At 43.4% G+C, this 288358-nt stretch overlaps 3 protein-coding genes and 2 long non-coding RNA genes across 12 annotated transcripts; 3 read left to right on the forward strand and 2 right to left on the reverse strand.

Moving 5' to 3' along the window:
* Positions 1-21793: 21793 nt before the first annotated feature.
* On the reverse strand, positions 21794-37456 carry RIOK1 (RIO kinase 1). The gene is made up of 17 exons (XM_051799074.1): positions 37319-37456; positions 35875-36076; positions 34628-34718; positions 33477-33546; positions 32726-32768; positions 31975-32067; positions 30918-31030; positions 30712-30792; positions 30080-30166; positions 29378-29515; positions 28881-28984; positions 27466-27572; positions 26270-26335; positions 24656-24775; positions 24308-24361; positions 23096-23242; positions 21794-22009 (listed from the first exon to the last, which is right to left on the reverse strand). Exons 1-17 carry the CDS (start codon positions 37387-37389, stop codon positions 21899-21901), a joined length of 1698 nt encoding a protein of 565 aa, XP_051655034.1. The 5' UTR covers positions 37390-37456; the 3' UTR covers positions 21794-21898.
* Positions 37457-48604: 11148 nt separating this feature from the next.
* Positions 48605-73243, forward strand: SSR1 (signal sequence receptor subunit 1). Of its 3 annotated transcripts, XM_051799095.1 has the most exons (10): positions 48605-48844; positions 50892-51010; positions 53209-53296; positions 53469-53731; positions 54531-54607; positions 56255-56333; positions 57352-57445; positions 60111-60174; positions 72030-72089; positions 72405-73243. In XM_051799095.1, exons 1-10 carry the CDS (start codon positions 48760-48762, stop codon positions 72427-72429), a joined length of 954 nt encoding a protein of 317 aa, XP_051655055.1. In that variant the 5' UTR covers positions 48605-48759; the 3' UTR covers positions 72430-73243. The 3 variants fall into 3 exon arrangements, with proteins under 3 accessions (XP_051655055.1, XP_051655056.1, XP_051655057.1); XM_051799096.1 differs by lacking the exon at positions 72405-73243 and having other exon boundaries at positions 60111-60188; XM_051799097.1 differs by lacking the exons at positions 60111-60174; positions 72030-72089; positions 72405-73243 and adding an exon at positions 58016-58065.
* A 69-nt stretch (positions 73244-73312) lies between these two features.
* On the reverse strand, positions 73313-198240 carry RREB1 (ras responsive element binding protein 1). 6 transcript variants are annotated; one of them, XM_051799061.1, is made up of 13 exons: positions 197570-197714; positions 197276-197475; positions 151975-152345; positions 140622-140741; positions 139100-139302; positions 134473-134562; positions 132957-133120; positions 114229-114373; positions 112976-113115; positions 99170-99359; positions 94835-97577; positions 79890-80636; positions 73313-76871 (listed from the first exon to the last, which is right to left on the reverse strand). In XM_051799061.1, exons 3-13 carry the CDS (start codon positions 152003-152005, stop codon positions 76366-76368), a joined length of 5079 nt encoding a protein of 1692 aa, XP_051655021.1. In that variant the 5' UTR covers positions 152006-152345; positions 197276-197475; positions 197570-197714; the 3' UTR covers positions 73313-76365. The 6 variants fall into 6 exon arrangements, with proteins under 6 accessions (XP_051655021.1, XP_051655020.1, XP_051655019.1 ...); XM_051799060.1 differs by lacking the exons at positions 151975-152345; positions 197570-197714 and adding an exon at positions 198135-198240; XM_051799059.1 differs by lacking the exon at positions 151975-152345.
* Positions 161972-166075, forward strand: LOC127476323 (uncharacterized). Its single transcript, XR_007906556.1, has 2 exons — positions 161972-165455; positions 165751-166075. It is a non-coding gene; the product is annotated as an uncharacterized LOC127476323 (long non-coding RNA).
* A 25664-nt stretch (positions 198241-223904) lies between the features above and the next one.
* Positions 223905-227533, forward strand: LOC127476324 (uncharacterized). Its single transcript, XR_007906557.1, has 3 exons — positions 223905-224695; positions 226411-226531; positions 226843-227533. It is a non-coding gene; the product is annotated as an uncharacterized LOC127476324 (long non-coding RNA).
* Positions 227534-288358: the final 60825 nt, after the last annotated feature.

The following is a 288358-nucleotide window of genomic DNA, read 5'->3' on the forward strand; positions in this document are numbered from 1 at the left end:
TGAATCAAACCTATATTTTGTGGCTGAGTTAAAGCATAATTTTTGGAAAGATAGGCAATCCCAATTTTACTTCGAATGACTGTATGACAAGGGTGGTTAAGGGCTTCAAGGGGGAAAGACCATTTTCAAAGTATCATGGGTCTATGAAGCTGACAGTTTAACTTCCTCCTATCCCTGGATTAGCAAGCAGTCCTGCCCTGCTACGGGAAAAGTTGCACCTTGTATGGGACCAGCTGGGAAAGCTTAGGTGGGAAAAAAAGTGACACGTTAAAGGAATACTGAGGGGGAAACCTTGTCTGTCTTTCCAGCCTCATTACTTGACCTGAAAAAAGGCTTTTAGTCTTTTAACAAACCTTGTTTCTCTTTTTTCCTTAAATCATCCCAGCTACCACAGTTCTACTCCTGCATCTTGCATCTCATCTCGGAAAACAGCACACTCCAAAAAATGTCTTGCAACAAAAGAGAAAACCACAGCAAAATAATCAAGCATATCACACCCCCACTACATGGCTCATGGCCAGGTAGGATGGTCTCAAGGTCTCTTATTAAGCATTGTGTAAATAACAAACATTTGATCCTGTAGACGTAAAGATGGACTCAGATCACGTGCTCTTATGCATGCTGTCCATCTCCTGACTCCTATGTGAAACACTGGAATGTATTACTTTCACAAAATATGCCTTTTATCTTGCTGCAGCTAATAAAAGATCTGTAGTCAAGAATTTTTCAGGCATGCTTCATTCAAGTGGTGCTGCCTCAACAGAGAGCTGCTGTGCCTTTCCCCTCCTCTCACAACCCTGCCAGCCAGCATATCCTAAGGGAGGCCTGGCACACCAGAAAACTGGCTCGTGCCAAACTTACCTTCTGAAAAGAGGAGCGGTAAGATGGGCCATGGCCAAAACTAAGAAATCCTCATGGAGGTCCTCCTGCAGCATGGTCCCTTTGCCTCTAGGATCTCTGGCTGAAACAAGCAGGATTTTCCATTGCATTCATCATCCCATCAGTGGGAAGCAAACTCCTGTCTCTCCTTAGCTCCAAAATGAGCTGGAATTGCTCCTTGTTGATGCACAGTCAGTCTCTTGTGGGCCAAGAGTGGTGTGGAGAATTAACTGCTTGACCTGGTCTCCTCTGATTAATACAAGAAAAGGAAATTAATTTCATCTTTCATAGCCTGTGAATCAGCACTCCATGCTTATGGTACCTTGGAGGACTTAGCAGAGGATTAGGTACTGTCTGGCACCAGCTAGGTATTCTTACATCTAAATCTCAGCTTAAACTAACAAATATAAGTGTACATCCACATTGCAAGCATAATTTTTAGTGCTTCCACTTATGCGGAGTAGAAACAAGGTCTCCTGAGATGCAAAAGAACTGGAGATTAATTTTATTGACTGGTATATAAGCTCAGTTTGCACAAATATGCAGCCTGAACAAATATTTGATTTATGAATGAAACAGGTTTATTGCTTACATAGAAGAATTTGGCACAAAAGACTCTTTTTGGATTATGAGGTTGCTATGTTTCTAAGGTGCAGTCTTAAGGTAAGACAACTTACCTTTTTTTTACAGCATGATCCATCTGGGGTCCCTTATGTTGTATCTGTTGTCTTCACACCTCCTAAAGGACTGGGAAATACAGGTAGGCCTCCACCCTCCAACATAGGACATGAAAATGACCCCAGTCCTCAGTAAGCTTGTTTGAGTTCTAGCTAATTAAAAGGCATGAGAAGGAGGTAAGGATGAGGCCCTCTGCCCCCTCTCATGTCACCTGGGAGAGCTGAGGCCCCTGTCCTGCTCCCCAGGCTCCTATAGCTTGCTTGGGAGATCCAAGGAGGACAGCAGTCTCTCTCTGCAACCTGTGATGCTGGATTCTAATTTGAAAAAGACCAGATTAGACAAATGTTCGATTCCATCCACTGAGCCAAACACATCTTGCATTTAACTCTGTTGATATCAGTGGCTGTATACAAGGAATGGATTTGCTGCATTGCAGCTACCCACTGGATATCAGAAATTGCTGTTTGCTAATATCGTGTGGCTTTATCTCCTTTATGTCTATACATGTCCTGGCTATGCTGACTTCAGCCCACCTCCCTTCTTCATAGGATTCCTGGAGCAACACTATTTAACATCAACTCCAGGTGAAATAGCGAGGCTAGGAATGTACGTCAGTGTGGAAAGTAGAGAGCTGAGGTGAGCAAATTCAATGTGGAAAGGAGAACAGAGGCTCCAAATTTTGCTGGACTTGCTGTTCATCTAGCTCCAGCACTCTCACCCTGGCAGTGGTCTTCATAAAGAAACGTTTCTTGTGAAAATAGGAAAAGTTTGGATAATGCCCTGATGAATATGATTGTAACGGTGCTTTTCAAGAGAAGAGAATGAATCATTTTCTTTTTCTCCTCTATACCAGCGAGAAGTGATCTGAAACACTCAACAGCCTAGAAATCCATCTTTTGGAGGGAATCTTCAAGAACCCCTAGTAGGCAATGTTTCAGGACCCACAGAGTAAACTTGCAAAGAATAGAAAAGCAGGTTGCACGTACAACTTTCCATGTATTCCAAACCTATTCCACAGCTGTCCACAGGTATTTCCATCACACATTTAGTTATGAAAGACTTTCACTCTAACCAGTCAGCAGTTTTTGGTCTCAAAACAAAAAAGCCACATCAACATACAAGCCAAACACCCCCAAGGCAACCTATTTCCCATTGACTCTTTCCAAAGCTACACTGTGTCTGAGCTTTTCAAAGGCCATGCCCTTGTGCCAGGCTAGGAGGGGAGAATTTGCCTCTCACATCCCTGACGCAGCTCCCAGTTCCCATGAAGCTGTTCTGGCACAGAGCAATGGGTGTGGGAGGCAGGCAGCTTCCACCACCCCCATCCCCTCGCTATCAATAAACCATCATTCACACCGAGTTACAGATAGGAACATGCCACTGGATGGCTGCCTGTGTTGGTTCTGCCACCGATGGCCACAAGTAATTAGCAGTTAGCCCTGCAGAGAGCATGAGGTACTATTTTTACAGGTCTAGCAAGCTGCAATTATAGAGGGACCACAATAAAGGTTGCAAATAAACCCACATGGCCAACCAGTAGAGAGGGAGTGCTTTAGAGCAAGGATCCACTCAGCTTTTCACTTTCCAAACTTGAGGAAATGACCCCTTCCCTTGGCAGCTACAGGTCTGCCCTGCCACGGTGTTGCACCAGAGAGCCAGAAATGCATGCTGCTCTCTGTTTGCACACCCTCCAGCTCCTCCCCAGTATTCATTTGCCTTCCAAACTGAAAATGACTGCCTGGGTTGGTGATCACAACAACAAAAAAGTACAGAGAAAGGGGTGGGGAAATAAAAAAAAAAAAAGCCTATGGTGGTATAAAACAGACCCTGCAGCAATGGAGCTGGATAGGAGCAATGCCTGCACTGCCAGTGTGGTGCTGAGAGTGGGTGGGATTGCATGTATTCATCTGTGAGACTTAGGGAGATCGAGAAGATGTAACTTTTATAGGGGATGTAAAAACTCACGTGCCCTAGGCAATCAGATAAATAGAAACTGAAGCCTGTGTGTTGTGCATATTGTAGACATTACGTAGCTCCAGCAAACGCAGTGCTGGCAGAAAGGAAAGCCTTTAGGCTTTTTTAAGTGGGAACTGTCAGCACTGCCAGGGAGCAGAGGGTAAGCTCTGGACAAAGAGGGTGAAGGAGGGTCAGAGTGGGGAGCCGCTGACACTGCTGCTGCAACCTGCCACCTGTGCAAGCACTGACAGCAGACGCTGGGGGAAAGTAAAGTAACTGATTCTAGAGGCACTGAACGTGTCCCTGCCCACGGCAGAGGCCGAGCCCACCAAAACAAAAAGAAACTGGGACAATTCCGCACTTGGGGGTCTATTGATGGCGGTATTGACAAGACGAGTAGGACTGAAATAAGTAATTCAGGGTTTTGTGACCTTCTACCCCACTTTCCCCCATTCTTGTACTATTTTAATTCAGATACATTAATAATCTGTCACTTTAGTTCTTCCATCTTGTTACCTATTTAAGAAGAAACTTTTCAAAGATGCCTTATTTCAGTTCCATTTGTTTTCATTGGGATTTATAGTTACTCAGGCAGCTACTTTAGAAAAGCTTTGCTCAGCACCAAGGGATATGGATCTAGCTGAATGTTAGGAGCCCAAAAGTCTTCAGTGACAGGCACCTGCCAAAGCCCAGTGAGTAAAGTGTTGAACTTCCTTCCTCTGGGTTAAACTGTTCCTCAAGGAAATCTTACCTTTCCCTTCTTTAAAGGAAAACAGGGAGAAATTTACATTACCCTGACACATTTGTGCTTAACTATACACAAAGGCTTCTGTAAATTCAACCCATTATTTCATCCAGGGCATACTAAACTGACTGCTTCTCACTAAACTCCATGTTAGTATATGAAATGTGATAAGGCATTAGCATTATCATACAATGACAGAAACATTTAGCTTGTAAAAGACCTCTTAGATCATCAAGTCCAACAATGAACACTAACACTGCCAAGTCCAGACCTTATTTCCTTTAAAGAAACAGCCACTCTTAGCCAGTTGCCCAGGGATGCTCTGATTACATTACCACTATACTGAATAATTTCATTTAATCTAAAAATACATAAAGAGATTGTTCCTGCTGAGGTTATGCTGTTTAATGCAAGATAATTAAAAATCTTTCCACATCCTGCATGCCTATTAAAGCATTCTAATTGTACTTGCTAGGAGAGCGCTTTTGCAGAGAACTCATTTGGTATCAGCAAAGTTGTAAGAAACCGAGGCCCTTTTCTGGCCATCAGTGGGAGTAGCTGCAGTCCTAGTGATTAATGCAGCTATTAAGTTACAAAGAAAACTCTTCATCTGACTGTCCTCTGACTCAGCCGAAAACAAACTTCCTTTATCTCTTATTCTCCAGTCCAGGCCCCCTCCCTCGCTCCTTTTCCACATCAACAAAGGAAAACCTGGGACAAGATGAAAGAGCTGGGCCAGGGCTTTCATTAGCATACCAGGCCAAGAAAAAAAGGTAAGAAGCTCAGGGAAGGACTTACAGCCCAATTCATGCCCTGTAACCAATGCCAAGGCGTGCTACGTGAAGCAACTCGGTTGGTGTGTAGTATTTAATGACATGAAGTGTTGCTTCCTCCTGCCAATAGCAAATATCATCCTTTATTAACATGGTTCTCAGACAAGCTCTGGTTTTAATCCTGCCTTACTTCTGACTGTGCTCTAACCCCCAAAAATTTGGAGACCTGCTCTGCAGACAGCCCCAGGGACCCATGGGGAGGAAGGCTGCAAGACTTGCTGTTTTGCAGTACAGAGCTCATAAACCCATCCTGCTGAATACCTCTGTTGAAAGCTTTTTATTTTAAGCCACTTTATCGAATGGCCTGTCACATGGTCTTAGTTTTATAAATGTCTCTTCCTAAACCTATTTAAACATATATTTTACTATGCCATGTAACAAGGCTGTACTTTATCAGGAGCTTTCAGTGCATACAGCATAATTTACAGCAGCTGAGGAGTGGGCCAAAATATATTTGTAGTTCCACTATTTGTTACTTTTTATTACTGTGTGCTTTTTATTACTGTGTATTCAACCTGAAAAGACAATATAATCCAAGTAAACAATACTGATAATGAGCACTGAATAACATCTTTTATGTCGCAGACAGATCACAACGTTGTCCCTTGCCTGCAGAGATTACGAGTGACACAGCAGGTAAAAGGGGGAAGGAGGGAAAACCCACACCATCACTGCAATGCCCAGTAAGATTTTTGTTACTAAGCTGCCCAGATAAATTTCTGTTACAAAATTATTTTCACTAGTATGTTACATTTCTATATGGATGAACACATCCTTTTACAACCAGTCCTGGCCTGCTACACTCTTGGCTGGCCCAAATAAAAGCAGTACTATCTTCCATCTCAGGAATGAATGAGGAAGAATGGTGTCTCCTGGTGATGTCAGAAGAGTCCAGTCTTTTCTGCTGCAAGGCCCATGACTGTGACCCACACCCACAGTTTTGTGTAAAAATGATCCTTCAGGATGCTGCCTCTATGAGCCCAGTCCTACTCTTACCTCTTACCTCCTTTTTCCCATGGAGCAAAGAGGCAAGAAGCAGTTTCCAGCAGATGCTTGAGCCTCCTGGATTTAATCATTTATTTCATCCACTTTCTTACTTGAAAGCCCTCTTCTCTGGCTGGGGAAGACGCTGAGCAATTCCTCCCTGAGGCACTCTGCGTGCCCAGCTCCCATCCAGCCCCAGATGAACCACAGTGGGATCTCGCATAGTAGCATGGGGTAGTGATAACACTTCTTCCCCCCACCAATTTTTGCTTATCACACACTTATTAAGCATCTGTCCTCTTCTGCAAACAGGCTCCTACAGCCCAAGGGGCCCCCAAAGTTTCTTAAACCTCTCTAAAATGCAAGGAATAGTACTATGAAATTTATAAATGAAGGAACAAGTCCTGCAGTTCTTGCAGGACTATCTGCTATGCTCTTACCAGTGATACAGAGCAAAACCAACTGCTGGCTGTGGTTACACAGAGCCTCATGAAAGAACACAGGCAGCAGTGAGCTACAGGAACATGTCCCCCTTTCTCCTTACTATCATGGGCATTGGTGGCAGCCTCCAGCAGCTAGCTAACTAGCTGTCTGTCTGTCTGTCTATCTATTAGAATCGTCCCCAGGTTTTCTCACCTCACTGTTTGCCCTCTCCCTGGCCATTTACAGATACATTGAACAGCACAGGCTGAGGTGAGACACTGCTGATAACTTCCCTCCATGGCCATGCTTCTGCATTCACTTTGCTTTACCCCAGGGATGACATCTCTCATAGCAATTGGTGAAAGCTTCTTGTTTTACTATAACTTTCTATAACTTCCCCTTCAACTGACTTTGCTCTTCCAGTAATTACACCATGCAGGTATTTATGGGTGTAATGGGCACATGGGACAACAAATCCACCAGAGTATCTATAAAAATTAGGATTTATACTCCACCCGAATGCTGACTTCAGCATCGCATATGCACATCATCTCCCAGTTCAGTGAGGCTTTCCACAGAAGTCATCATGTTGCTCCTGGAGGCTTAATTCTCCCAGCAGACCAGTTGTTTGAGTGTCTGACACATTTGCTGGTTCTGCATTTGCCACTGGTGAGCATCGTTTCCCTGTGACTGAAATGAAGTTCGGTCCAATCATTCATTATCAGTATTAACTGATTTCACAGTCCCACCCCTTCTCCAGAGAGCTAACAACTAACCAACCAAGCAGAGAGGTACCAGGCATTCTGCAGCATAGCCTCTTCCAGCAGAAACCTGACCTTTCTTGATCTTGGAGACATTCAGCCTTCAGGCCAACCTGTTGTTCAACCCCTAACAGCAGCCACAAAGGGGTACCAGACACAGAACCACGGATGAAATGCACTTCCATGCTTGCTTGAGGAATGTCCTTCTTCTTAGTGGCTGCACAATGTCCATGTGTGGAATACAGGCTCTTCTGGCACGGAAAGCTCTTCAGATTTAGGAAAGGTCAGATACACACTGATGCCCAAGAAATATTCAAGAGATAGGCCCACTCCATGCACGCTCCTCCCCCCTACTCAGAGTTTGCAAACACGCATCTCAACCTTAAGTGCATGCCCACAGAGTCATTATCAGGTCAAAAATATTATTGTGGGACAGCTCTTCATGCACTAATTTGGAATGGAAATAACTAGGAAATACATCTATTACTTTCTTTCAAAAATGTTAAGACTGTCATGCTAAGTGCTACACATTTGTGTGTGTTTTTCTCTCATAGGATGCTTCCATATTTGTGCCAGCACTGTTCAATTTTGTAAATACGTTAACATTATTTATATTATCTTCACTTCTCAGCCAGAATAAATATCAAAAGGGATTTTTTTTTTAATTGTCTAAATAGTCAAAGCTGGATATGCCCTACACAGTAGACACATGAGATTTACATTAACAAATTGTGGTTGGAAGAAGGACATTTATGGCACATTTTTACACAAAACAATTTTCACTGAAAGAGATGAAAAATAGTTGTTGCAGTTTTTTCTTACAGTGACTCAAAAGTTGGGAAAATACCATCTGTTTTCATGAAAAGTAAGAAACATGATATTTTCTGACCTCGTTTTGTATTGACTTTTTTCTGATGAACCTCTTTGATGACAGTAATTTCATACCTAATCGCAAATCAGCACAAGGTCTGTGTAAGGAAAATTTGTATTTATCCCTGTATTAATTCCCACACACCTACTTGACAGGCCATACTTTTTACTGCGACACAAGTTGTAGACTGTATCAAGTACTGCTATCCAAGCATTAGCTAAGTAACACTTCAGGGAATATTGGTAATATTCATGCCAAATGTTTTCACTTGTACCTGCTGCCAACAAACATGATGACAGTAAACCTTTCTGATAGGTAGTCAGTATATCTCAGATAACTATGAGAAAATAAGAGAAAAATGAGATGGGATCCCTGCTGTAATATCACCATTTCTCAGCTTGTCCCTGTGGGGTTTCACCCATTCACAAGACCTTGAAGGGCTGCTGTCTTCAAATCATCAATGAACTTCCCCTGCTAATTCTTCAGGCCTGAACACTTACAAAAACATTTTGTTTTGTTTTAACTCCTATTTTGAAATCCCTTGCACAGGCTCTGTGAGTCTTCCTGCCCTCTCCCAATAACTTACTATCAAGAAGAAACCACCAGTAAAAACTGGAGCTCAGATCAGTTGGGGAATTAGAGTTTACCATCTTTTATGAAAAGAATGAATGGAAAAAAAATATCTTGAGGGACCATAAGAATAACTCCTTTTTTCTTCAGCTGGCTTTAATCTCTCTCTCACTTTCAGCAAGGACGGCTCCCAGTGGTGGTCCCAGATCAGATGCTGTACATGAAGCAGCTGCATTTCAGAGCACAGTAAATCACTTGCAGACATCCAAATTGGCCACAGATGCAGAGCCAGCTCATCCAACAATGTACAGGACAGTAACGCTCAGAAAGCAACTTTAGTTTCATCAACTAAGGTAGCTTGGGTGACGCCTTTGCCTGAAGCACTGCGCTGGCTTTCTCTTGCAGCCAAAAAAAAAGCTGCTGAGTGTGGACAAATCAAGGAACAGATTAAAAAGCAGCTGAGCTGATGCATGTGCTTTGTATATCATGTTCTTTCAATGTACGATTCAATCCAAACTCCTCAGGCATCAAATGGTGGACTGGGGACGTGATCTGTTTTTTTCCTCCACTATTAAAGAAAAATCCACAATATAGCCTTTGAAAGGATCAGCTTGAAGTGATGCATGCACACCCAAAAATACAAAAAGCACCTCACTCCAAGTTGCATAAACATCGAAGACAATATATTATTTTTTTTTAAAATGTACTTTTTGATATTGCTTCACAAATTACATATAAAGACAAATGGCTTCATATTCTCTTACAACAGACAACTAAAGTTTTGTCAATACACCTGCACAGAGCTAATGTGAAAGGTGCCTGGGTCTCCCTGATATCCTGTGTGCCACTATTCTTGCATTTCCCTGGACCTGATAAGAGTACATGTGTAGCACTTCAGAAGTCAAAAGGTTTCTTTAACACCAAATACAGGGAATGGAGGCATTTCACATCTTTCAGAAGCATCTGCTCATACTGATCACAGTGATGCTACAACCTCCAAACAAGCAATAAGACACAGTAATGATTTGCAACGAGCCTGATGTCCATAACTTTATTTTAAACTATTTAAATTAAAGGTGGAAAAGAAAAAGTCCAACAGTTGTTTTTACTTATGGTGTTTTGTAAACGTGCCCAACAACTGCAAATACCACAGTAGTTCAGGGGCATGGGAGCTGCTGGGAAGATAAGCAGTATCTTTTTGAACATTGCAGCATTAACCAGGGCATGGCATGGAGATATACGTTAACAGGGGCTTTCACTGTGCCATGGGTATAGGATTTGATCTGACAACTCCCCAGAGCCTGCTGTAAGCTTTGGGAGAAGCCCCTCGACTTCCATGGCCAGCGGGTCAGTACCACAGAAAACCAAGTCAAAACAACACACAGAGAACAAAGGAAAGGTAAAAGCATATCGCTAAGAGCTAGAGTGCTCTTAGGGGTTGGTGCATCCTACTCCTGGAGGAACAGCCATTGCTGGTACCAAATGACAGGAGCCAATACAAGGTAAGGCATTTGCAATTCAAAGAGATGATGGTGTCAGAGGCAGAAATGGAAGCCAAGTAAAGCCTCCGCTCTCCTGCCCTGAGTACAAAGCAGAGGAAGGAGTTAACACCAAGTAGGTTTCGCTTTACTAAAAGGATTTTTGTTTTGTTTTGGTTTTAAATCAACATGCCTGCACCTGTCAGGGAGAAACCATCAACTCAGTACAATCACAGAGATCTAGAGGGCAGATCCTCCAGGATCATCCATCACGCCCTGGTCCGGAGGAGTTGAAAAAGTTGTAATAAACACAATGCAAGCAAGCAAAGGCTAGAAGGTGAGATCAAAAGGTTTACCCAGCATGCCTAGCTGTGGGAATGGGGAGTGCAGCTGCGTACATGAAAGGGTTACACCCAAAAAATGAAGATGATTGCCAAGCAGGATGGAAAGAAAATCTGTTTACAATTGCAAAGCCTCATGCTTCCATCATCAGGTGTTACAGAGCACGAATCGTTCCCTGCAAAATTTCCAATTAGTTTCCATGATTTTTTCTGCACATAGTTTCCTTTCTTATTATTTTTTTGGAAAATTCTTTTCTAGCGTACTGTTCCCATGCAAACCAAGAATTAAAGAAACCAACCCCCCAAAAATCTGATGTCATTAGGATGAGCTGTATGCCAGTTCAGACAGGACCATAATGGAAAAAACACTCAAAACTCTCAACTATTTGTTCTGATTCAGGTTCAACTTTTCAGCTTTACCTGTAACAAAAACAGTGATAACTTCTTATGTCCTTATAGAGGGTCCAATTCATGGAGTAATTTGACGTTTTATTACCCCCTCCCTCCAAAAAAAATTCATTTAAAAAGTAAAGCAAGCTACTGTTGCCTTCCTCTCTCCCAGAGTAAGTGCAAGTCCTGAATATGCCTTTATGTTTTCAAAGAAGTGGTCAATTTGAAAATAAAATTTAAAAAAAAACAGAAAGGAAGAGGAACTTAAAAATACTTTGAAAAACAAGAACCAAGACAACTAGTGACTTAGGTCAATATTTTGAGGTCTTAGAAGCTTAAGATTGGGTCTTCCAGAAGAAGGTGTTCAGTACCATGAAGATGACTTAAAAAGAAGAAAAAGAAAGGAACTGATATGGAGCCCTTTCAGGCCAGTACGTCGCTGAAGATGAGACAGGGACTTTGCTGACCCTTGAGGCTGTTTGCTGTGAGGGAACTCGAACTTTTCCTGTTAAGAGATAAGGTCAGGAAAATCATCACAAAACAGCTACACTGAAATACTGTTAATAATACAGCATTCTGCTTTCCTGAGATGGTTTGAAAGCTTGCCGTATTTTTATTGGACTTTCCAATGATGTCAGTTTGAGGCAGGGCTTAGGCAAGTAATTGCTAAAGGGTGAGTCTAAAAAGGGTATAATTACTGAAGGGAGTGCCTGATGTGGGAAAGTGGCATTCCAGTCGGAAGGAGAGATGGGTCGGTCTCTCCTGCGTCCCAATGAACTCCCAGATACTACACGAGTGTTCCTGGCTCTGTGCAGTTAGTTACAACCATGCAACACTACTGACCTCAGTTATTCTTCAGCAATTACTCAGGCAACAGCAATTTCATGTCCAGCATTATTCGCTGTCACAATGCTGGGAATGCAAGCACATCTTGAATCCGTAAGATATGTAACCCTCAAGTTATTGCATCAGGCAGTGGTTGCAAAACAGACAATTGCTGACTTCAGTAAGGTTGCATGGGTGTAACTGAGAATAAAATTTGGCCCGTAGCATTTGGAATGGTTTCACTGTAACTTGCAAGAGGGATGTGGAGGAATCCTTTTGAAATGGACACACTACATCCCCTGCTGTCCATCTCCTGCCCACAAAGGTTGCTCATCCTCCTCTTACAAATGAGAGGAATTCCAGGTGTCACTCTAGACATCCATCCTCCTTTAAACCACTCCTTTACACTCATCTCTCCCACAAATGCTGACAACTGCTAAACTGGCCTGTAAATAGTCTGTAAAAAAACTCCCTGGTAGGCCTGAACTGTGTAGCTGCTCACCCATGCTCATTGAGCCATTTGCTTCATTCAGGTTTTTGGTCTTCCCATTGAGAAAGGCTGAAAGAGCTCTGCAGCCGTTTCTCTTAGACTTATCTACACGGTACTACAGTCCCCAACCAAACTGCCCATCTGGAATACAAAATGGCTGGACATCACAGCCTCATCTCTAAAGCACAAGAAGTTCAATCACCTTGTCTTGTGCACTTTGGTGAATGCTACCAAATCCAACAGCCTGGGAGTCACTCAGAGATGCGAGGCTACAACCATCCTGGAAGTAAAACCACTCCTAACAAGCTACAGTTTTGTCATGCTTTCCTTCCCACATGAATATCTGTGTCTTTTCCTGGGGTAAAAAGCAAACTCTTAGAAGAGATCACCCACTGGAGGCTTTTCCAAGAGCCGCTGTGTTGATCTGGGAGCTTACATCTCTTCATGGTCCTGGCTAATGTAACTATGAGGTAGCAAAAAGCACCAGCAAAGAGCTGGCTCAAGTCTGAAGGTGCTCTTACACCTTACGGTGCTCTACCCATAACAGCTACCTTCAAGACTTGATAAAAACACACTTCATTTTCGTTTAAGCCTTGCCACCAAACTGATTTCATTACTCTCAGCTCCCATTTCCAACACTTCACCATCCCAGCCAGAACACTGCATCACCCAGCCTCACTGATTGTCAATAAGTTGTACTCATTAAACGTCTTCCAGAACAATACACTGAGCAATGGAAACAGCACCAACATTGTTAATTCCATACAAACTGTAATCCTTTAATTCTGCACAGAACCCATAGGCAGCCACAGGGTACTTAGTGTAATTGATGGGCTTCCCATAAAAGGGCCTGGCTGGTCACAGAAAGCCTACATCTCATTTCTGTTTGCTGAAGTGGAAATCTCTTCGCAGTAGCATCTCTGGGCATTGTTATTGGTTTCTCCAAATGAAAAAATTTACAAGAAAGTGTTCCTAGTTCACCTGTGGGAGAGGAAATAGTCCATAAAACATGTTTGACAGGGACTTACCAGGATCTTGGGAAAGTTTTATATTTAAGTACTTGGAAAGTCAATGCTGAAGGCAAGTTCAAATTGGTTTTTGACTCCTTTACGCAATAACAAATTTTGTCTTTCTTTTTTCACTCTCAAATAAATAAACAACTTCCATAGCAGGCTGGAGCTTGTTCAACTTTGGGAAAAGAGCAGGACTGGCTTTTCTCTCCACCACCTATCGTGTGTATAATGTTGAATTACATCTTAATGCAATCACTTTGGATGGCTGAAAAGAGATCATTACTAATAGGGTATTTTGTTATTTTTCAATTTTTTCAGGGACATAAGTAGTAATTCTTAGAAGCTCAGGAAAAAGAAAAAAGCACACAACTGACTGCTTGGAACTGTCCTTTTAAATGCTTTAAAAACAACTTTGAAGGAACCACTCATTTTCTTCTGCTGCACCAACACTAATGTGCCAGAACACCAAAAACATGACATGACCAAGAAACCCTGTGTCTTCTTCAGCTGAAAACTCCTCAGCCCCATCTGAAGCCAGCCTTAAAGTTCAACTCCCATCAGTTGCACCAGAAGTTGAGCCTTTAGCAGGATTGAGCCCTTGGTCTGGTCCCTACGTATCCCTAATAATGAATCATACCCTGTGCTGCACCAATGTGCCTGATGTCATGGAGGCAAGTCACTGCAAATCCGCCACCTCAACCACATATTCCCACAGGGAGTGGCTTTTCAAACAAGTCAAAACTGTCCCAAAAAGAGTCCCCAGCTCTCCCTGTTGTTTCTTTGCTTTTCCCCAAATGTAGCTGGTGTATAGTCCATGGTAAAGGTGAGGAGCTGAAGTCAGCTTGGACCAATAAGGCAGGTGAACTGGAAAGCACTCAGATCGTGGTGGATGTATCAGTGACAACATCCAGAACAAGCAATGGTGCAAAAGGGGCTGGAGAACAACAAAGTGGCAACCCCTTCTCCTCTTCCTTAACTGCTCTTTCCCCTCTAGCTTTGGCTACCCACTCTGCTGCTCCATCACTTGCGCTACCACCAAAAGACCAACTATTTCCTGTATCCATCACTATTAGAGCAAAGTAAGTTGTATAAAGCAAGTTGTTTCACACAGTATAGTACTACCTCCTTACATTTCCTTAAGGGCCCAAGTATCTGTCAGACCTGAGGTCTACTTCAGTGGTAGTTCTTAGGTCCACAAAAGGGCCTGTTCATAGCCCAAAGAGACGCAATGCTCTGCAACATATGCACACTTAACTCTCCACAGGTTCATGCCGTTCCGAGGACCACAGAATGAGAAACCTGACAAGGACAGAGGACAAACAATTCCTCAAGTTTCTTCTCTAACCAAAACTATAAGAGCATAAAAAGCAACACTTTATATCAAGAACACATTCTTTTAAACAGCAACAACCAGCAAGCGCTCTGCTCCTCAGCACTAGCCTTCATCTCATCCTGCCAACTCACAGTTCTCCGGGCTCTGTGCATCCCAAATCAAACTCCGGTATGTGGACAAAAACTGGTCCTCTTACCACCTCAGAGTAAACCTTATGCCAAACAACTCAACACATCTGACCTCAACTCGACACTCAATCCTTACTAGATCTAGTAAGGAGAAGCCTTACTGAGAAGCCTGCTTACCCAGCCCTACCTCTCCAAACCTTGACTCCAGCCTGCTTTGACCATTTGTAGGTTAACAGCAATCTTACCAACATGATGACCTTAACTTACATACTGTACAAACATCAATCTGCCCAGTGAAAAATGCAGAAAGATATCACACCTTTTCAGACCTGCTGTCCACATCCCTAACCAAAGTGCTGGTGGTAGACCTGCAATGTCTCCCTGCTCAGAATTCAGCATCATTTTTGATAGTACAAAAATCCACTCAGACTTTACAGAGCTGCCCATCCTGAGTCCCATCCAGGATGTGGGTTTCAGGCAACCCACAGCCAGGGCTAAAGACAGAGAGGAATGCACAGATAATTTCAATTCTGGATCCTGGAAGTACCACCAAGCTAGGCTGATTCTGGACAGTACCAGCTTGGCAAGCTGCTGGCTCCATCTGACTATGAGTTTAGATTATAGAGTGAAGGGGTTGCAGAACCAGCTTTGTTTCTTGCTTGTTTAGGTGCCAGCAGATTGGGATGACAGCTGGTGCTGATCATACATCCCAGAATGATGTCTGGGGAATACAGGACTTTCCTGTTTCAGGGTAAGGCTAGAGTTGGAGCTGGGGCTAGCACTCAGGGCTGGAGGCACTAGATCTGCCCCCAGGCCCTGATGTGTGGGGGGCTGCAGTCAGCTACACAGAAGCAGCCCTGGCTGAGTCTGGGAGTGGGATGAAATCCCAGAGCACAGGGCTCACGTCAGGCTTCAGATTAGGCAAACGGATTAAAAGAATGCTTAAGAGCAGGAATGCCAGTTAAATGCTCCGGATCTCCAGAAGATAGCTATCAATCAAACTTTCATGTCCCCATCACTGGCCTTCATGCCAGCCCTTAACCCAGTATCGCTCTGCAGCAACCTGCTGGAACCACAGCCTGCCGTTTGTTTTCTTTTTAAGAAAAAAAAAAAAGGAAACTATAAACACACAAAATCCCAAGCAATACCTGCCAACTGCAAGTCCCAGCCTCGTGGGCTTTGCAAGCTCCAAAGCAGACATGGATCTCTAGGCTAGATTAGAGAGATAGCCTTGAACCTACTACTGTAGGCTAGATCTAGCATTCACATCATGTCTTAGGGGAGCTTGCAGTTCCACACAGGCTGCAGAGGTTGGAGGCAGGTTGTTGCATGTCAGGAAGAAGGGCCAAGTTTGTTCTTATGTCAATTCTTTGAAAATAAACAACTATGGGGAGTGGGGGGAGGAAGAGCAACTAAAACTGTTTTTAGGGCAAATGATTGTGGCAAAACAATTGCTAAATATTGCATTATATAAAGGATAGGTGTTTATGCTCATGAATTTGGACAGCTGAAGAATGACACCCTTAGCATTTTTTAGATTCTCACCATGACCCTTCATATGTACAGGGGGAAAGAAGTCTCCTCCATGTTTGTCAAGTGCCATCTAGAACTTCTTCCAAAACCCAGCATTAATACCACTGCTGCAGGCCTGGCCTGGCCCAGAACAAATTATGCCCCTATGACCTCAAACTATAAAACTTTGTCCAAGAACTACAGATTCAAGAGAAAAAAAAAAGTTTTAAGTGCATGTACAGATCTATCAAAATTTATAGAAAGTTATGTAGAGAATTGAAACATCAATAGCACTTTTCACATATTAAGGGAGCCTTAACACTTTCCAACATAGTCTGAGGAAGAACTTAACTTCTCCCTCTAGAGGATATGAAGATTAGCACAAGGAACATAAGGTTATGTCAAGCCCAGAAAACTAACGAGATGCTAAGGCAGAGGGTCAGCATTTTTGCTTTGAAAGTCTACTAGCAGTTGAGAAGGACCAAAATTACAACTGTAAAAACAATGAGTCATTAACTTATGTATTTATTTTTACAGAAATGCCCTAGAAAGTTCAAAATAAATTCTGAGTTAGCTTTTTGCATTTAAGAGATTTGTGAAGCTGTATACCACAGAATGTTTTAGAAGTTCATTGAGAGTGACAAAATAATTTCTTTAAGTCCTCTCTCACTCACCATGTCCAAAAAATCCTTTCATTTCCTTAGTCGGAAGAGGTGAAGACAGACATAACCGGATAAGACTGTCCCCATAACCAGACAAGAGACCCCTAACACACTTTCCTACCCCAGTGGTCCTCCATCATCCTGCAAGTGCACCTCTGGGACAAGCCCAGGGTGAAGGACACACAAAGCACCTGCCTTGTTCTGCTCCTGTGCATCATGTTTACAGTATCAAATTGGCTGTACAATTTTGCAGGTGAAAACAGTGGGTAAAGATTCAGTTGCAGAACCAGGTAAGCAATCTGGTATTCTGGAATTCAACTCTCACAGCTCCTCATCAGCAGCCTCTCCACTACCTATGACCAAAACTTGTGGGACACATTGGTCCTCAGAAAACATTGGCCTCACCTCTTTTGTCTCTCAAAGGACCACAGGTGTGACTCTTGCCTAAGCACACATGCCAAAAGCAAGCATGTAGCCTGCCACAGCTAGTTTTGCATTGTTTAATCAAAATATTTCAGCATGGTAATCAAATCCCTCTAAGGAGACAAATCCTTAAACACAAAGCTGGTTTTACTGGCTTCATCACTGGGAAACCACATTCACAAAACTCCACCTTTCAATGCTTCTATTGCTACATATAATAAAATATATAGTATGGAAGAAGCAACAAATTAATACCAGTTTGGCACAGACCTTGGACCTGGGAGGAAGCCTAGTGCCAACTGCTCAGAGTGCAAACCAGCCATATGGTACTGAGGGACTTCAGGGAGATGGGGTTGAACTCCCAAAAAACTCCAACACCTCAGTAATGAACTTTTTTGGAACTTAACATATCTTATCCAGGAGTATCTGCCTCCCCAGTCATTCACTGGGACTCGGTGGGAGATGTATTGGGGGAGGACTGCAAGACAGGACTACTTGGGAGGGCCCTGGAAGATAGAATTAATTGCTTTTGTACATTTCTATCTTTGATAGTAGAGTTGTAAATATTCCCACTCTACATACTTAAGCTTTCTACTGCCACTAAATCTTTTGGCTGCAGAATCCCAGAAATGCATTTTTCCAAGCATCTGACCTGTGCCGGAGAATTTGATGTCTTTCATATGCTCAGCCTGTTCTTAAATAATTAAAGACATAAATAATAAGTTAACAGCATCTCAGATTAGGCAGCTAATTTTCAGACCATGCTTACCTGCACTAGTGCAAACACACAAGCAGCATTATGCTGCAACTCACCCACAGACTGCCCTCTCCATAAAGCACCTTCTCCTGCCTGTTTTAAACCAATCCTCTCCCCTAGTTTAAGCCAGAAAGGGTGTCAAAGCAGTTCTGTTTCGGCAGCTGTAAAAATTCATCCTGATTGCCGGACAGAATTAGACTCCATTTTCAGAGAAGGCAGATAACAAAACAGTTGTGCTTTGAAAAACACACCAGACAATTATCAAAAGCCTTGCTTGCAAAAACATTCTAAAAGCTCAGTGACAAAGCAATTGAGTTTATGCCATGAGTTCAGTAAAGATGTTCTTATTCAAAAGCAGGAAAAAAATAGCAATCTGGATGCTCCACTTGGACACTGGAACACCCATCAAGCAGTGGAGCAGAGGATGACCATGTCTGCAGTCAACAGAAGGGAATTCTCAAGTCTTAGGGGTAGGTATCACACCTGCACAATTCAGTCTTACTGCAGTAGGGTCATCTCCTGGTGCCACAGCCCACCAATTACCCCACAGCCCACCTCTCCAGGTTCTGTTTGTCTGTGCTGGGTGACATCAGGTGAGCTCCACAAAGGAGGCTCTTGCAATAGCCCAAAAGAGACCCAAGAGCCTTACCATTAAGTACAATCTTGGGAAGTGGAGGAAGGGAACTGAGGGGTGGGGGAAAGTATGGAAGATAAATTGGGACCATCACCTTGAGCTGGTTTTGTCCCAGTTCTTTTTATACATGGAACTGGTATTCGTGCCCCGGCAATACTTCTCTGTCTGCACGTGTGCCAGCAGCAGGGCACAGCATAAACATGCTGCTATGGCCAACAAAATGAGTGGGCCTTGTCAGATCCTCATCTCTGGGGGGAAAAACAGCATAAGTGAGTATCTGTGTTACTTTGAAGCTTTTTCTTTAGCACAGGATACAAACTCATGCCATCCCATTCCCATCCTCCCCAACCCCAAGCAGACTGGTGCCTTTTGGTAGTTATGTCTAGCATTCTTCAACAGCCATTCTCCTGCTTCAGGAATCACCAGGAAGATGGTTCATCTCATGATTCTCGCCCCAAAAGCTCCCACCCACCCCATTCCTGTAGACTGCCTCACTTCTATACGTGTCAAGCCTGCAATGGCCAGGACACATGAACTGCACTCACAGCCCACCTTGAAAAGCACATACCCCACTGCAACAGCCATCCCCAGGACACCTGCACTTGCACAACATGGGCTTTTCTGGCATGCTCCACCTCAGGTCCCCTGCAAACACCTCAGCTACATAAACACACCCTACAGCAAACACCTGAGGCAGGTAGCTCATGCTTCACACAGCCCGCACAGACAGTCCTGCCACACATCACTGCAAGCAAGGGTCCAATCTGAAATGACTGATTCAGGATCACTTTCCTGCTACAGGATGGTAGAGCCAGGAAAACTTGATCAGGCTGTGGTGCATGACCTGGAGGGAAGACAAGATTATGTGGGCTGGGACGTTTCCTCTTCCCTCAAGCACAGGTGATAGCAGCCTCCTTTCTCTGAAGTGTCTTCTCAGGTAAAGGAGGTAAACACCCCCCAGTTGGACACACACTCTGGCTCCAGGGCTTCCAGGCTCTATGCCAGGAACTAGCACCTATCCTTGCCTTCAGAGCAGCCAGCCCCAATGAAAATTTGGTTGTCTCTTGTGTCTGACAACCCAAGACTCACACTGATCAGCCATGGACCAGTTTCCTGGTGGAATCATCCACAGGTGAGCTACATAAGATTAAAACACACACAGTTTCATAAAGATTCACTTACACTTAACCCATTTCACCAAAAACACAGAGGTCTGCTCAGTGCATGGCTTGTTACCAGGGAAAGGCAACAAATCGGACACAATTCCCCACTGCACCCACAGCCTCTAGTCCCTACACACACTTCCTGGTGCACACACCTTCATGAACCACAGCTGCTATTGCAGATGCACACACGACAGCCCCGTCAGTCAGCAGGAAGAATCCCCAGTACAAGGGGATTTCAAGGGCAACGTGCACAAAGCTGTTATTGTTTCAGTCACCTTCAGCACTGCACCGATGAACACAACCAGCCAGGCTCAGGTCAGCCACCACTGAGGTCACCTCTGCCTGATAATGTCTCTGGGCAAGCTCCCACGATGGTAGGGGAAAGCAGGAAACAAAGCGTCCATACTTCTAGCTCAACCCTTGGTGTTAAGACAAACGGCCACCCCCAGTATGCCCTCACCTCTGGATACAGGTCTTGCACGTCCTTTCACTACCAACTTAGAGGCTGCCCTCTTTCTTGCGCATTGGCACTGATGTAATGCCAATTTCCAAAATGCAGATATTTTATCTTGGTCTCCCAACATCCCCATATGCTGAGAAAATACCAGTCTTGCTTCCCAACACGCTCCAGCCATACTGTCTACACTTATATGTGAGAGTGTATCAATCCCTGCGGGGATAGGGAGAAACAGAGGGGAGAGGAAGAGAGAGAGATCTGGAAGCAATGGCTGGTTCCCCTCTTATTGGCTTTCTAATCAAAGGCACAAAAGAGGTCGTGAAGGTCAATCTGGGGAGTGCAGCCACGTGTGCAATTGGCCAATATGCTCTCTCTTTTGGACGTGGAAGGTGAGGGGCAGACAGAGGGAAGCCTGACCCTGCCCCTAGCCAACTCATCATTGTTTAATATCCACTGATGGATAAAAGCCATCGTCTGTCATCAGAGGATGTATGTCCTGTAAGCACAAATTTTCAGGGCATCAACTCCACCCCTAATGTGGGACAATCAAGACATTTACTGGAATCAGAACCTTTCTCTGTGCTGCCACAAGGAGTTCTGAAACAGCAGGCAGAGGGAAAAGTTCTAGGTGTTCTACTGTGTGAGGAGAACACCTTTCCCAACACTTGTCAGCCTCAGTGGTCAAAGCAGCTGCCAAGAGAGCTGCCAAGGTGGTCTGTCTTTAGACACCTTTGCCCAAGCACAGGCAGGTCACTTATGAGTAAAGCTTTGCCAGCTCCTCCCTGAGAGCTGGGGTATCTCAGCACAACACAGACTGGCAATGCTGAGCCATACCATGAAGGTGTTTTGCCACAGCCTTGTATTCAATCACACACGATTAAACAGCAAATACTCACTTGACCAGCTTACAAAATAGAGGGTTAGTAACACTCTTAAGAGAAAAAGTGCCTTATGTTGGGATCCAAGACAGAAAAAAAGACAAAAATAATCAGGCACTGTCTGTTTGGGTACACCTGCCTGATTAGTTCAGAAGGGCACTGGGCAATTAGGACAGCCCCCCAAACCACAAAACTCAGCTTTCAGTAAGAAAGCATCAAAGGTGATGCAAGCACAGGGAGGCAGTGAAGGCACAGTGCCTGCAGGGTTATCCACAGGTGACTGACAGCCTGCAGAAGACAGCTTGCTCAATCTGCTTCCATACTGTGAGAAGGCCTTTGAATCGCCATTCTCCCCTCTCCAAGAATCTCTTTGAATGAAATCACTGCTCTGAAACAAACCAAAGTTGCTTGTATGCAATGTGAGGCAGGGGAGTAAGAATGCAGGACCAAATCAGTGTGAGTTTAACAACAAGTTAAACCTGCACAGGTAAAGAATTTTAACAGGCACAAGTGTTAAACTCATTCTTCCCACTGAGAAACCTATGGTATACCCTCTGTTCAAGCAATTACACCATGTTACTAACAAAACCACCCTTATAGTTCACATTGTACATATATAAATAAAGGATTTTTAATTTTTTAAAAAAGAAAAAAAGATGGTAACTGACTAATTCAAAACACATCATCCCTTTCTCCAAGCCAAAGCTGATTTTATTTGCCTTTCTTCATTTTTGCAGTCTTTTCTTTCCTCTTCTTCACGTGCTTTGGGATTTTGGTTTTTCTCTTTTCTCTTTGGGCTTCTTTAACCATCTTTTTCCTTTCCTATAAATAATCACACACCATTCAGTTAAAGATAGAAAGGAGTGAGTGATTTTGAGCAAGTTAATCAATTGTCACATTAACAAGTTAATTTAACACATGACATAAAAATAAGATTATCAAGAGAAAGAAATAAAAAAAATAAAAATCAATAGGAATAGTGAGGGGAAAAGAAAAAACAAGTATAGGTTGGGGTGGAGCCAAGACCTACACACTGGTAATGACAAGGCAAAATTCAAACTAGTTAAAACATCCATTTCATGCGACCTTTGAAGAAAGGGAACCTATCAATAATGATGAGAAGTGACTAAGACTTCTCTGCTTCATATCTGAAAGACAGCAGCTCCACATTGGTATAAAGTGTCTAGTAGAGCACCGTATTTTTATTTGACAGATTTTCTCGGAAGAAAAACCCAACAGCAAACTCCCAAATGTTGAATCCCTTAAGCCCAACAAGTTTCATGCTTCTATGTTTTTTTTGCACAGTACCTAAAAGTCTGCCAAAAGGCTCTCACCTATGAGTGATAATCTGCAGAAGAGCCTGACCAAAACTGAGCATAATTATTCTGCAGTTTAGAAAACAAAGCCTTAAAAAAACCCACTCAAACCCTAACCATAATTGCTTTGCATGACTGCATTACAACTCTTTCCCCCCAGCAAAGGTAGCCAGTCTGTACTAATTGTTCTGCAAAAGCCACTGAGGTATAGACACTGTCACCAAGACTCCAGTTCTGTAAGTCAAGTGGTCTCAGTTCCCTGGGCACAAGGAAGTTGATCAGTGATCACAACCACAAACCAAACACCAAAGCCTGGAAGAGTAGCCAGAAGCACTGAAAAGCTGCCCAGGCTTCACTAAATTCTGCTTTGTGTACCCCTATAATTCCCTGAGAGACCTCTCTCCTATCTTTGCCTAGGCTACAGAGAGTCGTGTGACATGTTGCTCTACATAAAAACACCACTAATAAAGCATGAAAATCACTGTCTCTGCTCTGTTGTTTCAGACAAGAATTAGCAAAAACCACTAAGTTTGGATTTTTTCATGCCACATAAGCAGAGGTGGGAAAAATAAACAATTCCTAGCCAGTTGACCTTTTTGTCCATGCCAACTTCAGCAGGTTTATCTTTGGGATGTACAGATTCTTTACAGCCTGAGTCAGAGTCCTCTGAGCTGCCATCATCATCATCGTCATCAGAGTCTGTTTCTGACTGGCTTGCCTTTTCAAGAAGAGCAGGAATCTGCAAGATAAATCAAGAATTATATCAAATCAAACCCAAGCAAACTACACACACACACACACACACACACATATATACACACTATGTATACATATATATATATATTTCTTAAAAACCAGAACAGAATCTGCTGCAAAGAAACCCTTGAGAGAGCTGATGCCATCTCCTTTACTACAGCCATCACTGAGACTCAAGAAAAAGAATGAAAAGTAGGTTAAACAAATTAAGAACAAGGAATCTAGAATGTACAACACAGTTTCTTTTAGGTCAGGTCTCACAGCATAGCTGTTATTTGTACTCCCAAACTAATTTCCCTAAGTTAAACAGCGATTTGCTAACATATGTGGAATCCAATTTTTAATTATCTTGGATCATACTCAAATCCACCTTGGGGGCACTGTATGTATACCATATTGCAAACACAAATATCTACACTGGAAAACTCACTTATTCCTAAACAAGCCTGGAGACTCTGCTACAGCCTGATCCCATCCATGTTTATATTTCCATTTTAAATCAGAGTCTACACCACTGCTAGATAACATTTACAAAGTAAGGAGGGGGAATCCACACACAGCTTCTACCTTGAATTACAGGCTACAGCTGATCTGAATCCAACTTCTTATCCAATGTACTTTACAGAAGTGTCACTGTCAAGTACTTCAAATATAGTAAGACATAATATCTTATGCCTTATACTGCAGGGCTATTCTTTATGCAATATTACAGCAAAGATACTCTGAATATATCAAAACTTGCAGCTGTGCTATGACTTAAATCAATTACATTTTTCCCTCATCTCCACCTTAACTTTAGAGATCACAGCCATATCAAGGATTTTCATTTCATTTCAAGCAACCCAAGCACTGACCACAGTTAAGGGAAGCAATTCCTGTACTGTGCAGACACGCTGCCATGCCAGCCACATCCTGGACATAAATGGTCACTCTGCAGACAAGAGGCTTCTTTCATGGTGCTAGCTGCAAGATGAGGCATTCTCTGTGCTACCTGTAAGCACCTTTCTGAAGATGGTTAAAATGAAGGATTTCAAAAAGACCCTCTCACCTTCTGAACACCAGACAAATCCTTCTTTAGTCCTGTAACAGTCTGGTAGAGAATCTACATCAAGGGAGAGAGAAAGAAATTAATTTATCAAAATACGTCTTAATTCTTTGTGCCCAGACAAAATTATTATTTAAACATAAATTAAAAACAAAAGAAAAAAAAAGACCAAGATAAACCCCACAACATTAGCATCAGCACTAACTAGACAATTTTGAAGTATGATACTGGATTCAGTACTCAACACATTGGTAATAAAGCTTCTGTTTTTGTTTGCTGCTATCGGTCTCCAGTAAGAAGAATTCATATCCCCTCCCTCTTTTTCTGCAGTGTCTCAGCATGTCTACTCACATTATCTTGCTGAACATTCAATGCCATATCCTCTTCTTTCAATTTCATCATAATATCCACATCTCTCTCGTAGTTTTTGACTTCAGTCAAAGTTCGAGGTATGTAAGCCTTCTTAAATACCTGGTAGAGTGAAAAGAAACACAGACTTACTTATTTACATACAGTGCCACAATGTTTTTCTTTCCTAATTATGCATCCTTAAAAGAATAATCACAAAGACTCAGAGAAACAAAAAATTGACATAGCAGTCATTCACTACCATGCAACCTACGTATTATTGACAGATCATGACTAATAAGGCTCCTCTTGCTCCTCCAGGCAACTAACAAACTTCTCCAATCCTTCCAACTATCTCTTAAACCTATTTGAGCCCTAAGGTTTATATTCTAAGGATTTTTCTAACGTTTTTATTGTGATATTTACAATGCCTTCCAAAAGCATCTCTTTATATATTTATATAAAACCTGTTTCAACCTACAGACCAACTCAAAAAAGATTCCTGCAGCAGTATAGTACAGTAAAAACTACTGCAGTATCAACAACATACTTTAAATTTTGTGTTTGAAAGAGTCTTTCAGCAAACTTATGACCCTACCAGATTAGAGAGAGGTATTTTGGTTCTCTTTTTCATGGTATCAGTTCAATCCTAATACAAATTCAGTTCACGTCGTGATCATCACTGCTTGTCTAAGTGCTGTGCACAAAGCAGAAGCCCCCACCTCCACAGAGCTTGCCCTTAATCAGCTGTGCTCTTTTGTTAAGAAAGTGACACAAACTAGCCATGGTCACATGAGAAGTTTATGAGAAATAAACTGAACTTAGATGCTATGAAACCATTTCTGTTACAGGTCAGTACCTTACGTAAACAAAGGAATAATTGGTTTGCAAAAGATGGACTCGTTACAAAACACTAGCATCTGACTATAGATCAGAAGTTGTACTCTGATATCCTGGGAAACAAAAAAATCTTTCCTTGGTCAATCTTGAAGCAGTTAGTAAAACATGCAGAGCTCCAAGAGAAAAAGAAAAGTCTTCGATAAATCAAGTAGTACTGACTCCAAAGATAGAGGTTTGTTTTTTTTCTGGTTTGTTTTTTGGGTTTTTTTAACTCTTCTGGAACAGATAGAAATGGTTGTATCTTTACATCAAGCCTTTTCAAAACATTAGCAGCTTTCTGTAATGGACTTGAAATGGCTTCACTTAATATAAAAGCAATGGAAAAACTGAATGAGACTGGGACTAGCAAACTGATCAATGCATGTATCCCAATAGCCTGTTTCTGTATCACTGGTCCAAAACCACCAACATAATCAGATCTCTCCACTCTGTTTTTTGTTAACTAAACCTGAACTAGCTACAAGCAAGGATCTAGCTACAAGCAAACAAACTGGTTTAGGAAATGGTGTATTTGTCTTGTAACAGTTTATTGCTGTCAGCTTTTACACATGGCATCCCTTAATACTTCACATCTCAACTAGTTCAAGACATCTCAGTATCACAAACAATGTTTTGCTTATCATCAGCTGTGCATTTTGACAAATAAAACAGAACACTTTTCATTGTTTAGAAGAGGCAAGGTTAATATTATTTTAAAGCAGAAACAGAAATCCTCACTTCCTCGTCCACTTTATCTTGACTGGATCTTTCCTCCTCTGTTCTTTTCGATGCTATTTCCATTGCCTAAAGAAATACAAAACAATACAAAGTTATCACTCTTTAGAATCTCATGGCTAACTCTTTAGAATCGCATCCAACTAACTACTCTCATCTATGTTTCTCCCTGTATTTCACGGTCACTCACACACACTCCAGGTTTCCCTATGGGAATGACTTCAGCGACACCTAATGGTAACCAACACTGCTGCAAAGCACACTTACAACTGCAGATCGGGGCTGTTAATAGAGGGAAAACACACTTGCTGCTCCTCCCAGACCAAATTACGGCAGGCCCCGCATGGCTACGGGACATAACAGCACAAGGAGAATACAATGAGCAGTGCTCAGTCCTGGAACTTGGCTCTTCTCATGCACACCAAGCAAGCCAGAGGAGCACAAGTAAGGGGAACCACGTGGCACAGCTCACTCTCATTCAACCTCCAGTATGAGAGAAAGTACACAATAGCTGGAATTCTGCATGCTGTACTGTTATTTGGACATTCATGTGGTCTTGAACAGGAAAGACATGTCAAATCTCCACTCTTAGCATGACATACGTGGCCCCCATTTTTCTTGTGTTAACTTAAAAAGTACTTACACTCCTTTCTAAAGAAATATCTAACTGGGAGCAGAGGACTGGCAGCTAGAGATGAAATACATGGGTGCTGCTAGCAGCACTGAATAACTTCAATTCCTCCTAGACACAATGTCTTCTGCCAGCAGCTGTATTTGGCAAGCCAGATCAGGTACCTTGAAGTAACACTGTCCTAGTCATTCCCTTCTCCCCTCAGCCCATCCTACTCAAACCTGCATTCTTAATCCCATTCTCTATATAAGCATGGTTATATTTCTGCAGAGCTTCTCCTTACCAAAAAGAACTAATTTAAACCATCCTGGTTTTAGTAGCACCTCAAACAGACATTTGAGTTTTCACAATCAGAGTTTTTGAGAAAACATAGAATGAAAATGTTGTCACTCCATAATGGTATAAATGGAAAAGACCTGTGTGTGTTTTTGAAGCTCTAGCATAACAGTGTCGTGTACCATCTTCCTTCAATAGCAGGATGTAGAGTAATGAGATGAAAGAGCTTGAACTATATCTGATTTTATTGTTCAAGTCTTCCTACATAAGCAACAAGGCCATGAGGTCTTACCTTAGACAGGTAGTCATCAATGTTCTCACTTGTGATAGAAGGATCAGTAATAAACTCAAACAGCTCCCTCACAGTCATCACTGCGACATTGTGCTTCTGGAAAAAGTCTACCAGGAGACAAGGGCAGAGACAAAAATTATAAGTAATTACACCTAAAAAATGCAACTATGAGGATAAAGTGAAAAAATGTATTTCCAATAAGGAATAGAGACCTCAAACTTTTGCCAGAGAAACAAAAGGATCCACTGAAACACAGTACAGCCTAATTATGATCCACCACATACTAGAATTTTCCTCAATAGTACACTCAGAATTTGTTTCTTGAGTCAATTATGACCAAAATCTGAGGCTGCACTTCTGTACTGAAAACAGCAGAGAACTGCTTAACAGGCAGTTTAATTAAGCAGAGGACTGCTTAATAAGCATTTCCTACTAAAGTTCTCAGAAGTTCTCTCACTATGAGAAATTAATCACAGAAAGAACAAACAAAATTTACTTTGGAGGCACCTCTCTGTGCCTATCGAACCACAAGTCTCTGCAATGATCACAGCTAGGGCAAGATGTTTCTTAGAGACTCTGTAGGAAAACTAGACAGTGACAGTTGCAGTGACAGAAAACAAACAAAAACCAGAAAGGAGTTACTGGAAATCCATGATCAGAAAAGTAATAAGGAAAAATTAGCATACTGGGTATCAACAGACATATTGCATCAAAACGCACACAGTTTTTTGCACAGACTTTTGAGAGCCCCTGTAAAATAAGAAAAAAGTCAATCTGAAAAGAAAGGGGGGACAAAAGCAGGCTGCAGTGAGATTTTTTGTCCTCAGAGACACACCCTAACAGGAGGTGTGTGTGTTACACAACATGTAGACTCACATATGAGGGCCAAATTCTCAAGAGAAAAACACTGTCAAGGTAATTTGTTTATCAAAATACTATGACAAGTGATAACATCTCTAATTAATTACTCTACGCCTCGATCCTCTCAGCTGCCCTGGACAAGTAAGCACAGGCAACTTTATAACATAAGGTAACTTCTTGCCAGCTGAGGAATTCCAGATGTGGATTCAACTCACAGAAGGAAACACATCAGTATGTCTGCACAGTATTTTAAGTAAGGGAAGACTGGAGTGGGCAGTGCTGCAGTCTGGGACTCATATCTATCATAAATCTGAGATTCAGCCAGGTGACTCATTTTGGCCAGATAATTTCTGGCAAAATAGGCTACTCTCTTCTGAACTCAGCACAGTACACTGCTCCTTCAGGAAGTCATGAGAACATAGGAGAGGAAGTATTTTAATGGAATTTTGACAGCTTCTACAGTCAGTTACACCTGAAAGAACACAGGTGAACACAGTTAAACTTGCTAAATAAACCAGCTTGTCAGAACAAGGGTTGAAGTGCAGCCCACTCACCGTTAACGTTGGCACAATCTTTTCGCAGGAACTCCAGTGCGTGAGGGTGGTCATGCTCCACAGCCTGAGACACATCAATTATGTACACATCCCCACTGTGGTATCTGCAAAAAAAAACCATACAGAGCTGCACTAACTTCACCATAAAAAAAAAAAATTATAAAAATGATATCTCACTAATTTTTCCCCCAGTTGAGGGGGGTTTTTTTCTGGTTGTGAGGGGGCTTTGTTTGGTAGTTTCGGTGAGGGGTTTTTTATCTTTATTTGGGTTTTTTGTTTCTTATTTGTGGGGTTGGTTTGCTTGTTTGTTTGCTTGGTTTTTTTTTAACAGAGAAAGCTCAAATCTGGCTAAAAGCTACATAATTAATTACAGAAGTTACAAAACCCAGTAACAAAAAGGACCCCACCCTCCCTTAAAGGTACTTTAGTACTCTTACAGACATTGCCAATGCATACATTTTAGATGTCACAATTCAGAGCGAAGGTTAAAAACATACAGCATATTAAATTCACTGAGATCTGCATGAACAAGTCTGGCGTCTTGGTACATTCTTCTCATGTACTGGATGATTTGTAGGTACAGTTCCCGGACTTTGGAGTCAGATAACTGAGCATTCTTCAGCAGAGGAGCAGGCCTTGAAATTACAATATAAATAACAGAAAGTGAATACTTTTTCCTTCTTTGTACCAGCTGCAAATGCTTTAATTGCTGTATCTGATCCTTCCACTGAGTAAGTATGTCAAGCAATTCAGCATGAGCAACAAAGTGCAAGGAGCTAGCATGAAGGGCAGCAAACCTTGCTACATGCTTGCCAAAGATACTGGAACTCTGTTTCCAACATGAAGTAATTTGGACCATGCTACATTAATGTTTGTACTACAAAACTTATGAGCTATCTTCACGTAGGATTAGCAAACCTTTCCAGCCTTAATCTCCGCTTAAACCAATTTACGACTTAATTTTGCACACAACTGAAGCTTCAGAATCATACAGATTGCCTGTAGTAGTAGCTGGCAAATGTCTGGGTACTCCAGTCACATGCACATATAAGAATAACATGTTAATTTTACAGGCCTCAAGCAATAGTAGGTAAATTCAGAGGGTTGGTTTGTTTGGTTTTAATAAGCCTTCATGGAAAGCTACTGTTAAAACAAAAAAAAAGCAAACAAAACAAACTTGATTTTCCAAAGATACTTACCTATCACCTTTACCAATAAAGCCCATGACAAGCACATGACTCCTTAGCATAATTGGCTCTGGGCAAGGTATCTGGGCTGTATTCAACCTGAAACAAAGCCACAGAAAAACATAAAATCAAACTCTGCTATTTGCATTGCACTAGTGCATAAAGGAGCTCTGTTGCTTTATACATAATACACAGTAAGAGCTCAGGAAACTCTCACTTGTGAAGAACAACTAGGAAATGCATACAAAAAGCCACAACCATTCTGGCTCTGACCCTTTTCTAAGCATTCCTGTGTCAGACAAAGAGTCTTTACACAATTCAGGTTAATCCTAGATTAACCTATATCACACAGCATGCTGCTACTCAGCAGCAGCTATTTCCAGCTTTTTCTTGCTGTTCAGTCATGTCAGACAGAGTTCAGACATTGAAGAGCTTAGAGCATGAGCAGTAAAACAAAAGAATATCTTTATTCCTCCCTCCCCTTTTAATTTCTCTCCCATAGTGAAGTTTAAGACACTTTCCTGAACGCTCCAGAGACCCTAAAAGATAGTGATAATCACAGTCTAGCAATAGGAGAGTACCTCCTATAAACTTAAAAGTTTCAGTTACCTTTGCATGATGAAATAAAAACTGTGAAAAATCACCTTATTAAATTTCTCATTTCTTTTTCAGCCCAGGTTTTCACCATTTTTCTTGGGTTGCCTTTGCAGTATCCATGACGAAATCTTTAAATAAAAAAGAAAATACATCGGGGACTCTTAGCCAATCAATGCAGTATTAGCACCAGTGATTTTACCACCTTTCAAACAATCCCACTTCCCAAGTAAAACCAGGCAGAAGTCAAACTCACCTGAATTCGCCACTCACATACTTATCCCGATCTTTAAACATCAGAATAGAGGTTTTGTAAATCTTTATTGCTCTGTTCTCTCCATTTGCAGTACCAGCATGATATACATTAGCCTGTCAGATTACAAAGGAAAGAAACAACATTACAGAAAAGCTCTTTAAAGCAACATAATCTCTCTTCTTCTCTTTCTGACACCCGGAAAAGATCCGATCTCACCCCAGCCCCTACATGGCACCCAGCTGAGTGAGACTGAACACAAGGGCAACCCTTTTTCTATGAGGCAGCTTACAGGAAGTATGTAACACGGGGCAGGGCTACTACAGGACAAAACCAACACTGAACAAGAAAACTGTCTCACTTTGGAGACTGAAACAAGTCCTTGTGTGAACAGTTAACTTGAGCCTGTGCACTATTTAGTCCCCAAAGCATGGCCCAAATATCTCATGTTTTCACTTCTACACAGGGTGGAAGTATACCTTTAATCAGCATCCAAGGACTTGGAAGAAAACTAGTCAGCCTAGGTGACTAGGCATTCTAAAACTGATTCACTAATTTACTTGGAAATCTGTGGTCTAGTTTTAATTATCTGCAACATTACTTGATAATAACAGCACACAAACATGATAGTTTTGTAAAAGCAATGAAGGTTTAATAGTATTTTAAACAGAATTCTGTTACACCATTTAGATACTTCCATGTCTGCTGATCTGCATGCAAGAGTCTCACATGAAGAAAGAATTACCTGGGTTGGTGTGTTTTTTCAGGCACTATATAAAATTACGTGTGTACATAACTTTTCAAAAAATTTTGGTGGAAAGATACAATTAATGAAATCCACAAATTTAAGATAACATTTAAGTATTTTTAGAAATCTTTCATACTTGGGAAAATTGGTTTCCTTTAAATTGCCTTTTATCTTTATGATAACTTCATACCAACCAAGCAAAAAAGCTAGTACTAAACCCAAGCCTTTCAGTATATCTTCTGAGCACCATAAACTTCTGCCTAGGTTGTTGAAAAAAAAAGAGACTACTATGTCACTTCCGATAAAACTTACTTCTTTCCCTGTGCTGATGCAGCCATTGATTTCTGATATGACACCTCTAGACAACATCTTGAAGAGAATCATTCGGGTCCTTGGATCCAACACCTCAAATTTAATACAGAAAAGTCAGCACAGGATAAAACTTAATAATACTGTCCAGTCTTAGTACCATAATAAAGGATCCATGGCATCAGACTACTCTCAAGGATTAAATGATAATCCAAACAGCAACCACTCAGAATTCTGGCATGATTCTAGAATGATACTTCACTTTTTCTGCCAACATTATTAATTTTTCTCTTTTTTAAGCTAAGTATATGTCTTTGAGCTAGCTCTAGAAGAGAAAAAGAGAATTATTTCCCACACATAGTTGCATCAAATATTTTAAAATAAGGTTTCTCTTGGGATACAGTATCATAACTGAAATAAAGCAGCTATGTGGCTTAGGGCCAGTACTAGTTCAGTCTTGCTAAAGAAGAAAAAAAGAAAAAGGCAAACCTAGCATTTTTTCTTGTTCTTTGGAATTTTGGAATTCTGCATTGCATATACGAACACAATGCTAAGCACAAAAATGAGCTCCAAAATGTTTATGGAAGCAAGTACAACCTTCATATACACAAAAGAAACAACAGGTCTCTTCAGGATAACAAGGGAACAGAATTCCAAAGTAAACTCAGTTGCTATTGTATCTGTTTTATCAGTGATTCCAAAATTCAACATTATTTGCTCTGGTCAAGAGAAATTTGATGAATTAAGGACTTACCTGTTCTACTGTTGCTCTGTCTGACTTGTCTTTGACTCGGTACCTAGCAGAAGCGAAAATAAAATGATAAAATCCCACATATGGACTCAGTTTTGACAGAGCAAATCACGACATTCTGTATCAAAGATAAGGTGACAGCCTCAAGGAGTAAGGCTTTCAGCTCATACAGAAGCAAAGGTTTCTCCTGCCAGCAGAGGGATGTTAAAAAAAAAAACCACAACAAATCGCCACCACCACCATGACCATCAGTGTCCTTCACTTTTATAGATATCTTCTTGCCTGTGCTGAATTATGCTCATTCAGGAGAAAACGGTATCTGTCTTTACAACTTACAGCTATAAGCTACAGGTCTAAAAAAAATCTTAAAAAGAATTACTTTTCCCTCACCAAATCATCAGGAGGAAACTTCAAAAGGTTTCTAATACCTTTTTAGCCCAAGTGCTTAAGGATCTCTGTCTAGAAAAAAGAGTAACAGAGATAAAATAGCCTTTTCTAAGGGAATGACACCTGTCACTTACGTCTTACAACACCAACACAATTTGATGTGCTACTAGTGACAGAAAGATCAAAATCTTGGAATGATTTAGACAACTGTTTTGGAAACGAAACAGTTTAAGACTAAAAGGTAAACTGCACACAAACCACTTCTAAATTTCATTTTTCTTAACAAACTTTTCAAAATAAGGAAATAAGCACTACACTTCTGGGTTCAAATCATTTAAGTGAAAACAGAACTACAAGTAATACTCACATATCTGCTTCTTTCTGTCTAGACTTTTCTGTGACTCTGTTTATAACGGAGTCATCAAAATTCAGCTTATCTGAAAAACATTAGAAAAAAATGAGAAAAAAAACCCAAACCCAAAGAAGTTTCCTATGTTCGAAATTGCCCCTGGAATTCTGCTGCCAGCCAATTTGCCATAACACAATGTTAAAACATAGGCAGAGCTCTCTGTAACAAGCAGAGAAGCTTAGCTGCACACTAAGGTTAAGCTAGCTCTTCACTCTGTCTACATTTCAAAGTAGGACTCTAAGGGAACACCACAGTGAGACAGTTCCACAGACTTGGAGATGTGATGCCATCCAGAAGTAATGCCTTTTGGACAACATCTCACCGTTAAATTTGTCTGCTCTTCTCTTATCACAATCAAATGCCATTTTTCTGAACAGAATTAAGCAATAGGCTCCCGGATTCTCTCTGACAATATATTTAAATGGTGTTTGATTAAATGCTAAGTGTCTAAATGTATAAAAGCTGCTGTATTTGGCTACACGTACCAGCAACCTTTATTTTAGCACCACTTTGTTATAAAGGAAAACACAGCCTCTGATCACCACCCTGTCAAAAGGTGCCAATCACACCCTGTCCTACCAGGCTGTGCCGAGCAGCCATTTCCACCTCACGGTAACCATCAAACTACACTGTCTAGGACAGCAGCCTCCTCACTTATCACAGAAACTCTACCCCTGTGAGAGAACTGTTGCATAATGTCCCACCCTAATACTATAGGGGACTGCAACTGTCTAGAAAATGTAGCTGTGGTAGCAGCTGTGAGAAAAACCAATATCACAACAGAGAGTTGACATCCTCCCTCCACACCAAACAGTTTGCTCCTAAAGTGAAACTAGGGAAGAAAGAACTTTATGTGGTCTGGAGAAGTCAAGGTGAAGTTAAAAAAACAACAAACAGCCACGAGGCTCTGAAGGTGGAGACAAAGGGGTAGGACAGCCAGTTAATGGAGACTAAAGGCAACTTCAAGTATGCAAAAGCCATTTTTAATCTGTCTGGCAATGGTTAAGTGATTCATTCCAGTGAGTTCTGGCTTAATGTAAGCACAGTTAGTCCGAGAATGTCACAGTGTTAACTGTTTTCATAAGAGAAGACGATGCAATTGTACTCACCTAAATTAATTTTGTGTTCAAATTTTCTTAAAACCTTGTCTGTAGGGGTGGACATTTTTGCTGAACAGCAACTAGGGGTCTGTCTATTTGCCTGAAACAAAGGATTTGTTATTGTAAGTTGCCTTCTGCGCACAGACCTTTGAAATACAGACAATATCATTGGAAAATTCAGCTCAAATGCCTATGCCTAAAGCTATAACAAGAAAACCACAAAGGGTGAGGAAATAGATATAGATTAACATCAGATTTTACTTGATTCAAGAAAAGAAAATACAGCTAATTTTAACCCAGTTAAAATTAAAAATGTGCCCTAAACCAGGGTCATTTTTAGTCTAGGAGGCTGCCAGTCTCTCATATAGCATCTTTTCTATCCCTAAAAGGAAGGGAAATAGCAAACAAAAACATAGAGACAAGAGAGAGAAAAAAATGCGAAGGTAATGAACAGAGAAAACTTTACAAGATGTTGTCTTTTCTTACAGGTAGTCCTCTCCAAATACAACTAACACCTGAACTCAGTTTGACTAATATTGGATAGCATAAACCTCTAACTAAAGGCAAGAATAAATCACCCAGGACAAGTGCTGTCAGACATGACATGCTGTGATCAGCACCACTCTAATTTATCTCAACAGTAGGAAAAATGAGGTTTTGAACCTCTGCTGTCCAAGCTGGTGTGAGAACTAGCACCCTTCTTACCCTTCATATATGCTTTTCATTCTGCACAACACCAGAGTTTCTGTGCCAACAGCATACACTTTAATTCACTTCTAGCACCTCCCTCCATTTCCTATGCTTTTTTTTTTTTTGCCTCCTTCACTATAAGTCTAAAACATAACCTGTTTCACCCTGGGTGTTACTAGAAGGTAGGGTCTTAAAATTAAATAGAAAGGATGGGAAAAATGGTGAGAAACACAGAGGACAAGTACCAAAAAGTAAGGGATATCAGCAGAGATCAGAGTGGGCAAAGAAAAAGAAGCTGAGAAAGGTAAGGAACAGAAGGAAAATTGCAATGAAAAAGAGAATCCAGCAGCAGGGTTTGAGATAAGAAAATCAAGATGAACTCTGGCCACAATGTACATATACAGATAGCATGGCAGAAGAACAGACTCAAAAGAAAGGCATTCTCTCAAGGAAAAATTCCTATTTACATTGATCCTCAACACAGTATTAACAGAGAAGGAAGCCTTCAGATTAGCCCCATTTGCTCTTGGGCGCCCTTGACACTCACAGAATAGCCTCCAACATACCTGTGGATTGCACCCACCAGCAGCATTGTGGCGCTTCAAGAGTCTTCCCACCTCATCATCCCAGTCCCAGTCTTCATCTTCCTCTTCATCATCATTGTAGTCATCACCATCTCCTTCCTCAGCATTAAGTTCTTCACGTGGGAATGACTGGTAGCTCTCAGTGACCTCACCTTTAGGTGTTTCTGTGTCTTCTGTAGATTCACTTGAAAGAAATACAGATGTCTGTATAACTAAAAACCATTGGTACAGTCACTAAAAATTCAATACATTTATCCCAACAAATGCTTTTCAAAGGTTAGCTCTCCATGAGATGCCTCTCACTTCATCTGTCTTTAAGCAATATACACTTAAATATATGCTTACAGAGGATGTCACTGCTTTTAGAGCACAGACTGCATTCACATTATCACCCTCACCACATCAATGCTGCCTTCTAATTTGTTCTACATTTACACACATTCAGATCCCTCTGACTCCAATCAGATGGACATGCCAGATGAAGCCAGCTGGCTCCTTCACCAGAGACAAACCACGCTGCTTGCTGCTGCTGCAGCAGATTTCCACTGGCAAGGTCTCACACAAAACCTCAACAGCAGCAGACAGCCAACCCGCTGGTATCTCAGGGCACCAGCACAACCTGCATGAAAAATGTTAGGTAGGCCTGAAACAGAATTTATGGGAGAAATGAGCTCTTATGATTTACTCATGTCATAATTCACTGTGTCCAGTTCTGGGTTCCTCAATTCAGGAAGGACATTCAGGTGCTGGAGTGGGTCCAGAGAAGGACAATGATGCCGATGAAGGGTCTGGAGCACAAGTCCTGTGAGGAGTAGCTGAAGGAGCTGGGGTTGTTTAGTCTGGAGAAAAGGAGGCTCAGAGGGGACCTTATCGCTCTCTACAACCACCTGAAAGGAGGTTGTAGCCAGGTGGGGGGCAGTCTCTTCTCCCAGGCAACCAGTGACAGGAAGAAAGGACACGGCTACAAGCTGCACCAGGGGAGGTTTAGTTTGGACATAAGGAGGAATTTCTTCACAGAAAGGGTGATTGCACAGTGGAACGGTCTTCCCAGGGAGGTAGGTGATGGAGCCACCATCCCTGCAGGTATTCAAGGAAAGACCGGACGTGGCATTCAGCGACATGTGTTCGGTCACAGGTTGGACTCGATGATCTTGGAGGTCTTTCCCAACCTAAATGATTCCGTGATGCTGCAATGTCAGAAGTATGTCACGGTTTTCTGCCAAAGCAAGTCTGTCCCAAAGCAGCACACACAGCAGAAGAGCGCAGCTGGGAGAGCGCACGCAGCCTTTCCTCTCGCCCCCTCCTGTAACTCGGGCAGCACCGCCAGCGCCGGGCGAGTCCCGGGGCTGCTCCCCGCCCCGCTCCGCCTGTCTTCCCGGCCCCCCTCCCAGCGCCCCCCCACACCCGGCCCCTCGCCGCCTCCTACCCTTCCGAGCTCTCCGCATCGTCAAACTGCCCGGGCACGACCTGGCTCATCACCATGGCCCGGTAGTCCATGGCGGTGGGAGGCGGGATGGAGACGCTCGCGGGACGCAGGCGCCGGCCCGGCCGCTACGGCGCCGGCAGAGGGACCAAAAGCAGCGCGAGCGAAGGAGGATGCGACGGAGATGCCTTCGCTTCCCGGGCTCCGAAGCGGGGAGCGGCTGGCCTCGAGCACACAGGAATGCCGGAGAGGGACTTTCTGCAAGGATATGTAGTGATAGGACAAGGGCGAATAGCTTTAAACTGAAAAAGGTTCCGTTTGGATTAGGTGTTTGGATGGGATTCTTCACTGTGAGGGCGGTGAGGTCCTGGAACAGGCTGCCGAGATGAGCTGAGTATGCCTGGAACTGTTCAAGGCCGGGTTGGATGGGGCTCAGAGCAACCTGATATAGTGAAGGGTGTCCCTGCCCATGGCAGAGGGGTTGGAACTGGATTATCTTTAAGGTCCCTTCCCACGCAAACCATTCTGTGACTCTATGAATTCACGGCAACTGCCAATACGTACTCAACTGTGCCACACCTGTATAATATTAAATAATACAGCCTTAAAAATACTGCATCTTCAAGTGCTCTTCTCTTGATTGGAAATGACCATTTCTGCCACAGATTCATGGTTGTTTTCCCTAAGACACTGGTGATGACCCGTGTTCTCCATAATAGATTCTGAGTAGAGTTTTATTTAGTATGGTCTGAAATATTGAATTCCAATCTTTGTTAAAATAAATACCTAGTGGAAGTCAAAAGAATTCCATATTTTCAAGCCTTGCCAGAAGCATCTTAGGTCCTAACACCCCTTACACTGAACGACATTATAATCTATTTATATACCAATATAATGTAGGATTAAGAAAATAAAAGTGAGTGCTGGGCTTTTTCTACCTGGTACAAATGGTACAATTTTAAAATGCAGTCCTTTTTTTGTAGATGTTTTCCCATTTTCCAAATAGTATGTGTAAAAGTATGTGTAAAAGGTATCAAAAACCTGTGATTGTGCAGAAAACACGGATGCTTATACTGAGACACCTTTAAAAAGGAATTAATGCTATAGGTGTCATTTGCATCTGCAATGCTTCCATAAAGTCAGCTCATTGAGAGTCTCTGAACGTGGAAAGCAACAAACCAGTTACTGATATTTCTAAAGCTAAAGCTTTACTTCAGACTTTCTTCAAGTTCTGCCACCTAAACTTTTGACACTTGAGCATCTTGAACCTAAGTATCCCTTTTTCCTTCATTTGTATAAAAGAGGGAATCTTGTGTTACATGCTCCCTCTGTGTAACAAAGTGCCAGCTGCTAGGGCAGAAGAGAATACAGTGTCAGTCAGAAGGAACGGTACAACAACTGCTTTCCAAAGCATTCTTTACTACAGACAAACATATAAGGTCAAACTGTGTGAGAAGGTACTGTGGCTCTGCTTGGACCCAGGTGACTCCAGCCAGAGGAGAGAGGGATCATTGCTGGAGGGCCCTGCCTCATACTGCTCAATGGCTCCAACCTCCAAGTCAATTCCCTAACACGTCACAAGGGAGGTCTGGAAGGGGAAAAGTTGATTCCATACAAAAGCAAACTGTCCCAATACTTCTTATTATCTTGTATAACCTGGAAATTCCCATCATGCTTCATTGTGCTAGACATCATACAAATGCTGAACATACACGGGAGCCTGTACCCTAAGGAACTCACTGCCACGGTTCCTCTCTGACAGTGGACACCATGCTGTTTAAGGCACTCTTTAGCTGCAAAATAATTACAGCAGCAGTCAAGGGTTCAGCTCTGGTTTGGGAATAGGCAGTACCTCTGCCAGCAGCCCTGCCACCCAGCTTAGGTCCAGTTGCTGCCCCGCCAGCACACTATGCCTTCAGCCCATCTGAGTAGCCACCAATTTAAAGAGGTGAGATGTGCCTTTCTGCGGGTACGTTCTGTGCTCTTTCGCCCCAAGTGTACAGCTTCTTTCAACAGAAATTGGATTAAGCTCACCTGTTTGCTGATCTTTTTCCTAGAACCAGGTGCTGGAGAACTCTTAATCCGCATGGGTTAATCCATGTGCAGAAAGAATGTGCTATTCTACAGGTTTATGTCACTGCCCAGTAAATTATTCAGTGCTCTTAAGTAAATATACTCATTTATTTTGATGACAGGAGACAGTTTGAAACATAACACTGTCAGAGGATTTTCACATTCATTTTTATTCCTTCTTTGCTCCAGGCTTCCACGTAACTTCCTCTACAGTTTTAGAGGGCAACTTGCTTTGTTCTGTCCCAGGCTTCAAGCACTCATTTGGAAACAGACACAAACTGTTCTACAAACAATTCATCTGCAACAGGGTTGAGGGAAGTAGTGCACTAGGCAGTGGTATTTTCAGAAGGAGAATCTCCTATGTTACAAAGAGCTAGGGTTGCTGTGAACTGTCACAGGCTGAACTGCAGTGTGGCCTCGGGTAACTCCCTTTGTACAAATCTCCGGGTGGCAGTTTCTCATTTCCGAAATGGAGATAGTAATATTTCCTGTGTTCACTCAACCGGACATGAAAATAAATGCATTTAGAAGATGTTTTTAGGGAGATGTATTGGGTTTATGTGGCAAAGTTTTGAAAGCAGGGGGGGCTACAGGTGTAGCTTTCTGTGAGAAGCTGGCAGAAGCTTCTCCTATGTCTGACAGAGTCAGTGCCAGACAGACACAGTGCTGGCCAAGCCCCTCCACTGTAGCAGTAGCACCTCTGGAATAACATGTTTAAGAAAGCAGGTTAAAAATGCACAACAGCAACTGCAACCAGAAAGAGGAATGAGAACATGTGAGAGAAACACTATTAAAAAAGAATTGCTGGGGAATGGCAACAACCGGGAGATGTTTCGTTGCCAGAATAATTATCAGTTAAGGCCCTTGTACTTCCTCATGAAGAGCCATTTGTAGAAATGGGGAGTCGCTGCTGGATTGCATTATTAAAGAATCTTCCATAACAGATGTGTCTTATTTTCTCACTTAACCCCCTGTCTCTCCATTCAGGACATACTCAGGTTTCGCTACTGAGAAACAGTTTTCTGGAGAAGATAATTTGAACTCGGCTATCAAAACTCCCAGTCCAGAAAAAGCCATGGTAGGATTTCATGCTGTTTGAATGATCAAAATACCCTTCTCCAATAAAATTATTAGTAGTGCTTTAATAAAACTTACATTGCAATATTTTATATGGAAGTGCTGGGCCTCCCAGATGTATAATATAGAAGAGAAGTGTTAAGAATATCAAATGCAGGTGCTGGAGTTGTGCCTTGAATTAACTGAGTAATGAATGTGGGGGCCAATGCATTTGCATTGCAGTTCCCATTCAGATTACAAAGTATTAAAAATTTTAATTAAGATTTAAATTATGTTTAATGACAGTTATTACAAATTAAAAATTATACGGATTACAAATTACACACTTTTGGTAGGCAGCCACCAAACAACAGAAAAAGCCTCCAAAAAATTGGAGAGAGAATAACATGAGTATATCATCTGATTCTTTGCATGAGAACATGGTGGATACACTAGGTCTTATACAGTCAAACAGAGAAGTGAAAATAGGTATAAAGAGCAGTGTAATACAGTACAACAAAAGAGGAAGTACTCTGACAGCGTTTCCACCAGAATCTGAGATACTTTTCCCTATTTATAGGGTTTTTTTCAGTTACAAGTGATGTAAGAAAAAATTAAACCAATAATTTAAAAATGGTAGATCAAACTTTACTCCTGTTTATTACTAAATTTATTATAGTATCTAAGAAATTCAGCTTAAAAATGTATAGCCTTCTTCCAACAGACTAACTCAGTAGCATTTCAAACATGGATTTTGCCTTCTACTTTTGTCTTCAGTAAAATCTCCCTTTTATCAATCTTCTCAAAATTCAGTAAATAGAGCAATTCATGGAGCATAGAAGATATTTTATTTCTTACCACTTTAATGTAAACATTTCTTTTTCTTCATTTTCTACAATAAAATGGGTTAGCCAATAATTGAATTTTGATTTCTTCATGTTTTGAGTTTTTTTTATTTTTTGCTTTAAGTCATGGATTACTGTAATTTAGCCCAAAATCTGACAACTACTCATTAGACTTATCACTCCACTGGACTTTGATGCAGGTGCAAGGACTGTAGGCATTGTAGAAAGGGGAACTTCTTAATTTTCATCATTTTGTAATGCTGGCTTTCATTGATTCATCTTTGCAGATGGAAAATTTCCACTGAAGTTAGTGGAAAAATAGTTTGCATAAACTGAACGGAGGGTGTCACCTCTTTTTTTGCAATAGCAGAATGACACAACTCCACTAGAGTGGTAACAGTATGGATGAAGTTTACTCAAATTTATCCTTAATTGCCTTTCCATCTTCTCTGAATTAAAATGCTGTCAAGCCACGCGACCTCTCCTTATTCTATTTAGTTGATGATAGAAAGTGGTTGCCCCCCTAGGATGTGCTGAAAGCTGGTAACTCTTTACTCCCGCATTCTGAGATATCACTTGCTCCCAAGGAAGAATAAAAGCAGGGAGATAGAAACAATAGAGGGATTCTCTCCACTCATAGATCGGGGAGCCCCTTATAGGTCCTTATATACAGCCCAATCTTATCCTCCTCCTCCCTCTCTTATGTGTAGCATGATCTAGGTGAAAATTTGAGTAATAGTCATATACATAATAGCATGTACTTTATTAAGCTTATTAGCATATGCAGAGCTGTGTATTTTAATATGTAAACCACCCTTAGCCAGGCAAAAGTTACTTTTTCACCATTCTGTCCTTTGAAATTTTGGTGATATGACTTTGTTTCATTCTTCTGAGCCCAAACAGGACCATCCTATCTCCACAGGCCTCCTCTTTTGGCCAGGTCAGCCTTTCTCAACATCAGCTATGCAGATCTCCATCTGCAAAGATAACACAGAATGCACACAGTGTATACCAGAAAGAGCAATCCTTAGCCCTTACCTGACTCTTTGGTCATCATCCCACAGCACTGAGGGAGGAAAGTGAGAATACACGCAGAAATGGCTCCTGTCCTTGGAAACGAAATTCCAAGGAGAAAGAGATGGCAGCTTAGCAGAAAGTCAACAGCCACTATCTAAATATAACAAGCTGGCTCCTCAGCTTAAAATCCTGCAAGCAGAATTTGAAAATGAGCAAGCCAAGATGAAGAAAATGCAACAACAGATTTGTGAGTTTAGAAGAGAGAACAAAAATCTGCAGCAACAGAGGGTGAAAGACCAAGGACAAAACCACATCCTGCAGCTTGAAACTACCAGATGGAAAGAGATATGATAGAGTCAGAGAATCACAGACAGCTAAGTATAGTTTCACATTGATACTGTAAGCATTGTAAGTATCTATAACAATCCTAGATGTTATGTGCAGCAGTTCCCCTTACCTTCTTGGGACAAACTTCCACTGACTCAAACTGAAGGTTCTGACCAAGAAGTTACTTTAAGAACTTTAAAGGAAAAATAGCATTCCTAAAGTCCTTTGCTGGACATGAGTCCAAGTGTGGAATTTTGACTTACAGAGATCACCTAATGCAATCACCTGATTTCAAGCTGTGACCAAACACTTTGCAATTTATTATTTGAAGTAAACGAGGGAACAAAAAGTTATGGCAATGGCCTTTTCCACTTCTTCAAGGGGAAAGGAAATGAAAGGGTTGGAATGCAAATGTTGCAAAGTTTGACAGGTGTGCTGGTTTTGGCTGGGATAGAGTTAATTTTCTTCACATTGGCTAGTATTGGGGCTGTGGTTTTGATTTGTGCTGAAAAAAGGGTTGAAAATGTATGGATGTTTCTGTTATTGCTGAGCTGCACTCGTGCACTGTCAAGGCCTGTTCTGCTCCTTGTACTCCCCACCATCAAGGAGGCTGGGGGTGCACAAGGATTTGGGAGGGGACACAGTCAGGACAGCTGACTCCAGCTGAGCAAAGAGTTATTCCAGACCGTATGGTGTCATGCTCAGCACATAGAGCTGGGGGAAGAAGGGGAAGGAGGGGATGTTTGGAGTAATGACATTTGTCTTCCCAAGTAACTCTTATGTGTTATGGAGCCCTGCTTTCCTGGAGATGGCCCTATACTTGCCCGCCCATGGAATGCAGAGAATTAATTCCTTGGTTTAATTTTTCTTGTGTACATGGCTTTTGCTTTACCTATCAAACTGTCTTTATCTCAATCTGTGATTTTTTTCACTTTTACTCTTCCAATTCTCTACCTGATCCTGCTGCTGCGAGAGTGAATGAGTTCCAATTTGAATGCACCAATAACAGTACATAAAGTCATTCAACAAAGATAAAATACCTGCTTTGTTAATTTCCATTATCATAAAGTGTAATATCTAGGAATTAATCAAGTCTTCATCTTTCCTTTTTTTTTTCTTTAGCGCTGACAATCTACCATAGCATTTCACTTCAGAGCTTGCCACTAGTGAACAACATCCATGTCTGTGAAAGCCCCAAGCTTCTCCAGAACAAGCAGTTCTGAAGTGTGCCAGTTAGCTATGCAGAACTGCACCACCAGATTCGTTGCCACTCCTGAACTATTCCATGCTGAGTCTGAATTATGTAAAAGGGAATGCTGGTACCCCAAGCCACTACGCCACATAGGCTCTGAAAAGCAAACTCTCACACCTACCAATGTGATTTGCATTCACAGAAATGTGAATTTAAGGTGTAGTCTTGAAGTTGAGACATCTCTGGCATTTCAAGCTAGGTTTCAAACAACATACAAGGATTAGTAGATAAACATAATTAAATGGACATGTCAAATCTTTAGTTTGGTACCACTAATCACTTTGATTAGTGGTACCACTAATCACTTTGACTGAATCACTTTGACTCTTTTTAAAGGGTAAGTTTTCTTGCAGATTTTAAAATATTGCCCATACTATTTATTCTTTATATACAGTAATTTAACAGTTAACTAAACTGTTTAACTAACTGAAAATATTCTATCTTTTACTTAAAGAAGACAGTCTATTAGGGCTTTTTTCCTTAAAGAGGATAGTCTGTTAGGTTTTCTTGTTACTAACATCTCACAACTGACACACTTAGAAGCACCTGGGGAACTCTTCAGAAGTCAGGACTCTCTGCAGCTTTGTACTTTTCTAATTTCACAGTGTAGCATCCTTTCTTGGGTGAGAAAGACTGGACTTATGAAATTCACGTCCACAATGACATGAATCTACCAAACAGCCAGCCTGTCACTGAATTAGCAGCAAAAATTAACTTACAGTGTAGAATAAAAATAGGTTTTTATCTTTCCATGTCAACAACTTCATTTCTGCTCTTCATGCAGAGGGAAGATAAAAAAATCTGGTAGCTAAAAATACTCTATGCTTTAAGCTGTATATGTTACAAAATCATCACCTCAACCTTCAGCTGAAGTGTTATAAAGAGTCTTAAACTGGGCAACCTTGAACACGGCCAAAGTGAGCTCTGAAGTTCCTTTCCTGTTGCCATCATACGGAGCATATGGAATCCATAAATCTGATTAAGCAATCATGGTTAGCAATGACAAATTTATCTAGATTATTAGATTTTTCATTTGAATTTTTCCATTTCTCAAAAAAATCATCTATTTAGTCATTATTTAGTCAAGTTTGTGGAACACTATCAGTTTATCCATATATTTCTGAGGTACGTCTTCAGAGAGGTATCTCTTTTTTTTTTTTTTTTTTGGATAAAATAAGGAATCTGTGTGTGTTTGAGTCAATTTTTCTGTAATAGGGTAAATAAAATTTCTTCCTGAAAAAACTTCAAAGAACCCCCACAATTCAGGCAAAAACCTAGCAAGTCTCATTAAGAGCTCCTGTGAACAGTTTTGTCCCGTAGTCAGAAGCAACCAACAGACTTCCAGGGATGAGGGTTGCAACATGACCCCTTTCTGCCTGCATCAATTTCAAATAAGTTGATTCCCCAGACTTATAATCAGTGGTGAGAAAAATAATGTCAGCTTGATAGGTCTAAGTGGAAGATTCTCATTGGAATTATTAACTGCCACATATAGTAACTTTGTAATTTTGAAAAGAACCATAGAAATAAAAAGAAAAACAAATCTCAGAATTTCATATCCACAGAATTACTTCTCTAAACTAAAAAAAGGTAAAGAAGAGATAAAGGAAGCAGACAACAGGTTAGGACTTTATGTATGACACTGCTCCTAAAAGTGCTTTGTTGAATTCATCTCTCATAGAAGCTACTGAGTAAATGCTGAAGAGGCAGTCCAGCTGGTTCTTAAACACTTCACCAAAAACAAGTATTAATGCAAAAATAAGTCTGTCTATATGTACATAAACAGTTATTTGCCTTTTCCTGGTATCTTCAAAGAGGAAACACACATCTGGGAGATTCATTTAAGAAGTTCAAAATGGAAATAAAAAGTAAACTTTATTTATAATCCACAGACTAGAAATGCTCACTCTTTTTGTAATATGCTTTATGAAACTGAAGGCATATTTTCTAGTTACAGTTTTACATGTAATTTCTAACTGAAACCCTTTTTTAAAATGCAAGGATACAATGCTTGTACATGACTGCAATCACATTCCATGGGCAACATGAACTCCTAGTGAACACTAGCCTTTTCAGAATTAGTATCCAGCAGAAGGGATGTCAAATCTAAAAGTCACAATAGTGGCAAATACTGTCAACACTTACTTTATTACGACTGTGAATGCACACGTGGAGCAGTCCATGAAAAAAAAACCTCGGAATCTTGCTCCAGTTTTTCATACAGGCTTTTCTTTCAAATTATAACTTGTTTAATATGGGTACAGTGCTTAGCACAAAAGAACTGCAGCCTAATATGCTTTTAGGCACAGTTGTAGTATTGCAGTCAGTCTTGGCTTAGCGTTTTGCTGCAGGTAGTCAGGGTACCTCAATTATTTTCACACACACTTTTAATTAACACATTTCTGTGCCGCCCACCACGTGCAAATTCAGTAAGAGCGCCATACAGGTTAATTAATTAGCAACATCACAAGTGGTTAACTCAGATGGAAAAGCAGCACATTAAGTACATAGTCAATGTATAGATGACACAAAATATTTCAGATCCTACAATGCTATATAGGAAACCACCTACAGCATGCCAGTATTCTTCTACTTTCCTGAAGAAAAAGTAATTAGCTGCTTTCCCCCGTACAAAAAAAACCCCCACAAAACAACCAAACCATGACTAGGTTAAGTCAAACATGTTTGGCCAAAGATTATATGTTAAACAAACTTTAGGACCTTTGCAGAAAAAGTAATATTATACCATTGTGTGGATAGACTAGAAATACTTTTATCAGTAGCAGTGAATGTTTTCCAATTTTCAGAATCATGCACCACTTTCAGTCAATACTTAACAGCATTTCAGTAAGGTTTTCGGCATGTTAAAATAAGATTAAAAGTTAGAATGGTTACTTATGATAATTTTTTTAGTGTCATTTGCAGGTTGAAAATCAAATGAGTGAAAATAAAAAATGAAAGCCTCAAGACTACATTTACCATTGCCATTACAGCAAGCTGCAGATGCTCAAATGACAAATTAAAGCTACCTCAAAATATAGAATGTATCAAAACTACTCTTGCTTCATTGTATCCTGTACGAAAATTGCTGAATTAACTGTCGGAGGAAGGATAAAGCTTGTAGGTTGTTTTTGGCCCTGATATTTTTGTTTTTGCTGAATGTTTTGATTGCAGGGCCTGGGAAAGCTTTCCATCTTAATAACCCTTCTAACATTTAAGAAAAGGTCCCCTGAGATAAAGGCAATGTATCAGTATCATATTCATTGCCTATCACACTTCGGGAAACTTTCAATTAAACTGTCAAATATATGACCTAAACTCAGTTATTCCAAAGCAACATGGAATTACAAGATTTAAACAGCATCTTTGTTTCAGTAATATGCTTTATCTTTGCTTCTTCCAGAGGTATGTTAATCTACTAAAAAAAAAAATTCTTATCCTTTGGAGTTTACTGTGTTATAGTACATTAACAAAGTCGAACACAACTGGTATTCCCTGCATTAAAAGCATCCCAAGCTCAAAGTGCAGGCTCCCACACTGCCAAGTGCCAAAGGCATGCTGGCAGAGAAGTGGCCCTGGCCTCCCACAGCCACCCCATCCACCTGTTGTGGCCATGAGCACCCCGACAGCCATAGGCAGCACTTCCCACAGAATCACAGAATATTCCAAGTTGGAAGGGACCCACTCTTGTGCAGAAAAAGTGGATTCTTTACTCAGCGTGCAACAAACCATTAACTACACGCTTGAGAGAAACATTTATTATTTATTCCAGAGTTGTGCGAGCCTGGGAGCTCGGTGGTATTCCACAAATCAAGCACACCAACAATCAAAACTTTCCACTATTTATACATTTTAGCAAACACAGGCATTAATGTTCATTGGCTACAAGTTACATAGTTTCGTTATTTATTAGTATTCTATCTTCTGTTGGTTAATGACTCCTTCGCTTCTCATGCTAATCAATCCGCATGCTCGGTCTTTCTCTACTTTTGAGTCAGTGAGTTTCTTGGGTCCGTGGTCCGTGAGCCAGTCATCATGATCTCCCCCATGCTGGAATTAGCTTTTACCCAGTTGGAACTGATTTCAGCACAGCTGCTGAGTTGTCTTCATTAGTTTCTTCCTTATCTTGGGAGTTTTGCCAAATATTCCTGTGCCACGTAAATTCTGCATTCTTTGTATCCGCTCTCAGTGGTGCATCCTTCTTCCCAAGCTTTGTTAATCTCCCCGTAGGTCTGAGATCATGAAAGCATGTCAAGCCCTACACCTTAACAAGGCAATTCTACAGGTAAGTCTTCCTAACAAATGGAAATCACTCAGAGCTTGTTTGTTAGCTGCTATGTGATTCACGGGTTAAATTTCCTTTCTTGTTATCAGGCTTGAAAAGAAAACAAAGAGCAAACATCAAAGAACGTCTTCTCTTAAGAAGATTTTTACATCTTCCACATTTTGCAGCGCCGCGCGGATCAGTCCAAGCCCGACTCCTGGCCCTGCACGGGACAGCCCCAAGACCCCCCCTCCCACCCCAGGAACTGCACCAGGTGGATGAGAGCGTTGTCCAAAGGCTCCCCGAACTGCTAGAGGCTCGGTGCCGTGCCCGCTTCCCCGTGGGAGGGGCGGCGCGGGTGGATCGGGAGGCGCCGGCGGCGGCTGAGGGCAGACGTGTGCTAAGCGCCCACGTGACCGCCGCGCCTCCTGCCCGGCGGAGCCACGTCCGCGGGGGCGGAGCGTGGCGGGCGCGGCCCCGGATGGAGGAGCGGGAGGAGGTCCCAGCGCCCGCTCCCGCACTCGCCGCCATTTAGACAATCCCGCAGCGGCCGCCACCCGCCGCCGCCGGGGCTGGCTGCGTTGGGTGCCGGGCCGTTGCCGCCGCCATCATGAGGCGCCTGTCGCAGCTGCTCCTGCTCGTCCTGCTCGTCTTCCCTGCCGCGCTGCTGCTCGGGGGCGCCCGCGGCGGCCCAGGTGAGGGCGGGCGGGTGAGCGGCCGGCGCTGCCCGGGCACGGGAGAGCGGCGGTGGGGCGGGAGGGATCCCTTTGGCGGTCCGGGGAGGGGGAGCCGCTCCCGCGGGGCCTGCGGAGCCCAGCGCCGCCTCCGCGACCCTCCCGCCGGGAGCCGGCGGGCGCTGCTCATTCATCGCCCCGGGCGCACCGCGCACGTGGCCGCCGGGGCTTCGGGGCCCGGCCCGGTGCCTGCGGGGCCCCGGCCCCGTCCGAGGGTGCCCCGGCGGGGTGGGGGCCGGGCCCCCGTCTCTCCCAGTAGAGCCGTCCGCGGTGTCGGGCAGGGCCCTGCGGCTGCCGCCGGGTCACCGGTCCCGGTCCCGGCCGTGACACCGGCCCGCCCAGCCCCCGCCTGGGGACGGGGCAGCGGGCTTGTTCTTTTCGCCGCTCCTCGGCGGTGCTGATTCCCACATTCCCCCGCAGATGCGCTGGCTGCCACCCTGCCTTCCCACCTCTTCTGCCGCCACCCCCCGAGTGTCCTTGGCGACACCGAGGAGCGCTAATCTCTGTTTACGCTGCAGCGTTATCTGATTCACGGTCTGAAAATTGCCTCCCTACTACTAAGTTTGGGAAGGCAGGAGAGGGAAGGGAGGCTTCTCATCCAGCTCTTGCAGTGGGCTGCAGCACATGCTGTGTGATAGTCCCTTCCCACAGCCGGCAGCTCTCCTTTCCCGCTATTGCCACATCATCATCAGCCCCTCCGACATCCATTGAAAAGACTGTAAGCTACGGATATGAAGGAGTGTGCTGGGCAGCAAAGGGTGCCTATGGCTTAACTGTACCCTGTTCATTTTTAAATTGAAATAGTCTTTCGTACACTTGCAAGTTGAAAACTTCAGCAAATAAAATCACGGTAGTTAAGGCTTAGGTTAAGTGTTGCACGTGCTCGAGCAAAAATCTTTGAGTGTACCTTCTGAAGACACTTGAGAGGAGGGGTTGTGTTTGCTTTTTCTAGCGCTGACTGACAGTTCTTTAGTCTTCGGATATACTTGTCCTGCTCAAGGATTCTTATTTCCAGTGAAAATTTTTAAATATTTATTTTAAATGCATATTTATAGCAGTTAGATCTTTTTCAGACTTGGGTAAATCAATCATCTGTTCATTTCTACTTTTTCATATGTGGAAAACGTTAGGTTTATTAACAAAAAAAAAATCTGTAGTTTTGTGCACATGTTTTAAAAGTTCTCAGCCTTGCCTCTATGTGCTGTAAACTGCGAAGGGACAGAACTTTGTCCCATGGCCAATATTTTTATTAATCATATTTGCCCAGTGTTTGAATGTATGAGGCTTGGCTCCATGAAAGCAAAGAGGCAATGAACTATCAGATTACACTTGTCTTGGAGCGTTGCTCTAGGTCAGGTTTCTTTCCTGACTAATGTTGTGGTTCTGTTGCATATATGGATATATTAGTACATTATATTGAGGTCATATTAAAAAAAGACTTTTTTTATATTTTAAAACTTGAGTGAAAATACGTGCAAAAAATAATAACTTTTAATCTACCTTTCAAAGTGTGCTGTTCTGTTATCAGTATGCTAATCATTTAGTAGACTTGCTAGTCTTAGAAGAAACAGTACTTACTAAATTAATTTCCTGGCAATAGCAATGTCTTATTTTCACTTTTTAAATTACAAAATTAAAATATTTTCATATGTTAACATGTTCCAAAATTAAGCAATAGCTTTTAAGGCAAATTTGTTGCCTTCTGCAAATTTAAGCATTGCTGAGTGAATGCTGATTTTTTTTTGTCATCCAACTGTAAACTTTTTGGTTTTGAACTTGGTGGCAGATAAATGAGTAGGTGAGAAAGTTATTAGAGAAGGAATAAGGCTGAAAGATCAACCCAGGCATCATTTTAATGTGAGGTTTTTGCAACTGAGGCTTCAGAACACTGTACTGGACAGATTTTTAAGAACTTCTTCAAACATTAGTTTGAGAATTGTATTTCAGTGTCAGTTTTCTATTCATTAACTAGACATTAAAAAGGCTTTCTTGAATTTTGTTTTGGTAGGTTCAGGTTTATTAGCTGCAGCTCAAGATGCTACAGAAGATGAGGAAGCTGTGGAAGATACTGTAGTTGAAGATGAAGATGATGAAGCCGAAGTTGAAGAAGATGAGCCAACAGACTTGGTAATTTTACATGAGTGTTACTTCAGAAGTATGAATTAGACCAAAAGTGCTTCAAGCTGGATAATTTACATATGAGTTTAGTAATGTAATTTTCAAGTAGCTATTTCCACGTGTCTGATTAAGCTTGTGTTCAGTTTGAAGTGTCAAAAGGATTTATCTTTTCTTCCTGAATTACAAGTTGAGAAACCACATGGGGACATCCTGCCAAAACTATGGGTCACAAAAAAGAACACCAAGCGAGAGAAACAGATTCTCATGGGAGCCCCCTGTAGTTCTTTTCTAGCTTAAGCTGCACCTCAGTAAACTGAGAAAAAGATTGCGCTGTGGGTCTACTTAATTCTGGCTTCTTTGTATCTACTTTCCAGGGGCAACAGAACGTCTGTTTTGTAGCCCCTTTTCACTTGCTACATTCCTAGCCTCTGACACTTGTTGCAGGGTATGTTGTGAGCATGTTGCTGTTTAGGGTCACTTGCTTCAGCTTGGCAAACGTTAAAAAAAATTTCTTTGACATAAGTTTTCTCTCAGCAGAGTCTCAGATGTCTGATTCCAGGAAAAAATAATTTAATAATTGAGTGCTACTGCAATAGGGACAGTTTGAGCTGAGTCCCTCTGGAAAAGAACCCTGAACAAAATCCCTGGGCTTTTATACTCTTACAACATGTGCACCTGTTCTTCATGCACTTTGCACGTGCCTCTTGGTTTAATGGTGATTTTTGTTCTGGGGTCTTCTTGTTCCTTATTGAGTTATTTCTCTAACTGTATTTATCTGGATGGGTTGCATCTTCTGCTGACAGTTGTGGCTTCCTAATGTTTCAGTTTGCACTGGTCTCCCAGCCTCCCTTCACATAGCTAAGCAACAGTTCAAGATTTGTTCAACTTTTCAAGGTGAAAGTTTGCAGCTTGCAGCCTAAGGCTTCAGAAACCTTAGTTATTCATGCTAATCAAAACTAATCAGACAAGACAACACAGGTAAAAGAATTCCACTAACTAAACTTAATTTACAAGACAAAAAAAATTACAAACAAAATAAATTGTAAACAAAAAAGTGAAATATTTTATGAGGGTTTGTGATCTGCTTATAGCAGCTGAGTATTAGGTTTGCTAGACACTTAGTGTACAAAATTCTCTCAAATAAGGAAGTCTGGGACATTATTAGGCAAAGATGCATAGTAAGAACATAGACCTGGTAAACTGTTCTTTCACTGTATCAGATTTTACTGATGTTGATAAGCTGGTGAGCTCATGGTTGGCCAGCTTTGCTAAGTGGTGGAAGGTATGCTATGTCAGTCCTGACAGAGTATTATTAAATAACCTTTTGAGTGTATTTTGCTTTTAATAAATAGTTTATGGCTCGGTTACAAAGCATTACACTTTTTAGACATTTCTTTTATTTGTCACTGAAAGAGAAGATACACTTGAAATCAAGATGCTAGGTGCTCAGCTCTGGTTCCCGAGTTCATGGTATGTGTATGACAGATCTAGTAGGATATCCACTGCTTCAGGTGGTCGTTTTAAGCACTGAAATCAAATGGCCTGACTTGCAAGCGGTTAGCTGAGACTGTTCAAAATTAGGTCAGCCTTGTTTTTATTTGGTGGGGGCAGTGATGATCCCATGATCCCCAAGTGGAAAATAAGCCTTTAATGCTTGCATTTGCCAAATTAAAAAGTTCATCGTCACGAAGGTGAACTTGAACAAGTGGGTCCATGAACTTGCTTAGTTCCAACAGTCTAACTGTTTCCAGGCATATATACACTTAACTAATGAAAACTGAATAGAAAGCTACTAAACACTCCCTCTATGGTGAAAGTAACTCTCGTTTGTCATATGGTTGTCTGTATTTTGGAAGTTCTTGTTTTCTAAATAGAAATATCTTAGATGTGAACACTTAACATTTAGACTCTATTCTTTTCCTTCTGCCCCCAAACAGAAACCATGCTGATGCTTTCTGATTATAAACCTTTTCAATAGAGCTAAATGCAGTTCAGATTAGTACTGTGTAAAATATAACAAATAGAAAGAAATGCTGAAAATGATGCTAATCAAGTCTAGAGGGAGACTGACTGTGCTAATCCTGCAATAGTAGGATTTGGTACTTGCCGTTGTTGCTTGCTTTGCCGCATGGGATTCTCATGAACCAAGCATGGTCTTTGCTTCACTGTTCATTATAGGATTTTTTCAAAAAAGTCTCTTGTCTTAGACAGAAGAAAAAGAGGAAGAAGACTTGTCAGGAGAGCCTAAAGCCTCACCTAGTGCTGATACAACTATCTTATTTGTGAAAGGTGAAGGTAAGAGTCCCCTGCTAATCTACCATCCTCTTTACCAATGCTTAGACTGTATCTGTTTGCTTAAAACAGTGAAGCTCTAAAACTACAGTCTGTTCTAGATTCTCTCTGTTTAGAAATTGGCTAGGTGTGGTGTATGAAGTTTCTAATAGTTGGATATTTTTTCGTGTTTCAGACTTTCCAGCGAACAACATTGTAAAATTTCTGGTGGGCTTCACCAATAAGGGTACAGAGGATTTCATTGTCGAGTCTCTCGATGCTTCTTTCCGGTATCCCCAAGACTACCAGTTTTATATCCAGAACTTCACAGCTCTCTCTCTGAACACAGTAGTTCCACCACAGAGACAAGCCACGTTTGAGTACTCTTTCATCCCTGCTGAGCCTATGGGTGGTCGTCCTTTCGGTCTAGTTATCAATCTCAACTACAGAGATGTAAATGTAAGTCTGATGTAATTCATCTGAATCTTCCTAGTTGATGTGGAGGTGTCAGGAAAGAACTGCTTAGTTGAGTTACTACCGCTTCATAAAGTGAATGCGTTTGTAATGTTTAACTAAATCACTAGGTACATAAGCACAGTAAGTGACTGCTTACATGTTTCACATTAGCTGCCCAGGCACTCTCAGCTCTTTATATGTTGCACTTAAAGTTATGTTGTCAGTGGAAGCTGGAAGGCCTTAGAACTGTATAGTAGTGGGATGTACTCCTAAAAAACCAAACCAACCAACCAAAGCCAAAGCTCTGTTTAGGACAACTGAATTTTCACTGTGCTTTTCAGATTGGACTATGCTAACAAACCCTACTACCAACCTGAATGCCACCTGCAAACTTTATTCTAGGCAAATAAATGGCCAGTAATTGCAATCTGGGGGAAGACTATGCAAAAGCATAAATGGGGATAAAACAGGGGGATTCTTTTTCTCTTTTGGTGCAGGTCAAAGATTAACGGGCCTCTGTACCTTTGTGTCGTAATAAGAACCCTTCTCTTGTTATAGGAAATAACATACTGAAGGCCAGGTGTGACTGTCTTGCTAATATCAAGACTGTTCTTTGCAGTTGGAGCAAAACATTTGTGCTTTTATGTGTTGAGTCAAACTAGCACTACTTATTACTTAATAAAGTCTTATGCAGGAGTTACTGCTTTCTAGAATTTTTCCAAGAACATGGAAAAAGATGATAAACATTTGCGTATGTGTTTAACAAATTAGTTTGAAATGTTATGTGCAAACTCTGTTATAGGGCAACATGTTTCAAGATGCTGTCTTCAATCAAACTGTTACAATTATTGAAAAAGAAGATGGGCTGGATGGAGAAACGTAAGGAGACTGGAGATGCAAGCTTAGATTGTGTCCTGGTAGAACAGGTTACTGGTGGTGCCAGTGAGAATAGTTCCTGTATCCTCATTTTATTGAATGTTAGGTCAGCTATGTTGATGGTGTAGTAGGCATCTGACAAATGTTGACAGACTGAAAATAAGAACTTTTCCCCAAAATTAAAGTCTGTATTAATAGTGGGGATCTTCAGGATTGTCAATGAGCAGTTTACAGATGTGCTTTAGCTCAGAGGACATAAGCCTGGAATAGGACCGGATGTTATACAGGTACATAGCAATTCCAAGCTGTTATTCTACTCTGCTTTTTCCTAAGAGTTAAGAGGTGCAGAGGGTCCATAGTATTAGGCTATGGGTCCTGCTGTCAAGACTGGAATAAGTTTCTGGAGCACTCCAGTATAATCTAAGATTATATAAACTAAAAGATATATTTGGAGTACAAGATAGAGGAACTCAACCATTGTTTGCACTATCCCCTATCTGTAGAAGATATCTTTCAGGAGTGATTCTTTTCAAAGATAAGTAGATCTGACACACCTTATATGTTGCAAGCATATGCCGTGCTGATATGCTTTTAAATATTTTAACACTGGAGTGGAATTTTAAGTGAACCTCTGAGTTAAAAAAAAAATTTTCTTCAGAAATACTTGTAGACAATGTTGAATATCTGAATTGTCCTGCCACAGGTAGAAATTGCCTGCTGAGCAAGCTTCCTTTTAAAAAAGGTCAGCCAAAAGAAATAGCTGTTGCATTAATTCATATTTCTCAAATAGAATGGCATAAATGAAAGAAAAATTGGTCACATGAAAATGTGTGATACTCTGAAAAAGGAGCTCTCAAAAGAATTCAGTGTATTAGAATTAGTTTGTGCAAATGTCCTGTGAATAGATAATTACTCTATAACAGGGATTTTTCAATTAAGTCTCTTGTTTAGTTTAACTCCATAATTTCCTTTATCATAAATCTGGGTTCACATGTTCAGCTTGGAATAGGTTTTTTACCTGTAAACTGCCTACTTCCCAAATTAATTTTAGATCTAACTTATATTCACCTCTTGCTAAGTATCTACAGGTATTTCTGGTAAAATTCTTCAAAACAAACCTAAATACACAGATTAAAAAAAACTATTGTTGCATAGGTAGATTCTAACTGTGGAACCCAGAACAAGATAAGCAAGGTCTTTCAAAGCTCTGTTGCAAATGAATTAAGTCCTAGTACACTACTGCAAAGCAAGTGCTGCTAAAAGCATGTAAGAGATTTTTAAGGGGTTTGTAAGTGCTTAAAGCTGTCACAAACATAAATATTGCCTATAACCCAATATCTTGAAACTTCATGATAGTGCAAAAAAGTTCTTGAATTTACACAATTTCAGTATTTATTTAGAACATTTTTCTAATTTATATAGCATTTTTCAAATGTTCTGTTGTTCAGAATTAAGTTTGATTACAGTTTCTGAAGTCAAAGTCAGAATATTTGTTAGCACTTCAGTTTCAGAATCATTGTTTTTTTTCCCACTTCTCCCCTACAAAAGTTCATATGTGGCCAAAGCTAGGCTTAGATTCTGTGCCTCTGTGTAAACTCTCTTCAGAACTTACGATTTTCATTTAATGGTTTCTTAAACTGTTTTTTAAAGGATCTTCATGTACATGTTCCTTGCTGGACTTGGTCTACTTGTCATTGTTGGCCTACATCAGTTACTAGAATCTAGGAAGGTGGGTAGTGTGTTTGTTTATGTACTTGTTAATGCAAGACCTTTCTGATGTGAAAAGAAAGCAATTCAGTAATTGTTTCTGGAATATGACAGTACAGGTAAAACTTCAGAAGATTTATTTTTGGAACCTTAGAGCTTACTGGAGAAACTAGAGAGTTTTTTAAAACTTCATAACTGAAGACATTTTGATTGCTCAGCTCTTTGGCGCCACACTGAAGCTGAATTGGAAGCTTTGATACCTTCCAGTCACTGGATGTGTGTGTCTTCTGATTCACTACTTACTGGGTAGATTTTCCCCATGCTCTCTATTTCTGCCTATTAGTTTAATCCAGATCAGACTTTGGGGAAAACAGCTGTCTAGTCCTTTATTTAGTTCTCATCAAAGCTTTGCCATAATATTGATTAGGGCCTTCTGAATTCCATTTGTAATTGCATTAATTTAGCTAATAACAGCTAAGGGTTTGTCTATGTATGTGGTTTGGCAAGTAAAAACTGTTGAAAGCTTGAAGTCTCATCTGTATGCAATGCATAGGTGATGCCTTTGTGTGGTGTGGCTTAGCATATTTTTGAAGTAACTTCACTTGGGAAAAAGTATGGGATGATTATTGTGTGTTGACATCTACTTTGCAAGGTGACATACAAGAATGTTGTACTAATCTGAGAAAGCATAATGAAACTAGTCATCACAAAGTTTGATTAATCATCAGCCATTTTTTGCAACAGGTATAATGAACTTGCCCAGGTGTGCATGAAATCTTGATGTCTTTATGTGCAATAAGTATTGTGAGGCATAAGAAATGGTAATGTGAGGCATAAGAAATGGTAATGTGAGGCTTGGGGAATAAATTGCTATTAGGAAGGATAGGTTAGCTTTAACTGCAAAGACAGCTCCATACATTGACTAGGCTTAAGTTTGTGCCTTAGTGAAATAATTACAATTCATTAAATGTAGCATTTTTAGTAATTGTGCTATCCAAACCTTCTTTGAAAGAAAAATCTTTCCTTTCTTGAATTTTCAGAGGAAAAGACCGGTACAGAAAGTAGAGATGGGAACATCAAATCAAAATGATGTTGATATGAGCTGGATTCCCCAAGAAACTTTAAATCAAATAAGTAAGTAATCTGTCTTCCACAAACTGGAGCATAACAAACCTACTTGATCAATTAATTATAATGGAATAAGTAACTGATACCCATTTCTCACAACAGCATACAACTCTTCTAGGGAATAAAAACTGTCTAAAGCACTGTGCTTAATGATTAGACTGTTACTTTAGCAGCCTGGTCTTTATTAGATCAACCGGTAAAATTTGTTCTGTAATGACTATTGGTGACTCTTACAATTTGGTCTGTAGACTGTTTTTCAACAGTATAAAATCTCTACCCAAAACCTGCATCACAAAGGAGGTTTAAATAGGAGAAAATAGCTGTCATCTCAAAGTTTCTGTAGGTTGTTTGGAAGTTTGCCTGTAGACCAAAGTTTTAAATGAGCATTAGAAGTGTATATTAACTAAAGCCACATTAAAACTTGGTATTAATGTCCTTCACAAATCCAAAATGATTAAGTTCTACTTGATACCTGAAATGACAACAGTAAACCAAATATCTGATTTCCTTAGACTGTTTGTGGATATTTCTAACTTCTCTTACTTTTTCTTCTCTTTTGCTTTCCCATGGCTTCAGTGCAGAGTAGAAGAGGTGAGGCAAACCCTTTGTGAGCTGCAGAGTGAAAGTGGTTAATGTGTTGTCCATGTAATAATTGGGCATGGATAGAAGTACAGCTTCCTGCATGCAATGCCTGGTGATGTAGCATGAGCAGTAAAAGATAACAGAACAGATGCGTGCAATGGCACAAATGCATTTTATGTACTTCTAAATTTATGTTTTCATGTATTTTGTGTATGCATTTCTGGTTATATTGTAGTCACATAGTTTCAGTAGGATACTGCTGAAGTATTGTTGTCTCTTCTAACAGTTCCCAGAACTCTTTATCTAAAAGGCAGATGTGTATTTTGCCTTCTCTGCTACCTTAGTGTAATGTCAAACTGATATTACATAAGGACGGTGGAGGGACTATTCATGACCAATGGCTGAGTGCATCTTGTTTAAGTGAGAAACAGACCTCACCCTTGGGTATAATAGTTTACTAATCAGGTTTATCTTCCTGCGTCTTTCTTATCTGGGTGAACTATCATCAGAAGCACTGGCTGGTGTGAGGTGAGAGAGCCTCAACAAAGTGCATCCTAGACAAGATGTAAACAGAAGTGCTTTGAAAACCCTTTGTGGGACCTACCTTTACTTGGCAAAGACTGCTCTTTTAATGAAATAAGCATATTCTGAGCTTCATTTAGTGTAGAAGGGCTAGAGGCCTTAGGTCTGATATGTGCCAGGAGCTGATGACTTTGCTTTTTTTATTCCTTCACCCTTTTTACTCTATTTACAGGACTATTGCCCTACTTGTGAAGATGTAAGCTTTCTTGTGTACATTGTTTTCTGTGAGACACAAGAATGATAGTGTAAAATCTAGGCACAGAAATCTGAAGTCTCAATCTAGCAAGAAAAACTAAATGCTGTTTTTTCTGAATAACAAGCTGTCTTTAAACAGGTTCAAATCCTGGTAATGTTTGGGTCCTGTCCCAGTCCCTTTCTTAGCCAAATAGATATTCATGTCTTTTCATATCTTAATACTTGAAGTCTAGGAAAATCTGATGTAAGTCGAACAATTAAGTTGTTCTTAATTGTTGTTTACTCAGCTCCCAGTTAGCTTCAGTTAGAACTCTACATTAGAGTTCTTTAAAATATGTAGCCTTTAAGGTATTGGAGGTTCTTGAATTTTTATTGCTGAAAGACATGTACTGATTGGCTCATAGTAGCATGATGGCTGCTCCTTGTGTTTGCACATACTCTCAGCGAAGTTATTGGAGATTCTTCTGTTTTAAGAAAATGTGCATTTTTAAGTCAGCAGGTGCACATATCAATCACTTTAGCACTTCATACAGTATTGAAGCTTCTCTACAATAATCATAGAACCATAGAAGGATTTGTATTGGGACCTTAAAGTTCATCTAGTTACAACCTCCCTGCCATGGACAGGGACACCTTTCACTAGACAAGGTTGCTCAAAGCCCCATCCAACCTGACCTTGAACATTTCTAGGGATGGGGCAGCCACAGCTTCTCTGGGCAACTTGTTCCAGTGCCTCACCACCCTCACAGTGAAGAATCTTCATGGGGTATCTGATTATAAAGTGCATCTTCATAGTCAAATGTGGATGCTTTCCGGAAAAGTGGGATTTTTCACAAGAAAAACACTTATCTTCAGCTACTAGTCTATATGAATGTGGAAATGCTTTATGCAAGACAACTTGCTGAAAGGAGAGTCAATCATAAATTCTTCAGGAAGGCAAACTCAAGTCAGTATTGATCAAAATAATTCATTAACTTTATGAAAGTGTAATTACCGAACATGAAAGTTTTCCAAACAGAGGAGTGGGGTGGAGATGGTGTAGGTTTTTGGTTCTGGGTTTTTTCGTATTTTAGTAACTGGCTAGAGCAAACTTCACCCTGGAGTTGCATGTTACAGAATGGAAACGTTTTTTTGTTACCTTCTATTTAGTATGAAAAAGGCTGAACAAGTTGCTTGAATCTGCTTCTCTGTGGTGATACATTGCATTAGCAGGGCAGTTTGTCTTCTGTTTGGGAGGAGAAAAATACATAGTCGTGTAACAATTGCAATTGATGCAACTGTAACTCCTTTTTTCTTTTTTTTTTCCATCCAGATAAAGCTTCACCAAGGAGGTTGCCCTACAAGAGGGCACAGAAGAGACCAGTGGGCTCTGATGAGTAATATTAACTAAGTACAACAGTTGAACCTTTACTAATCCTGCCTGTTTGGTTTTTTTTTTGGATTGGAGTAGTGCAGAGAATCCATATCACCATAAGGAAAAAATATTGCTAAACATTTGGACTGAACAGATTAACTGAATGGTGTTAATATTACTGAAAATGCACTTCTCTTTAAATTTTTTTTTTTTAATTGTTGGGGGGTGGGGGAAGGTACCCGTTAAGATTTGTGCCTGCGTGTGTAAGCGGTTGGTCTTAACAGAAACATGTTACCTGAAATGTGCCTTTAGAGTTCTTTGTAATGCTGGCTTGTCATCTGTACATTGTCTTTGAAGGATTTTTCTCCTCTCCTAATCTGAATGTCTAGTGGCTTAATCTGTCTTGATTGTATCATATCTGTATCAGAATCTGTATGCATTTCTCTTCTTCAGTAAGTAACATTATTCTTTACAGCATGCACACACTGAAGTTTGTGTGCGTGGTCCCATTTCAGTGGCCAGGCACTGATCATCTAGACTTCTGCATAGTTTGCATTCTAAAGGCACAATTGGGTATAGCTGCTTGTAGTGGTAGATATTTTGCTGCTGTTTTGATCTGGGCATGCAGTGACCTAAAAATCTGGACTTATCTGCACAGATGTTAGAAAGACTCTTACACAGCAGCAGAACTTGTGAAGCATGGAATTTGTGTGCTGAATTGGTATTACTACATAAATCTTTTTTATACCCAACTTGGTAAATGGTTAGTTATTTGAGTCGTGCCAGCAGCTTAAGTATTCAGATTATAGTGGTAGTTCTGCAATGTTTACTCAAGAAACTATTGGACAAGACAGAACAACTTTTCAGTAAGTTCTTGGTTCTCTTTCCTAAAAACTAGAATGCCATATGTATCCAAATGTTGATTTTGGGCTTTTTTAAAGCTTTACAAGGATTTGCTGTACACACTTGAAACTGAATTTGAAAAATGGTTTTTATTGGCAAGCTATTTATTTCACCCTTTATGGTTTTTAAATCTCACTCATCTTTCTGCTGCTCAGTACATTGGTCATAATTTTTTTTTTTCACTTTGTCTTTCTTACTAGTAACACAGATGCGTATTCATCACTAACCACATGTTATTTCAGTACTCAAGCAGAAAAGCTCTATGAAATCAAAATGAGATTCCCTTTTGTGCTTACATGATTACCAGGTACTGAGGTATTGATCCACACCCACTGCATTCAAGAATTTAACTGACAGGGAAAAGAGCAGATATACAGTGTCAGTTTGCTGCCATTCAGGCACTTGGACAAGGTGTGAGTTGCTTGCATCTAAACTGCGTCTCTTCCTGTGTCTGAAGGTTATCTGGAAGCTCCTTTAGGTCAGGAAGAGGCATCAATTTGAAACCTCTGTCTTCTTTCCCTGCCCTTTCTGATCCCCACCTGTAGAAATGCTCTTTTAGATCTAAACTTGCTCTGCAGGGGCTGAGCTTCTGAGTCAATGAATGCTAAGCAATATTTCCAAGTCCTGTCACTGTGTGTTTGAAGCATCTAAGCTCTGAAACTACCTGTACTGGCACTATTTTATTATACACTTTTCCAGAATGAACTGTGAAGATGTTCTTGACTCATCTTGCTATGGAAGAGATGTTTTATTCAACTTTCTGAAAATATAGCTAGTCCAGGCAGAATACTTTTTACAGTTAAGATTGCTTTGTTTTCATACAGATCACTTAGCAAACAGTTGAATGCTGCCTTCATAAGAGGTATCTCCACTCAAGTTGTGTGGAACAACTTTTTTTGCCTTTAGTGATGCAATCTGTGATTCTGTGGTAGGTTTGAGGGCTTATATTCAAGCTTGCATTGATTCAACAGAGTGTTTATGTATTAAATGCTTTATATACTAAAGCCCTATATTTATTGCAGCACCTGATACACTGAACTCTTAAGTTCCCTCTTTTGGATTATGTCTCTAACCTGACATCAAGAGGGTTTTTTTTTTTTCACCTCTGGTAATAGGTCATCTTGAACTGTGTGCTCTAATTCTTCCCAAGGATCCAAAGGTACTCTCTGAGGGGGTGGTGATGAGAGCTACTCTAGATACAGTGGTACACTGGGAAAAAAGACAAAGGATCAGAACAGAGGATGCTAATTTGTAATACTCTAGTCTTTGTTGAGATAAATAGATTAGCCCTTACTGACTGAGTCCTGGAGCAAATGTGGCCTTTAGAAGCTGAAGGACTGTACAAATAAGAAGTAACTACTTGAAGGTTTCAGCTCTTTTCTCTGCACTTGAAGGTTACCTTCCAAATGCTTAAGCTCTAAGCATGAAGGAAGAGAGGAGGCATCTTGCTTAGGAATCAGCACTGGCAATGTCCAGTTGTGCCAAACCCATCTTTCTGATCATACAACTTGGCATTCACTGTGGATGGTTCACAGTAATTTTCTCAGCCAGAAGCAGTTCATAAGAACAGTGGCCAGTAGACCACTACTGCTCATGATAAATGTCATAACAGTTTTGAATTACTTGTTTCTCTTTAATTTGCTGTAGTTGAAACTTAGCAATAACATTCCAGTATGCAGTGGAAACCGAACTTTGGCATCTCTAATATTATTTCTAGTGAATAAGCCAGTCTACTATACTCATTTTTCTTCAAATGGAAGAGTATACTTGCTGCTTTATCCCATTGGTTAGAAACTTTTATTTTGGTACTTGAATTTTCTACTCAATTTTTAAACACACAGAGATAGCTTAGTGTCACAGGTATGTTATTGGATATCATTATTACCAGCTGTGTAGGGTATCCTTTCACTGACTTAAAGATGAGACAATAGCAATTCTACCTGTCTCTATGCCACCCCTTTCCATGTGGCAGCATAAGCATTATTATAATCTAGCGTTCTCACCGCCATTCAGCTGGCTTAGTACACTGCCACACCACTGCTCCTGTGAGGTTTTGAGAAAGTTTCACAGTGAGAACTGTAAAAGACGTGGGCTAGAGTTTCTTCCTAATTAGTAAGAGATGTTAAAGTGGTTTTAGACAGCACATAAACCATGGCCTTAGAGTGAAGGACCACTATTAATTCCTTTCTCACAGCTCCTTAACTTACTCAAAAAAATTGTGTAGACTTAACAATTCCACACTTGGGGTAAGAAAAACTGCTTTAGAGTTCATGTCTACAAAGCATTGAGCTAGATTTGAACTGCATGGGATACTTGTAGCCTTCTGTATGCTGTCTGCTTCATGACAGCAGTTCATTTTTTCCCAGTATCATTTAATCTGAGAAAGAAGAGTGGCTGCTGTCAGACTAAAGGATTGAAGCATCACCTTAATTCTTCATGTACAAAATTATTAAATTGCAGACTAGTGATGGTAGTGCTTGTTTAAAGAGTTATGCTGAAGCTCTTCCTTAGCTTGGAACAGGTATAATCAAAATTATCATTCACTGATTATTCCTGGAATGCACGGTGCTAAACAAAGTGTTGCAGGTGAAAGCTCTGAATTCAGGGAAGTAGCAGGGAAGCCAAATAATAATGTGGGCTGGTTGTCCCATTTTTCAGTGTGCCTGATGTACTGAGCAGTAAAGAGTGTTCTCTTTTCTCCTCCAAAGGAAGGACACTGCCTACCTCATAGGAGTGACACAAGGGCTGTTTCAAGAGTGTTTTGAAGTTATTTGAGACTTGCACAATATGCTTCCGTGGAGATAGTAAGACATAGCACTAGTGTAGCTTGCTGGCAATTGCATACATAGATCCATACTGTACCAGTTCAGTCCCCTCACTGAACAGAACTCAGCAGCTTTACACTTAGACATTTCTAAAATTCACAGAGGAATCGCAATTAACTTACAGAGGAGAGCAAAGCCAGAAAGATCTCCTATTTTCTGCAAAGGCTTATGGGCGGGCTAAGTAACATTCTTCTGACATTTTTCCATTTATCTTTTCAATTTTCCCAGTGACTTTTTTTAATCAATTGATACAGATGATTGTTTGTGTAGCTACAATCAACAGTCAGTTTAAGAATGACTGATTGTTTTGGATGATTAAGTTCAGATGTACTGCAACCGAAGTGTTAAATTAACATTTAGGTTTTTACCTGCTGACTTCCATTTATAGGTGAGATCAGATCTCTTTAAAACAGCTGCAGGTTTTTGTAAATTATACTTGATTTTTTTTTTCTTAGCATTGTGTAGCTTTTTTTCTTTTTTTTAATAAAGCATGAGTATGGCACCAAAAAAAGGCCTTTTCCTTGAAAAGCAACCTGTTCTTGCAAATATGCAAAGAGTGGAAAAAATACTATTCTTAAAAAGCTGCTTTCTACAAGTGTAGTTGGGATGGAAATAATATTGAGCAAATACACTGTTTTGGACAGTGGACTCATAATTAAGATTAGGATTCTTTATAAGAATGAGGGAGGGCCCTGGGAAAATGTTCAGTAAGTTCTTGAATCCTCATCTGTTAAAACTGAGCCATAGTCCCCTACATTTCTAGAAGGAATAACCTCCTGTTAAACCATAGGCAGTGGAAAAAGGATTTGTTAGGATGCTTAAAGGTTGCTGAAGCACAAGGTTTTAATAAGGCCAAATCCTTATGGCTTTTCCATGAATGCTTGTTATCTGACCAAACAAACATGATGTTCCAGGCAGTAATTCTGACAGTAGCAGTTCCAGCAGGTGTATTGTATCCAAACAGAACAAGGTAAGACTTGCTGGGGAAAAAAGCTGACAAAAATGGCTTAAAAATAAAGGATGCTGGGACTCCTGTATTTGTGAACTATATCTGTGGATAAATAAGGAAAAAATTAAAAGCAGATGTGTTGATGTATTTTTAGGTCCGAGAAGACATAAAAATAACTCTGAAATTTGAAGCCTGCCTCATCTTTCCCTGAAAAAATCAAGATAGGTTTTTAAGATCTCATCTTGGTATCTCTTCTTTCTAAACCAGTTATTGCAGTCTATCTATCTGCCTGTCTTTTATGTCCCCTCACGTTAGTAGTCTTGGCTATAAATTTATATTAGCCAAGATGCAGTAATATTTCATCATTACAACATCGCAGTCCTGTAACTGATGAGGAAAAGCTGAAGCTTAATTTGCCTTTCCTCCTCCCTCTCTGTCTGTTCAGCTGACATAGAAACCACAACTTGTCCTACCTTAACTGAGTTTTCCCTCTGCCACTTAAATTCACAAAATGAAACCGCCACTTAAGAGCTGGCTCTTTCACACAGCAAAGAGAATGCTTGGAGGTGATGTACTTAGTCTCACAATTGTCTGAATAAGGGAGATTTTCAAGATGATCTCACAGCACATATTCTAGTAAAGAAGGTTCAGTCCTGCCCTGCAGGGCCTGGATGGAGCTACACAGTGTAATTTTCATAGACATGAAGCTGCTTGATGAAGCATGTGGGATTAAAGCCTTTACCCTGGAAATAAAATATGGTACTGGGTTCACTAGATGGAAATTATTACAGCCAGCAATACCCAAATCTGCCAGCTGAGGGATCTCCCAAGCCTGTGACAACTGCTCCTCATAACAGACAAGTACAAGAGAGCTTTAGCCCCTTCTCAAAGAGCAGCATCTACATGGATGGGTTAGAGCATCTGTGTCTAGCCTTTCTTAATCATTCCTTGCTGTATCTTGGTCACCAGAGTAAATCTGAGCAATATATTTTTCTGTGCTTTTCAGAAAATAATTGCCAGATGTGAAGCTTGAAGTCAGAAAAGCTGTAAGTGGTTGTGTCTTGCATTTGCTTCCAGAAAACATCAGGGCTGTAGCCACCCGCACTGTCACTGCAAGGTGTTGCAGAGGCAAGGTTTATAGGGATGCTGCATACACACTGCCTCTGCCACCTGCTGTCTCGGTGCTGGTTCCACAGTCAGGTTTCCCGTGGTTAGAGTTGGATTAAATTGGACCTTTTAACCCCATATGCACCTTGACCACAGTCAGATAAAAAGAGGTTCTCATTCAGCTTTTCCATGAAGACTGGATCAAAGAGCCCAGACTGTTCAGAACACTGAAGCAGCTTCCTTGCCTGAACTGGATCCACAGGACTGCAGAAGCAAGCAGGGGACACAACCTTGCTAGGACAGCATGCTTGATCCCAGCCACAGCTGGCAAGTTTTCCACCCCTAAGTTTTCGAGAGAGAAGGAAAGAAAGAACACACTGTTTTCTTTAGCAAGGAGGAAAGTCTTAAAATACCCTATTGCAGGTTTCCAGTGCAAAGGAAATGCTAGAATTTAAATAGTGTCTGATGACTGTTACATGCAGTGTGGCAAACATTGTCACCAAAATAACAGGTTATATTTAGAAGCAAGTTTAAATACCCTAAAAACACTTGATCATGGAGTGCAACGTTTTCTTTAGAGCCAGTAGTTAAGACTTAGTTAATGTTTGGTTGTTTGTAATAGTGCTTCATTCATGGAGAGTGGAATTAATTTCTCACAGCTGAAAATGACATTTTGCCCTCTTAATTTTAACTTGTTGCTGCTGCAAGCAAGCTGGAAACCAGGAAGCACATCTTGCTGTTAGGCACCACGGGAACGCCAGTGCATGAAAGAGGATTTAGCTTGTATTTTAGGAACTATGCTACACTCCTCTCCAATGTATCAGTAGTTTGACAGGTTCCCTCAAGGTCCTCTTGAGACTGAACTCAGTCTGCTCCCGTTTAAAGCATCTCACTGAGTGTCACTTACTGTTCCATTAGTTAGGTGCAGTGCTCCTTGTAGTTAGTAATTTCTTTCTGTGACAATCCCCAAGGGCCATCGCCTCTCATTCCTATTTTGCTGAATTTATAGAATTGCACCAACCCAGACGTCACTGATTCCCTACAGTGGAAATAACTACTTGCCATCAGGGATCTGCTAACAAACTGCAAAACATTCCTCAGCTGTAGTTCAGTAAAACACTGCTGGAAGGAACTGGGGGAGAGGCTGCTATCGCTTTTAATTAAGTGTTGTTCAAATTAAGTATGTTCATTTTTAAGCAGGTGTTTTGCAGCTGCTAAAGACTTTTCTTTTAGAAAAGGAGTTCAAAACTGTCAAAGAGGTGCACTCACCAAAAAGTAATAGCGAAATGCATTAAAGGCAGCGTGTGGCTCTGCAGCCTGTGCCAGAACACGTTACCACGAGGTGCACATGTTGCTCAGTTCTCCAGATCCCTCTCTTTCCCTCACCTACGAGCTCGTTTTCTAAGAGGCTCTGTGTCTCAGGTAGCTGTGCTAGACAGCCCCTGTGGTTTTAACTCCAAAAGATACTGACAGATAGTGGTCTAGACACGAACCCAGAAATCAAACTCGCTGTGCTGTGGTGCAGACTTCACAGACTGCTGTGTATATGCAGGCAGGTTGATACTCTGATTTTCTCTGACTGTGGAGTATAATGGACCTGATACATGTAACCTTGAAGCTTCAGTCACACAGGCACCTTGAAGGCAGCAGATGAAATGGTGTTAAACATCCTGCCACCAAAAAGACTTTCTGGCATAGTGTGCAAAATCCAGGAATATTGGATCCTACTCAGCAGCAGCGCATGTGGTAGAACATGGGAGGCCATGTGCTACCTCCTCCCCAGCTGCTCCCTAGAAGCCCTGTGCATCAAGTAGGGCTGCGCTTCACTAGAATTAGAAGAAAACAGCAATGATGGTTATATTTTTTGTCTAGAGCCAGGTTTTACCTGGTCACCTTCCCATTCCCAAGCACAGGTCATGTGGTAAAGCTTGAGTTGCAAATACTTGGGAGAAATACTGGTCAAAGCAAGCCTATGTCTCACAAATAGCACTACCATCACCCAAAAATAAGATACAAATATTTCTTTTGGGTGCAGATTCATTAGAAGTCAGATGCTGCTCATTTAAAACAAACCTAAGCTGTCATTCTCTGTAGGATCAGGAGATGGGAGGAAGCTTAACAGATCAATTGCTTTAGTTACCCAAACATAACTGACCTTGTTCCTGCACCCACTCCCTGTCTGGAGGCAGGAGCTGATAGTGCTGTGTGCGCACACTCAGGAAGGACCATTTCTTTGCACATTTGCTGCCAAGAGGCACGTTTTGCTGTTCCTCATGCCCCAGCTGCTCAGATCATGCCCTGTAGTAGAGCTACCAACCCTCTGGCTGACATTTTGTCCTAACCTTCACACATTTTTATGAGCAGCACGGCTGCGCTCCACGTGTGGTTACAGGCTAAAAATTACCGACGGAAAGTCAGCCCATAGCCGTGCTGGCCTTTACTGCATTAACCTCTGCCTCCGAGATTATGAAAACAGATCAGGCCTTTCATGACGAAAAGCCTTTTCTCCAGCAGATTTCTCTTATTTACAGCCTCCCATTAACTGATATTCGTAAGCTGCTTCACAACCCTCTGCTGAAAGGCTCTACAGAAGTTCAGGCGCTTTCACAACAGCGTATTCCAAACACCCATCGTCCAGAGTTTCCTCATACACTCCTGGCAGTTTTCCCTGACAAACAAGAGACAAATCTGGCACAGGAGAAATAAACTAGCACAGCAAAGAAGAAAGCTATTTTCGGTTCCTACTACTCAGAGGATTGCTACGTTTACTGCATTACTCAGTGAGGTTGGGTGAGCCAGAGGAGTCTTCCCACTTACTACTGTTTAATATATGAAAAAAACTGCTTCCCTTTTGTGAGGGTCTTTTTTTAGGCTGAGGGGGGACTTGAGAACTGAAGGTAGGAGGCAATACTAGAATTTTAGGAAAGCCTCAACAATATTTCTCAACTCCATTTAATTTCACCTCTACAGGGTGATTTCAGATGTGTCCTGAAATGAAGGCATCTTGGCACCTTACCTAGCAATACCCTGAAGGTTTTCATTTCCATAGAGAAACCAATCAAGTTTTTTGTCTGTGTGGCACCCCATTAACACACTGGCATGTGTATGCAGGTTATATGCCACTTACCTGAGGTGACACTTGCATATATCAACATCAAGGCAGATGCTCCTATATCTGTTGGGCATCCCATTCTGTGCAGTAACCTACCAGCAGACTGCTGCCAGCAGTGTCTTCACTGCTGTCTTGGAGCAGGCCAGCTGCCCTCTGACTCTCCACTGTATTTCTCCCAAGTATTAAACCACTTAATTTCCTTTTTAAAACAAGGTATTTCTGGAAAAACAGTTTCATAAACATATTTTTAGAGTGCTGAACATGCTGCTGCTCACAAACACAACACTCTTACCCCCAACCTAACCTTCACCCCATCCCTTGCTTTAAATAGGCCTCCCTGCCCAGGTGAAGCCACTGATGGGTCCTGGCAGCACACAGGGATGGTGCTCTTGCAGCTTTCGCACCTGTAGAGTTGCAGCTGGTGAGACATCCCAAATAATTCTGTCCCAGAGCACTCCTCCCTATGCTGTGCCCCCATCTCAGTCCTCTAATAGTTCCCAAGCAAACACGAGTACCACTAGACGAGTGAGTCCCTCACTTGTCCTGGGGCTAAGGGCACACACCACTTGTGTCTGACACCCACTCAACGTGTGGGAGAAACACCTTGGGCTTACTTGGTATAAATCATCCTTTCAGGATTGTCGAGAAGGGGCTAAATCATCTCAAACTGCATTCCCAATACACAGTCCTCAGCTGAGGGGACTAGGAAAGACACCATTGAGGTCATATTGAGAAAGGCCAAGAGGTATGAACTTGCTGAGTGCAAGTCTGTGCATCTGGAGGACATGCTTCAGACATACTAGATGAGGCTCCATGAACAAACCACTTTTCCTGTTAATGTTCCTAAAAACGAGAGGAACAGGCTGTGACCATACACCCGCTCAGCAGAGTTGTTGGCTCAGGAACCCCAGCTGTGCTGAATCTCCTGTCATTTTAGAGATATTTCCATTTTCTCTAATCCTGTGATCCAGCATGGCACTAATTTCCAAAGACTAGGGAAATCCAGCAGCAAATCTGCAGGTAGCTGCAGTCACTGGTTTCCAGACAGTGACAATACGCTCCCGAATGTTCGTTTCCCCTGTTCCCTGTGTGTGCATGTGAGGACATGGAGCAAGGAGCACAACTCCAGTGTTGGGCTGGAGGCCAAACCCAGGAACTCCAGAGCACACCCAGGACTCAAAGTCCAGGGGTCACCACAGGGAAGTGGTGATATGCCACCAACCTGCAGTGCACACACAGCCAGGCGACCGCTCACATCCCCAGGTCAGACACCGCACAGGCAATCCAAGATGCAGATACCAGTCAGATCATGCCATCCCACTTAGGCTAGATACATACCTTTTCCTACACACACACTTCCCTCTTCCCCAAACCTTGGACCATTTTTCATGAAACATTCAGCTCCTCCCTAGCATGAAGGAGGTTTTCAAAATCCCCCAAGTCAATTCCTTCTTTAAACAGATTGGAGCACAAAACCCAGCATCTCCCTCATTGCCCCTTTCGCTGTTGCAGCACAGCCCCTCCCTTGCACAGGTGATTACAGTTAGTGCCAAGGAAGGGGAATGGGGGGAAAATATTTTATGCAGCTCCTTGGCTGGAGGCTCAGGTGACCTATGACACCAGAACATGCTGGTGCATTGTACAGGTTATACTCACTTCCCTCCCTGACGTTGGGTACTCCAGTACTCAGGTTCTTGGAAATGCTGGCATGGCCCCTTTTTGCACAGTCCAGCTGTTAAGAGATGTTCTGTCAGAGTGGGTGATAAAAAATGGCGCCAGTTAGACTGACATACAGAAAGTGCCGATTATTCTGTGCTGGGGTCTTGTCTCCCTTTTACAGGTAGTCCTAAGCCTCAGGGTTTCTAAAAGTGACATTTTCAATCCCACTGTAACTCTACACAAAGGCCTAAAGAGTACGGCATGTGTGACTCCCCAAACCAGAGACTTGCGAAGAAGGAAAAGTTTCAAGTAAACTTTTACCCCTTGCCACCTTTGTTAGTTGAATTGTGACCGATTTTGTTTGAGAAAGGCTTTTTTTCAACAGAACAGGCCAAAACACTATGTTAAGTGTCAACAGCAAATTATTTCTGATTGTACTCACTTTCTGAAGATGTTGGTGTAGGCATTCAGCCCTCCCATCTCTCAGATTCTGGCTACTTTTTGACAGCTGGATAATGGAAAACAAATACCTTTATTCCTTTCTCTTTACCTGTTTGCAATTCAGTAGCAGCAAAGATGCAAAAGATGCTCCAACCAGGGTCTGCATCTTGCCTTGGGACAGCCAGTTTTTACCCAGTCCTGCTATCTCCAGCCCATTCCCACAGCCCACAGCTTCATACTCCACACTTGGGAAAAAACCTCACTCTCCTGGTGCCCCTCGCTGCCAAGGCATCCCTGTGGTGGCACAGGACTTACATCTTCCCCAAACCTTAATGCTCTGGGCTAAGTGTGTGGCCTCCATGCCTGAGGCACTGCTGTGAGAAAGATCCACAACACAGGGGCTACGCCACTCTCTGTCCATGCTTGGAGATTTAGCCTGCAGCTTTACCTTTAAACACAGTGGGGAAAAAATCTTTAGGGAATGAGATAAGGAATCAGCAAGTTGGAGGAAGCACACAGAGACACCACTACCACCTCCCCACCTCTCTGTTAACCTGATGTTTCAGGCCAGATCTGCTGCTGGAGTTGGTGTGGGGAGGAGTGGAGGCAGAAAGAGGGAAAGGGAAATGCCAGTAAGGAGCAAAGTTCAGCTGGCCCTGCAGAGTGTCACCCTGTCAAAGGCAAGAAGAGCAGGGAAATTCCCAAGTTGTGAATAGTCACTGCAAATTGAGGTAGAAGGAGAAAAGGGCTGGGTACAGCAATTATACCCTTCCATGGCCAAGAACCAAGTGCTTTCTAAGTCATCTATTTCATAAGTAACTAGTCACAGTCACTTCCTAGCCACATAAACTCATCCCATTTGATTTTACACCTCCTGACAGGTCCCCACTCCACTTGGATGCAAGCTTCCCATCAGTCTCACGAGAGGAGAGGAGACACAGGTCAGTGGGTGGGAGAGGGAAGATTTGTTTTCTGCTGGTTTCCTCCCTCAGAAATCATGCCTCCACCCCCTCAGCCCACCCAGAGAGCATTCACAGAGCCCCACTTCATCAGGTATCCTCGGTTTGGGGCAGAGCTGACTGCTTTTCTTTGAACCTGGCCCTCTTAAGGGAGGAGGGACCAGCTCCTCACCAGAGGAAGTGCTGAGGAATTTTGACATCTGTCAGGAATGTGCAGGAGGCTTGAGGGAGGAAAGCAGCAGCAGTTCATCCCAAGTCTGTCTCTCTCATTCTGAACCTGGTTCAATTCCCTGCCAGAAAGAGCCATCGCAGCAGGACTTAGGAAGATGGGGATGCTTCAGCTTCACTGCAATTCCCTGGCCTCCAGAGCTGGATAGACAACTCAGATGATTCTTTGGCTCACTGTCCTGTGAAAGGCATTTTATTTATAGGAAGGCATATAAAATGCAACTAAGGCAGCTCTGACAAGCTAAACCAAGGGATTTCTCTCTTTGTGACACATGCACGTGGCTTTTGAATACATCCCGAAGAGTTCACAACCATAAACACTTATGCAAGAAAAATACTACAGTGGCAGAAACCTACTTAATTTATACAGAAAGCAACTGATATAGTGTTAATCACCACAGCTGGAAGGACACTCACTTATGTGACCATGGGGCTCAATTAGTAAAAAAAAGGAAAGAGAACCCTGACCCACCTACGCAGGAAAATCAGCACCAAAGTACTTTCCTGTTGTATTCGGCTGCTCTGTTGAGGAACTACACCAGGAGAAAAGCAGCATTTCAAAGGGGCTTGACTACTAGAAAATGGTGGTCAAAAGGAACATGCATTTTCAGAGTGCTGCAATCATCTGCAACTCAAACTCAGATCAACCGAAGGAAGAGAAATGCTGATGCTACTGGCACAGATAAGCTCTGGCTTGTACATCGTTCTCCAGCAGAACTAAGTCTGAGAGCAAGTTACAACAAACCCACAAGAAGAGCCACGTCCATTTCATAACCTATAATTTTTAAATATAACATTTTATTGCTTAGATGGTTTGATACAGAACAAGTTTTACTTTTTATTTTGAATTTGGAAGTACTGTACAACTGAATAAAAAGAGGAATAAAAGTACCAAAACAAATGTGTGATTCTCTGTTCATGTGGCATAAACCAGTCTTGTACACAATTCGTAGCAGCAGTTTAAGTTCCCTTTAGAAAAATATGAATTCTACACATTTATTACTGTTTCCTGCATGGGATGAAATCACTAGGATTAAAATTCCTTCGTGGAGAGAGAGAAGAGAGAAAAAAGACACAGAGAGAGAGAAGATGATGAATCATTCTGAAAATGGAATCAGACTGTCACATAGCCCCCGAAAGTTATTTCACAACAGCCTCAAACAAGGTTCTCTCTTTTTTTTTCCTTTGTTTATTTTTCTTTGCGCTTTCACAGTCAAGTGCTTAATGTAGTGATTGAATTATCTCCATGTTAAGTCCATTGCAACTCAGGAAAAAGCATTTTAGAAGATTTTTTTTTTGTTTTGTTTTGTTTTTTGTAAAAGCCCTGAGAGAGGAAAAAAATAAAAAGATTCAAACAAAAATCATATAGAGACAAATTAGCTGAACATGCAAACTAAAGCCTAAGATTCACCCATAGTTTAAACACATTATAAATTTCACAGTTTAATATTGGGGGAGGAGGGGAAACAAAAAAAAAATCCCAACAACAGCAACAGTTCTCAGTCAAACTCAACTAATAAAAATGTCAATAAAATGTGGCAAGACCTTATACTCTACTAGGATATAGATAAAGGCTAAATAAAGCTTTAAATCAATAGTGATTATTGCTAGCAGATGTCCCGGCAGGATGCTGGGAATTAATTACTTGCTACATTGTTCTGCAGCATATAGTTTAGTAATGGCTTCTCCCCCACAGTATTGCGCAGTTTAGTGTGGAGAGTTGCAAAAAAAAAAACAACAAAAAAACCCAAAATAAACAAACAAAAAAACCAAATGACAAAAACCAAAAAATACCCAAAATAATAATAATAATAATAATTATTATAATTATAATAGTAATAACAATTTAAGGGATGCATGAACTGGTTTTAATTAAGTAGAATGCACCTGGGTAGAGTTTCAAATGAATCACTGGTTGTGATTGGTTTATCTATATCTGGCATTAGCTTCGTTTCAGAACTGGTTCAAACATCCCTATTTAAAAATTAAAAAAAAAAATCAACCACAAAAAAATAGAAATCACATATACCTCAACCATTTTTTCTTATTCTATTTGCAAGAATATTACTCAAGAACGCTTCTCTTCCTCTCAATTCTGGACAGTGAGATTTCAGTCTCCAGAAATTTTACGAGAATTTTAATATATAGATAGATATATATAGATATATATATTATATAATATAGACTGGGTTCGAGGCCCTCTTCCTCCATGTCTGGTGAGAGCAGGAAAAGCAATTCTGCGGGGGGAAGGAGGGAGGGTCACAGTGCGGGCTGGGCTGGGCTGGGCTGGGCTGCAGTGGTGGAATAGCACAGTGAGGCTCCGGCAATGCTATTATGGCTCTGTCTGTCCCAGAGGTCATGACTGAAGGACAATTAACAAACAACAATAACGACGACAACAACAACAAGGACAACAAAAATGCTGTGCACTCCTAAAAATGCGCAGCTACAGTAGGATACATTTCACTTAACCCCTTCAATATTGGTGGCCAGAGTGTCACCTGTTGCCGGCAACAGGAGCCATACAGAGAAATTCCAGCTGCCAGCATTAAAGGGGTTAAATTACTGATATGAAATTTAGACACACACCTTAAGTCTTCAAGCATTAACCCCAAAATCTCAGGAAGAATTTAATTTTTTTTTAATTTATTTTATTTATTTTTAACATGTCGTATATCTGTAGTTTTATTACCAGTAGTATTTTCTTGCTCTAGAACGTGACAGTAGCAAGATGAGGGTAAGGCTCGCATTTCTCTCTTGCTTTCAACTGGAAGACGGAATAACTTTGCTCTTTAAGTAACACACGCTATCACCAATGTGATTGCAACGAGACTAATCCAGCACTTGCAGTGCCTTTCTCACGCACTTGGAGGGGCCTGGCGTGGCCCCGTCCTCGCACACCTCTCCTCCGATACGCACACACGCACCCACACGCACACACTCACACCCCACCACGAGTGAGATGTACCCCTGCACAGGTGGGACGATACCTCGCTGGCCTCCACTTGACTCTCTGGTCAGAGGAAGGGTTTCATTTAAGGTACAGTGGAAGAGCTGCAACACAGGAGGAGGAGGAAGAGGAGGAGCAGGAGGAGGAGGAGGAGGAGGAGGAGCTGGTGAAAGCGTTAAGTCAAAAACACTTGGAGAGGGGATCCAAGCTGCGCTACGCATCTCTGTGGGCAAATATTGCCCATTGGTTTCTGCTGACTGCAGAGACGAGCGAACTGATGGATTTATAAAATAATAATAAAATAATAATAATAATATACTGAAGCAAATCAAACATATGTAACAGCAGGTGCATAATTTCCATAGGTTACGTTGCTATGTAACTCTTCTCTGTACACATGCTCAGTTCATGACGGCCAGAAAAAACCCCTAGGATTCAGAAGACCATTTCTAATGCTGAAAAGTGGAAACAAGCATGAGGTTGAAATTCATTGCTTTTGGCTTGAACCACTTTGAACACCTTCAACTGCCACGTTGTTCAGGCCTCGAACAGGCTTAATGCTCCACCGTGTGGCAAATGCAAGAACATCTACTGAGAAAAAACAATAAATCAACATCTCCTCTGTATCTCCTCTGACTATTTCATATGAAATTCACATCATTTTTCTTCCAGTTATTGGCTGTGGTATCCAAGGGCCTCCCACCCCACTGCCCCCATTTCCAGCTCAGAGAACAAACACAGCGACTATCACAGATATACAAGAACAAGCTCACACACACCAATACAAAAGGTAACATTAATGCTTAAATGAAAAAGGGTCCTCTCCAAATAATTCTTTAAAATATTAAAATCATTTTTGAAAAAATCTATAATACCAAAAAGATCTAATAAAGTAGTAAGGCACTCAAATCAGTATATACTGTAGTCTCTTGCATTATTATACTGAAAGGCATATGGCACCGCGTCCAGTCTGCCATACTCTCCCCATAGCTGTAGGTCGCTCTTCCAAAATGAGACTCCAGAAACCTTGCTCTGCTGGCTTCAGTTTGCCTGCTGGGATGGGTCCAACCTCCTAGCAAGTCATTCAACCCCCAAGAGCTGAGGTGCACTGTCTGCAGGGGCAAGGATGTGATTCATGGGAGATGGTGTGTTGTGCATCTCCAGCAAGTCTTGAATGAAACCTGAGGGCCTCTCGTGCTCGGAGCCACTCCGAGGTTCCTGGTCTTTTGCGGTCTGTTTCTGTGCGCTCTTGGTGGGCTCCATGAGGCAGGTGCCGCTCCTCTCCTCTCCGCAGGGGGAATCCATGACCGTGCCAGCCAGGGACTCATTTCGGCTTCCCATGAGGGGTGTATGGCTACCGACAGCCCCCGCGGAGTCGCACTCGCTTTCTGAGATGGGGTTGGCGCCACTGTGATTGGACTCATTTTCACTGTCTTCTCCACACCTCGACTGGGTCTCCTCCTTGTCACTCTCCTTCCCGTGGTTTCGGGCATTTTTGACTTTCTGGTGTATGCGCTGGTGACGAACCAGGCTGTGCTTCAGAGTGAAGGTCCGTTCACAGGTTTGACACTTGTAAGGTCTCTCACCTAGAAGAAAATTAAAAGACAAAATCAGCTGTAAGGTCACAAATGTGCCTTGAAACTCTTCTTTCAAGCAGTGTAAAACGCTCCGCCCTTTGTAAATTCAGTACCCATATCAAACATGAATGTCACATTTATGCTGATATTTTGCTTCTGTTCTAGCAAGCTAGCTGATGGAGTGCACGCAGGAATACAGATACATTGCCTATGGCACAAAAGAAAAATCAAAACTACGTGTCTTGAGACAGTTACAAGCTTGGCAAGGCCCTGAACTAAGGAGGGAGGAAGACTGTAAGCACCAGGTGCTCATTAGCATCCTGTTGAATTTAGTGTGCAATTTTTCTGGAAGAAGTTTTCAGTCAACCTCTGGATGGAAGGATGAGGATACAGCCCAGGTAACTGTGGTCAACAGCACATGAGAAATCATCTCCCTCTCTCTTAGATGCTGACAGATGGGTGAAGATGAAATGTGCAAGTTAATCACCAATGTTGAAGACAGGCTGTCAAGAATTACCCTTGCCACAACAGCCCCTCCTCTTTCTGTGAAGCAGAAGACAGTATCACCATGTTCCAAAATGGACACAGAACAGCTAAAGGACCTAGACTAGTCAGACATTTGTGAGACATGGGATGTGCCTGGTAGAGGCAGTCAAAATTTACTGACCAAGTGAAAAATGCCTGCCTTGGGATGTTATTTACAGAGCTGCTGGTGTTCCTCAGCCCACTAGTGCTTTAGGACAGCTGTGACATGTGAAACCCCTAAAAAAACCTCTTCTCAGACATTCCAGAAATGCTACTTGCAGGACAAAATTCTTCCTCTTATTTTGCAATCTTGAGCTGCAGAGCATCTGCAGGCATTCTCTGCTGTAATCAGGTAGACTGCTGCGATCTCAGAGCTGCTTTTTGCACCTCAGATGCTTGAATACTTTCCTAAGCATGAACTCATTGGAAAACAAAGCGGCCACAGCCCCATAGACAAAATTTGCCTCAAGTCCCAACCAAACATAGTGCCTCAGACTGCTGCTGGCCCTGACTGAAGGTCCCATCCTTTCCTTTCCAACTCCAACTCCCCAACCCATCCACTCTTTCCAACTACACCTTTTAAAGAGTTTTCAGTGCTGCAATTCCCTCGAGACACCATCTTGGGCCAATGACGATTAGAACAAGGCACCTATGGCTCATTACTCACTTGTAATAATGCTTGGGATCACTAAAAGAAAACCCAGTACAAACTTCAGGGGACTGGCTTAAATGTGCAAGTACATTGCGTTGTCCCTGGGAAGCCTGATGCTCCTTAGAAATGCTTCTCTCCAGTGCTCTGCTCAGGCACCTGCTATCAAGGGAGGGTAGAGCTCTCCCAGAGCATTTTCAGCCAAAAGCCTTTGCCCATCTGGCACTTGAGTGTGGCTGATGCAGCACTGTGGCTCACCCTGCGCTTGGGCCAGCAGCACCAGAGCATCTCACAGCTACTTGCTGGGAAGTAGCCTGCACTGAGAGAACGGAAAAAAATTTCCAGCTCAACTGGCGTGCGTTAGGAAGGCAGAGGTTTCTTGCACACTTCAGCATGTCCCAAACATTCCTCCTCTGAATAAGCAAACTCCAAAACCTTACAGTTATCTTTAAAAAACCCATACACTTAAACTGAAGTATAAGTAATGTGCAACCTGAACAAGGGGGAAGGAGAGAAGGAGGAGAGTCAACCCACAATATTGGTGCAAAATCCTTGTCTGAAAATACAATGATCTGACAGTGGGGGTCGGTGGTATTTACATTTATTAAATTTGAAGAAAGCACTGTCTCAAGTTCCTATTCCACATCTATTCTATGCTGAAACATCCTTCCGTGTCAAATAAGAAACAGAAAGATTTAGGAAAGAAACATCCTGACAAGGCCCACATAACTCAGCATGCAATGAAAACAATTAAAACAGAGAGGATGGGAATCTCCACGGGCACACATCATCTGGGGATAAAGCTCAGTAGTTTAGATATTAACATTTCCCAAAGCTTCTGCACTAGTATGAAAATAGGCACAAGAATAGGACCTGTCCCCTGTTTTACTTGTGGCTCAATGCCAGAAGAAAACAGATCAATTTTGCACTCAATTGGTCAATATTTATGATTTAGAAGGGTTGCAGTCTAGTTCAGGCTCTACTCTTTGGTGCTGTTTACTAAAAATTCCTATCAATTACAAAACAAATATTTTGTTAATCTCGAAGATCTTGTCTTCAGCAGAGAGCACCTTCAAAAGATACAAAATGACAAACTACATTAGTTTTCCCACATCAGAGCAGCTCGCCAGCAGGTAAAATACATAACTAATAAGGATGCATTAATAAGGATGAATGATTAATTCACCTTTGAGCTGGCTCATAGCTTCACCTCATTTGCAAGGCACTGCTGCAATCTGTGTATCACAAAAAGCAATCCCACTGCCCTGTCAAGTCATCAGACAAACGTTTTACTACCCGTGTTCCACCTTCCCTGCCCAAGTGCCCACTGTAGCTTTGCCTTTCACCCAAGCAGCAGGTCACACAGATCACCAGCACGTTACCCATATTAGGCTCAGATAATCAGACAAAACCAGGTTCTCTCTCTTTCTCTAAACTTCCACCCTTGAGATCAAGTCTTATCACATACTCACACGTTTCTCCACTGCTTGTCAAAATATTGGGAAGAGGTAAAGCCACATATACATGGCATGGTAAGAAGGGAGTCAGAAGCTGGTCAGAACAACTTCCCAGGGATCTCCATACTTGCCCTCACCTCTAAACTCTGCAAGCAAGCATTGGGAAAAAGTTTGGGAATTGAAGATAAGACAGTAGTGGCAATTCCTGCTCTCTCCATAGGCTTTGTATGCAGCATGGGGGATTGGGGCACAGAAGACACCTTGCAGATACCTATAGGACTAAAAGCAGTGTCTCCAACCTCAAGTGCTAGCAGCCACTGTGCACCTACAGAGCAGATGCCTCAGTCTGGTGGCAGACTTGCTCACGTTCTGCTCTGCTCTCAAGCCTCCTCTTACCTGTATGAGACCGCATATGTCGCGTCAGATCTTGCAGAGACCAGAAACGCTTGTTGCACACAGTACAGACTTTCTTTCTTTTGTCTGCTTTTGCAGTACTCTTAGCCCCATCAGTCTTTGGTTTTTTGTCATCACTGCTCTTCTCAGTGGACTTTCTCTCTGTGCCTTCCCCCTCAGAGATGCTTTCGCTCTCTTCATTCTCCTTTCCTGTTGCCTCACAGTCCACAGGAGACTCCACTACCTTCAAGTCCAACGGAGACTCTTCCTGCTCAAGACCAGAGTCCTGCATCGAGGGAGCTCCTGCATCATCCTGAACGCTTTTGCTTTCATCCTCACTGCTCCTTTCATCCTTTCTGTCCTCACGAATGTGGGCCTTTTTGTGACGGCTAAGAGTGCCAGCAAACTTGAAGGTTTTGCCACAAATGTCACAGGCATGTTTCCTTTCAGTCTGAGAACTGCTGCCTGCGCCCTGGTCACTCTCTGCCAGCTTGAAGTCCATTAATTTGCTGGCAAAATTGAGGTCAAGACTTTTGTTACTTACAGAATCTTCCTCAGGGCCCTCTTCATATCCATCCACTTTTTCTTCAGCATCCTCTTCTGCCAGAAGGGAGTCAGCCTTTCGCTCCTCCTTGGGGCCGCACTCACTCTCTGGTAGCTCTGTCATTTCCTCTGACTGCTCCTTCTCGCAGCAGGTCAGGTTCAAGACTTTGTTTCCTGTAGCTAGCGCCTCTGCATCAGCCTGGCTGTCTGCAAGGAAACAGAGAGAAACTTTCAGCGGGATGCTCTCTGATAATTCCCAACTACCAGCGGAAAGGCCTCACATGGACCCACAAGCATTGCTTCTGATCAAGCATCCAAACGTATGTTTCTCTTATCTGTGACCGAGGCAAGTAACTTAAAGCTGAAAAGAGATCAAAACATCACAGAACCCAATTAACACTATGATACAAAATCTGTAACAAAATGCTTTCTTTTCCAAAATACACCCACAATCTTGGCAGTTTCTTGAAATCATTTTAAAATATAATCACTTTTACCAGAGAACACAAAATACTGAGACACCAAAGAAGAGCTGAGGTCACTACTATCACAAATACTGTTCCCGAGACACATGGATATATTATTAATAAACTTCTGTATGAAAAATATGGACACAGATCAAAGTAATATACACCCACATATTAATCAAACTAATTTATGTGTAGCAGGAAATGCTTTTCATAGGAACCAACTGGTACAATTAAATGCTAGAGGTTAGTGCAGGCAGTAACACAGAAGTTGTTTAAAAACTTGGGTATACACCATAAAAGTGAAAGATGCAGAAGTTCATCCACACCTGGGTCTCTGATATGCCACTTGGAACCAAAACACAAAGCCAAGGGGCAGTAACGGGCAGCACTCTTTGCTGTTTCACAATTACCCCAACAAGAAGGCAAAAATCACTTAAGAGGTGATCCTTAATGATGTCCTCTGCTTCCTTACTGGTCTGTAGCATTAACATTGCTGAAGACATAACAAATGTTCAAAAAATTAAAACAGATAAGGTGCTTAAGGAGGACAGAGGGCTGGAGCTGTACCCCCTCCAAGCTCTACACAAATAGTGTACTTGTAAATAGGAAATAAACTGACTGGCTCTGGAGGCCAAAGCTGATGATGATGCATGGCAAGTAACCGCATCCCCAGTGCCACTTTCCAGCAACTGTTCCAGGACACGAACTTTGCAAGCTGTTCTTTCTGAAAGCTGAAACTTCCCTTTGCTTTAACTCCTCCACCCCACCTCCTTCTTGTTGACAGCATGCAGCCAAGGAAGCCCACAACCTAACAGACATTTCAACATTCATCTGTAAGCCCAGAGAGCTGCTGAGTAACTACAGGGATTTAGAAACTTCAGAAGAGCAGTTTAAGTTCTTTGTTTGAAAAAGTACAACATGCTGCTTGTCTCCAAATTGCCTAGATTTCCTATCACAGGGTTTTTTTCATAAGAAAAGAGTAATGACAGAAGATAAGAAGATAGTTCTCAGGCACTTATTAGTATGAACCTAATCTTGCAACATGACTTGCACTGACCCCGTCTCCTCGCAGTAGTGAAAATAAATGGCCATTAAACAAATGTCAAAGTGCAGCAGTGTTTCCAGTGATAGTGAACAATCACTTAATAGTGCATAATCGTTGATATGCTTTTTCTTGGGGGGGTGGAAGGGGGAGAAGTGACCTGTCAAAAAAAATCATCTCACCTTTTAATCAAAACAGATCTGTTTACACAGACAGTGGATTACACAAAAGCCTTCCACAAAGTTCATTGCTCATCTAATTATCTGCCCATTAAAACATGCAAGCAAGCCACAATCTGTGTATAACGCTAGAGAATTTGAGGATGGGGGCATCTGAAAACAGAGGTCACCTACAAGTGCCCTATGAATCTCCATTTGAATTCTGTGTTTTGACTTGTTGATTATCTCTTGGTTATATTAAAGCAAAAAAAAGAAAAAAATAGCTATTATTAAAAAAAAAAAAAAAAAAAGAGGTCACTTCTAAAAATCAAGCTGAAATGCCAATGCACAATAATTAAGGGGAAGCACTGCTCCATGACCCAGAGAAATGGGAGCCAGGCATGACTGAGAAGCCAGGCCCATGCATGGTGCTCCTGGTTACATGTAGGTAGCCAGGTCTCACAGCTGCCAGTACAGGCAAGGGAGTGAGCCCAGAAGCCAAACCCAGGCCATATCAACACAGGGAAGATGTTTAAAAAGGAAGCATGGCCATGGGTTCCTGCCTGCTGTCTTCTTCCACAAGCACATCTGGCTCTCCCAGCAGTGTCTCACTTTGGCCCATGAGCAGGGATGAAAGGAAGGATTAAAGGCAAAAGATGTGACTCCCTGCTGCTGCGGGAAGGGTCTTTGTCTTTCCTTGGCTACCCACTCCCACCCCAGCCCTTGCATGGCCCTAATGTTCATACAGGGTCTTTTTCACCAGAGCACAGGTTTATGTTGCACTAAAGTGATCCTGTAATCATGCTCCCTTCAGGTTAGGGGCAGGAGGGAAGGGAAACAACACAGCTGCCTTTGGTTGCCAGTGGAAGATGGACAGAGACAAAAATAGGACAGCAAAGTGGATCTGAGACATGAAGACCTTGAAGTGATATCAACAGAAAGCACCTAAACCAGGTGCTATACCCTTGCCATCACTGCTCCCCCTCAGCAAAGTGAGGGGCACCTCCTGGCAGATATGGGCTGTTCTGTCTCATCCCCCAAGGTCAGGAAATGCTCCCCTGACGGGATGTATGTTAGGTCAAAGAAAGGCTGCAAGCACAGCATAGAGGGGGTTCATTAGGGAATGGGGCAGGAAACCATGTGAGTTGTTAGGATGGAGATGAGTGAAGAGCACAAGGAAACTGATGAGAGAAAGCTCCTCTTTTATTGTACCCAGAGAGATATTCTGTAACTCTTTACTGACCAAACAGAAGACAATGGATGAAGAGTAAGTTTTTCCCTGGTTTTTCAAAAGGAAATATCATGAGCAAAGTGAGAATATCCACTGGAATCACTCAAGAGCAAGCCAAAACCAGTATGTCTTAAAACTCTCGATACAAAAGTCCCAACTTTTACATTCAACATGTCATATATTATGTATGATTTTCCAATTTTTCCCTTTTTCTTCTTCTGCTTCCAGTATTTCCAAAAATATATTATTTTTCTTATAGTATACTCATTCTTCAGTGAACTGTACTCGAACTCTGTCTCCTCCTTGCCTCTCCTCTGTGCCCTGGGCCCCTTCCCATGGCTGGCCTGCAATTGCATTTTCCTGCACAAGGGATAACGTTTCAAGGGATAGGTGGTCCACAGGTAAGTGATGTTGCCTTACTAGCACAGGCAAACAGATGAAGTTGACATCAAGAAAAACGAACTCTTGTTTAAACAATGTGCTTCACAAAGGGCACAGACCACTGCAGATCCTGGGAAAACAGATGTACACAGGTTTTCTCTTCTGAAGCTGGCCCAGCGCCCCTGAAGGAAGACATTCAAAATTCAGGTAGCGATGTAGCCAGGAACATGTTGACATGTGTTCATGCTTGGGGGAGCACTCTTCCTTCTTACCTGCACAAACCAGACGTGCTGTCTGCTTTGTCAAGAAGGAGTGTCACAGGCCCCTTACGAAACTTCATGCATGTACCTCATGTAAAGTGGTAGTTCCTCACTAGCTGAGCTGCTCTGTAGTTATCCCCAACCCATGCAGTTAGTTTTGCAGCTGGTGAAAAAGTGAGCTGCTCTGCACAAATTTTGGTTGTCTGGGGATGGGTGAGAATCAGCTCAGCTCTGCTTCCGATGGACTGGAATAGCAGCAGGGGAGCTGTGAAGGTGTGTGGTAAACAGTTGTGAAGACAATTGTGTCAGGTCTGGTGTGGGATTTCTCCTGCAGTGCAAAGGATAGCTGCAAGGGTAGTCCTGCACTGGCAGCTGCTTCGTCCCCTCCAGCAGAGGTTAGGCCTGGCCTACACTAAGTTTTTTTCCCACTTACATGTCTATCTGCAGCAACAGAAACCCTACTGGTCATAGAACTCCAACAGGCTTGTATCTTACACAAGGAGGAGGATTTTGACTGAGCCTTCAGATCTGGGCAAACATCCCCCCAACGAGGCCAAGCTCCTCTCAGATGGAATATCATATCCAGAATTTTGCTGATTTATGTTGCAGAGCAGTCACTTGATTCCAGCCAGTGAAGGAAACAGGATGCATGCGAAAGGCCTGCTGTTTCTTTCGGCCCTTTCACATCTTTCACTTACTAAGGCTGTAAAATGCTTTCTGGTCCATTTGTTACCCACACATATTTACACTTGGTGAATCAAGAGGACAAGAGTGGAGAAGTCCACTTGCCAAGGCTCCCACCTACCACCACTTCTTCAGCAACTGTGGGAGCAGAATACGTTACCTTGTCATGGACAACCAGTTTGTGTCACTCCTTCAAAATGACAATAAGAAGGTGACACTATTTGATGATGCCAATTCTGACAGCAGAGTCAAAAAAGATGCACAAGGTAAGGAAGAGAGAGGAGAAGAGCTGGGAGGTAAGCATGTACGGAAGAAGGCAACACAAAACAACCACTGGTAACTCAGCTGCTGCCTCATCAGCTCCTGGGAAAAAAAGAACTTCTCATGAGATGTATTCATAAGCAAAACCTCAAGGACTCAATCTGAGAATCTAAAAACTTTTCTGCTTGCATGAAAGAAACCACTATATAGTTGTAGCCAAAATAATTTTTCCTTCAAACTGTGGAAAGAAAAGACTGTTTTGCTAAAGTGTATTTACAATTCAAGTTGCAGTCTTTGGTCAGCCCAGTCAGAAGAATCTGCTTAATCTTTTATAGGTGGTAAGAAAAAGAAAGAGGAGGAAACTGCTTTCCTGCATACACAAACCAAATGACGAAGAGAGATGCCAAATGTGGAAAATTTCAGCTAAAGGGAAGATGCAGATCAAGGTGGGGAGATTGCTGGTTTGACTTTTTCCCTTGGTTTTCTGTTTTCATGGAAATACACTGGAATAGGCAGTAGAGCCTGAGATGCTAAGGAGTTATTAGATTAAACAGGGTGTAATGAAAACTATTTTGTGGCTAAAGCAAGTGTTTATTGACAAACATTCCTGACATCCCAAGAGAAGTGTTAGGAAACACATCACATAAATAATCCTCAAAACTGGAGCAGATAGAGCACCGGAAATGGATATTGTACAAACAGCTGGCATTATCAGTCAGATGAGCTGATGATATAATATTTTCCCTACATTAACTGAAATAACTCCAGTTAGTCTTATATTTTACAATGGAGGCAGCCACCACTAGGTGGTAGCAGTTCTAGCAAATTTGGCATTTTCTGGAACCACTCACATAACTCTGCTTCTACTTCCACCCACGAACTGGAAAACATCTTTTTGACCTGCAGAGTCAACTTGCAAATTTTTGGGCGTTATCTCTGTCCATTTTTATTGTAAACACTCTAAACACTAAAATTTAGCCACCTTCATTACATCACACGCACACACGCAAGTTAAATATTTAATCAGCCCACAGTTGAGAGAACTTCGGTCGTACCTGCATGCCTTTTGACATGAAAACATTCAAGACAGAAAAGGACTATTTACAGTAAATGGAACTGAATATATCTGGGGGAAAAGGAGAAAACCAGTTCTGGGAAAAAACACTTTTTGCCTTTGATACAACGTATGATTCCCCAGTACCTTCAAGAGAGCAGCTGAAGTCATAAAGAAAAGTTTTCAGGACTAGCTCTGACTGCACCTACCAAGGAGAAATCTGCACTGAAGGGAGTGGGGGGCAGGGGGGAACCCCACACTTTCAGCTTATGGTGAAATATGAATTTATTTCTTTATTATTAATATGGTGATTTCCACCGTTCAGCAGAAAGGCAGTCTGATGTAGAGCCGACAATACAATAAGGAAGCTATACACCATTTCCTCAGTATCCTCCATACAACAGCTCCAGCACTTGGGCCAAGCCCCAGTGGCAAGCAGCTCTTGCTTTATTCTGAGCTGTGGCTCTGAAGCAGCTGTTAAACTTTGCCTGACACTGAAAAAACAGTTTTAAGCCCTTTGTCCTCTAGGAAATACCCACAAATGTAGTTCAGAGGTACAAACAGCTAGAACAGTTTGGAAAAAGTCGCCCACTATACCCAGGGCTCACATGATTTCTGGAGGGATCACAGAGTGGCAGATATCTAGAGCAAAGATGAATTCTGCTAAATGCCAATTGGAAAGCTCACTGTCAAGTATACTTACTTTATAAATATTTGCCTATTTAGCACAGAGCAGTTGTGTTCGATCCTCTCACACTAGAGGCAAGCCTCTTTACGAAAGGGATCTTTCCTTAGCAAAGTCTTTTTCTCTATTACGTAAGAAATAATACCTTACCCCATTCCCATCCCACATCTCTTCTCTGTTAGCTGCATTTTGTTGCAAGAAGGGAGCATTCAGAAAGCCCTAAGGAGACAAAGTCAGGGCTGCTTTAATATGATGAAAGTGGGCAATTCATTAAGTCGCTCCACAGTTTCCTTGTAAGCCTTTCTGCCAGTACAGTTCTCCCCTGGTCTGACTACTGTGAGCCAGGCAAGATGTCCTCAGTTTGCTTCAGGTGCTTTAGACCATTCCTTTCCTCTCCATGTAGCAAGGATCTGTGGAAGCCCCATCACTTACACAGCCTCCTCATCTCTGAATCCTATTCAAAATCACCATCTTGTTATTGTTTTGGTTTAAAATAAGACCAAAAGAAACCCTCTATAAACTTGTTCCCAGTATCACTCTATTGAATTGCACTTCCTGTCTTACACCTCATCTTAAAGCTTTTCTTCATTTATGGCTGACCAAACATCATTCATTCCCTTTCCTTCTGGTGTACAGTGAAATCCAGATGATTATTCACGTCCAAGGACAGAGAACGGTCCTCACAAGGACTCTGCATGTGAGCCTGAGCATGCTACCTTCCGACTTTTTAAAGCCAGCACAAAAAGAGAAATCACCACATTTTAAACTTAAGCCACAGTTTCAAATAGTTAATTTACTTCCACAGACTCGGAAATCCGTTTTTCTTGGCCAATAGCAGGAGACCACAAGTGCAAAGCTGTTGAATGATTTTGGACCATGATTAAGCACCGCTTGGTCAAGCCAGTTATAAATGCTAAGCTGTGCTATAAAGTGCATGTGATAACTTAGTGTACACTATAGGATATGGGCTCACCAGGATATTGCTGTCCAAAGCTGCAATTTGAAGACACAAAGCATTTGACAGCAAAGCCAACTTCAACAGCATCTATCCCTTGCGCCTCCCAGGAGATTGCTGCCAGCTCCACACCCCAGCTGCATCAATGTGCTCTTTTAGGGCTGTACCGCCAGCCAGATCCGGGAACTGATCTCACAACTGCCAGTCCCTCTCCTTGCCCTTTTAATTTTTTTGAGCAGCTGGGTCAGCTACAGCTGCAGGGATGAACAGTTGGGAACAGGTTGAGCCAGTGTGGCCAAGAAGTGCTTTGTGTTATCCAACCATGGCCCAAGGCTCTGTCTGCTGGGGCAGGTTGAACCACTCTGATCAGCCCAGTGCCAGCTGCTAAGAACAACATCTACGTTCCACCAAGGTCCTACCCATCCTACGTGCTGCTCCAGTGCTCATCTGAGCGGCTTCAGAAATGCTTGCCTCCTCATCCCATCGGCCAGCTGAACTGCATTAGGATCTCGCTGACTATAAAGTAAGCCTTCAACTGACTCAAGTAGAACATTTCAGTTTCATTCTGTCATGAGAATTGTCAGAGGTGAGCACTTTCAGAGCCCTTTCTGCAGACTTTTGTTCTGTGAGGGGATCATGTCATAACATGAGTCTTCCTCTCTCATGCTGTAGCCATCTGTTGTCTGCACAGGCAGGATGAGCCCACGTGACACCCCAGGTACCAAGCTACAGCCCTGTGAAGTTACAGGCTGTTAACATGGTAACAAGGCAACTTAGTCTCTTCATGATAGGCAAGATCAAATCATGTCGTAACAGGTCCCCAGCATGGCAGATTGTAATGCCAGACTAGTACTGAGACCTGTATTACCACATTTGAATCACTGCAAGGCAACCTGCTGTATTAAAAGAAGAAGAGAGGATCAGAGAGAGTGGAAAGACAGCAGATTTTCCCAAACAAACTGGTGCATGGAGATGTAAGAAGAAAATCCTGTGCTCATTTTTGTGCAATCTGATCAGCAGCTACCCTGAGGTTGAGGGTAATAACTCATTTGTAATTTTAACTACCCTGATGCACAGAGCCAACTTCTTGCCACTTTTAGGTTTGTTACCTCACCAATTATCCCGTGAAACCAACTCTGAGTAACACTAAGTGACCGTGTCTGTACTGGAGGTGTGAACACCTTACAGCAATAGCTCCCTTGTGCAAACACTTTTCAGGCAAGAGACATGTACCACCATCTGCTGAGCTTCCTTCTTGCACTCATCCCATTTGGTCAGCACACTAAAACCCCTGAGTGACTGCGCTCACCTTTGGATTTGTGTCAGCTTCTCCTTTCTAGCTAAATGCCACTCACCTGCCTACAACAAAGCCTTGTAGGATCAGTCAATTTCTTTTGCTACTAATTGTCAAGACAGAGGGGGCAATATGATGGCAGGCAAGCTTCAATGCGAAGACTAATATAAAGTAAAACAATCTAAAACATGCCTATGTGATGCTAAATATGTTACTGGCAGGTACATTCAGGCAGGAGGACTCAGAGCCATCGCTGATATCTCTCCAGGATCACTGGTGTGGCCAGCAGCAGCAGCCAAATTAAAGCCAGACTGCATCAACAGGCTCAGAAAGCAATCAGAGGGACTTGCAGACAGCACCTCCATAAATAGGTAATAAAGGGAGCAGGCAGGTATGTGCTCTCGAACACACAACCCTAATGAACCAGTTGTGGATGCTGATGGAGTTAAGAGGAACAGGAGGAAGTGGCTGGGTCCACAGCTCACACTAAATAGCACATCCTACTGCTACCACTGGAGACAAGAGTACCTGCCCTCAGTGGCAGGGTACTTCTCACATCCTTACGCTTTGCTTGTCTGCAGCCTTCAGTCCGACTAAATACAACTTGGCCTTGCTATTCAGAACAGCTGGGAAAAACTGCATGTGCCGCTGTGAGGTCCAGCATCCTCTTCCTTAGACTGGGGATAAGCACATTTCTCCTCAGGTAGCAGCTGGCAACTCCAGGTTTATGCAAATTCTGTTATATTTGGTAGAAAAGACACCACCACATTTTTGACAGGGGAAGGGCTTCTGGCCTGACACAAGATAAAATGTATGTCTATCTGTCCCTCCCATTGTGTAATAAGAAACTTCACTGGTTTTTCTTCCTTTACTCCCATTACTGCTTGGTGACCAACCACAATATCCTGACTGTAAGCACCTCAAAAGCCTCTCCATAAATGTCTATCACCTGTGTGACAGACAGATAGACTTCCATCAGAGCCACAGGGCATCTTTCCACTGACTTCAGTGGATCAAGCCCCACATCAGTTACTTCCCCCCAGGAGAAAGTTTTTCATGTCTGTAATTCATTTAAATGACTAGAACACAGGAAGGGACTGAGCACAGAAGTTGAAAGAAAAACCAGGATCATGAAATGAGGAAAGCAATTCTGCAAGACATCCTTGTGATGAAGAAAGAGATTGAGAGGATAGTTACTCGTAAAACGAGATCAGCTCTTGTCACACCTCCCACCTCCCACCCAAAACCTCTGAAAACACACACACACCACCCAACCCCCTGCCACAGCCAGCAGCCTCTTTGATACAACATTGTGGGTATCTCTCTCACTTTAATCTTCTGAAAGCTGGTTCTGTTCTAGTTAAAATCTCAACCCATACCAGGGATTCCTCGTATCTTGCAGACACCTTGGGAGCTGCTTCTTTCCCCTAATTTTCTTCCAGTGTCAACACAACTTTTTAGATGCATCATGGCACTGCTTTTTGTAGTCTTTCAAGTCACTCTTACTTTTTAGAATGCCTGCTAAGTCAATCATAAATTTATGGTTACAAATAACATCACTTTTTGCACTTTTATCTGGCTTCATTCACAATGCAAATACAAAACTTCAAAGTTGAGCAGAAACCCTTTTGCTTCACGATAGCCCAATTCCTTTCCACATTTCTTTTCAAGCATGAAACGACAGGACTAGCTGAGGATTAATTATTTGAAACTCAACCTGCATCCCAGGTCACAATTTTCTCATTTTTTCAGCCTTTAAAAGTTTTGTATCAACCAAATATTTGTTATACAGATCAATATTTGCAACGAACAAAATATTCTTTTTCCACACAGCCGTACTAGTTGGACATCTTAAAACCCAAACATAAATTCTGCTTACTGTGCAAACTCCAATCCTCCCACCCCAAGTTGCAATGCTATTCCCAAGTGGAAACCAGACTGCTTTCCAAAAATGTCACCTTTGAAGGTACAAAAAAGATAATTAAAAAAAGCCATTTTCTCTGTTTCCTGCATTGTCTCTTAAAGGCAACTGCTCTTCTGATAAAATACACCTACTCACTGGAAGATAACCTAAACAGTAAATGTCATTTTATCTTCTATTAATTTTTTCTGTCAGAATAGTCATGGCCTGTATTAAAATACGTCTGTGCCTAAATATTGACCCAGAACTGACTGTAAACTTTGGTCAGCAGCACAGCAGGACTGTCTGGACACTTCCTGGAAGCTAGTCATTTGAAGGGAGTCTGTTCCAGTATAAAGGGTCATCTGAGTAATTATAGCATATAAGAAGATCAGTCCTTAATTCAGGTATCTCTTGCCATCGTTGTCCTAGTGGAAACACATTATCACCACAGCAAGTACAAATGTTGCAATGTTTACAATTTCACTGACTTAAATCATAAAAGCAAAGAATAAAAGTGCCTCCAGTCCTTTTTTTTTTATGTCTTGTGATCTCCACTCGACAGGAAACATTTAGGTTCACGGGCTAGGTGTAACTACATTCTATTTATCTATTTATTCCTTTATTTTGTTTATGGACCTTTTCTTGTACGGTTTGTTCCTGTTGTAGCAGCAAAACAAAACAAAACCAAAAACCTCCTCTGCCATTAAATCTCACTTGCTACAAAAAATAATCTTGGGCCGAGTAAGACCCTTTGGTATCCCTCTGAAAATATGCTCAAGTGACTCTCTGCAAACGGATTAGGTTAGCTATAACAAACTAGTGGTCAAAAAAGACCATCATTGTAATTTTATATTGAACCTAGTCTGATGCACATGCTATAAAAGGAGCAAAATTAACTGCATCACCTGCAGGGCACTTGCTGCTCAGAGATTTAAAAAAGTCAAGACCAGGAGGGAAGAGTAAAAAAGAAAGGCTAACCAAGTTGAACACAGAAAAGTAAATTACACAGTAAAGACATCAAGATAAAGAAAGTATTAAAAGCAAGTGTTCAAGCATGTTCAAACAAAACACAGGTACTGTGTTAGACACTGCATAAAACCAAGCTATGCCAAATTCCCTGTGCCCCACTTGCGAGCTCAGCATTAAAATAAAAAAACAGTGAGGAAGGTGTATGCTTCTTCAGGGAAATGCTTTTGAATTAAAAAAAAAAAAGCACAGTGGTGTTGAGGCACGAATGAGCAAAAGCTTTCGTGAGAGAGACTTTTGGTTGCATGAGGGATGTGGGTTACTGTCAGCATATGCATTTTTGCACTTTTCACAAAAGGGAAATATGATCTTGACACCACATGGAAGGAGCCCTCCACGCTGAAATTTTATTGAACATGAAAGACACACTGGCAAGAATCTTTTTATGTCTGTATAAATACAGTAGTTTAAAACTGGTAATATACAGGTAACACTTAAATGCCCAAAATTATATACATTTCCTTTAACCTAACTTAGACCACTTACACAAATTACTTGAATAGCAACTTCCCTACAAATGGACAAGAAAAAAGAGCAAGAAAGAAGAGCTAGTTGTTGCTTTTTAGCTCAAACAACTGCCTCGTTGGGTTTTTTTGATAGCAGTGTTATATAGACCAGCTTGCCTGCTGTGATTGCCAACACATGCAGCTTGGAAGCAGATCACGAGGACTCTCATCTATCCCATTCACATCAGCCTGTCAGCCCTCTCTCTACACAGGCCAGGGAGCAGTCATCAATCCCAGACAATAAAGTTCTCCTTTTCTCTTTACAATAAGATTAGCAAATACATTTTTTTCTTAACTCTTTTTAAAAAACAGAGCTATCTAACAAGTCACTGCCTGTGCAATAGGTGGGGACAGGAACGCTGCGTTGCACTACCACGCTGTAGATGTCTCCATGAGAAAACCAACTTGCCCACCCACAACATAAACCCAACAGACTGCTATGTCTACCACAGAGCTGCCAAACTTCTCGCATGCCACTAGCAGCGGACACTCACCACAAAAAACACAGGGCTCACTCCAGCTGAATGCACCCTAGCACTTCCCTTGGCACCATTTCTGTGGCCTAAATTTCCTCCATCTTCCTAGCTCACCTTTCCCTCTCCCCTCCAGTAAAACCTCATTGACACTGCTGTCACAGGGGAGCTGCTGTGAACTCCCAGTTTAGAAACAGAATGCTAATGTCACCTGAAAGCAGATGCCCCAAGGCCAATCAAAGCTTGCTGGTGGTGGGGTGGTCCTCCAGCAACAAGTCTCTCTCAACACTGCTCTGAGATTAAGAAAGAGCTCAGTATTATCACTGCCAGAGCACACCAACCAAAATCTGATTATTGCCACTGCTGTAGTATCACCAAAAATCTTGTATCTGTGGTGAGGATCCAGCCCTGCTACTGCTGCAGTTGCCTGCCTTCCTTGTGGCGATCGTAGCACAGGCCTTCTAAAAGGACGGGGTCTCCTTCCAAGGCCAGTGGTCGTAAGGGAGACAAGTTTTACCAGCATAATTCATGGCTGAGTGCATTTTCCTGTCTTCATTAAGGGTTTACACCAGTGCTGCTACCTTGGAAGTCTGCCATCAATAAGCAGGTCAAACCTCTTAGTCTGGGAAAAGCCTCTCCATTGTTTTCTGTCTCATGAACAGTTCTTCAGTAACTATCTATTTTTTTTGGAGACCAGGGTGTTGGAAAACAATTGAGATACGAGTAAAGATCTCTCCTTCACCATTGAAAGTAAACTGTATGCTTAATAAGATGAAATAATTTGGTCTCTGTGGACCAGAAAACAATAGCCTCGCTGTTGCACTGATACCTTGCAAGTTATGTCCTTGCGTCACCCAAAGCAAACTGGAATAGGGACTGCTCCACAGCTCAGATTCCCTTTAAACCTCTTAGCTAACCTCTTTTACCTCTTCAGGTTTCCCTCTTTAGCACAGACATGAATCAATTGCTTCAGGAAACTTCAATTTCTTTTAAAAAAAGTTAACTTTTATAAGACTGTACTCAAATCCCCTATGTTTCTTACAAATATTCCTGATTTTTATTCTTCATGCTAGGAGCTGAGATGCATAATGAAGTAAATAACATCAACAACTGTGGCTGACTTAAAAGGAAGCAGCAGCAAGTAGAGCTTTGTCCTCACTCTCTCTGAGCAGGATGAGAATCTACTAATTACTTTATTACAGTCTGGGTGGAAAAAGGAGTGAACTTCAAATCAGCACAGCATTCAATGCAGTATTTCCTTTGTAGTGAAGAACAGAAAATAACCCCAGACCTAGGATAAATCTCTCTACCCAATTCCTCCTTTTGTTTACACCAGGTTTGAGGTTACTTACACAGTGGCACAACACTAGAGATTCCATACACATCTCCACACCTTAGGGTATGTGCCCACCTTTAGCTGTCTATCTCTGAGAAGAAACACTTCCTAGAGGCAAGCTACTACGTAATGCTCAGGATAAGCAGTTCTTGCACCCTCCTTCTTTGATCTGTCAAATAAAAGCCACTGCAAGGATAAAAAAAAACCTAAACGCTCTATTATTTTATTTTCCTGCCACAATTCTATACTTAGTGGCTCTCATTTTTAGAAAACTTTTTATCATTACTTATGCAGATAAAGAGCCACCAGAAGCAGCCAAACGAACCATGTAAGGCACAATGAAATATTCAACACATATGTTCTCCTTTAAGATAAGACAATAATAACAATAGAACAACTGAAACCTGAGTCTCTTCCAAGTATACTGAGTTATGCCACTGAAGTCAAATGGGTAATAGAAGTTTAATTTACCTTCTGATACTCAAAGGCACAGAGATTATCCCACTACTGGAAAATCTATCACTACCACTACAACAACAGCAACAGCTAGGGATTTGCAAACTAATGAAGAATACAATTCAGACACTAGAGAGAGGACAAGAAAGGAAGATTCCTCCACAGAGAGGCCCTTCCATGAGGAACATCCTCAGGGGCTACAATCTACTGTGAGCATAAAGTGCTCTTACCTGTGTGAGTGAGCATGTGCCGCTGCAGGGAATTTGCCCATGGAAAGACTTGAGGACAGTAAGGACAGGGGATATTTTGCACGCAGTCTGAATAAGCATTCCTCTTCCCTCTCAGCAGCTTATCCTTGGCAGTTTCCTTCTCATCCTCACTTGTTCCATTTCTGCCACTTTCTTCCTTGAAATTGTCAGTGGACTGCAGAAACGGGCTAAATTTGTTAGCGTCTGTGGTAGCCAGCATTTTCTCTATGCTGGCAAACTCCCCACTTGACTCCAGATCCACATTACTGCTAAGTTTGGGCTTATTTTTCGTTCCTTTCTTTCTACCTCTCTTCTTAGTCAACACAGCATCAGCAACGGGAGACTGCTCTGGATCACATGCCTGAGACAGGTCACTGGGCAGGCTGGAGTCTCTCTGAACAGCAGTCATGATTGTCACTTTAGCTTTGGTGTTCCCTGATTTGTCACACCCAGTGGAGCTGCTCGCTGCCTTGGGACTGGCGTCTGGAGCCTCTGTTTTCAGCAAAGCGTGAGCAGAAGACACAGATGAAATGATCTGTGCAATGGAAGCCAATGGCGGCAGCTCTTTAGTTACTGAAGGCTTTGGCAAGAGAGGTGGCGGTGCTGGTTTAGGCCTCAAGGGTCTCAGCAAGGCAGAATTGCCAGGGAGAGCTGGGGAAATGATCGGGACAGTCAAATGCAATGAACCTTTCAGTGGCTGGGGATGTCTGACACCCCGGTTTGTCTCTGAGCCCCCATTGGCACCAAAAACCAAAGGACACTGCAGACAGTTATAGGCTTTATCACTGTTCCCAGAAGCAGCCAACTCTTGATTCCTGGTTTCACATGGGACATCATCTTTATCCTTCTTCAGGATTTTGGGGATGGACAGGTCGATAGGCTCCATGGAACAGTCGTAAAGGGACAGGGGAGAAGAGCCAAACAGGTTCTCCTGCTTCACTTGCACAGCACTCAGGCTTTTGCTCTTCTGAGAGAAATCCAACGGCTCATCAAAATCCATCGGGAAGCTGCCCACAGGTTCACGCTTGATGGAAACGTGAGATGATGTTCCAAGTAAGAAGCCATTTTGTGGCTCCAGAAAAGGCGCCATGGGCTTGTGGTCCATATAAGTGCTGTCCTCCAATAAAGAAGGCTCTGTCTGGCTCTCCTGGGCACTGCAGTCCACCGTTAAGATGTAATTCTCAATCTCCCTTTCTTGCACATGCAAGTGCTGCTTGAGGATATGGTGAATGCAATTCCTCTTAGCTGAGAAGGCTGTGCCACACTCCTTGCACTCAAATGGCTTCTTCTTCTGGCACCCACTGTGTGTCCTCATGTGAATGCGGAGGGCACGGTAATGCTTCAGGTCCTCACCACACAGCTTGCACACAGTGTCTGGGGAGCAGAAGGCATCCACCATCTCTGCGGCGTTGCTCGTGACATATTCGATGTTCTTCTCTATATCCTTCCTGGTCACTTTGAGGTGCTTCTTCCGCAGGTGCCTCTCACAATTGGCTTTCACTGTGAATGGGTAGTGGCAGATTTTACATATGTAAGGCCTCTCCCCACTGTGTGTCCGCAGGTGCCGGATCAGTGCTGCCTTGTCAGCTGCGATGTAGTCACAGATGTTGCACTGATACGGGGAAATACCTAAGTGAGAACGGATGTGAGCTCTCAGGACACCAGAGAAGGCAAACACCTGGTCACAGAAACGGCAGGGGTACAAAACTTTCCTCATGGTTGGGGTCTTCTTGTTCGCTGCCCCTGCAATGATGGCTTTGAGGTCTCCTTCTGTGACCTCTTGCTTGATCTTGGCTTCCATACTCAGAGGCAGGAGAGCTTCGATGATGCTGTCCTGCTCCAGTTGCGTCTTCATCTCATGCTGAGTTAAAGGCTCTGCTTTGGGTTGGAGGAGCAACTGCGAGGAAGGACTTGATTTGGCTCCTGGTTGAGGGAGATGAGAGTTGGAGGAGGACTCCACCGAGTTCTTGATCAGCCTCAGAGGGGGAGGTGGGAGGCTTGGGCTGATGCAGCCAGGGGAGGCTTGCTGGGCACTGATAAGAGGAGGAGGTGTAGAGGTTGCGACAACTGTTCGGGGCGTTACCAAAGGCTTTGGCTTCAGTGGTGGCATATGCTTGAAAATGGACTGCACAGGGACAGAAGGTGCCTTAGAAAGTGGAGGAAGACTGATTTGAGGAGGAGCGGAAGAAGCCATCTTCAAGATCTGCTGAATATCTGCCAGCTCAATGGCAGACTCATTGGAGATGGGTTTCACCACAATACTGCTGTCAGGCTGGATAATAAAACCCTTCTGGAAAGGCTGCAGCGAGAGAAGCTTTATGTTTTCTTTTGTAGGGGGAAGGACTGAAAATGACCCTCCCATGGAGGCAGCTTCCAGAGGAGAGAGGCTGAGCAGGGTGGTGCTGCCAGGTTCCTGAGGTAGGTTACTCTTCAGTGCTCTGAGCCGCATTTCTTGGACCTCATCCTGTGTATTGTCCTCCTGCTTGACAGGCTTGATGTCTTTGGTGTACTGTAGGCCCAAGGATGCCATGAAGGCTTTCTGGTCTGGATTCTCGCCAGGTGGGGTCATGGACTGTGGCTTGTGCTTGTCTTTTCCCTGATCCACCACATGCGTTTCTGTGTGCAGTTTGAGTGCTGAAAGCATGGGGAATGCCTTGTTACACATCTCGCAAATAAATCGATGGAAGTCACTGATGCACCTTCGCAAATTTGTTTCACACCAGACCTGCAAGACATGCAAAAATATTTAGAGTAGGCATCTTAAACTGGAAAGGCATCACATGCTATTGCAAAACAAAACCAGCTCACTCTCTTTTCCCCTGCCTAAGTTAAGGGGTTTAGAGCAGCCACCACCCATCTGGTATGGAGATATTCCTGCTCCACAGCCTTTAGTCTCCTAAGTGGTGTACCTGAATTAGGGGCTGATTCTCCAGAAGTTCCCCTCTATAAAGGCAAACTCCTTCAGATGGCTGTTCAGACTCTCAAACACTTTTCTATCATGAACTTCCCTACCGGAAACCTCTCTCGTGTCACTGACAGGACAGGAGCCTCAGTAGACTACCTCGTTTAGCTCTACTACTATAAAGAACATGGGAGGAGAGGAAGCAAAAAAAAAAAACAGCACCCAGAAAGGCAAAACAATATAAACCAACCAAAATAATATCCCCCAAAAGCAGATCAATGAAACTCAGAGCCTAAAGTAGAAAAGCTTTCGGATAAGGAAGTTTGATTACATTTACTCTCCCAAGAAAAATAGTAGTAGAGGGCTGGTAACATCTTTATATACTCTACATACTTCGTAAGTTTCGTCTCACAATGCAAGCAAAGTTATTACAAAAGGAAAATACCAATCCCTTAATGTCTGCCATTAATTACAAAAAAAACCCCAAACAAACAAGTTGTTTAAAAAGCTTTTTCTTCTGATTTTGTAACTTTTACACCAAAACTATAACAGACTTACAGAATGATCTATGTGCTCCCCCTGGACCAGCAACAAATTTCAGGTCTACCACCTTGCAGCCAGAAGAGCTGGAAATCAATGATTTAATCCCAGTAGAATAAAAGAAGTGCAGACACTGACTAAGCGTGGTCCTTCTGGATTGTGCTGTTGATTTCTTTTCTTTTTTTTAATAGATATGCAGCATCATCCAGACCCAAACTAACTAAGGCAAGCAAGGTTTGACAGAGGGAAGAGTAATATCAACCAGCAGAAAGCTTTATGGCTCTCAGAAAAATATTCACAGACTACCTCCCTGTCTCCCCCCAGCCACTTTCCCTCAGAGGTGCAAAACCCTCAGACCTTATATAAGGAATATTGTGGAAAGGTGCCTGGGAGTGTTTAGTGAAGAAATCACTGAATATGTCACTGTTTATTAAGTAAGGTGTCTGCTCAAAGTTTTTTGTAATAAAGCTTTTACATCACAACTACATCCTTGTTAGAGTAAATTAAAATAATGTCTTCCTTACTGTGTGTCCTCTCTACTGATTTCAGATGTGGGATAATTTTGTGAAAGAGAGAACTAATGGGCAGGCTGGAAGGGGCAAGGATCTAATATTATGAAGTTTTCCTTGAGAATGTTTTTATACATCTTTACACTGATAGTTACCCACTGGAATGCTGAAAAAAATCCAGTGCCAATATTCTCTAGATGGCAAAAGAAAAGGAAAAGGCAGAAAATGTTTGAAGCCTACGCAAACAGTGCTTTCCACAAAATATTCTACATGCACTCTCTGCCTCAGCAAGGATGAATTCTTCAATGATTTCATAAGGTATGTGCTGTAGCAGCTGGTATCTTACGCTATGAAGAACAAGAGTACCTGAGAAATGCGGGGGAACTTCCTACAGGAGAAGTCTGTGAATCCCAAGTCGTGGAAGCCTGCTGGAATCGAAGGGTTGTTCTGAATGAAAGGCTTTCCCATGGGATCTCTGGGAAGCTGCTTGTGGATGACTGCATTATGGCGCAGTAAGCCCCGATGAGTACGAAAGGTAATACAACAGATGTCACACCTGGAAAGGAAAGGAATAAAATATAAATGACTTACTGACTGCTGCAAGCATAAGAACTAGCATTCTTGCTTTAGTACACCCTCCTTACTCTCACTCCACGATACCAAGAACCTGCTAAATGCAAAAAAAAAAAAAAAAAGCCACAGCATGTTAAAAACTGATCTCCACAAAAAGGCCATTTCAGTCAGTCACTTTCTACTAGTTTCTGGCTAATAAGTTCACTGAAAGTTTAAAGAACATAACACATGAGAACTGACAATCCCACAAGGGCAGGCAGTAAAATGGCAGCTGAGACCACAGCCTTCTGACAACCTTCCCATTGTCCAACCAAAAATATTTCAATGGGCTTTACGCCATTTCATTTTTACTAAGAAATACTGTTAAAACAAACAACATTTTAAAAAAAAATCAGTGACAAGAAGACGCTAAATCTGACTTAAGTAGCAAGCAGCTGCAAATGTATAAATAGCACCTTTTATAACCACTGCTTAAAACATACTATGGCACACCACTCAAATACCCATGTGTGAATCTTCCTCACACTGCCTTTCCATAACCTTCCACTGATTTTTTTTTTCCAAGTTGTTATGAGAAATATATTGTTTTAAAAGGAAAACCAGAAGGGGAGAAATGTCAGAGGGGGAAGACCTGAAACAGGTTCAACACTTCTGACACTCTTACATCTCCTTCACAGCCAGTGTGCCCTGAAGAAAAATGCAGAATCAATGTCTTTTTCTACCTGCACTTTACTGCTGTGATTTCTTGCTTTTCTTAAGTTCTCAGATCCCAAATTCAGCTAAACAAAGGTTTCTCACATGAAACATTGCATTAAATAACCAAAGCTGTGCTGCAGGCAGTAAGGGCTACACAGCAACATTTGGCCAACATGTAAACAAGCCTATTCCCTTTTAAATATCTGCAATTTGAGCTCTGCAGCATGACAGGTCACGTCCACTCTGCATTCAACTAGTGATACACAGTTTCACTCAACACAGTTCCTTGTGGTTACCAGTGAATGAGAAGCAGTCAGATTTTGTCAGTGAGAATATTAGAGGAGTTTTTCACATCTCCCCCTGCCTTAGTTCTTCCCATACCATCCTTGCTTTCTACATCAAGGAAAAGGACATGTGCCTACTCATTAAAAAAACATCCTGCAATTCGAAATAACTTCTGACAAAATCCTGAAACCACTCCCTCCCTGTCCTGTCCTCAACAAACTCCCATTGTTGTTCTTTTTATCACCACATAAACTCCCACAGCCATTTTTTTATTCCCTGAAAATGAAGAGATAACCAAGTCACCCACAAAGCAACTGGACTCAGTCTCTGAGTGGTGAAAGAAGCAAGTGTGAAGTGTATATAACACGGCCTTTGTTATCAGAGTACCCAGAAAGTTTGGACATAAATATTGTGCGCTGAAGTTTTAATCTGCTTTAACTCTCCTGTCAATTCCCTTGCATCCTACCTTTACAACTATTGCTAGCACAGTTCCTCCAGTCTATTAAATACCAAACCAATGCCATTTACAAAGCTAATGTTTGCTTAAAAAGGTATGCTAAATGTGACAAGAATCTCTGGTGGTGTGGGGGAAATGCCAACACGTAGTACTTCTCCAGCATCAGGATCTACGGCCCTCCTCCAGCTCACTTGGCAGCACCTACTCTATGATGCAAAGCTTTCATCTTCAGTGAAAACAAAAACACACACAACCACCAAAACCACTGGGGGAAGAAGGGTATTAAAGGGTTAGAACAGTCACCTGAAGAAGTTGCAGGCTACTGAAATAAACTCACTTTTAGAGGTGATGAAAATGCCTTGCGTGAAAGCGAGCAGTGTTTCTGGCATGCTCCTCCTGGTACATCAGCATACAAACAGTGAAGGCTTGGAAGCAATGCTCCTGCACCATCAGGAGCATCACTGGCTGTTCTGCAGAGGCACACAGACCCTCACACCTCAGGGCATCTTGAGGCATTTCCAGGCCAGTGTGCCCGGCCTTCTATGGCCCAGCAACCCAATGCAGTAGGTGTATCCCCTTGTGTGTGATGAGGCAGGCACAGCTACCACCCCTGAGAGCACCACAGAATTACTGGGAGAGCTGGCTCCTGCTACTGTATCCCCAAGATCTGGGCAGAGCAGGAGCCAGTGATCCTTGGCGAGCAGCCAGACGTCCTGCAGACGGGTAAGGTGTGACTCATCAACCTTGCAGCACTCCCTCACCTCCATTGGCTGTGCAACGTGCTGATTTTAAGCACTAGTTTATTTAGGTCTACCATCAAAAGCTGCACTTCAGAGTTAATCTTTCTGAGCAGACACCCGTGTGAAAGTCCTCCACAGTACACCTGTATCAACTGCTATGCCTCAGGACAGTAAAAATTTGCAATTTAAAAATGGTGTTTTCCATGCAAAGGGAACTGCCTCCCCTCCCCCCAAGCAAAAGTAATGTATCTCACTCTTTTATAAAGCATAGAATGAAACACTCCTCTGTATTTTTCTCTTTCTTCCTTAGTCTTCTTTTCTTTTCCTTGCTGTGGGTGAAGAAGCAACAAGTAAAAAGAGAAGCTGGGAAAAGGATTAAGCTCTTTTTCCATTCGGTCAAAAAGAAACACCTGGCTGAAAGTGGAAACATAGATAAATTATGCCTGGCATTTCAAGATGCAGGCTCTTCAGGGCATATAAATGCACCGCGCCCTGGCTCAGCACTTTGCCCTGGTGGCACAGCTTACAGAATCACAGAGGACCTGGAGCATGGGAGGGACCTGTGGATGCCATGTCTTTCTCTGTGGTCCAGGCACACCTGTACAGGCAGCTGCAGTTTGGAGAGTTGGAATAAAAACAACTTGAGAAAAGCCCTCCCTGAGAGATGTGGAGCAGCCCCTCTAGGCAGGCTCCCCAGGCAAGCTAGTGACCTGGTGGGCTCCAGTCACCACACCGGCACCTGGTGCCCATGTTGCTTGCCAAAGACAAGTGAGGTCTTTGTAAAGCTGCTCCTGATGCTGAGGGGTGTCACCATGCCACCAGTTCAGGAGATCTCTCAGGCTCTGCAGACCTCACTTGGGCTTGCTACAGATGCAAGCTATTTAAAATACACACCTCGTTTGCCAAAGTGTCTGCACATTTTTTTTCTGTCCGTGTTTTTGCTGAGTTCCTTCCCCTCACCTCAAGTAGGAAGGGAGTCTGAATTTCTCACAAATGACGACTTGAGCTTTGAACACAATTAGCAGTGCAGATGCAGACAGAGATCCATAGCACCTCCAAGAAAAACTCTGCAGGTACTAAGTGTCAAAACCTAACTAGTTAAGGCAAGCATCATGCTGCATTGAATAAGGCTTGTGTTAAATTTAGAATGGAGTAAGCTGACATGCCTAACAGTGCATTAACTGGAAGCATTAGCTTTTTTTAAGGAAGTCTAACCATTAATTTCTCTATTTTGTCATCAATACTATTTCCCATCTTTAGGTAGTGTCAATGCCTACTGTATTTTTAAACCTAAACCCACGGTCTAAGAAGGATAAGAGAAAGGAATCCTAGGTGACATGAACATTTCTTCATCTTGCTTAAATTGCTTTAAAAAAAAGTTAAAGTCTGAAAAGTCTAGGATATCAAATAAGCATCTGAAACATATGGTAATATTTTGCTCATGATGAACTTAAAAAAAACCAAACCAAAACAACAAAAACCCCTCCATCTCCTTAAAATTTCATAAGTCTGTTCATGTGCAGTGCCAAGTCAAATACGGATGGCACGGCTGCAGAGAACAGTGATGGGAACAGGTTTTGAGATTGTTCGCAGAACAGGCAGAGCAGTGGCTCAACACCTGTGCAGAGATAAAAGCACTCTACTGGTAAGGTAAGTTTCCAGATGTATCTAATAAAAGCTGCTGTGCTATCATGTGATTGCTAGTCTTGGCCACAGTCTTCCATTTTTCTATAAATATGATTACAGAGTAGGGAGAAAAAAGCTGTTCAGTTCCAAGCACAGAGATTCAATTTTAAGTGAAAAGGAAAAAACTGCTTTTAGCAGCTAAGGCTGCTTGAAAATGAGCTCAATTCTCAATTGCCTTTATGTTTTGAAGTAATTCATACCTGTACACTGCCAATGTAATACCAGGGCTCTGGCTTGCTGGCAGAGGTGCACAAAGCAAGAGGATAAGAAAACACAACTACTAAAACACAAAAGCAGGACCAAAACATAACAGTGCAATGACCAGGCTGCGCTTGAAGCTCAGGCTACATATTACACCAGGCAAGTCTGTTTAATTATTACTACACCAGTGCACTTTTTCTTTTTTTTTTTTTTCAAATGCAGACAAGGTCTTTGTGTAAAAACACACTATTAAAAAGCTTTCTACTAAAATAAGTTAGTATTCTTGAAATCTGTAATGCTAATTAGGATATAAAAGCATTTTAACAGGCTTTAAGAAATAGTCTGTGAAGCTTGTTCAAGAGGCAAGCCAGGATTTGCTACACTTTTGACAAGTGGCACCTATGCAAGAAAAGTTTACATTAGCAGTGCCTGTTGCCTTGTATTACACTCTCCTCTGAGATAATTCCAATTTCTCAGCAGAGGAAACAGCTTTTCTTCTTTAAGAAATGGAAAGACATTTTAGAAAGGAAATGCAGAGCCACAGTTTAAGCAAAATGAATCAGTCTTGATTTTGATTAGGAGTAATGCAGACAAACATTCAATCTTTCTAAATTTTATATTTCAGTAATCAAGATACAAATGCCAAATATTTATATCCATCATTATGTTACCAAGAAATTAAACAAACGCTATGCTCTGCACTGCTTGAGACTGGCGGTGGGAAAGCGAAAGTGACATTTACTATTCTTCTACTTACACTTCCGAAACCACACAAGAGCAGACTAAACCCTGAAGTTTTCACCCATGCGGCTCACTAAGACAAAGTTGTTCATGTTGTGGATGAGAACAAAGAAAAACAGTGTGAATTTCTAGGTCTTATCTAAAATAAAAAGCTTGATATCACTTTGTTCCTTTCCTGTTTGTCCTCTTTAGCAACTTTCACAAACAGAAGCAAAGAAAACAAAACAAGAATGGAACATATCCTGAGACAGAAGTCATTAATATATAATTAAGTTATGAAGCTAACTCCTCCCACTGAAATCCCTAGTATATACTGTATGTATTTCTGTCTTTGTCATTATTATTCTCCTTTCTGTCTTACTTTATTTGCAGAATTGGCTCTCATGAGCAAAGAAAATCCTGTGCCTAGGACCTCAAAGTAATACGACTGGGCAGAAGAGAAAGATCAGTGATTCCCTGCTGTTGACTCATGCCTGCATCAGGGAGAGCAGGCTCCCAGACTCTGCACTGGCAATGTCTGCTGCAGGGAAGGCTGACAAGCAGGAGGAGATGAAGAAAGGATGGTTTTGAACACAACGATTTTCACCACCTATGAAAGAAAAACTAGCAGGTTATAAACATATCCCCCTTCAGGAGAGGATTCCTTTGCTTCTCTTTTGCTTCTTTTGGGGCAAGGCAAAGGGAGAGAGATGAGAAAGAGCAAATTGGTCTCTGCTCCTGTGCAACCCCACCCAGGTCCAGCTACTCATCTCCTTTTGGATAAAAAAACCCCCCTTCCTGGCCTCCACACCCAGGGCCCTGGGAAATAACATCCAACAGCTGCACTAATCTCTCCCACTTGCTGTAGATGAGTGACAGAAAAGCAGCAGTGCTGCGAACTCGCTCCTGCCTCCCTCCCCAGGGACCCCTGTGGGTCCTCCTACTGTCCTGCCATGACCGTTCCTGCCTCCTTCCCCGCAGGATCGTGTCTGACCCCGAAGGACCTGCTGCTCTCCCATCTCGACCTCGCCCAATGCTATGGGTCTGTGCTGAAACCGCAAGAGGCACAGCAGCATCAGGAGCCAACTCCCTGCCAGGCGCGACAGGACAGAGAGGCTCCCCTCCCTCTCCCCTGTGCGTAAGGGCCTGGACTCAGCTCACTAACAAGTTCAGTGCGCGCTGCTTCACATACACAGCAAAGGTGGGGCTTTTTTTTTGACTTCTCCCCCCTTCCACCTCCCCACTGGCTGTCTGACTTTGTTACCAATGTGTCCTGTCGCTCTTTTTAACCCTCTCCCCCCCAAAGAAGCCACCCTTGGGTGCAGCAAAGGCTGAAACCCCTGCACCAACCCTTCTATTAATAGAGGGATGCACAATGTTATGTTCATTCCTACAGCTGCGCTGTGGTCCAGGCAAGAAAAGTATCATGTTGGAGCCAGAACAGCCCCAATATAAACCAGGGTGATGCTGTACTTCAGAAATTTGTCAGCATGCTGCAAAGCCAGCGTCCCTACCAGTGCATCATGACTCCCACAGTCAGAGTAACTTGAGTGAAATTAACTGCTGTGAAGTTTAATAAAAAGGTATAAGCCATCCTGTGTCATGTTTTAACTTTCTTTGTGTGTGAGCAAAGAAAAAAATCAGGAGAAAAGATTTCACTTCTTCCCAACACTAACGAACTGCATTTACCAGCGACACTTCAACAGTGCCAGATTTAAACATCTCTGCCCCATTGGAATGGTAGCTTACTCTACCATTTACTTCAACAGAATTAACATGCAACTAATTAAAAATAAAGGGGAAATTGGAGATGGCCTGCAGACATTTGCACAAAGCAGTCATTTTCTCATAATGACTTTTTTACTTAATAAAGGTCAAAGTTTTAAAAACCAGAAGTCTCAACAAATTGGCAGGAGAGAAAGAGGTGAAGATCAACTCAAACAAAAATGAAAAGTTTAACAGTTAGGGCAAGCATACCTGAGGAAAAAAACCAACCCTCTGACCAGTACAGTCCTCTACAACTACCAATATTGGAAGCTGCACAGCATTCAGAATAACAGTCACTATTTGTGCAAACAAACTCAAATGAACCTTCTGGTATTCTTTCAGGGTAAGAAATGGAAAGCTCTTCCTACCTTCTAACACCTTTCAAATATGGAAGCAAAGTACTTGTGCTATTTTAAAATTAACAGTAAGAGTTAAAAAAAAAATCTACGTGTCTACCATGTTAAAAAACAACACAATTTTTCATAAGTAACATAAAGAGAAATCCCACAACCACACACTGATCGCAACAGGGCTCACAAATAGGTGCAGCTGAATCTGGACTGCACACCCTTGCCCTTACCTGTATTTGCAGGTAAGATATGCTCAGCATGCAGACATGACTGTGAACACACTTTGAGAGAGCCTGTGTATAAACAAATCCTGTTACTTAGGATCAGGCAGGTGTGTTAATAAGCTATTTTGGCTCAGCCCTTTTTCTCTCCTGTATGCCCTTTTACAAACAGCTTTCCTCTACAGTCAGCTTTGCATTTACCCACTTTCTATTCTTGCAGCTGAGCTAAGATATTCAACACCATGTGACACACCACACAGTTTCACATGAGAGCATCACTCCCTGCGTCCATTCACTATCTGATATTTTTATCCGGCTGCTCTGGATTCCCAGTCTCCTCACACAATGAGCTCCCTGAAGTGAGCTGACCACTTCTAGGCCAGGCTTGGACTCGCGCTGCTCTTCAGATGTTTCCCATTTCTCTTTTCTGAACAGAAACTTTAGAAAGCACTTCAAGTGCAGTTCTGCTCTGCTTTTGCAAGCCAGCACACAGACAGATGCTCAAGCCACTGATTCTACTTCTCCATTAGCTCAGTAAAAGGATGCATTCACCAGCTTGCTTGCATACCCTCTCCTCTGCCTTACTGAGTTGCATTGTACCACAGCATATTTTTGGTCATAGCATTTACTAGAGCTGGATTTCATCGTCATCAGCTGTCTCATGGAACTGCTCCTGCACTGAAAATACTGCCAACAAGAGATTAGTTCTAGTTCCTATTAGCAAGATACTGTAAAACTGCTTGAGAGATGAGCAGAACAGGAGAGTCAGCCTAATCAGCAATGCCACACAACTGACCCTTGTCTCCATCCTTGGCTGTAACAAGTTTTGTAGCATTGACTCTTGTTAGTACTCAGTAACTCCAGTGCAGTTCCCACCCAAACTATCCTTGCTGGTATAATCTCAACAATGACTCAGAATGGAAGAACTGGGGCCAAAGTTTAGTATGCCAAAACCAGAGGTCAAGGAGGTCCATGAACATGTCCATGCTAGAGTGCTCTCCATCTCTCTCAGCAACTGTGTAGGATACAAGCTCAGAATTATTCAGCCTCATTAAAAGAGCACAGCTTTTCTTATTTTGAAGTGCTAACAAGGAATGAGGCTATGTGCACACCAACAGTTGTGACAGACAGAAAAGCAGTATATAATCTCACAATGCTGAATGCAGATGACTCATCATTCATGCTTCAAGTTGCTTCCAGTAACAGTAGTGTCAACTATCAGGAAAAAACTTCCTCTCCCCATCCTGAACCTGTAGTTTTGTCTTATAATAATATAAATTGCAAACAACATATAGTTTTCAAACAACTTCACTCGGGTAAATTTGCAATGTCACTATCACCCTCCTCCCACAAAAGGCTGGCCACATGCAAAAAGCAATGTGCTTCACAAAAATGAAGCCAGCAGGATTATTGCCTACTAGACAAGGAGAGAAAAGACAGAAACTGAATTCCTAAACTTGTTTAAATAGGCATTAGTAAAAACAGGAATTAAACTTAAGGGTCTTTTTCTTATTGTTGTCTTTTTTTTTTTTCTTTTAACATCCTGTACAATGTACTTCTAGTCAGTCACACTGCTGGCTCTGTAAACAACTTAATCTTGTGCTAATCTTTTCTACTGGTGCTAATGATTGAAATCATCTCCATGCAGTTTAAATTTACATTCAATTCTTTTCTTGGCTATTTTCTCTCCCTAGAACCAATGTGCAGAACAGCCCTGAAGAACGGTAACTGGGCAATAAACATTCAATATTCTAAGTAGCTAGAATAATTTTCACTCAAAACCCACTTCCTTTTGTCTTGACATAAATGGGCCTGCTCATGTGCATTGGCTAAAATGATTTAAGATTGGAACCTAGGTCCAGGTGCCTGGCAGCATCTCACCACCTGCCACCATACACTAAAGAATGCAGATGTGCTGGCAAAGAGGGAAACTGGGTGACCAGCCCAACTTAACTGCAAGCTGCATGTGAGATCTCGTGAAACGATTTTCCCAGAGAGTCCAGCAGACCATTCCTAGGGCATTTAAGTTGTCCCCTCCATCTAGGTGAAGCCAGGTAACACCAAGACACAATGACAGCATTTTCCACCTGTGTTTTCAGAAACAAGAGCTCACAGCGGTTACTCTGGTAAAACTAGAGGCAGACAACCGCAGATACCAATGGTCAGAGTGTCCCGACACTTTCTCTTCCAGGGCCTGAGCTCTTCTGTTGCTGTGCCCATTACTGATCTGGCTGTTCAAAGCCATAACTTTCCATGGCAGTGTTCAACCTCTAGACAATTTGACTTAATAATTTTCATGAAACTTAGGTAGGCTTTTTTGAAGAACAAGGTGGGCTGTGGATGGTTTTTGGTTTTCTTTGTTCGGAGGTTTTACAGGAGCACATTACCCTGGGGGAAGACAGCTACTTTTGCTGTCCTTGTAAAAATATGCCTGGGATTTGGCAAGTTATAAACCTTAATATATTATATCACTGTTTGGATAGGCTTTGTAAAAGGTCAAAAAACTTAATCTACCCTGAATCCATTCATGGCAAAAGGGATCCACTGGTTCTGGTCACCAGATCAGCTCAGTGACTTAGGCAGGCAGTGTCTTTCACACTGCAACGTCTATTTCTCGTCTCCTATAAAAATGTAGCAAAAAGAAATCCTGTAACTGAAGGCAAAGCCACGCTGAACCAACTGTGATCAGAAAGTCGCCATAATGTTCATTAAGAGCCAGACTTTTACCATATTCAAACTGCACAACTATCCTTGCTAAGAACTGAAGTTTAAACATGAACATCCTTTCTAAGAAAGGAGGTAACTGCAACACTACCAACATCTCCCCCCTGCTCTCCTCAGGGAAGATACACAGGCATGAGAGGCAGCATAAATGTCTCCTTGCTGCTGTGAGGAAGTAAAAATTAAAAAAACTGTACAAAACCTCCAGGAGGAGAAGGAGAGGAAATGTAAAGGGTATGCTCTGGTTACACCAAAACCCAACTGAGGAATTTTATAGTGCACGTACTCTTTTTAAAAAAGCCACAGGTTTTACTTTAAGCCTGTTCCGTTGTACTTGCCAAAGGAAAGAGGAGAAACCTAACATAGCACCTGGAGAGGTTTCTCTCCAGAAAACCCTCATGTCTCCTTTGCTTGCACTGCTGATGTGCTCAGAGCTGCCTGTCAGGTGACCTGTACAAGCACATCACCACGTTTGACGGCCACAAAAGCTTCCAGGGAAGTTATCCTGCTCTGCGACGTTTCTCATTTTCACTATTGGCTGCATAGCGTTTCGGCGCTCTGCTATTATATCAACACTCAGATACAAACTCACCAAAATAGAAGGCGTCCTGAGGCCCCAGCTGCAGGGAAATAGACCTCTTCTTTAAACAATCCAAGGTAGAGAGGCCAAGGAGGTCAGAAAGCACCCCCGGGCCACCTCCTACTGCTAACGGGGACTGCAGACAATCTTGCTGGGGCCAGCTCATGTCACTAATTAGGGTGCAGGTCCCAGAGCTTCAAAGGGACAGAGAGTGACCAGTGGGTGTAATGCCATGAAGGAGATGCAGTGCCACAACCCATTGTCAGTGGGACAAAGAGCCCTATTATTGCTCCCAAGAGCAGGGCAGTTCTTACAGTAATTAGGAGACAAAGATGCACGATTTAGGATTTTACATAATCAAGAGATACTCTCCCAAGCGGGAGCCCCTCTCACACAATCAGTGGATTAAGTATTGTTTATTCTGCTGCAAGTAAACAATGAGGTGCTCCCTGCTCGAGGTTTTACATGAAAAAGCAGTACCAGGGAAGACAATGCGGAGTGCCTTTTCAACTGACTTTGAACAGCTAACTCTGTGATTTAAAGTTGTTCATTTGACTGTATCTGGAAGGGTATTGGCCCACCCCGTAAATTAGCTGCTCACATACTGATCCCGGGGCTACCAGACAGCCGTACCTTTTCTGCTGCATAGCAGGAGGGGGGCCGGGACAGACAGACTCAGACAGCTCTGGGGGCAAGAGGCTCTATTTACACAACAGCACTATAATGGCAGGATTAAAGGACCACAAGAAAGCCAGGCAGAAGCTCCTGCCCACCGGGGCACTTGGCCGCTGCTGAGGAAGCATCCCTGAAGGGAGGCTGGTACCACCATCTAGGCAGTGCACGCTGTTGCACTGCTTCAGAGCCGGTCTGCACTCATTTTCATAGTAACTACCGGGGGGAGCAAAGAGGAATCGAATGTCTGCCCTGTGCCCTTATAATGAGAAGCACGGCTAGGCAAATTGAGCATCACTTATTTTTGGTCATGACAAAACAGTCTGTACTGGGCTACCTATTGCAGTAGCTCCAAACCAACCACCAAATCCCAGAGCATCTGGCTCTGGGATACACATCTGATACCTGCTTCACAGGTCCCGATCAAGTGACTCTACTTTTACAATATGGGCAATAAAAAGAGACTGAGGGTGTTATGCTCCCTGCCCTTTGCTCATAACACAGTTACTATGCTTTTTTGTTCGTTTGAACTTTAATGAGAGTTCTTTCCCCTTGTCTTCTACAATAAGGCAACAACAGGACTTGATGAACTCCTTTTAACATTTTGCAGTCTGCTCCCCCACCACAGGCATACCCGTATACATATGCCTCTTGCTCTGATACTCTAGCAAAATATTCTCTTTTCTTCATCTCTTTCACTCAAAAAAGTACCCTTAAGCCTCACCAAAAAGATTTCTATCACATGAACTCTGGACTGAGAACGGCATGCCACATTCTGCTTATCTCGTTGAATCCTACAGCCAGTCTTGCACAACACTGGGAGCCAGGGGATTACAGCCCCTGTCTGCCAAGGATTTTAACCCATTTCCTTTGGGATGAAAGAGTCACCTTAAGAGCAACTCAAACTGCTCTGCTTACAAGAGGATTTTCTGTTAGGTTGGGCCAAGCAGACAGTGTCGTTTGACTTGTCTAGACTAGGACAAAAGGTGTGTTTTAAACCAGATGGGCAGGGTAAGTTGCACTTGAATATTGTAGCTGACCAGGGAGAACCACAGCTTTCTTGTCCTGTCCTATCTCCACTGACTTGTCTTAAACTGCTGAAGTAAATACTTGACAATCCCCCCTTACCACCATCTAGACAATTTCATAAAAACCAGCATCCCAGCACAACCCTTAAATCATGCCCACAGAGCTCAACAATTGTGGCTCTTGATTTAGGGACACATTCTAATCTTTGTTGTTCAACACAATCAAGGGTAGCAAAATCCATATCAGGTGAATATTATCCAAAAGCAAGTCTCCTAATACTAGAGAAAGATGCACAGCCAGTGTGTCCCCCTGCCTTACTGCAGCAGACAGCAAAGCTGCCAAGCTAGAATGGTATCTATTCCCTTATCTTTTATCCATCATTCAAAGCAAGACAATCCACCTCTTCCTCTGTCCATCTTTGTGAAGAAGACATATCTTCACAGAAGCTTCAAAATAAGGGTAATACCAGGATAAAGCTAATATGACAGTCACTTTTCTCTAGAGCATGAAGTGTAAGGCAAAATTTGTCTCAGACTCCATTTTGTGTGGCTTGCAAGAGCTTTTGCCAGAGAACAGAACTGTTTCAGTTTTGATCTATAATGAAAATTTACTTAATTTACCTCAGAAGCAGCAAAGTATATTTAATTAACCAACATTTAACGGACCAAACTTTTCAACTCCTTTCCAATTACTGAATTGCAACACTTACAATGCCTTTAAAAATATGTCACGTGGACTTATCATGGTTTTCTATTTCTATATATATTTCATATATCTGGCTCTACATTTCTCTACGGTAAAAACCAGAAAATAAAAAAGTATCAGGAGTCTCAGGGGCAATTACATGAACCAAAATACAACATCCAAGCACCTTCCCAAACAATTAATAACTAATTTTTCCTTGTTAAGTGAAGTTGATTTAAGCCAAAATCCACATCATTCCCTAACCTCAACAGGCAGAAAAGTATAAAATATTTTATTGAAAGTCTGGAACCAGAAACTCATCTATCTTCATTCCCATGACTCAAAAAAACCCCCTTCGTATCCAGCTGCCTTCTTCTCCCCAAACAGAATAATCTTGTAAGTTAATACCTGAATACTTTTATCAGTTTTTTTTCTCCATGTTTTAGGCATCCTCAGTTTAACTTGCTAACTTGTTAAAATTTTGGACTGTTGGCATTTTACAGTTTTATGTAACAACAGTGATAGGTTTCAAGGGGAGGAAGGGGGCTATAATTTTTTCTGAAATATTTCCAGCTATTAACTAGTAAGATTTCCTGAATATGCAAAATATAACAGAATTAAACTCTACAGCACCCTGGTGACACAGGATGAGGCAAAACATTTAAAAACCTGCTCAAAATCACAAAGACGGGCAGTTAACAGTGCAGGGGGATGAAGGGCTCCTTCCCCTCCCCAGAAGGTTCCCTCAGGCCATCTGATGATGAGAGACACTCTTGGTATTATTTCTTACCTCAATGAATTATCTGGATGTGTTTCCATGTGGGACTCCAGCCCGTACTTGCAAAAAAAATCTTTGAAACACACTGGACAATGATAAACTTCATCGTCAGCCTTCTTATCCCCTTCACCAGAGTGACCATCCTCGACAACCTTCAGAAAAAGGGAAAAAAAACTCACTAGACCAAATTTTAAGGAACAAACCAAACTTACAATCCATTCAAAGTCTTTCTTTAGAAACAAAGTAGCGGTCTTCGGTCCAAACCTTGCTGCAAGCAACCAGAAATCACATTCCACAGCAGAGAGGGTAAGTGACAGAGCCTCTGCACATGTGTAAGAACATGCAGGACAGAAAAGGACACTCAGTAGGAGATAAAGTGTGCAACTGAGTCACAGATATATCAGTTCTGATGAGAAACTGATTTGAACAACTTATAAGCCCCTATGTTTAAATACCACTGAACTAGCATTCCTCCCCCTTCAGAAAGCCAAGGGAGCTGTCAGCCTAAATTATTTATGCCACTGAGATACTTCCAACTGCCAAGTCAAGTGGTTCAGCGAAAAGCAATGAACTTGTGCATGTTTTCTGTAGTTCTCTACTGATTACAGGGAGAAAAGCATGCACAGAACGAGGGATACTGTGCTAAAACGAACTGCTTCTAGCTTGCCATTTAGAGATAGTAAGTGGAAAGAGTCAAGTTTGGCAGACACCATACATGTTGTACAAGTATTTCATAAACAAAACCCTAGTGGAAATGTCTAGCCTTCAAATAAATATTTTCTGGTCGTTCTTGCAACTCCAATAATACAGGATTATGCTACTGTGAAAGGGAAATGCACTGCAGATTTTTTTCCCTCCAGATCAAGACAAAACCAGACTTGCGCTGTTGCTGCTTTTGAAGTAAGCTGTATTTTTTAAAAAGTTTAAATCACCATCCTGCAAGATTACTAAGAATTAAATGTGAAGAAAAAAAAAGCTACGGGAAAAGCTGCAGCAGCAAAAGAATAGTTCATCCTCTTGTCATCCAACATCAATTTTTTGTAAATCATAAGCAAATCCAAAAATTTAAACAATAAAGAATTTGAAAAATTGAATTATTTCAATCTCAGACAACCGTGTTGGTTAAACAGGACAAGCATGGCAACTCATATTCAGGGCTGTAACACGACCACATTTTAATATTTCTATGCTGACTGCACGAACTCAACAGCAGACAGTCAAGGAGGTAGCCAGAAACATCTTTTACTTCATGCCCCATAAAGAACCTTTTTTGCAGGTGTTCTCTCCTCTCTGTCCAAATCAGCATCGTGACTAAACTTCCGTTTTGAAGGTAATCGCCTGCGCCTCAGCGGCGAGGGGGGAGTTGTGCTCACTGTGCTGTTCGGATCCTTCTCGTGAATCTTCATGTGCCTGAGCAGGAGGGGGAAGAAGACACTGTCAGCAGGCAAATCAGGGCAGAAAGTCCACGTAAATTTTAATGCCAACACCATTTCTAAGGTTTTCCTTTAAAGGATATTATCAGAGATTCCGTAAACCAGACTGAACTTTAGAAAAACAACTGGGGTATGATCCAGCCCAGGCCCTTTGCAGTGCCTGGGACTGCATGGAGCTGCAGCAGGGAGACCAGAAGCTCTCCTCCATGTCCCGACCCACAGCACAGCACTTGCCCTGCTACCATCTAACTCCATGAGCACTGTACCTGTTCCCCATCATCCAAGAAGCCCCAATCCCGCCTAATACTGCACAGCAATCTACACATCCAGCCTCCCAGTCTTGTGGCCATCTAGTAAGTGAAAGCCTGCAGCTTAGCATTCACTTCTCTCAGTGCAACAAAAGCACCCCATCTTCAGTGGTTCTTCGTTTAGAGTTTGAGACAGTACCTCAAATCGATCTGTACATTCCAGTGTCAGAGCAACACTCAGATGTATTTGTTTCCTTCTCATCCTTAACACAATAGTGCACCCCAATATTGAATTTCAACTGCAGCTTTCAAGTCAAGATATATCTGGTCACAGTGGTAAACAGCAACAGGTATAACTTGTGAAACTCCATACTTCCAAGGCATGTTCACAAACCTGCTTTCCCAGGAAAACAACTATTTCTTGTCACAAAGACATGGGGAAAAGGAGAGGGGCAAAATGACTCAAGAAGCAATCTCATGAATATCTGTGTACCTGACCCAATTACCTATTGGTTTTCCATATTTGCAACCTGAGGAAGATACTGCCATCTAGTTCCCTTCAAGTTAGATGAAAGGTATTACTTCCATGCTTCTTTTTCTGAGAACTCAAAGCTCAAATTGTACATTTTTTTTAAATATAGAGCCTTTAGCCTCACTTCGATTTGGAAAAAAAAAAATCAAACTTATGCTCCTAGATACAATGGAAAATTTTTGCTTCTAATAGCTAGATATTGCAGTGCAGGACAGAGTTGGCCATTTGTTCATATGAGTGACTTCAAAAAAACAGAAGGGAGACAATGTTAATGGCATTTGGGCACATCTTTCAGAAAAGTCACATCCACAACTCGGCTCAGGACTGTACCATTTAACATGACTGCGCACTATCATGTTCCAACACGAGAGAATGTTGTAACCTAGACGAGTCTTGCATGTCCTCATAACTGCCTGGGTGTTATGACATTAAATCCGTTTTAGCTTTGGATGCCAAGATAACACTCAGGACCAAACTGACCTGAGGACAAGAGGGTATGGTCTTAAGCTCTGCCAGGGGAGATATTAGGAAGAAATTCTACAGAGAGGGTAATCAGGCATTGGAATGGGCTGCCCAGGGAACTGGTGGATTCTCCGTCCCTGGAGGTTCTTAAGATGAGACTGGATGTGGCACTTAGTGCCATGGTCTAGTAACCACGGTGGTAGTGGATCAAGGGTAGGACTTGATGATCTCAGAGGTCCCTTCCAACCCGGATGATTCTGATTCTATGACCCACAAGCAGACTCCACTGGAGCTGCTGGGAAGACTGTCTCATCACAAAATGTTTTTTTTAATGTTTCCTTTCACAACCTCTGAACCTTTTAAAAAAAACAAAGAAGGCATCTAAATTACCGTCTCAAACTACAGCCAGGCTTCTGAGGGTGTTATGAGGGAACAGCCTCAAGCAAAAGCACCACACATACCAGAACCGATGCAAGACTAAAATGGCTGTTCAGCTACTGCCTTCTTTCAGCACCCGTCAAACACATGAGGAAAAAAACACATGGTTTCCCCAGATCCCCAGCAACCTGCACTGGTCATACAAACGGTGGACAGACACTGGTGACACCTCTCAGTCACATCTATGTGCAGATATGCCCAGCAGACTGGACAAAGAATCACAGAAATGCTGCTGAATTTGTCTGACCTCTTTCCCTGCTGATCGCCCAACTGGGAGCAGAAGGAAGGATGAAGCTCTGAGAGTTTTGCTCTCTCCAGGTTTGACAGAACCCAGAGAGAAGCTGAAGTGCTGAGACAGCCTCCAGAGTGCTGTGCACTCCCCTGCCTCAGCCCTCTGGTAGCCCTGGCACCACAAGCACAAAGCAACTGATTAATCCACATGAATGCAGTGCTACCGGGTCTCACAAAATCTGCAGGGAAGGCATCTATAGGTACTGTACTACCTAATTTATTTTTTTTGGTTGTTCGTTTTTCCCTGGTGGCACCGATCTAACTTCTCATACTATCTAGAGCTTCTCTTATGGGTGATAACAGCACGAGCAGCAGTTTTCTCTATTCACACAAAAATAAGGGAGAAGAAACCAGTTATTTGTTCAAAGGGTTTCTGTCCACAATTACTGAAGATGTAACTTAAAAAGCACCTGGGAACATGAAAACATAGCATTCAATTACACAGGCAAAGTTGAATCTGAAAGATGGTTCATTGGTCTGTGTTTTTATTATTTCTTTCGGGTAAAGACTGCTTTCCAGTTTCAGTGATCTCTTGAAAGCAAGACAAAGGCTTTTGCATGTGCCTCTCTGTCCCCCCACCCTAGACACACCCACATGGTCTGATTGCTTAACCCTCTGGCACCTTGGCTGATGCACAGCTAGTACTACTCGGCCAGTTACTTTTCAGATAGCTAGAGAGCCAAATCGGTCAAGCTAAATTACATTCATCCAGTAAACAAACAACAAAAAGCCTGCTATGCATTAAACGTGGGATTTTTTCTTCCTATTTTCTTTTAAGGTCTCTTTTCAGCCATTAACAAGTATGCACAACTCCTATTTAGCAGCTACTCATGTAAAACAGCCCTTCCTTAAGGCTATGTTCTTTCCTCCTGCTGTTTGTCCACCTGTTGAACTCTGCTTATTTTGATGGAACTGCTCCTACTTGAGAGGGGTCTGATGGCACATCCACAGCATACCAACAGGAAAAACTTTTGAGATCTCCAGGTTAGTGCCAGTCCAATCTGGCACCTCTGCCTGGCATGACCTAATGCATGCAAACACACTGGCTCCTGCAAGTCCCAAAAACAGTTCAGCTGTGTTTGCAATATAAAGTATGCCAGTAAGGCAGGGTTCGCTAACGGGTGCAGCACCACAGTAATGGGGCTTTGCTATGTCTGGTGTCCCTCACTGGCTCCCCCCAGCTTGCAGTTCTCCTTCCTGCAACGTGTGCGCTTTTGCCATGCCCTAAAAGCCAGAGCAGAATCTGTACCCACAGCAAGGAATGTGGTAATCCCTTCATGTTTTAGTTTTGCATATTTGAAAGGAAACAGCCTGAGCTATAAAGCTATAAACAGGAAGACACCCTGACTGCACCTTTGACTTTTACTGTATAGGTCAAACATCACAGCCACTGTGATAATTCTCTGCATGTGATCATTAGGGAAAAAAAGAAAAATCTAAAACCAAAGCAGCAGGTTCCAGAGTTCTCAAAGAAATTCACAACCTGCCTGCATTACAGCCAGCAGGTTGTTCCTTTGGCAGGTTAAGCAAGTTTCACTACATCAAGTTAAGGGTGGAGAGGAAAAAGATTACTAGAGCTACAGCCCAAGATAAGCGGGAAGATAAAGCCAAGAAGTACAAAGGATAGACACAATCTTCATCTCTCTCTTTTACTTTGCAACATGGATGTCATTCTGCCTCGAGAAAACATTTATCACCCAATATGGGTGAACTGCAGAAGATGCCAAGTCACATTCACATCCACAACCTTTCTTTTAAATACTCCCTTCACCAAGACTACTTCTACTTAAAAAGCTTCCTAGCCATAATTAAGGGGGGGGGAAGTATTTGTATTGCCTTATCCTCCTTTAGAAGAGTTTGCCTTGATTAGATCTTACATGTAACACTGGAAATGTTCGACCTCACTTTAGCCTGCCAAGATACAAGAAGAACAGGAACAAAGCTGTGCTTAGAAGTTATTTTCCCATTGTGACTATAACAACATATTTTGGCCTGACAACACTGGCATACTTTGAATGCGAAAGACAGGCTCATAAGTCAGCCTGGCTTTCAGCATCTTACAATGATAAAGGAAAATGATAGGACATTCATCAGTTCTAAAAAATAAAGATAAACACTCAACACTTTAAGTGAGAATGTAGTTCAAAAAAAGAAGGGCAAAATAAGGACACGCACAGAAATGCTCATATTCATCTGCAGATGCAAGTTACAGTAACATGTGCCAGCAGCTCAGAAGTGACCACTACTGCAGCTCAGAAGACAGCCAGAGCCACAGCAGATGAAACTTGGCTCTTTTTTTCCAATTTAAATCAATGAACTGTGGCTCTGAGCCATCCTACAAAGCAACTCAAGCACAGCAGACAAGCTCAGGAAGGTACAGAGCCCTGAAATCTGTACTTCATATAGTGGTTATTAGTCTCCCCAGCATGCAAGTACATATGCACTTGGGACAGTATCGAGGGTAGAACACTAAAATGCAACCATGATACACAGGATGACAGGAAGGAGACAAAAAATTGAGCTTAATATTAGGGAGGACTCCTTTGCACTAAGTGCTAGCTAGCCTTGATTAACCTCAGAGAAGGTGGTGGAGCTCTATTTAAAATAAGGACAGAGAACCAGAAAAATCTGAAATCAATAATCCCAAAATGGAAATTAAGTCTTTTCCAAACATGTCTGATCCACCTCTGAATAAACTCTAAATGTTTAAGAACTGCTATGCAAAAAAAAGGAAATAACTTGCTACACACTTTGCTTTTCGCAGCACAGCTGTACATGAAAAAGCTCTTCTTGTAATCTCTTCTCTCCCTATTGAACAAGGAATTTCACAGGTGAGCCAAGAGGATCCAACTGTGCTAGGTCTGTGTGCCAGTCAGCCCTACCAACAAAATCACATTTTTTCAAGTGCTTGACTGCCTTTCATTCCATCCTCCCCCTGAGAATCACCTTCCACTTCCTCTTCTCTGCTACAACTTTCCTCTCCCTTCTCAGGGTCACATGAGCAGAATGATTAAGATGATACTACAAAAGAATTTCCCCAGCTTCTTTTCTCTTTTTTTTTCCTTTTTTAAGACAAACGGGCAGAAAAAGTTTCCAACCCCACACTGTAATGCAGAGCATGATTTCAGAAGGGTGACTATTGGCCCAGAACAGCAGCAAGGAAATACTTTGCTACTTTACATTAAAGATGAGACTTCTGTAATAATAAGTAAATGCAGAACTCAAGTGCCTTACTCCTTCTTCTCCTTGTGGATGATGTTGGATCAGTGTCTGTGGGAAGTGACTCATGTGGAGGGCAGGGGTAGCATGTGTCCTGCTGAAGTGACATATAGCTCCTGCTGGTCACATCCCAGTCTTTACCGCATCTCCAGAAAGGGCTGATGTATTTTCTTAATGTCAAAGGGATTTGCATGTTGATCGTGTAAGCTTTCTGGAGGTCTCGAAACAGGGCAGCCTACAGCTTCAATGCCAAAACCAGAACGTGGGCAGGTTTTGACTGGCTGGCTCAAGGCTAGAATGAGCAGCCAAAGAATCCTGAAGGAGGCAATTGCAAGATGCAGCTGCTCCCAGCTCCGGGTCCCACTGAATTATGAACAAAACCAGGAGCTCCTGCTTTGCATGCAGATAACCCGATCAGCGCCACTTTGGTTCTCGAAGAGGAAGCATCCCTCAGCATGCGTGGGAATCCCTCACGTCTTAATTCTGGGAAGAGAAAAGCACACCGTGGCTGCACCCTGAGTTTCCATGGCTCCTGATATGCTTCACATCCCTAAGAAAAAAGGTCTGTCTGACTTGGAGGCCCAGGCAAAAGGAAGGTATGGAACAAAAGGGTGTATTTGCAGCCTTTGAGCAGGGTCCAGGGTTAAGCCTCTCCCTTATAACTATGGCAGCACAAGCACTGCTGGCTTTCAGTCAAGAGAGGTTTATGCCAGGTAGGTCTGATTAGAAGGAGCAGCATGTCCAGAGGGGGAGCAGCACGCAATTTCACTGAGGCCTGGTTGGGAAAGTCCCAGCATCTAAATCAAGATTAATTCTCGAGCACAGAATCCAGTGTATGTATAAACACCCTCCTCCTCCCTCATGTCTCCACGCCTGTGGAAACACAGTGGGGAGGCCAATGAATCCGGGCATTATCAGTCCAGAGAGATCATCTGACAGTATCAAGTTCAGGTTCTGGCTTCATATCCCACATATTATTATAAGTCTCTCCACTTTACCACTAGATGTACCCCCTATACTCTACTGTATTGCACATGGCTATTCCTCATCTCCCTTGTGATTTCTAAGCAGTTTGACATCAAAACCAAGGGGAAAATCCTCACCCATCTGATGCTTATCAAAAGACAAGGGAGCCACACATCCAATCATTCAAATCAAAGACTAAGAATAAAAATCAGTGCTTTCCATCCTTCAACTTATTTAAAATACAGGAGTTTTTCCCTTTCCAACATGAATTACTCAAGTTCCAAAGCTAGTCTGCAAAGAATTGAGCTTGTCAGTCACAATTTAGCTGATATAATTGCTTTAGCTCTTTCACTGTTTTCCTTCTCGAGATCTTTCACTTACATTGCTCCCCTCAAGTAACAGCAATCAAACTCCAAAAAATCAAAAAACACTTTTTCAATAATTTAGAGGGGAAAAAAAAGGCTGTCCTTCAGAACGTGACCAAACATCTCTGTTTTTAAAAAAACAAAGCTTTTAAAAAAAACTTGTTAAAGCTTCAACTTTGTGCCATCATATCAGAACCAACAGAAGTAAAGGATACATCCAAGTTAGATTGAAATTTGTACCATGATGTTCTTCAGGCCTCATGAAATGAAAAATGCCTCAGAGGAAGAGAAAAAGCCTTTAAAACGACACTGGTAACATCTCTTGTCAGAGATGTCTCTGTCATGCCATTTTTGTCACTGTTTTTGTTTCATTCTGCTTAAAAAAATGATACTTCAGCCCAAATTGTCTAGAAATATAGGAAAACAGAGGGAACTCCTCTTTAAATCTTCTGCCTTTTGATTAGAAGTACAGGAAGTAAACCCCAAACAAAGACAAAGTTAAGCAGTAGTATTTTTAGGAGCAATCATTCAATACCCTGCTGCTAACTCCCTCCTTAAGAGTCTCGTGAATATGACTGGAACTTAATTCAAAAGTGTAGTACCATTATACCCTTGGTTAAAGAGTTTAGTCAGTTGTTTGTTTGTTAAAACATGTAGAGAATCTGTATTGACAATGTATTTCCAGTGTTAATTACCAACATCACCCACTTAAGAGAGCAATCCACTCAGCCCTTGCCAGCTGTAATCAGAAAGGAACCAGAAAGATGCAGGTAATTTTGCAAATCAGACATGATCTGTACTTGGACAAGTTTCTGTTTGCCTTCTCTTCTTGGCTTGTTTAATATTTGTATCCTCAAAAAAACCTAAAAATGACCCAAAAAGCCCTCAGACATGCACGCACACTTCACAGCAAGACAAGAGACATTCAAATACCAAAACCCAAACCATATGGGAAACGCCCTCTTACAACTGCAAAGCAATCTCAAAACAAATTTCAAGTACCACCAAATATTCTAGTGGTCACCAGTGTTGAACACTAGCATGGGATAAACAAAATGAAGCTGAACAGCAAGAAGTCTCCACGGCTATGCTATTAAGAAAGCCACTGCAATGCATGCAGTGAAAGGGTAGGGTGGGGCAAAGAGATCCCAGGAAGGATCAGATTGGGAAGCCCTGACTCATTTCAGCTGTCTGCAACCAGACACAGCAGGACATCCCCCAGCTAGTGCTCCCCATGGCATCCAGGCACTGCTATCCTGCCAGCACAGCAGCACGGCTCATTATCGTCATGGAGGTTCCTGTGCTTATTAGCACTGTCTTCCAGGGCTAACATGGTGAGCCTACCCACACAGCAGCATGTGGCAGCACATGGGTGTAGCAGTCCCCTTGGCATCCCCCAGGTATCCAAGGTGCCACACAGATGTGCCTGAAGCATCCCCCCAAGTTTCAAGCAGGCTGCCACATTGTCTGTCTCCCCGTGCAATGAGGTTCTCCCAGCAGATAGCATCATTAGGATGACATGAGTGTTATTATTCAGATCCACCAAGACTAGCTGGGTGTGCTAAGGCTGAAAACGCCACCTGTGATTAAATTCAAATGATGGATTTGAAATCTCTTTTCAGTGCTACCAGGACAGTCTGCAAAGTGAACCAGTGCCACGCAGCTGCCAGTACATGATACCTAAGGATACACACACATGCACACAGAGCATTCTGTATTTTTATCATAGAGAAAAATTTTGCTTTGTTGTGAATAAAAGGCAAGTTGTAAGTATGAGTGAAAGATACTGATCTACAAATCCAAAGGGAGGGGGGGTACCATTTCTGAATAATTATGCTGTATTCACATTAAGCAACTACTTGCCACGAAGACTCAGCAAGTTCAAACAGGCTGAAATTGATACAACTGCATTCCCAGCTTGGCTCAAAGTTACTCCTGTTCCCTAACAGCAACGTTGTCAGAACACCTCAAAGGAAAAATGGGAGACAAATATTTGCCTGATGATGCTGTGACAGGGAAGTGATTCAAACCATGCCTCTAAAGCAAAGCTTCCCAAAGGACAGCAAAAGAAAGCATTTATTTGCAGTTTGCATCAATCCTGGCATAAGGAGGGCAAAAGAGAAGGGAAATGCAGTGTGAGCTTCCCAGTATCACTTCACCAAGCTGTCAGCTCGCAGTCTGCATTAAATTCAGAGCAGACCTAAATTAACTGTAAGGAGACTTCCAAGATGAAGGAAACTTTCACAGAAGACAGTATTAAACCAGATCCTTCTGAGGCCACCGTACTTTCTTGAGCTTGGAGAAAAAAGTTCATTAACAACAATAAAGTTAAGTAAAATTAAGCAGGAATAATATTTTTAGAAGTGTACCAAAATCCTGGCCTGGGACATTCTGAACTGTTTCCTTCAATCTTTTTGGAAATTTCTGGTTTTCAGGTATGTCCTTCAGTTAACACACAGTACAACCTTAATCAATTACTTCAGTACTGATTTTTCAGGAAATTTCATGTTAAAAGAAAACAAGTGTTATTAGATGGTAAGGACAATTAAAGTAATTTTAAAATTTAGTAACAGGGAAAACAAGGAGATAGAAGGAAAGAGAAAATTAGAGAAAGTATATCAGAACAAGGAAAAGGTTTATGCTAAGGAGCAAACACAGTCAAAGAAGTCCTAGGTACATCCTGCCTCTCCCCACAAACCGCACCCCTTTCCTAACCAACCAAACCCAGCTACTTCCCAGAACCAGGCAAAGCCCTCATGCTGTTGGTTCCCTCTCACACTCTGCTGTTGAGCAATCCTGATGGCACACAGCACAGAACAACTTGCTGCGTCACACAGCTCAAGGAAGAAAAAATAGCCAGGCACAGCAATGGTGGGGACGTTGTGCAGATGGAGCTGAATATCTGCCCCCGACACACACACACACACAGACGCACGCACGCAAGGAAGCTGCACGAGATAAGAGAAGCGCATCTTCGTTACAGCAGGGTCTCCGCATCACCCTCATATCAGCAGTCACCAAGTAACTCGAGGGGCAAGGAAGTAAGAGGTTATCACTGCACACACACACACAAGTTGTGCAAACTTTTCCCAGCGCTGAGGACGGCATCCCAGCAAAAGAGGTTTCACGTGCTCAGCCCATTTCCTCTCCTGTTCCTGAACATGTGGTCCTCTTTCCTCACAGCATTCCACACAGAGCAGAGAAGCCTAGGGAAAGGTTTCATGTCTTGTTACATGTCTGTTTAGTTAAGTGTAGGAGTTGGAAACAGAAGTTCCTGCATGACTTGTGCTACTTTACAGGAGTTTGGGAACTTTCACCCTCAAAAGAAATTCATTTCAGTTAAGTCCATGAGCAACTGTCACTTTATTCTCTCTACCCTCTGTTTGAAACTCTCTAAAAAGACAACACACTGAAGTGGCTTGATGTGGGAACAAGCTAGGTCAGCTGCACCATCCACTGCCATTAGCTTGATGGCAAAAATGGGCCCCACAGAAGTTGTACCCCTTCTCTGTTTCAGGATACCTTTTCACGTGAGTCAGCACTGGAGAGCTGACTCTGAGGATTTACCAAAAAAATCACAGAGTGTTTGGTGAACTTCAGCTCAGAGAGCAGCCTGAAGAACTCAGCATATCTATCTATAGATGCCCTCGAGAAACAGAAAGCAGTATTTGCATATTGTCTGCTATTTAGCAGTTGTATAATGGCACTACTACTTTACAGACCTTTGCAATTAAATATATGCTTTGCCTAAGCTTTATGCATCATGGTTCAAAAACCGGAGTGAAAGGGCCTGGCTAAGTCCAAATGGAAAGATCCCCCTCACCATTTTGGGTGTGTTTTCGGTTGTTTTTTTTTTACAGCTGGAGAAGCTTCGCCAAATGCTTACAAGCTACTGTTAAGGAATAGCCTATTTTTAAAAGAGGGAAGAAAAGAAAGAGGAAAAAACTTGTTGACCCTGAGAGGGGGTATATTCTAGTTCAGCTTGCTGGTTTCAGCACGCTGAACTAGAACAGGTTGAGCAGGTTAGATACTGGGGGGAGAAAAGGTAAAGCTGGAAGACATATATTAAAGGTGTAACGGCAGCAACCACAAGTGCAGTTCGTGATAGACTTTTTCCTCATTCTCGTGGGTACTTGGCCCAAGAATCTTTCCAGACAACAAGAGGAACAGAGGGAATATATGTTCATCAGAGAAGCACTGCAAGTATTTCTGATGTGCATACACAACAGGCTGAATAAAGATTACCTTAACATATAAACTCTCTCAGTGAACTTTCTCACCACCAGCATTTTCTACACAGAATCACCCAACTGAAGTACAAGCTATAAGAGAAACCACCAACCAAAATGCGAACCAAACAACATGTTACTTTTTAACCTTGAGAGCTGACATCTCCACAACAATCATGTTAATGTCAGGTTTATGGCAGAGGAACAAAAGCACCTCATCTCCTCAAAAAGATTGCCTGGATTTTCTAGTGCTTGCTAAGTTAAGGCTTGTATTTATTTTGTAGCTCATCAAGGTGAGAAGGGGAGGAAACATCCCTGAGAATACTAGACCTTCAGAGGAGGTGATATTCCTGAAAGGGTACTTATGTAGGAAGATCAAGGTTTTGCACTGCCATGTGCTCTATGGTGAGAGTCTAATCTGTCAAGGGGGTTCTGCTTATTTGAGCTGTAACATGGGTAACAAAGCAGCACTAAGCTACTCTCAATACACTCTGTTATACGGAGATTTATGTTATTGCCCGTGAGGAGGGTGGTATTACTCTGCCATGTCAGACCACCTTCCCCTCGACACAAATCACACCAGAAACCTAAACTACTTGAGAGAAAAGTGTTCCCTTTTTTTGCCTGAAGAAAACAAAAACGTAAGAATCCACAACCTTACAGTGCCCAAGATCAGGCTTTGCTATTGCTTAAAGGCAACACACACAAAATCTAGGACTGAAAAGTACACTGAAGTCTTTCTTATGTTTAGGTAGTGAGGAGCTCTGGAGATGCAAGTATAATGTTCCTCATTGTGTACGCTTCAGTTCTCAAGAACAATGGAGCTAATTAAGGTCTGCATATAAATCTTAACTCTGCACTTCCTTGCTTCGCTTGATTCTAATCAGATCTCAGCATTTGTGTTTTTGTGTTAACTTCCTTTGCTGTTCTTTAATGATAACTGAAGGGGGATACTGTCCAAGACTACAAGTAGCATGTAACATATCCAAAATCATGGCATCTCCTTTTGGCTCTGAGAGCCCAGAGGTACCGTGGCACAAAAGCTCATCCAGAGTCTTTTATCATTGAAGATATCGATGAAGGGATTTTTTTGGAGCATCCTATTCATTAGTCATGTGAATTAAATAGAAGTTTATATAAAGTCTTTACAAAAGATGACCAATCTGCTCAGCAACAGTGAGGAAGACACAGGCTTCTCCCTGGGGACCATTAAAAATTCCTTCCTTTCTTTCTTTAGTTCTTTCTAATTTAATCTTCTTCAAATCATGGGAATCCCAGTAGAATACCAAACATTTACTCTGGATAGTATCTGCTGACAGGAGAGAGACCAAAAAGCTTCCCTCCACCTGTTTCCCCAACCTTACTTACAAAATGTATCAGCAAAAAATGGAACAAACATTTTTTAATTGCAAAGAAAACCAAAACAGCTATCATATATCACCTGCATCCTACAACTACAGTCATCAATTACTAGAAGCAGAAATTAGTCCTTTGTGTTCGTTATCCCTGCTCAAGAATTAGGGCACTTGCGTTTGCTGAAGCTTATCTTTCACTAGCATGCTGACAGTGGTTAAATCATCCCCCACATATAAAGAATGCATTTAAAAGCCTGTAATACAGCCTGCTTCTTAATATTTCAGAGGACTGCATACCAATTGGTACATTGAAATAAAAGCTCCTTAGGAGATGACCAAAGAGACATTTCTATTGTGCAAGACAATAAGGGACAGCCTTTTCACACACGTGAAGTGTCAGTCACTTTCAGCATGGAGAGTTCCTTGGGTATTTGTTTTTAGCTTCAAGATCTTGCATGTAGGTTTTAAAAGCTACGCCAGATTTCCACCCGGTCATCTTTGCAAACCACCAGAAAACAAACCATGTTGTAATAAGGTAGTTCCTCTCCTCTTCTGGAAAAACGAGAGAGATCATCACCACATTTGGCTGTGATCTGCCTCCAAAATTCCCATCTAAAGCAAATGCCAGCCTCCCTGTGCTACACTGCAGAGATCCTATTTGTACTTATAGGCTGGGCATTGTTACTGCACTGCACCCTACAAAGCACACACAACATACTGGAAGCAGGCCAATGCCATAAATAACACGGGAGCGATTCACAGGTGAAATGTAGGGAGAGGATGGATTCAGCCAGCTCTTAAGGACACTTTGCCTACTGGATATTTGCAAAGTCACAGGTGGCTTGCACACATGCCTGCCCTTGAAACACAGGCCCATGTTAAAGCAAGCAGGGAAACCACTAAAGCTTACGCATCTCAACGCCTAAGCCTTTATCAGGATCCAACACTCATCTTCTGACCAGCACATTACAATCTTCCACATGCGTACACTCTTTGTTTGCCAGCAGAGATGGCAGGTTAAAACATCAAAATTCACAGGTTACCCCCCAGCGTGGGCATTTTCTATCTTTCCCAAGAAACTCACTCAGCAACATACACACAACACACAAAAAGTGTTGTTTAAAAAAGATTTAACTCGAACATCAGAATAGTACCATACCTTGATTTAAAAAACCAGCCATTTGGCTCTCCATAGTGAATTAAAAAGAGAAGTTTGGGAAAATTATCTAGTACTGAAAATAAGATTGAGAATGAAAGTTCCTTCTTAATTAAAAGAAGAAATACCTTCTTTGATAGGACCCTTTTTAAGCATGCTTCAAAGCATAGCTTCTGCGATCCAGATCTTCCAATTTGAGTTTCAAAGACTTCTGCATGTGGTTGTTGCATGTGGTGTTTCGCATGTGCCAAAAAAAAAAAATTTCCCAAACTCTGAGACCTGATCCTGACATGGTACATAAACAGCCTACAAGTACCTAAGCAGGATGTAAATAAAAAGCCATTTTGAATAATTTTGTTAGGTATGGTCAAGGAATGGAAAAAGAGAAAGAAGGCAGATACTCGTGATGCTTTGGTTTCACGTGAAACACTTCAGTTAGTTTGCATTACTGCATTTATATGGACAGCCTGGAGAAAACCAGCCATGGACACTGCAGTTTCATTTACCAAACTGGGGAAGCTGTGGCTGAAACACATATATTATCCCTTTACTCTTTTCAGACTTACCACAGAGCCTTTAATAGCTTCCCACTGGAAACTGGCAGGAAGATCATTTCTCGCCTCCTTTTCAGCATTTATATCCTATTAACATTTTCAAGTTGCATGGAGAGCATGTCTCTAGCAGGGAGAAAAATGTGACTTTAAAGTGATAGGCACAGACCATCATAAGTCACAGAAATGGAAAAGGAACTGCTGGCAAAGTCTCCTCCCCCAAAGGAAACACTTGGAGCAAATGGAGGCATCGCCCTTCCCCCTAAAGCCTCATGCATGTTCTACTGGAATGCAATACAGTAAGTCAAGCAAAGTTTTTTTCTCTACCTCAAGATCCCTTGCTAACACTTACAAACCACCACTACAATCCACAGCAGTGGCATAACTCCTCTGTCTGCATTTTGAGGGGATGCAGTGGTGTAGATGGAGTAAGAGACTTGACACCTCCCATTTGGTGTCAGGGTCTGGATCCAAAAGGGCTCCTCAGGGTTGGGACTATTCTCAGATAAACTCCCTAGGGAGCTACTGTGACAGTACAGATTGAAAACCTTTGGAAAGTCTTTAGTAACTACAATCTATTTGATTGGAGACAGTACATATGAAATCCCCAACTCTTCCAGAGCTACAGAAAACTCTTTATATATCCCCCACTCCCCTCCCTATCATTTATGTTCCTGATGGAGATATGAGAATATTCAGCTTTGACTGTGACCAAGAGAAAGCCACAGTGGCTGTGTCTCTACCACAGAAGAGTGAGGATAAGGTATATCCTAAACTACAGATTTTCTTATGGACTGATCATTGCAGCACCATTCCAGTTAGAGGAACTTTGAACTCAAAATTACTATGACCTAACTCCTTCCTTCAAATTCCTAAAAAGCCCTGAGAAAACAACTCCTCCAATCCCCAAATCAGTTCCTGATGCTAGAAGGCTTGCTACTTCCAAGAAGTCTTGCTCTTTCCAATACTGGTCAAAAAGAAATCTTTAAAAAATTCAGCATCATCTCCAGCTCTTCTTCTCCAGAACAATTCTTTATCCTGATACCAGATACCGATGGAGCTCCCCGTTACTGTACCAGACTACATCAACCCTCCCCAAATAGTAGGAGCAAGACTGATATGGGGGAACAGCTCGATGGCACATCTGGAAGAATGAGAAAATCAGCTTTTCACTCTGGACATTGAGCACTCTCCAGAGACCTTTGCTCTCTCCAAATACAACTGTCCTCATAGAAGGCTCAGGCCACTCCTCAACAGATTGGCAGCCTGTAAGAGAGTTTTCTGAGATGGCCTGGGTTCAAGGTTCCCTGTTGAAAATACTAGCCAAGAGTCACCTTGGTCAGAAAAGGAAGCAGTTTTTTTCTGACTAGTGTTGCACAAGAGAACCTTTCCCTCCACTCCTGTCTGCTGTGCCCATTCAACTTGACTTGTTGACAAGGAGCCAAGGAGCACAACAAAAAGAAATTGCACTTCATGTGAGAGGCTCTGACTCATTTACAAATGAAATGCTGCATGTATTGTGGGAGTCAGGAAGGGCAGCATCAGTTTCACAGGTGAAGAGTACATGCAACACCCCAGCACAGCTAGACTAACTCAGAGATGTGCAGAAAACAGCACTCTCACTCCACAAAAAGTCTGGCTACTGCATAAAAGTTTTGCTGTCATCCAAAAGAGCAACAGGTAAGAGTCCTGAGCACTTTAGAGTGTAACAACACTGATAATCATTTTCTAACCTGAAAAAGCAACCGAAACTTGTCTGCTTCCCTCCTCCACTAAGCTGAATGTCTAATGGCCTGGCTGCTCTGAGGTGGAAAAATGGATAAGAAATTTCTTTCTGTGATGGAACAGCAATAAGCACTCCCATGGCACAGTATTTCCCTGGACAAAACCATTCCAATTGAACTTTTTCCCCTAAAAGGTCTTTTAAAAGTCTGGATTTAAAAATAGTATAGACAGCTAAATAAGAGCCAGAACAAGGCAGAGGAGGGGAAAGAGAAGAGAGGATGTACATAGCATGTGCCTACACATTTTTCCCCCATTCAGATACTGGCAGACTAACTTCCCCCTCGCTCCACTCCGGTGAGTTGAACATATTTGGCATAAGTGCAGTAATACTTGAGAGGCTCCTGCATGACCTTCACAAGCTACACTGATTCTTTAGCAGTGCATTCAAAAGTTTCTGCTAAACCTACAACTGCTCTCTCTGACCCCACACTGTGCAATGCCTTGGGGATACCACTATGCTGGCTACCGGGGTACCAGGTTAGAAATCTTTTTTTTTTTTTTTTTTTTTTGCTGGTTTGGGCATGTATCTGTCACTGCTTAGATACTGCACAAAAATAGAGATCAATAAAGGAACTGCACACAAAAGCAGAGGAAGATGGGCTTGAGTTATCTAGCTGGCACAGAAGAACAGACATGGCACCACTACAAGCAAGGCCTGCGGGAGTTACACACAAGGCAGGACCTGGCAAGCAGGTCCTTTCTCCAGAATCCTGAGGCAGAAACAGTTTTGAATGTGATGCAAGTGGCATTCAGCCACAGCACCGACGGTCCACTGGATGTGACGCTACAGCTAAGTTTGAGATGTCTGCAAAAGAAATTTTCTTCACACCATCTTAAGACTAGAAATACCTGTTTCAGAAGGAGGTACTGGTGGGCAAAATGAACATCTTCCTTGTGTGTCACAGTACCAGATAAAAAATTTAATTTCACTTTGAATTTATCCTCATTTGCCTACTTGCACATTCATGCTTTCAGCAACAAGATTCAGTATTACAGTCTGTTATAGCAACAAGAAAAAGTTATTCACTGAAAAAAAACCCGATGGCACAGCCTGCCAACCACAACTCTGCTTTAGCAGAACCAGCTTGTTTCAGTGTGTTCAGGATTTTGCTTATCATGGGTCTGGGGTCACTTGTTGCAGTACTCAGTAACAGGTTTCTGCTGCTGCAGTGAAGGCCTACACGTGGAGTTTTACAGAGCAGACGGGAACCTATCAGATGGAAAGAACTTTTAATATGAAGATTTTCCTTGCATGAACTGAAGTCCTTCTTAGCGCAGTCAGTAAATACAGTACTCCATCCTGATAACTTCAAGCAACATCTTGTTAAGAGAAAAATTTAAAACCAAGCAATCTTCTCATCAGAAGGTTCTGATCTGTACTTACTTATTTTGGACAAGTCACTGAGCCTGGCAATTCTGGCAAGTTTGCTGCAAAAGCACACTAAGAGAAACTCCCAGAAGCAAAGGTGACTGCATCTATCTCTCACAGGCCTGGAGTCAAGTTTCAGGGGAAGCCTCCCTTTCCTGCCTCCAGAAGAGGATGAGGAGATGCCCAGTGAGCAAAAAGCCAAACAAACCGCACAAACAGTCCTTCAGCAAGCAGCCCAGACATAAGTGACTGACCACCCCAGGGCTCCACCACTGGAACTCACCCTTCGATACTGACAGTGGCATCAGCTGCAACTCAGCAGCAGCCCTGCCCTTCTCAGAGCACACAGAGTAATGACCCAGTCTGCCAAACACGTGGCTCACACCACCTCTGGTCAGATGAGTCAGATGTGTGATTTATTCAATGCCCAAGGCCAGTATCTCCTCCCTGTGTTTTTCCCTTCTTATTTTATATCTATCTTTCCAAACCTCCCCAATTCCACTCAACTGCAAGTTAAACAAATACAGAATTACAAAACTGCATTCCCTCCTGTTTCTCCTCTGTTTTCACTACATCTTGAACATGGACAAAATGATACCAGAAAGGGAAGGCTGCAAGCAGCTATTGCTTCCTTTGTGTGACATTATGTTATCTTTCTTATTGTCATCAAAATCATCCCTTTCATTCTACCTATAGCACACTGCTTGGAAAATGATTGGTAATAATCAAGGAAACAAGATCTCTTTTCTTCCCACACAGAACCAGTCTGTAACCATCACTCTTGCCATTTTGCTTATAAGCTATACTCTTTTTCCCTACTTGTCTTGCAGTTTCTTTGTGGGTTGTAAACTCTTTGATATGGGGACTAAAGCTATGTGGGAATCCACAAAGTCTTAATCAGCTCTGAGGTGTTCTACCCATGCAAATAAATGAATGCTGGATGAGAGAGGGGAAGGAACACACATGTGATTTAACGTTTTGTTTCCCCAGTTGACAAGTAGACATATTGCTACATCCCTACAAATAAAACTACATGAAATATGTTCAGAAACTTGGATTATAGAGAATTTGCCAGATCTATAGTGCAATAAGTTGTTTACAGTGCAAACAAGTATTGATGAATGTATTTAAAAACAAGATCAAATATGCCAAAGAGGCATCTTCCTGATGGCACATGGATACCTAAGTACGTAACATCAACACCACCACAGATGTTCTAATACAACGACTTTCATCTACGACTCTGAAGCCGCAAAATTAGAAGCTCCTATACAGCTTGGCTTTATATATTTGCCCCCAGAGAAAAATCCATTTTTCATAATAATAATAATATTACTACTACTAAAAAAAAAAAAAGCTGTAACAACTCTTGATAATACTTAAAGAGAGCTAGAAAACCCCTCTCAGTTCTAACTTCCTTCCTCTACCTAAGCATCCTAGTGTGTACGTGTGCCATGCCATAGTAGGTCCCCGATACTTCACACCGTCTGCCCAGGTAAGTGTCTTTAGTCAGTCTGAAATTCCCTCCAAGGAAACAAACCAGCCACCTATGCTGTAATCCTTTTCAAACTCCTGGAACACGATCAGCACTCACCTGTGCATGTTTCCATTGGTGGTGAAGGACTGTCCACATACTGAACATTTATAAGGCCTTTCACCTGAGTGCACCAGCATGTGGCGATCAAGGGAGCTCGCTGAGCTCAGAGACTTTCCACAGATGCTGCAGGAATGGTCTGTCCCTCCAGTGTCAGTGTTATGCTAGAGAAAGCAATGATTTTTTTTTTTCATTGAAAGTCCCTTCTGAAGTGCCAGTAAAATATCATCAAGAACTATAAACATCTCAAAACCAACTTTAAAGAGCCACTCCATAAAGCACAATACCTTATATTAAGGTGTGCCCTGTAAATACCTCTCCTCCCCAGCCCTCCCAACCTCAACTCCAACACCACCCCCCCTGATTTTTAACCCCTTAATGCATGAGCAGAAATAGCTGTTTCATACAGGCTGCAGTGCCTGTCACATGCAGCATTTCTGCTGGATCTGCAGCAAAAGGGGACTCAGCAACAACCCATCAGATAAATGGTACCTTGGGATACTTTAAGCTGTGCAGTGGTTTGGGGTTGTGTGAGTGGTAAGGAAAGGGGATGTAATTATGAACTTCAGAGCAGAAGAAAGACACTTAAAAACAAATACTCTTTAAAGGTATTGATTTCAAACTGTGTAGTAAGAAAACAGAAACTGCTTCTGAATGCACATGCAGACTTCTATGGCCATAAGAATGCATTACAGGGTCAAATTAAGGCCATTAGCTACAGTGCTATATACGCACCACTCTTTCTTACTTGCACTCAGAGACTCTAAGATTTCTTCACATATGAAAAAAATCCACCAGAAGAGTAAGAAAAAAAAAATTAAGTAACAGTTACAGTTACAGGAGGAAAAACTGAAGTAATAAGTACCTAGTGAACTCACAGTCGTCAACCACACCTTAGCATCCTAAGCAGAACCTTCTGTTAGAGAAAAGGCCAAACCTCCTAATTAAGTATGCATATATTTCAGGAGGAGCAAGAACAGGCCTGTAGCTGACAAAAATGTGCATTATCCATTAAAGAAACATATTCTTAATTCTGCCTCCCAAAATTGCTTATATCCTGTGAAGGACTGAGAGGCTCTTCTACACCGAGTTGATTTAAAAATTGTGTCTTCCTCCTCCTTAATTTGCATGACCAGTAAAAAGATCTGTACCCAAACAGAATAACAAAACAGGACTTATGCCACATGATGGAAGCAGCTTTCCGGATTCTTAGGACACCTTAAGCTACACAGAACAGGACATACATCCTTGTTTGAGCCGCTGGGGGAGGGAGGGGGGGCAGAATGTTGGGTAAGGAAGGGAGGACAATTGCCCACTTCAGAGTTAGGTTTGTAGGGTGTGGTTTTTTGAAGAAAATGCAAAGGAAGACTAAAATAGAAGTAAAACAAGTGAATAAAGTTATACTGGAAGCATTTCTGACTTGCACATGAAATTGTTTTTCACCAGTACAAATTGCACCCTGGCAAACAAGACATTCAATAAAAGTAAGAAATCAAGAGCTGGTAACTCTACATACCTGACGAATGTGCATAGTTAGCTGGTGCTGTGTAGTGCAAATCTTTTCACACAGAGGACAGGTATAGGAAGACTTCTCTTCTTTTGTTTCCTGTGAAAAAAACATAACAAAACAATCAGAAGCAATATCAATATAAAAGAACCCAAAAGCTGTTACTGCTGAGGGTGGAAAAATATAATCAATCCTAAGTACAAAAGGCCACTGTTAACGGAGTATCTTATCATCTGATAGATTCCTCAAGGAAGTTTCAGAAACTTTCTGAATTTATAATTAGGGGCCATTTCAATTACCACAGAAGTACAGCAGTTGTTTTAACAGCACATGGACACATATCAGTACCAGTTTAGGACAGGATGTGAAGGCAATTATTGTGACGAGCTCAAAGTGCCAGGAGGAATTTAGGTGAGCAGAAAATAACTCCTGGAACACCACCAGAATATGTGGGAAAACGTCATCAATCTTCCCAAAAGATTTTTAACAGCCAAGTTGTCAGAACTTCAGATTTTCCACCCCAACTTGTGGCAAAGCACTATCCTGGTGCACTTTTCTAGGGGCGGTATGTTCTGTTCCATGGCTGACTCAGAAGGAAGAGCCGCATTTACTGAATCATCAGCACCATTTCCTTTAGTATCCTGTGTTTCTCCTGGAAGCATCCCATTCAGGCACACTGGCCAGGCCCAACCCTTCTGAAGCTTGCAAGATCTGATGAGATCATACTGAGAAAGAGGTGACAATGCAGGAGTGTACGTGACTCCAAAAGATCACATTATGAACCCGGTTATTCTCCACCCAGGTGAGAATCAGGAGTAACCATGGTCAAACCATGACTACAAACAATGAAGCCGACCAGAGAGCTCAACCTGATTCAAGTATGCCCTTGGGACACTGAGCAAAGGCACCACTCTTTCAGCCAAGGATGAAATGGCACTCTTGCAGGAACCAAAGGTGTTTGCCTGAATTTGTCCACAAGGATGGCTACCGGATGATGTAAAGGTTATTTTCACTGCCTCACTAAGAAGCCCAGGTGTGGCTTCTGCACCAACGCCTGTACATTAAAAAGAAAATGGTCTAGCACTGAAAATTAAACCTATGCAAATCTTCACCACACAGATCCACTGCTTGTTACCTACACTTCTAATGCCAACAGTACAAAAACCATCTCTGCATGACCAATAGGAAAATATTTCTGCCAAAATGACATTTCCTAATGAAGTTCTTTGCTGGATATTGTAAGTATCATTAGTAAAAGCATGAAAACAAGTAAAAAGAAGAACTCATCCTCAGTAACTCTTCAGCTGGGAGGAAGTTGGTAGGTATGACTGTGTCTATGCATTTTCTCTCTCCATGCAATTCTCTTCCCTCAATGCCATCCCAAAGGTCATCAACTAAGAAGGTTGTCAGACACAAGCATTCATGAAGAACATTGAGAATGACTAACACAAGTCTCTCTGACAAATTCTTTGCCATGTTAGGAGGGAGGATGCTGACACAGTGTTAGAGAAAGTTCTTTTTATGTCTCAATAAAGCAGTATCACCTCCTACACGATTTGGGGAACCACTCTAGAGAGCCCCCTTTTATAATATTACACTGTGTTTTCAAACACAGGGTCATGATGATTTTCTATTAACTTCAGTGACCTGCGGACACGGATGAAGAGTTGTTTTCCCATTTTGTCCAAAGTAAACAAAATTTGTGACTTCACTTCTAAAAGGATTGGGACTGCAACAATTATGTTCTCTCACCCCTCTCTACTCTTTTGCTTGTACACGTTTTTCTAACCGTATTTCAGGGCTCTACATCCCACTGTAGGCCACACATATAGGCCACGGCCTAACGTACTAGCACTTGCAAAACATTAGAAAGAAAGCAAAAGAATGCTGCCACTATGAAGTCTGAACACCCAAAGAAAATTGAAGTGCGTTATCCCAGTGCCCCTCCCCCATTTTTATATACAAACACGTAATTCACAAATATTCATTCCATCCTACTTCAGCAACCTGTGCATGGAGTAATGTTCAGCTCCAAATATACTGCAACCGTGTTAAAGCTGGCTCAGGACAGAGAACAAGCACACTGTGCCGTAAGGAAAATCCCTGCAGCTGTGCTGACAGTTTAGATGGTGTTTAATCCCCAGGGTATTTCTGGGAAATTATCAACCCACTACTGTTTTTTGTCCCCCTCCTCTTTAAATGAGTGCTGCAGTTCTACATGATGCACTTGATTGTTTCAAAGTCTGTTTAAGCTTTCCAGACTGCCTTCTCTTTGAATCAGCAAATTAACAGAAGATAGAGTAATTACTGGTTCACCTTGAAGCAAAGATCAGAAACACACTATAGCTCAGCCAGAGCTGATTAGTATTGAATCTGGGGTTTATTATTAACTAAAACCCAAACTTTCTCCAGTGGTCAGACAGGGTACATTCTGCATACCATAACACAGCTCAAGCAAATCCAGGGTATCTACAAAAGGAATGCTGTTGACTGACCCAATCCAGATCAAAAAACATTAGCATCCCTACTGTAAAAGCACCCTCATTCACAAATTTGAAACATAGCACTCAGCTACCCCGCCAGAGCTGGTTTTGTGAGAACACAGTTCCTAAACTGACAGATAAAATTAACAGCTCATTTGTTAGCTACTCTCTCTTTAGTAAGTCAACCTGGCACAACTGCTCTGCATTCAAGTGAAGGGGAATGCTTTTGCAGTTGTGCATTAGGTCCATTTGTTTTTCTCCAGCTCAAAAAACTACCTCTGTCACACTTTTTATTTTCTTCAAGAGCAAAGCAAATAAGAAATTAAAATGGATGCAGGTTGATTTGAGAACATGTTTATTAGACTATGGGTAGACGACAGCCATGATAAAGTCAGCATTATAAAGAGAACCACAGACTTTGGGACAAAGGTTCAGGGCAGAATGTTTCACTGCCAACTCATGGGAAACAGCAGTCAGACCCAGAAAACTAGCTAACTGTTATTATCCTTGAAGTTATAATAAGGGGAACATTATGAGCAGAATCTGAGATCTGTGCGCTACCACACACTAGAACAATTCAGTGCTTTCATTCTGCTATGCTGAAAGTGGAAATTCGCTGTATTAGAGGTTGCTAACCAGATTGATACCTGCTTAATATTTCACATCTCACTCGTATTTTCTCAGTAATGTAGCCATTTGCCACTCTGGCCTTAACGATCCTTCAGCCTAAAAACAAATAGGCTATTTACTATGTTTTCAATCTATTTGTTTATTTTTATGCTGTAAGAATCCCTCTTAATCCTGTCACATTTACTCTCAAGCTTCCTTTGATTCGATGCCCACAGAACTATCAGGTGGAATAAAGGTCACCAACACTAATAAACTTCCCTGAAGCCAAACCACATGGTGTACCGGTGGACAGCTGTGTAATAGCACTGCCACTGAGACTAGTCTGGACTCCAGTGCCTCATTTCACACGATGAAATCAAGGAACCAGGGTAGCCCCTAAGTGAGGACACTGCAAATAAACTTTAAAGCCAAGTGCTAGGCAATATGATCCCACAAACACGGTTGTCTGTATACAGCCCAGACTCTTCATGTAAGAATTTCCATTTACAATTAATGGCTTTTAACTCCTTTCATGCTGAAAATCCAAGACAAGCCATTAGTCTGTCAACTGGGCAGCTATTTGGCAAGTTATTAATAAACTACTATAGGAACATCACATGAGTCATGCCTCTCAACCTTTCTGGTCCCTGTTACATCTTGATTCATTTACTAAGTCTCCATGTTTCACCGTAAGCTCTAAAGTCAAATGGACACAGAGTTTTGGGGTATTTTTTGATATTCTGCAGCACCTTCCTTGGTAGAGCTTGGCCCAGAAGAAGAAAAACATGAATATAAATAACCACAGCTTTAACTGATACAACTCTCTCCTTTCACTTGTTTAGATCAATATTGTTATCAACTGGTGCCATCAACTGGTAAATGGAAAAAAACTGATAAAAGCTAAATATATTTGCTCTGCAAAATTCATATAAAGCGTTCTGCAATAGCTCTTCATGGTTTTATTAACAAAGAAGAAAAGGCACCTTACACTACACATGTAAACTGCATATCTTGATGGACATTTTGTTCTAGCACCACCTTTAACCTTAAATCACTTGTATCTTCCCGAGGGACAGCTGCACACCTCATGAGGGGTCCCACATGATGGCTGAGCCAAGCCTCTTGGCAGACTGCTCTGCTCTTCTCTGAGGTCATTCTTTTCTCCTAGTTTCATGAATTGAGCTGGTCCCCCAACAGGTTATGCAAATGAAAGAGCCTGGAGAAAGGATACAGTAGGACTGAAATGGCAATTCTTAGGTGACTCTGTTACTGCTAGGGGCATCTGCTAGACCAGCATGACACTGGAGCTCGTGCTCAATTTTTTATGTGTGAATCCAAGCAAGTGGATCCCTCTGATTATCAGTTTTCTAAGTTATGTTCTAGAGAGATACCAGAAAACATACACAGAGAAACAATGGCAGAGGCAAGAAAGATCAACTGAGGGAAAAAAAGGCAAAATAATCAAAGAAACGTAATTACATCTTATCATTTCCCATGCAGCTGCTTGTCTCCCCTTCGCCCTCCCTGCATTTGGGTTTACACACCTGGTTCCTCCTGCCAATTCGATTTGGTGCAGGAGACTTTGAGGGAGATTTGACATTTTGAGAGTTCCCGCCGTTTTCAGCAATCTTCCCCACATTCATCACTGCTGACATCATGGCGTCAATGGAGGACAAGTCTGCTCCGTCCAAACTGTTTGGTGAACTTGGGGATACCTTGTAGGTGTTTAAGCTTTCCAGCTGCTTCTCTGGAATTACAAACAAAAGCACATATTAGTTCTTAGGCCATCTTGAAAAAAACCCCAACTCATAGTATTTTCAGCTGTCTGTAACTCACATCACACTCTGCTGAATCATCATAGATCACAGGCAGCAGCCCATAATAACTGGAGTTCTTATAACAGGACGGGTTTCTCATATTAGAACACACAAGACAAGGGGTACATTTCTTCTCACAGGACATTCACATTACTTAATTTTCAACCTTAATTCTCTATGGAGCTTATAGTGATTTACTTCACACTCTCTTGCTGTAAAATGGTATCATTTGTGGTACCTTGTGATCACCATGAACTAGTAGAGCAGTACTGATGAATGCACGCTCTGGCAAGCACAATCATTCAAGCAAGCACGTGTTTTGAGCAGAACTGCACAATTAAGGCATCAGTAAGTGTGTAGCATAGTTTAAGCCAGCTCTGTATATGGAATAAGATAACTTAGCAAAAATCCAACCAAAACAAAACCCCATATGCCTCCTGTAGCCTCTTTACTGCCACAGCTGGCATCTATGTAATTTTTTTCTCTCTTTTGGTCTACCAAGCCACACAAGTCATGGAGCATATGTGCTACATCCATGACTAATGTCACAGTTAAAGCTGTTGAGATTCAGAGTAGTCCATCTCATACTGTATGTAGCATGGATGCTCCTATCTCAGACACCAAATTCAAAACAAACCTAAAATCTCATCTCTGCTTTCTCAAAGTACAGATGTGTCAAACACACAGGCAAGGCCTTTCACTTTGCTCTTTAAGAATTTGAAAAGGAAAATGTTTTCAAATTAAACACTCCTTTTCCTAAAAAGAAAACCTACTGCAAAACTAGTGCTCTGTCACCTCTGGTGGAAAGCACAGAATTTTAATGTGTGTTGTGAGAAAGTCACTGTAACAGAAGAGTATGTGAAGGTGAACAAGGAGGAACACGTTTGTCTGTGAACATTTGATCTCTGCATAATACTGTCTTTGGAACATAAGTTTGAGGATTATAAACAGGTGGTTTTTCTGAGGCTAAGTTATGTGGTGCCAAGTTACTGGGAGCCAAGAAAATCTTAGTTTGGAAGCCTGCAGTGGTAGTCAAGTATTTATGCGCCCATGCTTCTGTTCAATCTATTTTATACTTTTCAGATAGATAAAAGTTAGGGATGGAGAAAGAAACATATGCACCAGTGCTTCTGCTCAAGGTATCTTATACTCTTCACACAGGTAAGGTGTATGGATGGGTAAGAAATGTTTCCACATTCTTAATCAATGCCCTAATTTACAGAGTCACAGAGCTAGTAGAACCAGTTACCTTCATCTTTATCCCCCGACTGACTGTGGCTCTCTTCTTGGTTGCTGGTCTCCTCACTTAGTGTAGTACGTGTAGTAGCGTCTGGCTCTTCAGCCTCTTCTTCAGCAGCACCCTCTAGCACTACGTGAGGGAGAAGGGAAAAAAAGAAAAGGCATAAGTTTTTCTGGATGCCATTTTAGCAAAATAAGACTACAGCCCTCTAGTTTGAGGGTTCCCCTGACTGGTACATAGACCCAGTGACAGAAGCGTGTAAACAGTTCCCAGCACAGCCAAGCACCCACTCCAGGCATTGAGCTGGGAGATGCTGTTGCTTCTGCCAGTGGCAAAACCTGGGCAAACAAAGAAAGGAAACCCTTACCAGCTTTGTCCCCGGTATTCAGTCAGCAAAAAAAGGAGGGGGAGGAGAGAGTAAGCTAACATATCATTGACAGTAGTGACATTTGATTAAGAAGTTGGAAGAATAGTCTACAGCTAGAGAATTTAAGTAATTCGATTTCATATGTGCACTGCTCCCCTCTTCTTGGAAGATTAACCTTTACTCCAATACATGAATTCACTGTGACCACCTACTTCCTTCTAGCAGTGGTGACATGACTACTGAGGTTTCTGGGACCATTTTGCACATTCTTCACAGCCACTGCCCAAGGTTTCCAGATGAGTTGAAGACATAAGCAACCACTGTATGCACCAACCGAATTCCTCCACATCCCCTTCTGAAACCACAAACTTATCATGCTATCGTTGGGGTTTCAGGAAGGATACCTGTTCTGTCTAGAGAATGACAGGGCAGTTAAACATCACTTTTAGAGGTGATGGGGGACAACCAACACATAAGAATCAGATGAGTTCTCTGCCCATGGCATTCATGGTTATAGCCTCTGGAAAAGGTTATTTGTAATATTGAAAACTACTGACACATTTTTAATGGAGAAATATACCTTTTTAACCTTACAAGCAAAATATCTATTTCATTATGAAAGGAAATACTCTGTGGACATTTCATCATCTCAGATTTACAAATCACATCCAGTAACCTTAATGCAAGTTTTCCTTTTATCAGAGAGCGGAGACAATTGCCTTCAAATCATGGTTAACTCAACAGGGTTTCTTCCTTTAAAAAAAAAAATACATTCTGTACGATGTCATGCAAATCAGTCACACGAAACATCTTCAAATGCTGTTTGGATAGCATTTGAAAACAATAAACCACTACATTATCCCAACTACTAACATTTTAGAGCACCCAAGAAGAGACAGACAAAAAGAAAGGGCCCACCTTGTGTCAAGTAGTTCCTCATTTCATACCATGCCAGACAAAGCAATGGATTTAACCTTCCCACATTTAGCTGCCAACCTTCTTAGTAGCAGCACACAGATGATCTGACATAGCAAGCCAGTGCAGTCTAGAGACAAAACCTAGGACCTGACTAAGCCAAGCATTTAAGGCTCAGGATAACATCAACCTCTTAACAAACACTGCTTTCAATTTGCATCTTCAAAAACAGACAAAATATTATTCTGAACAACTCAAGGTGGCTTTTCCCTAATAATTTTTGAACTTTTCTGTTAAGGAAATACTAATGTCCCTCTGACACAGGGATTTCCTGCTCCAAGGTGAGGTCAAGCACCCATTCTTCTGTATTTTCTCCAGTAATTATGGGAGCCATTTATTTGTCTTTGTTTTGTTTGTCCTTAACTGTTGTAACTTCACTGTTATTTTGTTTGTTTTTTTTAAAAAAAACTCCATCTCATTCAAGAGCAACACAGTAATTTCCCCCTCCCCCTTTTGTAACCCCTTATGTGGTAGCTGACTTAACTTTGAATAGAATAAACATCAGAATTGTTTTTGAGACTGGCCTAAATCTAAAGTTGCTTGCTGTATCTGCTTAGCACCACCAAAAATAAGGATCAGTTCAAATAATTTGGAGAGATTTCTGTTAAAACAATTAAGTGCTTTAGTCCTCAAAAAACCCCCAAACAAACAAAACAACTTTTCCTTCCAAAATACACATATTCATTCCTCTTTCAATTAATACCTAGGACGTTAATGTCACCACTGATACATCCTGGAAAAAAACCTGTTGTGTAACTGTGAAGATTCCCTTGTTTGCCAAGGTAGCTTTTAGATAGCTGAGTAGCTTCCCAGAGAACTAGAGTCGGAATTCCTGGTGTTGCTTTCACCAACATTGAAAATGGGAAATGCTCAGAGAGCCTGCAGAAGAGGAAGGCATACATGCACATTAAAAAAACCTATCTACTGGTTTAGAAAAACCTACCAGCTTGCTCTCTGTTCCTTTTTCAGGAGGAAAACTATGGATTATACTACTACAGCATTTTATAATTTCTATGAACCAATGGTTATTTTTTTATTTCTGAATCTAAATATCTTCCTGCTAAGGCAAACCAACATATGAAGTCACAGATCTTGTTTTTAAAACTGTTTTCTGCACCTTAAAAAAATTTTGAAAGCAGTGTAAATATTGAAACTGAAATGTGTTGCTGCACATTTTTATTTACTTATGTATTTTCCACTCTCTTGGATGTGGCAAAAATGCACCACCGAAACAAAGATAACTGCATGAGCAGCACACACCAATTTCAGAAGCATGACTTTCTATTTGCAATAGGATATAGAAACAATAAGAATACTGGGCCAAATCACTCCTTCCTGTGGGAAAACCCATGGCAGAGCGCCTTTAGGCAGGAACATACTGAGAGATTTTGCTTGCAGCCTTGTTTTTTTTTTTGGTTTGGGTTTCCCCCCCTTTAAAAAAATGCATCACTGAGGATGGGGAAGTGTTGGGGTTTTTTTCCACAGCATCTATGAAACTTGGAATCAGATAGGCAACAACCAGCATGGATGCCTTATGTCACACTGACTTTAGGACTGTAAACCTTCCCAGCTCACACCACATGTCCCTGCTTGGAGGTTGTGCTTGGAGCCTCCTTCCTCCCTCTCCCCAAAAGAAAACAAAGACCTCCAGGAAAAAGGACAAACAGGAAATAAGCTGGCAAACAGTACAGCCTCAGGTTGCATTCAACACTGGACCAAAGCCTCTAGGAAACAGGGAAGTGGTCACAGGCATTCAAGTCATCTTCTACTTTGAAGAAACCCCCCAGTGCCACATTCATCCTCTGTGAAAAGGAGGAAAAGAAGAGAGCGAGCAACTAAGCAAGAGCGCTAACACATGGTATGGGGGACAGGACCAAACAAAAAATGCAGCAGCCCTCTTTGCACAGCCACACCGAGAGACCGGTCTCTTCTGCAGGAACACCTTCCCTCCACTTGCTGATGTTGTTGAAAACACGAAACTGGGGCAACTTCTACTCCACAGTGAGACTTGAGGGGCCTTTAGTTCCTGCTTCTGACAGAGGTCCACCTCTGATGCCCCACACAACCAGCTAATGGGAGAGTCACTGCGAAAGCAGAGCTTAAAAAAAAAAAAAAAAAAAAAAAAGGAAAAAACTTGTTGCTTCCCATTCAGTCTGTACAGGAAGACACTTGCTAGACCTATTTCCTCCTTTGGGATAAAGTGTGACTCCAATGTATGTTAAAGCTGAGCCCATCAACAGTTACTTCTCCCCCTTCGCTTATGTGTATTTATTTGTATTTGTTCGTTATTTTGTTTTGAAGACCACTCCAAAGAGTTACAGCTGCTTCTCCTTCTGGTGAAGAGCATCACAGATGAAGTGGAAAGAAGAACACAGGCTACAGGATAAGGAAGAAAAAAGGAGAAGAAATGGTGAGTCTTCAGAATCACAGTCACTTGATTTGCCATTGAGAGGCAGCTACACAAGCACAGAGCAGCATGTCCCAGTCCCTGGGAGCTGGTACAAGTCTCTGCTCCAGATTGCTCCACTGTCTTTGCACATGAGCTCTCCCTTTAGAATAGATAGGAAGAAATGCACAATACAGGCAAGAAGGGGAAAAACCTGGTATGTAACACAAAGCTGCTCATTGTTCTGCCTTCTGAAAAAAATCCACATTAACGTTTAAGTAGAAGCCATGCACTAATTGGGCCAGGGAAAGATTAACACTCTCGGCCAAATACTTTTATTGGTTTCACTAAACATGCCGTAGTACTCTTTCAGAACACGGTGGGGGAGGAGAAACAGGGAAAAGAAATGACAGGTTTAGGAATGCACACCCCCACACACATGCATTTCAAACCACTTTTTCCCATGAGGCCCAAACAGGAATCCTGAGCCTTCTTCATCATTTCCATCTTTGCAACACTATTAGCTTAGTCAAGGCTTTCCCACTGGTTGTTTTTTTTTTCTAAGTGGCAGGAAAAAAACCCAAGGATCATTTAAATGAAGGCCAGACCTGCTAGTATACAAATTTAGACGAGAACAGAACTTCAAAGAGGTATATCACATTTGAATAAACAAAGTTTACCATTTACCGTTTACCCTTGAGATTATAATACCTAAGAATCACTACACCACACTACAAACTGTTTCTGATGCACTGGTCTCCTGCTAAGCTTCTACACAGAAGAGCAAATTTTGCTCCCAGAGCACATGGCAACAATCCCAAGCACAAATGGTTGCTCCCACCCCAAAAGAGATGTGCACTATCACCCGCACTACTTTTTGAACACGATTTTGCATCAGAGCTGGCAGGAAGGAAAGAGGGTGAAAAGCCATTGTCTGGGAAGAAAAAAAGATTAACGCTATTCAAGGCACTGCCTCAAGGCAAAGGAAAACCAAACTCTGCCTTTGCTACTGAAGTATTGGTGCTGACTGGACACCCCAGCGGTAGAGAATTTACTGAGAGCATCGCCTCACTGTGACCACTGCTGGAGCGCAGTACAGAGCAGCCTAGAGGGAAAGGAACACAAGCAGAGAAACACAGTGGCATGGAAGTATCTACTGGCTGCTCTTTCATTTACCATCAGCTAAAAAACTAAGAATGTTACCCCAAAGGTTTTAAACTTGTACCTGTAAGTAACATTTTCCTCTAGGGTAAAACAAAACCAACCAAACCCCTAAAAGACAACAACCAAAAGGAGTAACATCTCTTGAAGGGTACTCTCTGAGTACCAAAAGATGGACTGGTCCTCTTTCTATGAACTATCTGACTATTAGCGATACAATTGTTTTACATGTGTTAGTGCACGCTCCTAAAATAACCCCATGAGTCTACAACATCCATTGTGCCTTTTCTTACCTAACTTGTATACAGATACACCCAGACATGGAATAAACATGGCCATGCCTTAAAACTGAGCTAGGGACCACCTTCTGGTGTGGGAACGAGGCAGAGGAAGAAGCACCAAACAAGAACAAGATGACCCCCATATTCCAGATTATTTTGTATTCTCCTGTGACAAGACCTAACAGTTAGGTTAGATTTTAAATACTCAAACATATTTACTCCTCCTGTTTTATCATCTTGCAAGCATGATGTGATACACGTGTGCATTTGCTTTTTATGTAGCTTTTGAAAATCACTTTCTGGTGACTTACGGACCAGTAGGGCTCCTCAGGATTTTGGCTCAGATGATCAAAACCTTCTCTCCATCAAGCACATCAGAATTTTAACTTAGTTAATGCCTGAAGTGAATGACAACTCTGAATCACCAGGATACTCTGGCATTACATTGATGCAACGCACTGAAAACAAGGAAGCTGTACTAATATAGCAGTGAGACACTGCACGGCAAAACAGGGATGAAATTTGCCCATACAGTCCAACTAGTTCACAGCAATGCACGGAGGTACGACGCAGCCTTAATACAAAATGCATTCATGCCTATCTTCTTGGCCCTGCACTCCATTTGCTAACTTGAACAGGGAACCCACATCTGCCCCTTTTGCAAGTGCTGAGTGCTGTGGGAACAGCCCTCATGTGGGAGCTTGTGGTCTTGCTAGGCTAGAAAAGAGAACCAAGGCACAAGCTGCTTGGCACTGAGACCGAAAGTAAAACCCGATGGACCCCTGGCTCTCAACAGGAAAGCACAGCACATTTGGTAAACACCTCAGAGGGTTTGATCCAAGTCTGCACCAAGTTCCCGACCAGCACTGCCATTTTCAGGGATGGTAGCACCACACAAAATGCACAGCAGTAACTGCAATAACCTGTGGCTGTATTTAGGATCAACAGTTGCTGATGAATTTTGAGACTTTTCTAACACCTTAGCACTCCTTCCCCCTGACCAAAGACATATCTATGAGCTGTTCCTCATCTTCACTGTCCATATCAGCTGGTTGGTGAGCACCTGGCCCTCCAGAAGTCTTTGTCACCACACTGCAGTCACTTTCAAGAGTTTGTTCAAGCAAAAAGGATACTGAAATTTGAAGACAGCTTAACAAACCTGGGATCACAAGCACCACTTTTAGGCACAAAAATAAAGTCAGGGCAACATCAGAGTAAAACAAGTGGCTGTCAGCAGACATCCCTCCACTCCTTCCCACATAGACAACTGCAAACACCACTCCATTCTCATCCCTGCCTGCCTGCACAGCTGTCAGGATGCCAGTGGGAAGGGAGCCTGGCTTCCCTCAGTCACTGGGAACCACAGCGATGCAGGGGGAACACGAACAAGGCACGCCTTGGGCTTTACCCAGCCCATCCCCTCCCCTGCGCCCTCCCCACTGGCTGAGGAGGGACACAAAAGCAATACTGTCTGTCCTTATAAGCTCTGCTTTGCATGTGTTCGGGGAGTGGGGACAGCTGTGCGGACGGCTCACAGAGTTCCAGGAAGTCGATGTGTTTCTTGGCTTTAACTCCAGTTTATTTGCCTTAGATGAAGTGGCGATCCGAGAAAGTCCCTTCAAGTCTCTCCTGGGCTGGCACTGGCTGCAGCAGGGCAGCACTCCTTGGGAAACGGCCCAGGGTCTCTCCCCACATCAATTAGCCTTCCCCACTCCAGTTACTGCATCTCTCCCTTGCATCAGGGCTGGCTCACATCCTACTGGGCAAGGGGATGGCCTTGGGACATAGTGTGGGAGAGGGTGGGAGTCCAGAGCACAGTCAGAGACTGAAGGGAGTGGGCCCTGAATGCACTTTCCCTCAGCAGGTAGGAGGGAGGTATCTTGCAAAAGCAGGAACAGGTCAGGCAGGTGGTGTCACACTGCCTGCCAAAACCACCACTGCCCACATGGCCCCGAAGGAGCTGAGGAAAGGGCAAGAGAACCGAGGGGCAGGGGGAAGCCAAAATGAGGACCAGTGGGCAACCCCATCACAAGTGTCTCCCTGCCAAACAGGCCGAGGAAAGGAAGATGCACCTGCCCGAGGGGAGCCCCAGCAATCCTGGGGCAGCATGGCCTCAGGGCACAAACCTCATCTGCTGCTGCCGCCATCTGAGACAAGCAAGAGGGGATGAGGGATGCAAAATGAGGAAACAATCAAAATGTAATCTTGTGGGTTTGTTGCTTGGGTTTTGTTGGGTTTAATGTTTTTGTTTTTTTTTTTTTTTCATTTTTGCTTTGTCCTGACAAACCCTGTTAATTTAAATCCCTGGAGGGGAGCGAAGGGGGAGCTATAGTTTGATGTCCCATCACTTACATTGCTAAGCAAGCACTGTGCTGAGAGAATGAGAAACTTGTCCAAGAGCACAAGGGGTGAACTAGATGCATTGCATTAGGGAGAGCCAGATGGAAAACATTTCTGACTAACAGAGAAGAAAAGCAACCTCCTCTTCAAACAGTCCAAGTTCCAGCACCCCTCGGCTCTGACTAAGGAGAGGCTGCAGGCACGCAGGGCAGGCAAAGCAGGACACTGGGCTCAGCTGGGTAGCTGTGACGGAGATGCTGACATCCCCAACAATATATGGACAGTCTAAACCACGGGATATCTTGTCCTTTTAAGGTGGGCCAAGAGCAAGCATCTGTGCAGCAGCAGCAGCACAGCCCCAGCCTGCCATCAATAGCCCCTGGTGCCACCGAAAAAACAGGGGCTCCTGTGCCATACCAACTGGCTGTGCAGATGCCCGGGCACCCACCCCCAGAGGAGACAAGCTGTCCGGTTGTTCCTCTGAGCATCATCACGGAAACGAGAAGGCACATTAGTAACAAGAGGAAGAAAAGCCACGAAACCATGCGGTCAGGGCTGCTCCCTGGCAATTGGTGCCTGCAGCTGTTGGGGAGGGAGAGGGGGAGGAGGGAGGGCCAGTCCCCATCCCAGTCTCTGTCCCTCATCCTGACAGCCAGCAGCTCAGCCAAGGGCAGCATGGGACTCAGGACTTGAGGTGAAGGTTTAAAGCAAGTCTCTGGAGGAAGAAACAAACATATATTTCACCCCCTCGCACTTGCTCTTCACACGTAGCCAGAGTTGCATGTGCGCAGGACAGGTTCAACAGGGATTAGAGAGGCAGGATGAATCATGCTGAGGAAGATACAGAAAATGTCCTGTGCTAGTGCCATGCTTCTTGTGCGGTGCTCTGGTTGCAATCCTCTTCCTCCAAGATGAGGATTTAAAGAGAGCTTCATAAAAGGGATTGAAAGCACAGGTAATCTTACAAAAAACATTCTGCAAATAGGGTAAGCTAAACTAGGAAAAGACTCCTTTTGGAGTAGCTATGTCCCACATGGCATTTCACTGCTGTAAGTGCATCCATATGCTAGCAAACATCCTTACACAAGCAAGCCCAAGGAAGAGAGCATCAGTTCACTTACTGCAGAGCCCCCAACTCATCCTTTGCAGTCCAACAACACTGCCTTTGCAGGAGATGCCAGCACACTCTCTGCTTGGAGCACCATACCGGGTAGCATGTCAAAACATTTTACACCTCACGAGATAACACAGTAAAATGAGAAAAGAAAAAGTAGAAATTACAGGGATTTAACCCCATTTCCTTGTAGTAGTATTGTTAACCATCATAATTTTATCACGAGCCTGTAAAATCTGATGCTGCTATATTAATGCACAACAATCTCAACATTTTTAAGTCAAAATTCTAGTTTTCTGGGTTGCAGAAGAAAGATAGAGACATTACGTGCTCGGCTCAGCAAAATACAAAAAGTAAACTGAGGTGAACACATTAATTTTAAAGCCTCAAGCTTTCAAGGATAATCGTGATCTCAGGTGCTCAACCTGTAATTTCTTAACACGTGGGGACAGCAACAAAGAGTGCCCCTTCTCTACACAGCACATTTTTTATTCTGGAAAATATACCTTCCAAAACTTAATTGGTTTTTTTAAAGAGAGAAAAGAATTGCAACATCTCAGCATGTTTTTAACATTTTACTTAAAAGCCAACATAGCTGCACTTTAATGCTACTTAAAGATGGGAACCTCCACCAAATTACCAAACTCATTTTAATCAGAAAGAGATTCAACATGAAACTATTTTGAAGAGAGAATGATTCAAGAGTTTGTGGCTCTTCTCACTGCTCTTTTCCAGGGAGCATAACTTGCTGACAGGATTAACTACTGCCAGGCTCACGAAGCTGGGAGACAGCTGCCACATGGCAGCCATTTATTACAAAGCTCCACTCCTCTAAAGTTAGGAAAGAGGCAGACTGTTTCATCTGTGTTATCAGCAGGGTTCCTCTGCCCCACAGGCTTTAGTGACTAGGCTTTTTCTAAACAAACACCTCCTTTTCTCCCCCACCTTGTTAACATCATTATCTTCCTGTCTTCTGTTTCTGGTCAGCACAGGAACTATTTCCCCTATCACATTCTCCAAGTGACAACAAAAAAAATATATAATCAAGATAATTTAAAAAGTTTAGAAACGCACATCATATTCCTACCTCCCCCTCATCCCCAAAATAGGTTTTTAAATTAGGAGGTTTTAGCTTGAAATTTTCAGAAGCGAAACCACATGCCATAGGGAGGAGAGAGGTGTGCTGAAGCAAAGGGACTCAGAAGCATGCTGAACAGTCCTTGCTCTCCCATCTACCCTGGGAGGCACTTGTAATGTCAGCCTCCGACTGCAGTATCCCAAGCGGCCACACAGCTTTTATATGAGCAAGACAACTGGTAGCGCTCCTTCCTAGCTTTTATCTCCACACCAGGAAAACTCTCTGGAGACCCACAAGCCAAAGCAACATCTGTCCTGAACTGTACAATGCACAAAGAGTTCTCAGGTCAACCACCTCCTACAGTCTGCTAAGGACCAGAAACAGATACATACCATCTACATAATCTCTACGAGATATTAAGCACAGACAACCATCAGTCGCCATTCTCCTGTTATTGTGAACCAGAGTTAAAAGATATAAACTAGCTTTTTTAATTTTATGTGGAGTTGTTTTAGATATATATTTGCCACAGATGCTAGAGTACCACAGATCGCTCAAATTGAGGTTTATTGCTTCCTCTAGGTGAAGGAGAAAGCCAGCCTTCAGAAAAACATCTCTCTCCCACCACTGTGAACAAGTTGCCACAGTTTTGTGAGCACACCCACTGGCTTATAGCAGCTGGGCCAATAGCCTTTGGGGTTGTTTGCAGAGCTCTAAATTCTGAAATACAAAGTTTCTTTCTTGGTTTAGTTAAGTAAATTAATTACAGCAATAGACAGTGCTGGCAAGCCTCTCCAAGTTGAGATCCGCACAGGAAAGCCACTAAGAAAATTTTAAATAGCAGTGCTACCTGCCAATGGCACTCTTCAGCAGAGATTGCTTTCTATTCTGAAGTACACACAGGGAAACTAACCTGGGGGAGGTGCTTCCAGCACACTGACAAAATGAAACAGCATCTGTTAATTTTCATAGACTGCAACACGCATGCAAAAAAAGGGCACAGGGATCCTGTTCAACAATTTCTTATGGTATTCAGAAGTCCCTCAGCTTTGTCAGAGAGTACAAGAAGCCTTCTCAGAAACAATATATCTCTATCTGACCTGAAAAAACCATGTATTTTCAAAACAAGAACTGCATAGTCACACACACACACACACACACACACACACACACACACACACACAAGTCCCCCTTCATCCACAACCATATCCAGCTGCTAACCTTCCAAGTTCCTTGCAGTATAGCTTTTGCTCTGGGACTTTAAAGGCCTAGCAGGCATATCTAAAGGATTTTACAAAGTACACTGGTCTGGCCTTGTAAAAGCTCATGAGGAATCCACGGAGGTCATCGTGCAGCTTAGACAGTCTGCAAACAGCATAATCCACGTGCTGGTGAGGTAAGGAATGACCAGAGTCGGGGGGATAGGCCTGAAGACTTCTGCAGTGACTGTTTCCTCCAACAATGCTGTAAACCCTGGAGGAAATGCCTGCTGATCTTCAAAGCCCTTCAGTAGGAACAGCCTTAAGTTTCCTGAACATGAGCATTCTGGTTGCAAGGCCACAATCCTCTTACACGTACAGAGAAAAATATAAAAACAAAGGAAACAAAAAAATTTAAAATCCACTAAGGTTAATAACTGCAAATAACCAACGAGACTGACCCTCTACTTTGCAACGAGCTGTCGGATCCATCCAGCAATGTTTTGATGCTCCTCGGCACAACAGCCACACGGATCAAGCAGCAGCTTACAATCTCTGCAGCTTTCCTTTTTCTATTCCAGGCAGTCCTCCACACGTGTAGACTCCTGGACCGCAATACTCAGTTGTTCGGACTACGAGGGGATGCTACAGCCTGTAGCTGCACAAGGTGTCCACCGTAACTATCTCAAGGCCACTGCTGTGTGCTGCACTGCCAGCAGAATTTTAGGTACAGCCTTCAGTAGCCTGACGGGTTTCACAGGCGACCATGAGTAAAGGGGAGTCTGGACACCTGCACACTGCAAAGAATTGCAGGAAGTTTATTTCAGGAACGCTGGGGAAAAAAAAAAAAACAGACAAAATTGTGAACAGGTTTCTTCAGCAAGTGAAGTTTCAAGTTGCTATTCCTCCAGCCAAAAACGTCTGCTGCTAGTCCAAAACCACCCTCTTCTTCCAAAAAACCAATTCCACTGCTAGTGCTTCACACATTGCCATCAAGCAGATGACACAGACAATTCTTGAAACAATTCACATATGAAAAGGTAAATTCATTTCCTTCTGCTGACTCCCATATATTGACATATAATAAACAAAATATTAGCGTGAAACAAATTAGTATGATCTATGCATAGGTCCAAACCCAGTTCTGGGTAAAGTAGTAGTTGCAAGTAGAGAAAAATGAATGATGACAACAAAAAAGTTGATCAAGTGGCCTGTTTGCCCACTTGCATCCACCTCAATTTCCGCAGTAGGACAGTCAGTGGAAACTTAACTCATCACTTTCACATAGGTGCACATAGTGAAGCAACACTGAAACATCATAATCAGACCCACGATACTGAAAGTCACACTTCTTTTGAGGAGTGATGCTTCCAAATTAACATTTTCTTGGTCATGTAAACATGCACACCGACACAGCCTTCATCTTTTAATTCTAAGCATGAAATCACCTTGCTTTTTTTAGTTTTAAGTCAGTACATACTATGAAAATATTTATATTTACATTGATATTGCTAAGGTCACCTAGAATCTACTCTACGACCAGAGGTGAAGTAGACCTTAAGTGTTTTAAGAGAACCACAAAGAAAAATAAATAAATCTGATATTATTCACTGATTAGGTTACAACTCTTTAAGGGAACAAACTATATTTCTACCTGAATGACAGATTCCATTCTCCAAACTTCACATAAAAATTATGTTCATTTTCATGAGCAAAAGTAAAGGACAAAGAAAACCTCAACACCAGAACTCATGTTTTCACTCAGAAACTAAATAGCAGGAGTTGTTTTCTGCTTCCAGTTCAGACATTATTGTTTTGTAGTGAGTTTTATATGCCTCATGGAACTCAACCATTCAATATAGAAAAATACAAGAGAAGAATTCAAGAAATTGTTGGCCATCTCAACCTGTAGAGCAGACAAGCACGTATTTGAACGAGTTAAAACAAGAAACTAAGAGGAGAAAGACAGAAAAAACACTAGTTAAATAAATTATTTTTTACTGTAAGATGAAAAACTTTTCTTAATCTACCCACTCATTTCACACATGGTAATGCATAACTATCATTCTACCAAAAATCAGAAACAAGTCACCACCAGATTTGTTTCACTCGACCCGTCATCTGAACTTCAAATGGAGTTTCTGCAGATTTCACCATCCCTAGTTACTGACAACTGAAGACAGAAACTGGCCCTTTCCTCATCTCTTCGGGTCTGACACGCCACAAGGGCTATGAAGGTAGGCACTTTCATAAACAGAAGTGGCAGTACTAACATGTTCAACATTTTCACACCAAACTTGAAATATTATTCAACACAGACTTGACAAAAAAATCCACGAAAGCTGACGAGTTCAAGGGTTTCTCAGCAAATACACTCCTCTAAGACTTCCTAAAATCTCCAAACATGGATAATTTCTAAAGTAACAAGGTCTTCAAAATAGCAGTAAGCAAGCTCCCTGAAGGGTGGGGTAATTGGGAGGGTTATCACACCTCTGGGGGAAGTCACAGGCTCTATCTTGGCAGTGTTTCATCCCTTCATATACCCAGGGGACTGATTAGTTCATGATAAGCAATTAGGCACCCTAGGGAGGACGGTTAACCGTCTTACCAAAACAAAAAGGCTGCACAAATGTAAGTCTCATTAGATTAAAGAAACACTATCTGCAGAACAGCAAATTTGTGTCTGTTCCCTTCTACTGGAACTAGCAAATACTACGTTTTGCCTACATATGGCACACACAGATCTCAGAAATCCCAAATTTGAGCACGTACTTGCTGCTAAATTGGTAACAAATGCTCTGAAGCATTTTCTTTCCCAAGACACTAATGCTGTGATGTAGGAAAAAAGGAGGAGGGACGGCGGGGAGGAATAGAGCAAATACTGATTAGAAGACTTGAGCTAGCAATCTCATTCATTTAAATTCTCTTCCTCATTGTTAAAATAGTCCCTTACCAAAGCTCAGCTGCAGAAAGCAGGCCCTGGAAAGGCTATATATGGCTGAATGCTGGTTGCATTTCAGAACGAAATCCCCAGTCAATAGCAGCCCCACCATTACATGCCCTGCTCCTAAAAAAACGATCTGGAAAGCTCCTGCCAGCTGTGAGGCTCACGGTGAAGCATTTAGGTGTATCACTACCCTACCCACGTTAAACATTTATCTCTGATGAAGCAGAGGGACGAAGTCACCTTTTGCCTGCCAACTGATGTAAAAGCTCCCACACACCCCAACAGCTGTCGATGGTGCTGTTCCTGACTTACATCAGGCTCAGTGTATTTCAAAGTACTCCGATGGCTTAAAATAAGAAGGAATGCTTTTTTCAATAAGACGACCCCCTGTTCTTTTCTGTCCTTTTATCTTTCCTTAACAGTTTGCCATTCAGTGATAGGAGGGAACCCCAGCTGCATAGCCTGAGCTTTTATCTTCTGCTGACCATGCAACAACACAAAGCTCAGTGCTGGATTTCCTGCTGCTCGCCGAAAGGGGCTGTTCAGCTTGTTTAAATATTACTTGCCTTGGGAGCCTTGGAGTTGTGCCCAAGCACTGTACTGTATCTTCCCAGCATCCATTTCAGCATGTACTTTAAAGGTCTTTAGGTTCCATGTACTATGCTCTCTCTCACTACAGGAGAAGCCTGATGCCTCCAGGAAAAAAAGAAAACCCACCAAACTCCTCCCTCTCTCTCCATTTCCCCCATTAATCCCCGTGCTTCATTCTGTTACACAGCTAACAGAAGACCCTCTTCAACCCAAAAGCATGCAAACATATTTAGTCCTGTAAACCAAACCAACTGCAAACAAGGTAAAAGACATTTTGGTATGAAAAGCTACAGACAGGAAGCTATCAATGCTCAGTGAGCAAGCAACCAAGAAAGCCCAGAAGCAAAAGCGGCTTGTGGTACAGCAGCCTCCTGCCATATTAAATTTATAGTCTCCACAGTGGATTTCAGAAGACAAGAATCTTAAAATATAACCTTCTCTGAATTTGCAAACTCAACATCAAGGCACTTTCCCATTCAGAGCAGTGATGAAGACAAAACATGGCTTTCACAAAACCAGAAAGGATATTCCTGCCTTTAGGAATTCTTTCAGAAGTCCTCCTTTTCACAATTACTGTGCCACCGGGAGGCTGAGTTCTGGTTACAAGGTCAGGAGGAGATAACCTTGGCCAATAGAAATGATCTGCATCAGCCCAAAGGCAGCGCCAGGCCACCCATTAAGCAGCCCAGCAGGCCTCACTGTTAACCTGTTTGCAGCTGATAACAGCTGATACGGATGGAGAAGAAGGACATAAAAATCCAGATTCACAATCTATTTGTGAAAGTTGTGGACACAGCCGCTCAAAAAAGGAAAACTTCAGTGAACACTGACTGCAAGACTTGTCCTGTAAGAAAATGTCTCTCATATTCCACGGCAGCTGGGATGCAGAAATACATGCACCCCCACAAGCTTATGTAGAATTGCAGGAAACTCAAGGCTAGAAGTGAAAACCTGTTTTTAATCCATTCTGCTTCGCTCCAGCCCGCAGTGTACAGACTGATTTAACCTGATGTAAACCACGGCTGTCATTCAGAAGGACAGGCTGCCAGTCCTCACTTTACCCCACAGTTCTGGCCACATGTTCTCCCTCCAGCCTTGTGCCAGTCTTAGAGTTTGAACAACCGCACAGTGATCCAGGATCATGGAACTGTTCTGATTTGGGATCCGTGTTTGTTTGGGTTGTTTTTTGTTTGCACTTAAAAATGTACATACACACAGTTTCATCAACAACCTTCACGCGGGGGAGCTGAGACATCGTCAAATTACACCCTCTATTTGAGTGAGGGATGAGAGACCTGAGCAAGAATGTTGTTGGTAACTCTACTCCTGCGGTGCTGCAGTACCGGGGAAAGATGAAAAGATGTAGTGGAATGAACCCACAACTGGCTCCATCTCCAGACTCCCCCCTCCTGCTCCTGTTCACTCCCTCTCCCCAGCTCAGAGCTCATTTGCAACCCTCTGCCACAGAAAACACTCCTATTATTTAAAAGTCTACTTGAAGTTCAGTTCTCTCATTAACCTCAGTGAAAATAAGTTCACAATAAAATAAGCTACCACAATTAAAATATCTGCACTGCATTTCTCCGATGGCACCCCTGGATGAGGGGAGCAAGAGCACTCTCAGGCAACGAGTTAGTAATTTCCTGCTTACCTATCCAATTTTTCCTACATCAAGAGCTGGGTGTACCTTTTGCACAGTGCTAAGCACAAAACAAACATAACTCGAAAATATACCTCTCCCTCCCTGCCTCCCTAAGTCCTTACATGGCTGAATTAAGCATAATTTTCAACTCGTTTGTTTGTTTGTAAACATTTGTCAATGACCTTTTCCCCAGACACAAAATTTACCCCCTCCAATACCACTCATGCTTCATTAAATCACATCAGTAACAATGCTGAAATAGCCTGCCACCGTGTGCCACATGTACCAACCACAGCTCCAGAACCACCAGCACGTAGCTCACCTGGAGCCCTCAAGTACTTTAGAAACAATATTTACAAACCTTGGGCCCTTGGATTTAACATACAGCACAGTGGGAATGGCACACATGCTTCCACACAGGCAGCTGGCCTCCTACAGAGAGTGGTATTTATTGTAAAACGCATCACCTTAAGGGGACAGGATGGGACATAAGTAGAGAAAAGAAACCAAAGCTGCAGAGGGACAGGACTTGTTGCTTGGCTGCATGTCCTCAGGCGCTACTATCTCACATTGCTTACACCATCTGATCACTCAAAGCTAAACATGGAATGTAGGTAGCAAGTCATAACGCTGCGCAGGCCTGGAGATGTGACCCATCAGCTGTTTCTGCATTATAATTATTACACTGGGGCACAGCAGGACCAAAAGTTTGCCTGGGCAGATTTCTGAAAAGTTCTAGCTTGTTAAAAATGACAAGAAAGGCCACATGCCGCTTTCGGATTTATGATTACAGTCACTTTTCTGCAGGCCCGGCATTCCCTGTTTAAAATCCTCAATCTGCAAGAAAAGCATAAGGCCCAGAACTATTTCATGTTATTTGAAACAGCATTAATAAGTGAGATTTCACAAGACTGTAATCTGTCTCACCCTTCTTCATAAAACAGAAAGGAGTTTCACATGAAGATGCAGTGAAGCAGCACTCCTGAACCATCATTCTCTGAAATTCTAAGCTAGCCTTGGTCATTTTTCCTTCAGGCCACTTCTGCTCCCAGGCTTTCTCTCTCTCTTTTTATTTTTGAAGTTTCTGCTACTAATAAAAAAACCTGAAAACCTTATTGCAAACATTTCCTTGTATTATCATATACTCTACCGAACTGATTCTCAGAGCAATTCTGACCCTCAGCTCCCACAGGACTTCAAGTGATTGCTAACTGCTTCTTTCAGCTCTTCCTCCATTTTATTTTTGTCCTGCCATGCACAGAGTACAAGTAAAGGACTCAGCTTTGCAACTCTGGACTTAAAATGCAAGTATCTTCACCGGTACAGCTGGAAAGGAACACCTCACTTTTAGGCAGTCTGATTGTTTCTGTAACAGGCTCAGAACTGCTCAAAAAGTACAAGTTAGTAACGAAATTATTTCAGCCAATATATATTCAACATGTCTCACTGTCCAGGATTTGCTCTATAAGTAAACCTTAACTTATTAGGAATACAGTTTGTCAGGCAGTGACATGAATTTTAGTGCAAGAGATCAAGAGAGAAACAATAACAAAAATTGTAGGACAACAAAAACTTGCAGCAGTACACAGCCACAGCATTTCTGTGATATGAAACGTAGCAGGCACTGTAAATCCAGATAGCGCAGCCCCTTTCCAAATGACTGCCTTTAGCAAATTCACAGAGCAGAAGGGATGCTTTCAGGAGGTCACTTCGAGCTATCTCAACCTCAAGTTTCCTGTTTGACACCTCTCGGACTCCCTCTGGCCTTCCACCTACCCCTTAACCAAACAAAATAAAAATTTAAGCACTTTTAGCACATTCCAGACAAAGATGTGCTCAAAGCAAAATCATTTTGAGGGCCAAACACGACAGGGATATTGCCCAAACTTCAAAGACGCCATTTTTTGCAAGAGCAGAGAGGCACAGGGATGGCAGGTGGTTAATGGGAAGATGGGCAGAAGGAAGACACCAGTAAGCTATGAAGGAGTTTGTAGGTCAGAAAAGCACACTTGAGGCTAATAGACCAAAACTTCTGTTAGCACAAGAAGAGCATCCACCTCTAAGAAACCACATCCTATCTTATTCTCCCCATGCCCTCCCTGGTACCTTCTCCCTACTGTAATTCAGAACAGCAAGGCAACTGACGTCCAACCATACATTAGAAGAATTGGCTAATACAATGTCACCCAGTCCACCACATGAACAAAACCCACCAACGAATCCAGCGACTAGTTAACTGCAAATTTTTGCTTTACTGATGGTATTACACTGCCAAGGGTTCCCTTGCCTTTGCACACACACTGCCCTCTTAGAAACACCCTCTGCTCAAACCCAGATTTACAAATATGTGTACAGATATTGTACACATCTGCTTCCACCTGGTGGATTACCAGAGATGGAGACTGCTGTGTTTTTAAAACAAATGTGTAAACCCACCTCTAAAATTAGTTGCATGACAATTCTGTGGGCAGGTGCAGAAGGGAAGAGCGGTTGGGCTCAGGGTGGGGTGGGGGGAAGTTTGCAAGGAATGGAATAAGAATCACTAAAGTGTTTAACATATTTTGAAATTATTTTTTCCCCCTCTTAGAAAACAAACAAAAAAAGGGTTTTTTCTTCCATTTTAAAGAGCTCCTCAAAATAGAGGAGGACAGAGCTATTCAATACTGCTCTGGGGTGCTTAACATGAATAAATTACTTCAATCAAGTATTTTGTTAAAGAACTTAAAATTCTCTTTCCACAGTCTCCCCTTCCATAATCAGGCAAAAAAGCAGTTTTTAAATGCACATTAAAATATGTATTACACATATACACTGTATATAAACAAAACAAAATCAGAAAGTAATTTATTAATTGCTGGCTGCAACTACAAAAATGAGGGGTTCTTTTAATACTTCACCAAAGCAAATGAGAAATGACAGGGAGTATCCTGAGAAACTCTCAGTTGTAAAGTCTTTCAGGTCTGGTTTCTAAAAATTTCCTTGCTATGATAACTGCAAATGCAGCTTTGCAGTAACTTCCAGTTCCATTTTCATATGCACATTTTTAAATACAGCAGATGCCTTTGGCCTGTGTATACAACATCCGGGGTATTTCATTTCTCAGGAAAGCCAACTCTGGAGATCCTAGAGGTGTGGCACATTTTTTTTGCTCCAGATACTCCTGACTAGAAGAGAAGGTAAATATTATTCCAGGCTCAATCTGTTTCCCTCTTGCACCCACAGCAGTTTAGTAAGATACAGTAAGCAGGCTATTGCAAGTTACTCTTAAGGGGTCATTACAAATCAAGGCCTCAGTCTTGCTAATGTACTGATACTAATAGGCCCATTCTATGGAACAGACCCATTAGCTTCAACAGTGGTCCCTGAATCAGGAAGTTTGTTTACATCACATGCACAGGTATTTACAAACTTCTGGGCCTTTGTTTTTATTTAGGAGGCTACTGGTGTTTGGTGCGGAGTGCAAATCTTGTCAGACAACTTTCAAGCTACTCTTACTCCATATGGAACCGAAGTGCCTGCAGAGTAAAGCACATTCATGAGAACAGCATTTTCATCTCACATCGACAAACCCCTCAACCAGAAATTCTATACCTACACCTGTACATCACAGTGCAAGAGGAACAATCATGCATTCCCCATGAGTGTTTTGCACCTCAAAGAGCAGACAAATACAAAGGTATAAAAGATTACTAAACTGCTTCCTCAAAATGTGGGACTAGGTTACCAACTTCAGTCTTCACAGAGCTGAACTGACTTACTCTGGTCTGGAGTAAGACAGACATGATAATGCCTGGCTTTCATTGGGTCATTCACAGTCCTTTTTACCTCTAAATTGCAACAGACATTAAGAACAGAATGCACTGGAGAAATTGCCATTGCCAGCTATTATCAGCTATGATAAGAGCTAGCTTATTCAACTGATAGCTATAACTTCAATCTCCCACCCGCTTCACCCTTCCCAAATCTCAATGTCCCTGCATTACAGCTTTGAGGACCAGAAGAACAGGTCAGACTTTCTCCCCCTTTGTAAAGATTCTGCGTTTGTTGTGGGTTTTGTTCTATTTCCAATAAGAAAAGAGAAGACGTGAAAAGTGATTCAAAACCTGAACTCACTTTTCCCTCAGGTTCACTCTCAGAAATGGCCGAAGAATTTTTTTTACTACTTATTTTTCTTTCAAAAACAAATGTGGCCTGAAGCTAAACACCTGACGTAGTTTTTCAGCACAAATGGTTAAAGTTCAGTAGAGCCACATGCAAGAGAAAACAGGGCCCATAATAAAAGCTGCCTAGTGATCTCTAACTGGAAATCCTCCTGGCAGCCCATCTCCTTTCATGAAGAGGAACTTACTGACATTCTCTCTCCATTTTTGTCCCTGATGACTCTCTCACTACACCTGGAAATTAGGAAGCTGACTGAGCTCCCTAAAAACTGGTCTGGTCAGTCCCAGTCACCCCCGCTCCAAAACAGTGAAAGCAGACTGTAACATCTCAGACGACACTGATGGAACTGGCAGCAAACATTAAGAGTACCTCTCTTTCCGGGAGTCCAGTTGCTGTCACAGACCCTCATTCCAAAAGTCATGAGGTATTTTCAATGCATTTTTGGGGTTGCTGACTTTAAGCCCACAGGATAAACTCCACTAGCGGTAGTTCAAAAGTCAGAAAATGCTCGGGAAAAGAAAGCAGAAAAAAGCTGACATTCTCTCACAATCACTTGAGAACAAGAGCCACAGCCTTAGCACTGCCAGTTTCCCATCTCACTAAGTGTCTTGCAATACTTGTTTTTGTAATCATTTTCCACACTGTCTACACAAAAAACCTCTCAGAAGCCAGAAGAACTACATTCCTTAAATATGGACCCTTTCCAGACTCACCCCAAACCTTTCTGTGCGTAAGGCCCTACACATACATGAACATGCAGATCATTACAGGCCCAGCAGTTAATTCACCTTCAAGTCGCCCTAATTTTGAGGCTGAGCACTTCCTAAACTCCATCCCTGATGCTTTCCTGGCTCTCTGAAGGAAGGCAGGCTGCCTCCTGCTTCCTCATCCATTCCCGGTTGCCAGGACTGCACTGGGGCCTACCCCCGCTGCCTACCCCAAGCCACACCGGTGTGCCCAATGCGTGGCAGGGTGTGATCACAGTAACCCCGACATACGCAGCATCTTTCTTTCCAAGAATTTCACAGCCAGTAGCTGCTTGCTTTCCAGTTTTTCCTTTTCAACTCTTTTTTTAAGACGTGGACACCTCCTCCCCCTCATTCCTCGTCACCTCCACTCAAAAAGCCTGAGGCTTGCTGATGCCATGGTAGACAGAAAGGTCTTTGAATACGTGGCTGCTGGCTGGTCTGTAACCAGCCTGGATAAGGTTCAGACAAGACACAGAGCACATACACTCTTCTAGAAACTTTAAAATCCAAATGCAAATTCTCTGCCCATCGCCTTGAATGTTGTCAGGCAATAAAACGCTAATATGAGAAGTCACAGTAGGAGAAGTCACCGGCTACCTGCCTGGGGTCTGATGACTGCAGGCAAGCCCTCGTGAGGAACGGACACGATCCAGTCACCGATGGTAGTTGCCTCCCACAGCCCCTCCAGCAGATCCTACCCTATGGACCAGGCCCCACGTTCAGCTCACCCGTTCCTATGTCTCTCGGACGTAACAACATTTGAGGGGCCATTAACGGCCTCCTGAACTCCACAGCAGCTATGTCCTCTCATCATCCTCTGGCAACGCTACAGACATAACAAGACTCAACACCACTAACTCCAAGGTACAATGAAAAATAAAGAGGTAGTCCCTTCCCAAGCTCAGCGCGTACCTACAGATGTCAGCTCACAACATATGCATTTATTTTCTTTGTATACTTTACATTCCTCTATGACTAAGTCAAGACAAACCCCACTTTGGAAACTTTTTAAGAAGAAAGAGGTCCAGTCCTTCCAGTTTTTGTACAAGGAGCAAATCCTCCAATACCCACTTTGTGTGCTTAGGGTCCTGAAAGCTGCCAGAAACAGATGAAGGATGGAGGGAGACAGAAGATTTTTGTGATGAATCCCTCTTTTCAGAAAGTTTTAGAAATAACTGTACAATCAAATAGATACAATGCACTGCTCAAATCAGTATGTAAACTTAGAATGGAAACTATGGCTTTAGGTTTTCTACTTATATTTCTTTACATATATCTAATTATATTTCCTCTTTTATTTCTCTTCTTATATTTTGACTGCAAAGGATAAACTGTCTCCTGTAAAACAAAATTACTTTTCATCTTCAAGATATAATTAACATAGGAATTGGTACCTTTGCATCTTTCCTATGCATTTGTGTCAAAAACTCAATGGTACAAACACAAGGATGCATACCTGTAAGGTTCCTAACCACACCTCTCCATTAAAAAGATTAATGAGCAATCTAACAAAAGGGTGTTTGCTTTTAGTGCACCCGGATTCTGTATCACTCAGCCCATTTGCAATCTGTAATACTGATATCATTTAATTGGTATTTACTGGTATTTTGGAGACAAAGGGACCTATGCTTCTCCATCAATCAGATTTAGTATATGCACAAAAGTCAAAACGAACCAGTCAAGAGACAGAAAAATGAAGCCTCTGGGATGCTACACTACTGTCTCTTGTGTGGTTAATTTTGATGATCTCGTTGAAGCACAGCCTTTAGCAATGTGCTTTTTCATACAAACATCCATAGCTCAGAGACGATTAATCACTATCTATTACTCACCTTCTGGCAACACCCACTCTAAGCTAGGCACCATCCAGACACATCAAGACAGTCCCCGTCTGAAGGTTTTGTGGTAAAAAAGAGCCATTTCTGAGACCCAATCTTGATGGACAGGCATCTACAGACCCCCGTGGTACTCAACACAGCTACTAGGATCTGCCAGAATAAAGCTGTTCACAGGATAACTTTATCACAAATACCATTCTTTCAAAAAGGGACAAGGTATGTATTAAATACATCAGCTATACCTACTTTTCAGTACCTGCCAACTGCTACTGGTGTTACGGTACAAGTAAGCCTTGTGAAAGGATTTTGCTGAAGAAATACAGTGAATCTTCATAGATTTATCGATCAGAGCACCTCACTTGGTTACAGGAAAGTAGTTATTCTGTTCTTCTGTGGCATTAGTAACTTCTCAAACAAAGAAGCCTGATTGAGGCAGACAGTGAGGGGCTTATCAGCTTAGGAAATGGGAAGGATGGTCCAATTAACTGCCAAGCAGTCAGACATAATTCACTCTGACCAGGCCAATGAGAGACAAGTCCCAGAAATGCATGTCCTGTCCATTTATGTAACACCCAAACATTTCCCCCTGGCAAAGTCTCCCCCTCTGGAAGTGTTACCTAACTAAGGAGCAAGCCAGCATAGGAAAATCTACCTGTATCAGGCTGCATCCAAACCAACACCCTCTCTGATTAAGCAACCACCTGTGGTACAGGAGACATTGCCAGTCACTAAACTGCTGAACTCAGGCACTAACAGCCATCATCAAGCAGAAAGCCAGAAAGCTCTGTGCAAGGTTATCCAGGGTACACACCACTGTGCTGTCTTCTCACATATCAATGAACGGGGCAAGATGTAGAAAGCACAAAAAGGAAAAAAAACCCTGCCTTGTAGGGTGTAGGTAGGCAGGCTTCATCTCCTTCTTCTGAGTCTCTTCTGCTAGCACAGAAATAGGCAGAATGTTACTGAAGTGATATGACAATGTTAAAAACAAACAAACAAATAAAAAACCTGAAGGCAAACCATATGTAACAGCTGATTAGGAAAGCTGTGAATCCAGCCACACAGCTGCTCTTCATGTCCTCTGCCATGCTTAGTACCCCACTAGTCCAGGGGAAACAGGAGGGCACAGAGAAAGAGGAAGAGGAGAAATTTCACAAAAAATGCTAGAATGAAAAGAGAAAGTTCTCAGGGAACCACAGTTCTAGCTTGGGATCCATCACCTAGGAGGCAGCAGGCATTTAAAGTGGAGACAGAAGAAAAAAAGAAAGAAAAAAAAAAAGCCCACCAAACATTGATTCATAAATACAAAATTCATACGATGTTTATCAAAAGAGTGGAATCTTTATTCTGCAACAAATATGTGCAGGTGGCACCTGATCCATCCTTTGATAAGGCACCTTTTTTTGTATAATCCTCTTCATTTTTAAGTGCTAGACTTAAGACTGTCATGTTTAGAAACACACGCTTTATGCACTATGAGAGCAGGAGTGTAAAAAACCCCAGTTGTGTGAAATATTCACGTTACGTATGGCAACATCCTATTTATCAGCCAGTTACCAGGAGCTAAGGAATCTGTGTGGTACTAGCAAAGTTGCCTTGCAGCAGGGTGTTAGAGCAAGCACGAATCGGACTATATATGGTATGTTTACTGAACGATTAGGCATAAAAATGTTACAGAAGAAACGATGTCTTGTATTAGATGCTGGGCTTCCTGCTGCAAGGCAAACCATCTTGCTCGGAAAGCAGTCTGTCACATATTCCTCATACGCTTCTGGCTGCGGGTGCCAGTGAAACCTCTAGAAAACAGGAACAGGTTATGCTGCATGTAATGATTAACTACATGGAGGATCAGCACTCCAAGCTCCGCCCGCCAGCATTCCCTGTCTCCTTGCTGCTCTTCCTCCCCCGCTACTTTTCGGCTGGGACTGCTCGGCAGGCAACCCTGCGGAGGGGGCAGGAAGGCACACACACACACACAGGCACATGCTGCGCTGCCTCTGCGACGAGATGACGGGTACGGACAAGTGCAACCTCTATTTCTTAAGAAACAGCTGGCAGCAGGCGAGCCAGCGCTGCAACCCATCCGCCTGCCCCGCGTTCAAACCCAGTCGGCACAGGACTATTTCACAACGGGGAGGAGGGGGGGGAAATCCTGAAAGGGCAGAGGGAGGAGGGTGTACTGAAGATGCCTTAAAGCACAGGAGAAGGTTCGTACCTGGCTTCGGTGTCCTGCCTAACCTGTTTTGTGGTATGTTCCGGTTAACTCTCCTTGTGGTCGAGGTTGTTCGATGTTTTTGTTTTTTTGGCAGTCAAAGCCAAGTTGCAGCCCCTTCTCTCCTCTGGCTCCTTTCATGCTCCATCACACTCCAGCACAAACATAGGCACACGGGAAGGAGACGCCAGAAAACAAAACACTGAGTTCATCACAGACTGAAACTGGATGCATAGTTTCTTTACTGGAAGGAACTGGATCAACTCACCAGGACCATCAGCCCTCAAGTGCCAGACTTCTCACCTTCATTGCTGCTTTTTGACATTTAGCAACTCCTCAAGAAACCGTCAAAACTATACAAAGTGGTAAGGGGGTGGGAAAACAAAGCAAAAAAAAAAAAAAAGAGCCCTCAAACCACATACGAAGAAGACTGCATGCCACACAAATCTAACCAGAGCACAGTGCAGGAGCAGCAGCAGCCATCACAGCACCAGGACATACCATCATACCACAGCAGATTTATGTCTTCACTGTGTACAGTATTCACAGGTTTAATGGATAGCCCAAAGATCAGAAATATAACTGTTAAGCAATAAAAGCATCAACTCAAAGCTGTGCTGGATGGTTTTTGACAGAGGTTAAGCGGTTAGTAACCAGCGACAAGAACTTGGTGGTGGCTCAGTAGCCATTTTAAGCAGCAGACATACTAATCGTGGGAGCACAGTAACAAAAGAACCAGGGGCAAAAACATGCTACAAAAATGAGGACCCTGAAGAGCTCAGCAGCACACACATACCCCTCCATCGTGTGTAAAATAAACTTGGAGAAGCCAACAAAGAAGAAAGATGATTCCACGACCTCCAGAGCACAGCAAATCCCTCAGAGCAATAAGTGCTAGGCATCAGAAACTTCCTGGTTTCCAGGCTGTTGTTTCACATTTTCTGGGGAGTTTTCACGCTGTGGGAAAGACTTCCAAGTACACTGAAAGTAAGCCTGCAACATCCCCTTCCACTCCCACAGCAAGTATGCAGTCCATAAAAGATTAAAGTGTTGGAAACATATGCTTGAACGAAGACTCCTTTTTTTTTTTTTTAATCATATCAACAGTTTAGCAGTTGATGCATTTTCTCAAAATATTTTGCCATTCCATTTTTAAGGCAGCAAGGTGGGGGGGCGGGGAGATAGAGCGAGTGAGCAAGAGCATGTGAGACACACACAGTCTGTAACTTCAACACAGATTTACAGATAAATTTACTATACTGTTTCTCTTTAGGGGCTTTTCAAGCCAGGGCAGCCTTTGTCTCTACGTGCTACATGCTAGCCAGCTCATAACAAATGAGCAATCTCAGCATAAGTCCATCTGGCTTCTTCTCTGAATCTGCTGGGATGCTGAGGCACAAAGATGTGCCTGAAAAACTTCTGTCCGGTTACAAATCTGATCAATCCCTTTGGTCACGCGAGCCCCTGAAGGCTGGTACAATTATTAACTATGCTGCAGTCACATGAGAGAGAACAAGCTTCCCCTTCCCACCCTCATCCTGTGGGTAACATTATGTGGGCAGTGAATATAAGAAGGAACATGGTGAGGCGGGGATGTGTGTGGAAACCTCCACGGAAAGGCTGCAACAGCTGTCTTTTTTAATTATATTTTCTTTTTGGTGGACGAGTTAGGAACATTTCAGGCAAGCCTGACCAATGCCCAGACACGTTCAGGCACCCAAAGGAGGGTGGGGTGGGGAATCCTCATCTCCAATCAGTACCACCTTCATTAAAGAGGGGAAACCAGAGGTTTCCAATTTTCCCCATTTCTTAAACACAATGATGATGGAGCACAGAAAGTATTTTTACTGAAGCACGACTGAGTAATTTCTAAACTGATGGGCTTGCTTTGAAGATTTCTTATTTGTTGGAGGGGACTCGACAGGTATGAGAGAATAGAGATAGGGAAAGGAGCCCACTATGCTTCTGAGGAGAAACTCTTGGAATTGAGACAAATGAGACAGGCAGCATGAACTAAAACCCTAAGCTGCAATTCAGCTGCTGGGACCAGAGCCTCATGCAGCATCCCTGCTATATGTAACTAAGAATAGAGATGGCACTTTCCAAAAGCAGCTTTTCAGGACTGAGAGGGAAATGACAGAGAAATGGCATGCAACCAGCATGGTACCCACTAACCCCCAACTGTGCATCTGCCTACTCCTCATGCACCTCCCGGTCTGCCAGAAAGCTGGTGTTGCATTATTTTAACTGTGAACCAAAAGTTGCAGATGTGTGTACACTGTAGAAACCTGGGCTAGGAAATACTAAAGACATGCAGCCTCTCCAGCTTTCCCCGACACATCCTGACCCAGCACAGCAGCCCTCCCGAAAACAGTAAATTGTGCTGACCTGACCTTAGAAGGGGGATAAGCGGGGCAGGCAGTGAGAAAAAGTGTCAGGTTTGACATCAGATGATATTTCCTAGACATAATTAAAAATATAAAGCACAGTGCATCTTTAAGTGGTTATATCTACACAGTCTCCAGCCCTGTGGCACTTAAGGAAGGAGGGGGAGTGGAGATGTGGTTGATGACATACAATAAAACACAAATGAGCACATACAAAGTGCTACATATATTTTCAGTTAAGTTATAATTGAGTATGTCCTCAACAAAACAACTACATTTGTAATATTATACCATGCATCCATTTTATAAAATATTTCAAAATGTGCTTTTGCCTCGGCCCGCCTACACAAAATAATGAAGAAATATCACTTGTCAGGAACTCCCTAAGAAAAATAAACCTTAAAATAGCAGGGTACGCTCACTGAGTAACACGTATTTCTGCAAAACTGCTGTTCTTTATGTATTTTGCATCTGAAAACTGCAAGTCTCACACGCGTGCACACAAAAGACAGACAGACTGCTGCTGTGGACAAAATGGTGCCATTTAATACAAAAATCTGGTTTATGCATAGCCTGGCTGTAGTGCATGCTGGTCCCAAGCAGAGTGGGATGCAGCCAGTTATATCGAACAGTTGTGCCCTCAGCAACAAATGGTGCATTCATAAAACTGGAAAAGCCTCTGTCTAGGGGATTGTAGCTCTGCAAAGGAAACAATCGCTTGCTGACATTTTCTGAGGGAGGGTATGGCCAAAAGAGGTTGAGGGGGAGAAGTATGATCTACAGGAAAGCTATGTTCAGAAGAAATACCAAAATATAAGAGAAAAAACCCAAATCTGCCACTGAGCTCTCTTTGCACTCTCCCTCCATTAGCTAGTCTCTAACAAAAGAGCAAGGCCACCTGAAAAAGACATGTGCTTGGAAAACACTTGGCCAGTCAAGAGTATAGAAGAAAAAGAAGAAGGAAAGAAAAAAAGCTTTCTTGTAGAACTCTAGCCCATGAAGAAGCGACAGACATCACGCAAGCTGCAGTATACAAAGCCACATCTGACAGTCAGTTTCTCACAAGTTTCTTATCCTTGCCTTTATTAGCTATGCCACCTCCACACTGGTAACTAAAAGCCAACATCTGGTGCTAGCTAAATGTCAGCACAGACAATCCCTTTAATAAAAATTTAAAGAGTCTGGGTCTCAACGAGGAAATCATTAGTGCTTTGAATGTAAGACCCTCCATGAGAGCTGAAAGACTGAAACAATCCAGGTTTTTAAGCTGTGCGAAGCAGTGACTTTGTTGTGCACTAAGCCACATCTCCAAGCCCCATGCTACCTTGCATGGGGGACGCTCGGTTCACAGCCAGTAGTCTACGTGTAGTCCATCTGGACAGTTTATCTGGTCAGCACCCTGCACTGGGAAGCCCAGACGGGTCTGTGGATGCCCAGGTCTTGCTGCAGGATGGGAGCATGCTATGCAGTCTGCCCTCAGCCTAGGGAGCTCTGTCTCCTGAAGCTGAAATGCTGGGTACCACAGCTTGCCTCAAACACACCTGCCATCTGCATCTCTGAAACCGAACCTGGCTTGCCCCTAAGGTCCATGAGACACCCATACAAGTCAATGCAAAAGTGCTCCTTTTGGAGCTAAGCAGCATGGCTTATTAACGAATACCTGTCACCTGCTCTGTTCCACTGAGCTTAGTAATAAAACAAAAAACTCCCAAATCATACACTGTAACTAAAGTTCAGTGGGAGAGTCAGTGAAAGTTTCCATAAGAGGCAAAAGAAATTGAGGCCCACCTGTACACTGATAGGAAATTAAAAAAAAGGCTCCCCAAGCATTCCTGGCTGCCCTGAGGCTGCAGTGGGGGATGCACCCTGTTTCCTCCTAGCGCTTATGCAGCACAGAGGTCTCATATCTCACCCAATAACAGTTTTCTATCAAGCCAAAAACTAACCACGACAGTTTTGGAGTAACGAGACTGTCTTCCCTGGCAAAGGCAAGCCCAGCTAAGGACAGAGGACAGAAATTTTTTGTAATGGCTGTGACAGAAAGAGTCTCTCCATTATATTGTCATTAAAAGACTTTGTGTGCAAAGAGACTTAATAGAGTCTTGCACTGTCTCTTGCACTGAAGCCTTTGCAAAGGAATCTAAAAAAGGGATGCACGTAATTCTTCCTACCTCCAGTGCACCTTACAGTCCTTTAAAAGCCTTTTATGATTCAGAGGGAAACAGGACTGTGGTCCCACAGACTGACAGTAAAAGAGATTTAAAAAAACCCAAACAAACAACAACAAAAAAAAGGATGAGTGGTTCTTCCACAGAGAGAGAGAGCCATTCCTACACCTCAGTGCTACGAGCAGCAAAAACCTGCAGCTCTACTGGAGTCAAGGAATAAACACTAGGAGCTACAGTGGTGAGAACTGAGCAATAGCTATTGGGGGGCTGGAGAATGAACGGTAATGCTTTTGTTTACCAGCTGTGCACTGTAAATGATTGCTTTTGCAAGAAAGTTTGCGCTGCAGTTGCACAAAGAATTTCAATAAAACTGTTTAAAAAGCCACTTCGTTAGTGCTGGTTATCAGTTGGAGACATAAAGCAAATACAAAACTGCAAATGCTTTTGCAGAGGCATCAAAGCAATCTAAAAACTGATTTTATTCCTTGGTCAGTTTCCAAGCAAGGCAAAAGTTTACATATATGCTTAATGCTCAGTACATGCTCCCATTAAACCTGCCCTTAGTACTAAGTGAATGTATTTTAGAATTCAAGTGGCACACACGATTTGGTTTCCCTCTACAGGCCTTACAAAGGCTTCTAATAAACACATGATCGACATATTAGGAAATTGTTTGTTTTAAATTTGAAGACAGTAGCAAAAACACCTGGGAAGTCGTGAGAGAACATCAACAGAGTTAAAAAGGAAATCACATCCCAGCCTCCTGAAATACTTTAATATAAAACCCTTTGGGAAGTTTGTGAATAAGAGATGAAAAAAGAAGTACTCCATTTGAGAACTGTCTTTCCTTTGAACACTGAATCACAGAATACAAGTCTCCACATCACCTTGCAAAACAAAAATAAAAAATAAATCCTGCCTGAAATGTGTCACTTTTCACTGCTGTTTACTTTGTTTGTAGTGGTTTGGTAAAATCCCACAAATATTTCAGACCAAAACCACAGTCCGTATTTTATATTTAGATGAACTATGGCATCTTTCAAGAAGCTATAATTGCAAGCCTGCATCTAAAGCTCTCCTTCTGCCTGCCCTGAGACCATGCTGCCACTGCAGGATAAAGAACATGGGCCACCACTGCAACCCTGGTGGTGGCCCTCCTCCATGCACTGGCCTAGCCACCCCACAGCTCAGTTCCAGCAGGATGCGAGAGCTGAGCCTTACATCTCCCATGACAAGGGACGGTTTTGAGTAGGATGGGTAATGCCTGTAGTTAAAATTTAAAACGAACAAAAAAGTCTCTTTGTCTTTCTTTTCTTTCCCCATCTAATCCAGGTGGATTGAACAGGATGGGATTTGCCTCTTGTGCTGATGTGTCTAGTATCAGCCCAGATTTAAATCAATATAACATGCAGTAAGGAGAGGAGCCTGAAGGTTTCTAACCGGGTGTGTTGAACACCATGACCTCCTCACACCCCCGCCCCACAAATGCTTAACTGCTGAATGAGATTCCTCTCGTTTCCTGCATTGAATCATTTGTGTCACCACAAAGATGAGATTTTTAACTGTGCGCACACGTTTCTTATTTGAGGGGCATGCAGCAGAGGGTGTTTCTCAAACTACTGTCAGACCAGCCACAGACGGTTTGTGTTTCTTCTGTGTTTGATGTATCATTTAAGTAAACCTGTGTTTTCCCAATGAGGTACGACTTTTCAATGATGCCGTTTTCTAGGAAATATGCAGGCAAATGCTGCTGCTTCCTTCTTTTGCAAAGTATTATTTGAATGGAGCTAGGAGGGGCAGGATATGCTGATTTGCACAATTAAAAATAACTTACAGTTTGAACTGTGGCATCAGATGCTTCAACAAATTTCATTAGGCCAAGTTACATGTTCTTTTCAAAATGCCTTTTTTTCCACACCTCAAAATCGTTTCATTAATTTACCCACAAATTACCCCATTTTCCTTGCTAAGCTGATTAACTATTTTTTAATCATTACAGAATTCATTCTGCAGGAAAAATTAGCAGCACTGCACCCCTCAAAAGCAATAAAGAAACATCCAAAGAGAAAGAAAGATGAGGCAAAATGCTAGACCACAGTTCCTTAATCACCCTCCCTAACCAGGATGGCTTTGTGTAATTGCAGGCACAGAAGGGAGGAAATTGTGATCTCTGTTTAGCTGTGCACTCTCAAGTCAGTGGGATCTTTGTGGATGCTGGGTAGGAGCAGGCCCCTATAAAGATGCAACAAGCGTTGCTCTGGATTGATCTGAGTCACGAGGAGCTCAAGCTGTCAGTCAGCAAGAGTTTGAGGAGGGCTGACGTGTTCTGGTCATCTCACTAGAGTGGAAGAAAAATTCAAAATGCTCAGTACCCCCACAAACTCTCACCCAGACAAAAGCCTAAGGACAAGAACCATGTTTTTCACACAAGCCTACTTTTTCCACGAACTGTTGTCAACCTTCACCACCCCTTATTTTAATAAGGGAAAAACTACCATCCTTTTGACCTTGGACTTGTTCGTTTTTTCTGTCTCTCTCAGTGCATGCTCTTTGCTAACCATTCTGCATGCTGCGAGCCCTGATAAAAGTGGTTAATGTTTACTGAAACCTGCATATGAACTGTACTAAACCTCATGCAGGGGGAGGCAAAGTTCTGCTAGCAGCATCCATGACCAATTAAAAAGAAGTGTTGGTTTGTTTTGTTTCTTAGACTCATTTCCCCCCCACCACCTCCCAAACAGCTGCATGAGTAGATGGGAAGGCAGCACAGGGAGAAGACCGAAAAAATGCTTCTAATCCATCCACCTAGACAGTTCAAAAGAAGTCCCTGTTCTGAGTACCACAGGCCTTTCAAGAATACACAAAATCAATGAAAGAACTGACTGCTGCAGTTCTTTTTCTGGGGAATGCATATTTTATCTCCTAATAACTGTTTTCCAAAACAGTCTGAAAATCTACAGACCAAGCAGAACTGTAGAGTGTTTCCTTCTAGCTTTCCTTGCTTGAGCAGTCTTGAAAGCATACTATCAATCAAGTGAAAAAGTAGAATATTACTACTGTGAACTCCAACTACAACAGTTGATAAGTATGATTGAAAGACCTTAAATTTATCATAAATTCTTCTTAGCAGAGACACAATCTTAGCAACAACCAGGTTTCAATAGCTGTATCCATGCACTATTTAGGAAAAATGTTTAGTAGCACAAACTCAATGTATACATCATCCCTTCTTAGCTTACTGGCATTTTCTCCATTTGTATTCTAATATCCATCCCAGACAGCTCTAACAAACTGCTCCTTCCTTCCTCCCTCCCTCCCACTGTCTCTGGTGACAGTGGGATGCTCTCAGGTGTTTAATGCCAATTTTTTTGTACTAGAGGGCAGCAACAGTGCCATAGTCACCTTGGAAACAACCATCACCCACTGTTTGCAGAACAAACAATGGTACCTTTTCAGCCAGTGCAAGGCAGGCAGGGCAAGGGGCAGCCAAGCAATTCTGGGACTTACAGGAGTGTTAACATATTGCATTCATTCAGTGCGTCAAAAAATAGTTCAGCACGAGGAGCAAGGCGCTCTCAAAGTGAGAGCCTTTGGCTGGAAACCACAGACAAGTGCACAGGGCTCAGAAGGTCAAACAAGTCTCCCCAGTCAGCAACGAGGTCTTTTCCTCTGATTTTTTTACTTGCCCTCCTGTTCCCCTCTCTCATACACACAGAAGGAAGAAAAACACACCTATTTAAACTGATCTTATCCACAAAAAGTCAAGTGTTCAGCTTCCAAGTAGCACTCTCTCAAGTTTTCTCAGTGTGCCAAAATATTTTAAAGAACTGTTTACCCGCACTTGTAGTGCTTTGTACCCAGTGCATCAAGAGCCGTTTCCAGAAGCGTTCCTTGTGAAGTTAGCGAGAATTGCGGTTATTCAGCATTTCAGACCATATGCCTAGGCACTTAAACAGTTATATACCCCTCTCTTTTCAAAATAATTCCATTTTCATAGAGCCACGGGCAATCTGACTGCTTTAAAATACAGATGATGTACATGTGGCTCAAAAGTAACTTCTGAGTGGCTTCCTGACTCCTGGAGACTTTTTTCTCTGCTCAAAAAAAGACCCCCACCACCAAAGAAGCCTTTTTACCTATAATAAGCAGAGGAAGAAACTAGGTATTTAAGGATTCAAGTTTTATCAATTTGAACACACTCCCATGAAGTGCTCGCTCTTGTGGCCTGTCACAAGTGGAGTGTTTAAAGCAGAATGGAGACTGAGGTGTCACTCAGATACTTTAGTGCTTTATAACCTTCCCACAATGGCTTGCAGACACCTATGCTGTTGAGAACTGACAGCAGTCCAGCTGCCCAGCTCATCGGTAAGGCCACCTGGCAAAGTATCGCAAGGCCCTATGAAATCACGCTACTGCTTGACTTGTGCATAAAAGGGCACCCAGGTGTGCTGTGAAGGAGTGCCAGGCACAACACACCCAGCTGAGAACTGCACTGAGGTGATGAGAGCAGTACAAAGGTACAACAAAGCAGCTCTTGGGTGAGATCTGTATTTCCACATCACATTATAAACATTTTTCTACAGCCTTCACTCATATTTCACGGCATTCTCAGCTTTGGCAAAATAAAAAGGAAAAAAAAAGAAGCTAAATCACTTTTAGACCATCAGAAACACTGACTAGTGCTGTCCTGCTAACTAAAGCCTCCAGCAAACTTGTCCATGTGGACCAGACAGGTTCACTCATGACTTACAACCATGGTAGCTCAGTTGAGTCAGATTAACATTACTAAAAGTCTACCTTAATGTTCATTAAGATGCAGGTTAACACATTAACTAGTCTAGCACAGCCACAAACATGGCTTCGGACACAGGAGGCTGTACCTTAAGGAGCATCAAGAGAGCTTTTTTTTTTTTTTTAAATTGTGTTTGGCTAACTCAGTTGACCTCAAACAGTTGAGACACACACCCTTTTTGCCTGTCAGGACAGGGTCCTTCTCTGTCTTGCACTGCTGGGACAGGAGAAGTGAAATAGGTATGGAGGTGATTCACATTCAACCCATCCTTCACTTACACCTAATAGGGGGTGGAGGGGAGGGAAGCATATGGGTGAAAAGCCGCAGCTGTTCTAAGGCTGTTCCAGCTTTATAGCACAGGATTTATGGAAAACAAAACAAGAGGAACAGAAAAATAGGATTTGAACATTACTGACTTGAGAGAATCATTATAAATACCTCCTGCTCTGTTCAAGGGCTACCCTGGCCTCCATCTGCCTCCAAGGCCAAGAAAGGAAACATTAAACTTGAACAGCAGCCAGAATTCCCTTTCTACTTCCTAACAGTGCCAGGCCATGCTTAGGCAGGGCAGCCTCTACCTGCGGCAGACCACAGGCAGGGCACTGCCCAAGCCTTGCTGCTGCTCTGCACATCGCACTGTCACTGTGAGCACCAGCCAGAGCCCGGCAGAGGGGCAAACACGTCCAGCAACCGAGCATCCACAGGCAGCACTGAGTTCGGAGGGGAGCGTGCTACTCACGCCCCAGCAACAGGCTCTGGCAATTTTGGCAGAGGCACGTGCTCCGGAGGGCTCTGACGCAGCAGGCGAGGAAGGCACGGGTACCAGGGCGTCGAGAACGTGCTCCCCGCACAGGACGACTCCCCAGCGGGCTGGGGTTGCTATTCCAGGCACCGCACCAGCGTCCAAACAAACAGGGACGCAGGCGCATCCCCGTAGAAACTTCCCGGGGTCACACCGCAGGGCAGAGCACCCAGGCCTCCCTGCCACGAGGGCGACGGAGAGGCAGGAGCAGCAGTGGCTGCAGCAGGGCCAGCCCTTCCCCTCCCTTCCCCCGCGCAGCCGCCCCCACCCTCCAGGAGCTCTATCGCAAATCCCCAGGCCGCGCCGACTGCCAGCTGACATAACTGTTTAGTCAGCAACCAGGGAGAGGAGCGGCCGCCCTCCTCCATCCTTCCCCGGCTCCTTCCCGTGGTACCTCCCTGCCGCCAGCAGCGCCGGGGAAACACTCCCTCGCTCCCCAACCCTTCGCCCAAAGGTGGATTCTCGAAGTATTTACAGTTCCGAAAAGTTTTGCCGAGCTTTGCACGTAGCTTGAGGGATCCCGGTTGTTGGGGGATTTTTTTCCCTCCTCCCCTCCCCTCGGTGCTTTGTATAAACCCTCTTTCACCACCCTGCCCCATCCCCCAGGCGAGAGGAGATCCAGAAGCGCTGCTGCTGCTGGAGGAACTTCCTCCATTTGCTGTGAGAACATCACTCCGGCGGCCCCGCGCCCCGCGCCGCCCCGCAGAGGAAGTGCAACATAATAGCCAGGCCCCAGGTGCCAAGGTTAGCTTGTCCTTTTCCTCTCCCCGGGATGATTTCCACTCCCTTCAATACCAGCCTCACGAAGAGCAAGGCCTTTAAAGTTATGGGGAAAAGTTATGAAAAACAACAAAAAGAAAGCTGAAACCTGCTGAAGCACCACCACGCAGCTTCTGCACACTAAAAAACTTACATGCTTACAAGGTTTAACCTTTTCTATGAAGAGAAAATTCTGGTTTCATCCACGCACAGAAAAGCTGAACGACTTCAGCTGTACCTTTTTAAGTCAGAGAAGAAACCCAGCCCTGGCCAGCGAGGCAGCAGTACCATCAGCACATGGAACTGCCCGTGCTGGCTTTCTCTGCCTGGCCAGTACAGATGTAACAGCTACAGCAGCACAAATGTCTCGGCTGAAAGGAAAACCGTATCTCAGGTTAGGCTGGAATAATGAAAATCCTAAGCAAAAGGCACGGATTTAGCCTGCAAGGAAGATGGAGATGATCACCCAAATCCTTTTTCTCAGAGCATCGTGGACACAGTTTCCACTCTCTATTCTGACAACACCTGCATAACTGAATGCATGAAGTAATTTAAAAAAAAAAAAAAGTTTTAATGGAAAGTCTCCAATGCCTTATTACACTTTGCCCTTGTCAGTTTGCTTACATGGTATGAACCTGTGCATCTGCTTCCTCCAAAATGCAAAAACTCAGGGTCGAGTTGTTGGAGGGATGCTGCTACACTGGCTCATTTCACAAAATCCTCTGCCTTTCCAAGTGTAACACGGGGAGATTAAAAGGTGTAACAAAGCCCTAGGTGTTATGATGCTATCCATAATTTATGCAGAAACAAAATGTCCCATGCTGACATCTCTATGACAAAGCATTTATTTGGCTTATACAAAAGTCTATTTCACGGTGAAAAAGTGAAATCCCCTCTTTCCTCCTCTCCTTCCCATAACAAAAGAGATCTATGTTCTTTTTTTGCATTTCCTCCCAGCTGAGTATTCATGCAACTGACTCCAATTCATTTGATTACTAAACTGCAGAATAACTGAGAAAAGTGAAGATTTACCAACCTGTCTCAGTTTACCATATTGTGAATATAAGGAGTTACTGAAAGAAAACAACCCTACACACAGTCTCCACACAAATAACTAAGCAATGGTGAGGACTGAAATTCCCTAGAAGAGAAGAATATTTTAAGTTCAGAACCCCTTAATTCACTCTTCCACACTTTAGTGCTAAAACCTCACAGTCTACACAGGCTGCCTGCTGCCAATAGATAGACAGCTGCAACACGCAGACATAAAAAGAAGGTGTCTTTTGGCTGGAGTTTTAGATTTCTACATGCTGCCCTGTTTTACATGCTACTCCCTCAAACAGTTATAAAAAAAAAATAAGCGCAAAAATCTAAAAAAAAAAGGGACTATTTTAACTGATGATAATTACTGATAGAGCCTGTATTAAGTGTGCAGATGCCATAAGGACCCTTCACAGTCCAAGTTCCTTTGCAACAAGACAATTTTCTTGGAAATGGGCCACTGTAGTTTTTTCACTTACTTGGCTTTTAGCGTATGTTTAGTTCCCTATCTTGGGCATTCCAACAAAACCTACATCAGTCTTCACTCCTGTTTTCTTCAAGCTGGTGTCTCTGGCTGTGATTGATACTTGCTACTCAAACCGGCTTCTTCCACAAAAGATGCTGACCCGTCACTGGCAAAACTGCACCAGATTTCTGCTAGTCCAGTCAGAACAAAACCTGGACCACAATCTTACATAATGAAACATGATCTCCTTACAATATCAAGCATGCTTAAGAAAGATACTCTCTGAAGATGGAAATTTACTTGCAAACAGAAAGAACAGCTAAAGGAGACCTGATTTCTAGAATTTTTTGCACAGCTAATGCAATAACAAGATTTGCATCAAGAGGGTAAACAAAGAATGTGTGGTAACGTGGGAAGATGAGACTATCTTCACAGACAAAACTCTCAAGCTTCTTGATACAAACAGCATGTAGTTTTGTGCCACCTGCACTGAGGGTCAGCACCTCTCCAGAAGCTCTTTCCTTTCCTTCAGCTGCTCATTCCCATGCCAGGGAAAGCCTATGGTTTGTTTCCCCTTTATTGACCAAAACAAAAGTTGGTGAGGTAGGATTCTCGAAAGACAGAAAAAATGAAAGAGGACTGGCTACTCAGAACATTTTAGAGATAAGGCTTACAGAGAAACCCCATAAACCCTTGTATCAGCATCTTGGAAGATTACAACAGCAGCAATGAGCTGCCAGAGGTGAGGGGGTAAACAAATTACCAAAACAAAAAGCCCAAACACCCTTCTTTAAGCTGATTTTGCTGCTTCTTCATCCTGTGATGTCAAATGCCATTTAGGTTGCCAAGGAAACCATTCTGAAGTCAGTAATTCAACATCATGATGATTTTTTTTTAGTTATTAAGGCAAAGACACACCAGAAAGGGGAAGGCTGGGAGGAAATACCTAAATATCAAAAGACGCTTAAAAAAAAAGCAGCTTCAAAGAGATAAAAAACATCATGCACAGATCTCCACTGAGATTTTTCCCTTTGCATTGTTTGTAGTCACATACCTGGAAGAATACTTGCCCTGAAGTGGTGGAGGGAAAAAGCTTGAATACAAGTGGTGTTAAATGCAGTCTTTAAAGGCAAACACCACAATGTTTGGGGGGGGGGGCAAGTTTGACAGTGGCAACTGGGAAAAGCAAAAGGTGAGGGGCAGGGGAAGGTGACTCTATTAACATAAGCCTGCCACTCTTACAGTTACTGGAATTACAGCACAGAGATACCCATGAACTGACAGTAGCCATGGAGTGGATGCTCACTTCAACGAAGCTGGAAGCCAGAATGAAGGTAAGAATCTTTAAAATCTTTAAAAAAAAATCCAAAATAGTTGTGCTGGTTTTTCAACACCACAGCTCCAAGCCAGCAAAGATCCTAAGCCCAACAACACAGCAGATGTAGTTCCTATGCAGAAGGACAGATAAAAACAGAGATTGCTAATCACCCCCCACCCATGGAGAAGAGCTTGGATTAGGCTCCGTGTACAGAAATCCATCAACCCAGCAACACTGCTGCATGGATTCAAGGATCCACCCTAGGAGGCAATGCATCTTGTTTCATCCAAGGTTGGCTTGAGGCCCCTTCAAAGATAAACTGACAAAAGGGCATTCCAGTTGATTCTTCTACTTTTCATCCTGGCCCCTGCTTCGGTTGAAAGACATGATGGTTCTGATGGTTTGAGCACCAGCCTTTTTAATGGTGCTTGCACAGGCTTTTAAAACCTATTGTACCTGCACTGCAATCAGAAGTCCTGTCCTTCTCTGCTATGTCTTCTTCTCCCTCCTTGTGCCAGCACAACTGAATCGGCGGCACAGCAATCCAGAGAAGAGAACTGATCGAGCCAAAACTGAACTTTCATAAGACAGAGGGACAAATACAAAGAGTCCTTATCAGCATTTTGGCCTAGCACTTTAAGGCATACCTTTAAGGTATTTAAAATCTTTATTATTTAGAATACATACTCTAAGAAAACAAGCAGTTGGAAAATAGTTCTAATTAAAGCAACATAAACATGCCCTCCTGCTTACACATACACAATGACTTAATTTTATGTTTATTTTTAGGTTTTCCTGATCTAACACCCAAGAACAGAGAGACACCTGCAAAGCATATGCCATACTAGGGTTCCACTCCTTGCTCCTCACAGGGCCTTTAGGATATTAAATTTAAATTTAAGATACTAAATGCTTAGAGCAGCAGCAGAGAAATAAAAGAGGAGCTCTAAATTCAACAATAAGAAATACAACCACAACTTGATAGTTTAAATGGAAAGTTTGCCTTTCTCCAAACACATATGTATGCTACTTCCAAATGCTATATAATTCAGAGAAGCCACAGAGCTCAGCATTAAGCACTGAACAGCTTATTGGAATGGCTTTACACACAGCAACCTTCAAAGATTATACTTATAAATCAGTACTACATGATGAACAAGGCTTGTTTCTCCTAAGACCACTACATTTCATCAATCCTGAGAGGCTTAATAAAGGGAGTAAGTAACCTAGATAAAGCTGAGTTCTCATTGTGAAAGGCTTTCATACCAAAAGGTTTGAAATCACTACCGTCTCCCTTGCAACTAAGTTCCCAGTTCTGGCAAGTCGGAATAAAGTTTTCATCAGCTGAAACACAAATCAAGCAGTACACATCATTTGGTAGGCAGGTTAAGGTAGGGCTTTAAAAGCAAAGGTTCCTTTTTAGGCCATGTCAGTAGTGAAGAATGTGCAGCACTTTACACAGAGAAAGGGGTTAGCATGACCTGATCTAAACCTCTCCTTTCTCACTCCCCACTTCAGAAGTGACTGCATTTCATTAGCCTTGTAGGCACCAATTTGTAAAGCACCCTGGGAACAATCTAATATAAGTAAACAGTAGTGGTAAGGTCAGTACTGAAACAAACTTCTTTTGGTTGCAAAAATTAAGATCTTGAGGTCCACCAACATGGACCAGTCCTACAGGCGAACAAGTGGGTTGGCAGACTACCAAAAAAAAAAAAAAAAAAGGATAGAAACATAGCATAGTTACATCAATAAACATTTTAATTCTGTGATTGTGATCTCAAAACAATTCCTCTGATACCTGCTGAGACTAAACGGATGGATGAACCCTAGTCATCATCCCCAATCAGCAGTCAAGCATTGGAAAGCAGGCAAACCTTATTGGGGGTAATATCACTTGTGGAGTGGATCCTAAAGATCCTAAAGAAATACTCCCAGAACTGGCAAGGACAAATGTCCCTTGTCTCTGGACAAGTTGCATTCTTCAAGGTTTAGATACACAGGGCATGCCTCAGACTGCCATTTGTACGGAGGTAGCGGGGGGGGGGGGGGGGGGGGGGGGGGGGGGGGGGGGGGGGGGGTACTGGGAGAGAGGGAAGGGGCATATGAAGTGGAGGGATGCAGGGACATTGCTCTTAGAAACCAGCAGTGTATTTGGGAAGGAAAGCAGCAAGCAAAGCACCATGTAAACAAGCAGTTCTCAAGCCATCAGGATAGAAGTAACTGAGCCAGACCTGCAAAGAACCTCACCAATCAGCATCTTCTGACTGCAACTTGTCAACATTGAGAAAGTTTCCCAAAAAAGCTGATGGAGAATCATAGCAGCACCTGGAAATCTTTAATACTGTCCAAGTATATGTCTTACGGCAATAAATACGTAGGCAAATAAAGTACTTCTGGCATGTGTCTGTGATAGATGTTAACAAGGCAAACCAAAGCTTTAACAAGTGTTGGTGAACAACGTAATTAAAAGTATGGAACAACTGCATAATAATGGATACTCAGATCAGGACTCCAGCCTGGGAGGAAGGCCACAGAGGTGACACAGCAGAGGGCCACAAAATACTGAAAGGTGTGGAGAAGGCTGGTAGTTAATGAATACTTGCTATTTCCCTTAATCTAAGTCCTAAAAGGTATTAAGTGGAAGCATAAAATGGCAGGTTTAGAAAATCGATTTTTCACCTCCTTTCCAATGGAGCATGTAGATAAACAGCAAAACTCAGCATCACTACATACCAAGTGTCAGTATAGGTTTAAAAAGCCACTGGACAAGCTCACAAAAAAAGCATTCTTGAACCTGAATACTGAAACCCCTTGGTTCAAGAGATTCCAGAAGCTGCATTTTGCTGATAGACTGCAAATCTATCAGGAAAGCATCATTAATAGGTGCCCTCTTGCCATACTCTGTTTTGATAAATCCACATCGATCAGCATCTTAGGCTAGATGGGCTTTTAGTGTGACTTGGTACTAGTCACAAGCAGGACTCCCTCTGGCTTTCAGTTTTGCAGGCAAAAAATGCAGCCTGACTTACTCCACAGTTTCGCACAGAACTAAAAAAACCTTATACCACAGATCCAGAGGCATTTCTGTCAGCTTGAGGAGGCATCCTCCGCTCTGAACCCAAGTTTCACTGGAGGAGCAGGTACCAGGAACTACTCATTCCAGGGCAGGGCGGTCCTGAAGAAACGTCGCCAGAGCCACAGCTTCAATGTGATTCAGGTCAGGGTGATTTCAGAGGTTACTATACCAGGGCTGTCATCCCTGTCTGATGGCCAGTGGTTACCACACTTGCAGCAGAGACACATCCAACTCCAGAGCTGCCCATAATTGAAGTTTTAACTACCACTCAATTTAATTTAAGCACAGCAAACTCTGAAGTGCGCCGCTTGGGAGGGAGGAGACACATTCACTCTTCTGCCTTCTCTGCAACACCAACCAAGCCCATCGCACAGGGTCAGAGCAGAGCAGCAGGATGGGAAATCTCCAGAAAAAAAATTAAGTCTTTTCTGTATCAGACATTTGCCTGAGGCCCTCACCTAGCCAGCGAGCACATGCACACTTACTTCCAGGCCTTTGAGCAGGGACAGTGGTTAGAGGCTCGCTTGTGGACCACCTCTAGAAGAAGAGCCCAGCACAGAGCCAGTCCTCTTGTGGTATTGCCACAGGCCATATTAACTTGTTGCCTTCAATATGCATCCAGCAGAGTTCAGGTCATGGATTTGTTGGAAGTTCATCACTTATTCAGGCTTTTGTGTGAGAGGTCAATGCTGTCAAACTGTCTGCTTTCACAAGCACAAAAGCTCATGTTAAAATGTAAATACTTACAGGTGTTCCACCAGGCACTCAAGATGAAAGTCAGAGCAAATATATTAGTCCTAGCTGTATTTTACAATGCTGGTAGTACTTGAATGTCATCTGTTTGTGAACCAAGGTTTTTATGTGGGTTCATCTACCTAGACAGGAAGCATGATCTAATGGTGGAGACACAAGACTGGATTTAGAGCACTTGAGCTCTTTTTCTGCCTCTCTTACTGTCTCCCTCTGTGACCTTCGGTAAAGAAATTCTTCATGCCACTGTCCCAGTTGAAAAGAATGTGACCAGATGCTTACTTGGTCCCATACGAGGGCCGTGACCCTCTGTCATTTTTCCTAATTACTACAAGAATTCTGGAAAGATATAGGAAATGTTAATCCAACCGGTAAAGTTAACCTGATTTAATAAAAAGCATAAACCTTATAAAAGAGCACAACACCCTCTTCCCCGAATGCCTGTGTTACGCTGCTTGTTTTTCAAGACGGAATCTCTGCAACTTATTATTACATCGCCCTTGATGGAGACAGTATTTTGCAAATTCAGCTTTGCAACAAGCCTGGGTAGGCTGGCTCACCCCTGTCGCCTACATTTGCGTGCTGCATACCACTTTGCAAGCAATTCAAGCACGACTTCTGTGTTGGGATAACACCACAAGACTCGGAGCAGCACTGTGCTGGCACAGGCTTACTGGGAAAATCAACTCCCCAGCTGTGGGAAGAAGCAAAGCCGGCAGAGGCTGCAATCACCACGTCACCCTGGAATCCAGTTCCATGTCCAGTCCAACCTCGTTCTGTGACTGAGCTGCACAGTTCTGGAAAAGCTGGTATCCTCTTCCCTCAACACTTCCAGCTACATGTCAGATTCTCTTGTGACTTTTAGAAACTGCTGTATTAGCTATTAAACTGGAAGAAGCCATCTCAGGCCCGAGAGAAACTCACATTCATCCTGTATGTTACCTGTGACGGGGTAATTTTGACCCCACATCATGGAGGTCAGACAGACAGTCCCCCCTCTCCCCCTTAACCATGCAGAGGCATCACCATCGGGAACCTGGTCATCAACATACAAGGAAAGGCAGCATCGGTAAACCTCATGGGTAATGCCAAGTGCCGTCTCCCTGAAACAACCAAGGGGAGTGGAAGGAAGCTGTGAACAACTGTGGTCTTCTGATGTGCATTCCCTTCCTCCGCTCAAGCACGCGCAGGAGGCCAGGCAAGCACACATGACATGCTCCCTGCAGGATGCCACATCCTGCCGTATTTCATACGGCATCCCAAGGCAAGCCAGCTACTTTTCAAACACGATATGATGTTTGACAATATGATTTGTCACAGCGTGACAGGTTCTCAGAGACAACATAGGGGAGATTTATCCAACAGTGCCAAACTGTTCCTAGCCACACTCTTCTTAAAAGGAAAAAACCCAAGCAAACAGACACGCTGCAGCCACATACAAACTTTACAATGTCTATTCTTTCTCCTCCTTGCTTTCCGTGACTTGTTTTACGAATTTCTCATAACTCTCACTCATTCATTCAAAACCTTCCCATTCCTATAGAAAGTAAATGTCTGGTTTGAAGTGGAGGGGGGGGGTAAGATTCACGGAGGTTGTTTTATGTACTGCTTAACCCCCCAAAGCTGCTCCCAGCCTTGTTCCCCCTCACCCCCCACACACAGTGCTGTGTTTTAAGGAGCACTGGTTATGCTGACATCAGTGAGGCTCCGGGGGCCATCTAGGCAGCTGTTCCTGCTCCTGTGTGTGGCCACGAGCCAAGTCGCTCTGCCTTTTTGGTGATGTTCCCTCCTGTCGGCTACCCCCACTCCCGCCCACACGTCTGCAGGGTGGAGCGAGGTGGCCACTGGCAGCCTTTCCAAAGAAACCTAAGTGAAAAAAAAAAAGGCTGCTTTCATTTCCAGCCTCTGGTAAGAAATGCCTGGCAATTTTTGACAGCATGCTGTGGATTGAAGGAACTGCAGCTTTTCTTCCCGGAGAGCCAAAGCACAAGTTGCCCTTAGGACTTTGTCACCTAGAGGAGAAAAACACGTGCTCTGCCCTTCCTCTCCCCCACGTGCAGAGACAGCCTGCCAGCACCAGAGACCACTCTGCACAGCTGTTCCCCTGTTTTAAAGCAGACCCATCCATGGAGGCAGCTGTTCTCCAGCCAAACGATGATAGCAGAGCAGTAGAAAGTGCATCCAGATCAGCAGTAGAAAGTGCACCCAAGTGCACAAAGCGGGTGCAAGACATCTTCCAGGCACAGGAGAGGGGCCACTGCAGCACTTCTTCCCTCTACTGCTCCCCACAAGGGCAAGAAACAGTGCGAGGGCAGGTGAGGTGTGCCAGGGCACCTTTCGGCCCAGCCAGTCCCACAAGAGCAGGTTTTAGGCAGCTGGCTATCCGCAGCTGGTAATCCCAGTGGCGCGGTGTGTCCCCGAGTTGAGCCACAGCCAGATCCGGGGAGTGAAAAGGTGACAGCCAAGCCAACTTCACATACACCCTTGGAGCCTGCAGCTCAGACCCCATGTCAAGATTAGGAAACTATGCGCACACAGAGAGCACATGAGCTGCTGGAGTACTTTGATTTAACTCTTGCACACACCATATGCTGAAGAAGTTTGGCTTCGTGGCCACGTTTCTTGCTGGCTTTCTTCAAAGCGAACTCTCCTCAGGCTGCAAAACCTGTGACACTTCCTTGGGCCGAGCAATGCCTCCTCATGCAGGTCAGGAACTCGAGTCAGTGAAACAAACTTGGAGCTGTGGCTCACATGGGTTAAAGATTCTGGTTTGAGTCAGGAATACTTTTCCTGAAAGCAAAATGCAGGCCCCGGTCCTGAAACACTTCCCCTAACTTTGCCCATGCCAGCATTTTGACTTAAATGGAACAACCTATTTAAGTAGAATTATATCTGTGTTTAAAGTGTCTGCAGGATCAGTGCTTGGCTTGATCTAGACTTGCCAGCGACATACACACACCCCCCAGCAAATTTAGAAAATACCTCGAGAGCTATCAGGATAAGCTGTGTTAAGACAAAAAAGAAACGGATAAAGATCATAACCCCCACCATGGCACATTTAAAATTTACATCTGTGTATGTTGGAGGATGATTCACCAGGGCAGGAGAAACAGGGATGCCTGAAGGCTATGGCTGGAGGCACAAGAAAGATCCCTAATACTCAGTTTATCTGGGTAAAGGAGAGTCTCAAAACCAAGCACGTCTGTACACTATCAGCACCAGAAACACTGATAATTCTAGGAGTCACACTTTTAGTTTTACCTCTTCTAAGGAATAAGAATTTAAATAAAGTAATGTTAGCAATCCCAAACTGCAAAGAAACCCCCCTTCAGCCAACAAACAAATTCAACTCCTTCCTTCTCTGTATTGAGCACAAAGGCAGCAGACAGAAACACGAGTTTCCCTGGAACAAACCAGTCAGATTCATTCAAATCTTCCTGAAGCACAACAGGGCAGAACCCATTCCTGTTCCCAGAGCTTATTACAGTAACATGACTAAACATGCTCAGCACTCCAATGTGATAGGATGCATCCATTTGCTGATGCCAGAGGAAGATGCATGTCTCTTCTACATGGCACTGCTCTCGCAGGCTGCTTTTCAAAAGATGTTTTGAAAAGCGACCTGCTGCGTACATTCTTAACAAGTCATAGTATCACTGGCTGTACAAGTGTTTGACCTCTACTTGCTATGCACTGTAGACAAAAATCTGACATCAGCTTATTCCAACCTTAGTAACACCAAACTGCTTCTAAAAAGCTGGCAGACTACAACAACACACCGATAAACTCCCAGATGGAGCCCTGGAGTGCTGAAAATGCAACTAGTTTAGTACTTGAGCTCACGTTTTTTAAATTTAGGTTGGTTTAATCCAAGTGAGTAACCTGATTAAAATGGGAGTCTTCTCTGGAGGTCTAATTTCTAGATGTTTCCATTACTCCACATGCTTTCATGCTGTATAAACATAACAAATGATATGTCCATCACTCTGAGGATGATTTAAGAATTCAGTTTAAAACTATAACACAAGCCATTCAAGGCAACAGAATTAGATTACTCTGTGAATTGTAAGAGCCAGCAACTGCACTTCATTTCAGTCTTGGGAAGGTGATGTACTGAGGGCATGACATCTTTCTATTCCCAGTCTCTTCTTCTAATTTCTTAATTTCAGAACCTTGACATTTGCCACTTTTACATACAGACTTAAAGCAAAATGGAGAGAGAAGGACATGATCTGACTATGATGGTTTAAAACATGTATTAAAGCCTGGAGCTTATTTGCTTCTAAACCAAACGACCAGACACAGACCCCTGAACATGTGTATATACGTGCACCTATACTACCTAGAAAATAAATAAATAATCTGTCCCTCATGTGCAAAAAAGGCATCTATGAGAGCTGCCCAAATGCTACCTCGGAACCAAAGCTGTCTGTTTATAAGGAGACACCTCAGCAGCAGCAGTGCAGGTTCCCAGCATGCCTTTACGTTGGTATCTGGAAAGGCTCCACTATGGGGTAAGAAGATAGTTATAATTAAACATTTATACTGAGGCAGTGCCGAGCAGGTCGGTTCCGCAGCATGTTAGGTGGCTTTTCAAAACTCGGTAATTGAATGCTGATCCCTGCCCTGAAGAGTTTACAGAGTAGGAAATCAAAGCGTAACACTTGGCATCTGTATACCAGGAATTAAACAAAGACCACCACCAGTTCATTTCCTGGGTCTTTGGACTAGGCAGCTCATATAAACATCCATTACCAGAAATAGTGGAAATTTTTAAATCAGCAGTCTGGACTTTCCTAATCCACATCTGTGCAGCTCTGTTTGAATTACTAGCTGGGACAGTAACTACAGCATGCAATTTTCACATGCTGCTGGCATCTTCTTGTTCAGTGTAGATTATTTTTGGCCCAAATATTTTTTAGCAATCATTTTGAAAAGACAGTGAGCACACAAACGGAAACACTTACTGCAAGTCAGTCGACTCAGGCAGTGCAACCACTAGAGAGGCTGCCAACACATGAGGTCGAAAGTCAGCCAACAGTAGATCCTTCTGTTCTGGATCTCTAGGATGATCCCAGGAAGGCATCAGTACATCTACAATGCAATACTAGCACATGCTGGCTATCGGGAAGACCATGACCGTATGCAAGTCTGTGGCATTGCAAATCTACTAACCCGCATCTTTTCCTATGGAGATTAGAAGTTATGCAATGGTGCAAATAAAAACTCTGGCCCCAAACACACAGGGGCCATCTCTGTCCCAGATCCATCCTCAGGGAGAATTTTCTACATTCCCCTTTTCCTGCAGGAAAGGACGAGCCTGGGAAGGGCAAGTCCTCCTCCCACTCACCAGAGTGAATACACTTGAGAAAGTTAAAGTACAGCCTCCAGGATTTAGAAAAGGGTTGTAGCACTAGCTATACTTTCACTGATGCCCAAAATCTGGATGGAAGAGAATTTAGCCAAAGTAGGCTATTATATCACAAATTCAGTTTGTTGTTTATCAAACAAGCACTGAAAACAGATGCACTGACTTTGTAACTACACCTGTAAGAATTTCTAACACAAAAAAACCCAGAAAAACACTATGAGTGTTTCAGTTTTTCAAAAGTTTCCTGGCATCTTTCATGCTATGAATGCTCAAGAGCTTTCAGCTGCATATATGCTGCATAAAATCTTAGTCCAGTGAAGCCTGAAAGAATTTTGCTGTTGATTCAAATGAAGCCACGTTTTCCACTTCTACATACTATTTACACATCTATTTATTCATTAAACATGTAACAGCAACTGTAACGGGGCATAATCTGCGTTCAGCTGAGTCCACTTAATTGTTCTATGAACACTTTAACTTTCATTTGTTGGCTTTTGAGCATGTAAAATGAGTAACCTTGCCATTTATTTCTAACTTTTTTTCTTTCTTGAGGGAAAAGGGAACCATGGAAAATTCTCAGCCACTAGATTTAAGGAGCTTACAAGTTCCAAAAGGTTTGCAAGTAGAGATTGGGAACTGCTTGAAACTGCAGTTACGGAGGCTGCGGAGTTTACAGAATCCGCCAGTTCCTTCCTGCAGAGTTTATAATCTGCATGGCTTCCTCCCAGGGTAACTGGCATCCACTCCAAGGTACGGATCGTTTCACTCACCCCTAGAAATTCACCCCCTGCTTAGGTCGAATGTGGTAGCCACTTCGTGTTCAGCAAAGAGACACTGCCATTTTGCAAAAAGGAGGAACAAAGACAGAGGATGGAGAATATTTCTCCCATAAAGTGTAGGTAGCACTGATACGAAAATAAATTCTTTACTTTTTGAAGAAAAGTAGAGTTTTCAACAATAAAGGAAGTTTACAATAGGAAAAAGGGGGCACTGTGGTAGAGCTCTCTTTACCCTTTCGAAGCATGGACAGTCAGGCTCCTGACATTCAAAGACTGACAGGAGACCTTACCAAGCAGAAAAGCCACCTATCTGCTGTAAAGGCTGGGAAGTTGCTCCAAGACTGGTTCCAGAACCTGCCAAGGACCACAGTCTTGAACCTTACTTGGTAATGTAGTAAGATGTACTTAGCAACACCTGGCTGGGCCATCTGATAAGGAGGAAAACCAAATGATACCTGCAGTGGTTAAGAAAACAGACAAAAAGAAATATATTCTCCAAATCAACTAAATACAAGACATAAGTTTCATCTCTGTAGAGGAGCACTTGTCATCGCACTCATAGTACTTCCCCTGGAAAATACAGTCAAACCTCACAAATGGAAGCGCTTAGTAACCCAGCTACAGCTCTTCTACATCTGGCTTCTATGGCACATGCTTCCCCTTCCTGATTCTTCAGTGTCTCACTTAAAAAGCAACCCTCCTCCTGCAGCTCTCCTCCCTTCCACCCAAAAGCATAAGGATGTATACACAGCTAAATATGTGAGTTGTGCTGCAAGTTATCCAGCTGAAAACCAATTCAGGATAACTTAATGTATTTGGGGAGAAAGAGGGGACGAAGCAGGCAAGCACATGCACAAGACATCACAGACATCTTGTGTGTTTCCTCAATACACCGGCAACTGCATCAATATCAGAAAAAAAATGCACACAGGAATGAAGAACAGCACACAGATATTCATGTCCCGGCTGCTTCTTGTCCTCAAAACACGAAGAGCACTGAGACATGATGAACTTAATTTAATGAAGAAAATACACTTTGTGTAACAAAAAGAGGAACCTAAACCAGGCTCTTTCCCCTACCCAAATCCGTGAGTGGTCCAAACTAAAAGTGATGTTGCTCCCTAAAGGAAATACAAGGAAGTACTGTAGCTTATTGGTGCAAACTCCAAAGCAGTTCTCCCTTGTCCAAGCCCTAATGTTACCAGTGTGAAGGTGTTCAGCCTGAACAGAGTAATGGAATTTATTGCTGTGATGCAAGTGCTCTGAGCAAAGCACTCCCAGGTACCGATACACCTGAACACTGACATCACCTGCTGTATGAAACAGGACTAACACGGGTTAGAGTTAAAGCCAGCTAATCACACATGATAAAAGCAACGGCCACCTACATTTCAATGTGAACATTTTGCTTCTCTCGTCCTCAGGGAGGAAGCACATACCTAAATTAACTAAAAAAAGGTTTGTCAATAGCTGATCATCCTCCATGTTCAAAGGACAGATGATGCAAGCCCCCATTCCTGAAACACCTACATTTGTGGTGTTTCAAGAGAGCACCTGTTAAAATATCTACCAGGAGCTGGCAAGTGGAGAAGTCTTACATTTATGAGAGGCTGGCAATTCCACTATTAATCACAAAACACCTTTCGCTTTTAGAACCAAATTAACAAGTCACTCAGGCACATCAGCATATAAAATGCCCACGATACCTAACACACTTTTTACCCAGAGTAACTTAAAAGTCTAAATGCCACTTTTCAAAGCTGACAGAAATCGCGCTGGCAATTCACTTGACCATTGTGTGCAAGCACCATTCCCACACTTTTTGACAGCTCTACACAAATAACATCCCTCAAGCAAATGGATCTTACAAAGAAATTTCAGACAGCAGGACATGGGGATGTCTTCTTCAAAAGGAAAAGGATCTCTCAAAATCCTGAGATTATAGAAGTAAATAATTAAATAAGATTAAACACAAAACATTTTTGCTCAGTAAGGTTAGGTGCAGGAAAACGAATTTAAAAGTTGCATTCCACAAGCTTCTACGGGAGGATCTGCAAAGGAGACTGGGCAGGCCTAAAAGGCCTCCCTCTCTAATGGTCCTTGGAATACCTATTTTAGCTCAGAAGCCTAACAATGCCCTGGGGGATTTTGACAGCTTTTCTTTTCCCTTGCTGTAGCACCTCTGTGGATGGCTGGGACTCTGCAGATGAATCCTATTGTTGAAACAGCTGCCTCTCTCTACATCTTTAAAGAGGTATTCAGATTCTCTTAGCCTTACTTAGTTGAATCACTCTGAATAAACAGTCACCACCCATCAACTACGTATTTTGGTAAGGCACCTATTCAAAGGCAACCACCTTTATTGATTGCTAGGCTGGCCAACCCGAAAGCTGAAATGTCCTTATTAAAAAAAAAAAAAAAAAGCAGGATACACCTGAAGGCCTGTGTTGTTTCTAAAGGAAGCACAGGTCCAGGCGTTGCTCAGTGACATCAGAACAATTCCTCTCTGACTGCAGGAGGCTGCTCTAACAGGTTTCATACCAGCACAGCCACGAGCCAAGTATCCCACTGACTCTTCTCCCTTTTGTCCAGGCCCTTTTCCTTGTTCTGCCCCTTTTCCACCACAACAGGAACAAGCCACCCAACAGGAGTCCAGAGCATATGCCCCAGCTGGCAATTATTTCTACTTTCAACATTTCATAATAAAGCATTAGCACAAGCTCTAAATAAGTTTTGTCACCCTGCTCAGAGTAAAATGCTGAGGGAAGGGGGGTGAGATGCTGCTGTCTCAGAACCTTGCACTCTTCTAAGTCCCTGGCCTTCAAATGTTGCTATTCAAAACAGAGTGGTAGGGTGAGGTAAAGGGAACACCTTCAGGTGGGAAAAACATCATGACTGGCAGACATCAAAGATAAGCCATCATCAGATTTCTTGCACCAAAGAAGAACAAAGAGTCAATGCTCCTGAAATTCCTGTTCAGAAGTATCCCAGAACAGAGCCAGCACTTCCCACCTTGGCCAACCTCACCTATGTTCACTTGTAATCAAATGCTGATAGCCAAACTTGGCTGACAAAGCTCTGCAAACTTCAAGCCCATCCTGGCTCCACACAAATAGCTAACTTTTCTGTGTATCACCAGAGAGTGGCATTTCCAAAGATACCCAGGACCTGCCTTTGAAATCACTGCCCATAAAGACGCTTCTAAATGTGCAGGTGGGGGGGAAGCTGCAGCTCCCACAGATGCTGGTTTATATAGGATATATAAAACAAAACAACAGCCAACCAAACAAAATAAAACAACCCACAGAGAGACAGGACTCCTCATATGCCTCCCCAACGAAAATCTGCTTTAACTGCTGAACAACAACTAGACAAGCCCAATCTCCCACCTCAAAGCAAGAAACAAGCTGTTGCATCGTCTCAGAAAATAATTCCTTCTCACCCTCAAAGTTTACATCTGCTCCTTAAGACACTTTCCAGCAAAGCTGCAAGGTACCTGAGCACTCCATCCACGATAAAGCTGTACTCAAAAGAACACGAAGCAGTTCCTGGCCCTTTTCCAAGCTGTAGAATACTCTTGACAAGGTGTATTTTAAAGCAGTAATCCTATGACTGACCATCTTGCTTGAATTCAGAAAGGAGTTAAAATAAAAAGACAGAGAGCAACAGACATTCTCACTACCTTCAGGAGAACAAAATGCAGCACTACCATCCTCCTCTACAATTATCTCCCAAGCAAGAAACTACCACATCAACAAGGCAGCCGTTGCAAACTGGTCTAGTAACACGGTTCAATAATACACTCATTTCAAAACAACCTTTATTGTGCTGAAAGAAGAAGACATGATTTCACATGTTTTAAAGAGTGTACACCTAAAACACAGATTTCCAAACTTAGGCATCATTCATCAAAAAGTTAAAAGGGGCTTTTTCCGCACATGCACAGATTTCAGACTAACAGGATTTACTTGTTTTCTGTCTGTTCCTGGAGAACCTTTGCAGTTTTTTTCCCAAGACTGTCCCTACAGGCTGCTATCCAACATACATCAGATGCTCTTGGAGCAACAGATAACTCTGGAAGGACATTTACAAAGGGCACAAATCAAGTAAAATTTAGGCATATTGGGGGAGGGTAGAATTACTCCTGTATGCAGATAACCTGAACACTTGACACAGTCCCCTGGAAAGCTTTATTCATGCATCTAAGTATTTTTTTTCAGATGTCTTACTAGCAAAACATGTATTTTAAGTCAATAAAAAAATTATTGCAACTTAAAAAGTGAATCCCTTTCAAAAACACTCAGGTTAATTTTAGCATCCTTCTGTTTAGCTGCTTAGCAACACTTATCCTATGACCTTCTAAGCACCACCTACTTTTACAAGGGATAATGAATATAACCAAAGGGATTTATCTATATGTTTTTAATCTATACAGTGTTAAGTACATCGACAGTTTTTATTTAAATGAGAAATCCAACTGAGAGCAACTCAAATTGTTTCTCCTCAAGAAAGTTTCACAAACTAAAGTCAAGCTACTGCTATGACTGTAGTATGACTTCAACACATGCAAAATTATAAAATCCTTAAGGAGTGAGGAAAGCACTACAGAAGTCAGTGTTTCTATGCCTTGGGAAACACTGCACTTGCCTTTGGTACCAAAGGAGATTACAGATATTACTAATGGATAACAAAGAGATTAAGTTTTTCCAGTTTTGAAACTTCCAAGTATCTCCTCATCCTCAGAATCAAAAAGAAAAGCCATTTGGTCAGAGGGTCACTGAGTATTGTGAAGAGTTAAGAATGGACACACAACCTGGGTGAGCTGAGTCAGAATAAGATGCTTCATTACACTGAAATCTGCAACTAAAGCTTCAAACACCCAAGTCCAGGTGAAAAAACAAACAAACAAAAAACCCCAGAAAAAACAGTCAGCAAACACCCTGCTCTATTCTGTCTTAATACCAAGCCACATACATATATATATATATATTTAGAGTCATTAGTTATCAAAATGTGTAAAAGTGGCTACATAAATACTCACTTCTGATGAGCAAACAACAGTTTGACTACTAGAAGCTGTCTGTGAAATGAGAGCAGAATAAAAATTTACTCAATTGTACTTTAAGAGTGTTTTCCCAACTACATGATACGAATTCAGTTCCAAATACGGATGCCAGGAGGAGGAAGGTGAGGGAGCAAAAGAGGCCACACTCGGTCGAGAACAGCTGCCCCGCAGCAAGAGAAGCTGGATGTGTCCCTGCCGGCAGGTGAGGGAGAGCCCTGGTACTCTGATTGATTGGATGATGGATTCATGCTGTTTCTGGGTTTCTAACAAACAAAAGGGCCTATTCTTTCCTGGATGTACCCAACTCCCGTTAAGGCTAATCGGCATTATGCAGGCACACCAAGAAAAGACTATGTACCCTTAAGTCTTCAAAGAGAAAATTAAAACCTAAAACAAATATGGCTGGCCTGACCCTGAGTCACTGCATCCCTTTCACGCACGCTGACCCTGTGGAAAACAGGAACTGCGGTAACAAAACTCGGTGCTTGTGTCAAAACGACAGACCTCAACGAAAAAACTTCAGCCATCATAACAGCTGTCTACTGTGCACTGTAGGGGTGGCAACACAGCATTATTTAGCAACTACTCCTGTTGTTAATAGGCAAGTTTTTTTCCAAGGCACGGGGCTGGAGCTGGATCTTGGAACGGTAAGAAACATCAGCTGCATTTGCTGTATCTCCTAGACCACCGCCCCCAAATCACACTGAACTAGAAGTTTACTTTCTCAAACACGTAAATACACTTGATCTTATCTCCAAGAGAAGACAGGCGAAAGAATGAGTCGGAATTAAAACTGGATAGTTGGTCTCCCCCCAGTAACACCACCCTGCCTCCCCTCCAGAAATCAGCTCAGTGGCTGCCGGGCAGGATGCTGGCTTCTGGACAGGCAGGACCAGAGCATCAGCCGCGGGCCGGACACCCCGGCGCGGCCGTGGGAGGGCGGCGGGGCACGGAGGCGCCCGGGCCTCCGCGGGGTGCGCAGCCGAGCAGAGCGGCCCGGGCAGGGAAATATGCTGAGCCAGGAGAAGCGCTCTCCTCCTCCTGCGCAACCCCGCGAGGATGCCGAGCAGGCGAAGATATCGCAGCCGAGAGGTGAAACGGGGGAAATTATTTAGGGGAAAAAAAAAAAAAGAGAGATTAAAAAAAAAAATCAAGCGTGCGTGTGGAGGGGAGGCGGGGGAGAAGTGCAGGGAGAAGAAGCCAGAGGAAACTTATCTGCGACATGACAAAGTTCAGTCCAGCACCCTCCCTCCTCTACTGAAAAAAAAGTTGCAGCATCTCGGCTCGCCGCACTCCCCCCCGGCCCGGCCCGGCCCGCGACCCCCGCGGCCCCTCACCCTCAGCGAATGGGGCGGGGGGGATGCCGAGCCCGTGCGTTACAAACTGGGCAGGAGGAGCTGCCTCGCATCCTCACCCCGCGGAGCTGCGGGGGGGGTGTCCCGGCCCGTAGCAACGGCGATGGGGAGGGAGCGCAGTCGCCCGAGAGACGGGTCTCGGCCGGCTCCCATCCGCACCGGGCACCGCGGCGGGGGGGCGGCCGCCGCGCCGCCCCCAACTTTGTTTTCACCCCAAACACCGCCACTATGGGGGCGAACACTGCCTCGCTGTCCCTCCCCCCCGCGCCAAGATGGGTGTGAGTGGGGGCGAGGGCCCGGACACCCCTCCTCAGCCTCGGATGCTGCCCGGCTCCTTCCTGTAGTGGTGACGCCGCCCAGGCGTCCCTGCCCGCCGATGGCCCCTACGCACAGGGATGTGTTCCTGGCACCGCACAAAGGCAGCGGGACGGGGGGGGACCCGCGGGGGGGGCAGCGCCCCCCACCCTCCCCGGGCACGGCTCCCCCCCGCCCCCGCCGCGCAGGCCGGCAGGGGAAAGGACACGCACGTCCCTACCGGGACGGGGGGGGGGGGACGGGGGAGCGGGTGGAGAAAGTGGAGGAAAGGGGAAAAAATAAAATAAAGTGAGGAAGAGGGGGAGAGAGGAGAGGGGAGAGGTATCAGGGTGCCGAGGAAGGGCAGGCACGGCCGTCCAGCCCCGCCGGGGGGGCGGAAAGTCAGCGGAGAGATGCGCAGCGCAAGCCGGCTCTACCTGCGAAGAAGGGGCGCCTTCATCCCAACTTCCCAGCTCCGGCGCGGCCCTCCCAGCCGGGAACAGCGGGCAGGGGCCGCCGCGGGACCCGCCGCCACCGCCGGCAGGAAAATAAGCCCGAAGGAAAAGTTAAAAGGCAATCTCGGGAGACGGGGGCGAGCCGGGCTAGAAGATGTTGCTTCCTCGCAGCCCCATCCAAATTGTGGCGGTGGCTGGTTAAAAATAAACTTTGCAGCAGGAGGGGGGGGATGATCTGGCCGGATTCCTGAGCTCAGACGGTTTAATATGGATGAGCATCAGGTCCTGAAGGCAAAACGCCGCGGCTGGTGCCGCTGGTTGGTAGAAAGTCTGCAACAGGGAAGGGGAAAAAAAAAAAAAAAAACAGGAGCCGCGGAGGGAGGAGAGGAGAGGGAGGAGCGGGGGAAGGGAAGAGGGAGGCTGCACGAACTCATCATCATCTCCACCGCTGCCAGCCAAACTTTTTTCCTCCTCTTTTTTTTTTTTAAAGGAAACTTTTTCCCCCCAGTAACAAGCATTTCATTTTTAAAAATAAGTCGCACAACCAGCCGACAAGCTGCAACGTCCTCACCCCCGCGCCTGCCCCCTCCAAGAAGTTTATTTTTCCTCCTCTTTCTCCCCCCCCTCACCTTAAGAAAAAGAAAAGAAGAGGAAAAAAAAAAAATAGATCCCTCCGGAGTTAAGGCACGCTCCTGCCCTTTGTGAGGGAGCGCGGCGGCCGGGCAGCCCCGCGGTACTTACGCCGGACTTTGCTGGGGCTGGGCTGCTTGCGCCGCGACATGCCGGGAGGATGGGCCGCCGGGGGGGCGCGGGGGCGCGCCGGGGGGAGCGCGCACGGGAGGGAGCCGCAAACTTGTTCCGGAAAAAGGAATCAAAATGGCGTTTCTGTGGATGTGCAAAGTTCATCAACTCCGCGCTAACTTCCCGTCCTCCGCGCCTCCCTGGAGGGGAGAGATGGGCACGGTTAGGGACCCCGCCGCGCCGCGCTCCGCGGGCGCCCCCGCCCCCTGCCCGCCCCCGCGCTGCCCCGCGCACCCTGATAAGGAGACACATCACGTGTCGCTCCGGCTCCTCTCCCGGGGACGCGCTACCGCGGCAGCAGCAGCCTGTTGCAAATAGCATCTCTAACTCGCCCTCGTCGCGGGGAGGGAGGGGCGCCTCCAAGGAGAGGAGTGAGCACAACTTTCCTCCCCCCCCGCTTCTTCCTCCCTCTCTCCCTCCCTCCTGCGCCCGGCAGCGCAGCAGCGGGATGCCCCGGGCAGGCGCGGGGGGAGCGGGGGGGCGGCCAGGTGCCACGCGGCGCCCCGCGCCCTCCCGCTGCTCCGGCGGCCGCGCCCGCGGGGCTCTCCCGGGGCTCTCCCAGGCGGGCCTGCCCTGCCCGGCACGGCCCGGCCCGGCCCGGCTCGGCCGGCGGCCACGGTCCGGGCCGGGCGTGCGTGTCCCCCGAGCAGGCGGCTCTCCCCGGCTCGGGGCTGGAGCGCATCCGGAGCCGCCGGTGGTGGTGTTGCGCTGCCGGCTTTAAGGAATTCATCGGGGCTCTCCGCTGCCCGTGGAAATGTCTGTGCGTCCTCCTCCTCCTCTTCCCAGCCCAGTGCCTCACCAGGTACAGCGTCCGCAGCCCGCTGCTCTGCTGGCAGAAGTCGGCTTCTGGTTGTGTTTGTTTGTTTCCTCAGAAACTTTCGTCCTTGCGCGATTTGGGTCTCAGCTGGGGTCAGTCATCCATCCAGCTGACGAAACCTAAAGGACGTGAAATTTAACAGGACCCTGAACATCAGCATAGGAACAGGAGGTCCAAATGCTGTTCCTAATCAAAGGCAAGATGCGGCTGCTTGCAAGCACGGGTAGTTACACGCTGCACAGGCGCTGTGCACGGCACTGCATGCACGGTCCTTCCTCCACTTTCCCTGCAGTGGAAGTTCAGAGATGTAGAAGAAGACTCAACAAGTGATGGAGAAGTGTGTTCAGAGTCGTGGGGCTTTCACTTTAAAGACAGTACCGGTTTAGAGTTGTGTGACAAATAATAACAGTACATAAAAACAAAATATTTGGCAACACTCCATCTTGAAAGCTCGATAGGGAAAAAAAAAAGTAAACCAACACTGCTTCCGAGGAGTGTCCTAATGAGTATAGCAGGAACCAGTTACCCGTTTACACTTTATGGAAATGGTTATTTACACTATGTCTAAAGCTACTAAAGCTAGGCCTTTTAAAGCTGCTATTGGTGAGATGGAACCTAAAGTCTCTGGCTGTTTTTTTTAAAGAAATCAAGTTATGACCTCTGGGCAAAAGGCTTGTACCAGCTTATATGGTATCCTATCTCCTCATTGAAAAGGGATTCACATGGAAAAGAAGGCTAAGTTCCAGGTATGTGGCAGTAAGCCCTCAACCTACTCTTTTCAAAAACGGTCTGTTGCCTGTAAGATGTCATGATTAACTTCGTTTGCACCATTCTTTTCAAGTACTGGATAAAGGCATACAAGTCCAGAATACACAGGTCCTGTCTCAAAGACATGAGCTGTGCTTCATATCAGGAATAGCTCTCTTATGGACTCCCAAGTAAAACACCTGCAGGTGTGGTGAACTGGAACTTGGAAAAGCCAAAACTGCAAAACTGAAAGGCGCACACGTGTATGTATTCAGAACCCGAAACTGCAGCTTTAACCTGCTTGTGTTTGTTGTGGTGGTTTCTGCAGGCTGAATTTTTGTCACCTGAGTTTTGTGCAGGGTTACACATGAGCTTTGTAGATAAATTTTGATACCATTAAGCTCTGTTAAAGCGGAGTTGCTGACTGACAGAAGAGCAATATCATGCTTTACCCCACAATATGAGCCACAAACATTAGAAAGCACATTCTCATTGTTCTAAGGTTCTTATTTTACCAAAAACAGTCAGGGGAAGCCATTACAAATAAATTGATCGCAAAGTGTCTTTAACCTTTTCATCTCTGTCCCCGTTGTACCTGCCAACCTGCAGTGGCAGAGCTGCTGGTAAATTCAAAGCTTTGTAGCCAGCTTACATCTTTACTTCAGTATCTCTTGTGGTCAGGCATCCAATTAAACAAAAACCTGAGCAGTTTGACCGTCTCAGGCTCAGCCCTTAAAACATATTATTCACATTGCAAGACTGCTGTGATTTAAGCCTGCACAGCACATACATATGGACTCATGGAGACTGGGCCTGGTTTACACAACCATTTACATAAGTGGCTGCAAGTGAAACTGGTGAAAATTCCTGTATGGGTAATCATATTTGGAGGTTAGCAATGCATGTGCCATTGATCTCTGGCTAATATCTCTAGAGTAGTCTTGGAGGCATTTTGGACCACTTCTGTATGAAGATTCTCATCTACCCTTGATCTATTTTCTAACTTCAGAGGTGCTGAAGAGCCTTCCATGTGGGAAGTTTAGCAAGGATAGATGGAATAGAAGAACAAGTGTTTTTCAATTCAGCATCTGCTCTAGAAACATGAAAATGTAAAGCTCGCACTGGAAAAAAATTAGGATTTTAGTGCTTGGAGAAAATATGTAGATAATTTTTAAATTGCATTTGTGTTTTTAACATCCCTGTTCTTTCAGAAAGATGTAATGAAGGGTGAACCAGTACATACCGTGTTACATTAATGCTAGAAATTAAAAAAAAAAAAACCAAACACACAAACCCCCTAACAATGCAAAAGGGTAATGTAATAACAAAAAAAAAACCCAAAAGGGTAATGTAAAAACAAAAAACCCTGGTTAACTACCAGGGTTTATGAAATAGTAAAAAGTGATATGTCTTTTAATAGTTTAGGAATTAATTATAATTCTGAGCTACTGCAAGGCAAGAGAAATTAAAACAACTCAGTTTTCCAACTTTCTGTCATTTGAACTTTTATAATGCATCAGGGAGGTAAAAAAACTATTGTGGTCTAATATTGAATGTGAAATTTGGGGCAAATGGGTTTTTTTATTATTATTTATTGGAGTGAAAGAGAAGGTAGAGATACTTTTTGTATAATAAAACCCACTGTTATGAATGACTCTCCCAGAATGTTACTACATGGCTTACATGATACAGCTATTTTCATCACTGCAATTTCTACCATCTACATTACTGTGGTTTAGCCCATCTCCTGTGACTGCTCTATAACAGTTTAAGTAGTAAGTCTTTTATCTCCTAGGACTAGTCAGTTTCTATACAATATCCAGTTTCTGGGTATTGTGATATCAATACTTAATAGTGATGATAAACACACTAAGGGGCAAGACTTTCTCTAGTTTTTATATAACCCTCGCATAGCTCTCTAATCCTACACTGTGATGTTAAATACAATGAGCAATAGTAGAAGTAAAAACAATAGTTTTGTGAAGGTGTTTAGTGTGTTATCAAATTCATTAACACCACTGGGTGACATAAAAGCCACCTGCTGTGGTCCCAAGAAAAGGACAACTCAGCCCCCACCCACAATTCAAATATCAGAGATGCTGATTAAAGGTATTCAAGGAGAGAAGAAAAACAGGATGTGTAGCTTATATGAAGGCTGCAATCTGAGGATGTCTTAAAGCATGGAGACTAAAGCTAACATTGGCAGTAAAAGAGGAGTTAAAGGTTAGCTAGAAAATCTTTCCCCCTTCCCCCATCTTATTTGACATTATCAATGTTCTCTGCCTTAGATCATGGTATTTAGAAGTTACTTTAATTTCTTGTAAATTTACACAACCCTTTCAGCCAAAACAGTTCTGAGTGAGGCAGTTCTCTGACTAACCAGGAGTATTTCATATGCTGTAAGAGGCAGGGCTGGACCCTGACTTTCTAACACTTCATGACTGCTGGGTGAGGGCAGCTGGCAGGCCCCAGCTCCCTCACCCTGCGGTGTGGCTGTCCAGCCACAGAGGATGTCAGAGGCATTGGAAGCCCCATGCCCTGCCTGAGCTTATGCCTGCCTGCATAGCATACAGAGTCCTCTCACTGCCATCCTTTTCCTGATGTCCTCACTCGTGTCAAGAGGCAGAACTCAGATGACATACTAATGCAGGGCAAAGCCTGCTTGGAGGATCAGAGAATACAGCCCTGAGGGCTTTGAGAAATAAGTCTTTATAAAACCTAAGACCCAAAGAAATGCTTGAATTTCCTTTATGTTTCAACCAGTTATTTCTTTAAATGAACAAACATGCTACTGCTGAGTCTTCTCATGGGTTGGGGTTTTGCTTTGCTTTAGTGGGTTTTTTTCCTTCAACTGAGACACAGGTTTCTTGGATCAAAAATCCCTTATATACTAATGCAGAACTGACAAGTGTGACCACCATAGAGGCAGGGAATTATACAGAATAAAAGGGAAAAAGTTTAACTAAATATATTTCCTATAAATTGCTTGAAAAATTAAACTTGGTGAATGTGTGTATCGGAAAACCACACAGAAAAGCACATCACGTAAGACCAGCTGCAAACCCTCTCAGAGCATTTGTCTGATGACACGGCATCATACAGCATTCCCGTTTTCCCCACGTAGGGAAATGTGATGCACCACCGTGCTCAAGTACCTTGGCCTCTGGAAATCGGGCTGCTGGGGAGTGAGGGAGTGGTGGAACTTGCTCCTGCAGCATCCCCACCCACTATATCCAAGGGCAGCTTTGGATGATCAGAAAGTCAAGGCCAAAGTTTCAGTCCAAATTTATCTTAACATTAGCCTTCACAGTGTGAAAGAAAAGCTGAGGTATCCCAGCATGCTTAAGCAATTTCCTTCACATCACAACAGCCTGGTAGTGGCAAGGCTGGAATTAAAACCAGTATTTCTCCCCAGATCCCAGTGTAGTTCTTCGGGCACAAAGTCAGCCACTCTGCTGTATGATTCTTCTCAGTAGACATTTAGTGATAACAAACAGCAAAAATAAAAGATCAAGTGTAAGTATTTGCTCCCTGTTTGCTCTGAGACATTTCAACAGTGGAAAACTGACCTTGAGCTGACTCACAAGACTACCTTTTGACAAAGGACTCATCTGGAAATACGGAGACAGTATTTCTGAAACTCACACCACTTTCCCCCCGCCCCCCCCCCAGATCACAGCCTGTAGGGCATGTTGCAGAACTGCTTAAAGTCTCTGGCTGCAATAATTGCTAGTCCTATCTCCTTCTCTCCTTTCACTGTGGGAGTCTCCAGCTGATGGATGCAATGCAGAACAGCCCTGCTGCTAGGACTGGACAAGCTTGATGAACTAGTCCCTTTCCCCAGCTCTGGTTTTCAGGATGTGAAAAGCAGCAAAAACTATTCCCCTATACTATTGTAGCAATAATCAATGTTTCTAAATCCTTTTTAGGGAAGTTCACCAACCTAAACCTATTCTTTCAAGATATAAAGTCATAACTATAGATAATGGCTAAAGGGATAATCAACTGATAATAAGCCTTGTAACCAAAAGAAACACCAGAGGCACAAAAGAGTGTTAATACAGTTTTAGTAATGAAAATTCTTAAAAGAGGATTTAAAAATAGTATGTTTTAAATTACTACAAGTAAGATTCCCTCCTGCAGATTTAATTAGTTAGCAGATTTTGGAACAGCACAGCCTACTTAGACTGTTTAAAAAGATAGCATGAAAAAAACTAACAGGCAGATGTTTGACATTTACATTCTAAAGCAGTTCTGTGTTCACTAATGTGCACCTCAGAAACAGGTTGTATAACCCGTGTGCAAGTGTGTCTATGTAGAGACAGAGCAGGAAAAAGAACAACAGTAAGCAAAACCACCCGCTGCAATACTTTCACTTGTTTTAAAACTCTGCATTGTTGCCCAGGTAATGCAAAAAACACAGGTGTGCAAAAAGAAGTTAGTGTTTAATGCCCAGCTTGTGATTTGGTACTGAACATGACATGTTTCATTCTTATTGACCACCCAGCCTCTCACACCTAATTGATTGTTGGCTTAAATGTGATTATTTTCCCTCCTGAAGGCAAGTAGTAAGCCAGCTGTGTGCTTCCCCTGTCCCATTTGCTAGGGAGAGTGGATTCTGAATCCTCTCACAAATAAAATAAATGCTCATGTTAACAGTAGCTTCTTCATGTTCAGTTGTTCAAAGGGCTGCAGTAGCACCAGTGGCGACATCAGCAGCTAAAGGAAGGCAGCAATATCCAGCTGAAGCATCACTTACTATCTTTCGGTGTTATAGGCTAGAAATGGAAGATGCCTGCTGTTCATTCCCTGAGGCTGCCATGGTATTTCTCTATGCAGTTTACTTTTCTTTACGGTCTTGGTATAGTTTTAAGTATCCTCAGTTATGGAGGATTTGACAGCTACTGTTGGGAGCTTGGTCCATACTCTTGCAGGGTTTGCTATCGGGATGATTTTTCCAGCCTACATTTTTTTTCTCTTAACTTCATAGCTAATTTTATCTTAAAGAGTGCAAGTAGAAAAGGGGATGGGAAGAAGGAAACCCCAACCAGCCCAGGGAAAATACAGTAGACAATGCTTTGAGATGCACCCACAAAGTAGCAGAAAATAGGTAGAGAGGGCCAGCAAGCAGCAGAGAAGCAAAGAAATAGGAAGTGAGGCAGCAGTCATGAAGAAAGCATTCAAGGAAGCAGTTATCCTGCAGGGAAGGAAAAAGCAGGAAAATTTTCAAGGGCAGAGATTAACATTACTCGGGGGAGGCTGCAGTGACAGGATTTGGGGAAGAGTAGAGAGGAACCAAACTACCAGGAAAAAATGGCCAGTGGATGCAGTAGGCAAAGAATCAAGGGGGAAGCAGAAGAAAATTGTAGGGCTCAGGTAAATGAGCATGAAGAGAGTCACTTATGCTTTTGTACCTGCTTAAATTAAGCTTTGTACCTCCTTAAACCAGAAACAAAATTGTGTTGGGACAGGTCTATGCCATAAAGTTCTGCAGGCATACTCACACTGGTCAGATGTACAAAGGGATACGATTTGCAACTGAGGTGAAAACCGAGCTTCGATACCAAAAACAGTGAATGTTCAGAGTTATGCAGTCAGAACCGTACTTTCACCAGCACAGCTTGTGTTATTCAGACAAGCCACGCTGGCAAAAGTATGGTTTTGCTGACGTAAATTAAATTGTATTGGGGGTAGATATACTCTGCTGCAGCATATAGGGGCATAACTACACCAATAGAGCTCTTTGCTTGTCAAAACAGCTATGCTGTATTAGCAGATTGTCCATAATGGAGACATGATTAAGACAGGTAAAAGGAATTCTTCTACTGACATGACTTCCACAACCACAGCAAAAACTGTCAGCAGAAGGTTTTTCCTGGCAGAAGAAGTGGACCAGAGGCTTTGTAGACCCAAGCTTTCATATAAGAAAGTATTTGCTTCTACAAAAAGAAAACTCAGTAATTGCGAAGTGTCTGAATATTAGGACAATGTGGATAAGAGCATTTAATTTCTAATACTGACACTTAAACCTTCATTTGTCACTCCACATTCACTTGTTTTAAAATAAAGGATTCTTCAGAATAAAGTATTCTCAATACATTTTGCTGCATTCCTGTCTTAAACTTGGATAATAGATAATATGTTCCATCATCTTCTTTACTTCTGTGCAATGCAAAGAAGGTGAAAACTCTCTTAATGAGCATCTAGAGAGGAAAGATTTGGTAGGTAAGGTAAAAGTGCTACTAAACTTCTTTTTTTTTTTTTTTGTTTTCAATTACTTCGGTGGTCAGATGGGACTGTGCTCTAACTAAAATGAAACTTGAAAAGGAAAAAAACCCTAAACCACTCTTATCAAAACGAGCGCAAGAAAGCTGTTACCCAAAATGATTCACCTAATGGAAATCTCAACTCTTGAAACAAATGATTTCTAAGAACAGGTCACACACATCAGCGTCCTCCTCAAAAGAACTCCAAGTAACTAGAAAGGGCAGAAGACATTTAAACTCCAAATTTTCAGCTTGCAGTCAGTGTTTACAGCAAAGGATTAAATTGCTTGGGATTAATGTCTATGAAAATATCCTGAAATCCTACCAGTCATGCAAAATTTTTCCTGCAATCTTTTGTGAAGTGATAATAGACTACAGTGGCTCTCTAAACTCATCAGTGAAATAATCTTCTCAGGTACAAATTTTGATTAAATGGCAACTGCAAATAAGATGTTCTCAATTTTCTGAACAATCTTATGTACTCACTTCACATACATCTTCTGAGTTTGTTTCATTAGATTTTGTTTTCTTCTATGTCCTTTCCCTTACAAAAGTGGCTAAAGGTAATTCTTAAAGTGCAAATGAGCAGCCTGAATAGTTCAGCAAAATGATTTTTGAAATGGTTAAAAGCAAAGAAACAAAACAAACAAACAAACAAAACCAACAAGAAAAGGACTGAGGGTAGAGCCTAATGTTACTAGAATAAGAGTTATACAGCAGACAATCCAAGAGAAGGGCTCAGGAGAACACTGCTAAGGTGCCCAGTAGCACAGTGGATTGGAGCACTCTCTTCTTACCTCTTGAGATCTGGATGTAAAGCCTGATTTAAAATACACATAAAAATGAATGTCATCAATTCACCTTAGAGCCTTCTGAGCAGTGATCTACATGTAAAAATACCATCTGTTGAAGGATGCTGATGTCCTCGACAATTGCTTATCCCCCTGCATGCACATACACACATGCTAAACAAGGCTAGAAAGTTGCATGAGAGTTCTCTCTGACTGAAAAGTAAGCTTGCTTTTGTTTCCTGTTTATTTTTTTCTGGTATTTATAGGAGTTTTGCTATGGCTATACTTATATGTAATCAAGAACTGAGTAGCGAATAGTCTCCTAAGTGACTTGAAATTCTGAACTGTGGTTTCTGCTATATATGGGAATGATTCACCTCAGAAGATGTAGTCGGTCATTCTCTGGGCACAGACTTAATCAGTAAAAACCCTGCTTGATGTTTCTGTGTTGATCCCTGACCCATGAGCCAGCGGACACAATTCACTGCAGTCCATATACTTTTCTTGGGATAATCTCAAAGACAGATCCACAGGTGATGTTTCTGGTCGAGACTCCAGGATACTGACACAGCAAAAGAGAGGAAATATTCCTTGTGCCTGCTTGCATGTGCTGATTCAGTAGAGCTGGTATCCTTAGTCCTGTCCTATGATGAACACATTACCCAACCACACTGGCAAAGAATGAGCGGGCTCAGACTTCCTATCTGGAAACGGACAGCTCTTGCAAAACTTGGTACTGTGATAATGTAGTGTGTAAATAGGAACAAGAGCAAAATCTTGTGGCAGTAAATTGAGGCTAAGTTGGCATAAAAGTGGTGAGTTTTCGAGAGCTGGGACATCAGTGGAATGAAGAGAAAGTAATATGGGAGTAGTGTATCATAGTTCAGTATACAAAAGTTTGGTAACATGGAACCTAATACAGATAGTTCCTGGCATGATTTTTGGCTAGTGCTGACTGCAGAGAACTGCTGTACAGCTGGAGTACTTGTGTGAAAATGTTAGCAGTGTATGTAACAAAAACCACTGAACTTGGAATTATACAGAAATAAGTTATTATTGAAACACAGCTGTACTTTGAACAAAGTGTTGAGGAATTTATAAGACAAGGATTTGCCAAAGGGAACAGCATAAACTTATCTCAGCCAGAAAGCCACAACCAGTTGCTGTGGCTGCTCCCCACAATTCAGTGCAAGCCCCACTTTCCTCCAGTAATGAAACGGGGACCAAGAGCTTTAATTGCATGGCCTGCTCGACATCAGTTCCTATAAATTGATGTCCTTTCTTTGTAAGAACTAAAAACACATTTCAAGGGTCTTGCAACTTTTTTCATCCTCTTTATCATTGCTATCAGTCTTATCATATGAAAGTTGATCACAAGGGAACTGTAATTATTCAGCTAGCAGCTAGTAGTGAGAACATCAAAGCAGAATTATGTTTATAGGGTTAATGCATGATTATTTTAGCATCCCAAAGGCTTTGGAATGCCATACAATCCAATTATCCCAGGGCTATGTGAGAAGAGGGAATTTCATGTAATTAGGAGGGCCTAAACTAACCTTCCAGGATCAGTAAAATATATCACGTCTCACTACAAGCTGTTTCTCCCCAAAATTTAGGGAACATATTACTACCTTTTTTAGAATTTAAAAAGTGAAACAAATGTGTAAAATCAGACTACTGGATTAGTAACTACATTTTAGTTTTTAAATAGAAAAATAATTACATTTGCCAGACATCATAAACGTACATGTCAGATCTGCCACATCTGAATGAGCATGAGATCCATTACGTTATATGCTCTGTTTCTGCTAGGAACCAATACTTCACCCATATTCAATAAATTAAAAATAAAAAAGGTTATTTTTTTTCCAGTTAGGATGCCTGTACTTAGTTATTTGATTCTGTATTTTCTAGGCACCTACATAGCCCGGTTTTCAGACATGTTGAGCACGTTCGTTGTGTCTATGGCTGCTGAGCAACCCTGAAACTTAAGCAGGTGAGTATGAATTAGATGCTGAACTACACTCATCCCATTTTAAAAATTAATAGCATAATGCATATAACTACTTGTGTGGTCTCTGATGAAAATAGGATGAAAATGAATGGAGACATTTTCCTGCATCTCAGGTAACTGCCCAGTCTACTGGGATACTGAACGAGTCACTTTGACTCAAACCCTCCCAAGGAGGGCTTAATCAGCACTCAGACATATAAGTGAAAAATTCAGGATGTAAAAGTAAAATTTAGCTTCAGAAGTTTGTGTAAAAATTCCAGAGCAAATCTAGTTACCAACAGCCCTTTCTATGAATAATACTAGGAAGTTAATTTAAAAGTGAAACTTAGTAAGAATTATTCATTTAAAATCCTCTACTGTTTGTAAAATATGCTGCAGCATGTTGAGACACTTCGAAAACTACTACTAAGAAAACAAGGTAAATTCTTCCCAATGAATTCTAAACAGCTGGAAAAAGTGGTGGAGGCCACTGTGATTAAAGGGAGATAGGAAGATTGCTGTGAACATAAAAGAAAAGGCTTTCAGGAATACACACAATATAATGAAGAAATAGGTTTTTCTCTTATGTCACTCTTCTTTAAAGAAGAGTGACATAAGAGCTGTTTATAAAGATAATTTGATAAATTGTATGTTTAGTAAGGTTTTCTTTGATTATCAAGCACCCATAATGATTTCTACAGAGGATAACAAAAAGGTCTCCTAAAGGGATGTTCTGCTATAGCCTGTTTGCATGAAAAATTAGAGGATGGAGTCAGCTCTCTGTGAATGGAATACAGTTTCCTGGTACAGTGGGAAGGGCTTAGTGTGCCAACAACAGCAAAAAGAGGTGTTAATAATACTGCATAAGAGACATCCACTTGTAAATGTGACCTGCAAACATCTTTAAACAGTCCAGCAATATTAGATGTTTGCCAAATGCTTCTGAATATCACAAGGTTCTATGAGTTATTAACTTAAATGTTGAATAGCCACGTGTTCTGTGATTCTGCAGGGTTCTGGTGATCTGCTCTTAGCAACAATGCTGCATGCTCTCTGCCAGTCGTGTCTCATCCATAAACCCTTTCTGCAGACTTCAGAGGACCCACAGTTAGAAAGATAAATGTTGGCTTACTATGATGCTTTCCATTCTTCGGGGCCTTCTTTTCATTTCCACATTTTATTTATCATTTAACATTCACATTAACTCTCCAAAGCAAAATTCCCAATCCCATTACACAGACACACTGCTCCATTGTAGGAATATACAGAGTTATAATACCACCCACACAGTGCTTTCTGGGGCATTCTTTGGAAAACGTGTGTCTGACCCAGTGCAAGGCTGTTACAGGACCTGGAGGTAAAATGGTGTAAAGATGAAAAGGCTCAGCTTCAGATTAATAAAATGTACAACATGTACAACTACTGTGCATCTTATATAGATGCTGCTTTGGTGGAAAACCTTTTTTTTTTACAGGATGAGGTGGAGTAGAGTGAAGATGGAGTTGCTTTCATGCCCTATCCAGAACCCTAAATCTGCATGTGCATTTCAGTTACTTTAAAAACAAGATCGAAACTATCTGCTAATAAATTCAGATACCAGGTTAAGGAGCAGTGCCTCTAGTATCAAAGTTGTTTACATGATTCAGTGCAATGAATTACAGTTATTTTTTTTTAATTGGAAGGATTTTAATTCCAAGTTACTTTGAGTTTTTCATAAAAAAACCCTCAGTGTCTTGCTGGACATATTCATCAGCAAGAAAATAAGATGGTGTAACTGACAGGTCTAAGTGCTTGTAAATCTGTTCCTGAATTATCCAATATTTGTTACATCCTACAAGACCAGTTTCTGAGGCCTGCTCTGAGAAAAGATAAAGTTACAGAAATGCTGATATACCCAACTGTAAAGAATTCTACAACTGCGTAATTCACCTACTATCAGTTTTCTGTAAAATATTAAGAGATATACAGTAGCACTTATTAATAAAATAGCAACACTTAAATGATTAGAAGCCATCCTGATTTCAGAGAACAAAAGAAGAGATACTGTTTGTACGACATTTACTACCTCCATGTAAGTATATAGACTGTCTCAAGGTTAATAACTGGTTAAAAGAGAAATCGCTTGCTTTCTTTTTTTTTTTCCCTTATTGCAAATACTTCTGCCAGGAACTTGACAAGATCCGAAGACCACAGTAATGATATTACACTGCACAAATATATTCTTATCTAAGATGCTATTCTATCCTAGCCAGGCTTAAGAGTAGAAGATGCTAACCTTGAACAAACTTCTGCTGCTTTGTGTATACTAATACGATATTGGAGAATTCTCCACAGAGTGACAGTTGTGTATAATACTTCTCCAACAGCTTTGACTGTCTGATTTCATGTCATGTTCTTCATCAAGAATCTTAAATCACTTTATAATGAAAAGGACAGTTTTGTGAGTGCTGTTGCACAGCTGAAGGAAGTGAGGCAGTGAGAGGGCAGCTAATCAGCAATATGTAGAAAGGCTGGGAACAGGAGCCCTCTCTCCCAGCTCTGGGCCTGCTTATATCAACAGTGCACACTTCATTGCATGAAATAGAGTAGACTCTCATTAAACGAGGAAGAGAGGTGTCAGCTGTATAACCATGTTTAAAGAAAAAGTTTCAGAAATTGCAGAAATCGCCATCACTTCTACAGCTTCTGAATGCAAACCAGCCTGTAGCTGTGCACACTGGGAGTAAAAAAGAATCTGCTGGTCCTTGACAACTCAGGAACAGACACAAAAATAAATATAGGGAATGATGGATTGATGCTTCTAGGAAGGCAAGCTGTGGGTTGAATAATATGGGGAAAAAAAGGCAGAAAGGCAGAACACGGAGTAGGAGGCAAAAGGAGGGAAGGTTTAGGGGAAAGATTTTGCCTTGTCCAGTGCTTTTTTGTGAGGTCACTCCTGACCTTAACTTTTAGGGTGAAAAGGCCTTGTGACATAGCAGAGCTGGTGTGCATTTGTCACATGGAGAAATAATTTGAGAAGAGTGTACAGGTGTTTCCTGTGTTGCAAAAATCATCTCTACTGAGACTCTAGTTTGCCATTACCCAAGACTTCAAAGAAAATACCAAGACAGATGTGTAAAAGGTCCTGCTAATACCAGGATCCACCATCTATTATCTACCATAGTAGACACAGACACAGCTCCTGGGAATGCCTAGGAGGAAGTACCATCAACAGCAGCTCTTTAAAACAGCCCTAGATGTTAAGAAGATTCCTCCTTTACAATTCCCTGCTGGGTAGCATCCCTGATGACTCACAAACATTTCCAGAGTCAGGCCCGACATTTTTGTAATACATTTCTCTCACTATGCTTTTTTTTCTTAAATTATTCTGCTGATGATCAGCTGTACTGGAAGGCCCTTACCCTTTAGCAAAATTTCATTTTTAGTCTGAGCTGGTATGCTTCACCCAGTCCCTCTCACTGTAGAATGATGCTACTATTTGCTTGCATCTTCCTTTGTGTCAGGAAGTATGTCCCAAAAAATGACATCTACGATTTCTTCTTATTTTATGTTTTTGTGGGACTCAAGTCTGATTTTTCAGAGCAAGCTGTATACAGTGAGACTGTATTTTTCGGAGCTGTTGAATAACCCATTCTGACCTGAAATGCTTTGCTACACATCAAAAAAAGGGGTGCTGAGAAGTACAGAGAAATCTGAGGTTAGAAAGGGGGGAATCAAATAGGAAGCTAATGTGCTTTGCAAAGTCCTTATCCATGTCTTTCCTCCTCAGACCTTCAGTGCAGAGCAAGCACTGCGAGGTGGCTGCAGAGGAGCTGATCTGTCAGATGCTCTAACTGTGCCCTGGGCTTGGGTGGGAGGACCCATGCACAGACCTGTGACCTGAAGCACAGCCCTTTTGCAGGAGACAAAAGAGTACAGCCTTGGGCAATGAAACCTAATTTCACTCCAAGGAGTTGTAGTTAACAGCAACTCAGAGAAAGCAGGATTATACCACAGAGACTGTTTCCAAAGAAGTACGAAATGTCTGCATCTCTCATGGTCCAGTCACTGCGGAGCCTCTCCCGTGGGTGTTGGCTGACTTACAGTGAATTAAGATAAGGGAAGCTGGGTGGGTAATTAACACTTTTATATGCATGTTTTGAAACAGGATCCAGTGAGTTCACAGCTAAAATTTTGAAAAAGCACCAGAGTAGGTTAAGCATTTTAAGTCCACCGTGTTCTTACTTGCAAGATGCAAATCTTTTGAGCTCTTTCTGAAGCATCTCACTAGAAAAGGGGCTGTAAATCATGAAATATCTGACCTTCGTTGTTTGGGACACAACAAAAACCAGGGAAATGTGTTTAATGAACATTCTTCTTGTTCAAAGCATTTCAGTAGTTCAGCTCTGATATTGTTTCAAAACTGTTTTCTCAAGGCCCTCCAGCACATGGCGTTACGAAAAAAAAGTTGTCAGACTGGTTTTAACACATCTTTTCAATACTGATAAGCAAAAGTTCACTGAAATAATTCTCAATAAGATACACGTGGGATATACCTTTCTTAAGGCTTTCTTGTTGGATTCAAACTTTAAGAAGACCTGTTGCATTCTAAGCTTGAGCTTTTCAAAGTTATTAGAAAAGTACACGGATGTGTCAGATACTGTGCTGAAGAGAGTCTATGTCACATCCTGTTAACCGTGTCTGCTTTTAAACCTGTTTAGTAAGTACAGTGAGTGGCTGACAATCTTCAGCTGCAAACAGCTTTGAAACTACGTGAGTTTCAAAAGAAAGCCAAACACTACCGTATTTTGGTTGCTAAAAGTAAAACACTCAATAATAGCTAGTTTTTCTAAATGAAAAAAGGATTTAATCTTGAGGCTACTTTGCTTAACAATGCCATCATTAAAATGGTAATGGGCTTTGAGGTCCTTATTCAGCTTGCTATGGCATCCTACCTTTGCTGCTATTGTTTCATCCTGTTTACAGAGAAGTTCCAGCAATTCAGTCTGGTAAGAACAAGATAGTAACCAAGAAAATAAAGCTCAAAAATAGCATGTGGCTAAATCTTTAAGTCTATCTTAAGGGTCCAATCTATCCTCCCCCTGAAGCCAGACAGCCACTTTAGTAGGATGCAAAATAATTTCTCTGCTAGGTGGAGACAAGATGAGCTAATATATTTTTAAAAATTATTAGTATCTGTTTTGGAAATGACGGTTTTAAAAGCCAAAACATGCTACAATTACTCAGAAAGTAAGTATTTTACTAAACCATGTACACTAGCCTGCTAACATAATTTGGTAAAAATTAATGCATCTTTTTTCTCTCTAATAACCAGGGGACTCAATGCAGCTACAAAAACCCTACTTAAACAGTGGGTTTTTCCCCCTCCTAATTTTCCAGTGTACAGGTTAAAGCAAAAACAAAGCAAAAATACTTTTGCAGATGGACTCAGCTATCAAACCTGGAGCTTTCCCATGTTTCCTTTTCCATACTTGTGCATTAACTAGCCTCTCACTGCAGACTAAGCCCATGCCCAAAGGTTGGCAGCAAAGGTCTGGTCTGAGATGCCATTATCAACTCCTGTTCAAAGCAACCACAGGTTGAAGGTCAAATTCTCTGTTATACCTAAGCTGTGCTTCATGCTTTGTCATGTTATCTGGTCCTTCTGGGGACCTCTAAGACATCCATACAAATTTAGAGCAGCGTCAAGGTCCCTGCCGTTTACCCTTGAATACAAAGGCCTTTGACAGAGCCAAAAAAAACTAGAAAGCAGCAACTTTCTGGCCCCACCTCCTTCCTCACATCATCCCCACAGAAAGGGGTGGAGGGAATAGATAGGAAACACCGTGCTCCTACACTGAGCACAGGAGGATATTCTTGTGACTGTTTCCATAAGGCTTAGCATGCCCTTTGCTTGTCCAGAGGAGCATAAAAAGGGCCCCAGAGTAACAATAAAACCTCCCTGCCAGTAAGTGCAGGTATGGTTGCTAACATAAATTGTTCTTCTCCGTAATGTTTAGTTTTCCCAGCCCACTGGGTTGCCTCAACACACAGGAAAATATGCAGGTAATAGGTGGGACCATCAAAATTGTCTGTGGCAGTCCCCAGTGAGGAAGCTTTCTAACCTGGCATTTTCACTGATAATGTGAGAGACTTTGTGGGATCCCCCTGTCCAGATCTGCACGACTGCTTAGCGGCATAGGCCTGTGCAAGCAGGTGGCATGAAAGACTGTCCACTAACTGTTCTGCATGGCCAAGAAAGTTGACAAAACCAAGTAATGTTGGGTTTAAAGCATGACATACCGAAGCAGTTATTGATCTTAAAACTGTGGATGAAGACTGTGTGAATATTTTCCATGACTGGAAGTATCACCTAGGCCCTCCACTGAGTTCGGCTTAAGAAAAGCTTTGTTTGGTTCATAGCACTTAAATCAGTATTGGTTTCTACTTTTTTTTTTTCTTAAAACAAGAGTAATGGTACAATATATTAGCTATATTTCACCACAATTTGCTTACATTCATGTATCTTTTATTATTACATTTAGCTTTTAGTAGAAGATGATATGAGAAATCAGCTTGACATATTATTTCACAGAAAATGTAGAAATAGTAACATTCATTATTCATCCTTGAATGTCCTTTAGTTAAAACAGTGAGTAGCTTTCAGAGGTGAAATAAGCTGGAGGGATGTTTATTTATACCAATACCTCCTTGACAATAATTCAAAGGAGTAAAAGCATTAGCTGCACAGTTTGCTCCAGTTACTTTTGTTCCCCTAATGAAATGTACACACATAGCCTCATCCATCGACTGGATGCATACCTATCTGCTGTGTGGCCTGCACTGACACACTCTCTGTCCCCTCACTCCTGATGCATCTGTAAGCTTGATGGCCCAGTTCTCTGTTGATCCTCAGGCTGGGAACAGAATCAGTCTCGTGTATAGCAGACCATTTTTATTTCAGAATACCAGTGTTTTAGAAAAGACACAACTCTGGAAGAAAACTAAAAAAGAAATGGATATATCGCAGCATCTGTCTTCAGTGTTTCTTTTCAGTTCTTCGTTATAACTCTGAGAAGTGATTCCCCACCCTTGTGAATAAAAGCCTATTTTTCTATTAGAGGATGATAGAAATCAGATGATAACAACTGAAGGGAATAGGCAGAAATAATGCATAACTGGGCCTGAAGTTAAAAGTTTTTGCTTGTTATTTTAGTTTGCTTTCCACTTTGAAAGTATTTAGTTTACAGATATCCTATAGGAGCAGGGTTGATGAATTCTCTCTTTTAATCTAAGTAACAATATTAAAAATTGTTAGCCTACAGTAACAATGCTGAAAAGAAGATGGATGGAAACTTCAGTTTTTGAGTCAGCGTTCACTTTCTTTCACACCCCTTAACTTTCTAAAATTCAGGCCACCAAACAAAAATTATTTGCATTGAAAAGGGCTGCACAGGGCTACTGCAGAGTTGTGGGTGAGCTCTGTAACCTCATGCTACATCACTAAGGCAGTTTATTTCTATCTCTGTTTTCTTATGAGTTTACAATACATAGGGGATAAATTCTGAGAGTTTTATTGCATAAGGAAATGTAAAAGTCGTGTACTTAACTAATACATTTTGCTGGGACTTTTTAAAAATGTTTCCTGACCTGACTGCAAGTTATCCAGCCTATAAAGTTTCAGCTTCCTCCTCCTCCATTTAGCAAGGCTCACCTATGCTATTTACTGCATCATTGCATCCAAGCCAAACTTGGTTACTGCGGCAACTAAGTTTTTCTTCTCAAAGGGTCACAGGGAAACACATCCTTCAGGATCCCCTAGTAACCGTCAGCCGGCAGGACTGGGGAACATCAACAGTGAAATGCCTGCTTTCCATCGCTAAGGCAGCGCCGCCTGCGCCTGCAACAAGGGGGGCAGAGTCTAGTTACATTCCTGACCCACTTTCACATCCCTCCCTCCTCCTCCTCCTCCCTCTCCTCCTCCCTCCCCGAGCCCAGCAGCAACCAGCAGGGCAGCAGGAGCCTCCATTTAGCAAGCCTCACACACCCGCACCCACCGAGCTGTGTGCTGTCTCCTAGCAAGCAGCAAAAGCGCAGGTTTCCCCAGCAGCACGCGGGGAACGGGAGGGGGAACTGCAGACCTCCTGAAAAGGAGGTCTTCCCTCTCGCTACCCTTTCGCCTGTGCAGCTATGGTGCTCCTTGTCCTTTGTCCAGCTCTTTCACGCACCCGCATGGATGCATGCACCCACACCAGCTGTAGCGTGAGGCTGTCCCCCTTCCCTGTGCTTCCCAGCCGGACAGCTACATCTGGGCTGTGTTTAGTTTCCTCTCCCAGCGCCCCTTCCGCCATCCCCTTGCCTACGGATTATCCTGGGCGCGCACACCTGACTGTCCCGCTCCCCTTCTCGCCCACCCTCCTTTATGTAACCCCACCATTCCTCTCCCACTCTCACGCTCCCGGGGCCCGTCCCTTTCCCCAGATACTTGCAAAACCTCCTCCCGACGTGGCGGGCAGGTCGGTGACTAAGAGTAGGGCGCTCCGTCTGTTCCCCTGCGAGGGACACTCCCTTCCCCCGAGGGCAGCCGAGAGGCCTTTCGCCCCGCTCTGGGGGCAGACATTCACCCCCGCGCCCCACCTCGCCTCGACACGGGGGCTGCCCACTTATCCCCAGCCTTGTGCCGACGGGCAGCCGAGGCCTCTCCGGGCCGTGGGAGGCCCCTGATGCTTGGGAAGGGGGTGTAGACAATCCGGGCTCAGGTGCTACCCTGGGGGTACCAGCATTTGGAGGTGTGGCTGGGGCTCACAAGGACCAAGAGGGGGGCTGCCACCACCAGCTCCCGGTCTCCGCCTTACCTGGCTCCCTTCAGAGAACAGGGCCGTGCCTGAGGCAAGGAGAGAGGAAGGTGGCCCCCAGCACTCCCGGGTCCCTGAGCAGGTGGCAGGTTTCAGAGCTCCCTCCTCAGCAGGACCTGGAAGGGGGCAGCTTCCTGAGGAGGCAGATGTGTTGGGCCCGAGGGAACGAGCAGGGGAAACACCTCCCGGGGACACAGGAGAGCCCTGCTGCTAGGACATGCACCAGCCCACCATGGTTGCCACAAGAGATGTTATTGAAGGCTTTTTTTTTTCTTTTTAATTTATTTTTTTCAGTTCTGTTATTCCAAAATACCAGCTATGACCTGCTCCAGCCTTGCTGCAAAGCCCACCCTGCAAGGGCTCCCTGGTTCATGCCGAGGAAGTGCTCTTGTCCCACATTTTTTGAGTGGTGGAAAAGAGAATAAAAAGAGCTGTTTAATTTCCGAACTCAAAAACTGGCTGCTTAAAAAACTGTTTGCTGTTCTTTGTCCTTGTATAACATAAAACCACCTGTTTTCAAGTTTGGGCTTGATACATATTTCTGCTCCATTCCTGTAAGCATTTCAGCGCATGTTACACATATGTTTACATCTGCGGAGTCTGGGGCCTGAATCTTCAATGTCACCCCAGATATTGTACCACATTTACTAAACTAGTTGAGTAATAGATTAATAATGACTCAAAATAACATGACGCATAAGCAGTATATTATTGCCGTCACAGCGGAAACGGGGGTTTTCTAGATACTCTCTGTATGTAAATGTGCATGTAGCAAAGGTCTAGCTACTAAGTATGCAGTACATTTGTATTTTTAATTATTAAATTTAATCATTTGTACTTCTCAACTAACCTAACGTTTTACACATAAAAGGGCCATAAAACATATTTAGTATTTATGGAAGCTTTAATACAGCATGTGCTGTCCTGTATGCTTCAGTACTAAACTGGTAGCAGTACCTCAAGCATCTTTAAACTTTCCTCAGGTTGCCATGCACTAGGGAAGAGTTACATACCTGCAGCAGGGTTTGTGAGGACACGAGACTGCACACAGATTATTTCACTGCCAATAATGTTTTTTAGGTTGAGTGATTACACTGGGCTTCCCTGCATCTGTTGTGACCATGACAGCAACCGCATGCTGTGAAGTGCGTTTGTCCATGGCAGACGTTTAAGTGGAAATGAGAAGAGAAAAATTAGAAAAAAAAAAGTCAGAAACCACCGAGAAAATAATAAATGCAGAATGACAACAGTGTCAAAACTACAAAGTGTAAAAACTACTAAGCTAATTTTGAGTGCCGTATTTTTCACTGAGATAACCAAATCTTGTGGTAGAGATAAAACAGAAGCTATGCTGCAAATGCATTTTTCACCTCTTCAGAGCTTTTCAAGAAACTGAAGAGCAGTGACTATTTGCAATACTGTTTGATAGATTATTATTAAAATAGTGGCATCCTCAATCCTAATATCAGAAGACACAATTGAAACAAACTGCTAGGCTGTTTAATGAATGAATGCCCATGAACAACATATGCCTTTTTCTGTAAAAGCTTTTTATTTCTTACTAGGCTTGTAGAATTCTATCCAAATCACAAACTGCAAGATATTTTCAAGAAGACACGTAGAGAAGAATGTATTGTGTGGATTTTTTTGCATAAAATATTGCTTTGCAGTACTTTAAAGTGAAGATCTATGAATTAAAGAGCTTGTTTGGGGAGCTTTTTGTGATATTTCCTAGAGGAAGAAGAGAAAGGAAGGTGAAATTATGTGATGCAAGTTCGTACAGCCAGTGACCCTAGCTGTGCTTGCCCAAATTTAAAGGTGCTTTGCAAGGGTGTGTTTTCTCTACTGCAAGGCAAGTTTTAAGGTTAAATCTTTACCATATCTGCAGGAGCAAAGAGGACAACAAAGAAGTTGTGCCTGGTCAGGCACTCTGGTGAATTTAAGTTATGGATAAAGAGTGGTTTGCTACAAAACAGATACTGAAATATTGTTAGCAAAGTGATCAAACAGGCGCATAGGTAGGAGGTTTTGGGAGGTGCAGAAAAGCGTGATGAGGAGGCTGCCCTGGGATGCTGGGATGGCACAAGGGAACGCACCGAGGGCAGGAGCCAGAGAGCAGCCCAAGACAGTTAGTTATGATGACATGTATTCAGGCATCTACTGCAGCCATAAAAATAGGTGTGCGAGGTAATATCCAGGGAGAGCCTTTCCCAATCAACAAGGTGTGCCTGAAGGTGCAATGTCATGAAGGGTGAGGTGAAGAGGGGCCCTGCTGTTATGAGAGGTGTGTGGAGGATCCCGAGGACAGCGAGGAGCAGGAAGAGCCAAGCTGCAGTGGAAATGGCTCTCCTTGTCTCTCCCCACTTCCCTGCAGCCTCCAGCCATGCTACCAGCCACAGAGCAAAGGCTTGAGGTTGGGGGTGAGAGAGCCTGCCAGATTGTGGCAATGTTGGGGGCGTGGAAAGGAGCGGGAGAACAAGAGATAAATAACCCTGAACAAACCCTTTTTTGTACTCTTTATTTCAAAACAGACATTAGGGCCTTTCTTTTCTGCTCTCAAGGATTTTTTTAATGTTTTTTATTTTTCAACCCTGATGTAACTGCTGGTGATGTGGTGAAGTAGATGAGTCCAGCAGTGACCCTTACCTTTGGACTTGACCTTGCCTGGTTTGCCTTGCAGTGAGGCTGAAGTTGCTTGGTTTCAGTGCTTTTTTACCTTGGGACAGGTCAGAAGCATTAGCCTAAGGTAAAAAAACTGCACCTCTTTGCGAGGCAAAGGCAAGGCCTCACTCTGCTTCAGCCATCTCTCTCAGTAACTGGAATTTCAGCAAGTACCTGCCCCTAAGATGAATGTTGTGCAGCATTCCCAGGCACGCCCCACCTTGAATGCCAGCCCGATCTTCCTCCAGGCCCTAGCACAGCGTCAACAGCCTTCTTGCTCCTGGAGCAATACATGAGCTACTGATTCGTGCTGCTCTCCCACCAGCAAGCAGGGAGATGTCTGCACCATCTTGGGGACCTGGGTACCAGTAGTTACCCAGGCAAAATTCTTGCTTGGAAAGAAAGTCTTTTTCTTTCTCTGCTGGCCGCATTTTCTAAGATTTATATGACCAGTTTCTAAACTCTTCTTAATTGTAGAGATAATGTATTTAAAACATATGTGCTTCCCGTAATGCATGCACTCTGAATGCTGTCTGCCTCTTGCCCTGTCTGCGTTCACAGAAGGTACACGTGCATATGGAAACAATCAGGCTACCCAAAAGACAACACACTTGATACTGCTAATTACACAGAGTAAACACCGCTGGGACTATAACTGGTCTCAAGATCTGAGTCAATGTTTTGCTGCTGAGCTAAAGAAGAAAGTCTATTATGTGCATTCGTATTACAGCCAGCTAAGTCCCTGCTGCACATATTGCTGATTTCTGTACATGCTACATGGCAGAGAGCCAAGAAATTGTAGCGCAAACAGGATTTTATAACCAGCATTATTTAAGGATGGGCAAACTATGAAGCTCTGAAAGTTAATGATTCTAGCGCACTTTCAATTAATTTTTATTGTCAAGCTATATTTCAGGGTACTAAAGACCTCTTGTGATGACAAGAAGGAGTGTGTGGGAACAGGCAGGAATACAGTATGCATTGTCGTTCTCTCGGATTTATAGATCAGCAAATAACCTATCTGGATGACAAGTTATTTTTTTTCCTCTCTTGTTAGATGCAATTCATCTCTGTGTTGAGCTTCCCCTCAGAAAATGCATTTTAGCAATATAAATACAGTATCAGGCATCATATTGCACAAGTGGTACAACTGAGCCCCTGCACAGAACTAAGTATCACCTCTTTCACTAAGAATATCTGTACTACTTGTGTAGTTAAGACAATTAATCTTACAATAGCCTGATACAGAAATCACTGAATGGATTTAAAAGTACTGACTACATTTTAATGACTTATAGTAGGAACTTCTGACAGGACGCTATATTTTAAAGCACAAGTGCACACTGAAGTCTGCATGCCGTAAGTTTCGAGGTCTGGATTTAGGCAGTCTGTGCATGACCAATCACAGTGACAAAGCCTGGCCTTGCATGATGAACATCAAGTTCACCACTTCAGCTCCCTCTCTGCCCCTCTGAAGGCATAGGCCAGAGCTGTGTGTCAGCTAACCAGCAGCACTGGCTAGCAGCTGAGTTCTACCTGCTTTTCTGCTTGCAGAGGACACAAGTTTGGGCTTCTACCCAGACAGTGACTGATTTAGAGGGTCATGGTGGTTTCGAATTCTTTCAGATTTGACTGAGAGTGCACAGCAGAATTGAAACAGATTACAGGAAAACTGAGGGACAGAGCAATCGCATAAACTGAATTTCCTTAGGAAACATAAGGAAAAAAAGTCAAGAACACCACAAACCCAATTCTAACCAAAACACACACTTTGGAAAGTATTGGGAGAGCTGGGCCCCAGTCAGACATCCTGCTCTAGTTTTCAACTGAGCGAGGTGGCTGCTCTGGTCGGCTCCTTCTCTGCTGCCCCAGGTTACTGCTTCATCGGCTGTGCTGATACAGCTGTTTGTCTAGCTGCCCTTTAAACTAGTTCTGTGAAATGATCCACTCAAAAGAAAATACATGCTTTTCAGGGAGAGTGCATGGTGGGTTTTTTTTAGCCCAAAGATCCTTAAAAAAAATCTTTAGATCTTAGCTACACAAACACTTAGCTTGGTGTCATGGGACAGCAGGTGTAAGTCTCTGTGTGTGCGTGTGAGGGATGAGGGGGAGCTACACCAAAGGGCTCTGCTTCAGTCCAAACAGTTCATGTAGGCTGTGGAAGAAATTTCTGTCTCCAGCTCTTCCCTGGTATCGGAGGTTCCTGCTGCTTCAGATCCAGGGAATAAGCTGTGGGTTGCCCCCTTCCTGTCTTGCATTGGGTGGTAGCTTATAATACTGATGTCACCTCTAACCTACCTCATTCAGACTGAAAATATGTGAGAAGGATTCAAACACAGTTGAGCAAAACAGACCTGAAGCCACAGACTGAGACAATAGACTTTTCCAATAGACTTTTTTGCATCTGTAGCCCAGTCTCCTTTGTAGACATTGTTAGATTATCTCTAGAGGATTTATTGCAGAGCGAAATGCTGCTTATTTCTAGCATGAAACCACACAGCTCCTCCTTTGGGCTGGCACTGTGCTCCAGCTAATGGGGGCAACTATTCAGATCATCCGTGTCTCTTCTTAAAATCAGTAGACATGATCTTGAGTATGCTAAGTGGAAGGAAGCTCACTCCTCTTTGAAATGCAGGTAAGTACTTCATCGCTGATTGCAAACCAAAACATCTTTATGGGGAAGCTTTCTGCTGAAATCAAAGTGAAACTTTACCCTTGTCTTTCTTATTGCTACCCTGGAGTCACCACATCCTTCTCTTGTCACCATCACTTTTCAGTTTAGAAAGTGGCAACAAGCTACAGTATTCAGTGCTAAGTGAGAAGTGAGTCTCTCTGTGTTTGGGGGGGAAAGGATGAATTTATGGTGGTGTTAAAATTTGCTCTTCGAAAGCAGTGAACACTGAAGGGTCCACTTGAGGAGAATGTTTCTGGCATGCTGCAATTTTGCGTTGCTTCCCTGCATTTCTTGTGGAGACAAGCCCCAAGGAATCTGAAAACTTGGCTTATTTTCCTGATCCTACAACAGATTCCTTGTCTTGCCCAGCCAAGGGCAAGTCCTTTAAGATCACATTTTCAAGCATGGTCTTTAATTTTAGCCCTGTAGCTTAGAGATACCCAGAATCTGTCTTGCACATGTATTAATCACTTACAGCTCTAGCCAAAATTAACAGAAGCTGCCTGTACACAGAATTGCACTGAAAATTAGATGCTACTTAAAAAAACAGGGCCAAATCTGTCTTACTCAGCTTGCTCATATGTTCACTGGAGGTAGTAACACCTGTCCAGCTGGGGAGACATCAGGCTAAATTAATTAGTATTTGTAAAGCATGTGAAGTAATTATTATTTTTTTAAAAACATTATTTGCACATGTAACCGAGAAGAGCTCTTTGAGCATTGTTTCTCTTGTTTGGATGTTTTTATTGGATTCAAATAAGGATAAACATTACCTCCTTTATCAGCAATCGTGCTGCCCATAAAGAATTTGGTTTTGCTTTGAAGGATTAGGGCATGAGATTTTGGTTCCTCTCACTTGTTTATGGCATTAATTTGCTACACATAAATCACTGCAGGTCAGAACATTGCTGTTCCTTTAGCAGAAGGTAAGAGCACAGAATCACTCTTTAATGTTGTGCAATTGGACAGGATTTAGCTTGTCCTGATTTTGTGTTTGGAGAAGTCAGGATGCCCTTTGTGCTTGATGTTTTACCTCTTTTTCTCTTGAAGGTCCAGTGGAGAAATCTGACTAGGCGCATTTGCATCACTCACTCACTGCCTGATCTTTGTCTGTGTTTTGCACAAATTAAAGTACAGCTTCCCCTCTTTTGCTTTCTGTGGGATTTCCCAGTGTTTCACCAGGCTGCACTTTGATGAACTCTTCAAGCTGGCACTGATGCTGAAAGAACCACTTGTATTTTATTTCTTTACACCTGGTCCAGAGTACATGTGACTGTAGCGTGGAACAGATCAGGAAAGCAATCTGGCTCAGAAAATAACCATTTCTGGTTTTTAATCAGCTAAGTTTTCTGTGTTTTGGTTTAATGGTAGAGTTGAGCAGCAGGGCAAGAGCAGGAGTTGCAGAGAGAGGGAGTGAAGGTCCAGTCCTTCAGGTGGCCTTGCATGGTGGTGTTTGCAGAAACTATGCAGTCTCACTATTTGCCACTCTGTGTCTCTTCATCTCTCTTAGTGCCACTATCTGTTGGTGGTGGGAAGGGTTGTGGCAATAAGTTAATGTTACTCGGTAGCCAGCAATCAATGTGGATTAAGACCCATATTGTGCCTTTCTGATACCAAGACTATCCCCCCTCCCCCTTCCATTCTTTGGTTTACTTAGTAGAGCTACCCTGATTCACATAAGCTAACAATCTGTTTGAGAAGAAACAATTAGGCTCATAGAAGTTGTTGACATCTTATTTTCATTTTTTTTCAATGGCATAATGGGTACTCCAGTCCAGCTTGTCCTTTTGTGTTCTCCATCCCAGGCATCCCTCCCGGATGCAAAGACCCTGTGAGGTTGAGGACAGAACAGTGGCTCTCCCAAACATTTTGGACCAAGAAACTGCTAGTAACGCTTAGCATTTCTCTCAGACCATAGTGTGGCTGCTGAGCAGGCTATTAATTGAAAACACTGCTCAAACCAGGCAGGCTCCCTGGGCCAGCTGCAGGCCGCTTCCCATGCCCTCTGAGCCCATAGTGCTGGCAATTGCTGGAAAGCTGGGGAGGATGGAGTGAGGTTGCAGAAGGCTATAAGAACAGCTTGGGTGTCTTTTCCGGGAAGTTGAGTGCACACTCCCTGCTTCTTCTTTCTCTGTGGTCTTTTGGAGTTCAGCTTAAATCAGATCCGGAAAACAGCATCCCGCTGCAGAAGAGCCAATGGTCCTAGAAACAGACTCCTACTATAAAAAAGCCTACGGGAGCCAGATGCCCCTGACAGAGATTGATTGACTGGCTGGTGGTATCACCTTTCACTTCACTTTGGCAAGGGGGGAAGGCACGGAATGATGGAAAGTTTTCAGGTGGTACTTTCAGAAAGTATTTGAAGGGTTTTTTTTGTTTAAGTGCTGCAGGCAGGAAAGAGTCATTCTACACCATGCAGTGCCAGCTCAGAGACAGAATAAAAGGAGGTCGGTAGGTACCAAGGAGCAGTTGTTCCTGAGCAGTCCTTCCTGTGAACACAGCACGCTGCAGATGTGTGCTTTGTGAGAGGCTGGATTAGATCATCGCCATGGAAAGGAAATACTGTGTCTCCTGGAGGTATGGGAGGCTCAGTGACAAGCCTCGTGCGGCAGGGTGGATCCTTGGCCAGAGAACCGCTTTGGAGAAGAGAGAGAGAGGGAGATGCTTGACTGTGCCACCACCAGCCTTTGCAGAACCGGTGTGCCAACCGCCTCCCTGCGGGGTCTTTTTGCAGCAGAAGGTCGGGCCCCTCCCGACCCGCACGGCAAGGGAACGACGCCACGTTAAGACCCGGCTCAGGGTACCCACGGCCGCAACCTCGGGGTCCCCGCGGGCCGCCCCGGCAGGTGCTGCCCCGCGCGGCCCCTGCGCGCCGCCAGAGGGCGCTGCGCCGTGCGCGCCGCCGCGGGGGCGGGGCCGCGCCCGCCGCCCGCGCCCGCCCCGCCCCGCCCCGCCGGGCACCGCTGCAGCGGGCAGGTTTGGGGCAAAAACGGGGAGAGCATCAGCCTGGGCGTCACGCCTCTCTGCTCCCCTCGGCTGCACGCTGCGTGCGGTGCCTGGAGTCCCGCGGATCGGGGGCTGTTGCGCAGAACATCCCTTTTAAAGGCGTCTCTTGGCACAAAGGTTGTCCCTGAGAGCGGGATCCTAGGCTGAGACGCAACCTTCTTGTAATAAGTAAATACGAAGGGTTTATATCCTATTTAGCTAGCAGAGGGTTTGTTCAAACAGTGTGTGACCAGACACGGGTGGATACTTCTTGTCTTCCTTCCTCGTTATATCTCCAGTCTGGGAAACACCAAAAAGTTAGTGAGCATAGTAACAGCATCTGAAAGAGAGAGAGAGAGAGAAGAAAGGATGAGGCGATCTGGCTCGGCATCCAGCCTCAGGAGATGGTAACACAGAGGAGCTATTCATTCTTGAGAGCCAGTTGCTCTTCACGCTGCTAGATTATAAATTGGACACCTTATTAAAAGCTGATCCTCCAACAGCCCCACCCAGGGCTGTGCTCATGCGCTTAACCAGTGGAACGTAATCCCATTTCACTAGTGATGGCTGTTACTGGATAAGCACATGTGCAAAGCGTGGCAGAGGATACAAGGCAGAAAGAAGCAACACTCTGACTGTTTTCTGAATTGTCAGTTAAAGACAAGAAGATAAGAGTTTTGGGAGAGAATGAGGAGGAGGTTGGTTTGCAGTAAAATTTGGGCACTTTTATGATGATGCTAGCTGCCTTATGAAAAATTTAAACCAGCATAATTTTTGTTTCTAATTTTTGCTTCTCAGCTGTAATTCAAAAATACTAGCTCTCTGACACAGTGTGCCAACCCAAGTGTTGCTGCTGGAATCAAGAGCTAGAAAAGCCTGACAAGATACAACCTCATCAAGGCATAGTCTTTGAGTGGGCCTCTTCAGTGATTCTAAGTTTCTCTTCTGATTATTTACTTGTTGTCAGATTATCACAAAGGTCTGCACAAATTTAGGCAGATGTCAAGTTGCATGGTTGTGGTGAAAATTTAATGGAAACTTTAGTTTAACAAATTCTACAAAGTCTTATCAACCTTGGCAAGACTTCTGAGCTTTTCAACCTTCATGCACCTTTTAACCATTTGAAAAGTTGTCTGACTGGCATTTGAAATGCTCAGTTATTGCCAGTTTTTCTCAGAAAAAATTACCTGACATGCATTCTTTAGGGCTTATTTTTGTGCTGAAGAAAACAGCATGGTGTATTATAAACCTGTTTTAGTGTCTCTGAACAGACACCCCTGTTCATACATGCACGTTTTTCCTTCCAGGCAAAACCAGCAAATCCAGGGGGATTGATGGAATGCTAGATACCTCATGAGAATTCTGCATTGTCAGAGCATTCATACCGAATATTTTATAGATACGTGTCCGGTTGGTTCCCCTGTTGAGGTACCTCTGTTTTACTTTGCTTGGTAGGCAATTTAAATGTAGTTAGATGTATTGCAACCCAGCAGTGGTCAGGAAATGAAAAAGTGACATAGAAATGCAATCTTAAGATCCCCTCCCTCTGTAGCAGCGAGTTAGGGACATAGATTCAGGTGTATTGCAATGGTATCTTCTGGACTTTTTGTCTTGTTTTGATCTCACATAATTGAAAAGCAGCTTTTGGGTTTGTTTTAGGAGGAAATAAATTTCTTTTAGATCTGATTATCATTAGTGACTCATTTGTCATTTAAAAATGTTTGTCTGATTCTCTCCAGGTTCTGAGTCCCTGGCTGTTACTGGTGTGTTGGAAAGCAATGACTCCTCAGATGTTCCTGTATACCTTTATCTGTCTGCCTCCAATTACTTTATGAGCTCATGAAAATGAACACAGGGCATCTTTGACATTCCTCTCTCTCATTTCCTCTCCTATTTTTTACATAGGGCACTTTTGCCAATAACTCTTTCCTAGTAAAACAATGCCTCTGAATTCATGCTGTGTGTGTATGTGATTCCATGTACCCTCCCTCCCCACCTCCCCAAATGTTTGAGCCTGTTGGCAAAAGAATACAGATCTGAAAGTGAAGTTCCTGTGAGGTTGAAAGAGAGAGGCAGATGGGTACGTGAGAGAGCCTGTTTGTGCTAGAAGCGTCAACGTGCTACCAGCTCAGCTCACCTTTTATCAGGCACCAGAGAGCTCCCACTGGAGCGTGCCCTTGGAAATCAGACTTCATCCTGTCTGTCAGTCATGGACTATTTGTTCAAGCTGATGGTTTTGGAATAAAGATGGGAAGGCGGGGTTGAAAAGCTGGAGCTTCTCTTTTCTGCACTTTCAAGATGTATGGTTGTCGTTTGCAGGTGATCAAGAGGCCATAGTTATGTACTAGGCAGTAGGGAATCTCTATCCCTGGTGCACACACCCTGCAAAGTAGCTATTTATTTTGTTACAGAGCAACAAAACTGTCAGGTTTCAACAGTGTCATATCTCAGAAATGTGGATGCCCTTAAATCAATTTTTGCTAAGGTCATAAAGGCTTTAAAAATAAAGGCAAAGTCTTGAATTTAAGCTGGGACTGAGTAGTTAACAGAGCAAAGAACAGAGCTTAAGCTTGTTTGGTGGTCTTGTGCTGCTCAATAAATGGCCTGATGCATTCTTGTATGGGTTGTCATTCTTAAACCCACTAGGTTGTAGAAATCAAGCATTAGGGCCAAGTCTAATCTTTCAGGTTATCTGACTGGAAATAGTGCTGAAGGATTGAGGCTTTTACAGCAACCATTATTGGGGTTTTTGGGATGATAGAGTTCAGATGAACATTAAATCTTTAGTTAGTCTTTAAAGCCAGCAATGGACATTATCAAAGTGTAAAATACTTCCCTATATCTTCATCAGCCCAGGCTCTTACAACAATTTAGCTTCTGCCAACTTCATTCATTTGCTGATCTTAGCCAAGCCCTTGAAGAGCTGGGTAATGGTGTCATTTGCATGGGAGGTGAAGATGATGGAGAGATGGGTGTCATGTGTGTACTGCTGACAAGCCAGTCCATGGTGCCACTGAATCTTCTCTAGAGGCTTTTTATAGATAGTGAACAGGCTGGGTGAGAGGAAAGAATCTGGTGTTATTCAGCAGGTGGAAAAGGTTTTGAAGGTTAAGGAAAGAGCAAGTGTTTATCATAAATCTCTTGAGTGTACAAGAGATTTATGTAAGGGATGTCTGAAGAGGTACCAGCTCAGTTCCATAAGGCTGTGGACAGACATTTATTTTCAAACAGCTGAGCTGGTTGGAAATTTTTCAGCCATTCCAGATGCTTGCTACCAATCCTCTGTCGATGGCGCTTGTACCCCTTGCTCTGCTATTAGAAAAGGTGGTCCAAGGTCTTCCTAATCTGTCAGGTGAAGCCTCTCAGATAAAGTCCTGAAAAAGGTGGTGTTTGTTAACCCACTGACATTCCTTACCTTTAAGAGAGAGCTGTTTACTAGCACTGGCTTGCCCTGAGTGAGAGGAGAGGTGAGAGAGGAGAGAAGGCGGCTGAATCCTTTCCCACAGAATGTGCCCACAGGCCCAAACAGTTCCTGCGTTGCCTCCTACAGGTCTGAAGATGGGTCTGGGACCGGACGCATCTACTGGAGTAGACTATATTACACCTGTTTCATGTGCCAAGCATGTGAATAAAATACGTGTGAAGAACTTTGTTACACAAGCAACTAAAATGGAATATTTGGAACTGTGTCAGCCTCCTTTGTAAACAAGAGCTCTAGGATGGGTACACAGTGTGGTAGAAGCTCAGGTAACTTAGGGATCACTATTGTCCAAATTTCCTAACAGTCTTTACAAGAAATTGGTGTTAATTATTATGTTACTACCACTGTGGTTAAAGCTGAACTAGCAAGTTATAATAAAATCTTTAAGAATATTCAGTTGGGGCAATGAAGAAGACTCCTGTGCTCAAAGGATCATTTGGAAATGGGAGGAAGGATGAAGAAAAGGTGCAGGTGGTTTTTAAGAGATCCTGTAGCTCCTACAGGGTTTTGACATCCCAAAATACAGAACTGTAAAAAAATCCTTGATGTATGCACAGGTAAAACGAAACAAGCTATAATACTGTGTGTGGCCTCATGGTAAATGTGTGTGTCTGCTGACTGTGCTTTAAAATGAAGGGCTGTTAGTACCCACCACTATGATTTTCAGGTAGTGAAACATGCTGTTATTTATCAAATGATAACCCTCTGAGGACTGGTGAGATGCAGAATCTTCCTAGCAACCAAGAAACAACCTGCAGCCTTTCTGAAACGTGGAACTGCGGACAGTTTTTAAATTCTCCCTTCATCAAGAAACAAACTCTCCCTTTCATATAACACTGCTCTCTTACAGTATGAGACAAACCTGTAAAAATGGACCACCCCTAATGTCTGAGCCTGGCTCTAAACAAGATCCCTAACTTACTGGTCATCCTGTTTCTGAACTGGGCCAAAAAGGAGCATCCTACCTTAATAACAGTCTGAAACTCTAGTGGAATTTGGACTCTGATCCAAACTCAAGGCACAGTCTCTTCTCTAAATAAAAATAACTAGATCACAAGCTATTTTGGGGGGGTGACTTTTAGACAAGAAACGTAGGGCTTACATAGGTTTTTACTCCTGTCAAATACATCTGGATGCTGTCCTCCTTCCAGCCGATATTCTGAAAGTGCTTTCATCAGCTCAGAGCCAAATAACCCTAACTGGAAGTTGGAAACTGTAGAACAACTGACATTATTCATGGTGGGTTTTTGGTTGTTTGTTTTTTTTTTTCCACACAGAATATTCTGCTACTCTGCTTGCTGCTGATGCTGATATAATGTCTGTCATGGCCTGTGATTAATAGCACATAGAATGCTGGGTTAAGATAAGAGCCAATAGTATGTTAGAAAGCCTTCTCTAAATATGAATCCCCATGGTTCTGACTTTCTTGACAGTGAAGTAGTTAACAAAATTGCCACACTTAGTACCATTTACATAGCTGCCAAAGCTGCTGATCACCATAGCCTCCTCCCCTCCCATAGCACCTGCTAGCAAATCTTCTGGTTTTTTTCCTGTTTACTTGGCTATTCCTAGTATAATGGTATGAATAGTTTCCATTCATGAAGAATGTGGTGTGGTAGAGGTGGCTATAAGGGATAGGAAGCAGTATACTGGAACCTTATTGTAAATGGCACTGAGTAGCAAGTACTAAAATGTTTTACATCAGCGGGAACTGGCTGTGTGTGGTACCCCACTGGGAGCATTCCCACTGTGTTCAGCAGATGGATGATAGGAGGGTTTTGTTGCCGTGTTTTAGGGTAAGAGCACTTTTCACCTTGGGAGCTGCAAGCAGTCTATGCACCTCAGTTAATGGAAAGCTCTGTACTGTGTAAATTATTATCCTGTTGTATCGAGGAGCAAATGAGTTTGCTTAAGATGTCACAGGAAGTTTTCAGCTTTGTCAAGAGTATAAACTAGATCTTCTGACTTGTAGATCTGGGCTATATTTGAAGGAGTTTTCTTCCTCTTAGCATAGCTGGCCTTCCTTCTCTTTGGTATTACCCCATCTTCTCCTAATCACTGGGTGACATCTGATCTCTGTGACTTTTGTACAGGATCCAAAGTTTATTGTACTTGGTCCAAGATCTCACCTTTCATTTCTGGCTCTTCTAATTCTGTTTTGGTTCCTGGCAAAAAAAGTCAGCTGCTGAGCCTTGAAAGCTGGGTGCATCTTGGCAGTGTATCTCACCACAGCATGGATATTCTCCTGGACCAGCCACAGGAATGGTCACCCACTAAACTCTAGCGTGGAGGATGGCTATTGCCACCCACACACTTCCTGCAGTTTCTGCTTAAACACAGTGATCTTTGCTCGCTGCCTGCGGTTGGTATGTAAAGCTGCTTTCTGTAGGTTTAAAGCTGCTGCCCCCTCCAAAATGGCTTTTATTTTAGTGTTGGGTTCAGTGATTTCAACAGAGAACTTACTAGCCAGTATCTAAGATTTTATTTAGGGTCAAGTTAACATATAGCTTTGTTTTTGTCAACGTAATTATTTTTCTTTTGTCTCTAATCTCACTAATTTTTTTAAGGCTATTGACTCCTTTTTCCCCCCTCTCCTTTAAGAATTTGCAATTGTTCTTTTGGTATATGGATATCATGGACTAAATCCTGCCCTAATTTACACCTGTAAGACCAATAGCACTGCATACATGCACATGAGGACGCAGTTAATAGGATGCTGAAGTTGTTTGACTGTTTTGAAAAGTCATGTGGTCTAGAGAACTAATGCTGGAAACGTCACTTAGGATTATATTTTTCCTAAACCTGTAAATCCTGATGTACAGATAACTTCTCCCTTAGTTGTAAACTTTTATTGGTGATAAAATATATCTATTTTTTTCAAAAATGTAGGTGTTGTACTGGTAAAGCCCCTTACTGGAGTTACAACACTTACATAGCAGCTTTTTACGTCACTTTACAGCACTTTTCTCATCCTACCTAGTACTAAAGGCTTATCTACACAAGGAGATTTCTCAGATTGAGAATTGTATTCAAGTAATGTTTAATATTTATACAGACGGTGAAAATTGATACTTAGATTTTGTTTTGTAGAGCATTTTTACTTCTCAGAATTTGATTTGGCAAATTTATAAATATTCTGGTTTTTAACTTTCAAATAGGTTGGGTATTTTTTGTTTGGAATGACTGAAATCTTTGATTTTGAGTTTTGCAGCTTATCTAATGCAATACAAAGAGACTCAAAATTGAAATGAAAGTAGCTTTGAAATAATAATAATAAAAAACAGCTATGTTGTCTTTCAAACATTCTTTAAAATGTTTCAATGCATACCATCAGGAACTCTTTGCTTTCCTGATTTTATTCTTAAGGAAAATTCTGCCGAAATCAGCTGCATTTTGTCTTTTGATTCCAGCAGAACAGGATTCCAGCAGAGATTTTTTTCCTGGTGGACTGAGAAGAGCAGAACCAGCAGAACTGCCCATGCAGAGGGTGTTATTTCAGAAGAAGAGCACTCCCTTTCTCACAGAGTGATCCAATATGCCTTCCGTCCGGGGGCAGGAGTGGAAAGGAGGGAGGAGAGGGGGAATAAGGATGCTTCCTTCCCAGCACTCGGGGCTGCTGGCCAAGAATGCAAGTCTAAATTCAAGCCCAAGTGAGTGCTGTGCCAGATCCAGAGAGTTTGGAGTCCTTTTGTCCAGAAGCTTGCAATACGTGAGGGAGTTGCCAAATGGGATGTGTGGCATCCATGTTATATATCTGATGCGTGAAAACTGGTTCCTACTGAGCTTACTGTGTTGCCTGAGGCAAAAGTACTTCTGATTCCCTACATGATGCAGTGATCACCAGACCACTGCTGTTCTCCTTGAACCCGACTACAACGGCAGCTCAGGACAACCTCCCTCCTCGGGTCAGGCTGAGGCAGATGGCATGCACAGGGAGAGGAAAGGTGGTGCTGCATTTGACCCTGCTCTCCCTCTCCGGGAAGGGAGGACCTGATGCCGTTTGCATTTCTCCCTAGGCTGAACCATTAAGTTTGATGACAGAAGTGAACCTTCCCCCCTGGACGTGGGCCAAAAGGCCTTTTTTTTTCCCCTCTCCCTTCCCCTCTTGTCTCTTTCATAACCGTCATTTTCACATATCTCTGGAACATATCACGTACTACTGTCATGTGCTCTAGGTGCGCTCCCCTTTTTTTCTTCAGCTACGTCCTGCCTCCCAGCTGTCAAATAAGAGCCTCTCCTTGTCTGACTGATGCTTTTTTGCCACAGATGAGAGGGTGGACTAAAGCCATTGCTTCTGCCCCAAGGGAGAGCCTCTGCAGTGAAGAGGGAGGGAAATCTGCTCTGGAAACACCACCTACAAGCCTCCATGTCAACAGGGCCGTAGCAATTCCTGTGGGATGAGAGTGCCTGTGTTCCTGTGCCTCACCAGAAAGTTCAACCAGTTGTGCTTGTGCAAATCCTTGGAGGGTTCTGAGGTTGAGAAGGTGTCAGTGAGGACGTAGCCCAGGTTGCAGAACTCCTATGACAGGCTGTGCTGGACAGAGAGGGAACTTGCTTTGGTAATAACTGTTTTTGTGTTTTATAGGGATGCTATGGAGGACACCAGGCAGGGGGGAATCCTGTAATGACACTTCCCAAGCCAGTAGTAACCCAATATGGCTTTTCCATTTTTATACTAACAGGGTTCATATCAAATGCAAAGATTGCTGAGGGCTGCCCATGGAGCAACTCTGATACAGGACATGCTGTTGCAGAGCCCTTTGCCAGAACATTACTTCAGCCAGTGCTTAGGCAGAGGTGGAGCAGATATAATATGGTTTGATGCAGCGTAGTTCTCTTAGGCTTGAATTCCCACTAATCCAGTTCTTAAAGAGCCCACCAGGATGTGTGGCAAGAGGTTTATCTAGCTGAAGTCCATACCTGGATGCAGGCCATTGCTAGAGAGACAAAAGGAGGTGTCCCTCATCCTCCTAACGTCAATCATGATCCTGACACATTTCTGGGGTTTCTTGTCAAAGCCCTGCTGCTGCACTGAGAGCAGGAGCTGTGGACCAGAAAAGGAGAGCTAAAGCTTTTTCCTGGGGCTATCCACCCTGAGCAGCTGTGCTGTCTCCTGGGCTGCAGCTCAGCTGCTCTGGCTCCACAAGCAGCAGCCCTGCTTGTCCCTGCAGTGTGTGCCAGGAGGAGGGTTTCAGCTGTGAAACAGAGCACGGTCTGTCCTGTCCTTCCTGGGTCAGGGTCCAGAGAGCATGCCCTTTCCCTGGCATCTCATCAGCATGAGAGATACCCTTTCCCCTGCACCTCACTGGCTCCTTCATCTTCTCCTCTGTTCACATCAGGGCTGCTTTTTCCCTGAGCACAGCAAACAATCCCCTGCCATTCTGTCGTGCGCTGGCCTGGAGCGAGGCTTTCTGTGTGAGCCTCCCAGGCAGTGTGACTTGTTTCTAGCATGCTACAGGCAGACCTCTATTCAGATGAATGTCCCTGTTAAATATGTATAAACCCAATTGACTTCAACTTCCTAGTTGTCCAAGTTTTATTCCTTTTTATTAATTTGTGGATGTCTCCTGCTAAACAGGGAGTTGTAACCATGTCCCAGCGAGTTTTGACTCATTTGAGAGGCTGCCCTTAATCTCCTGTCTTTAAAGCTTCCTCCCCTCCTCCCCCACTCCATCTTCCCTCTGGCTCATTTTCTCCCCTCCTCTCTCTCTGCAGCTGCTGGACAGCTTTGTGACCACCAGTTAGGATGGCTGTTTGCCACTCTCCCATGATTGCTGCCATGTGCTGTTTCCCTTATGCCTGTTCTCCAGTCAAAGAGGAATTCTCCTCCTCAGAGAGAGAAGGAGGCGCAGTTGTCTCTGGGCTGAAGTGGGAGCTCGTGCTTAGCTCTTACTCCATGAAAAGCCTAGCAATTTTTTTTATGGTGACCATGTAGACTTGGCAAGCAGCAGCAGCTTTCTCAACCCAGCTGTTCACTGCTTCTCTGCTACAGGTTACCAGCCATCAGGCAAGCAGAACATGTGCTCGCACTTCGGCTGTGGCCGTGTGGAGCCCGGCAGCTTCACAGGAGTGCCTGCTGCCCCAAATCTGCAGACAGTCAGTGGAGCAGAGAGAGATGCTTTGGGGTGGGCAGAATTTTGTCCTGATGGCTCCTGTTAGGGTGAGTGGCAAGGGGCAGCCTTGCAGCTGCAGAGGCTTGTTGACACTGCAAGCACTGGTGGCGAAGCTGGAACAGGAATCTGGTCCTTTATAAACAGACTTACTTTTGTGAGTGGGGCAAAAGTCCTAGGGACAGCAGTGCCTGTGTGTAGGCAGGTGAGCTTGTATAACCTGCCTGTGCTGGGACTTTGGATGGGATTTTTAGTGGCACCAAAGGAACTTCAGTGCCCGAATCCAGCCTTTTAAGCTTCTGGGATGTTGTTGTTTCCATTCCTCCACAGCCATCAGGGAACCTTCCCAGTCAGGCCACACTTGTAGTGATATAAAATAAGGGCAAGTTTTGGCAGAGAGACCTCCAAGTGCATGATGGCTCACAAGCTAGAATGCCACCTGCTGAAGTGGTGGCTGGTCAGAAACAATACCTAAATTCAGATGAAATAAAGGGCTTGTAGATTTTGCATCCTGCCCCTGCTGCATGTGTCCTACCAATGTCTTTTGGAGAAGATGGTGAGCCAGCCAATGCCTTGGACATTGTGGACCCAGGAAAGAGGTCATCTCCTGTGCCCTCTTGTGTTCCCTGAAGGTTTTTTCTGGGTGGCAGTCCCCCACGGGGATGTTCACAGGCCACCTGGATGGGCAGATGACATCAGATGTCCTCATCCTACCTAATCCAGGAAGGCACAAACTGAAAAAGGAAGTGTTTTCCTCTCCTGTGTTTTCCTGGGAGCACTGGTGGCACCACCTGTAAACCCACTGTAGCCTGTAAGCTGCTCTAGCCTTTGACCAGGCCATCGGGTTCCTGTTGACTCCCAGCCAGAGCCACCTGTGAAATGGCAGCATGGGTCAGGTTAAGATGGCACCCAGGAGCTCAGGTCCTTCATCACCCTTTACCCACCCACCATGGAACAGCCTCCTTGGCTGCTGTGGGTGGGGTCAGCTCCTCTGCTGTCCAGAGAAGGTTCCTGCTCTGGGGGCTGGTCTGATGGGTGATGTTCCTGCAGGGACAAAGTCCTGTTGAGACCCACCCTTGTCTGTCCATGATCTAGGAGAGGACTGTGCTGCTGAGGCAGGAGTTAGTGAGAAAGTGGCTACTTCTCCTTCCCCTTTATTTTTTACATATTTATTTTTTACTTTGCTTTATTTATTTTTACTTTGTTCTTTTTTTATTTTACTTGGCTCAGCTCCATCTTTTTTACTTCCCTCTTAGCACTCTTTAGACAACAGTCCCTCTCACTCTGCTCTCTGCACCTCCTTCTCTGCTTAGTGGGAAGGTTGTTCCTCTGGTGCTGGAGTTCATTCCTGTATGTATGTAGAACACTGTTCAGGAGAGGAGCTGTGGGAGGGCCATCCCGCTGCCCCAGCTGGGTGATGGTGTCTGCTTCAGGCTGGTCTTCACCATGTGTGACTCAAGTGTCCCGTGCTCCTGCAGCCACCTGCTTCCACACACTCACTGAGCTTTTCCTGCTAATTCTGAAATGGGGTCACAAGCTGCCTCTCATGCACCCCATCCTTCTTTAAAGATACGATGGAATTCGTTTATCTCCTTGTGCCAGACAAGCCTGGGATGCTCAGAGGTGCAGATAATATTGCTGCTGTGCATGCCAGGGGCCGGGCAAGCAAGTGGGGTACCTTTCCTCTCCCTTAGCACTCATCAGATGACAGCCTGATCATCTCCCTGCCCTTGCTTTTATTCCTGGTAGGCACAGGGGGATACAGCTGCTATTTCCACCCAATTAAAAAATTGCAGTGCAGCCCTTCCAGGGTGACAGGGTGGCTGTGCAAAGTCCTTGAGGAAGGGGCAGCATCAGGAGCCAGTGGGCAGTGGTGACCAGCCACAGCTATGCCAGGAGCTGCAGGGCTCTGCGGAGCAGTGACGGCCTAGGAGGATGGATGGGTGCCGGCTGTGGTGCAAAAGCTGACAGAGAAACCAGGCGATGCACAAAAAAGCAGTTTATGGCCTGGCAAGGTAGTTAAGGAGAAACTTGATCCCTCCCTAAACTGCAAGTGGGTATTTGGGGTTCTTGTTCCTTCAGGTCTGCTCAGCCAGGGTTGCAATATGTCTGGCCCCATGAATGCTTGTAAATGTCCAGGTATTTATGTGCTGAGGTATAAATTCAAAACTGCTTTTGGTAGCATCACAGGAAAAAGAGCAAAATCTTAGTCACCATTCGCACAGAATACCTATGTTGATCCCATTCAATATCACAGTGCATTTTCCTGTGATATTTTACAGTAAGAACATAAAACCTGGCATCTTTCAGTTTTATAATTGAAACATGTTTACAGCAACAAAAACATGTGGGAATTCAATATGATCCATGTCACTGGATTAAAAACCTGTCTCTCAATTTATTTACTGCTCCACCTATGGCTTTTACTGCACCTGTCTCCACAGGCATCAGAGCATTCGTGTTTTGTCTGTCTTTTCCATGGCCAGATGAAGTCATCTTGGAGCATGGGTGCGGCGGTGAAAGACACACATAGTGAATTTACATCTCCGGGATAAAGGGAGAAGCCAAGGAAAGATTTCCCCTGTGAGATGGCTTTTATCGTCAGTGTGAACATCTTAGTCAGCACAAGCTCAGATTGCCAAAATTGTGCAGCTGGGTGCTGTGAGGGCTACAGTCCCTGCAGCTTCCTGGTTCCCTGCATCAGCCAATGATGAAGACTCCAGGATCTACTGCTCCTCTGGCAGGAACTGCTGAGCCCAGGTCAAGTGAGTGTCAGGCTTTGAAACTTGGCATGTGACCCTGTTCCTCTGGAATTTGGGAAAACATCCGCTCATTTTGTTTTAACAAATCACCTCAAGGCTAGGTCCTGTAGCATGTTGAGCATCAGTGGATATTGGCTAGAGAATAGAATTAGTTAGAATTAGCTGGGAGAAACCTAATGTTTTGTAGAATCATTTCCATGATACAGACATGATACTTGAGCGGGATGTTGAATGTTTAAATGCTCAAGTTTCCAGGAAGCAAGAATGTGCAGATACTCTGACTCACTAGAAGAAAAATTACTTCTAGTGACTCAAAGGCTTGAATGCTGTTGTTTCCTAATTCATCACTGTGCTCTACCATGGGTCCAAAATCCTCCTTTGAGGACCAGAGAAAGTTTGTGGCCTTGAGGATCATTGCTGCTCTGGTGCAGCTCTCTGGGTGGACAGATTAACCTCTTGCTGCCTGTCAGTACCATCTACAGGCCTAATTAATTTCTGGGCTGTTACCACAAATGACTTGATGAACTCTGAAAGCCTGACGGTGGTAGTTTTGCCTAAAGGATGGACTTTGCAGGTCACACTTTGTTGGGGTGACCATGTGATTTGAGGAATCCCCACAAAGGTATACTGCAGGTTTGGCAGCAATCTCAGATCTAGGGGGCACAGACTCATGGGCAGTCTTCCTGGGAGGAGACAATCCAGTGGTGCACTAGAGCTGGGAAACCCTGGGGAATCCCACAACCCCACCCTTCTTTTGCAAGAAGACAGTAAGAGATGTCACCCTTTGTCTTGGCATGGCTGATTGGCCAGGAAGCTGGTCCCATTGGGCAAAAGGTGACGTTTGTATCTTTCATAACTTTGTGTTTGATTTTTGTGTCCTGTGTTTATTTTGTACTAAATGGCACAGAATATGAATATTATGCATTGAGATAGCTCATCTCCTCTGCCCGAAGCTCAGAGGGTATGTTGCTGCCACCACAGGAAAACAGTATGACTGTGGATGGAAATAAAGAATGTTTCTTTTCAAAGTTTGTGCTAATTTTGCACTTAATTGGTATGTAAGAAACCTAGCAGATAATAAATAAAAACTGAGTTTTCCCTTTTCCTAAAACTAGTTCTTAAAATGTAACTTGCCTTAGATCTGAGTCAAAAAGGCAGGCTTTTGAAAGAGATGAAGCATGCCCTCATGTGGCAATATTTTTTCCTTATAATACCTGTTTGTTTTGTTTTTAATCCCCAAATAACCTATTACAACAAGTTATGTCATGACATCAGAACTGGCATACAGAGTAGGTGTTGTGATACAAAGCTGGCATACACACAGAATGTTTGGAAATAATTATATGGGCTCTAACTCTCTTGTTAATTGAGTCTCTGCATGAGTGCTTTTGTTCTATAATAAGACTAGCTCCACACAGGAATTCTCGAATAAACAAAGGTGTGAATTAAAACTAGTCTTGTCCTCTGCTCTGTGGGAAAGTTGCTTTCCACAACTGAGAGCAAAGTTTAAAATTGTTACAAGGTGGACAACTTGGTTTGAAACCAGAATAATCGATCTTGAAGTCAATTGGAAGCTAAACCAAAATAAACCGAAAATTAAATACACATTCACAGAGCTGGCCTGAATATCTCACTTTAAAAATCATGTTATTTGTTGAGCTGGTAGAACTTTCTCATGCCTACATAAGGCTTGACACTGTGTACATAAACCTTTGGAAACCTGTTTTTCCTGTGAATTTTACATTTTTGACACATAAAGGTTCAGTTTTAAAACCCCAGCTGATACTCCCCAGCTCAACAAACCAGGAAGTTCTTGCCTGACACAGCATTTTCTGCTTTTACTGTAGATCAATTTCCTTTTTTTTTTTCCTTGAACTTAAACAGTAAATGTGATTTATAGAAATTGCTGGGTCCTAGCAGCTTATTGGGACTTTTTATAGCATTCTTTTTCTGTGATTACAGATGGATTGGTATCTTTCATCCAGAGTACCATAAGGAAAGTAAAGATAAAAATGGATAATGATCATGGGAAGCCTGATTAGGAAGTGTGCGATGGATGCCACCAGGTTTTAAACTTGAGGGAAGCATTTGAAATCCCAGGGTTTCCAGTCTGCTGCCTGGTCACTGTGTCCATTGGTTCACTCTTTACCAGATTTCTGGGAAGATGGAGACAAGGATGCTGCACTCCACTATGGAGCAAACCCACAGCTCGACCTCCTTCCAATGCATGATTTCTCTTCTGAGGGACCTGCCGAGGGCAAGACTTATTTGCATGGGGCACCTCTGACTCTCCTGTGGCAGCTTGTCACCACTGTCACCCAGCAATCACCTGCACTGCAAGGTCCCTGAGAATCATCCTCTTCCTTGCAGAGCCTTGTAAAGCTTGTAGGGTGGTCAGGTCAGCTGAAGAGCAGTTGCTTGCTCCTCTTGTCTTCCTCTCCAGCCCCCACTCCCCGTTAATACAGGCAGCTCCCTCCTGTGCTGAGGGTAGTTTCCATAGGGTCAGGAAATATAAGAAATAGAGAGAGGGGAAACTCTGGATCCACTGGGCAAACCTTGACTCTGCTGGAGGGGTCTGAATATGTGTGAGAGCTGTGGTAGTCTGAATTTTGTGTACTTGAGCTGGAGGCTTTGGATATTGGTGTGAATAGCCAAGTTACTTTGAGAAGACTTCAGGCTGAATGAAAAGTGAATTCCCTAAATCTCTCCCCTAGGGTCTCATTGACTTCAGCAAAATCCTTCCTCAGAGGCAACTTGAAAATCTTCATTCATTGAATTCTCAGAGATGCTCTGCTATCGAGTTCCCTTTGAGAAGGTTTTTGTGCTATAATCTGCTGGCTGGTTATTTAACTGGTGCTGCTTACGGACCTCCACTAATTGTTGCACATCTTGTAATTTTTAAGGGTTTATTTTGGGTCCTTTGTGAAGCATAAGGAAACGGATGATTAGTGAAATTCTTCCCAGTATTTTAGAAGCATTAGTAAATGTTGAATAAAGGGCAATCACACTGTTGTTTTCATGGGAACTGTGAAAGAAAGACTGCTAGATGAGGTGCAATTCTGATCCTAAACTCACAATTCTTACACACTGTTTTTTGCACCCTGGTGCAAAAACTCGTATGTGAGAATGTGTGCTTGTAATGAGCCAAGTAATTCAGCACCATAAGAATCCCACAAACTTCATCGCCAAGCTGGTAATGAACATGGGACTGGACATGTCCAACTGATGTGTTTGCCTGCAGAAATTATCTTGCACTATTTGCAATAAACGACAGTGATGTCCTTTGGATGTTGGTTTTGATACAGTCAATATAAGTGCCACTTCTGCTTTGTTTCCTCTTCTTGCTGTGCCCTGGACTCTTCATAGCTGTGCTCTGCTTTATATTACCCGGCCAAAGACACCCTGTGTCTGGAAAAAGGTGAGCTGGGCAGCTCTGTTGGAGAACTTGAGTCAGCCTCCCACTGTTAGTCCATTCCTGTGCTTTGCTGCTCTTTTGCATGGCCTCAATACCTAAGTCAGTGTGTTTCCAGCTGGCAGTGATGTGCCTGAGCAGCGCTGATGTCCCTACAGCAACTGCAGTGTGTTTGGAGCAGAGATGCTTGCTGACGTAGCTGACTAGATAAACTGGTTGACTGGTTAAATAGGGGTGGCAAAAGAACTTGCAAAGCTGCTTTGAAGAAGTGGGTGGGTCTCAGCCACTTCCCCACTGGCTTTTGTATTTGTCCTCAAGCCTGATTTCCATTTTCTGCACACCCTTTGCTTTCTGCTCTCCTGCTTTTTTGGCAGACGCTAGCCAGTAGGTTGTGGCAGGCTGTCAGAAATGGATGGAGACCTCCCTTGGATGAACAAAGCTCATCCATTCTCTGTCTAGCCTGAAAACCCCACAGAAGGAGTGGGGCAACCAGTTGTGTTCCTGTTGCTCATCTTTCAAACTGCAGGAGATGAGTGACAGTGGAACCCCAGGACACACCACCCTGGGGGCATTGCCGTGAGACTCCTGGCAGCAACTCAGCCGGTGGTTTTCAGATGAAGAGCGCTTAGGGCCATGGATGTGAACACTCTCTCTAAGCCACTTTTTCCCAGGGCCTTCAGCAATTTTTAGTGCTTTCTACTTAGATACATCTGAAACAGGTATTCCAGGGTACACGGCTCCTGCTGCTCCCTCCTGCAAGGCTGAGGGTGCAGGTTAGGTAGCCCCCTCCTCCCAGAGGGGCTTCACTCATGTGTGCTCCCTGCATTGTGGGGCTCCAGGCTGTTTGCAGAGATGGTGTGTTGATAATTTTTACTTCTTGCCATACACCAGTGACCCCTGGCTGCTTTCCCACTGATGTAACTCACCATGCCAGTGGGATGTTGAGGTGGCAGGGGGACAGCAACTACTGGGGATGAGGGGGGGGGAACAGCTGGCTGCTGCCTCAGCCCCACTGTGTGAGGGAGATGCTGGCTGGAGAGGTGGGGGGCAGGAGGGGAGAAATGCCTCCAAGAAGGAGCTGGGCCACCACACTTGCCTTCCTTCAAGCCCATCTGCCCTTACTTGTCAAAGGCAAAGTCTGCATGGCTGCCCAAGGCTTTGACGCACGTAGGCAGATGCCAGTGAGGTTTAATCCAGCTGGCTCAGGTGCTGGTAGGCAGGCAATTGCCTCCCTAAACTTTAATCACCTGAGCAAGTGCCAGGTGAGCCTGAAAACCTCAGGCTGCAAATGATGGCATTGCAGTGAAAGGCAGACATTTTGTCTGGCATTGATCCTGGCTGGCAGCTCCCTTGTGAGGGATGGGCTGCACTGCGGATAGTCCTCTAGACTGATCAGGCCACCCCTGAGGTGTACTCAAGGTGCTGGTCTCTGAGGAACTCCATCCCTGGCTTGCAGGAAGAGGAGCACTTGTCTGGCCCAGGGGAAATCCCAAGGGCCCTGAAGCATGTGGCCAGGTCTGCTCCTCTTTCAGAAGGTCCTACAACAGCAGGAGTATTGTATGAGGAGGTGCCTTAGGCTGTACTGTGGGTTTTCACACCACACGGCCCACTCACAACTGAAAATTTTCATCAATACCTTTCAAAGTAATGAGTTTTTTCTAAATAGAACTGAAATCACATGTGAGGTAGGGAGGAGTGTTTACAGAAAAGGCAGGTCTGCTGCACTGGGATCTCATGTGAGAAATTGGATTAGTACTGTCCACAAAAGTTAGACTATGAATTTGGAAGGGTCTAGTTGAGGAAGTTCCTTAACACAGATGGACTGACCTTGATGTTTTCGACCTGACAAAGTCAATTAATGCCAAGAAGCAGATTCTGTGTTCATGCTAGGGAGAAGAGACCATAAGGCCTTGTGATATCTCTTCAGGATACCTCCATGTGAGCATAATGGACCAGAGAGATCCCTACAGAGTATAAAGACGAGTGCTGTTGAAGACTACAACCCCAAAACCCAAGAGGCACCCTCTTTTTGAGGAGAAGTTAGATGAGGTAGGCCAGAGGCAGGGAAGAAGTGAGTTTATTTAGAGTTATCCACTTACAGTCTTCTCCTCTACTAGCTCTCTGACCATTTTCCAGAGAATGCTGTTATTCTAAGCCAGGCTTATCCCATGGGGAAACTGAGGCACAGAGCAGTAAGATGACTGATCTGTGGTCGGGTCAAAGCCTGGAGAAGGATCTCACTCTCTTGGATTTCAGTTTGGTAGTCACTACCAGTTAAATCATAATTGATTTAAAAATATCTGTTTTGCTCTCTTAAGTTAGAAATCACCATTTCCAGCAGGAAGCAGGTAGAGAGGGAATTGGTAATCCCTGCTGCTGCTGCTGCTTTTCCTTACTAGTCTGCCTGTCAGTTCCCTTTTACCATTTTACATGTGGTCACTTGATACCAGCAGCTGCTTTGGGACATCTCTATCTGTCACATCCTTCTTTTTAGTTCAGTGTCCAAAAGTCTGAGTCCTCCACAAAAAAAACCAAAACAAAACCCAAAAAAACCCCACATTAACATAACGTGAGTTTCCTCCCAGATTTGGTTCTAAACATGTCACTTTAATGATGTCTAAACTACACAGCACTTGATGAGCAAAACATTACTATCTTCTAGCCACATTTGTTTTCCCTGTCTCCCAGAGCCTTATAGTCACCCGGGGAGAACTGCGTGTTCTACTTTGCTGCTGTAAAGCTATTATGGGTATGAAAAGTTCCCATTAATCTGCTCCACACATGGATGTTTCTGGATAAAGTTCAGTAGCCAGATCCCTCTTTCTTTGTGTGCATCAAACGAAGCAGAAAAACGCCTCCAATTTAAAGACACCAAATGAATAACCAAATAGATGAGATTAATTTTTGTTTAATCCACGTGGGCAGCAAAGCCAATGGCCAATGTTTATATGTGGACTTCTCCCAGGAGTTCATTACCAGCTGAGTCTGTAATAAGTTAATGCAGAGATTCCATGGAAATAGGGGGTTAATTATATGCAGAGGATGTTGGCCAATGTACAGCTTTGAACAACAAAAATAGCCCAAGTCTTCTGTTTTGGATGTGGAATCAATTAACAAGGTCCATGACATGTACCAGGATTTGTTAAGATAGTTGTTGTACTATAAGGATACTTATTTTCTTTTTTTTTTTTCCTAAAAAGCTAAGAAAATAAGGGGATAATAGAAGGCGAGGGACAGAAAGACATGAGACTGGTAATAAAACACTGGACTTTGGCCTGGGGCCAAGTCAAGCTTTTCAATGGGTCTGAAGTTTGGACGGCAACACAGTTTGAACTGGTTTTCACTAACTGTCCAAAAGGTTATGCCATAATAGACGGTGAGAAGAGATTGCTTTTAGTTTACCAACTCCCTTTTCTCTGCTGGCAGAAGTGTTATGCTGCTAAAATGCCATACTCATTAGACTGATGGATATCAGCATGTGGCGCGTGGTGCTGCAGATTCAACTCCAAGGCTGAAACATAAAAAATTCTCCTCGATGCTGGTTGGCACAAACCTAGTATTTTTCCCCCTTTTCACATCTGGTCTTAATATAAAATGTGTCTTTCTGTGCCTTTTTTTTTTTTTCCTTGCTATATCTTTAGAAATGGCTTCTTTAAAAACAAAAAAAAAATAGTGTCATTCCCCTTCCCCTGTATTTCTAGGTTTTAGAATTAATTGTATGTATTTGTGATAGTTTCGTAGTGCAGCTTGGGAACTGAATTGAGCACAGCACTGTACCTTTGCAAAGGCATGTTGTTTCACAAAAAAAAAAGGTGAGAAAGACTAGATTACTCTTACTTCCCTTCAGTGTTGAGAGCTGTGAAACACACTTTTGGCTGTTACAACTTTTCAAGGAGCCACTTAAACAGGTAGAATACAAATTTAAAAGAAAAAAATTTGACCCATTTTCACCTCGTTTCACTTTAGCACAAGGTCTGGGCATGCTCCAGGCATTTCTAAAGTCGCTCAGCTCCTGCTGTTTTTTTTCTCACTCCCTTCCCCCAACTTGATTCCTAAAGCCATTAATTTGTTCCTAGAAATTATCTACTTGTCTGTTGTGTTGTGTTTTGGTTTTTTGTTTGTTTGTTTTGTTTTGCACACAGAAATCCTCAGACAGTGCTTCAGAAAAATGTTGCAAGACAATCCAGTTTTGAGACAAGTGCCCCTAATAATGTCTGGGCACCAGAGAGAAGCAGTGGAGGCTGAGGCCGCCGAGTCTCCATAGAAATCACAGAGGGTGAGGTTTGTTTAACTAATTAGTGGTAATCTTGAGTAACTCTTTGGGCTGTAATGTATGGGATTTCCAATAGGTTATATGTTCAGCTCCTCACGGAGTGCATGGACCCCTGGATTTTATCACACATGGACTCCCGGAGACTGTCTGGCATGATCCAAGGGGCCACCTAGGGCACAGGGACATGGCCTGGGTCAAATACCCCTGCAGTCCTCTGCCTCTGTGGCGAGCAAACATCATCACTAGCTGTTGTACCAAAGGTACTCTGGGGGATCCGGAATGCAGGGTAGGGCAAGAATGCAGGATGGACACCCTTGTCCACCCAGTGTTGAGGAGGCTCTCTGTATGAGGGACTGGTGTGCCATGGACTTGGTCAGCAGAGCTGATACAGGGACCACCCTGACCTCTCTCCTGCCTGCCTGGCTGCTCAGAGTTAAAGTGTTACCAGGAGAGGTGGCTGCAGCCTTTGTACAGCAGATCCTGGTGTGACTGTCGCCTCCCAGGGGCACCTGGGGACAAGGTCACAGTAAGTGGGAAGGGAAGGTTATTTTTGTGGCAGCTCTTCAGACAGACAGGAAAGCGGAGGCAGGGGAGGCCAGGCAGGAGGAGGATGTGATAGCCAGGCTGAGGTGACCAGCCTCAGGCCATCAGGTCGATGAACAGACACAGAAGCTGTGGAGCTTGTTCGTCGGGGCCCCAGCTTGCCAAAGGAGCCCACAGTGAGGAGCATGGTTTCTTTGCCATTGCATGGGAATAGGCAATGCCTTTATTTTGCCTGTAATACCAGGGGCAGCTTTAGGCACTGCATTACAGGTGCACTAAGAATGAATGCCAGCAGGCAACTCCCCCATGATGCCCAGTGCCCACCAGGTGTTAGAGCAGGAGCAGGCTACATCTGCTCTCTGGTCTGCCAAAATTTTAATGGAAAGAGTATATCCCAAGTACCAGAGCACCACTCCCTAATTTATATCCTGCAACTGGTTCTTTTAAGGTCATAACCAAATGAAATGGGACTATACAGCCCCATTCATGCTGTAAGAAAACTTTTTTTTTTGTTTTCTGAACTAACTGGGGAGTGCCATAAGAGAAGGGGTCTTTACTGTCTCTAGATCTGTTGCTTTTAGTTCTTCCTTGTTTGGGAGGGCTTTGGAATGGGGTGACCTGCTGCTGACAGAGTTGAGCAGTGCCATGTCCCATGTCTTTAACTCAGATGCCTTTAACTCTTCACACAGCAAGAATGGACGATAGCTGCCTAGTTCCTCTGTAACCAACCTGAGCAAGGAAGTATAATTATGATAGTTATCACTGGGGCATGTTTCAAAGGGAAGGCATGCTAGATGCTCTGACTAAGCACTTAATTTTTTTCCCATCAAATTACTTCCAGCCCGACAGCTAGCTCAATGTACATGATAGCTCTGTTGGCTTCAATGAGGTCCGTCAGCTAAGGTCAGATGAATACCTGCTCCATGAAAGCAGGACACAGAGCAGATGCAAGATGTCACCTTATCCACTCCTTTCCCCTTCTGCTGCAGACCCCCACCCCACTGGCTAATTGTTAGCATTTGGCCTTTTATAATTTCAAATGAATCAAGCTCCATCTGACTTCACTCTTAAATCACTCGTTCATTTCCCTTTTAAAATTCAGATTTTTGTTCACACTCAAATAAAAATACATATCAATGTTTTATAATTTCTGCAGTGTATCCCCAGGCAGAAATTACATTGTAATAATAAACTGGCCAGCTTGTTTTAACAGTTCCTGGCTTTTGGCTTTATGCAACACTGCAGGTGTGATTCTAGTAGCAATACTGTAGGTGTGAATTATTATGTTAGTGTAATAGGCTCTACTTCATTGTGCTTTATTGCTTAATTGGCTTCTTCCATAAGGATTCTGCAGTTGTTACTAGGAACTAATGCCAAGCTTTTCAATAAAAAGAGTGTTTTTTTTTCTTTTTTGGTGTTTACTAAGGTTAGTAATTTCAGTGTGTGACTGGCTTTGGGAAACAAAGGAAAGATGTCATTAAATGAATTAAGAAAGTGCTTACTAAGTCCTTAATAAAAAGCAGAACAGGCTAAAAGATTCTCCTTGTTATGCGTAGATACTTCTAATGCCTAGGAGCCCTTCGGGAAAACAGCTGGCTGAGTTTTCTGGCAAAGGAAGCCCTCTCCCATGTTCGGGGGATTCCCAGGTGGTGGGCAATACTTCTGGGTGGTTAAATGCTCTGTAATCTCCTCTTCCCTCTCTATCCTTCCCACCACTTTACTTTTTCCAGAAAAAGGAAGATCAAAGTCATCTTCACAGCAACACACAGGCCCTGATCTCCTTGCCTGTGTACCCCTACAGGATCACACACCTGAGCTGCCCCATTCAGGGGGACCAGCTGCCCCCAGCCATGTGGACTGCCTGAAACAGTGGGGATGCAACCCTTCAGAGCATGAGCAGATCCTGCCACTGTGCCTGGGAATCAAAGGGACACGGAGAAATCCCAGGAGTACCCAGGTGCCCCACGGATGCCTCTGCCTCTTGGAACCTGAGACACCTTCAGCATATGCAGCCACACCATGGTGTGGGACCAAGGATGTTTTCCAACATTTTGGAATAATGAGTCACTCAAATTCCCACCATGTCCTCTTGCTAAATGATTTCCACCTCTACTCCCCTGTGCTCCCCAGCACTGTGCCTACTCATGCTGCTGAAGTTAATTTTTGGCCTCACTCCTTCATTCAAACCTTTTTTTATATGTCTGGAACTGAAGTTTAGCAGAAGGATCTGTATTTGCTTTCAGCTGGATGAAATGTTTATGCCTGGCATCTTGTTTACAGGGCTAGTGGGTTAGGTGATTTCCCAAGTGGGTTCTTCATCATGCAGAGTAGGAAACTTTTGATTTTTTCTTCTTCTTGTGATGGTGTTTTCCCAAACTATTAATGCAAAGCAGGGCTGGGCAAGAGCTACAAAATATGGATGCAGATGTAGATTTTGAAGTTGCAGGGTTTTGCTTGGTTCTCCCAAAATGGTGAGGCTGTATGAGTCCTGAATGCTACCTTGCCTTACCTGGGATCAAACAGAAAATATGTAAAAATATGAAAGCCCAGTGTAAGGGTACACCATTAATGTCCAGGTGAATAGGTGTTAGCTATGCACAGGTTGTCCTTTACTATGGCTGAGGCACAAAAGTGTAGTACTCATGTCTTCCTTTTTCCAGGAGTCACCAGATCCAACCGAAAGAGGATGAGCATGTTTGAGCTGTGTTTGCACTGTCTGGCCAGGAAGAGAGGATTCATCTCTGCCATAAGGGTCTCAGTGCAGTTTGTGCTGAAGTGGGCTTCTACCATCTGGGATCTGCCTAAGAGCTACATCATACTCTCTCAGAAACAGGAAAACTTCATAAAGAGAGACTTTGTATCAGGAGTCTGCTGTGCATTGCAACATTTATCATCATGATTCACATAGCTCCACCGTTGCTGCAAATCTGGGCAAAGTGTGAAACGATTCTCTCTCTTATCTTTGAGGAAATACAACGTGCTCCAACCATACTGACTCTGAAAGTCAGCTCTGCCCTGCTTTGGTCCACGTAAATTGTCAGGATTTTTGAAAAAGCTCAACAAACCTCAACATCATAATCTACCCAATTAATTTTGAACTATTCAGATCTTTTTGTTTTCACCTGTAGAAACCCTTGGAGTTCTGCAGGTACATACTGAGTTATGAAGGAGCTGGAGGCAGTAAGAGGGCTGGAACGTAATTAATAAGTGTCAAATTACAAGGAACACTTTAAAATCCCTTAAGTCCCTTAAATCTCTCTCCTCCCCTACTTTGTCCTGGCAACTAGGACATGAGCCTTTAGCTAGGTTGTCTTTCCCTAAGGCAGTCCCTTCATTTGGGATGGGAGATAACTTGAAGCCACAGCCCAGGTGTTCAGAAACTTTATGACAAAGTCCTGACATGGAAAAAAAAAAGAGAGAATGGGTAAGCTGCAGCCCAGAGGATCACAGGAGGGAGTAGCTGGTATGTTCATGCCAGTGCCAGAGTCCTCAGACTCTTTCATCATGGGAACCACAGCTTGATTGCCAGATAAACCACCTCCTTTTGCATTCACAATTGCAAAATATCTCTGCAGCAGCTCTAGCAATTGCTCAGAGACAAAAGAAACAGAAAAACTTTTCTTGCATCCTTAGCATAACAGGTGTTTTTAAAAACAACAACAAGAAAGATTAATTGTGCATTTTCTTTTGGCCCTTTGCTGTAACTCTGATCTGTGTCCAAAGTGTTTTTTTTGCCAAGGAGATAAGCAGAGGCAGTCAACTCTTTACAGACTCCTGCCAGTGTTTTTAGGTTTATCAATGTTAAAGTTTTTTTCTTGTATACATTTCTGTATACCATTTTTTGATTTAGATTGCATGGAGTAACTGTATTTACTTTGCTGCCCTGCTGTCTTTTGCAGAAAAATTTAAGAAGTCTTTTTTCTCATTCCTGTGTGCCGTGGAGGCCTCAATCTGAGAGTAAATTATAGAAGAAAACTCAGTTAATCGAACATTAAGCAAAATGAATGAAGCTTGTATGGTGCCCTGAAGGTCAGTGGACTCAAGGTCTGAGCAACTGCCAAAGGGAGTGAGTTCCAGGGCAGGAGCATTCATCTGAGAACTCCCCGCTGCTGCTGCTGGACACGAAGGGTTGAACCTGGGAGCTGGCTGCAGGCGCCTCCCAGCTGAGCTCAGGTGCCATGGCTGGATGTGGAGTAGGACCTCATCCCTTCTCACACTCCTGGTCCAGCGAGCTCTGCAAATGGATGACAGGGCACGTCCCATCCCATGGGGAGGCAACAGGGACTTGCGTATTGCACCAGTTGTCTGGTTGCTTCCTTTACTAGCTATGGAGCAAGCAGGTAACTCTCCAATCACAAAGACAATTGCTGGGAGTTAGGGCTGATGAAACGGCCCATGGCCCACTGCTACACTCATAGTCTGGAAGTGGCACAGGGTCAAGAGGTGCAGCAGGCAATGCAGAGAGACCAGTGGTCAGCTATGTGTCCTCTGAGCCTCTCTCCATCCCATGGAGACATGTCTTTGTCTCCCTGTCAGAGTGATGCTATGGAGGGGCACTGTGGAGGGTTTTTCTTCCACTTCAGTCCAACTTGGAGGTGGAATTGAAATCACAGGATATAGACGCAAGATGGAAACAGAGAGGCAGAGTGTTGTGATGTCCTTTCTACATCAAACTCTCTTCCAGGGTCTCCTTCTATGATACAGAAGAATTCTGACTAATAAAGTCATTAAGTGAAAACTATTAAGAGCAAGGATGAAGGTGTATCTGGGTACCCATGCACTATTATTTGTGAATGTAAAACAGCATGTTAAGCCTTTTTGTAGATAAATTTGCGTATCTGTGTAGCAGTCTTGACATTTTATTCCTCGTTTGTGCAGGAGTCCTTTATGCCAATGTAGACACTGATCTCACTGCATATTGGAATTACAAAATATATAAGAGAGCTGGAATAACATGAACGTGTATTTTCCAAAAAAGCAGAAGGTTTCTGGAGAAGGAGTTTTCCCGAAGGGAGCTAAGTTTACAGATCTAACTCATTCAGGCCTTTTTACTTCTGAAGTTGACACACACATGCACAAACACACAGGCTCCAGTATCTATTTCATGGACGCATTCTTCCCATCTCAGTGTGTAAAGGTCTTGAAAGCAATAGCTACTGGCAGTACCCCAATTCAACATATCTAATAGGTCCTTTCCAGTTTCAAAATCACTAAGGACACACATGGCCAAATGAAAGCAGGACTAAAACTACCTTGCTGTCAGAAGCAATGAAACAAGCTGCCAGTTCTTCTTGATTTGTGGGTTCTTTGTTTTTTTAGCCTTGGTTTGCTGACTGCATCTCAAGAATTGTGTTGCTAGAGCAACTTTGCTAACCTAACTCTTGCGCGTAACTCCAACAGCCTGCAGGACTTTTCAAAATCTAATAATACACTGCAGTGTGTTTGCATTGTTTTCCAAATTTTATGGATTAATAGGCTGCAGGTGGAGGGGGGAAAAGGAGTAAATTTGATTCTTTGCAAACTACCTCTGACTCAGTGGATCTGCTCAGATTTAAGAAGGCATGGCCTGCCTACATACTTAAAGCAGATATTTTGGATCAGCATCAAATGGCTTAACTCTACTGACTTAAACACAGCATTTCCAATTTACCTCACCTCAGTGTTTGAACCTGATGTTACATGTGCAGACATGTAACCAGAGAAGGGACACTTCCTTCCTTCAGGTCAGCATTTGACCTTCTCTGTGTTTGTATTCGTAGGTGTGTACAGAGATATGGAAATATGTATACAAGCACAAAATATCTATGTTTTCCTGTCTGTCTAGGTGGGAAATCTTAGCTCCAGTAACTATTGGGGAAAATTTTTAATGCAAAAAACAATCACTGGAGGAAACAAGTGCCTCAAAAGTGATCCTTCTAGTTTGTACCCAGTAAGGACATTTTGAATCTCCAGGCCTACAGGAACAGAGTTCCTTACTGGCTGACATGCATTTCCCAGGCCTAAATTTCTGTTATGAGGGGGTTTTTTGTTTGGTTGGTTTGTTTTTTGTTTTGTTTTTGTTTTGTTTTTTTTTTACACTGACGTCCCTCCTAGCAATTGTCATGCTGCTATGCATACTTCTCAGCCTAGAGGAAGTCTGGCCAGGCTTTATCTTAGTGGTCTGTCTTCTTATGATCACTGAAACAGTTCAGGTTTATTCTTTCGAACAAAATTAATTATTATTAGGTTATCTAAGTGTTTGACTCAGACACTGTATTTCACTAATAAGCATAATTTTGAAGAGCTTGTGTTTAAAAAGAATTGTTATCTAATGCTTACTGGCATGTTTTGAATCTTATATCCCTGTTGAGATTGATTTCCTGTACATGCCTAATTGCTGATGACACAGTAAGATATAAGCTAAAAAGATATCTTACAACTGGAGAAAAGAAAAAAAAAGCTTTAAGCCATGTTCCCTTTGGCTTAAACAGAAGGAGGCTTCGTTTAATTTAATTTAGTAAAGTCACCGCGGAAGGATCCTCCTCCAAGAACTTGTAGCAATATAAAGAGTGTGTACAAAACAAGTCCAGACATCAAACAGGGCAACTCCCAAAATGTCTCTGCATTTGTAAACATGCTTCACATCTTCTCAGTTTTACAGTAAGCATGAAACATAAAACTTGGGATATCTCATTAATTTGAATGGATGCTAATTTGGGCTGTGGCTTGATGAGATGGAGGCTGCAGCTGTAGCTGGCTTAAGAAAGTGTTTCAGGAAAAAAAAGACACTCTGAAAAATTAAAGATTTTTTATTAAAAAAAAGCAATCAGTTGCCTGATATGATTTGTAGTTCACTCCTGTGAATAACTGTTGGAGCAACTGCCTAAACACTGCCGTCACTGCTAGTCTTTTCTTGGGGTCAAAAAACAGTCTTTGATCCAAAGGATGTTCACTGATGATGAGAGCATGGAGAGAGGGAGAAAAGCTTCTGTATCATTGAGATATGTGTCCTTTATTCCAGAGTATGTGTGAAAATGGCTAGGGAGCCTTTATTGGGATGTATACTGAAGCTTTGTATAACCACTACAACCACGGACTGGCCTGCTTCAGCTGCTGCACTTTTCCGAGTGCCTAGTAGAAAATCTTGCAGTGAGAATGGGTGCTTAGTAGTTTAAATGGATGTAGAGTGGCATGGCTTATCCCTAACTTAGAAATTTTTATGTAAGTGTAAGCAAATATATAAATAAACTTATATAATAAAATGTATTATAGAAATATATTTTAATTAGTCAGTAAACAGAATTTTTATACCAACAGAAGTACCTGCACAACAGGGGTAGTACTCTTGGAGACCACATAAATTAAAATATATATCTATGTGATACATAATTATATATGCATGACTATATTTGATACATAATTATAACATGTGGAGAGCATATGGAGAGCAGGTCTGAGAGGTGTGCTGTAAAGTGAATGGCACGAGATGACCTCTGTTCATGGCCAGGCACTAAATGAGACTCATTGTTCTAAATGTTAGTGTACTATTGTAGTCACTATACTTCTAGTTAATATATCCTTTGGATGCAGCTGATGGAAGAAGTTTTTGCCCATAGTTGCGCATCACTGTTACTCCTTTGCAAGTTTTATCTGTAAGATTTTATTTGCAGAGCTGCTGATCTGATTTGTCTCTTGCAGTTCTGTCAAAATACCTACCTGTACCTCTGGCTATGAAGAAGGGTGTCTGTGAGTAGCCTGAGGCTTTTGGCTTGACGCAAACCGTATTGAGTACCACAAGAATGAGCTGACCAAGACTGATCTGGACTTTCAAAAGTTTGGAGATCTGCAATTAAAAGAACAAGATCTTACAGTTTTACAAGCTTCTACACTATTTGAATCCATAAATACAAGGACCACTAATCATCTCATCGTTGGACTGCTTTCACACACTGGTTAGTGCAACTATTTTCTCTCTCCCCTCAAGCCAGTCTCTAGTCAGATATGCCAGTTGGCACACTTCTTTCCATGGGAAATGGCCTTCTTTGTGGAAAGAATTTACATGATTTTTGATATAGAGACAGCAAATCTGTCACTAGATAAACATGGCAAGCACAGTTTCAGGAGTGCTGCAACCTTCTGGAAAACCTTGGGCTTCCTAATGTAGATATCAAATACCGCATACTGAGTGGTACTGTGTGGGTGTTGGTGAGACAGAAAGGAGAAAGTAAGGCACATCCCAACACATAAGGTGAGGTCTGCTTCTTAAGGGTGCAAAAACTACTTGACCTTTTGTCTTTGGCAAAGCTTCACCTTATACGTGTTCTGTAGGTTTTGTCACTTGGCCACATCCCAACCTTACCTCTAGCATGGCTACATTTCAGCAATGCAGTGTGTGCAAGTGTCATGGATTATTGTTTACATGACAGCAGTACCTAGAGGCTTAAGAGGGGGCTGTAGCCCATTGTGTTAAGCACAGAGCAAACACACTGTCAGTCTCACTCTGAATATCTCATGGTCTAAAAGGACCAGCAAAAAAGCAGGAAATGAAAGAGAAACAGCAGAAAAAGATCATCCAGGGTTGCACAGTGTGGAAACAAGGCAGCAGAGGTTCCTGCTAATGGGTGGCGGCTCTTTCCGTGTCTTCCCAGCAGCAAGTGTTGTGTTACTTAATTCTGCAGAAGGCAACTTCTGGGTCATGTCTAGGCACAGAGCTTTTGCGGGGCAGCTCTGGTAGCATTTCGTGCTGTGACGACCTAAGAGTATTTCTCATCCTGTGTGACTGCCGTGCCCTACTGCCAGAGTGACTGTCCTAATGCCTTAGTGAAAAACAGGTACATGTGCCCATGTAGTGGTTTGTCTAGGGCAAAGTTCAGCCTTCGAGTTTCAAATTGCTTGTACACAGACCATTGCTGGAGGTGGGCCTCAAGTGTCTGGACCCCTAATGCCCACTAACCTCTGTCTTATGCTTCAGGCTAGAAGGTGCTGTGCGAAGGATACAACATGTTGTTAACACAGTTGCTTTTCCAAGGGAGATCTGTGTAAGAGGTTAGTTTTGTTCTTTGCTTTTTTCCTAATTCATAAAAATGTCTGATGTTCTCCAGAGTACAACAGACTATCCACACTGATAATACTTCTTTCTATTCATCTCCTTAATAGGACTGAGAGAACAGTGACTGGTCACCCTCCTGCAATGTCACAATCCCTCCTGGACCTTTTGAATGACTAGGCTGGTAGGAAATGACGACAGAGTGCTAATGAGATTAGCACTTCTTGATCTTCATAGTGTAAAAAAAACCAGGGCTAACTCATTCTTCAAGCTCCTCAGTGACTAATAGGTGTTTTATCATCCTTTCAATTAGAAAGCATTTATCAGCAATCTTTGCTAGCTCACTGCATGAATTGACCTGTCATTCACTATCTCAGCCCTTGGAACTGGTAATTAAGTTTAGCAATCTGCCTTAGCAGCTCTGATTGAGATATGTGGTATGTTTCCATCTGAGTAGGCAGACACTTTGGGTTTTCCTTCCCAAAAGGAAATGACTTTGAGAAAAGTGAATGAAGGGTCCCACCAGATGCCCTGTGTCAGGTACCTGCAACCCTCAAGGTCTCACAAGCAGAGTGTGGTGAGTGGCACAGAGCAGCTCCACCATGGCTGAGGGTGAGCTGCAGAGGGGTGTCAATGGAGCCAGCTGGACCACCTGTGGCCCCGGGAAAGAAGTTTTACCTTGAGTTGGTTGATATAAGCTGGGACCAATAAGCAGTGCTCCCTAGATGAGTAATTACTTTGCTCCTAAACTTTCCAAATGGCACACTTTTGGGGCTGTAAACGAGATGTGCGTTTCATTCCCAATGTTCAGGTATGTCTACCTTGGAGCTTAGGCACAGACACACAACTCTGAAGTCTGGATACCTGTTTGTGTTGAGGAAGGGGTAAAGTAAAGCAATTGCAGTGAAGCATGTTATGTGTGATGAAATCCGGAGATCAAGTACACTGACAAAGGTCCTACGTCTTCTCTGGTACAGTTCTTCTCAGTACCAGCAGAGGACATGTCCTACTGACAGTGTAAACAACAACAACAAAAAAAGTAAGCAGTCTCCTGCTGAAGGAAGTTTTTTAAGGAGGTAGACCCTGTGGAAAAGTGACTGAACTGCAGTGATACCGTATGCTTTGCCATGCTAACATGAGGGTAATGCTAGCAATGTCACAGGTATTGCCAACGTTATGGCTGCATGCCTGTTGTTATCTCTTGGCCTGTCCAAGTATCACTTACTTTTTCAGATGAGAGGAAATTTGCAGATTGCTTACACTGAGCCCATACTTCTAGTAAAAAGGCATTCCCCCCTCCTTATCTCAATCTTTGGTTGATATTAGTTGATAGAGGCTGCTTTTCAGTAGCTCACTCATTCTTTTTTTAAGCAGACTTTACTCTGAAAAAACAGAAATCAAAAAATCACACCTAACATTCTTCACAATTGCCAAGGGGTACAGAAATTCCAGTATCCCCAGTACTCACTCCAAAATCAGGTTCAAGTTGCCTGGTTTGGGGTTTTGGAGGAAACACACAATTTGTGGAGTTCACTGAACCTCACAGAAGATTTGGATTTGAATTTGTCTGGAGCTGCCCTGAAATATTTCTTACCATTTCTGAAAATATTCTTTACTCTGTTTTACCATAGGAAACATCCTAAGGGGATTTTTCTGCTTCTTCTTTTTCCCCTCCTTTCACTACATCAGGCTTGTCTTCCTGCTGTCTTAAGGAGACCACCTACAATTTAAGGAAATAAAGACCTCTGTGAAAAAACACAGGCAAACCTGATATTTAAGGGTCAGTTCCCCACAATATTTATCTAGTTGTCTGAGCTGGTCTAACCACAGAGCACAGAAGAAAAAGAAAATCATTATTATGTAGTGGCTGGGAGGGTAACCTCTGTTAAAAAACAACAAAAAAACCAAAGCCCAGCAGCATAAAAGTGATGGGAGAAATGCCAAGCAGAGGAAAGGAAATAGACTCTGATATTTATGAGGTATACTAAATAATAGCACTAGGAGGTAGTGCTTGGTGAGGATAAAGCAGCAGACATCTTTTAATTTTGGAGTAGAGAGACAGGGCCCTGCCTACTATAATTTATTTAAGAGATTTCTCTGTGTTTATAAGGGGAAAAAGTGGTCCTGAATATGAAAAAAAAAAAAAAGAAAAAAAAGAGGGAGCTTGGGCAACAAAATACACTTCCTTCCCTGAAACCACCCAGGTGTTCCTTACAGCATTCTACTCCCTGAAGATCACGTGCCTTGACTTCAGACCTGAAAAGAAGAGAAGGAAAGAAGCCCTTACAATTTAGAGCAAAGGCCACCTTTCCTCATTGAGGTACTAAGCAGAGACATAAATTACAGGGTATCTGTTTCAGGCCCCTTTCAATATATGGCTCCTATAAGAGCTCTAGAGTAAGATAATCCTCTGGAGATCAGAGGCAGCACGTTATTAGCAGGAGCTCATAGGTTACATTTAGTGGTGTCTGGGGTACCTTTATGCTGAAGTGTTAGTGTCAGCTAGAGAGCACATAATCATTCTCTTGAGTCTAATTATATATTCAGCGCACAGGCAACAGAATATTTGTATGTGTTTAATTAGTCAAAAGATTGTGCTTTAAACCCACAAAAGCAAGGCAGTAAGGAATAAGGATGAAAAGTCAAATAGCCCTTAAATTAGTCTTTTATCTAATTGCATCTCTGACTGCCTATGAACCCCCAAGCCCCAGTGTGGGAGATACTGTGAAAATATTTAAATATAGAGCCATAGATGAATAAGCTATAGGCAAAGCAAACCCCTGTGTTTCTGTTATGCTTAATGACTAGATGAATTCTTCCTGATTTACACCAGTTCACATGGAAATGGAAAAGTATACAGTTTATGTCTGCTTGGCCCCTCAGTTGGATCACCTATAACATTTGTGGTGTGGGAAAAACACATTCTGATGTTTGTAAGAAAAGTTCATTATCTGCTTTGGAAATGCCTTATTTACATTTTCCCATTACAGAACATTAAGTAAAGTTCTCAAGGATTTCCATTAAAGTTGGGTTAATAGCTCAAATAAAGGGTTATATTTAATTACAAACTGTAAAGGCTTCACCCTTGAAAACAGGGCTATCACTTCATCTTCTCATCTGAAGCACCATGTTGTTTTCTTTTTTTTGGTGTGGTAAGTTAACTGGATTTTGCACGTGCTGTCTGAAATCTAAGGATGAAATAATTGTTATATAAAGTTGCAGCAGGTAAGTTTTTACCATAGATCACGTGGCTAAAGAAGAAATCTGGCAACAGGGAGAACGAAGGCACGATTTGTGCTTCTGCCAGCTCACTCACTGCCTAGCACTGGGTGAGTGCTCTCAGCTGAGATTTTCAGGAGTGGACACTCAGTCTCCAAGCCCATTAGCATGGCATTATTTCTGAACCCAAAGGAGACCATCTCTGGACAGGCATTGGCCCCCAGTTAGGCATCTCCAGGCTCCCAGGAATGCTTAGTGCCCTGGTCATGCTCTGGGTCAGCCCAGCTTCATGCAACTTCGACTCTGCTTATCCCCATTCAAGTAGGGTAATGCTTTTATCTCAGAGACACTTTGGTTGGAAAGGACCTCTGGAGGAACACTTTCAAAGTAGGGTCATATTCCATGTTAGATCAGCTTTTTCCCTGTCCAGGACAGGAACCTGCAGATAAGGGTTTTCCCAAGGTATGGCCTGTGGTATGTGACTTAGTACAAAGATAGTGCAAGACTGAAAGACAAAAACCCTATGAAGTGAGCTGAAAATCCAGCTCCTAGAATTAGAGGAGCTAAGGGGATTTGGACCTGCCTTGACAGAGTTCAGACAATTAAAATAAGCCATTGCTATTGAGGATTAATCAGCTCAGTTGGGATGGGTGATAACAAATGCCCCTCAGCAGGCTGTGACCATGCAGATGCTGCAGCCACGTCCCATCTTTCAGAAGCTGCAGACTTTCCCCAGAGAAGGGTGTCAGAATAAATCTGCTCAGTATCCCCAAATGGAAAATTTATGAAGGTTTCATCCTGGAAAGATAGAACCTCAGTGAAGGCAGAGTAGAAAATAGCCACTTCATGCTAAGCCCTATTGTATAACATAGACATTGTTTTATTTCATCCATCTAGGCTGAGAGCATCATGCCATAGGCAGAGCATGATACAGTGAATTTATTTTTTCAGGAGTTTTGAAAACCATGATGTCTGTGTATGCAGTATGTGGAATTTGTCATGCAAAGAACTCTTGTTTTAAACAGCCTTTTAATGGCTTTGAAAGGGATCTCAAAGAATGCAAGACATTGGGGGACTGATTGAAGCTTTCTATGTACCGCATGGGACCATGAGACATGTCTCCTGAACTGTGGTCATTTGTTCTTCCTACAGGCACTAACTGTGGGAAGCCTAGGTACCTCAGTGTTCTCCTCCTAGCACTGCGAATAAATGCTAGGTAAGTTTCTACATTGTCTTTGGCACTTTGGTGCAAATAAATGTTCTTCTGTACTGACTCCTCATTAGAGGAGATCTGTTCAAGCCAAATTTTCTTCCTTCTTACTGCTCTGCAGCTCCTGTCATTTGGAGGTGTAGCTTGGGGGCAGAGTTCATGCCAGGTTGGACTGTTTGTTTGGGTTTTTTTTCCCTGAGGGTGTAATGACCAGGTTGTGGAAAAGGTCTTCAGAGGGCTGGAGCTATTGTAGCATGGCCGGTAGGAACATTGAGGAGAAGGTAGTGAGGCTGCAGCTGCAATTGTAAGGACAATCTCTGGCCATAAATTTGATCAATTGGATGTTTTCTCCTCCTAAAACACCATCTGTTTGCTACTGTTTATATTCCATGCCAACTCTTGCACATTCAGGCAAGTCTGTGCTACTGGGACACCTGGGGTCACAGCTCCTCCCCAAAACCATCTCTACAACTTGGGAGAAAAGTGACCTCTGTTTTCAAAGTACTTCAGCACTTCAGCCTCAATTAACAGCAAACTGCCTGTGGTTCTGGGCACACAATGTTTATGCCACTTATCTGTTACCTAAAGATGGAGGTTTTGAAAACACTTTTAATTTTTTTTCTTTCAACTGCTAATCTTAAAGTGTCAGGAGCCTTTACTCATGAGAAAGTCACATCAAGTTACCTTAAAGGGCTTTAAATTTTAGTTAGAGTGACAGGAGATGCCTTCTGCATGTGGAGGATAGGAAAGCTCTGCAGAGGGATCTGGACAGGCTGGATTGATGAGCCATGGCCGACGGTATTAAATTCAACAAGGCCAAGTGCTGGGTACTGCACTTCGGTCACAACAACCCCAGGTAGCTCTACAGTGTTGGAGTAGAGTGGTTGGAAAGTAGCCCAGCAAAAAAGGACCTGGGGGTGCTGGTTGACAGTGGCTGAACATGAGCCAGCAGTGTGGCCAGGTGGCCAAGAAGGCCAGTGGCATCCTGGCCTGTACCAGCAATGGTATGGCCATCAGGACCAGGGCAGAAAGACATTGAGGTGCTGGAGTGTGTCCAGAGAAGGGCAATGAAGCTGGTGAAGGGTCTAGAGAGTAAGTCCTATGAGGAATGGCTAAGGGAGCTGTTTAGTTGAGAAAAGGAGGAGGCTCAGGGGAGACCTTATCGCTCTCTACAACTACCTGACAGGAGGTTGTAGCCAGGTGGAGGTTGGCCTCTTCTCTCAGGACACTAGTGATAGTGCAAAAGGACACAGCCTCAAGCTATGCCACGGCAGGTTCAGAATGGACATTAGGAAGAATTTATTCGTGGAAAGAGTTGTTAAGCATTGGAACAGACTACCCAGGGAGTTGGTGTAGTTACTATCCTTGGTGGCGTTCAAGAAACGACTGGACATGGCACTCAGAGCCATGGTCTAGCTGTCAAGGTGGTGATTTGTCAAAGGCTGGACTGGATGATCTTGGGGGTCTTTTCCAACCTAAATGATTCCATGATTCCATGATTCTTGTTAACAAAGCGGAAGGTCAACTGATGCATCTTTCTCATCAAGAAAATAAAGTATTATCTTGATGAGAAAAAAAATGTGACAAAATAAAACAAAAAAGAAAGCCTGTGAACCAGGAAGACAGCATTAGAAGCAAAGTTTGACCTTGCAGGTTCCCATAATGTTCTTTCACTTCACTTTTCTGGCCAGTCACGAGAGCTCAAGGAGAAGGCAGCTGACTCTCTCCATCTCCCGTCACCCTTGAAGGGCTGGTGCTGTGCATCCCACTGCAGGGGAGCTGTCCCTGCCATGAGGTTTGCTCCCCAGGAGGCACATGCGAGCACTGGTGGGACTCCAGGCAGTGAATCTGGTACTGGATGGGCTAGGTGGATGACTCACAAAAGCTGGGATTGTCCCCCACCGGCAAACAGCATAGTGAGCAGTGATGCTTCCAGTCCTCTGCAGAGTGACATGAGCCTCCCCAAGGCAGCACTTTGTCCCTTGGAGGGAGGGTGAGGAGGAGATATAAATCACAGCCAGGTTTCTACATGATAACCTGCAGGCCTTTACCTCTGTACAGTGTTTCACAACCAGCACGGTGGGATGAGAGATGACTTTTGTGCTCATACTTGTTTTCTCACCCAGTTTGGCTCGGTCCTTCATGAAAGTCAGTGGGCAGCAGGTTTCTTGGGTAACCACTGCTCCATAACACAAAATCAGAGAAAAAGTAAATTGGGAAAGGTGGGCTGTTGGGTTTTGCCTTGCTCATCCTTAAGGCCTGTGTGCGGATCTGAAGTGCCAAAGGTGAAATGGCTAATGCCATTGACTTCAGTTTTCTTCCTCTTAATTTTTATGTCCACCATTACTGGATGGGATGGGTCTAGCCTGTGGATGTCTGTATCCCACCACTCTTTTGCAGGATGCTTCCCAGTATTTTTGTTGGGGTGAGGACAAGGGCTTTCTATGGGAACCAGGTGCATCTCAGCTTCTGGGGCTCATTATCACCTCTGGCATCACTGGTGTGCTGAGGCATGAGCAAGGAGGCTCTTGCAGTAGGAGCACTCACAGCTTGCAACTGCAAAAATCCCAAAGCAAAACAGTGGAAAATTGGCTGGATAAATGTGGAAAGCTCTTGGAAATAAACACCCCACAGAGGCACAGCCAACCTTTTTGAAATTGGTTTTAAGTGATTGGTTACTTAGTCCTCCTCCATGTGGGTTGAGCCTGGGGGGAAGGCTGGCATCCCCTATGAGGTGTGCAAGGGGGCACAGCATGTCCCTCTCCCAGCTGGGAGCCTCCTGAGGCTGTAATGTGGAGATGTGACGCCAGCTGGTTGTGTTGGAGGCCAAAAGCCTCCCTTCCCAGGGGCTGGAACAAAGTTGAGGGCATTGAGCAAGACGTGGGCCTGAGTCCGGTGTCCCCTGCCATGGCAAGGACATGGCAGGGTTATGGGAGATGTCATTGTCCTGTGTCCATCTGCCTTGCAACACTTTTAAAGTGCTAACATGTTTTATGACACCGTGCGAGCGAAACAAAATAGTGGCTCCTGGCTCCTCGTAACTTGTGTAAATTCCAGATGTGACAATCCTTTTACTGGCAAATGGAGCTGTTTATCCTCGCGCTTTCCTCGCGTTGAATTAGCTCCCACTAGGAAGAGCTCGCTGAAAATGTGCCTGTCTGGCTACTAAATGGCTGCATAATTATCCCTCTGCCCCTTCCCGGAGCTGCACATAAAAAGTGCAATCCAAATTCCTGGGCAAACCATGCAGGGCCCTGGAGAGTGCTTCCCACCCCCCTTCAGGAATTGCACGTCATGCCTAAAGGATAATGTAGGATTAGGGCAAGGGGAAAATGAGTGGCTTAAACAGATCCCAACTGCAGCGAGGCTCAGCAAAATGCGCCCTTCTTCCCAGCCCTAGTTCTCTCTCTCTTTCTCTCTTTTTTTTTTTTTAAATAAAATTTGTTATTATTGCAAGGGGAAGGAGGAAAGGGCCTCCAGATTGTGAAACGGGCAGAAGAGGAACAGTCTTAGTTCCCTGAAAGCCCCCGGCCCAGGCAACAGGGCTGCCCTGCCCACTGCCACATGGCAGCGTACATGGGAAACCCTTCCCTGCCTGTCCTCCCCCACCTCCTCCTCCTCTCCCGGAACACACAGGCACTAGTTATTAGGGATTAGGTGGAACAGATGCATGTAAGATGCTTACTGCCTTTTCCAGACACAAGGCCACTTTCCAATCAGCTCAGAGGAAACAGGGTAATTAGATGGAGTCGTGGTCAGGGAGCGGGGTGGAATTAGCCTGTTACTCAACCAGAGCCTGCAAGCCCACCTCTTTCTCCCCACACTCGCTCCTTTCCCCACCTCCGAATTCCTCTGCCCACTCTGTAATTTGGAAGCTTTTTTTTTTCTTTCCCTTTTCCAGGAGGCAGCTGATGCCGGCCGGCTGGATGCCAAGCAGGTCAGGCCTCTGCAGCTGAAACTGCCCGAGATTTTTAAGTGCAGAGATGAATCAGCTGTGTCCTTTAGAAAACGCATCCTCTCTCGGACATGCTGCTGGGATGTTGTGTCTCTCCACTGCCTCCCTGCGAGTGTGCTCAGAGCTGCTGGCTGATGACAGTGGGTGGTTTAATGACTTTGGGTTAACTCTGCCCCTTCCCCCTCATAAACCAGCTTTGTGTCCTGGTGAAGTTATTGCCCCTTAAGCTGATGATAGCAGTTGTAGATATATTAGTGGAGAAGGAGTGCTGGGCTTTGAAGGGAATGATGCCTTGCTTGTCATTTGACTGCCATTAAAACCATATTAAGACAGCTTTAGCGTGAGTGCCCTGCAGGCAGAAATTCTGAGTGGGACAGGCTGGTTTTCACTGTGTCCATCCCTACTCCCAAAAAAGCCTTGACTGTTGGGATTGCTGAAGTGCAACTGCTGCAGACTGGAGGCTGCTGTTCCTGGGCTGCCTTGTGACTGGTGGCTCTCTGGCAGAGCAGGAGATATTTCTTTTCCAACTTCTTTAAAAGTTCTTAGGTGTGCTTACACTTAAGTCCTTGTTCATCCCTGAGGAGATTTCACTGGGTAAAGTCCTGGAAATGTGGAGAGCTGTCCTGTCACTGCTATGACCAGGGCAGCTGTGACAAGGTAATGATTATCAGGCATTGGGAATGGTGATTAAGAAGCTGGCTATTGTATTTATTACCATCTCCTCCCACAAGCTCCTGTCTGGCTTGTTTGGCTTCTGAGGCCTGTCTGTACTGCTGTTTACTGGGAGAGCAATGCTCTTCTCCAAAATGTTTGGTTTTAAAACCATCAGAATGTCCCTGGGGTGTTTGAAAGGGGATATGCTCTGTCACAAAAGGCAGTGTTCCCTGTGGAAGGATTTTTTCCAAGTGACAGGTCAGTTGAGCAATAAACATGCAAACGAGGATCACCATTACAGATATAAGTGAGCAGAGAAGAGCTGTCCCCAGTTTTGAGGCAAAGAAACCAGCTAGTGTCTGAACTTCCCCAAATGCAGGTGATGCTCCTCATTGGTGATACCCTTTTGCACATCCTGTAGATAATTTTCTGAGATTGACATTAACATCTTCTCATAAGCATGCACAAGCACTGAATGTTGAAATCCACTTGAGAGCTGGATGGAAAATTTCTGACTATGGTTTGCTGTCAGGAAATGCTGGTTCAGCAAGAGGAAAAAGATGTTAACTTGAACAGTAAAAAAAGGATCAGAAAGAGGCAGGAAAAATATGATACCACTGAAGATACGCTCCTGGGAGCTTTTTGAAGCAGTGAGGTTTATTTTTCAGTGCCCTGTTCTTATTACTTATTGACATGTGGGATGGACACAGCCAGAGCAGAGGCTGCACCATCTTTTCCCCTGTGGTTTTATTCAGTATATGGCAGGCAATGGCTTCTGCATACTCAGCACATCCTTACCAGTGCCTACCTGCAATAACAGAGGTGGTAACAGTGTGTGTGGATGGAGGGGGACGAATTCTTTCTGATGTCCTATCTTCCTTAAGGGAGAGCAAAGTGCCTCTGTGGAGCACAAAACTCCCCATGCTGGGATCTGTCTTGGAGCTGGATTGTCTCCTTCACTGACACCCTGCACTCCTGTCTATGTGGGTTAACTGATGACCTAGTAAAACCATTGGTTCCCCTTAGGTCTTGACATACTCCTCATTTATGTAGCTCCAGCTGCTTAGGTTTGGTAACTCTAAAAATGGCATCCTTCCTGAGCATCCAAGTCAAAGGAGTACAAAATTAAATATGCTGGGCAGGAACAAGACATGGAAGAATAACCCTGTGTTGCATGGGGAAGTGTGTGTAATTTCGGTTACTGCTCTGCTTTTTTTTTTCTCTCTGCCAAGTACATGAGATTGCCAAGTAAACAGACAAAAATATATATGTTGAAGCAAAAAGCTAAGAAAAACATTATGCTAGTGCAGTTCTGGAAATAGCCAACCAAACAAATCCCCCCAGATACACAGCTTTGCTACCCAGGGTGGCTATTTGGTTCAGGACCTCCCCAATTAACATTATAAACAGACCAAAGTGCTATACATGTTTTAGAGTAAATTGCCTAAATAGATTATTACTGTTGGATAGCAATTAAAATGATTGAGTAGTCTAATCTATGTCCTGGTGTAGTGCCAGATATTAGAGCTCTGATTTATGCATTTCTCCCTCCTCCCCATGCTGTTTCTGAAATGGAACAGTGGGGGAAGCCTGGCAACTCATGGGACAGGACTTCTCTCAGCAGTATCAGGCCACTTGTTTCTTGAATTCCCCTCCATGAAGTGGGATGGGGAAAGGAGAAGGGACTTGGCACTTCCCATCCTTGCTGATGAATGGGGCCAGCCAGGCTTGCATTGGACTGCAGGTGAATGCACTGGGCCAGATGCTCAGGCCAAAACCTATGGCTGCTTGTTTGTAGGAAAGAAAGGTAGAAGATTCCTGAGTTGTTTTTTGGGTTTTTTTTTTGTTTTTTTTTGTTTTGTTTTTTTTTTTGATATTTTTGTTACAGTGAAGTTCCTGTCTCAGAAGTGATGCTTCTATTTTATTCTCCTTTTTCAGAACTGCCCCCTAATGCAGAGGATACAAGAGGGAAGCATCATTTTATCATAACACGGATGCGTCCTTTGCAACTGTGACTTTCCTTGGCTGGCATGTGGGATGCTGTGATCAGCCTGCTGTGTTTTCTGTCTTTCTCTAGGACAGCTGAAGTGAGTACTGCAGTGCTGACATTTGACAGATAGCTTCGTGATGGATGAACTGGCAGAACCAACATATTTTACGGAGGTTAATAAGAGTTTTGTAGCTGTTATTTATTGCCAGGACGGGGACTGCCTACGTATGTCCCTATCTCTTATTGCAGTAGTAACGCTTTTCTTGAAAACCAGCTCATCTACTTCCCCCAGGCACTAGTTTTCTCTTCTCCTCTTTACAGTCTCTCCAGGCCGTGCTGCCCATTTAGCATTTCCCTGAACTACAGAGGAAAGACTGAGTGTCTGGGAATGTGTGCACAAATCAAATGACCTGAAACAGCCTGCACTTTTTTTCCCCGTTATTGGATCACTCAGGTGTTCTTGCTTTGATTCTCCCTCTTTGTTACCTGTCAGGGCATTTGTAGCTGAAAGCACGTTGGGACAGGGGCAGTTCAACACAAGCATGTACAGCACAGAGGAGCTGTATGACCTGCTTACAGGCTCCATGCGCTGCTGCTCTAATGACAATGGTGATTTTTCATGTGTATTATTGAAAGAAGGAAGTAACTATTTGCAGTGAGCCACGTACTAATCAGGAGCTGGATTTCTGGATACCTTTAGCCTGTTTGTTTTCCCCTCTGACTGACTTGCCTCTAAGTGGGACACTTTGCAGCCTGGAGCCTGTCAGCCCTGCAGGGTCTGGCATTTGTCAGTCACTGAGAAGATGGGAACTCAAGTGAGAGTTTTTCCCAGTTGCCAGACGGTGTTCATATTTAGGAAGGCTTTTCGTCCCAACCTCAGAGGAGCTGTCAGTATTCTGGCTGCTGGGCAGTGCTCCTGCCAGCCCAGAGGCAAAAGAGGAGAGACAGGGTTGTCCAAGTCTCTGGCTAGATAATGCCTGGATTTCACCTGCAGCATGTGATTCAGCTGTTTAGCAGCTTGTGAATGCAAAGGCTGTTGAAAACCAAAGGGGCATGGGAGAAGAGGAAAAGACATTTTATTTCTCATCTCCTCTCCTCTGCCTGTTTTTCTCATGTTGCTGTTCTCCTCCTTCCTCGCTCCTCAGCTATTTGGCAGAATCGTTGCCATTGCAAATGTACGTGACTAATCTGTTACTTGAGGAACGGGGAGGCAGATTCACAGGCACGAATGACCCAGGCTGTTCGGGAGCTGATGGGATCCTCTGCTGGGAAAAGTGTTGGGTTTTTTTCATTTTTTTTTCCAGAGGGCTGCTCCTTTTGTTAAATGATGGGAGAGAGATACCCATCTGAGTATTAGATGTGATGGATAGGGTCTCTGTTAAAGAGGTGGCCATCCTCTTCTCAGCCTCAGAGGCAGATGTGCTGCACCGAGATGGCGTGTCCCCCTCCCCCCCCCACGGTGGCACGGTGCCATTAGCCACAGTGTGCTCGCTCGAGTGCAGAGGCTCTGGAAGGTCTGGGTGTGAGAATAGGGCAGATCCTTACTCGTCCATCTCCTAACCGGCTCAGGCAGTGACTCGAGGCCGTGGCACTGGAATGCTCTAACCTGAATACAGCCAGGCGTTGTCCCTTCAAGCCTGGTCCTTGCCTCCCTCCACTGCTTTGCCTTGCTCTGTTTCAGCTGTGCATCCTTGAGTGCTCTAGGGGCTCCAGGCCAGAAGGCTCTCTGCCCCGCTGGGCTGATCCTGAAGAGAAGGGGTGATGTGCCAGGAGGTCTGGGAGGCAAATGTCATTTCATCACTGCTCTCCTGGGAGAGGTAGAGGGATCCAGCATGGGAACAACGGGCGTAGGGGGGCAGGGCTTAATAAGGAGTAATGGGATAAATTAAAGCAGGGGAAATGTAGGCCAAGTACTGGGGGAAAACATATGTTTAAATCTTGGCAAGCCAAGAATTATTTGTTAAAAAAAAAAAAAGTAAATTCCAAAGAATGACTAAATTATTGGATACAGTTCCTAACTAGGTACCTAGAAAATGTGTTGAATCAGGTTGTTGTAGTGAATTACTAGCCCAGCTCTGGAAAATATACCCTAGGGAGCACCAGCTTTCCTGGTTTTCCACTGATCATAATGCCAAGGTGAAATCTCCTGAGGCAAAGGGACATTAACTAACTTACAGTGCCATCTAGCCCCATCTAAGACATAAGACGTTTATGAGTGGTTGCTAATTTTGTTCCTGTAACCAGGAGGCTGAGTCACTTCAGCTCAAACCCACCTCCTGGGTCATGTGCTTGTGGATGTAAGTGTATCTTGGAGTACATCCGTACATGCACTGGGATGTATTTTTAAAAACCATGAGCCATAAATGTAAATGCCTGACTGGGAGCCATCCCAGCTGGACAAATCCTATGTGTTTTCTGGCCACTTGATGTGGGAAGGACAGCTCAGTGTTGCTTAGGTCTGACACTTCCCATTGATAAGACCTTACTTTGATAGCTTAGAGATTTGCCAGCCTGCAACTGTTTGAGCTGAGAGTCTTGGGTGCTGGGTGCTTGCTGCAGGCTATTTGTAGGGAGTTCTCCTCAGAGCAGTGTTTGTGCAGCTCCTGAGCAGTAGATGGACCAATGTACGGGTTTGCTCTTTCTGGGGGGAAAACAAAGGCAAATATGAAAGCAATAGTGCTGCTGCTACTGTTAATTTTGTGAAACTCAGTGGGTGCAGAGGGTGGTGGCTCCACCTCCTGCTGCCCACACTGTGCTGTGACTGCATCCCTGAACCTTTCACTGCCCCCACTGCAGACACATACTCCTCTGAGAGATGGGGACTTGGGGTGAGCTCTGATGATCCATGAAAGGCCACAGTGTGGAGAAAGATGCCTTGGGATCCCTGGAGCAAGGGTTCAAAGCCCCCAGAAGCCTGTGAGAGTCCTGAAATTGCTGTGTTAGCTCTTTGGGCATCTGCTTTTTGCCCACGTGTGCTCCAGAGGGATTCAGGGTGTGCTGCTGGGGCCCATGGGTTTGGTGCAATATTTTAGTTTTGAGTCTGCTAAACTGGTGTCAGCCTTTCTTTTCTGCTTGCAAAAGACTAATGCAGGGAAGCTGGCCAGACTGCTAAAGGTAGCAAAGTAACCTTTTTTTGTGGAGGGAAACACCCATTATCCTAACTGGGCTTGGATTACCAGAGTGTAGTTTCGCACTTTCTCCTTTATGTTTCTTTTTTTTTTTAACTCGTGTGCTTGCAGTAGTGTCCGTAGCCAGACATATGCTCATGGCCTGGAATGAAGTCGACTGCAATTACATCCTAAGGGAGTCACTCAACGGGGGTTTTGTGAAGGCAGGACGCAGGCTCTGGTGGAGCCTGTTGCTGCTGCACATGTGCTTTTAGACCTCCAACTGCACTCACTCTGCCTTCAACTTTGTGGGAACAAGGAGCAGAAGGCTCAGAAATACAGCCAGTCTGGTGCACATCTGGAGGCAGTAATTGGAGGGAAAGTGTGCGCCTTCTGTTTTCGATCAAATGAGGTGTTTTCTTGCAGTAGTGATTTCAGTGCATCAGCACCAAAATTCTGCCTTTAAATGCACTTGCTCCCATTTCCCCAGTGCTCTGTGCTGGTCCAAACCCTCTCCAAGCATAAAGGTGCTTGGAGCTGGGTTGCAGGGTCAGGTCTCTCTCCCATAAGGCTCCTTGTGCCTTACTTCCTTTATCTCCAAGAGCAGCAAGAAGCACATGCTGTGGCAACGTAATCATTTAATCCGGGCTGGTGAAACCTGTTCTCCAGATGAACAACTGACAGATCGTTTGCTCTGTAGCTCTGCATATGAATGCAATGTTTGTTGGGGTGGTTGGATGTTGGTGCCAGCTTTCCACTCCTGTTTCCAGCAAAGCCAAAGAGCAGCCTGACCATGCATCTGCTTCCAGCTCCTTCCTCTGCTCCCTGCAACATGCTTGCTGCAGCTACATTATTCCCGGGGCTCTCCCTCCTTGGCTGCTGGCTGGTGTTGTGGATCTAGTAGGTGCGCAGCTACCTGGCAGGTGAACGCAGCCCCTGGAGGAGCACAGCAGGCTTGGGGCACTTGGGATAGGAATGTGTTTGCCTGGGGAGACTGGTGATACCTGAAAGGGTGCAGCCAAAACTAACAAAGGTGTGTTCAGAGATAGATACAGTTTGATCTTTAGCCCCTGATACAAACCTTACCTTGGCTGGGGAGGCTGCTCTGCCAAGCCCACTTGTAATGGTGTAACAGCCTGGTGGATTGCTGGTGATATGGGTTCCAGGAGTGGATTGGAGTGGGGATGTGTGCTGCTGCCTCCCTCGTAACTGCTGTGAGTTAACAGGGACAGGAGAGAGGTGCATCCCCTGTTTTAGGCCTCTGGAGTCGTCAGGTCTGTAAGGAGCTGGTGTGTGTGTTATCACAGAATTATTTGTGTTTGAAGGGATCTTAAAGATCATCTAGTTACAACCCCCCTGACATGGGCAGGGACTCCTTCCACTAGACCAGGTTTCTCAAAGCCCCATTCAACCTGGCCTTTAACACTTCCAGGAATGGGGCATCCACAGCTTGTCTGGGCAACCTGTTTCAGTGCCTCACCACCCTCACAGCAAAGAATTTCTTCCTAATATCTAATCTAAACTTACTCTCAGTTTAAAGCCATTACCCCTTGTCCCATCACTACACGCCCTTGTCAAAAGAGCAGAGCCAGTGTTTCATTGCATTGTGCAAATGTGTGTGCTCATGTAAGGTTTCTGAGTGCCAAGCACTGAAAGTCTGTCCTCTCCTAAGTACTGAAGGTACTCCTGGTGGGCAGCCTATCCTGCTCTGCTGTGGGAGGCTGCTAGCCCTTGTTTGCACCTTCCCTGGTTTCAGGTTCCATCTCTCTTCCATATTTTGTATTGTGAGCAAGAGCTGGCAATCTCACAGCCCAGCTGATGGCACGGTGGCTGCACAATGCCTGGGAGAGCACTATGGTGTACATTGGTGGTGGCCACTGCTCTGAGAAACACCATTAGAAAATTACAAGGTGAATATGCAATGATTTTTGCAGCCGTATTCTTTATTTTTGTCTTAAGGAGCAAGCTGAGGGCTTGTGGCCAGCTTGTGCCCCTTGAATCTGCTTGCGTTGCCTCTGAGGATGGAGACCTGAAAGAAGCCGCTTGCATTCAGATTCAACTCCAGACTTCTTTAAAATGCCTTTTTTAAGAAGAGCACGTGTTAAATATTTTTGGGCCCAGCACTGTGAGGTTGGCTCAGCCTCCAGAAACACTTTCCAAAGCTTGTCGTCCAGAATAGTGTGCTCTAAAAATGCACTGCACCCCCCTGCACTAGTTGGTCCGATCTACTGTGGCTGTACAACAGGCTTTTTCTTTCAACTGGGAGGAAATCCATATTAAGATCTGTATTTGTTGCACATTGCAACAGCTTCTTTTTCTTTCTTGCTCCCTCTTATGCACCTCCAGTGCCTAGCTCTGTGCTAGATGAAAGCCTGTGAGGCATTCAGGGAGTGCAGGTCTGGGCCATGTATCACCCTGTCACCAGGGCCGAGCTGGGAGAGGCCAGTACATGTGCACAGCTCAGAGCAATGAGTGCTCGGGTGGGGGAAAAGGGAAGTTTGAAACTATCACTGGTATTTTATCTTCAGCTTAGTGTGGCTCAGGTTTGTCAGCAAGACACCATGGTCCTGAAATTTCAAGCCTGAGATGAAGCTGGGAAGAACATCCTAGAGCTCCTGGATTGCTATCTAGGGCTTTGGAGACAGCTTCAGTCAAAGCTTCCTTCTTCCTGAAAAGACAAAGATGTCAGTGTGATGTTTTCATTTGTTATGTGAAGTCCGCTAAGACCTATTCAACCCCCTACCTCTGTATCATTTTTTTGGCAGGCATTAACTAATAAGGAAGGGAGTAAATCTTTCTTGAAGTTATTTTTCTTCTGCTCCTGTGTCCCACTCTGAAGCTCCCCATGGCAGGTACTACAGAGGTGAAAACCAGTGTTCCTACAGAGACAGATTAGCAGCACACAGCATCTCAGAGCCCAGAAACTCCCCCATCCCTCCAGCCTTGCAGCACAGCTGTCCCAAACCCCAGACAGCAGGGATGGATAACAGCAGGCTGCTCCCTGCATTGTAGCCCAGGCGATGGAGAAGATAATGGCAAGGATTTCTTGGTACAAGTACGAGCATGAATCCTCTGAAGAAATATTAAGTCTAGTTGCAGTGGAAAAAAAAAGAAAAGTAAAGTAAGTGCACGCACATACACACACACAACCTTGATTTCCTATAACGGAGGGTTTGGTTGTGTCTGATTTTTCTTCTCAGCTGCTGGTACTCGGACTCCTCCCAACATGGCTCCACCACTGGAGCAACAGCTGGCGTGTTGAGGTGCACTGCACAGCTGCCAGCTCTCCTCGCTTCAGATCAAGCCTTGCACTGTGATACTGGGGGATTTCCTTGAGGCCCTTGTGCCTCTCTGCCAGAGTGCTGGGATCGTGTGAGAATCTTGGCTTTTGATGGAAAAAAAAGGGGTGGGGGAGGGGGAAGCTAATTAAGGAAAAAGCTTTCTAGTAGTCATGATTGTGTAGGGCAACTTACAAATAGGAAATGACTGTGCACTATGGTACAATAATAATCTTTTTGCCCCTAGCACGGCTGTATGAACTGTTCAGATGATATGCCAGAGTGGGGGGAGGAAATGGAGCCCTGCTCGATGCTGCAGGCCTTTTACCACTGCAAAAGAAAGAGTGAAAAATTATTTTATCACTTTGGATGCTAAATCCTGACAGGCGGTGGCTTTAGCTATGAGGAAAGACGTGGTTGGTGCTTCCTACTCCTGGTTGCTCCCTTTTACCAAGGTTTACCTCGACAGTGGTAGCCCAATGAAGGGTGTGAAGGTCCATCACAGATTAACTCCTAAGCCTTAGGATGTTTTGCTAAATGAGGTGCTAGACAAGTCTGTGGAAATCTTGTTCTTGAATAATTATTTCTTTTAAATGTTAGGCCCTGCCTGTAAAGATGAAGTGTTTCCTGGCCTTGCTTTTCAGTACTGCTGCTATTCTTTCCATCCTCTATCTTTATTGCTTACACAGTGGATACAGAGATGTGAGCTTTCAATACCTGCAAGTTTCCATCTGATCTGTTGGCAGCGCTCTGCATGAAAGGGACCATGAGAAGCTGGAGGTGCTACAGGTAAGCATCCAAATGGTAATCCTTGCTTCCCCAGTGAGGCTGTGCATTTTGTATGGTTAGGACAGCACAAAGAGGGCTCATGAGTGACAGAGCAAAAAATCAGTGATTGCTATTTGGCAGGATGTACTTAAAACTTTGTCAAGCTAGGCAAGTATCTCCATTGTGGTCTCTGACTCACGGTTCAAATATGCTGGGAACATTTGAGGGGGCTGGGTCAGTTCTTTAAGCAGTGGGAAAAACAAGGCTTTAGTGCACCACGGGTCTGTCCTCTACTGTTCTGCTTTGAGGAAACTGGTGTGGCTGGTGGTGGGGAGAGGGAGGTGTTGTGAAACCACACACGCACACACGCACATGTGATTTTGATCCCTCCTTAAAGTATTTCAGACTCATTTGACTGCTGTGGCTGAGCTGAACTGCTTCTGACTTGTCCTCCTTAAGGTGAATGGAGGACAAGGCTGTGCACTGTGGCTGGTGACAGCTCAGTCTCCACCTCTGCTGCAGCAACCTGCCTGCGGTATGCAATGCAGAAGAGTTCATGGAGGAGCTCACCAGCCCCTTCCAGCTATTCGGTACCACTCTGTGGGCACAAGAGTGTCACAAACTGGCCAGCTAAACCAGGTTTGCAGCTCTGGTGTGTGGTCATTATGGTAGCAAAAAGCGGCCGGGCTTCTGGTGAATCAGGCTATGAGGGTAGGGAGGTTTGCTGGCAGCTCGGCTCTCCCGCTTCCTTCCACTGCTGCAGATAAAGCTGTGCAACCTCCCAGGGAGAGGGTGCTTTTATGCCTTTACCAGAGGTGCTTTTGGTTGATATGGTGAGTTCCTGCACATGGAGGAGAAGGCAGATATAGCCAGACATCCTCTCCCAGATCCTGTTGCATGGGTGAGAGTGGCTGCTGGCATTGGGGTTGCTCCTTCATGGCCCTCTGGCTGAAGGCAACGACCCATTTGGGGATGCTTCCCGGAAAATACAATTGCAAAGTGGGCCCATGCTTTTAGTCTGTGGTTTTGCACCTTCTGCTCCTGGGAGGGGCTGAAGTGAAAACCGGGAAATGGTGCTGGAGAAGTATGGCCAAAAATGAGCAAAAAAGAGGTCCGGCTGTGCTCAGCTCAGAGCCCGGCTTCCTGTGTGTTCCTCCCTGCTATGATTCTGACCAGAAATTCCATTTTTGACCTGAAAAATCTTCCAGATGAAAATTAAATTATAAAAGTGATGTATTCCCACAAGAAACTTTGGTGTCAGCAAATAAGCATTTTTTTAAATGAAAAACTGTTTTATTCACACACACAAAAAACTGGCTCCCATTGATTCCATGCTAGAGCATTACCCTGGTAAAATCTCCGTTATTTTGTTTAATAAAAAATGATTATATTTTGCAATTAGCATCCATTAGGCATACAAGTTACAGTCCTTGCAGTCCTACTGAATGGGACACAGTTTGTTGGTGAGTTATTAAACCTATGATATATCTGTGATTTATAAAAGGTTACTGGCAGTGAAGAAGTGGTATGGATGAATTGTGGGAGTGTTAACACAGATAACAAGATTTTCTTTCTTTTTGTACAAAAGATTGCCTGCTTTCTGCACAGCAAAAGTGCAAGCATTTTCCTCCAGACAAAGTGACTTGTAACACGGACTCTGTAAATATTTTCCATATGCAAAGGTCTTTGCTCATGGTTGTTATTGGTTCCATATTTACTTGGGATCTTTACATGCAGAGGATGGCTTTTGGCTTGTGAAGAGAAACTTCTCTGAGGCTGGATGATTTCCCCTCACACAATGAGTCTCTTCAGGATTGCATGTAATGCACAGAAAGGCTGCTAGGGGCAAGGTGCTTTTCTCCATTACAGAAAACTTTGCAAGCTCATTAATAAAGGCCAAATAAAATAAAGCTTGGAAAGTCAACATGTTCAGGAATATACACTGTGCTGGGAAAGAAGTGGAGAGTAGGTGTGTATTTATGTGAACAAAAGAAGTCCAAAATGTAAACCATAATATATGTGTTAGCTCATTAATGCATCTCATGCTGACTAATTCCAGGAGTGTTCCTGCTGCCCAGCAGCAAAAGTGCAAATAAGTGGACAGCTGTGATTTAGTGCCAAATATTTAAACGCATCGTGACAAGTCAGGCCACCCACACTCTTAAGTAAATAGAACTTCTGGAGAGTCATTTCAAACTGGGCTGAAGTGCAGAGCAGCCACTTTCATGTGCATCTCAGCCACACGGCCTGCAAGTATTTGGGGCCAAACTTTGCCTTCTGTTATGCCCTGGGAGCCCCCATTCACTCCACAGAGTTTGCACTGTGTAGAAGAGGGCAGAGCTGACTCTTGATGCTTATCTGACTTTTTCTAGCTCAGTAAGTACAATTTCACATGTAAATGTGAATGTGGAACAGATCTGGACTCGATTAGCTCCTGAATCCTTGACAAAAAGCCATAATTGTTTATCCAGATGATGCTTCTTTGTCTCTCTTTTATTTTCTCTACACTTTAAACCCAAGGTTTTAATGGGTTTGTAAAGTAAATACATGAGTGTAGATGACAGTGGTATCAAAGGTGTGAAGAAAGCCCTTTCCTTCTCCTCAGCAGGACTGGGTGTACATTTCAGTTGTGCTCTTCAGAGCCTTGGGCAGGGGTGGCTGCAGATCTGAGGGTAGGAGGGAGGGTATTTCCAAGACAATACTTAGCCTGGGGCTCCCATTACAGATGTGAAAGACCTGTGATATGTATCTTTTTTTTTTTCCTGGTAGGCAGTGAAATCTATGCTAGTGGCAATATCTGGGGCACAGGATTGTCGGGGGAGGGAAAAACAAGGGAATATGAAAAAAAATTGTATCTATCAGGGTAATCTAGTTTAGGAACACAAGTAGTAAAACATTTTAATCACAGTCATACGGCTGTGTCAGTGCAGGGCAGAATTAAGGCTATTTGTATGCCTTGGTTGCATACTGCCACACTTCAACAAGTTTGAATTTATTTTAAGCATAACTTTAACTCTGAATTCCCTGGTTTTGTAATGCCTGGTCTGGAAATAAGTGCAAACTCTTTGTATTGTACTTTACTCTTAAAATAGGCTTTCCACTTTAGCTCCGTTTCTTTTGGCTTGGCAAGAGCATGGGCTGTCATTTCCTGCCCTCCTGGGTTTGCTGTTTAAATGGAGAAGGCGGTGTTTCTGAATAAAGGAACACAACAGTAAAAGCTGGGATGGGAGATGGATGGCACATGCAACAGGCACTCCCAGGGCTGCTGTGTGTACAGCCCAGTTATTGCTTTAGCTGCCCATGCCTGACTATCTCCTGCATGAATATGTGGCTACCTTTGGCACTGAGATACTGTCCTTGGAGGTAGAAGAAGCTCACAGGGGATCAGAATTTGAAATTCAGTTTCATGCTGTGGAAGTGACGTTGTGATGTAAGCTCCCAGTAAGGCCACTAGAATTGGTGGGATGATGCTCAGGTCACACTACGTCACCTGTGGTCTTGGCTCACAGCTCTGAGGCTTCATGCTGTAGCTCTCCATGTGCCACCACAGAGAGGCTCCACCTGGCTGGTCACAGCTGGCCAAGCGACATGGCCAGGAATGGGGCACAGAGATAGTCCCCTGCAAGTGAAATTACTCTGCCTCCCCACAGGGGAAATCACCTCCTGTGACAAAAGAGGGCTGGTGGCTCAGTGAGCCCTAGGGATGGAGTCAGCGCCCTGGCTGTTTTTAACATGAGTTCCTTTGGACAAGACTTCTTCTTGATAGGAGGGAAATGGCATCATTCCTGAAGCTTCTCTGCCTTGGCTTCTGCGTGCAGCCGTTACCTCCTCCCCCCAGTCCTGATTGTTCTGATGGGCTTCTTGCTTTGCTACACATCCGGAGACACAGTGCCTGTCTCCCCTCTTTCCCTTGGTCTCCTGTGGAAAGCTACCTCACTCTCTCATTTCCCTCCCAATGTACCCATGCCCTATCCCCTGACTAAAGCAGAATTTCCCTCTTTTTTGGCAGCTGGCCTTCCCAGGGGCCCAGACTAACAGAAGCCTGAGCCCTAGCTGCCTGTGCCTTGGCCAGAGCAGAGCAACTATTCTCTGAGAGATAATGTTGCCTTAAAGGAGAAGGGATTATTTATTTCCCCATCTATTTTCCCACCATGCTTATCTGTTTTTTTCTCAGCTCCCATGGGGAGAGTGATGCTTGTGCCTGGAATCTGCTACCACCCAGTTACCTACGGGGAGTTCCCCTCTTCCTGCACAGTATTCCTGGTTGTGGAGTTTGTCTTTGAGGCAGACTTCCCATAATTAGTCCTAGCCTTGCTCTTGACTTTTAGCGAGCTCTGGATAAGGCCTCTCCAGGACTTGCAGCTCTCCTCCAGCTCGGTCCTTGCAAGCCAAGTGATGAGGCTTCCAGGGCTTCTCCCGCGGGATGGTTCCAGTGCATGCATCTCACTGTCAGGAAGCTTTTCCTGACGCTCAGCCTAAATTTTCCCCTTTTCAAATGTCATCCTGGCACTCCTACTTAGCATGCACTTTCTGTGTGTCTCACTCTCACCAGGCAGGCTGTGCTTTTCTCTCTCGCTGCCTGGGCTGTTTCTGGTGCTTGCTGGCTGTCACCCACTTTTCTCACACCCGCCTCAGTTTAGCCAGTCCAAGCACATTATCTTACAGCTCATTCCCTTTATAAATCAAACCTTCCAGGCTTTTTCTTTTTCTTTTTCTTTTTCTTTTTCTTTTTCTTTTTCTTTTTCTTTTTCTTTTTCTTTTTCTTTTTCTTTTTCTTTTTCTTTTTCTTTTTCTTTTTCTTTTTCTTTTTCTTTTTCTTTTTCTTTTTCTTTTTCTTTTTCTTTTTCTTTTTCTTTTTCTTTTTCTTTTTCTTTTTTTCTTTTTCTTTTCCTTTTCCTTTTCCTTTTCCTTTTCCTTTCCCTTTCTCTTCTTCTCTTCTCTTCTCTTCTCTTCTCTTCTCTTCTCTTCTCTTCTCTTCTCTTCTCTTCTCTTCTCTTCTCTTCTCTTCTCTTCTCTTCTCTTCTCTTCTCTTCTCTTCTCTTCTCTTCTCTTCTCTTCTCTTCTCTTCTCTTCTCTTCTCTTCTCTTCTCTTCTCTTCTCTTCTCTTCTCTTCTCTTCTCTTCTTTCCTTTTTTTTTCTCTTAATTTCCCTCCCCTTCCCTTCCCCTTCCCTTCCCTTTTTTCTGTTTTTCTTTTTTTTTTTCTTTTTCTCCTTTTCCCTCCTCGCACCACACAGGAGTGATTTTCTGGTGTCTGCCACATGGTTCAGAACATTCTTTCTCCCATTTGGCAGGCAAGTTTTCTAGTGCAAAGTACTGACATTTCTTTGTTCCTGTGGGCAGCTGTCCTCCAGGCAACAAACGGCTGGGGATGGGTAAATGCACAACTGGATGTCCTGGGAGCAGCCCAGACAGGTGCCCCTCAACTAGTGCAGTTGTCATGCAGACTCTCCAATACAGATTGAACTCCTGCTCTTGCCTTCCTCTGTGTGGAGTCATGATCACTCTCCCCGGTTTGTCCTTTTCCCATGAATTTCATGGATCTGAGGGTACTAACTGGCTACTGAGTAAGATCTGCATGGGCAGATCCCTTGAGTTCAGGGAGGATTGGAAGAGAAGAGGGGCAGGTTCTATCTCATGTTGTGCACACATGAAATAAGTGCATGTGCATCATTATAAAGCCAGTCTGAATGTGCTGGATACCCTCCTTGAAGAACAGAAGGGATGGGTAAGGCACATCCACCAGTGCCTGCAGTAGAAACTGAAGTCATCACTGTTCCTTTCCTTTGGCATCACCACAATGGTGTTGTCTGGTCTCCATGCAGGAAAAGGACAGAGACTTATGGTCCACCTCTCATGGGTCGTGTATTATCAGTGGTTTCATAACAGAAGAGTTTTAGGCTTAACTCCAGCTCTGCTTTTGTGTAGATGTCACTGAGGGGTTGTCCTAGTTAGGACAGCTGAGATCAGTTCATCATGGTGGGTGTAACCCAAAACTGTATTCTATAGCCTTCCATGTCATTTCCCAGAAACTAGACTATTGTTGTCAATAGACTATTCGCACCTTCTGCCCATAGAGCCTGACTCCTCAGGCTATAAACTAGGTGTTAAGAGGCCTGTGAGATAGGAGGATGTTTCTCTGTCCTCACACCCTTTGTGAACTCCCCGCCCTGAGGAGAGTACCAAGCATTCCTGCCTGAACTGGAGGATATATAATCTTGGAGTTTTGAAACATTTTTCAACCCACTCGTGGGATCCAGAGGACGGCTGCATCTCATCGCTCTCAACCAGACTTAGACCACCACTGGACTGCGATCACCAGTTCTGGCCAGACTGCAGCAGCTCTCCCACCAGCAGGTTCTTCCCCTCTCCCTTTACTTTGGACTCAAACAGGGCCCAAGGAACACCACTTTGTTCAGGCCCCAGGGTACTGGGTTATACATTTGGGTTTTTGTGGGTTGAGACCAATTGTTTGTTTGTATTATTGTACTTACTGTATTATTTTAATAAATTGTTATTCTGACTTATAATCTCTCCTTTGAGTTGGGTTCATTCCCCCTGCTGGTTAACTTTTAAACCAGCACATTTTGGCGCCCAAACGTCGGGCAGAGAGAGAGAAGTCAGAATCACAATTTCATTTGAAGCATTTGTCTATTTGAATATAGAAACTCCCTGATCACCATGTTGTTTGATGCACTCACATGGATGTTGTATTTGAGCCTGTTCATATTTCCACAGATGGCGTATTATTTGCCTGTTTTGATGCTCTCTTTAAGACCAGGGAGAGGGATCCAAATTGTTTTATTAATATATTATGTTTATGTCATTCTAACATCAGAAGCAATGAGTTTCATTGTAAATGTGTATTCAGTCCTGTTTGCCTGTCCTGGTTTGGGTTGCTACCTCTGGGGCCTCATTAAAAATCGTACCCAGCTTTTTGGGGGAACAGGGGTGGATGGTTTCCAGCCTCCCACCTCCTTCTTCCCCTTCAGACCTGCTAAAACAGTTTTTGAAAATATTGAGTTCCCTTTTGATGTTAAGGACAGCATAATGTTATTGTTAGTGTTGCTCTGTCTGCTCTGTACTGTGTACACCATGTTTAGGGTCAGAAAAGTGCCTTTTAGGGAGGTTGGTTGGACACCTGCCCTGGGAGCAGATAATGCTGAATGGCACGGGAAGTGGGAGGCCATCAGCCAGTATTTGGAAAAGTTTTCTCCTCCAATGACCTGGAAATTCACCCCTGAACAACTGCAGGATCCTGTTAGCATGATAAGACTGGTGAAGGAAAAATGCTCTGGCAGCTCCAGAGATGGCCAGCTCACAGCAACCTGCTGGGCCCTGGCCACTGCCTACCGGGCACTGCTTGACATGATACAGCACTGTCAGGGCGAGGAGAGAAGGACCAAATCCGCAGACACCACGTCCACCCAAACCACAGCTGAGTCAGAGGGAGAAAGAAATGAACCAACCAGCACCGTGTCCACACAAACCATCGAGGAGCCAGAAGAACAAGCAAAACCAATAGCAGTCGCCCCTGTCCAGAAAAGGAAATCAAAGACTAAATCAGTTCGCATAGCAAATGATGACGAAGAGGCGGGACCTTCACATCCACCGGAGGAGACAGAGCCAGAAATAATCACTCGGTCCCTATCCCTGGGTGAGCTACGTGAGCTCCGGAGAGAGTTCACACGACAGGCGAACGAGTCCATTCTGACCTGGCTGCTCCGAATCTGGGATGCCGCAGCTAACGATACGATCCTAGATGGGAGTGAAGCCAGACAGCTGGGATCCCTGTCTCGAGATGTAGTCATTGATCAGGGGATTGGAAGGAGGCAGGAAACTCTCAGCCTCTGGCGGCGACTGTTGTCCAGTGTGAGGGAGAGATACCTTTGCAAGGAGGACCTCCACGTACAGCAAGGACAGTGGAACACGATGGAACAAGGTATCCGGTGCTTAAGGGAGTTAGCTGTACTGGAGATAATCTTTTCAGAGGATGAAAGATTCCCTAAGAGTCCAGATGGCGTACAGTGCACCTCCCAAATGTGGTTAAAGTTTGCACGACTCGGGCCAGAAATGTATTCCCGCTACTTAGCAACGCTGCAATGGAGGGAGGGAGAGGACAAGGTGGGAGCATTGGTTAGCAAACTCAGGATTTATGAAGACACTGTCACCGCCCCATTACGAGCCCACGTCTCATCTGTGGAAACCAAACTGGCTGAACACGTCCGAAACCTGGAAGAGAAAATTGAAGAGGGACACCAGAAGCTAAGAGAAGAGATTAAGGAAGGGATTTTCCATATCTCGCCAGGACGAACAAGAGTCTCTGCTATCAGGAGCCAGCGTCCCCCAGCTAAGGAGAGAAGGTACACTCCACGTGGCGATCTATGGTTTTACCTCCGTGAGCATGGAGAAGATATGAGGAAGTGGGATGGGAAACCCACCTCTTCCTTAGCAGCCCGGGTACGTGAACTGAAAAGAGGAACAAATACCATAAAGAACTCTTCAAGGGTAAACGTTGCTCCAGTCTCTCGTGGGCAAGACTCCAGATGGTACAGGAATGATGATACGTCTGATCCTCTTGAAGGGACCTCCAGGTCATACCCACAAGAAGAGCACAATGAGTACCATGACCAGGACTAGGGGTGCCCTGCCTCTAGCCAGGTAGAGGAGAGGGACAATCGAGTCTATTGGACTGTGTGGATTCGGTGGCCTGGCACATCAGAGCCACAAAGATATAAGGCTTTAGTGGACACTGGCGCACAATGTACATTAATGCCATCAAGATACGTAGGGGCAGAATCCATCTCCATTTCTGGGGTGACAGGGGGATCCCAACAGCTGACTGTACTGGAAGCTGAAGTGAGCCTGACTGGGAAGGAATGGCACAGACACCCCATCGTGACTGGTCCAGAGGCCCCGTGTATCCTTGGCATAGATTACCTGAGGAGTGGGTATTTCAAAGACCCAAAAGGACTTCGTTGGGCTTTTGGCATAGCTGCTGTGGAGACGGAGGAAATTAGACAGTTGAACACCTTGCCTGGTCTCTCAGAGGACCCCTCTGCTGTGGGACTGCTGAAGGTTGAAGAACAATTGGTACCGATAGCCACAGCAACAGTGCACCGTCGGCAATACCGCACCGACCGAGACTCTGTGACCCCTATACATAAGATGATCCGCGAACTGGAGACCCAGGGGGTGGTCAGCAAGACTCGCTCACCCTTTAATAGCCCTATATGGCCAGTGCGTAAGTCCAGCGGAGAGTGGAGGCTGACGGTGGATTACCGTGGACTCAATGAAGTCACACCACCCCTGAGTGCTGCTGTGCCGGACATGCTGGAGCTCCAGTATGAGCTGGAGTCCAAGGAAGCCAAGTGGTATGCCACCATTGACATAGCCAATGCCTTTTTCTCCATTCCTTTGGCAGCGGAGTGCAGACCACAATTTGCTTTCACTTGGAGAGGTGTGCAGTACACCTGGAATCGACTGCCTCAGGGGTGGAAACACAGTCCCAGCATTTGCCACGGACTGATCCAGACTGCACTGGAAAAGGGTGAGGCTCCAGAGCACCTACAGTACATTGATGACATCATTGTATGGGGGAACACAGCGGGCGAAGTCTTCGAGAAAGGAGAGAAGATAATCCAGATTCTCCTAAGAGCCGGTTTTGCCATTAAACGGAGTAAGGTCAAGGGACCTGCTCAGGAAATTCAGTTCCTAGGAGTGAAGTGGCAAGATGGACGCCGCCTAATTCCAATGGAGGTGATTAACAAAATAGCAGCCATGTCCCCACCAACCAGCAAGAAGGAAACACAGGCTTTCCTAGGCGCTGTGGGCTTTTGGAGGATGCATATCCCCGAGTATAGTCAGATTGTAAGCCCTCTCTACCTTGTGACACGGAAGAAAAATGATTTCCAGTGGGGCCCCGAACAACAACAAGCCTTTGAACAAATTAAACAGGAGATTGCCCATGCGGTAGCCCTTGGGCCAGTAAGGACAGGACAGGACGTGAAGAACGTGCTCTACACCGCAGCCGGGGAGAATGGCCCTTCTTGGAGCCTCTGGCAGAAAGTGCCTGGGGAGACCCGAGGACGACCGCTGGGATTCTGGAGTCGGGGATACAAAGGATCTGAAGCCAGCTATACACCAACTGAGAAAGAGATCCTGGCTGCCTATGAAGGAGTTCGAGCTGCCTCAGAAGTAATCGGCACCGAAGCGCAGCTCCTCCTGGCACCCCGACTACCAGTGCTGGGCTGGATGTTCAAGGGAAGAGTTCCTTCCACACATCATGCCACCGATGCCACGTGGAGTAAGTGGATCGCTCTGATCACGCAGCGAACCCGGATAGGGAATCCTAATCGCCCTGGGATTCTGGAAATTATCACCAATTGGCCCGAAGGTGAGAGTTTCGGACTATCCTCTGAAGAAGAGGAGGAGAAGGTGACACGGGCTGAGGAGGCCCCACCATATGACAAGCTACCAGCAGATGAAAGGCGATATGTGCTCTTCACGGATGGCTCCTGCCGCATTGTAGGGACAAACCGAAAATGGAAGGCAGCTGTATGGAGTCCCACACGGCGAGTTGCAGAAGCGACCGAAGGACAAGGTGGGTCAAGTCAGTTTGCAGAGCTTAAAGCCGTTCAGTTGGCTTTGGATATAGCTGAACGAGAGAAGTGGCCAAGACTCTATCTCTACACTGACTCATGGATGGTGGCCAATGCTCTGTGGGGATGGCTGGAGCGATGGAAAAAGGCCAACTGGCAGCGCCAAGGGAAACCCATCTGGGCGGCGGAGATGTGGCGGGACATCGCTGGCCGGGTAGAGAAGCTGAGTGTGAAGGTCCGTCACGTAGACGCTCATGTAGGCAAGAAACGGGCTAATGAGGAGCATCATAACAACGAGCAGGCGGACCGAGCTGCCAGGATTAAAGTCTCTCAGGTAGATCTGGATTGGCAGCACAAAGGAGAATTATTTCTGGCTCGATGGGCCCATGACGCCTCCGGTCACCAGGGGAGAGATGCAACATACAGATGGGCTCGTGACCGAGGGGTGGACTTAACCAAGGACATTGTCTCACAGGTCATCCATGACTGTGAGACATGTGCTGCCATCAAGCAGGCCAAGCGGGTGAAGCCTCTATGGTATGGTGGACGGTGGTCAAAGTACAGGTATGGGGAAGCCTGGCAAGTTGACTACATCACACTCCCCAAAACCCGCCAAGGCAAGCACTACGTACTGACCATGGTAGAAGGAAGCACTGGATGGTTGGAGACATACCCCGTGCCTCATGCCACTGCCCGGAATACCATCCTGGGCCTTGAAAAACAAGTCCTGTGGCGACACGGCACCCCGGAGAGAATTGAGTCTGATAATGGGACCCATTTCAAGAATGGCCTTGTAGACACCTGGGCCAAAGAGCACGGCATTGAGTGGGTGTATCATATCCCCTACCATGCACCAGCTGCTGGAAAAGTTGAGCGGTGCAACGGACTGCTGAAAACCACTCTGAAGGCACTGTGTGGGGAGACTCTCAAACACTGGGAGCTGCATTTAGCAAAGGCCACCTGGTTGGTCAACACCAGAGGTTCCATCAATCGAGCTGGCCCTGCCCAATCAGAACTTTTGCATACTGTAGATGGAGATAAAGTCCCCGTGGTACATATGAGAGGAATGTTAGGGAAGACTGTTTGGATTAGTCCCACCTCAAGCAAAGGCAAACCCATCCGAGGGATTGTTTTTGCTCAGGGACCTGGTTTCACGTGGTGGGTAATGCAAAAAGATGGGGAGACACGTTGTGTACCACAAGGGGACCTAATTTTGAGTGAGAATGGTCTGTAATGTTTCATTGTATATATATAGATAGATAGATATATATAGTTTTAAAGGGGGTTAATTTGGGCATGACATGGATGGCATAGAATAAGGGGTGGATAATGTCCTAGTTAGGACAGCTGAGATCAGTTCATCATGGTGGGTGTAACCCAAAACTGTATTCTATAGCCTTCCATGTCATTTCCCAGAAACTAGACTATTGTTGTCAATAGACTATTCGCACCCTCTGCCCATAGAGCATGGTGGGTGTAACCCAAAACTGTATTCTATAGCCTTCCATGTCATTTCCCAGAAACTAGACTATTGTTGTCAATAGACTATTCGCACCTTCTGCCCATAGAGCCTGACTCCTCAGGCTATAAACTAGGTGTTAAGAGGCCTGTGAGATAGGAGGATGTTTCTCTGTCCTCACACCCTTTGTGAACTCCCCGCCCTGAGGAGAGTACCAAGCATTCCTGCCTGAACTGGAGGATATATAATCTTGGAGTTTTGAAACATTTTTCAACCCACTCGTGGGATCCAGAGGACGGCTGCATCTCATCGCTCTCAACCAGACTTAGACCACCACTGGACTGCGATCACCAGTTCTGGCCAGACTGCAGCAGCTCTCCCACCAGCAGGTTCTTCCCCTCTCCCTTTACTTTGGACTCAAACAGGGCCCAAGGAACACCACTTTGTTCAGGCCCCAGGGTACTGGGTTATACATTTGGGTTTTTGTGGGTTGAGACCAATTGTTTGTTTGTATTATTGTACTTACTGTATTATTTTAATAAATTGTTATTCTGACTTATAATCTCTCCTTTGAGTTGGGTTCATTCCCCCTGCTGGTTAACTTTTAAACCAGCACAGTAATGGTGTAACCTCTTCAACAATGTGAATATACAATCTGTGGTTATTTCCATGTAAAATAGGCTGCATACTATTGTAGAATCTGGGAGATTTTTACAGAATTGCACGTGTGAAATATAATTTAAAGCACTGAACTGCCTTTTGTACACACACATGTGTACACACACACACACGCACACAAACATGAACCTTGTTGCAAGCTCTACTCTGTAAAAGTGGTGTTGATTTTTAAGGTTTTGCTGCTGCCTTTTGCAGCCTCTTTCCTGTCACACAGGCAAGGAGCACCAGAGGGTTTGCCTCACAGGGCAAACAGCTTGGCACTATGCATTGCATGACTAGAGGGTCACTGAGGCTGGTATCACCTGGCCAGGAGCTGAGTTGTGGTAGTGACTCAGCCCTTAGGAAGAGGTACGTCCATTTCTGTGCTGGTAACCAACACTGCACTTCTGGGATAGTGGTTTAGCTATGACAGCAAAATGATGAGCTTTGCTTGCACTTGCTGAGCACTACCACCATACAAGTAGTACTTATTTAAGATCAAACTGAGCCCTGACTGAATTGGCTGGCACAGAATCTGGGCCGGGTGCACAGTCTTTCAGTGTTGGGATGGAGACCCTCTGAGACATCAAAACATGCAAATCCTTCCTGCTGGCCTTGTCCCTGTCTGGTTTTCCTGTCTATGGTGGGTTGACCGTGGCTTAATGCCAGGTCCACACCAAAGGTGCTTTATCACTCCCCTCCTCAGCTGGACAGGGGAGAGAGAGGAAATATAATGAAAGGTTCCTGGATTGAGATAGAGGCAGGGAGAGATCACTCACCAGTTACAGTCATGGGCAAACAAGACTCAACTTGAGGAAATGAGTTCAATTTATTATCAATCAAATCAGAGTATGATAATAAGAAATAAAACCAAATCTTGAAAACCCTTCCCTCCTTCCCCTCCCCCTCCCTTCTTTTCCTGAGCTCAGCTTCACTCCCAAATTATCTACCTCCTCCTCACAGTGGTGTAGGGGGATGGTGCGGTCAGTTCATCTCTCATTGTCTCTGCCACTCCTTTCTCCTCAGAGAGAGGACTCCTCACACTCTTCCCCTTCTTCAGCCAGGGATCCCTCCCATGGGAGACAGTCCTCCATGAATTTTGCAAGTTGAGTCCTTCCCACAGGCTGCAGTTCTTCAAGAACTGCCCCATTGTGGATCCCTTCCACAGGATGCAGTCCTTCAGGAACAGGCTGCTCCAGTGTGGGTCCCCTGCGGGGTCACAAGTCCTGTCAGCAAACCTGCTCCAGTGTGGACTCCTCTCTCCACAAGCCACAGGTCCTTCCAGAAGCCTTCTCCAGCATGGCCTTCCCACAGGGTCACAGTCTCCTTTGGGCATCCACCAGCTCCAGTGTGGGGTCCTCCACTGTGAATATATGCTCCACTGTGGAGATCCATGGGCTGCAAGGGAGCAGCCTGCCCTCACCATGGTCCTACCACAGGCTGCAGGGGAATCTCTGCTCCAGCACCTGGAGGATCTCTTCCCCCTCCTTATTCACTGGCCTTGGTGTCTGCAGGGCTGTTTCTCTTACATATTCTCGTTCTTGTCTTAGGCTGTAATTTCTCTTGTGTGGCAACTTTTTCTTCTTCTTAAACACTCAGAGGCACTACCACCATCACCAATGGGCTTGGCCTTGGCCAGTGGCTGGTCTGTCCTGGAGTCAGCTGGCATTGGCTCCATGGGTCATGGGGGAAACTTCTGTCAGCATCTCACAGAAGCCACCTCTGTAGCTGCCCCAGTACAAAAACCTTGACACAACCAAAATATACTGTCTTGGACATCATCTTCTCTCCAATTCATCTGGAAGCATTTCTCTCTAATGTTTCTAGAATCCCAGAAGGGAGCTTAATCCCTTCAGCATCCTCCTTGTGCAAAGCATACCTGGGGTGCCTGATGGCTGAGTAACCTCTCATGCACTGAGAGTCATTAGCATTTGAATTAGTGACATGAGGATAGGAGGCGATTATCCCATTTAACAGCTGTTGAGTGCTGTTAAAGGGACACCTTCAAGAAGAATGAACAAAAACATAGTGGATTTTTCTCTTTTAGTAGGGGCTTCCCTGCCTCATATGAATATTGGCATCCTCTCATGCTTGAAAAGTGGCCCAGTTTCCACAGGGACATCTTATGATCTTTAAATTTCTTTTCTTTAGAGAGTTGGAAACCTCAGTACACCCACAGTGTGCCAGCAGATGAGAGTGAGAAAGTGGAACTGTCCCCAAACAGAAAGGGAAGTGGTTCTAGGTATTTGGGAGCCAGGCTAAGCCAAGCGTAAAGAGAACAGTCATAAGAAAGCTGCAAAAAGAAGCAAAAGTTGAAGCATCTCCTCTGCTCTGGAGTGCTTCAACCATAAGATGAACAAAAAATCTCTCAGGATTTGGCTAAAGCCAGAGAAGTGCATTTTGAAAGTGTAGGATCTACTCAACATATTGTGTAAGGAAACTTTTTTTGTGCAGGACATTTTTTCAATATAAAACAAAAACTAGCAGGAATGATTACAGTTCTTAGTGTAGGTAATACTTCAATACAGATAAATTTCTCTCCTGGTCCATGACTCCATTTCTCTTGGCAGTGTGTTAAGCAAAAAAACAAAGTTCCAGTTCTTGTCATCAAAAGGAAGCATTGTCTGGACTCCTGCATCTCAAACATGACTCATTTTGAGGCTTTACCTTTCTTTTAGAGTAAGCTGAACAAGCTAGGGATGCTGCACTTTCACAAGGATTCATCTATGTCAGCTCCCACCAAGATGCTGGTG

Source organism: Manacus candei, unplaced genomic scaffold, assembly GCF_025592945.1.
Source record: "Manacus candei isolate 608988 ecotype Guabito, Panama unplaced genomic scaffold, ASM2559294v1 h1tg000049l, whole genome shotgun sequence".
In the NCBI taxonomy this organism is placed as follows: domain Eukaryota; kingdom Metazoa; phylum Chordata; class Aves; order Passeriformes; family Pipridae; genus Manacus; species Manacus candei.

Bases quoted from the DNA above. Each gene is read 5' to 3' on its own strand.
- RIOK1 (XM_051799074.1), bottom strand. From the start codon at position 37,389: ATGGACTACCGGGCCATGGTGATGAGCCAGGTCGTGCCCGGGCAGTTT. The intron at 28,985-29,377 runs GTATGTTTTTAA...TTTTTTTTGCAG, and splicing joins CTCAGTGAATTTAATATGCT to ATACCACAGTGGGGATGTGT. The intron at 26,336-27,465 runs GTAAGACCTCAT...GTATTTCTTTAG, and splicing joins TTGATGACTACCTGTCTAAG to GCAATGGAAATAGCATCGAA.
- SSR1 (XM_051799095.1), top strand. From the start codon at position 48,760: ATGAGGCGCCTGTCGCAGCTGCTCCTGCTCGTCCTGCTCGTCTTCCCT. The intron at 53,297-53,468 runs GTAAGAGTCCCC...TTCGTGTTTCAG, and splicing joins CTTATTTGTGAAAGGTGAAG to ACTTTCCAGCGAACAACATT. The intron at 53,732-54,530 runs GTAAGTCTGATG...ACTCTGTTATAG, and splicing joins TCAACTACAGAGATGTAAAT to GGCAACATGTTTCAAGATGC.
- RREB1 (XM_051799060.1), bottom strand. From the start codon at position 197,315: ATGTCGCGGCGCAAGCAGCCCAGCCCCAGCAAAGTCCGGC. The intron at 114,374-132,956 runs GTGAGTGCTGAT...CCTCCTGCTCAG, and splicing joins ACCAATGGAAACATGCACAG to GCACATGAAGATTCACGAGA. The intron at 76,872-79,889 runs GTAAGAGGAGGC...ATTTTCTTCTAG, and splicing joins ACATATGCGGTCTCATACAG to GTGAGAGACCTTACAAGTGT.